The sequence below is a fragment of the Cnephaeus nilssonii genome (assembly GCF_951640355.1).
Source record: "Cnephaeus nilssonii genome assembly, chromosome: 22".
NCBI lineage: Eukaryota > Metazoa > Chordata > Mammalia > Chiroptera > Vespertilionidae > Cnephaeus > Cnephaeus nilssonii.
Genome location: NC_137093.1, coordinates 3,955,466 through 4,188,881, shown reverse-complemented (window position 1 = coordinate 4,188,881; position 233,416 = coordinate 3,955,466). Strand labels below are relative to the sequence as shown.

At 53.3% G+C, this 233,416-nt stretch overlaps 6 protein-coding genes and 1 long non-coding RNA gene across 17 annotated transcripts; 5 read left to right on the top strand and 2 right to left on the bottom strand.

Annotated features, from left to right (window-relative positions):
* Nucleotides 1-3,911: 3,911 nt before the first annotated feature.
* Nucleotides 3,912-39,731, bottom strand: ANKRD13A (ankyrin repeat domain 13A). Its single transcript, XM_079762815.1, has 15 exons — nt 39,330-39,731; nt 27,667-27,799; nt 26,705-26,829; nt 24,290-24,335; nt 22,431-22,574; nt 20,621-20,810; nt 16,737-16,803; nt 15,161-15,242; nt 13,959-14,020; nt 13,087-13,217; nt 11,794-11,951; nt 11,017-11,124; nt 9,229-9,389; nt 7,299-7,366; nt 3,912-5,858 (listed from the first exon to the last, which is right to left on the bottom strand). Exons 1-15 carry the CDS (start codon nt 39,423-39,425, stop codon nt 5,663-5,665), a joined length of 1,767 nt encoding a protein of 588 aa, XP_079618941.1. The 5' UTR covers nt 39,426-39,731; the 3' UTR covers nt 3,912-5,662.
* Nucleotides 39,732-42,531: 2,800 nt separating this feature from the next.
* GIT2 (GIT ArfGAP 2) lies at nt 42,532-96,111 on the top strand. Of its 9 annotated transcripts, none has more exons than XM_079763101.1 (20): nt 42,532-42,722; nt 47,327-47,460; nt 49,342-49,454; nt 50,476-50,581; nt 53,118-53,204; nt 53,319-53,449; nt 55,337-55,431; nt 62,605-62,650; nt 64,013-64,061; nt 67,919-67,991; nt 68,240-68,337; nt 69,380-69,491; nt 74,221-74,363; nt 76,370-76,519; nt 80,089-80,337; nt 81,916-82,005; nt 87,111-87,193; nt 87,785-87,973; nt 92,431-92,494; nt 92,991-96,111. In XM_079763101.1, exons 1-20 carry the CDS (start codon nt 42,671-42,673, stop codon nt 93,201-93,203), a joined length of 2,277 nt encoding a protein of 758 aa, XP_079619227.1. In that variant the 5' UTR covers nt 42,532-42,670; the 3' UTR covers nt 93,204-96,111. The 9 variants fall into 9 exon arrangements, with proteins under 9 accessions (XP_079619227.1, XP_079619228.1, XP_079619226.1 ...); XM_079763102.1 differs by having other exon boundaries at nt 64,010-64,061; nt 76,370-76,474; XM_079763100.1 differs by having other exon boundaries at nt 64,010-64,061.
* Nucleotides 96,112-97,281: 1,170 nt separating this feature from the next.
* TCHP (trichoplein keratin filament binding) lies at nt 97,282-112,542 on the bottom strand. 2 transcript variants are annotated; one of them, XR_013813048.1, is made up of 14 exons: nt 112,374-112,542; nt 111,173-111,366; nt 109,763-109,973; nt 109,161-109,217; nt 107,320-107,388; nt 106,798-106,971; nt 105,837-105,949; nt 105,640-105,706; nt 104,629-104,801; nt 103,827-103,908; nt 102,637-102,822; nt 101,973-102,116; nt 98,374-101,163; nt 97,282-98,196 (listed from the first exon to the last, which is right to left on the bottom strand). XR_013813048.1 is itself a non-coding variant. In XM_079762855.1 (13 exons), exons 2-13 carry the CDS (start codon nt 111,364-111,366, stop codon nt 101,131-101,133), a joined length of 1,503 nt encoding a protein of 500 aa, XP_079618981.1. In that variant the 5' UTR covers nt 112,374-112,542; the 3' UTR covers nt 98,217-101,130. The 2 variants fall into 2 exon arrangements, 1 of the variants encoding a protein (XP_079618981.1); XM_079762855.1 differs by lacking the exon at nt 97,282-98,196 and having other exon boundaries at nt 98,217-101,163.
* Nucleotides 112,543-123,061: 10,519 nt separating this feature from the next.
* Nucleotides 123,062-145,911, top strand: GLTP (glycolipid transfer protein). The gene is made up of 5 exons (XM_079762861.1): nt 123,062-123,357; nt 139,478-139,536; nt 140,508-140,641; nt 142,826-142,976; nt 144,819-145,911. The coding sequence occupies exons 1-5, from the start codon at nt 123,255-123,257 to the stop codon at nt 144,999-145,001; spliced, it is 630 nt and encodes a 209-aa protein (XP_079618987.1). The 5' UTR covers nt 123,062-123,254; the 3' UTR covers nt 145,002-145,911.
* An 8,675-nt stretch (nt 145,912-154,586) lies between these two features.
* LOC307094262 (transforming acidic coiled-coil-containing protein 3-like) lies at nt 154,587-166,500 on the top strand (the record flags this gene model as incomplete). Its single annotated transcript, XM_079762943.1, is given in 16 exon segments — nt 154,587-154,752; nt 154,906-154,953; nt 157,214-157,352; nt 158,011-158,086; nt 158,298-158,451; nt 160,057-160,109; nt 160,397-160,500; nt 163,130-163,217; nt 163,422-163,449; nt 163,452-163,498; nt 163,868-163,944; nt 164,489-164,532; nt 165,079-165,230; nt 165,855-165,961; nt 166,033-166,153; nt 166,362-166,500. Coding segments are annotated over 16 exon segments (1,470 nt in total). The 3' UTR covers nt 166,428-166,500.
* A 20,092-nt stretch (nt 166,501-186,592) lies between these two features.
* On the top strand, nt 186,593-226,686 carry TRPV4 (transient receptor potential cation channel subfamily V member 4). Of its 2 annotated transcripts, XM_079762847.1 has the most exons (16): nt 186,594-186,662; nt 202,484-202,920; nt 207,509-207,681; nt 210,531-210,683; nt 211,390-211,530; nt 212,075-212,373; nt 216,115-216,294; nt 217,763-217,921; nt 218,140-218,232; nt 218,497-218,570; nt 219,239-219,404; nt 219,617-219,683; nt 222,081-222,397; nt 223,646-223,773; nt 225,146-225,267; nt 225,984-226,686. In XM_079762847.1, exons 2-16 carry the CDS (start codon nt 202,520-202,522, stop codon nt 226,139-226,141), a joined length of 2,631 nt encoding a protein of 876 aa, XP_079618973.1. In that variant the 5' UTR covers nt 186,594-186,662; nt 202,484-202,519; the 3' UTR covers nt 226,142-226,686. The 2 variants fall into 2 exon arrangements, with proteins under 2 accessions (XP_079618974.1, XP_079618973.1); XM_079762848.1 differs by lacking the exon at nt 225,146-225,267 and having other exon boundaries at nt 186,593-186,662.
* Nucleotides 226,687-227,026: 340 nt separating this feature from the next.
* Nucleotides 227,027-232,782, top strand: LOC307094166. Its single transcript, XR_013813043.1, has 3 exons — nt 227,027-230,604; nt 230,926-231,179; nt 232,062-232,782. It is a non-coding gene; the product is annotated as an uncharacterized lncRNA (long non-coding RNA).
* Nucleotides 232,783-233,416: the final 634 nt, after the last annotated feature.

The window sequence follows — 233,416 nt, the reverse complement described above, 5'->3', positions numbered from 1 at the left end:
TGGTTAGGCTCATATGTATGCACACAAGACCTTTGGTTGATCTCTCCCCCCTCCCCCCACCCTCCCCTATCCTCCCTCTGAGGCCCGATAGTCCGATCGATGCCTCCTTGTTTCTGGTTCTGTTCTTGTTCATCAGTCTATGTTGTTCATCATTTCCCCTAGATGAGCGAAATCATGTGTCACTAGAGATATACTTATAAGAACTGAATGTGAGATGAGCAATAATAGTTATGCTGACAGGCAAATGAATCAGTCTGTAGTGAGTTTCTTTCTGAACCAACAGTTCTTTTGAGACCCAATATCAATGTCCACCAGTTCCTTATGAGTACATGTCGGCACTAACCCCTCAGCTCTGGATGGTGGACAAATGGTGGTAATGCAGGTCCGACTCCCTCTGTCTTGGTCTCGGCCGGACCCAGGGGCACGGCTTCACCCGGACCCAGGGGCATGTGGCCTCACCCGGACCCAGGGGGTGCGCGGCCTCACCTGGACCCAGGGGCGCGTGGCTTCACCCGGACCCAGGACCCAGCCTCACCCGGATCCAGGGGCACATGGCCTCACCTGGACCCGGGATCCAGCTTCACCCGGACCCAGGGGCGCGTGGCCTCACCCAGACCCAGGGGCGCGTGGCCTCACCCGGACCCGGGACCCAGCCTCACCCGGATCCAGGGGCACATGGCCTCACCCGGACCCGGAATCTAGCATCACCCGGACCCAGGGGCGTGTGGCTTCACCCGGACCCAGGGGCGCGTGGCCTCTCCCAGACCCAGGGGCACGTGGCCTCACCCGGACCCGGGATCCAGCTTCACCCTGATCCAGGGGCGCGTGGCCTCACCCGGGCCCGGGACCCAGCCTCACCCTATTCCAGGGGCACACGGCCTCACCCGGACCCGGGATCTAGTTTCCCCCGGCCCCAGGGGCCCGTGGCCTCTCCCAGACCCAGGGTCGCGTGGCCTCACCCGGATCCAGGGGCCCATGGCCTCACCCGGACCCGGGACCCAACCTCACCCGGATCCAGGGGCACACGGCCTCACCCGGACCCGGGATCCAGCTTCCCCCGGACCCAGGGGCGCATAGCCTCACCCGGGCCCGGGACCCAGCCTCACCCGGATCCAGGGGCCCACAGCCTCGCCCGGACCCGGGATCTAGCTTCCCCCGGACTCAGGGGCACGTGGCCTCTCCCAGACCCAGTGTCGCGTGGCCTCACCCGGATCCAGGGGCCCACGGCCTCACCCGGACCTGGGACCCAGGCTCACCCGGATCCAGGGGCACACGGCCTCACCTGGACCCAGGATCCTGCTTCACCCGGACCCAGGGGCGCGTGGCCTCACCCGGACCCAGGGGCGCGTGGCCTCTCCCGGGCCCGGGACCCAGCCTCACCTGGATCCAGGGGCCCATGGCCTCGCCCGGACCCGGGATCTAGCTTCCCCCGGACCCAGGGGCACGTGGCCTCACCCGGACCCAGGGGTGCGTGGCCTCTCCCAGACCCAGGGTCGCGTGGCCTCACCCGGATCCAGGAGCTCATGGCCTCACCCGGACCCGGGACCCAGCCTCACCCGGATCCAGGGGCACACGGCCTCACCCGGACCCGGGATCCAGCTTCCCCCGGACCCAAGGGCGCGTGGCCTCACCCGGACCTAGGGGGCGTGTGGCCTCACCCAGGCCCAGGGGCGCGTGGCCTCACCCGGACCCAAGTGTGCGAGGCCTCATCCGGACCCGGGACACAGCCTCTCCCGGATCCAGGGGCATACTGGCTCACCCGGGCCTGGGATACAGCTTCACCCGGACCCAGGGGCACGTGGCCTCAGCCGGACCCAGGGGCGCGTGGCCTCTCCCAGACCCAGGGTCGGATTTTATTTTTTTTTGTTAATCCTAACCTGAAAATATTTTTCCATTGCTTTTTAGGGAGAGGAGGAGAGAAAGGGAAACATCAATGTGAGAGAAACAAATCAATTGGTTGCCTCCTGCATGAGCCCTGACCAGGGACCAGGCCGGGAGGAGCCTGCAACCAAGGTACATGCCCTTGACCTGGAATCAAAACCAGGGACCCTTCGGTCCACAGGCCAACACTCTATCCTCTGAGCCAAACTGGCTAGGGCCACTTTTAAGATTTTAAAAGGAAACAGTAAGAACTTGCCAGCCTGCTGTTTGTTCAGTAATCACCAGCCAGTAGTAGGGCCATGTTCATTTTCTGAAAAAACTTTGCAGTAGTTCACGTACAAATCCAAAACCCAGCCTACATCCTCATTCCATGTTACCATCTGTGCAGGATGAGACGTCAAGCTAAAGTAAGAAAATCATATTTGTAGAAAGAGGCTTATTACAGAGAGACAAGGAAAGAGAAAAACTTCAGGTCTGGGGGAGGGAGAGAATTATACTGAAAAGCTTTTTAGAGCAGAGACTGACCAGCTAGTACCTTCAGGTAGAATTCTTTTCCTGACCATTTTAGGGAGCACGGGGGACCCTAGACCTCATAGAGTGAACTGTACTCAGAATACCTACCGAGTACCGAAATGGACACATATAACTGACACCAATCATAAAAGTGAGTTACTTTAGCAAACACTAATCTTAATTTTCTTTAAAGTTGAGATGAAGACATGTGCAAGTGCTGCTTGAGATTAGGGGTTCTGGAGTCTTAGGAGGACTTTTTCCAGCTGGATCGGTTTTATTTTTATTATTATTATTATTTTTTTAATATATTTTATTGATTTTTTACAGAGAGGAAGAGAGAGGGATAGAGAGTTAGAAACATCGATGAGAGAGAAACATCGATCAGCTGCCTCTTGCACACCCCCTACTGGGGATGTGCCCGCAACCAAGGCACATGCCCCTGACTGGAATCGAACCCGGGACCCTTGAGTTCACAGGCCGACTCTCTATCCACTGAGCCAAACCGGTTTCGGCTGGATCGGTTTTAGATCACACATGGGCCTAGTCGGGTTTTGAACTCCATCACTTACTGTGCTGCAGGCATTTGAAGTTGCCATAGTTCAGCTTGCCTTTGATGTCATCTGTGTTGAGCAGGAAACGGCTAGTTTTTAAATTAAATAATCCATAGGCATTGCATTTCCACCAGAACAGTTTTCTTCCTCGTGCCCCACCTGGCTATTTACTTCCCCAAAAGCAAAGCAGCACTTTCATTTTCCCAAGTCCTCATTTCTGAAACCATCTTTTACTAGTCATTGCCTTGTTTTAACACCAACATACTTGGTGTAGGATAAGTCTTACAGCCCTAATTATCAACTGAACTTCTAAGAGCAGCCTCAAAAAGCACTTCAGCTTCAACCTGGCAGGTGTGGCTCTGTTGGAATGTCCTACCCTACACCGAAAGGTGGCGGGTTCGATTCTGGGTTAGGGCAAATACCCAGGTCTCGGGTTCGACCCCCTATTTGGGGCATGTATGGGAGATGGCCGATGGATGTTTCTCTCTAAAGCAATGAAAAGCATGCCCTTGGGTGAGGATTAAAAAAGAAAAAAAAGCCCTTCAACTTCAAAGGAGAGAGCTTCTTCAATCACCTAGAGAGCTGATGCTGACTTGGTTTTCCTTACTCCACAAGAGCCAGTCCATCTCCAGGCCAGAGGCCTACATGCAGATCCAGCTGCAGAGGCCTGAGAGCAGCCTTGCTTCTAGTTTCCATTTGAGACAAGGAGCACTGGGCATGTGACTATGATTGGTCAGGAAGGCGGGGAGGAGCATGTCACCTTGTAATATACAACGGAGCATTGGGAGGGCATTCTGATGTTCCAGTATCACACAAAACAAGCGTGGGTTCATTCAGTGGCTAGAAAAACAGCCTGAGAAGAGAAAGACTCACAGGCTGTCTAGGATGCTGTGTGAGCACCCTCTAAGGAAGCAGTCTTTGCATTTTAAGAGAGTGAACACATAAATGAAAGACACTGCAGGCAGGTTGACGAAAAGCTCAGTCCCTTTTTAATTGACTTCCTGGGATAAAGTCAGAGACACTGGGAAGCAGAACAATGGAATGCAAACATAAGAGATTACTTATGGTTCACCTTAGTGAGTAAACAGTGTCGCCTAACTGCAGCCATTCCCAAGATGTGTCCTCACTCAAGGTAAATATTCAGTAAACAAAATGCCAAGGTATGTATTTGAAACAAAGGTGATGCTGCGTATACTGGCCTGGTGTGCAGAGAAGGAATTTTGGTCAGACCATGACAAAGACAGGTGGTTATATTGAATCAAAAGCACATTTCTTTGTGGCTAGGAACATTTTACTGGCAATGCTAACTGTATTACAGACTTTAACTGGAACGTAATTCATGTTTCTCTTCCCATCCCAAAAGAAGCCCAACACACAGGAAACTGATGTAAAACAGGAGGATATTATTTACCAGGTCATTTCAGTGCAGCTGTGAGCATGAATACACAGAGCAGGCCAGAGTGAGGGTACCCTCAGCTGTATGTTCTGTGATGGTTATTTACAGAAGGGTTAGACAAAATAGTTAACTACTAAAGGTATCCAAAAAAGGCCTGAGAAAATCTGGTTAAAATGTATAACCTTGTATTGCTACTGATGGGAATAGTTTTTATATCTTTTAAAAATAATAAAAAGATTCTGTTAAAAAATATATTTATCGAGAAAGATGTTGATTTGAACTCTAAAAAGCAATGTGGAATCATCACTTTCCCTTCTGAATATAGAGCCACTGAGTTCCATTTGTAGCTCCCTTTCTAATCCCACCCCTTCTCCTCTAGCGAGCCGAGGACATGCAGTGGGTGGGGTCTTCCCGGACCTCCACGTGGGAAGTGTGGCACACACACGTGTGGTTTGGTTCTATGCTGTCTGGTATTTTGGCCAGCCTGCCCACTGCAAGAACAAAGCTCAGTTCTAGCTGTTCCTTCAGGGCCAGGATTAGCTGCCTTGGATTTAGCCTGGAGGATCCTACGCTCAAAGGAACTGCCTTTACAAGTTCAAATCAGATCCCACAATGAATGAAGTGAGGTGGTTTGAAATTATTAGTAATTTTTAAGGCTAAGGCAACATTTATGGTCATTAGTATATCTTAATTTGATGCAAATAGTTAACCCTAATCTAAAATAGATCCTGTACACATCTCCTCTTTAACTGTAGCTAGGGATGGAAAGAATGGAATAAGGTGGAGATGGAGGAGGAACAGTGATGGTGGCCTAGAAACCCTGTATAAAGGTAAAAATAAAGGAGTAGATCGGCACAGATTATCCATTTCTTTGGTGAACTGTAAAGTATCATAAATTTTCATAAACCACACTCTACAAAGGCTGCTGCTCTCCTATATAAAAGCACCCTGACTCTGCAATAACTTGTTTTGTTATCACTCCTTGGTAAAAATGAACCTACAGATCTGCGGGGATTGGGTTTTTTTGTCTAAAGCTGGTAGTAAAAATGTGACCTGTAAGCCAACATAGCTCATGGAAAGTGACGATGCTCTCCTCCCCTTGGTCTGGAGATGTGGCCTGCCGGTCCCCAGCCCCTTCACCGGGGAGTGTTGTGGATGGACCTGGGGGTCCCTGGTCCTGCACCTCTGCGTAAAGAAGGGGGCAGCTGCCGTCCGCTGTGCACATGCGAGGTGCAGTCAGTCCCTCAGCCCCAGGGCCCTGGTAACGTAGCACCCGCGTGCAGCCCAGAGCTCTGCTTTGTGCAGCTGTGGGCAGAAAGGTCTATTTCTCAGTGAGAGACAGCTGTAAGACCTGCTGGAGCTCCGCCTCCTCCTCCCGGAGCCGGAGCTCCTGCTCCTCCAGCTCTTTGGCAGAGAGCTCCATGGCCAGCTGCAAATCACTATCAAAATGGCTTGTCTCACTTGAGGCACCAGAGTACAGGCCTTCCGAGCTGGTGAGGAGGCTCTCTTGGATGGCCCTGGGTTGGAAAAAGAGGGGGAAAAGAAAGGGATTATTATTACCATCATGGCAATGGTAGCAACTACATTCTTAACTGCTTACCAAGTGCACACTGTGTGCGTGCATAATGCCATTCAATCCCCCATGACTCTGGGAGCACAGAGGCTATATACAGGTGAGAAGTCTGAGGCTCAGAGGTTAAGAAACCTGTCCAGGATCACCCAACTACTAAGTGATGGGGCTAGGAACTAAACTTGGATCTACTTGAAGCAAAACCCAAGTTCTTCAACAGGTTTTCATATGCCCAAAGTTTAGGGAAATGCTTTGTAAAATGAATCTTTCTGGTTTCCTCCATCTATATATAAAAAGAGCCAGGGTCTCTAATGTCCAAAACGACCGAAGGCTCAACCAAACACCGGAAATCAGTCCTACAGTCAGTGCTAGGTTGCTGTGGTGACCCAGCACTGACTGCTGAGAGAGCTGTGAATCAGGCCTGGAGAGAGGCCCGAAGAGAGAGGCAGGGTCTGATCCACAGCCTCCGTGGCAGCTGTTGATCAGCTGTTGCCTTTCTCTCTCTCTCTCCGGGTTTCGCCAGCAGTCGCACCTCTGTTTCTCTTCGGGCCTCCTCGGGGGCTGCTGATCAGCCCCACCTCTCTGATGAGGCCCGGAGACGCTGACTGGCATAGAAACCAACCAATCAGAACCAAATCTGGGTGAACTGTGAGGAGCCAATGGCTGCATAGGAGGCGGAGCTTTTGATGCTGACTGGCATAGAAACTGACCAATCAGAACCAAATTGACCGGCAGGGGAGGGCAGTTGGGGGGCGAGATCAGGCCGGCAAGGGAGGGCAGTTGGGGGCAAGATCAGGCTGGCAGGGGAGGGCAGTTGGGTGGGTGATCAGGCAGGCAGGCAGAGAGGTTAGGGGCGATCAGGCAGGCAGGCAGGTGAGCAGTTAGGAGCCAGCGGTCCCAGATTACGAGAGGGATGTCCGACTGCCGGTTAGTTGGATCCACCAAGGGATCCCTAATTGGAGAGGGTGCAGGCTGGGCTGAGGGAACCCCCCCTCCATGCACAAATTTCATGCATTGGGCCACTAGTTTAAAAATAAAGGAAGAAAATCTAATAATCTCTGTAGCTCTTCCCCAAAATGCCATTATCTTTAAAATTATATAAAGGTCCCACTGAGGGCATTTAGACGCTGTGTGATCACACATTCTTGGCAGATCAGGCAAATCAGAAAACATTTCCTCGGGGCCTGGCTGCCAATGGCACTGGCCTGTGAACTAGTCAGCAGTGCTATCACCCACTCCTGGAAACTCAGCCACCAAGAGATTACAGCTATTTTAATGAGTAACTGCCACAAGAAGCAGGATGAGAATTAACACTTTATCAGGTCTCTCCCGCCAGGCACAGTGTTGTGTGTACCAAGTGCCTGTGCCAGGAATTAATGTCAGTTACCTCTCATATTGGACATCGTAGACATGTGTCTGGCTGATCCCTCCATTCGAAGCTGGTCCTGAAAGGTCCTAGGAAAAACAAACATGATGGACATGAATATCTCTTAGAAGGAATAGATGTCATACCGATAAGAAAATAAAGCAGCAAGAACAAAATTAAAAATATTTGCATGCCCATTATTCAGAGTAGTGTGTGAAAAACTAATAGGGACTTAAGTTATCTCTAAAATGACACCTAAGTGCCAGGTAGTATATGGTACACTACCCTGCTTAACAGCCTTTCATACTTGACAAAAAAATCAGTCTATTAAAAAGTAGCTAACCTTGGGCAAAGTTTAAATGAACAAAGCAGGTAATGCTTTTAGAGCAAGGTTAGAATACATAATTCAATACAGTCATGCACCACATGACAAGGTTTTAGTCAGTAATGGACCGTGTACATGATGGTGGTATACCATATAGCTTAGGAGTGTAGTAGCCTGTACCATCTAGGTTTATGTAAGTGCATTTTATGATGTTTGCACAGCAAGGAAATCGTCTAACGTTGCATCTCAATGCATCCCCACTGCCCATCGTGAAGCCGTGCCTAACTGAGTCTGTCATCTGTGACTTTGCCACTCCTTTCTGTAAAACTGTGGTCAAGCAGGTTTATGTAGGCCCCGGAGGAAAACAGCAGCTCACTAATCGAGGGAAAGAAAAGCGGTAATGGACTGACAGTGATGTCCAGGGCTGGATCTTCTCCCAGGAGGGCTCTCATAGGGAATATTCCTGCTCTGAGGTCTGGCCCTTGGCCCAGCAGCCTCAGAAAACTGAATGGCTCTATGAATGGGGTCCATGAAGGGGAATAGTGGGGCTCACATTATTCAAGCTCTGAGACTCAAGAATAAAAGCAGAATGTCAAAAACCTGAGCCCTGGGAAGCCACAGGAGGGAGGGGACAGAAGGAGTTGGTGACGGGGGAGAACCACATGCCCTGGACTGTCCCAGGCTGGTGAGGCCTGGAGGAAGAATCACATAAGAAAACAGAAGGCAACTGTTCTTAACGCCGGTCTGTCCTGTCCTTAGCTCTACTAGTACTTTCAGTTAGAGGCTCAAAGAGTCTGGGATTATACCCCTTAAGACAGAATAAAATATCTGAGTAAAAAAACATTAACAAAGCATCAACCAACACTTTCATCGTTCCCTTACTAAGCAACAAACACGATGATTGGTCTTCCTGGGGAGGAAGCTGAAATTAAAATCCACATACCTTCTTATGACACTACTGACACAGGTAACATTCTAGGGAAAATATGGTGTAAACTATTATGAATTTACTGTTTCAATACTAGAAAATTACATAGCAACCCCAAGAGATATATAACCGTTAGCTATACGGGTGAACATGAGGAAAGGGAAGTCTGTCAGGAGACATCCTGTGAGTGATGCTGACAGGATTATGCAGATTATATGAGATTAGGAGCCCTCGCTCCCCGGGCCCCGCAGCGGCCATGGCCACTGCCGGTCCGGCCCTGCCCTGCCTCCCTCTCTGGGCCCTACAGCAGCCAAGGCCGCTGCCGGTCCGGCCCTGCCTCCCTCTCTGGCCCTTGAAGCAGCCCCGGCTGCTGCTGATCAGGTCCTCCCTCAGCGCAGGCGCACAGAGGCCCCTGCTGCCCTGCCCGAAACGCTGCGTGCGCAACCTTCTGTCCGGTCGACCTGTTATGGCGTCCCGGTTAATTAGCATATTTCTCTATTATACACACACACACACACACACACACATATATGGAGAGAGAGAGAGAGATATCTCGTAATAACCTTTGGAAAAGACCAGGTGTGTACAATACAAAACAATTTCTGTAAATACCATAAATATGCCAAAGTTGTTATTTGAAGAGGTCAAATGGGAGGGTAAAACCTCCCATGCCCTGCCCTTTATTCTGATAAATGCACCTGACTCCTGCTCGATTCCAGTAAGCTCTGCTGGATGGCAAACTGCATGATCTCGTAGTCTTCGTCCTGCAGGTGCATGTTTTTGCCATTGTCTTGAACATGGTAAGATTCAGGAATTTCAAACACAGACTGATCAACCTCAAAGTTTGTGACCGGGGAAGCTGGAACACAAAGAGTGTATCTGAGTTAGTATATGAATTTCCACTTCACCTTTGTATACACATTTTTAAAATTAAAAAATGATAAGATTAAAATAAAAGTTTGCTAGATGTGAGATTTAAAAATATATATATTTTTATTAATTTCAGAGAGGAAGGGAGAGGGAGAGAGAAATAGAAACATCAATGATGAGAGAGAATCATTGATTGGCTACCTCTTGCCCACCCCCTACTGGGGATCAAGTCCACAGCCCAGGCATGTGCCCCTGACTGGAATCAAACCCAGGACCCTTCAGTCCTCAGGCCGACGCTTTATTCACTGAGCCAAACCGGCTAGGGCTGTGAGAGAGATTTTGAGGAATAATCTTGACAGATAAAAGTATTAGAATACTGCCCTGACTGGTTTGGCTCGGTGGGTCCCGGGTCAAGGGCACATGGCCCCTCTTGCGGGCTTGATCCCCAGTGGGGGACGTGCGGGAGGCAGCCTATCAATGATTCTCTCTCATCATTAATGTTTCTATCTCTCTTTCCCTCTCCCTTCCTCTCTGAAGTCAATTAAAATATATTTTTTTAAAAAGTTAGAATACCGCTTTTCTTTTTTTTTTTGCCTTGATTATTTTTTAGTAATAAAGTTAATGCAGAGTTATAAAAAAATATAGAAGACTATAAAATGAAAAGTGAAGATCTCTCTCCCTGTACCCTTTCTCCTATGTCCAAATTCCAGAGGTAACCAGTATTTTACTCATGCGTCCTTTGAGGAATGTGTGTGTACACACACAGTCACACCAATGTGCAATGTGTCTTTTTCTTTTTTCTCTTATTATGAAATACAGTGAACATATAAAATAGTGTGTATATATGTAAACATAAAAAATGTAAAACAAACACCTGTGTATCTTTCAACTAGCCTAAGACACAGAACACTATTTTAGCATAATTTTTAAAAACTGAAAAATATTCAATTATATTTCTATATACTAGAACGAGTAACTGCAAAATAAAAATTAAGAAAATAAATCCATTTACAATAGCATCCAAAATATGAATTGACTTGATAGCAAAGGAGGCCGAGAAAATTTGGGGGGACGATAGAAATGTTCTCTCATGACTGTGGAGGTGGTTACATTTGTCAAAATGCATTGACCTATCACACTTAAAAATGAGAGCATTTTATTGTATCTACGTTACACCGGAATAAAGTCATTTTTAAAGAATATGCTGTTTTTAGCCGAAACTGGTTTGGCTCAGTGGATAGAGCGTCAGTCTGCGGACTGAAAGGTCCCAGGTTCGATTCCGGTCAAGGGCATGTACATTGGTTGCGGGCACATCCCCGGTGGGGGGTGTGCAGGAGGCAGCTGGTCGATGTATCTCTCTCATCGATGTTTCTAACTCTCTATCCCTCTCCCTTTCTCTCTGTGAAAAATCAATAATAATAATAAAAAAAAGAATATGCTGTTTTTAATAAACATTCTCAATTTTTTTCATTGAATTTAAACTAAATCCAAAATTTTCCTGATTTAGTACAGAGAACTACTTTATAAGATACTCCAATTCAAACAGAATAATTAGTATAATGACTAAATGTAAGAATTTTCTTTTTTAAAAATCACAAAACCCCATTTTCTTTTACCTGAATCTGCCTGGGTTCCTTCCACATTTTGAGTTTCTTCAGCAGTGCTACAGCCATTAACATTTCCAAAGGTAATCCGTGCATTTAATACATGAAACAGGGGAATTTCTAACAAAATAAAAGCTTTTATAAATAACTTTACTGAGAATAATAACCATCATTTAATACTTAGCTACGAGTGCTTACTATGCTGGTACCTTGCCAAGTACTCTTTATGAGTATGATTTCATTTAATCCTCATAACAACCCTTCCCAATATACAGATATGAAAACTGAGATTCAGAGAGATTAAGCAACTTTTCCTAGATCACAGTAAGTAAATGATTGAGCCAGGGTTCAAGTGTCATGAATGTACAACTATCCAAAATATAAATTCCTCCCAAGTAACATGTATTGTATATGGTATTATGCATACTACTTCAGGCCCTAAGCCTATTTATGTGTCAAAGGATCTTGGTATCAATTGTCTTCCTCAATTAACTATCTAATTTGAAGTTTCACTTAAGGTCTGGTATTGAAACAATGAATGTTTCACATTTTTATGCCTTTTCACGTCAATAAATTGAACTGGTGATTGGGGAATCTCCTAATTTTGCTATGCAAAATGACCAAGTGTCATGACACTTCTTCAAGCCCAATGAAACTAGAGGCTGTGGCCTCCTCTGTATGTCTCCTGTGTGCTACTTTTGGTGCAAGTGCTCCAATGCCCTAAAGCACATCTGTCACCCGCAAGGAGGGCACAACCTGCAAGTGCTCCCGTGGTTCACTGAACGGTACCTATTTTGACAGGAAATCCAGGTGGGAATTCCAATTTGATGAAATCTCTCAGTCTTGCGAAATGAGCGCTCGTTCTGGCCATCAGGTCAATGATGGGAATGACCTGCTCCACAAGGGAGAGAGGAAAGTCCTCACACATCCACAGTGTGGCTTTGAACCTGCAGGGTTTGACGGAGAAAAGGCTGAGGACATGACCATCAGACAGGGAAACTGAATTCTATGCAGTAGGCTAGAACAGCATCTTGCTCACCCTTCGGTCTTCCCAGTTATCTTACATCTCAATTCTGAGCTAGGAGGGGACTACTCCCAATGGGGAATTCAGATCACTCTGAAATCTGGCAATCAGAGCTTTAGCTGATAGCAAGAATGAAGACACTGCTAGCTGGTGGAAACCATTTCATTTAATCAATGGATGCTGTTGGCAGTAAAATAAATATCCAATCTATACTCTACTTGGGAAGGGCTAATAAGATGGGCTTTTGTCGTAGCCAGTTTGGCTCAGTGGATAGAGTGAAGGGTCTACAGACTGAAGGGTCCTGGGTTCAATTCCAGTCAAGGGTACATGCCCGGGTTGTGGGCTCTATCCCCAGTGTGCAGGAGGCAGCTGACCAATGATTCTCTCTCATCACTGATGTTTCTATCTCTCCCTTTCCCTTCCTCTCTGAAATAAATAAAAATACATTTTAAAAAAAGTAGAAGAAGAAGAAGGGCCCTAGCTAGCTTGGCTCAGTGGATAGAGCGTTGGCCTGTGGACTGAAGGGTCCCAGATTAGATTCCAGCCAAGGGCACATGCCTGGATTGCGGGCTTGATCCCCAGTAGGGGGCGTGCAGGAGGCAGCCGATCAACGACTCCTCAATGATGTTTCTATCTCTCCCTCTCCCTTCCTCTCTGAAATCAATAGAAATATATTTAAAAAATAAAAGATGGCCTTTGTAAAGTAATTTAAAATTCTTTTTAAAGGCAGGGGACAGAGAAATGACTGAACGTGACACCATAAAACAGCACAGTTCTGAAACAAATAATCCATAAGTTGAAAAATGGCCATTGAGCCTTGGCCAGCATGGCTCAGTAGTTGAGCATCGACCTATGAGACCTATGAACCAGGAGTCACTGTTCCATTCCAGGAAAGGGCACATGCCCAGGTTGTGGGCTGGATCCCCAGTGTGGCGCCTGCAGGAGGCAGCCAATCAATGATTGTCTCTCATCATTGATGTTTCTATCTTTCTCTCCCTCTCCCTTCCTCTCTGAAATCAATTTGAAAAGAAAGAAAATGGCCATTAGATCTCTCTTACTTTTGTGTTCTGATCGTCAGCTCTTTCGGCCTTCCGATGTCCCTGTCTCTCAGATCAAACTCTTCATTGAAGTACTCGTCAGGTGTGATGGCTGTGGGGTTATTTGCAGTGGCACATTCTGTGGTGAGGTCCTGCCGAGCCAGAACTCAGGGGAATCAGAAATGCCAAGTGATGCTCACAAGTGGAGGCCTATGGCACTCAGTCTCTGAGGCGGACATGTTAATCAGCTACAGATCAGGAAGTTCTAGTCATTAACGTTTTAAAAATTAAGTTACTGCGCAGAACAAGAAAATCTAGAAAGGTATTACCAAGCTACATGGCAAATCAAATGCATTTCTCCATTTCAAAATACTTCTCCACTTTCCTTTGCATTTTTATCTCCTGATTATAGAGAGAGAGATAGGAAAGCACATGAGATCTGGGAGGCTTGGGGTGTAAGTTCCAGCTCTGCATTCTCTAGCTTGTGATGCTGGAAAGGTAGTTTCATATTTCTGACCCTCAGGGACATCCACTGTAGCAATTTCATAGAGTTATTTGTAAGGATCAAGTGAGGAAACGATTGTTAAGGTGCTTTGTTAAAATGTAAAATCCTGAATCCTTTTTAATTTAAATTTTTACAGAGAGATCTTAGTTTATAACACATAAGAGAGAAAGCACCTGATTTTCTATAATCACTACCCCTCCCCTAAAATCTTTATTTTTAAAGACTCGGTCATCTAATTCTCTTCCAGTAGAGTGTCTCAAATTCCAGCTTGGGAGTACCCTATATCCTTTTCAAACGGAGTGGCCTATTAGAGATTCAGTAAACGCCACCCACCCACAGGGAAGTCATCTTCTTTAAATTGTGCTGAGAGCTCGCTGCTTCAACTTACCCCTTGAGCACCAAACTGGTGTTCCACAGTTCCCAACAAGGATTCCAGTGGGTTCCTGTCCGCTATACAGGGGCGAAAAGTTTACTGTTTAATATTATACTTTACTTGTGACTATAGAAAAAGATTCTCATCATATTTTAAAGTTTCTGATACTAGCTACCTGCATCAGGGTATCATTTATGGACAGACTCATAAAATCATCCACAAGAACCATCAGCTAATTTATCTTTTGTAGTGTCTCTAGATGAACAACAATTACAAGAATTAAAGCAGAACATTGTGGAAAGAGGTTGCATTTGTGAGTGAGCCAGATCTGGATTCCAATCTCATCCTGAATGGTCACTGCCCATGTGTCCGTGTCCTGGGTCTCAGTGTCCTCATTTGTCAAAGTCATAGTATTGTGGTAACATAGTTAACAATAGCGGTGGTGGTGGTGAACAATAACTGTGTGCTAGCCACATACTGCAGGCACTGCTCTAAATATTTATTTGTAGTAACACACCTAATCCCCCCAGTAACTCCTAAGATCTAGAAGCACTTCTATTTCATTTTTGAGGAAATAGAGGCACAGATGGTCAATAACTTCACAAAGCCACAGAACCAGCCATTGGCAGAGCTGGGCAATGGCGACCATGTATTGGCAATGTTTTGGCTCAGAGCCCAAGTTCTGTCTAAATTTTTCATTGTGATAGTTTGGACCAAATCACTTATTCCAGTGAAAATATTCTCCAATAGCCTTATCTACTTTTTCACCCAACAATTGTTCTTCATAACATATAAACAAGTCCTCGTGAATCGCTTTAATTATAGCTGAAGCCAACTAAGGAGAAATATCTCCAAGAATGAGTCAGACTAAGGAAATTTTTATAAAAAGGAAGTCAGTATTAGGATTAGTACACCTGGTCACATTAACCCCAAAACTTACCAGAGCCAACAAAGGTTCTCTCTAGGATTAAAAAAGGGGTGGAGGCCCAGCTGGTGTGGCTCAGTGGTTGACCACTGACCCATGAGCCAGGAGGTCACAGTTCGATTCCCAGTCAGGGTTCATGCCCAGGCTGTGGGCTTGGTCCCCAGTAGGGTACTTGCAGGAGGCAGCTGATCAATGATTCTCTCTCATCATGGATGTTTCTATCCCTCTCTCTCTGAAATCAATTAAAAAGACACACCACAACTTATTTTTTTAAAAATGGGTGGAGAATTACCTTTATATCTCTTTTTCTCTTCCTCGGTCAGATGTTCTGTCCGTATTTTGGTTATCACACTCACATTATTTACGGTATAAACCTTGAGAGACGTGTGCAAGAGAAAATAGTGACATAGGGAATCAAAACTCAAAAAATAAGCATAGCAAGAGCAAGAATGCTGAAGCCAAAAAATAAATAAAAAGAAATCCAGCAAAATAAAAATGAGAAATGGTTAACAATCATTAGGATCCTTCAGAGAAAACACACAAGCGATCGCTTAGGAAGGCCTCAGCAGTCACTTTGCATCTCAGACAGTTTTAAATACTGAGGAGGTAACAGACAGGTTTCATCTTCTTGTTGCTAAATGCTCTCAAAGAAGGTCCTGCACTTTAGGCCTCCCCCCTGCGTTTCTATTGTGCTAAGGCTGTGGTCGGCAAACTGCGGCTCGCAAGCCACATGCGGCTCTTTGGCCCCTTGGGTGTGGCTCTTCCACAAAATACCACAGCCTGGGCGAGTCTATTTTGAAGAAGTGGCGTTAGAAGAAGTTTAAGTTTAAAAAATTTGGCTCTCAAAAGACATTTCAATCGTTGTACTGTTGATATTTGGCTCTGTTGACTAATGAGTTTGCCGACCACTGTGCTAAGGCATCCGAACCTGCACTGAGGACTTCTACTGATTTCTGGCCATCTTATAATAGGGCTGACTAAGACAGCCATCCGCTAGGCAGGAGGAAAAGGGAGTGAACAAAGGTTCTCTACACTGATAAGCTTTACAACCAGAAGTCACTATTAAAGGCATGCCAGATATTGACAAAAATCATTGTAGCTGCCAGAGTCAATGCTCTGTTATCAAGGTTGACTGGGAACTATGGGGGTCTGGAAAATCAAATGTCTCGATTAACAGAGAATTAACTGTATCTGCCATACGTTCAACGGTCCAGGAAACACACTCAGCACTGGAATGACTGTTACTAAATGCATCTTGCTGAGCATGACGTAAGCTTTCTTTGCTGCTCAGAGGTCACCAGAGGATACTGCAGTGCCTGGCTCCGTCCCCTGGAGCCATCAATCCCTGCTGTACTGCAGGGCCAGGAAACAGGGACAAAATGCCAGCTGTCGTCTCCACTATGACAACTATGTTCTAAACTCACTGATGTCATGTAAGTGGGCTGTGGGCCAATTGGTTGCACATAGGCTAACTACAAAAAATGGAGACTCATAAAAGCTACTGTATTTTTTTAAAAACCCACTCAGGTTATAAAAAAAGATGAACAGTCATGTTAAGTCTAATCCTTTCTGTGTGTATGTGTGTGTGTGTGTGTGTCTGTGTTTTTTTCATTCTTACCAGGACAACTGGTACCTGTCCTCATTTCTCTACAGTAGTGTTTCTCTTTGGCATAACTAGAGACCTCCTTGGGACATGCTATCCCATTTTCTGAGAGTCAAATAAGATAAAAATCCAAGTGAGAGACACACTAGACAGTACTTAGTCCCCAGAGCATCTCCATGGCACAGATGCATGACAATCTGAACAGACTCATTTGCATAGAAGCTAAATTGCTATATTAAATCTTATTTTAAGAGTTTCCTTTTACCTTTGCTTCGTAACCATTAACAACTTCTGCTTTATCTGTCCTCCAGCCCCAGAATCCGGATTTAGTTCTGATAAAAAGTGAACACCACAAATTTCTACATGTACAATATGCCATTCAGATTTATCCCTGCAGCCTTTACAGTTTCTTCCCCCAGCTTCAGTTAGTGAAGGACATCTGGAAACCATGGTCCGAGTGTCCATAGAGGATGTTACCAGTGACAGATGGCTGAAGCATCTCCCGCCCCCCTCCCAGCTATTAATCAGTTTGCCTCACCCCTGGCACAGAAAGCCTCCGTTCTTGGCTTCTTTATAAAAATTGCCAGCACGGGCAACAAAGGTGGTGACATTTATTGGACAGCTGTCCTAAAGGAGTGAGTGACATGACCAGCATCCAAGGCTCGCCACAAGGTAGTATGTGGGTCAGAGCATTTATCTGGGTCATCTTAACTATGGGCACAGATGTCAGAGGCTCTGTCCCATAAGCAGCCACAGTCAGTGGAGGAATTATCAGAACAAGGAGGCATAAACCATCTTGCTCCTTGGGAGAGTGGGGGTTGGGGGAAGGAACTCATCACTGTGGCAAGCTGCTTGGAAAAACCATCAGTGCCTCCAAAATGGCGTGGGAGTCAGTCACGCATTTGATCAGGTGCAGCAGGGGGAAAGGGTGTTAAAAGCAGGGTTTCAGCCCGGCCGTTGATCCCAGCTCTGTGGAACTGCTTTTAAAGTAGCCCAGCATTCCAGCAGCAGCTGCGGCATTGGTAAAGTGCCCCAAAACCCAGTTATTCCACTCAACACATTCCTGAAAAAATGCATTTAGGAACCAACAGCAGCCAAGAGGCTCTGGTTCTTTTTCAAAGCATCACACCCTGGGAAATGCTACCACTCACAGGGAGCCCTGGCCAGACTGCCCCTTTGTCTAGGACATCACATCCTAGCTCCACTGTGACTGCGCACTTGGCCCTGTGTAGGGCAGCTGCCTGCCTTCTGCTCAGAGCCTGGAGTGAAGTGGGACATCAGGTGGCATGTTAGCCAAGTCACAGAGAAGGTCTGCGATCATTTGCATATTGTGTTTCCAAACAGTTTGCTTTTCTTCTAATGGGATTTAGTAAATGAAATTAGGCCAGGTGGGGTATAGGAGTTTTATGTATGCATTACAGCCCATCAGAGAAAGGAGGGCCCAAAGCTTTAAACTTCCTATTAGTTGTCCACAATTAGTACGCCGTGACCCTTGGAGGGAAAGAAAGAAATCCTAAAGGGATTACACAAACTACTAGCTATGTCCAAGTGACATTTCAGAAACAAAATGATTCTGGGGTGAAGGGGGCTAGAGACCTCACCTAACTGATTAATAAACCGGAGCCCCCTCTTAGTCATTGATAATTGAAAATCGAGATATTCCTTTTGGTTAACAAATTCAATCCTCAGTTCCTGTCTGTCACTAAGTCACTTGACAGTTCAGCACAGGAAATATTCCTTTTCTGGCACAGAGTCGTCCGAAGGACTGAAGGATGACCAGGTCACTCCACTTCCTCCTTCACGTGTACTGAGCCAACAGCTGCACTATTCTCCCTGGAACCACCATGCTCCTCACTCACCTCCCTCATCCACAACCCTGACTATTCCGTTTCCTTTTCATCCTCAATCTCTGATGGTTTCATTTTGTTTTTTTAAAAATTAAAGAACTTATTGCCCAGCCAGTGTGGCTCAGGGGTTGAGTGTTGACTTATGAACCAGGAAGTCACGGTTTGATTCCCAGTCGGGGCACATGCCCGGGTTGTGGGCTCAGTCCCCAATAGGGGGCAGGTGGGAGGCAGCTGATCAATGATTCTCTCTCATTGTTGATGTGTCTGTCCTTCTCTCCCTCTCCCTTCCTCTCTGAAATCAATAAAAATAAATATATTTTTTTAAATTAAAGAACTTATTTTGGTATTTCTTCAGTAGAGGCATCTCCTGTGGGGTAATCTGCAGATAGCAACATCCACTAACCCAGCACCAATTCCTTCACAAAATCCGCCACTAATCTGCCCTCTTGACTGGAAGTCCTCTGACAGTTTAGTTCTTAAATTCAATGTCTACATCCTAGTTTAAAACCAAGACCCTAATAACTCCTTGGCACTTAACTTTACATGCAGAGGCCTCTGAAGATGACACGAGAGTTCTCAGCTCCCTCTTTTGCCATGTTCACCTCTGCCTGTCTCCACTGAGACCACCACACCAAAGGCACTGGCTTGGAGCAAGCACTGGCTTGGAGGCTGCTACACAATTCGGAGAAAAGCTGTGATGGGGGCAGGAAATACTTTGTTTAGGATGAGTTGAGCATGATCTTTCAGAGAAGAGAAAAACCCAAAATGTGATCAGAGGGTATATATTAGGCCAAAAATTTATACAAGAAGGGCACTGATTTACAAGCATCAAGCCCCAAGTAACAGATTAGAAAAAAGAAATGGATGAAAATGACTATCATAATATTAGAGATCCACATCTTCCAACTTCAATCAAATGAACGCTCATACCTCCAGTAGCAAACCTCACACTCAAGAGTGCCTCAGATCCTTCCTCGATGCACAAGATGCTCACTGATCACATACTTTAATTCTGAGTACCACAGAATAAAGCAGCCGAGGAAACAGAATCCTGGAGAGATGAAGCCACCTGCCCTAAGCCACACAGTCAGCTAGCAGCCCTGCTGATGAGGGTCAGTTCTCCCAGCTCTTGTCACTACTGCTGGGATATGGCAGTGAGGGCAGGCTCCTCTGTCTTCCGGCTTTAGGGACAGAGCCCTAGGCTAAATGTCTGCAGGGGCAGGTGCCCAAGACTGGAGATGTCTTCCCATATCCTTACTGGTAAAGCCACGGTCAGCTGCTGTCCTGGAAGACAATGGCTGTCATCTGGGGAGGCTGACGGTGCGGCACTGACCCTGCCTCAGGGAGCACCCCGCCCAAGCAGCAGCATACCTGGAGTTTTGGTTTTCTCTTATGCTACAAGCAAATACCCTAATTCCACAGCTCGATCTAAACTAAAGGAAAAGGGCACTGAACAAGTCTTCTATATGACTCAATAGAAAGCTCAGTTTTATTAATAAATTTTATATTGGAAATGAAGAAAAGAAAAAGATAGGATTGTTAGTATATCTGTGAAGAGCAAAGGAAACCTAACTCCAGGATAGTGTTCACAGTAGCTCATGTTATGCTGCTCTGCTTTACAGAGAGCTGGATGTGACATCCTAGGCAAACACTCAGGGCTCTTCCAGACCCCCCGGTGCACAGCAGGGACAGCGTCTACTTCCCTTACAAAGGCCCTCCACACCTCTGCGCAGCCCAGAGGCAGGTGAGCAGACACGAGGTTCCCATCTGGGGTAACTGAGACACAGACCTCTCTGAGGTTTCTTCAGGTCGAGTCTGCAATAGAACTGAAACCCCTCCAGACTCTTGCTCTAAACTATTAGGCCTCACCGTAGGGAAACTGAGGAGAGAGAACCACATTTAACTATATGAAAGCTGTGAATTTGACTAACATCAGTGTAACCACATTCAATAGCTTCCAGAAACTCCAAGTCCCATGGTTGGGGACTAGAGAGTCTTGTGGATCCCCAAACACCAAAACAAAAATAAAATTCAAGTAAAATCCATTAGAAAGGGCCCATGAAAGAATATGAAGACATTTATCCAAGACTTAACCAATGTGCTATAAAAATGATGTATGATGAAGGATGTCAGTAATGGTTTACATTTGGTGAGAGCAGAGATTAACTTTAAAATGCTAGTGCTTAAACTGCCATAGTAGAAAAAAATCCCAATCCACCCATAATTTCCAACCAATACATACATGCCACTAAAGATGGCAGTAAAGGGGTGAGAAATTAAAATGCAGAGCCTCAATTCATACCTTTCAAAAGCAATATTCTTAGTATCGAGGCTGGTGTTAATGACTGGGCTCGTGAGCCGCCTTTCAACTTCCCTGCCTGTTGGCTTCATCAAGTCCAGAGTGAGGCGCTCCATTTCCTGGGGAAGATCAAAGTGCTCAGTGGTGACCACTTTGTCATCATGGTTGACTTCCATCAACTCCGCCCAGTTGTCTGTTAATGGAAACAAGGGCATAACTAAGTACAGTGCAAGTAAGATGCAAAACCAAGAAAACCTCACGTTAAAATGCATCATCTTTCCAAGTGTGCATCTTTGAGCCATCTTCCCCAGAGATGCAGACTTTTAAAATAATTTTCACTCTTTGTTAGCAACACATTTATCTGCGTACTTTTTTAAATATATGATTACAAAATATACATTATTTATGCACAACACTGGATAAGCCATGCCATTTATGGAGGGAATATAATGAATGAGATACAAGACAGAGGCTTGTATTCAAAAGCTCAGGGACAGCCGAAACCGGTTTGGCTCAGTGGATAGAGCGTCAGCCTGTGGACTGAAAGGTCCCAGGTTCGATTCCGGTCAAGGGCATGTACCTTGGTTGCGGGCACATCCCTGGTAGGGAGTGTGCAGGAGGCAGCTGATCGATGTTTCTCTCTCACCGATGTTTCTAGCTCTCTATCCCTCTCCCTTCCTCTCTGTAAAAAATCAATAAAATATATTTTTTTTAAAAAAAAGCTCAAGGACATAAGAGAGTAACAATGTTGGGTGGTAAATAATACACACAAGAGAATTATATAGATAACTAGAGGCCCAGTGCACGAAATTCGTGCACAGGGGGTGTCCCTCAGCCCAGCCTGCACCCCCTCCAATCTGGGACCCCTCAAGGGATGTCTGACTGCCCGTTTAGGCCCTATCTCACTGGGCTGATGGCTCCCAACCGCTTGCCTGCCTGCCTGTCTGATTGCCCCTAAGCACTTCTGTCTGCCAGTCTGATCACCCCCTAACCACTCCCCTGCCAGCCTGATCGACGACTAACTGCTCCCCTGCTGGCCCGATTGGCCCTAACTGCCCTCCCATGCTGGCCTGGCCTGGTCACCACTAACTGCCCTCCCCTGCAGGCCTGGTCGCCCCCAACTGCCCTCTGCTGGCCCGGTCACCCCCAACTGCCTTACCCTTGCAGGCCTGGTCCCTCCCAACTGCCCTCCCCTGCTGGCCTGATTGCCCCCAACTGCCCTCCCTTGCAGGCCTGGTCCCTCCCAACTGCCCACCCTGCTGGCCTGATTGCCCCCAACTGCCCTCCTTTGCAGGCCTGGTCCCTCCCAACTGCCCTCCTCTGCTGGCCTGATCACCCACAACTGCCCTCCCCTCCTGGCCATCTTGTGTGTTGGAGTGATGGTCAATTTGCATATCACTCTTTTATTAGATAGGACAAGTAAGGTACAGGAATTGAGAGGTGAATAATGAAAAGAATGACAAGCCCGCCAATGTGGCTCAGTGATTGAGCACTGACCCATGAACCAAGAGGGCTGGGTTCAATTCTGAGTTAGGGCACATGCCCAGGTTGTGGGCTCAATCCCCAGTAGATTAGAGGGCATGCAGGAGGCAGTCAATCGATGTTTCTCTCTCATTGATGTTTCTACCTCTCTCTCCCTTCTCCCTCTCCCTTCCTCTCTCTCTAAAAATAAATAAAACATAATTTAAAAAAGAATAACAAAAAAAATGCCCAGAAAGGATCAGATAAGGCACATGAATGTGAATGCGTTTTATGGTTAAAAATCACTCTATAATTTAGCATGAGCAGTGATTACTACAACGAAATCACTCACCTTCTCCCTTAAATATGAAACTACGCCTCCCTCTTATCCAGCTCATGTTCTCAAATCCCAGCAATGTGATATCAACACGCAGTTTGGCACCACTTTTCCAAATGCGACAGACATCATTTGGGCATATTCTGGAAACCAAGGGCACTGAAGAAGAGAAGTGTATTACTGAGAACAACCTGATGGCCAAGCAGAACACCCAGAAATAAGTATTCTGATTTTAATGAAAGGATAGGAATAGAAAGATGGTGACTGTCACATAGAGTTGGACCTGACTGGACTTGATACAAGAAGTCACTCTTAAAAAATTAAAATGGCCCGGCTGGCATGGCTCAGTGGTTAAGTGTTGACCTATGAACCAGGAGGTCATGGGTTCGATTCCCAGCCAGGGCACATGTCCGGGCTGTGGGCTCGATCCCCATTGTGAGTTGTGCAGAAGGCAGCCTATCAATGATTCTTTCTCATCATTGATATTTCCATTTCTCTCTCCCTCTCCCTTCCTCTCTGAAATCACTAAAAATATATTTAAAAATAAATAAAAAAGGACCTTCTGTTTTATAGCCCTTTATGAAAGTGCAGATCTATGTCCTGTCTGGAGAAAGCTCTAAATGAATTCCTCTAGAGCAGTGGTTCTCAACCTTTCTAATGCTGCGACCCTTTAATACAGTTCCTCATGTTGTGGTGACCCCCAACCATAAAATTATTTTCGTTGCTACTTCATAACTGTAATTTTGCTACTGTTATGAATCGTAATGTAAATATCTGTGTTTTCCGATGGTCTTAGGCTCTACAGCAACAGGTTGAGAACCGCTAGCAGGGTCGCCTAAGACCATCAGAAAACAGAGATATTTACATTACGATTCATAACAGTAGCAAAATTACAGTAATGAAGTAGCAATGAAAATAATTTTATGGTTGGGGGTCACCACAACATGAGGAACTGTATTAAAGGGTCGCGGCATTAGAAAGGTTGAGAACCACTGCTCTAGAGTATGCTCAATGCCAAAATGAGCTCCCCTCCTTGACTGCCATCAGAGCTTGAGTGGGTCCATCTGGCCTTTCTCGTTCACATATGCTACTTTTGCCATATGGCTGCGGCTGCCATATTGTCAGATCCACCATTCAGATGATCAAATTCCTAAAATGTGCTGCTTTTTAACAAAACCTGAAATCAGAGTGAATATCTGCATTAGGAAAAACTCATTCGTTTCACAGAAGAATCTGAAGTTCTCTTCTTTTATATACTTTTTACTCCATTTCAATGTTTCATTATAAATATGACGTCTTGCCTGGAAGTGAAAATGGCTGAAAACTGGGAATTAGGAGCTGTCATTAACTGATCAACTAGAAATAGAAGTAGAACAACTATGAAAATTACTGTCAGTCAATTTGCCTTACATAAGATTTTGGAGAGAAATACATCCATTTTGTAAAAAACAAGCTACTCCAATATTCATCTCATCTTCTTCCTCAGAATAACGAGTTTAAAAGAATCAAGCTAAACCACATAAGGAAGTAAGTAAATTATGGTAAGTCTTACTAAAATATCAACCTTTTAAAGAATAATATGGATCAATGTCAACTGGAAATGACAAAAGAGACAAAACTGTCTATATGTTATATTTATGGATGCTTGGGAGAAAAAGTCCTCCATGTGGGGAAAAGACTAGAAGGAAAACGCCCAAAGCACTAACACTAGTGGTGCTTAAGTGGGGTTATAGGTGACTATTTTTCCTAATTCTTATCTATGCATTTTCTAGATTAAAAAAAATACATATAACTTTTATAAAGGAAAAATAAACCAATATTCAGGCTAAATAGAGTTGGAAACAGAAATAAATTACAATCCCACAGCCACTCACCCCAGCTGGTGAATTCCCATTTCATCTGCACGTAGAAATCTGGAGTCTGAAGGACAAAGGTTTAAAAGAAATTACCCTTGGTGCTATTAACTAAACACAAGCACAGTAAGGGTTAATGGGGCTTTTTAAAGTGGGAGAGGGGGAGAGAACAGAGAAAATAAGAAACACAAAACGCAAACCCATCAAAATAAATGCTTATTTTACATTCAGGCTGTGATTTGTTCTTGATATAAAATGTCTAGACAGTTAATAAAGTTAACTGAAAGCAATAAGGTTGGAGGGGGATAAAAGTCAAATCTGATTTAGGGGCTCAATCTGGTTCATAACAGTAACATGAGGAGGAGCCTGGGAGGATGGGCTTAGGGACCACCAGGCAGCGTGCAAACAGGCTGCTCCAAGCAGAGAGGAGCGTCAGTTCCATCCATCAGGCTGGGAACTTGACTGGGAAAGGCTCTGTGTTCTGGAAAATGGCTTCACATTCACGGGACCACTCTGAAACCACCAAGAGGCAGCTAGACATCACTTCCCCAAGTTTATATTCCCCTCCAGTTAACAAACGACTTCGGCCCCACCTTCCTCTTAACTCTTAGAATGTGGCGTTTTGACGTTTTTCACCACCACAGCAGCCCTGTCTAAGATGATTTTCTGACCTACAAGGTTCTTGGCGAGCTACTTAAGTACCACCCTACTGAATTTCCAGTTACCACCCAAGAAGAGAAATGCTAGCAAGTCCAGGTGTTTTTCTGTTCCCTCCCACCACCCACGTTTTTCCAGAAGCACAGGGCAGGAAGACCAAGAATCTACCCTGGTTTAAGACCAGCCAGGATCCAGTGACGGGCAGCGACCCTCTCCAGGGCAGCAGAAAAGAAAGGCGAGCGTGTTATGAGACAAAACATCAGCCACAGCCTCTGGTGCCAATAAGCACAAGGTCAGCTATGGGCTGTCCATACCTTCCAGCAGGGAATACAGTGCAATGCAGTTCACTATTATGGATCAATAACAGGTTAAAAAAAGAAAGAAAAATCCTTTACTTTGAATTTTTAAAATGAGGGGTGACTCCATGTTAAATAAGTCATTTTCTGTTTTGTCAAATGGAGAAATGATGTTTTTAGTTCCTCCTGCAGTAAGTTAGATAAGCGAACGATAAATCCCCATGTGATCGTTGTACAAACGCACACCTATTTTAAAAACAAAGCATATAACTATTTCATATGTCATGGAAGGTTTCTTTGCAGTACATGGAAATTAATATCTTAGGCAGCATTTACTTTGCATGTCATAGAAATATTTCTTGAAAGGGTGCTCAGATAATGAGCAGTGATTGTCTAACTTCTAGCAAAATTGTTCCTTTTCTCCACAGAACTGCTCATTTTTCTCAAGAAATGTGTTATGACTAACATCGTAAAGCCAATTTATCAACAAATATCTTTGAAGATGTTTTGAGGAGCTCACGTCTGTGCTGGATTTGAGAATAAATGGCATGAAACTTGAACCACTGGTACTTTCTCGTCTCCTGCTGCCCTGGGAATATGGCACATGGTTGACGGATAAGATGGTTTCTGCAGGTAACAAAGATTATCTGTAGAATGGCAACCATCATCCAAAACAACCCAGGACCCTAGAAGTAAAACTGTTTAAGAAACTTCTCTAAGTGTCAAACAGCCCATACACTTTAATTCACAAAGACAGGTAAACTTCCCAAAAATTGTACATCAAATAAGGCAATGAATTAGAAGCTGCAGAATACTAATGGCTAGAAGTAACAGGAGTGACAAGGAGAAGATACACACAGACCTGGGAACCTCAAGAGACCCTGACAATCCCTGTCCAGTCACCAATGCCCAACACAATCTCCAAGATGACCTATGCTCAGGATGCTACTTTTAAGAAATCAGGCATCTAGACAAATTAATGGTTTGATGTCTATTTGTTTTCGTTCTACTTTTTAAATAGCACTTGAAAGGGTAAGTCTAGTGACCTAGAAACATAACTTGTGGAAGAGCTCATACATTTAACAAGCTGGAAACGCAGGAAATCATGCTCTACAGCAGGGGTCCTCAAACTACGGCCCGCGGGCCACATGCGGCCCACCGAGGACATTTATCCGGCCCGCCGGGTGTTTTTGCCGCCGCTGCCTATCCTGCTTAGCAGCCGACTTAGCAGTGTGCATAGGAATTTGTTCATAGTGTTTTTTTTTTAAACTATAGTCCGGCCCTCCAACGGTCTGAGGGACAGTGAACTGACCCCCTGTTTAAAAAGTTTGAGGACCCCTGCTCTATAGTATCCAGTACATTGTATTCACGATTCATAAAGCTCTTCAGGAAGGCGCCCAACAGGGTTGTCAAGCTGTGTCTCCCGCTGTGCCGCCAGCCAGCATTAACCCCAATGATGGCAATGCCATATTTTTACGAATACCTCGAGAATCTTTTGGAGCAGCTCAGGAACGCCTTCGAGGGCCATGGACGTGTTGTGGTAGTCTCGATGTTGAAGAACTGTGTACACCATCTCAGGGTCACCAGTGCTCACAGCCTCGTGTAAAACTGGAAAACAAAAAGGTAAAACTTAATGGCCCAGTATTCTTACACTTTCTGACAAATTCCACAGCCAGTCTGAAAAACATCTATATAGATCAAAGACCAACACGTTCTTCCTGGAGAGGAGAGAGGCTGTAACCCCACGTTATCATTTATGACCACGACTTCTTATTGCTAGCTCGTAAATAGGTAAAAAGAAGAAAATACAGCACTTTTAGCCTCTTGCTCAAACCCTCATCCTCCTTGGTCAAATCCATCCCCCCCTTCTCCCCCTTTGTTACCACTGGTCATGGAATCCTGAAAATGTCTTCAGAAAGCTGGCTTTAACTATGTGATCACACAACTATGGTTACATGTAGATCAGGCAAGCAGGGCTCTGCTTGTATATTTCCTGGCTCAGTCACCATAAGATTACCCTAACCAATAATAAGAGAACAGAAGAGTGCCAGGATTTCACTGGAAAAGGCCACTTCTAGAAGGCCATAATTTCTTTTTGATTTTGCTTATCCTGATGGATTCATTGTAGTTCCCATCACATTCCTCGGGGAAATCTGGCCTCCACACTTGTGCATGGTGCGAAGGGTTTGCACTGAGAGCTGCTTTCTAGATGAGGAGTCACCCTCTACTCAGGGCTTTGGGCCTGGGCCCAGGACATAATCCGGGCCACCGGGCTGTAGATCAACCAGCAGCATCCGAGACTCCTATCTCCTTGTCCCAGTCCCTATGCCTGTGAGAGAAAGTCTTCAGATAAAGATGACTCTGAAGACAATGACTGAGACTGGCCTTTATTCAGAAAGAGAAACTGAAATGAAAGGCTTTAAAAGATTTTAAAAGCACACTTGCCTGTCCATCCCTCGCGATTTTCTTTTGTAACATCTGCTTTATGTCGGAGCAAGACTCTAGCAGATTCCAAATGTCCCAAAGACACAGCAAGGTGCAATAAGGTTCGACCTCGTGGATCCACAGCCTCCACATTCTGTAAAGTAAACACGGGCATTTATATAATTGGATATATTACACAAAAATGTGGCAATGTTTTTGAGAGATCATAAGTATAAAAACAGAAAACAATATTTACACATTAATTATGGCAATATATGGAAAAATGAAGGCTTGCATATGGGCATAATTGAAATAGGAATTTGGGGGCTATAAATAAAGATGACAGCTACCGAGTTCCTCTTTCTATAGAGTTAAATGCCTAATAAATAAAAGCTAGCTACCGGCCTCAGATCATTGAACACAACCTCAAGCTCTGAATCACACTCAAGTCTAAATAAGGCTTTCCAGAACTACAACCACCCTAAGAAACGGAGGGGATTTCTTAAGCACATATCAGCATTCAGGTGTAAAACAGGAAGCACAGGCATTTATGCAAAACGGAAAGTGCAGAAGAGAATTTAGGTCAGAATAAAATTACATTCTCCGGTTGGATTCTCACCAAAACACCATTCTCATTATTGTGTATTGAGTTCCAGCTGGCCTAAGTAGTCACACCCTTGGGTCCTGCAGACAATGTGCATGATCTGTCAGGCGTGGATGTGCACATATTTATAGACAAATGTAAGCACACGCACACACACAGACACACTCACATACAATCAGTCCATTTCCCTTCGAGGGCTTTCTTCCAGGTACAGACATACCCTCCTCCCGGTACCTGCGTTGGGTCTCCAGAGCCAAGCGCCTGTCCTCTGGTGGGAGCTCCTTCTGAGTAGCTGGGCCCTGCCCTCCAAAGACAGCTTGAACTTCCGTCCAAGGACACAGGACTTTGGAATATGAAATGCTAAGTGCCATAACACTCCGTAGAAAATGTGCTTTGTCTCGATTTGAGATGCTAGTTGTGCATGATTAACTGCAGCCTCCAAAGATATCCAGAACGTTCCATCACTGGCCACAGGGAAGGAAGGTAAGCAGCACTATGGGTAAACTACTATCCAACAGCTACAGAACCTCCCTGTTTTGCTAAGTGTGCCATGGCTATTGTGCAGTGAAGACAGGAACTGTTGTTGAGGAAAAACAGAAGTGTTTGAAGACATCCTGCTAAGTGAACACACATCCGCCTGGATCAATCTCAGGCCTCAGATTTCTCTCCGGCACTGAAATACCAACATGTCTCCTTGAACCCCCCACCCACCTCCCAGGACTCGCTGACTTTTCCCAAGTCTGGCTTGTCCATCTCGTCAAAGAGATCAAGAATGCCAAAGGGTAGGATCCACATCTTACATTTCCTAGCTTTGTCACCCTAGTCTCTAATTTGCATTAAATCCTTATTCTTTTTTTAAGTAATATGCTAAAAACTAAGAACTTAGTTGAAGTTTAACATAAAAGAAATAATTAACAAGTTTATCTTCTTACACATCTGTTATATAACCTTTTCTTACTTAACAAGTTCAATTTATACGAAAGGTGCTAGGTTAGCACGCTGCCTGATATATAAGAGATGCTTAACGATATTTATCACACAAGAGGGGGAACTACTTACTGCAGTTCACTTCCCACAACAAAACTAACATCTCCAGCTAAGAAATAACACTCGAGCTCCTGGACAAGCATTGGATACAATATATAAAATCAAAGCCAAACACATTAAGTTGTTGACTTTTCCTATTTTGGACCACAAGGAAATCTACATTTATGAGCCATACACCGCAGCACACTTGCATGGCTAATTCTAACTCTTCGGAGCCTCCTGTGCCTCTCTTGCTCATTTGAAAGGAGAAAAAGGAGTAAGAATGTTATTTTATGCTGACAATGTGATTAAAAACAATGGATGAATGAAGATTACAGTGGAAATTACTGAAACAGAAGATAGAAAATCAATAGAGAAAATTCAGCAAAACCAAAAGTTGGTTCTTGGAATATTTCAACAAAACTAACAAACTTTCAGCTAGATTGACTGAGAGAAAAGAGAGAAGACTCAAGTTAACAAAATCAGGAATAAAAGATAGGTTATTACTACCAACTCTACAGAAATAAAAAATAATTTAAAGCTGGGCCAGTATGGCTCAGTGGTTGAGCGTCAATCTATGAACCAGGAGGTCATGGTTCAATTATCCGTCAGGGCACATGCCCGGATTCAGGCTTGATCCCCAGTGGGGGGCGTGCAGGTAGGGGTGTGCAGGAGGCAGCCGATCAGTGTTTCTCTGTCAACATTAATATTTCTATCTCTCCCTTCCTCTCTGAAATCAATAAAAACATATTTTAAAAAATATTGGGCTCATAATCCGATTGGGAAGTTTTTCTTCTTTTTTGGGGGAAGATTTTGTGAAGAAATGGTATTATTTTTTTAAAAATACATTTTTATTGATTTCAGAGAGGAAGGGAAAGGGAGAGATAGAAACATCAATGATGTGAGAGAATTATCGATTGACTGCCTCCTGCATGACCCCTACTGGGGACTGAGCCCACAACCTGGGCATGTGCCATGACCAGGAATCGAACAGTAACCTCCTGAATCATAGGTCAACACTCAACCATTGAGCCACACCTGTCGGGCTATAAGCCCAGTATTATCCTGATAAAAAGCACATCATAAAAAAAGAAAACCAACAGACTACTACCTCTTATGAATACAGATGCAAAAATAACATATTAGCAATGCAAATTCAGTAACATATGAAAGGGGATATCCAAATGATATCCCATATATGCAAGGATGGTTTAACATCTGATAATCAATTAATATAATACATCATATGGATAGAATGAAATTTTAAAAACCCCAAACACAATCATCTCAATAAATGCATGCTGTGGTCTACCCCAAAAACTCCTATGTTGAAATCCTAACCTCCAAAGATGAAGGTATTAGGAAGTGGGGCGGGTGAGAGGTACTTAGGTCATGAGGATGGAGCCCTCCGGATGGAATCAGGGATTAGTGGCTTTATAAAAGAGGCCGCACTGAGGCCACAGTGAGAAGGCACCTACAATGAACCAGGACGAGAGCCCTCACCAGCTACCACAGAATCTGCTGGCACCATGACCTCAGACTGACAGCCTCCAGAACTGTGACGAATACATTTCTATTGTTTATAAACTACTCAGTATTTTGTTACAGCAGCCCAAACAGACCAAGACAATGCAGAAAAAACATTTGGCAAAATCCAATACCCCTTTATGATAAAAACAACAACCACTAAACAAACCAGGAATAAAAGGGAGCTTCCTCAAAGAGCCTCTGTCTATGAAAAACCCACAGCTAACATCATACTTAATGGTTTAAGACTAAATGCTTTCCCCTTAAGATAAGAAACAAGACAAAGATGTTCTCTTTCATCACTTCTATCCAATATTGTACTGGGGGTTCTAACGAGGGCAATAAGGCAAGAAAAAGAAATAAAAGGAAAAAGTAAAACTATCTCTATTCATAGATGACATAATTTCATTTATAGAAAATTCTAAAGAATCCCTTTAAAAACTATTAGGACTAATAAATGAGTTCAGTAAGGTTGCAGGACACAAGAGCAATACACAAATATCATTTGTGCCCTGGCTGGGTGGCTCAGTTGAAGTGTCATCCTGTACACCAAAAAGTTGTGGTTCAATTCCCACTCAGAGCACATACCTAAATTGTGAGTTCAATCACTGGCCAGGGCACGAATGGGAGGCAACCTACCGATGCTTCTCTCTTATATAGATGTTTCTTTTTCTCTCTCCAACCCCCACCCTTTCTCTCTAAAAGAAAAAAAATTTAAAAAAATCAATAAATATGCTTGGGTGAGGATAAAAAAAATAAATTAAAAAAATCATTTGTATTTCTATATACTTGTAGCAAACTCAAAAATGAAATTAAGATACCATTTACAATAGTATCAAGAAGAATAAAGCATTTAGGAATAAATAAAAAAGCACAAAACTTATCATCTAAAAACTATAAAGCATTGTTGAAAGAAATGAAGAGCTAAATAAATGGAAAACATCCCATGTTAATGGTTCAGATGACTTAATATTTAAGATGTCAATACTCCATGAATTGACTCTGAGCTACAGAGTCAATGCAATCCCTATCAAAATTACAGCTAGCTTTTTGCAGAAACTGACACACCGATTCTAAAATTGATAAGGAAATGCAAGGGATCCAGGATAGACAAAACCATCTTAAAAAGACGAGTAAAGTTTGAGGACACTCCCCATTTTAAACACTTAATACACAAAGCTATAGCAAACAAGACAGTGTGGTACTGGCATAAGGATAGAAATATAAATTAAGAGTCCGGAAATAAACTTAGACATTTATGGTCAACTGATCTTCAACAAAGGTGCCATAATAATTCAATGGGGAAAGAATAATCTTTTCAACAAATGGTGCTTGAACAACTAACTCGATAGGCACATGCAAAAGAATGAAGTTTTGTATACATCACACACGAAAATAGCTCAAAACTGGTCATAAACCCAGGAGCTAAAACAATAAAACCCTTCTAAGAAAACATAGTATATCTTTACGACCATGAGTTAGGCAAAGGTTTTTTAGATACACACCAAAAGCATCCTATATAATAAAAGCCTATATGCTAAGTATCCAGTCGTCCGTTCAACCAATCAAAATGTAATATGATAATGATATGCTAATGCTGCTCAACCACTAGCTATGACATGCACTGACCACCAGGGGACAGACGCTCTGACCAGTAGGTTAGCTTGCTGCTGGGGTCCAGCTGATTGGGACTGAGCGAAATGGGCCAGACATGTGCTGGAGCCCTCCCATGGTTCCTCCCTGGCTGGCCAACCTCCCGCATCCCTCCCCGGCCCGATTGTGCACTGGTGGGGTCCCTCGGCCTGGCCTGTGCCCTCTCGCAATCCGGAACCCCTCAGGGGATGTTGGAGAGCTGGTTTCAGCCCGATCCCACGGGCCAGGCCGAAGGCACTGGTGCACAAATTTGTGCACCGGGCCTCTAGTAATAGATAAAACTACAGATAAATTGCACTTCACCCAAACTGAAAACTTTTATACTTCAAACTAGAGGCCCGGTGCACAAAATTTATGCAAGGGGCTCGGCCCTCACAGCCATGGCAGCTTGCCTCAGCCCTCACAGCCGCGGCTTCGTCCCAAAGGTCGTCCGGAAGGTTGTTTTGCTGTCCAGTCTAATTAGCATATTACGCTTATAAGACAACCCACAGAACTGGGAGAAAAACTGTGCAAGTTATATATCTGATAAGAGGCTAGTATCCAGAATATATAGAGAACTACTCAAGAATAAAAAGACAACCCAATTTGAACTGGCAAAGGATTTGGATAGACATTTCTTCAAGGATATACAAATGACCAATAAGCACATGGAAAGATACTCAACATCATTAATTATTAGGGAAATGCAAATCAAAACCACACTTCACACCCATTAGGATGGCTACAATCAAAAGACAATGACAAGTGTAGACAAGGATGGAACCCTCAATCACTGCTGGTGGGAATGTAAAATTTGAAGAAACAGTTGGCAGTTCCTCAAAACTCTATGACCCCAATTCCTCTCCTAGGTATTTACCTGGGGAAAACAAAGGTCTGTCAAATGGTAAATGGATAAGCAATATATATACACACAATGGGATTTTATTCAGCCATATAAAAAGGAATGAAGTACTGATACATGCCACAATGTGGATGAAGCTCAAAAACATCATGCTAGCCCAGGCCGGTTTGGCTCAGTGGATAGAGCGTCAGCCTGCAGACTTAGGGGTCCCGGGTTCGATTCTGGCAGGGGGCACATGTCCAGGTTGTGGGCTCAATCCCCAGTAGGGGGCATGCAGGAGGCAGCTGATCCATGATTCTCTCTCATCATTGATGTTTCTATCTCTTTCTCTCTCTTCCTTCCTCTCTGAAATCATCAATCAATCTATCTATCTATCTATATATTTAAAACAAACAAAAACACATCATGCTAAATTAAGTTAAAGAAGCCAGACACAAAGGCCACATGCACAATTCAATTTATATGAGATGTCCAGAATAGGCAAATCTATAGAGATAACAAGTAGATTAGTGGTTGCCTGGGGCTGAAGGGATTGGAAGAAATGGGGGAGTAACTAAGGGGTATAGGGTTTCTTTTGGGGGTAATGAAAATGTTCTGGAATTTGACAGTGGTAATGACTGCACAACTCAATTAATATATTAAAAAACACTGAATAATACACTTTAATGGGTGAATTGCATAAGTGAATTACATCCCAATAAAGATATTTAAAAATCAATGTATGTATGTGTTTTATGTAATACATAAAACTAATGTACCAATATACTGTTTGATGAGTTGCTTAATTTCTCTTGAGTTCCAGTTTGCTCCCTTATAAAATGAGATCAATAAAAAACACCCACCTTACTGAGTTCTTACAAGGCACAATGCCTAACCCCATAGTAAGCACTAAGAAGAGTCAGCTCTTATCATATGCCCACACTGTGTCGTTTTATATAAGCTGTCACTTTCTTCCTAAAAGAGATCTGTTCAAATTTCATTATAGTTGATAGTGAGTCTTAGGGTCCTCAAATAATGACATTAGTTTAGTGAGCAAGAGCTTTCAGAATTTCACTGAAATTCACTTTCAAAGCTGATTGTTTTTTCTTTAAGTTTCTTCAGTCCTGAGCTGTACCAAATTAAAAATACCACTCCAGCCCAGCCAGCGTGGCTCAGTAGTTGAGCATTGACCTATGAACCAGGAGGTAATGGTTCAATTCCCAGACAGGGCACATGCCCGGGTTGCAGGCTCAATCCCCAGTAGGGGGCCTGCAGATTCTCTCTCATCATTGACGTTTCTCTCTCTTTCTCCCTCTCTGAAATCAATAAAAATATATTTTAAAAATACCCCTTTTAAGTATAATAGTGCCCCCCTAAAAGAAAAGGATGAGATTTCTGCATGTCTCCTTCCTACCTGTTAATTTAGGCCCACCAACTTTTCTTGCTCAAAGCCTCCTCTGTCATCCTGCTGTCCTCCAGAGGCAGCAGAAGGCCGAGCTCTGAGTGCAGGCTGCAGAACTAGACATCAGTCTCACTGCCTGATCCCTTCCCAGCCTCAGGTGAATTACTCAACCTTCCATGCCTCGGTCTCAGCAAGAAGTACGGGCTCTACAAACGATCACTGTTCCCTCTTGCGGGGCACCTCGGGCAACCACCTTCACTCGTGGGCAGTCTCAGACTGCCCTGGTCCTCTGTGGCCTGAACTGGTTCCTCATTCCAAGTCAAGGGGGGAAAGGTACCCACTGGCCTGGTTCTCTAAGGTGAGCCTGAGTTCCTGAGGGCCCAGGGGGAGCACCCGAGTAAGCTCTAGGCTCTTTATCTTGGGATGTCTGGCCCCGGCTCAGAGAAGGCTTCCGGCCAACAGGCACTGACTTGAGTATGTGCCCAGTGGCCTCACGCAGCCTTGCCACAGGCGGGGGTGGCCACCTCAGGGTGGTTCCCGGTCGGGCTCTGAGTACTGCTGCTGCCTACACAGCTCTCTTCCTCTTGCCTGAATTTGTGCTTTCACCTACTGGTACCTTAACGGGGCTGGCCCTAGAGGCAGGCCTCATCTGCTACCATCTATCCACTCAGTCCCAGGGTGCTCCCTTCCCTGTCTCAGGTGCACTGACTGGCCTTTGTATTTGGCCCCTTTCATTCATTCATTCTCCCATGTCATTAACAAGTTTTTATTCATTCTCCCAGCATCGGTAAGAAGGCCAAAGATATGTAACAGACCTCTCTTGCTAAATGATAAATGGCATAACCATAACACAAATCATTTCAATTGCACCAACCAACCTGAAGGCCCCACTGAATATTAAAGACAGCAAAGCTGATGGGTTAAGAGGCACTTAATAAAGGGCCTGAAAGGAAGGCACTTAATACTGTGCCTTTGCTGAGCAAATGTTAAAAGCCTGAAACAATCTCGTAGTTGACAAAGTTAGTTACTACACAGCCAACTCCAGCTATTAGCAAGATAGCGGGCTGGGGGCTGACGCCCACGCCGAAGCACATTCTTATCAGCTTCATCTGGATAAACTTGATTCTTTCTGTTCTGCTGTTCGTAGGACAAAATTAAATGCTTACCAGTGTGCCTGCTTCAAGTCTCACGCTTGGAATGGAAGGAATGAAGAAATGGATAGCAGAAACTTACTGGCAAATAAAACATTAAGTGAAACAGCTGGTTTTATTGCTGGGGTAGTAGGAATTTTTTGTTTTTAATTATGCAACCAGTATGTGTTCCTTTAGAAAAACTGGAACATACATAAAAAAGCTGAATACCCAGGATGATCATCATAATAACAGCAGCAACTATGGCAAATGGCATTATACCCATTTACTATATGCCTGCATTTTCAGAGGGGTTCTCTGCCTTTTTTCCACAATCCTGAAATGAAGGTACTTTTAATCAAATAAGTATAGCATAAGGGTTAAGAATACAGGATTAGGGCAGAGTCTGACTTTCTGGGTTTATATCCTGGTTCGGCCACTGGCTAAGCATACATCAGTGCCTCTCCTCCTCAGTTTCCTAATCTGTAAAATGGGAATCATAATAGCACCCACCCCAAAAGATTGGTGTCTAGAATTAAATGTAAAACTGCACAGCACCTACTGGGGATTGAGCCTGCAACCCAGGCATGTGCCCTGACAGTAATCAAACCTCTGGGCTGTGCTGAAATGTTTTATGTGCAGTTTTACAGGCGATAAAACAATTCAGCAAGGGTAAATAACTTTCCCATTCTCACAACTGAAATCAGCATTAGTACTGGCCATTAACTCAACTGCATCCGAGTCAGAAGTAGGTAGCTGGTTCATAATTAACAGAGGATCTCAATAAATATGAAAGCATTAAAATATTTCCTGCCTTGTATTTTAATGATATCAATTATCAACTTCTTGACCCTGAACCAGTTACATAATTTGCAGGGACCAGTGAAAAATAAAAATGCAAGACACTTTATTAAAAAAATAATTATGAATTTCAGGGTGGTAACATCAGAGTATTAAACCAATCCTGAGCCCCTTCTGAGCACAAGGTAGCATGCCTTTGAAGCTAGATCAACTCAACCCTTTCAATGGCCAACTTTCAGAATTGAAATTGGGTTGTGTGGTCATGACAGTAAAGCTTCCATGATCAAGATGTTCTTTTTTTTTAAAAAAAAAAAGTTTTTATTGATTTTAGAGAGAGAAAAGGGAGGAGAGAGAAAAATATTGATGATCAGCTGCCGCCTGCATACCCCTACAGGGGATCAAGCTCAAAACCCAGGCATGTGCCCTGAGCAGGAATCGAACCAGCAACCTCTTGGTGCACAGATGCTCAATCCACCGAGTCACACTGGATGGGTTCAAGATGTTCTTTATGATTACATTTGACCTTCCTCTTCCCCAAAGGGAATAGGTATACTGTGAAATGATCTACAGTGATAACCAATAACAAAGTCAAAACCAAATAACTAGCAAGTATGAACAGTTTCCTGAGACCTCCTTGACGGCTGAAGGCATTAAGGACCAAGTTATTCCAGGAAAATCTGCTGCAAAATTCTAATTTTCTAATCACAAGTGTCCTTAGGTTTTTCAAGTTAAGCGTCACAGAGAACTTTCAGTGAACACCTTTATCACAGCTTTCTGGAAAAAGAAATAATTCAACTATGTCACATTACAGATTATAAACCACGACTGCTCTTATCAAACAAGTTTTTCTATTAAGAAAAACTCCAGTTTATTTAAACTCTTTTCTTCACCTCCAATGACTAAAAAGTGGGCTGTTTTCAGAAATCGGTATTGAAAGAATGTGTGATTTCATGATGATGATGAGTCTCTCTATCAAAGGGGATGTTAGTTCTGTGACTTTGTACTTTATCTTGATATTTCACAAGAAGTTGGACAGCCCGATACTGAGGATACAAAATGCAGCTGACCTAAAAACCAGAACTGTCCAGTTGTTTTTAAAGTGTCCATGGTGAGACTTAGAGTTAAGAGCAAAATGATGGAGGACGCCCTCTGTAACAGAAAGGGAATTAAATCATCAGGTACACTAGGATGCCTAGTGGTGAGTCATTTACTCTGGGGGCATGATCTAATTAACACCAAGGACTTACAATAAAGGTGTATTTTCATTGGATGGAGGATTTACATGGAAAAAGAAAAAAGCGACTTTTGACTTCCAGTGGGTGTTCAACAGATTTAAAAGAAATATGGCAGGTGCAAGGACAGCTTAGCAGTCACCATTTAACAAAGGAGGTGATGCTGACTGCTCCATGCTCACCAACCAAAAGACAACCCATGCTCCTTTAACCTAAAACTCCTTGACAATTACAGTGTCAATTCGAAAACCAGGACTTCAGTACGCTGGATAAAATGAATCAACAAGAACAATTACACCAAACTACAAATCCTTATCCTAACTGCTAAGTTTATTAGCTTGTAACCTGAAGGCACCCACAACTCCCAGAATTAGAGAGATTTCTAAGCAGGGCTTCTCAAGCAAAACACTACTGACATTTGGGGCCTGATAATTCTTGATTGGGGGGAGGGGGGGGCCTATCTTGTGCACTGCAGGATGCTGAGCTGCATCCCTGGCCTCTACCACTAGATCCCAGTAGCACCCACTCCCCACTTGTAACAACCAAAACTGTCTAAATGCATTTGGAGTGGTGGGGGCCAAAACCACTGCCAACTGAGAACCACTGCTTTCCTTACTTTTTAATATACATATTTTATTTCAGAGAGGGAGGGAGAGGGAGAGACAGAAATATCAGTGATGAGAAGGTCACTGATCGGCTGCCTCCTGCATGCCCCACACTAGGGATCAGAGACTGAGCCCGCAACCAAGGGCATGTGCCCTGACCGGGAATCGAACCCATGACCTCCTGGTTGATAGGTCAATGCTCCACCACTGAGCCATGCCGGAGGTGCTGAGAACCATTGCTTTAAAGAGAAGGTAATACATAAAAGACAAGGAACCGATGTACTTTGGAACAGGAAGGGATTTTAAGGATCCTGGGCACCAGTGATCCTCAAACTTGGGTAGGCATCAGTCTCCCTGGGCCAGAGAGGGAAAATGCCTTGCCCAAGGTCACCGGGCGAGTTACAACCTGGACTCCAAACCCAACCAAGCCCTTCCTTACAAAAAGGGTGGGTGGGGTGCGGAGCGCGTGTTGTTCTTACCCCTTTGGGAAGAGCCTCGCTGGTTAAGACGGGGCGGTGCGCCCTGGAACCAGCGGCCTCACGTAAAACCCCGACTTGATGCTTAATAGGCGGGCGACCTTGAGCAAAGCACATCACCTCTGTGCGCCTCAGTTTCCCTTTCTTCCCAACGTGATAATAACAGCACCTACCTCCTTGGATTGTTGCAAAGTCAAAAAGAGTTAATGTATTAAAGCCCTCGGCACAGGGCCTGGCACACAGTAGGCACTCAACCCAAGTCCTGGGGTGATTCTTGCCCCACGACCGAAGAACCGAAGGGGTCTGCGGAGCCCGAGGGCAGAGCGCCGGAGACGGCTCACGCGGGCTAAACGACCCCGGAGTGCTCCGTCCTCCGCTCCCCCGGCCGGACCCCGCCCCGCCCCTCACCTGGTCCCGCAGCTCCCGCTCCAGCTGCCGGTAGTCGTTGTTCCAGACTAGGAGGTGCAAAGGGAAGTGGCCGCTGGTGTCGCGGGCCGCGGACATGGCGAGGAGGCCGCAGCCGGGCCTCACCGCCCGCTTGCCAAGCCTCAGCCCCCGCGGGGTCTCCGGCGCCGCCCGCCCGGCGGCCGGCGAGCTCGAGAGAGAAGGGTGAGCGAGTGAGGCGCGCGGGGCGCGGCGGAGCGGCCTCCGGGGCCCGGTGCGGGGAGCGCGGGAGGTCGGGGGTCGGGTCGGGGACCCGGTCAGCCGCGCCCACCCCGCGCCCCGCCGCGCTGCCGCCCGCGCTGACAGCTCCCGAACCGACTTCTGCGGACTGAACTGCCCCGAACCGGGAAGTGCCGGGAGCGAGCCACCGCACACCGCGGCGGGGGGGGGGAGCGAGACCAGCGCCCCGGCCCGGGGTCCCCCCAATCCCACCCACGTCCAACTCCACGCTAGAAGACACGGTGAAATTCCGCCTGAGATTTAAAATTCTCTCTCTTAGCCCGGGATCTGGAAATGGAAAACTCAGCCTGCCCGTCACCAGCCCTCCCCCCCTGCTCCGGCAACCGCATATGGTTCGGCCCACAACTGGGCTACTTCCAACGACTCTGCGCTCAGGGGGTGACAACAGCTCATGGGCCGAACCATTCCGTTGACTGACTCCCCGGGCAGCCTTCCTGGACCCGGGCAGATGCTTCTATGATTGGTCAGAAGCCATTTTGGAAGTGGGCAACACCAAACAGTTTTGAAGGGGGAACTATAAACCCTAGAGAAGTGGCATTACATAGTCGCATGGCATAGAGATTGTTCTGTCTCATGGTTTCTCAAGGAAGGGCATTTTTGAAGGAGTTAATTCTCTCTGTGGGGGTTGTCCTGTGCTTTGTAAGCTATTGAGCAGCATCCCTAGCCTTTCTACCCACTGGTTGCCAGTAACACTCCCCCCCCCCCCCAAAAAAAAACCTCCAGACATTGCCAATGGTCCCCTGGAGGAGGCAAATCACCCCCAGTTGAAAACCACTGTTATATCTGAACTCCGAACTAGGTTCTGTTACCGATGGCTTATTCCACACATGAGTGTCAGGTGTTTTTTTTTGAAGCTAGCCATTTGAATTTTGGGTTATGAATACGCAGACTTGACCACAGTCTGCAAGTGTAAAGTTCATTCTTTGAGTTCCAACCTAAGACACTAAATATAGCTCCTTGATTCAATAAAGAACCAAGTCAATTTACATCTACTCACCGATCTGGGCTTTCTCCACAGCTGTCCACAACTAGACTACATAGCTGGGTGAAATTATTTAATGAACCCAGAAAGCTTACCCTCTGCCTTCTCAGCTTTGCAACAACAGCTGTTGAAGAATCCTGGTTTAATCCATTTTCTGCATGTGTTGAGTCCAGAAGATTTGTGAGTCTCCCATCCAAAACAGGATGCAGGAGCATCAGGATGGTACCCAGAGGCTCTAACTGTGGAATGTGTGGGAATTATGTGGTTACACCCACACCACACATTTATCAAAATGGAGAGACGGACCAAAACCCAGAGCTTCTGAGACCTATTTGGAAGGGACGGGGAGAGACAGAGAGAAACATCGATATGAGAAAGACACACCGATTTCTTCCAGGACTTCCTGTCCTTTCAGAAACCTTGTGCAACTTAATCTTTTCTCTTCTTGTCCCAGGTTTATTGAACACCTCTCTCATTCATTAATTGAAAAACTCAACAATGGCTGCTTACCAGAGTACCCAAAGTCAAACAGTACCAGACCCATAAGAGGCGTCCAATATTTGCCGAATGGAGCTCACAATTGTGTTTACATATGAGAAATTGGTGAAGAAAACAAGATCAAGTCACTACAGTCATGCTGACAAAACTGGTTCAGGCCAAATGGGCCGAACCATGAGGAATATAATTTATTTTACTTTGACAAGCTTGAACTTGAGAACTTAAACTTTTTTAAAAAATATTTTTAAATTGATTTTTCTAGAGAGACAGCTGACAGCTTCCAAAGAGAAACACCAATGAGAGAGCATAAGATCGATGATCACTGAGCCCGCAACCCTGGCATGTGCTCTGCCATCCAAAACCATGACCTCCTGGTTCATAGGTCGATGCTCAACCACTGAGCCACACCAGCTGGGCTATTCTCTTTTCTTTGTAACATTCTGGTAGTGTTTATGATTTGCAAGTCTTAAGACCCTTGAATAAATCTTTGTCATTTATTTGTAGTCAAAACCTCTTGACTTTTTTTTGCTTGGTTGACACATATAGCACATACAATAAATATTCCTTAGCATTAGGGCGTCTCTTCTCTCCTTCACACTGATTAAACTCATCTCATTGTGTTTATCTTATAGCATCCTGTACATTACTTTAGGTTATCTATTCTTATTCTAAAAACAAATTGTGAAAAGAAGATAATAGTAAAACCAAATACCAACAATAATAGGAGCTACTATTATTGACAGCTTACTATGGGACAGGCACACCACGCTTTTCTGTGAATTATTACATTTCTCCTTAGCCCAATAGTAAACATTTCGTTTTCCAGGTCACATATGAGTTTTGTTGGCTATTCTTCCTCTTCCTCTTTACCACCCCTTAAAATTTATAAACCATTCTTAGCTAGCAGGCCATATAAAAGCAAACCTAAGTTTACTGTTAGATAACACATTATCTCCATTTTGCTGATGAGACTAAAACTGCAGCTTAAGGAACCGCTAGCATTCTCATTTCACTCGTTTTACTGTAAGTCTACTGCAGCCAAATGTCAGCTCCGTAAGGACGGGGTATTTTGTCTTCTTTGCCGACTTCTGTCTCTTTCGTGCCTAGAGCAGTGTGTGGAACATAGTAGGTGCTCAGTAAATATTTGTGGACTAAAGTAAGGAATACATGAACTTGGCCAAAGTTACACCAGTGACTACTGATCGCCTCAGTACGGTGTGGCCACAGTCCCAGTCACTGGGTGTTTCGCTGCTCCCCCTGGGATTACTCAGTGCGGGGAAGAGGCGCCTCTTCCGGGGAGGGAGACCCAAGCTCCGGACCGATGGGCGGGACGGGAGAGGCTGGGTACCGCTCTGCCCTCACTCAAGATGGCGACCAGGCAGCGTGCCCTTTCGGGTCACATGACCGCCCGACGCCGAAGGGCGCCTCCCCACGCCTGCGCGTTGCGCCGCGGCTGCGAAGCGCTGAGGGGAGAGGCGCCGCCGCCAGCGCCGCGGTGGGGACCCGTTAGAGCGGAAGCGCTGCCGTCGCCGCTGCCGTCGCCGTCTCGGGGCTTCAGGTTCCCGGGGGGTAGGAGGCGGGAGCCATGTCGAAGCGGCTCCGGAGCAGCGAGATGTGCGCCGACTGCAGCGGGCCGGGTGAGTCCCCCCGGCCGGGCCCGCTCCCCTCAGCTCTCCTGCCGGGGACCCCTGCCCCGCGCCGCCCCCGCGGGTCCGGCGGCTCCCGGCGGCCGAGTCCTGCACCCCGGGGGCCCGGGGTCGCGACTCGGAGCCACTGGGGCAGCCTTGGGGCGCGAGCCGTCCCGGGCCTGTCAGAGCCGGGCGGGCAGGGGGCCGCCGCCCTCCGGTCCCCGCCGTCCCTCCGTCCCAGGCCTGGCGGAGAGGGGGCGGGCTCGAGGCCGGGCAGCTTCTTGCACAGGAAGGGGCTTGGGCAACGCGCAGGAAGGCCAGTTACCGAAGTAAGTGCGGGCGTCCTCCCCGCCGCGGCCCGGAGGCGCAGGTGTCACCTCCCCCGCCCCCGGCCCCCCGCCGCCCGGAGCCCGCCGCCCCGCCGGGACCCTGCCCGCGTGGGCGACCTTCGCCGCTTCCCTCCGCCGGGACCAGCCCACCGACCCGTGGACGACTCCCCGCTCCTGACGTCCGGGCCCCGCTCCCCCGGGGAGAGTCTCCAGGATGTCGGGGGCTCGCACACGCCCCCCGGCACCTAGGAGTCGACGCCTGTCTCAGGTTTTGGCATCTGAGCTTCACACTAGATTTTGCTTCTGGGTGACCTTGGGCTGATGGCTGCGTTGGGCCGAGCCTGGCTTTCCTCATTTTTTCCAATGGGCATCACCGGGAGCCCCACCGCCAGGGGTTAGGAGGGTTCAGCGAACACTCTTAAGGTCACGTCCCTTAGGGGGTGGTGGTTTCTCCCTCTCTGAATTGTGTTCCTCCGTACAGAACCTTGGCAGCCCCCGAAAGCTAGAACTGAATTTCTACATTGTACGTTGATTACGGTTCACAGAACAAACTGGGCAGTCAGGCACTTGGGGGCATTGTAAGGGCAAAACCATGCCTCCCGCGTGTAACGTTCAGATTTAGAGTTCAGACCCATCTTAGGGATTGGAGCTGAGTTGACAGGTCTCTGTGGTGTGTTCGGGGCTTGGGTTTATCTGCTTTGAATTGGAAGTCATTCCAAGGTAAGATGGCTTCCTTGGCACAATAGCGGCCAATAAACAATCTTAATGAAATCATCGAGCAGCGGTGTTTTTGCAACTGCTCTGAACTTCTTCATCTCGTTACAAGGCAGTGGAGATGGATTTTAAAGAGTACCGTGGTAACTCCAACCCTCCGCGGTCCTTCCCTCGCCTGGGAGTGCCAGCGATGTTACCAACTGTTGTTGAAGACAGGGAGCCGTGGAGGATTTAAAGAGGTGTTTCACCAACTAAGTCAGTGTGGGTTACACAAACACCATTGTAGTCTCTAAAAATGTTACTTGTTCCACTTCCTTATTTCTTGTCTTTTCAGTTGAACTGTCTGATGTGTTTGATCACTTGAGGCTAGATTCAAACTTCCTCTTGGAGTGCGTATTCTGTAGTTCTGAGTGGATGATGTGGGGCGAAGGAAAACTTTGGCTCCATTGCCACCCTAAACACTGCCTTGCACTTCTTCCGTGTTTTGTGCATTTCAGAACATTTTCTCTCCTATTGTGTCATTTTAGTTGTTTCATATGCCTAATCTATGAGACTTGAGTCACTTCCTTCCTGTTTTGAATGTAATTAGGCTACCTTGAAATGTTCTGTGAACTTGAGCAGCCAGGAATTTGTGCTGCTTTTTTGGTAAACCATCGTGAACGTTACCTTATGGTTAGGAATCCCTTTCAGATTTTGATGAATACTAAGGCCTTCTCCCCCCAAAATGCATGCATAGTTAATCTTTCATACAGAATTTATATTAAGATTTCTCAGTGGAGTCAGACATTCCCAAAGCCCATTTGTTGTGTTCCTGGAGCCCAGGTTAAGTAGCTCTGGCGTTACGCTTCAGATAAACTGCAAGGGCCCTCGCCAGTTTGGGTCAGTGGATAGTGCGGTGGCCTGCAGACTGAAGGGACCTGGGTTCAATTCCGATCAAGGGCACATACTTCATTTGCAGGCTGATCTCTGGCCCTGGTCGGGGTGTGTACAGGGAGGCAACTAATTGATGTCTCTCTCTCTTCCCTCCCCTGTTCCACTCTCTCTAAAAATCAATGGAAAAATATCCTCGGGTGAGGATTAACAAAAAAACCATAACAGGTAATCTGGAAGGGGTTCACCCAATGCCATTTATATAAACTCAATTTTAATGTGTTGTTAACATTCTGATGTTCTTTCCATGGGATTCTGATCTATGATGTTAAAGTGATTAATTGAGAACCTTGCTTAATGTGTGTTAAGTTCTAGTTGTCTTGTTCCTGTCTAATTTCCTCCAAGAACATTGTGAATCTACTGAATAGATATGTGAAAACCAAAGCTGTGATTCAAAACAATCTCTTTTTTATCACCAGTAGTGGTACCATATTGCAAAAAGCAATGTTATGTGTCTTTGTAGGGATCCTTCATCTTGATGTTTTCAGTCTTTGCTTTTCAGAATGGCATAATAGTACTGAATTATTTTCTGTTCTATTTCATGGCAAACGTTTAATCATCTTGTAAATATTTACATCTTAGTAAATATTTTACCTTTAAAAAAAGAATCTAGTTCATTTAAAATATATTCTACTCTGAGTTTTACTGAGACTTTTACAATAGTAATGCAGTGTTCACATGAAACATTCTACATTGTATTACCAATCAAAAACTTTTTCCAGCCTGGCTGGTGTGGCTCAGTGGTTGAGCATCGGCCAGTGAACCACAGGTCACTGGTTCAATTCCCCATCAGGACACATGCCCAGGTTGGGGGTCCGATTCCTAGTAGGGGGTATGCAGGAGGCAGCCAATTGATTTTTCTCTCTCATTGATGTTTCTCTCTCTCTCTCTCTCCCTTCCTCTCTCTCTAAAAAAATAATTTAAAAAACTTTTTCCAGTGGGTCATGAATTTCAGTGGACTCTTGAAAATATCTGAGTGGTACTTAGAAAATAATTTAGAAAAGTTATAACAGTTAACATTGCTGAGTACTTACTATATGCATGCAACTTTACTTACTTTTTATATCCTCACTATCCTGAGATGTGTTATATTCCCATTTGGTCCATGGTGAGGATGCTCAAAAAAATAAAATAAAATAACTTGCTTAGCTCATTGTGTGGGAAGTGGGAGAGTTGGGGTTCAAACCCTGGACTGCTTGTCTCCAGAGCCAGTTCTCTTAACCACCACACTCTCTGACTCCTAGGATTTGTCTTTGATTGAAATCCCATAACTTTTCATTATATGGTTGGAAAGGATTTGAATAAACTGTTAAAAATGGTAAAGATGGTGCACATGCATTTTAGAGATTTTTGTGGACATTGGAGAACTTTTAAATATAACCCTTAGACCAGGGAGCTAGTGTGGCACCTATTGTCACTCCATGGTGAGTCTGATGAAATGGAGGTCTTTTTTCTTTTTGGTTTCTAGGTATCCAGTGTACTTACCCAATGTGAAGTATTCTTGCTGCTTATAGTGTGAATTATTTCTGTTTCAATAGCTGTCTCTGGAACTTCATAGGAAAAAAGTATTACACACACCAAAAATACTACTCATTTTTATTTGACATCTTTGCTTCTTTGAAGCCTCTGTTATTATAAATCTGTTCTTTCAGAGCAGTTGCAAGATTGGACTCAGTAGTTTATTTATTTTAATATATTTTTTATTGATTTCAGAGAGGAAGAGAGAGAGAGAAACACCAATGATGAGAGAGAATCATTGATTGTCTGCTTCCTACTGGGGATGGAGCCCACAACCCGGGCATGTGCCTTGACTGGGAACGGAACTATGAACTCTTGGTTCATAGGTCGACGCTCAACCACTGAGCCACACCAGTCAGACCTCAGTAGTTTATTTAAAACAACTAATGGATATCCTAACAGTGGTCGGCAAACTCATTAGTCAACAGAGCCAAATATCAACAGTACAACGATTGAAATTTCTTTTGAGAGCCAAATTTTTTAAACTTAAACTTCTTCTAACGCCACTTCTTCAAAGCCACACTCAAGGGGCCAAAGAGCCGCATGTGGCTTGCGAGCCGCAGTTTGCCGACCACGGTCCTAGAACATCTCTCTAGTGGAGGAGGCCAGATTTCCCAGTCAGTCATCAGAACCACAACAGCTGAGCAGTTTTATAGTTTTGTCACTTGTAGCTTTCTGCTACGCAGATAGGCATATATGCAGCAATCTTTTTACCATTTTCTTTGGATAATGCTATGTGGATTATTCACTGTCACAGTTATTTTGCCATTTGCGGAGATGGATTTAAAATGATTCATCTATATCCTCTCAATTTGCTTCTCATGTTGAATGAAAGAGCATGTATCTGAGGTGGTAGATCCCATTAGGACTTCAGACTGTGGCCCTGAACCAGAAAGGAGATAACTGCTTATATAGGATTTCAACTCATGTTTTTAGTCTCAATTAACATTGTACCCAATCAGGCAAGATAGGTCGTATCACCAGCTGGATATATTGATTAGCATACTAAAGCAACAAAAATGTCTTATTTTTCTGAAAAACCATACCTCAGTCATCTTTTGCCATCTGGCAGTAAAGCAGCCAACTGGTATCCTCGCCACTGAGATTTCATTTTCTTTCCAGATCCTTCCTGGGCATCAGTAAATAGGGGAACTTTTATATGCGACGAGTGCTGCAGTGTCCATCGGAGTCTAGGGCGCCACATCTCTCAAGTAAGGCATCTTAAACACACACCGTGGCCTCCAACATTGCTGCAGGTACAGGAAGACTTTTTCTCATGGTTTGTGATTTAAGTTTTTAGGGCTCATTGTTTTAGCAACTGAAGTTTCTCCTACTCCTTAAGTCATACAAAAATGTTTGAATCATAACGGAATAGAGTGCTGTGCCCATCTTAAATTCATCATAGATGGATAGATAAGTAGTCATTCAAATTTCTTGGTACTGCTTCACTGCTGACTTTCTAGAATGTCTCCAGAAATTGTTTTTAAACACCTCATCGTTTCCACATACCGTGGTGAAAGTTTCTGAAAGCTACTGCTTTAGAAACTTTTGTTAATGTACTTATCCCTCAGTACCTGCTGATGTTTTTAGCACTTCTTTTCCTCCTTTGATAGAAGCACAGACTGGGATTCCTCAGAAATTTCTGAAACATCTGATTTAAAGTTGTTACTAGTTAGAGAACAAATTCAATGAACATGTTTTGATGGATTGCCTAACACTCTGCTAAGTGTTGTGTGTTGTTTTATTTGCGATTCAGTGTCATGTCACCTGTATTTCTATTTTGGGGTACACATTCTCCAAGTTCTGTTGGAACAAAGAATTAAGCATTTGTTTCCCCTTCCTTTGTCTTGAGTACATATTTTACTAAGTCTATGGCAGCTGCATAACATGTCCCTTAAAAGTGCCTGTCCACACTAAGGGACCAGAACAAGTGGGTTTGGGTCTCTGATATCTCCACTAATGTAAAAACACAGATGGGGCCATGTTAGCAGTCATGCTTTGAAATGAAATTGGAAGATATGGTTTATTAATGACTTTTACTCACAAGTTTCTAACAGCTCATTCTATGTGCAAGTAAGTGGGTGTTTACTGTTCTCAGGTCTGTGTTTACAGATTTTTATTAGAGGATCTGAATAAGGTCTAGAGATGAGTAGTTTAAAATGCCAGGGTTGACCCTAAAACTTTTACCAAAGTATGATACATGAACCCCCAGTGGTACTCAAGACAGATATAGATAATACTCTAATATTTATTTTGGAGGTTGCATTATATTAATGTGTATATGAAAGCTATAAGTAACATATTAAACCATAATTGCTAGAAAAAGTTTTAAAAATGAGTGGATTTAAAGAAAAATACCAAGTGGATAGTCTAGACCAGGGGTCCTCAAACTTTTTAAACAGGGGCCAGTTCACTGTCCCTCAGACCGTTGGAGGGCCGGACTATAGTTTTTAAAAAAACTATGAACAAATTCCTATGCACACTGCTAAGTTGGCTGCTAAGCAGGACAGGCAGCGGTGGCAAAAACACCCGGCGGGCCGGATAAATGTCCTCGGCGGGTCACGTGTGGCCCACGGGCTGTAGTTTGAGGACCCCTGGTCTAGACGATACATAGGTTTTTAAGAATCTTGTAAATAGTATTTGGATAACCAGTCGTGGGAAACACTGCCTTAAAGTGTCAAAGTACTTTTCCTTCATCTATAATAATAAAAGCGTAATATGCTAATTAGACTGGACGACCTTCCGGACAAAGCCGGCGCTGGGAGGGAAGCCCGGGTCCCGGGTGCCTGACTGCGGCCAGAGGAAAGCCCGAGTCCCGGGTGCCAGAGGGAAAAGCTGGTGCCGGCAGCCGGGGGAAGGAAGGCCTCCTCTTGCACGAATTTTGTGCATCCAGCCTCTATTAATCTATAAGAACAACATAATCAAACCCATTTAGATATTTAGATATCCTACTGGTCAAATCTGAATTCTGTGTACAGGTTCATCTTTCATGCTCTAATATCAGAAAATGATGATGTGTGTGATGCCAGTCATGCTAGTTTTTGTAACGGGGCTTTGTTTTTCCTGTTCAGTCATTGATTACCACTGAATATTTGTGGAAAGAAATTAAAATATGATGTTATACTGCTTGGTTTTAGATGGTTGAAACCTTATATAATAATGGTGCTAATTCAATATGGGAGCATTCTTTGCTGGACCCTGCCTCTATTATGAGCGGAAGACGTAAAGCTAATCCACAGGATAAAGTACAGTGAGTGGAATATTTATAAATACTTTTATTTCTTTGGGACACATGGCCCACTGAAAGGAGTGCAGCTGTTTTTGACCAGCCTCCACAAGGGCAGCACAGGAGGTGGTTCCCCCAATTGTTCATTGAACTCTTTGCTATTAGAAATGCAGAACAAGGGGACCTGGCCGGGTAGCTCAGTTGGTAGAGCAGTGGTTGGCAAACTCATTAGTCAACAGAGCCAAATATCAACAGTACAACAATTGAAATTTCTTTTGAGAGCCAAATTTTTTAAACTTAAACTTCTTCTAACGCCACTTTTTCAAAATAGACTCGCCCAGGCTGTGGTATTTTGTGGAAGAGCCACACTCAAGGGGCCAAAGAGCCGCATGTGGCTTGTGAGCCACTGTTTGCCGACCACTGGGTTAAAGCATTGATACATCAAGGTTATGGGTTCAATCAATCCCCAGTCAGGGCATATAAAACAATCAACCAGTGAATGCATGAAAAGTGGAACAATGGATCAATGTTTCTCTCTCTCTCTCCCTTCCTTCCTCTGTCTCTAAAAATCAATAAAGAAGAAAAAAGAAATGCAGAATCAGGCCAAGCACGGGACCATCTCTTTTGCATGGTTACACAGCACAAGTCAGTGATTTCTCCAGGTTGAGATGAAGGCTTGAAGGCTGTTGGTGTAATCAGATTTCGGCTTAGGTACTCAAACAAGAGGTCTGTCAGACCAGACATCTAGGTTCTGATGCCTTGCCTATAAGATGGGATGAAATGCTGCTTCCTCCCAAGGTTGTTAGGTCAATTACAAAATTACACAGAGAAGAGATGCTATAAAAAGCAGACATTCAGTCCTGGCCATTATGATCACTAATAATACGTTTTCAGACCCACTGCTGTAAACTTCCTTCAGTGTTGCTCATTTTATCCTTGAGTGGGGAATGTGGGTCACTTCCTCTTCTTTTTACAGCCTAGGGAATGGGGAATGTCATATCCGAACTGCAAGTGAAATGTTTTCTTTTTTCTGTTTTCCAACCAGTCCTAATAAAGCGGAATTCATCAGAGCCAAGTATCAGATGTTAGCATTTGTTCATCGTTTGCCCTGCCGGGATGATGATAGTGTGACTGCCAAAGATCTCAGTAAGGTGGGTCACACCTTTTAAAATCGCTAAAATTACTGGATGGAGCAGTGTATTGTTTTGTTTGGGGGAAAAAACAAACTTTAAAAGGAAAAAAAGAATAACAAAACAAAAACTGCTATCTAGTCACTAAATAACTAATAACAGCTTTTCATTGCAGTTGGTTTTGTCTTTATTTTTAGTTCAAATGGCAGCCATTCATGTTAGTATAGGTAAGGGCATAGAGGAAAAATAAGTATCTAGAAATCTATTTGTGTTATTCAGATATGGTTTGAAAATTATGTTTCTACTAGAGGCCCAGCGCATGAAATCGTGTGCAGGTAGGGTCCCTAGGCCTAGCCTGCGATCAGGGCCATCTTCCGCCTGCTCACCAGTCTCCATTCCCACCCTGCCACTGCTCACCCCAGTTCCCCGTGGTTCCCCATTTGCCATCCGGCGATCAGAGCCTATGGGCCAGGGGAGGGAATAAGAGGTCTGCCTTCCGCCTGCTTGCCAGTCCCTAGTCCCACCCCAACACCACCCAACCTGGTTCCCCGTGGTTCCCCGTTTGCCATGATTGGAGCCTGCGGGCCGGGGGAAGGGGCCAAGAGGTCTGCCTTCCGCCCGCTCGCCAGTCCCCAGTCCTGCCTTGCTGCCACCCACCCCGGTTCCCTGTGGTTCCCATTCGCCATGATCGGAGGGACCAAGAGGTCTGCCTTCCACCCACTCGCCAGTCCCCAGTCCCGCCCCGCCACCACCCCGGTTCCCCCGTGGTTCCTCCTTGGCCATCCAGCAATTGGAGCCTACAGGCTCAGGGGAGGGACCAAGAGGTGGTCAGTGCACCTCATAGTGACTGGTTGATCGGTCGTTCTGGTTGTTGTGCCGTTATCGTCGCTGGCCTTTTATTATATAGGACTAGAGGCCCGGTGCATGAAATTCTTGCACTCAGGGGGTCCCTCAGCCCGGCCTGCGCCCTCTCGCAGTCAGGGAGCCCTCGGGAGATGTCCGACAGTCAGACATCCTTAGTGCTGCTACAGAGGCTTCTGTCTGAGCGGCACTCCCCCTGTGGAGCGTCTGCCACCTGGTGGTCAGTGCACGTCATAGCAACCGGTCGTTTCGCCGTTCGGTCGATTTGCATATTTGCCTTTTATTACACAGGATAGGATAAGTTTTTTGTTTGTTTAACTTTGAAGTAGAAACCCTCACAGTTTCTAGAAGGGACTAGAAAGTTTGTGGGATTTCTTCAGGTCTCTAGGTTGCATACTTAAATGAAGACCTTCAGGAAGCAGGGTATGACTCAAAGCTGTAGTACATGGGGTGGTTTATTATACTTATACAATGAGTAGTTTGTTTTCTTTATGTGGGCCTTTGCTTGTTTTTGAGAGATGCTACAAGAAACCTACTTATCTGTTTTCAAAGCACTCTTTTGGCAAATGTTCACACATAGCACGAGCATTCACAGTTCAGAATTTTAAACTTTGCATAAAAATTTTTATTTCTTTGTTTCTTGCTACTTCCATTTCTTGTTACTTCTGATTATTAGTAAGACTGTCTTTTTTTACCACAGTTTTTTAAAGTAAGATAAATTTTAAAAATAAGGCTTAGATAAAGATGTTAGAGTGGATATCTTTATTCCTATGATAAGGATTATTACATTTCAACAATTTGGTCAGAATTGAAGGCAGCTCATCTTCTGAATGTATCAGTACTTTTCTTCAGTAGTGCAGAATTTGGTATGCCACAGGCCCATTTCCCACCTGAAAGACTTCATTAGAGCGTTGTACACAAGGCCAAGAATAGTGATGTGGGAAGGATGCAATATAAGGCAGAACCCTGCAGTATTAATAGCTGTCCTGCTGTTATGGCTCAGTTGGTTGAGTGTTGTCCCGTGCACTGAAAGGTTGTGGGTTCGACTTCTGGTCAGGGCACATGCCCAGGTAGCGGGTTCAATCCCCAGTTGGGGTGCATGTGGGAGGCAACCAATTGATGTTTCTCCTCTCTCTTCCCTTCCACACACCCTAAAAAAAAAAGAATAATAAATACAATAACAATAATACTATAACAGCTGTGTTTTTTTTTAATATTTCCTACGTACCAGGTTCTGTGCTAGGCACTTTACTGTACCATTAACTCCTTACAGTAACTCTGTGAATAGGTGGCATTATTATCGGCATTTTAGAGATGAGGAAACTGGGGTTCAGATTGCTTAATGAACCTCCTCAAAGTCACACAGCTTAAAGGTTTATATGGTTTGAAATTCAGGTCTATCAGACTTCAGAGCCATGCTCAGCCACCTCTCCATACTACCTCTCACTCAAGGTATAATTGTGCCATTTAGAGAGGTCTTACATTTGGGCAGGTCAGCCTTCCCAGCCCTAGTTTCCTTATCAGTAAAATGGGCCTGACTCTGCCTTAGTGTCCAGGGATGGTTGTCACCAGCAAGGAAGAGACTATTTCATCCTCTTACTGAGCTAAGTATGACTAACATATATCGAAATGGTCTGCCAGCTGCTCTAGTATATCACTCTTTTAACAGCATTCCTTTTTTGTTTGTGTTTTTCAGCAACTCCATTCAAGCGTGAGAACAGGGAATCTTGAAACCTGTTTGAGGCTGTTATCTTTAGGAGCACAAGCCAACTTCTTTCACCCTGTAAGACAGCAGGAATTGATCTACATATTAAATTGAAACTAAGTGGGTTGTGTTCGTGTAGCCTTTTCTTGATTAAATTTGCTTTTTTGTCTCCGTTTTATTAATGATTCTTAGGAAAAAGGAAACACCCCACTCCATGTTGCCTCCAAAGCAGGACAGATTTTACAGGCGGAATTATTGGCGGTATATGGAGCAGACCCAGGCACACAAGATTCCAGTGGGAAAACTCCTGTTGATTATGCAAGGTTAGAGACCTAGATTCTTGTCACTTCTCTCTGTTTGGGCTTCTTTGTGTTTTGTATGATTCATTGTTAAGTTGCTAAATTGTGTATGGTTAACATTTAACCCCTTATAAAAAAATTTACATGCAGTTATTTTCAGATGACTTTTCAAATGAATATCAGCTCAGAACCTGGGAAAGTAGAACCATAACGAGTCTGCTTAGCTTCCAATCTTTCATGTGATTCTTTATAATGATATGGTATTTGAGCCATAGTTATACTCCAAATCAAGCACTAAGAATGGCAGAACCTACTCCTCAATTTTTATATATTTTTAACCATTGCTTAAACTTAAAAGCAAATGTGTATGAGTATGTAGATATGTGATTAAACAATTATAGTAAAATGTCAATTCTAGGGTCTATGTAGCTCATCTTTCCTTCTTTTTCTAAATTAATTGCAAAGCACTTTTACTCTATAGAGGATAAAATGGGTGAAATGACAAAACTCTGCCCTCCTAGAATTTATTGTTCCATAGAGGAGATGATTCATAAATGCATAAAAGAGCTAAATGGGGCAAGATAATGTGGAATTTGTTTGCCAAAATAGATAACTAGTCTTAAAAGGCATATATAGGATTCTTCATTGCAGCCAAATCATTAAGAAATTTCTTTTACTTGGTCTTTGAAGAATGGGTTAGATTTGGGTGTATGAAGGAAGAGCTCAGGCATTCCAGGGGAGAAGAAAGACATGAGTCAAGTTCAGGAAGAAGGCATAGGCAGGGCATGCTCACCACAGCAGGGGACCTGACTGGATGGCACAGAATTGTCTGGGAATAAAGAGCTACAGTATTTGACCAGATCTAAGACTCCACTGTTTGTACGCGTCATTCATTATTTTACATACCACTAAAAAACTTGGCCAATTAAATGATGAGTATCATCAATTGTAAGATACTTCCTGATTTCATAGATGTTTACAAAATGAGGGGACAAAAAGGTGTGTATCACAGAATCAAAGTTGTGTGATAGGGAGAATATTTTGTAGTGCCGTGAATGGTAGAAAGAGAAACTGACAGAAACTAACTTCCTCTTTGAAGAGGACGAGAGCCCTCAGTATATGATACTTACTGGCACTTACCCTGGAATTTTTTCATGGGTGCCGTGCATATGTGCCTTGTTACTAAAAGGACTTCAAGCAGCTTATATGTTTATTTCATGAATGAAGAAAGGCAAACTTAATATTTTCTATTATGGAAATTGAAGATAAGGAGGTGAAAGCTACAGGTATGGGTTAGGTTGGTCTGTTTCTCTGAATTGAGGACCACATGGTTACTAAACTCTCATCCAGGTCAGACGGGCTCCATCGGCAGCATCTAGTGGAAAGACCGTCTTTAAAATATTGATGTCCGTACTCATCCATCTTCACGGATTCAGAATTTCCAAGGGTGGGGCCTGGATAGCTGTATAAATTTTAACCTTTTGCACTCGGATATCGAGTGTGACTCGACACGGTTAGCATCGGTAGCAGGAATCAAGAAAAAAGCAAGCAAGTGCAAAGGGTTAAAGCACTTTTGTTAATTTTTGAGAATCTCTATCCTAGACCATTTATTAATTTTATCTTCTGCCTCATTAGATGAAGTTATTATTTTCCTGATAAGTCCTTGAATTCTTTATTAAGTATTCTGTCTTTTATATAAAAGGAGAGGGAGGATTTCAGATTATGAAAACAGTTTATAAGTGTGGGAATCAAAGTAGACCTTGACAGTTTACCTCACACAAAAAGGTTGATTATTCTAAAAAGTCATGTTTGATAATTGTTCAGGTGTCTCAGGAGACGTCTCTGTCCTTTTTTATTCTAGAGCCAGTGGCTGGTGAGCAATATAAATGGTACTTTGTTTTCTCTTGGTAGACAAGGAGGGCACCACGAGCTGGCAGAACGCCTTGTAGAAATACAGTACGAGCTGACTGACAGACTAGCCTTTTATCTCTGTGGCAGGAAACCAGGTGAGTGAAAGGACCTCAGCCTCTCCACACCTCCAGTCAGGCAGTCTCTGGAAAAACAAGTTGGGACACTATTATTTATGACCTCTGCTTTAGCATAGCCTCCAGAACATTGTGAATAAGGATTTATTTATTTTTTATTTTTATTTAATTATTTTATTGATTAAGGTATCACATATTTGTCATCAACCCCCCCCACCACCATTCCCATCCCAAACCCCCCCACACGTATGCCCCCATCCCCCTGTTGTCCGTGATCACTGGTTAGGCTCATATGCAAGCACACAAGTCCTTTGGTTGATCTATCTCCCTTGTCCCCACCCTCCCCTACCTTCCCTCTGAGGTCTGACAGTCTGATCAATGCTGTTCTTGTTCTTCAGTCTATGTTGTTCATCTTTTCCCCTAGATGAGTGAGCTCATGTGATACTAGGAATACACTTATAGGAACCGAAAATGAGACAAGCAATAATGGTTATGCTGAGAGGCAAATGAATCAGTCTATAGTGAGTTTCTTTCTGGGCCAACAGTTCTTTTGAGTCCCGATTTCTATGTCCAACAGTTGTTTATGTGTACAAGGATTTCTATTTTAAATGATAACTACAGCATTTTCAGTTTTATGTAAAAGATGTTGGTCAAATCTCCTTGAATTTTAGCTTTTATAACTTTATTTTAGCTCTAGATAGTGACTATTTCAGGCATCAAAGTGCATAATTAAACCAAAACTGAATGTGCATCACAGTTCTTGGCATGTAATGGGACTAGGAATGCAAGAGCAAAGCAGTCACTTTTGTAGTTATTTGAAGAATTCTGTCTAAGAAATGGAAAAAACTCCAAAAGTGAATTTTGCCTTTAACCACCTTTTTTTTAAAAATTTTTATTTTTTAATGCATTTTATTGATTTTTTACAGAGAGAAAGAGAGAGGGATAGAGAGTTAGAAACATCGATGAGAGAGAAACATCGATCAGCTGCCTCTTGCACACCTCCTACTGGGGATGTGCCCGCAACCAAGGTACATGCCCTTGACCGGAATCGAACCTGGGACCCTTGAGTCCGAAGGCCGACGCTCCATCCACTGAACCAAACCGGTTTCGGCACCACCTTTATTTTTGAGGTGGAACTGGGGTCGTTAAACCATGGTTCAGTGGGCCAAATCTAGCCAATGATCTGTTTTTAAAATGAAGTTTTATTGCAAGATAGCCAGGCAAGTTCCATATTGTCTATGGCTGCTTTTGCACTATAGAAGCAGAGTTGAGCAGGTTGAGTAGTTTGACAGAGACCATATAGCCAAAGAGCCTAAAATACTTATCTGGCCTTTTACAGAAAAAGTTTGCCGACCCCTGATGTAGAATATCCACATACATGTATATAGTGGTTCTCCACTCTGGTTGTACATAGAGGTAGGAGCTCCTGATGTGGGTCCAGTTCCTGGTGAGATGGAGTAAGCACACCCCACCCTGTCTCTCCTGAATATAATTAAAAACCCTGGACCAGATGCATGGAATAGATATTTAAGGACTCTAGCTCGTGGATTAGGGAATTCAAGGTACCATTAAGCTGGTGGTGAGAGTTTTGCACTCCTGATAAGGCCTCTACGGCAGCCTGAAACTGGAACTATCTAACAGATGCAGAGAAGCCTTCTGGGTCTGGTATGAGGAGCAGGAAGTAGGACTCCTGCAGGACAGAGAGTTGGAGGATTCCCTTTTTTTTTTTCCCTACTTCCTTTTCCCCTTACCCTAGCCAGTGGTCGGCAAACCGCGGCTCGCAAGCCACATGTGGCTCTTTGGCCCCTTGAGTGTTCTAACGCCACTTATTCAAAATAGACTTGCCCAGGCTGAAAACCGACTTCTGCGCATGGGCCACAAAGTTTCAATCGCACTGTACGTGCGTGCCTGCACGTGGTATTTTGTGGAAGAGCCACACTCAAGGGGCCAAAGGGCTGCATGTGGCTCGCGAGCTGCGGTTTGCCGACCACTGCCCTAGCCCCAAGGCAGTCCTGTGGCTAAATCAGCCTAAATCTCTGGCCAAAAGCATGAGGGGAATCCTGATTGCTTTTATTTTTCTCTGTATTCTCTCACCAGGAGGTAGAACCTAACCTACTAAAATAAAAATACTGCCCAGCCAGTGTTGCTCAGTGGTTGAGCATTAACCCATGAACCAGGAGGTCATGGTTTGATTCCTAGTTGAGATACATGCCTGGGTTGGGGGCTCGACCCCCCAGTGTAGGGCATGCAGGAGGCAGCCAATTGATGATTCTCTCTCATCATTGATGTTTCTATCTCTCTCTCTTTCTCTCTCTGAAATCAATAAGAACATATTTAAAAAACAACAAAAAAAATTAACACTGTCCATAAAATGTAAGGAAGACTCAGTTTCACAACATAATATTTAAAATGTCCAAGATAACATTCATAATGACTTGACACCAGGGAAATCCCAAAGACTTGTAAGGAAAAAGTAGTCAATAGACACCAACCTCAGATGACACAGTTGTTGGAATTATCAGACAAAAAATTTTAAGCAAACAGGAACACCATGCTCTAAAAAGTGTGAACATCTTGAAACATTAGAAATGTAGAAAATCTCAGCATAGAGAATAGAAGATAAAGAAATGAACCAAATAGAAATATTACAACTGAAAAAATATAATTCACTGGATAGGCTAAATAGCAGATTGGAGATGACAAAAGAGCGACTAATTGAAAATAGATCACTAGTGCCCTAACCGGTTTGGCTCAGTGGATAGAGCATTGGCCTGCGGACTCAAGGGTCCCGGGTTCGATTCCGGTCAAGGGCATGTACCTTGGTTGCGGGCACATACCCAGTGGGGAGTGTACAGGAAGCAGCTGATGGATGTTTCTCTCTCATCGATGTTTCTAACTCTCTATCCCTATCCCTTCCTCTCTGTAAAAAATCAATAAAATATATATTTTTTTTAAAAAAAAGAGATCACTAGAAATTACCCAGTTTTGAACAATAGAGAGAAAAAAAGAATGGGAGGAAAATGAAACTAGACAGAGCCTCAGGGACCTGTGGGACAATAGCAGAAGGTCACATTTGTATCAGCAGATTCCCAGAAAGAGATCAGAGTGTGATACAGAAAAATGCTTAAAGAAATATAGGCTAAAAACTCTAAATTTGGCAAAAGACATGCGCTTACAGATTCAAGAAGCTCAAAGAATTTCAAAAAGAATAAACTCAAAGAAATTGTCACTCAGATATATTAAAATCAAACTGCTGAAAACCAAAGACAACAAAACATTCTGAAACTGCAAGAAAATAAATGACACCTAGAACAATTATTTGAATGACTAGAATGACTAGATTTCTCATCAGAAACCATGGATATGAAAAGGAGGTAGAACAATATTTTTGAAGTGCTGAAACAAAAAAGAGTTGTCAATCCAAGACTCCAATTTTCAGTGAAAATAACCTTCAGGAATGAAGCAAAATAAAGACATTTTAAGATGAAGGAAAAGAAGAGAATTAGTTGCTCTAGCAGAAATGCTAAAGCAAGTTCTTTGAGTAGAAGGCAAATGATACTGGAAGGAATCTTGGAACTTAAGGAATGAAAGAAGAGCATCAGAAATGATAAGTATCTGGTTAAAAATAACAGCTATGTTTTCCCCTTAAATTCTTTAAGATATGTATGATAGTTTAAAGTAAAAATTAAAACATCTGGTGGGGTTTTCAGCATATGTCAATGTAATAAATTTGACAACTACAACATAAAAAGGGAGAAGAAATATGGAGGTAAGATTGCCTTCTTAAAATGGTAAAATGTTATTTCTAAGTACACTGTAAAAATTTATGTGTATTATAATCCCTAGCACAACCACTAAAAAAAGACTAAATACAATGAACATATGCTCAAAAATTCTAGAAATAAAATAGAATATTAAAAGTCAATCAAATAATCAAAAGATATTTTGATTGAAAAATATTCAAAAAAGAAAAGAAGAAAGGGGGAGAGAGGAACAAAAAACTGAGGCCCAAGCAGAAACTAGTACAATCATAGACTTACATCCAGATACTGCAATAATGACACTAAATGTTCCTGAGCTAAACACACCAATTCAAAGCAGACATTATAAAAAATAAATAAATACATAAAAAATAAAAGCAGACATTATCAGAAGATTTAAAACAGAAAACAAGCCCTAACTGTATGCTGTCTACAAGATACCCACCTTAAATATGATCTTATAAGGCCCTGTCCAGGTAGCTCAGTTGGTAAGAGCATTGTCCTGATACGACAAGGTTGCCAGCTCGATCCCCAGAAGGGGGTGTGCAGGAGGCAGTCGATCGATGTTTCTGATCAGTACAAATGTGTGTTTTTTTTAATAAGAAAGTCTAACTCAGGCGTCTTCAAACTATGGCCCGTGGGCCACATGCAGGTGTTTTTGCCGTTTTGTTTTTTTACTTCAAAATAAGATAGGTGCAGTGTGCATAGGAATTTGTTCATAGTTTTTTTTACATTATAGTCCGGCCCTCCAACGGTCTGAGGGACAGTGAACTGGCCCCCTGTTTAAAAAGTTTGAGGACCCCTGGTCTAACTCTTGCCCCAGCCATTTTGGATAGTCGGCCTGTGGACCAAATAGTCACGGGTTCAATTTCGGTCAAGGGTACGTACCTGGGTTGCAGGCTCCTCCCTGGCCCGGGCCCTGGTCTGGGCTCGTGCAGGAGGCAACCAGTCGATGTGTTTCTCTCACATCAATATTTCTGTCTTTCCCTCTGTCTTCTACTCTCTCTAAAAATCAATGGAAAAATATCCTCAGGGGAGGATTAAAAATAAAATTTTTTTTTTAAAAAAAGAAAGTCTAACCCTCTACTTGGCCATTTTAGAGTGAGTAGAGATTAGGGCTATAGACTTCAAAATGGATCATAGATGTAAATAAAAACATAAAGCTAGAAACTAGAAGAAAACACAGGAGAAACTCTTTGTGATCTTGGACTAAGTAAAGTACTTGGTTGTAATATCAACAGCATAAGCCATAAAATAAAATGTTGATAAATTGGACTTTGTCAAAATTTAAAATTTTTGCTCTGTAAAAACTGCAGTTAAGATAATGAAAAGAGTCCTAGCCAGTTTGCTCAGTGGATAGAGTGTCAGCCTGCAGACTGAAAGGTCCCGGGTTTGATTCCAGTCAAGGGCATATGCCCGGGTTGTAGGCTTTATCTCCAGTAGGGGGTGTGCAGGAGGCAGCCGATCAATGATTCTCTCTCATCATTGATGTTTCTATCTCTCTCTCTCTCCCTCTCCCTTCCTCTCTTAAATCAATAAAAATATATTAACAACAACAACAAGATAATGAAAAAACAAGCCACAGACTGGGAGAGAGTATGTGGAAATCACATATCCAAAAAAGGATCCAGAATATTTATACAACTTTCTTGGATCCAGGATACTTAAAACTCAACAGTAAGAAAATAACCCAATAAAAACTGGGCAGAGACAATATACAGATGACAAATAAATAAATCAGTCAGAGAAAGACAAGTATCACATGATCTCACTCATATGTGGAATCTAAAGAACAAAATAAACTGATGAACAAAATAGATGCATTGACATGGAAAATGGAACAGACTGATGAATCTCAAATGGAAGGCAGGGGTGGGTGGGTGGATGGGAAGAGATTAACCAAAGAATTTATGTGCATATATGCATAACCCATGGACATAGACTATAGTGTGGTGAATGCCTGGGGTAGGGGAAGGAGGTGGGCTAGAAGGGATCAACGGGGGGCGGGGGGGGGGGGGGAGTTGGGAGGGATGGGTACATCTGTATAACTTTCAATGATAAAGATAAATTTAAAAAATAATAATTACATGAAGAGAGAAGCTTAGCATCATTAGTCATTAAGGAATTGCAAATTAAAACCGCAGTGAGATGCCACTACATATTAGAATTACTAAGATAAAAGTAAAAATTTAAAAACCTGACAATTCAAGTGCAGGAGAAGATGGGAAACAACTTTAACTCCTATACATTGCTTGACAGAAAGCAAAATGATACAACTACTATGGAAAACTTTCTTGCCAAGTTAAACATGTATTTATTTATAACCTAGCAATCCTACTCCTAGGTATCTGATACACCCAAGAGAAATACTTATATTTACACAAAAACCTATATGTGAATGCTTATAGTGGCTTTATTCACTGACATATGATCAGTGTTTTTCCAGAAGCTGTATTAGAACGGAGTCAGCTAGCATTGTAGAAAACGGAGCCCCTGCCTGGATCTGCCAAGACCACCTGTCACAGTCCAGACTTTTATACTAATTGACTAGAGGTCCGATGCACGAAATTAGTGCAAGGGTCGCAGCCCTTGCAGCCCTGGCTGCCTCGGCGACGGTCATTCCACTGTTTGGCTGTTTGGTCAATTTGCATATTACGCTTTTATTATAGACTAGAGGCCTGGTGCACGAAATTCGTGCATTGGGGGGTGTCCCTCAGCCCAGCCTGCACCCTCCCCAATCGGGGACCGCTGGCTCCTAACTGCTCACCTGCCTGCCTGATCCCCCTAACCGCTCCCCTGCCAGCCTGATCGCCCTCAACTCCCCTCCCCTGCCGGCCTGATTGCCTCCTAACTGCTTGCTTCCCTGCGCCAGCCTGATCTCACCCCTAACTGCTTGCTCCCCCTCGCCGGCCTGATCTCACCCCTAACTGCTTGCACCACCACACCGGCCTGATCGCGCCCCTAACTGCTTGCTCCCCTGACAACCTGATCACCCCTGTCTCTGCCTCGGCCCCCGCCACCATGGCTTTGTCCAGAAGGAAGTTGGACGTCCGGAAGATGTCCAATCGACCCAGTCTAATTAGCATATTACCCTTTTATTAGTATAGATTAATTTGAAGGTGACCCACCAAAGCTCAAGGAACCCCCCCCCCCCCATGGGGATGAACAAAGCATAAGGATTAGAGTGAGCATAGGCTTTCTGCTTACTGATGTCTAGACTTCTGTACCAGAAAGAAAACGAGAATACGATCCTTGCTACTAGCCAAGTCTTCGGGAACTTGTAGCCAGTTTGGCAACTTACGTTCCCCCACATAATTCATAATTATGGGAAGATACTAATTGCAAAACATAAATTGAGAAAATAATGGTGGTACTCCTTTACAGATCTTATCAATATTTATATGAACAAACTTTGGCTTGGTTTCTGTTTCAGATCACAAAAATGGACAGCACTTTATAATACCTCAAATGGCAGACAGGTAAGGTCATTTAAATACCAATCAATTTTATCTGTCTCAAATATTTCCTTGGTTGTATAGTGTTTAAGTGTATAATATTTTGTGTTTAACAAAGCCCATACATTTTTCTCTTTTATGGCTATACAATTTGGAAATAAGACGGCTGTAAGTAAACCACCATATAAAACTTAAGTTTGAAAGAGCACAAGTAACAAATTTACTAATATGAAAATTGGAGTCCATGATATTGTCACAGTATTAGCTAATTGTGACAGTATGTCTGTAGATTATGTTCAAAGAATATTTCTTTATTATAAGAGAGTATATTCTTTGTCTATAACTGGGATTGGCAAGTTTTTATGTTGTTGTTAAAGTCTAGATAGTAAATATTTCAGACTTTTTGGGCCATACAGCCTCTGTCACAACCACTCAACTCTACCGTTGTAGATGAAAACATCCATGACGCTATGTAAATGAAGGGCATGCCTGTTCCAATAAAATTTTACTTTCGGATACTGAAATTTGAATTTTATATATAATTTTCACAAATTATGAAATACTATTCTTCCTTGTCTCCCTCCCCCCAACCATTTAAAAATGTAAACATTCTTAGCTCATTGCTAAACAAAAGGTGGGCTGTATCTGTAAGGTCAGATGATTTCAAAGCTGCAGGAATGAACCCTTAATTTAGCCAGTTATCTTTGCACAAATACTGTCAAGAGTTTATGAAATGATTAATTGCTATTCTAGATGTAACCTTGCCATTCTGGTTTTTCACATTCTGCCCTTTTGATATTTTCTTCTACCATGCTTTTTTTTAATACTTCAAAAATGGTGACTTTTCTCATTTGTCTTTTAGTTAGTTGGTGATTATTTTTCTTTTAACCATATTACATGATTATGATATTTCTGTTTTTAATTTTTTTTAATCCTCACCTGAGGATATTTTCCCATTGATTTTTAGAGAGAGTTGAAGGGAGAGGGAAAGATACAGAGAGAGAAACATCGATGTGAGAGAGACACATCGATTGGTTGCCTCCTGCATGCACCCGACCAGGGCTGGGAGCCTGCAACTGAGGTACATGCTCTTGACCGGAATCGAACCCAGGACCCCTTTGGTCCGCAGACTGATGCTCTATCCACTGAACCAAACTGGCCAGGGTGATTATGGTATTTCTAGAAGGAGTTACTTTCACCAAGTTGTTCTGTTTAAAGTTTCCTCACTGACTCTTTTGGGCTATAGAATTTTTGGCTCTGACCATGTCCATGAACTCTAATTAATATCTTGCTCCCTTGGCCATTTTTATCTTCTACAGAGTTCACGAAAAAAAAAAAAAAAGATTTTCTTTATTTGCTTATTAGTTTTGTACATTTTCTTAGCAGCCTGGATTTGTCTGAATTGGCAAAAGCTGCTAAGAAGAAACTTCAATCTGTGAGTATCTCTATTTCCTAGTGAACTCCAGTATGGAAACTGTATCCTGCATTAACCTGTTCTCAGCTCTTTACTATTGCATCAGATGACTATTTCATATTCTTAGCTGCTGTTAAACCAGAATCAGACCATTGAGTATATAGCCATGAAGACTGGAAGTACTGTACGTTCAGTATATCCAGCTTATTGGCTCTGCTTCAAATAATGCCATTTTTCTTAGTTATTTTAAATGTGAAGACTGTGCTTTTGCTATTAGGAAGTTGTTTCGCCTTATAAGAGTTCCTTGTTAAAAAAATAAAAGGAGTCCCTTGTTTCTTCAAATGTAAATAAGTAAGTGGAACACACTTCTTGGGATTGCTTCCTGTAGCCTCATAGGCTGCTTAGATGGATAAAAGCAGGTACTGGAACGGTGAGTACCAGAGATTCACTTGCTGCCATTGGGATCCAGCCTCGGTTGTAACTCTCTTGCCTATCCCATGCCAGTCATCAGAGCTTTATAAATGTATGCTTTAAAAAGCTGGTGGGCCTGCCCCGGGTATGTGCTCAGAGTTTGCCTAGTTCTGCAGGTCAAGCCTCACTTTAATCTGAGTGTTTCTTCCCAACCTGCCCACCTTAGGGTTAGTCAGGAATCTACCTCTCTGGGACGAATTCTCTTTGTTTAGTCCCCACAAATGAAGCTTCACTAAGGCGCTTCCTCCGTTTTAACCACCAGATTACACTCCCCAGCTGTTCCCATTGCTCTCTGGATCAGAACCAAGGTTCTTTTTGTAACCCTAAGGACATCATCCAGCTCTCTCACCTTTCAGTACCTGCCCTACCTCCCATCTTGTTCCCATTGTGTGTGCATTCTTGGCCATTCGCTGCCACTTCAGGTCCTCTTTCAGGAGTCCTCTTTTCCTCTCTTTCCTGCAGCATTCCCCTTGCCCAGCTTCCATCCCTCTCATCACTCAGGCAGCTGAAAAATGACCACCTTCACAACAGAGGGAGTAGTTTTCCCAAAGCCCAACTGAAATGCAACTCCTCTAATTTATGGCTTTCTCTTCATTCCCCTTTTCACAGAAAACCCTTTCTAGAATGTCATATAATATTAAGTTCCAAATATTACATAAAATGAATTTATCCTTACTATTTAACTGTAATATGAAATAAATGTATTTTATGCAATTTGTTTGGTGTCTCTGTGTTCTGTATGGTTTTGTGTGTCTGTGTTTTATCGCCTTTTTTAAATTAAGGAGGTCATAGAGTTAAGATGATAAGCTTTGGAGTCAGCAATAAATATTCTGTGATTTCCTTTTAATTATATTATGTAAACCAATTTTTATTTTAAATAATTTTAACATTTTAGATAAAGCCCAAGTTCCTTTTGACTATTTTACATTTGCTAGGCTGAAAGCTGCATGAAAGCTGGGGTTATGTCTGTAATATTTCTAGCATGTGGCAGGCACTAGGTGAATGTCTGGAACCAAGTTGAGTACAGCTCTCAAAAACTTGGATTCTGCATCAGACTGCTCAGGTACAGATCTCAGCTCTGACAAGCTCCTTAGCCTCTCTGTGCCTTGGTGTCGTCTCCTAGAAAGGGAGATAATGATGTAGCAGGGGTTGCAGCTCAGAACAGCTCAGTGAGGGTGAGCTGCTGCTGCTGTTGACCCCACCTGTGGTCTCCTCACAGGTGAGAAGAATATTCTCACAGCCAATTATAATTGCCAATTCAGTGTTTATCCCATAGTATCTCCATTTCTCCCTCCTTCTCTACCTAATTCCTTCCTCCCTCCCTCTCTCCCTCCCTCCCTCCCAAAAAGCTAAGAGAAATATAGTAAGACTAATAATGTATTTCTTGAATTAGCAAATGTTAACATTGTGAGAGACTTAAACTTGGATCTCAGATCTATTATCATTTATTGACTTTGTGACTTTAGGTAAGCTACTAACTTCTGTGCCTCAATTTCCTTATTTGTTATGTGGAATAATAGTAGTTACTACTTCATAGAGGTATTGTGAATATTAAATATGATATTAGCGCAGTGCCTTGGATGTAAACCCTCAATCAGTATTGCTGTTGTAGTTATTGTTAGTAATAACATTAGCTTGTATCTCCTAAAAGGAAAGAGACTAGATATTCATGATGAAAGTTCAAGTTTTCAGTCCTTCATCACCTTATCCAGCAAGAGACTCTCTGAGTTTATTTTGTTATAAATGTAATGTAACCACATTAGAGAAAATTTGGAAAATAGAAGAGAATAATCCTTATTCACTATACTCTTAATGGATTCAGCCTCAATATTTTGGAATACTTCTTCTAATTCTTGTTTCAGATACCTTTTTTTAAAATGAGGCTCGATCATAATTTTAGAATTTTATATCCTGCTTTTTTCACCCAACAATGTATTGTATCCATTTTAATGAGTTCCCATGAGGTCTGTGTAGCCAGCATTTAAAAATGCTGCATAAAATGCCTTGTGGTCAATGTGTAATTGGCTATGTACTGAGCCCCATCTCAGTGCCAGGTACTGTGTGTGGATGTGGAGAACACAGTAGAGAATAGAGCAAATTCAGTTTACGCTCACAGAATGGGGAAGCAGTCAGCTAAAAAGTAACAGCCACCAGTTGTCAGGGTGCATTTCTGAGGAAAAAAGCATAGAGAGAGCCGGAGACACCCTGGCAGGGGCTTAGCCTCGTCTGGGTTAGGGAAGACCCTGACCTTGACCATCCTGGTTGCTGCCAGGCAGGCACCTAGTCTGTGGGGAGTATTTTGTTGGCTGACCCTGCACAGCATCCGGATCAGACAGCCTATCCTTTGTTGGGGCTGCTCAGTTCTGGGGATTGGGGCTACTACTGAGGAAGATAGCAAAGAGGCTTAACCAAGGTCTGGTGATATTTTTTATTAATTTATTTATTTTTGTTAATCTTCATCTGAGGATATATTTTTAAATATATTTTTATTGATTTCAGAGAGGGAGAGGGAGAGAGAGAGAGAGAGATAGACATACTAATGATGAGAGAAAATCATTGATTAGCTACCCCCTGCACGCCCCACATGGGATTGAGCCTGCAACCTGAGCATGTGCCCTGACCAGAATCAAACCTGTGACCTCCTGGTTCACAGGTCAGCGTTCAACCACTGAGCCATGCTGGCTGGACTAAGGATATCTTTTCCATTGATTTTTTAGAGAGAGGGAGGGGGAGAAGAGAAAGGGAGAGAAGACAGAGGGGAGGGGAGAGAGAGGAGGAGGGGGAGAGAGAGAGAAACGTTGATGTGAGAGAGACACATCGATTGGTTGCTTCCTGCATGTACCCCGATGGGCTGGGGATCAAACCTGCAGCCCAGGTATGTGCCCTTGACCGGGAATTGAATCCATGATCCTTCGGAGTGAGAGCCAGCACTCTAAACCCTGAGCACACTGGCCTGGGCAGTGATATTTTTATGCAATGGCATCTTCTATCCTCTCAAAATTGCATGTTTTGGCATCTTTATCCTGCCAAGGGTTTATGACCCCTTATAGTTGGGGGCATTGGCAAACATTGTCAAGAGCAAAAGCGAAGACTTCAAGTTGCTATCACATGAAGAGTAGAGCACTAGAACCTGTGTTTGAGAGAGGCACTTTAGATGTCTCTTACCTCCTCTGTAGCATAGCCCTGTCTGCATACCATAGAGGAGTGAGGCTGCTCTGGGAAGCAGATATATTGGAGGGATCTGCACTATTTTGGAAATGTTATTGTCTGTGTTACAGTGGGTATTTACTAAGCACTGGCTCTGGATAAAACATTGGAGATAAAAGGGTGAATAAGTCACAGTCCCCACTCATTCTGCTAGTGTTAATCCTTGTCCCTTGTGTTCCTGATATTTTTTTTACTTTCAGCTAAGTAATCACTTGTTTGAAGAACTTGCCATGGATGTGTACGATGAAGTTGACAGGCGAGAGACTGATGCAGGTGACTTAACGTGGGGCTTTATCTAATATGCTTGTTATCAGTGGGCAGTGACAAGCTGCCAGCCTCAGTGTTTACTTGCCCAATTTCTCCTGTCCTGATAACACGTGTGTGGACATTTCCTTTTGCGTATGTTGGCTTCGGAGTGTGCTTCCTTGAGTCTCCCTAGTCAGGCGGGGCCGCGGCTCTCAGAGGAGCAGTGGCGCACCCATGGTGATGAGATTCTGTCTCTGGCTTTCTCCTCTGGCTAGTCTGGCTTGCCACGCAAAACCACAGCACCCTGGTGACCGAGACAACCGTCGTTCCCTTCCTTCCGGTCAATCCCGAGTACTCATCGACACGGAACCAGGCAAGTGGCTGAGTGTGAAAAGTGACCAGGGTGATATTTTGAGAATAGTTATCTTAGTATTTTATTTTTCCAAGACAGGTATTTTAATATTTTTGATTCAAATATTAATGGCCTTTATACACACAAACAAACTTCACAAACTGGTAAGAAAAGCGGTAGGTAGCAGTACATGCCTGCGCAAGAACATAAAACAATTCACAGAAGAAATATAAATGGCCTTTCATGTGGAAAAAAATATTTAACCTCATTAGTAATCAAACAAAGCAACCTAAAGGCATTAATGAAAGTTTCATCAATCAAATTAATAAAGTGTATAGTAAGGGGTACTCCAAAACTGGTAAGGATCTGACTAGATGGGCTTTCTCATGCTGCAGATAAGAGCTTCAGTTGTTCCAGACTTTAGAAAAACAATTTGCTAGCTTATTTCAGAAGCCTCAAAATTAATTGCCCATCCTTTCACATGGGAATTCTTTATTTGGGGCTATGTTCTAATAAAATAAAAATACAGAGATTCATGTACAGTGAACAATGTTCATTGAAGCTCTGTATGTAGTAATAGAGCATTAAAAGCGGCCTAAGCACCCATCAAGAAGAGAGAAGTTGATAAAATTAGAAAGGTCTTTTAATTTTTATTGATTAATGGTTACATATAATGATGGAATCCCAGCATGTAAACTATAAATTTATCTTGCAATTTTAAAATTTCCCTCCAAATTCATTTTTTATTACTACGTCTATTTAAAAATGGCTTGATATAGCAGGGGGCGGGGGGGAGCTTTAAGTAGAATTAATTTGGTTTTGTTCCCCAAAATATATATGCATTGTGAGAATTTAAATGTTGTATAGTTCTCCTATGTAAATGTTTTTAAAGTGATGGCAAGGAAAATGTTAATGTTGGTTCAGTTTGGCTGTGGTTGATGATGCCTTGATCATGCTGGAAGGTCTTTGCCAAAGTCTAACAATAGCCTGACTATTTTTATGTGAATATTTATGTGTGTATTTTGACATTTGGGAGTATTTTCAATTATTTTTTCACCTTCAGGGCAGACAGAAATTAGCTCGGTTTAATGCCCACGAGTTTGCCACGCTGGTTATTGACATTCTCAGTGATGCCAAGAGGAGACAGCAAGGCAGTCCTCTCTCTAGTGCAAAAGGTAACTGCTTCAAACCGAGTTTGCTTCTTTGGCTTTCTAAATTTCACACAGGTGCTAGATTTAAAGTTACAAAATGATTAGAGCAGTCATCAACAGAATAGCTTAGTTAAAAAACCCTGTAAGTTTTATTGGCACCATGTTGGGACAAAAAGTTTACCTCTGTGAGCCCTGGTGAATTACAAATATTTCAACATTATTAACTGCTATTCAAATACATTTATCATATATGTGATTTTTCCCTCTTGCGTCACCTGTCTTTATTCCTATAAAGTTGCATCCTGAAATTAACCCAAAAGTCTGACTTAGATCTTGTTAAAGTACATAAGAAAATAAGCCCTCTTTATTGAAATTACAGCTCATCTGCTGTTGCTTACCTACAAAACTGAGTTCTAGCCCCACCTGGTTTGGCTCAGTGGATAGAGCGTCGGCCTGCAAATTGCAGGGTCCCAGGTTCAATTCTGGTCAAGGGCACATGCCCGGATTGCGGGCTCTATCCCCAGTGGGGGCGTGCAGGAGGCAGTCCGTCAATGTTTCTCTCTCATCATTGATGTTTCTATCTCTCTCTCCCTCTCCCTTCCTCTCTGAAACCAATAAAAATATATTTAAAACAAACAAAACAAAACTGAGTTCCAGATGTTTAAAGTTTGTTACTATGAGCTTGAAATGCCGACCGTGAGAGTTACTGTGGGTTAAGTTGTAGACAGCACGGTGCCTGTTTCCGTGTCCTTTGGAGGCTTGTTCCGTAGCTCAGGGACCTGTCTCTGTGCTTAAGGACATGCTGCCTTCCGCCGCAAAACTGTCCTCAGGGGCTTTTTCTAATTATAATACATTTTATTGTAAAACATTTAAACAGAAGAAATACATACCATAAAAATTAAGTTTTCAGTCAATATTACATTCCCAAAGACAGTAAGTACTCATTAACTGACAAAAATTTGTTCTTGATTTTACTGGTTTGACCAGGAATAATCAAGTTCTAAGAAAGCTTATTAAACTTTGATGAAGATGCAATGATAAGGGTCCTTTCATAAATATGAAGTATCAAAATGTACACACTCTTTTGATTTGGAGGTTCCATTTCTAGGTGTTAATTGAGAAATAATCAGAGGTGTCATATACCTATATATATATATATATATATATGTTTTATTTTATATAATACTGAAAACATTAGGAACATAACAGAGCAACATTTAGTCACATACTTGAATAGTATTGCACAGACTTTCTTTTTCAGAGAATATGTAATGACAGTATAAAGTAATAATTTTTAAAAACTATATATATTTAATATATTTTTATTGATTTCAGAGAGGAGGGGAGAGGGAGAGAGAGAGCTAGAAACATCAATGATGAGAGAGAATCATTGATTGGCTGCCTCCTGCACACCCCCTACTGGGGACTGAGCCCGCAACTTGGGCATATGCCTTTGGCTGGGAATCAAACCGTGACCTCCTTATTCCTAGGTCTATGCTCAACCACTGAGCCACGCTGGCTGGGCAAATAATAATTTTTTAAATAAAGGTTTAGTTTCGTATAATACCAATTTTGTAAGGAAAACATAACGTGTGTACAAGTGAATATACCACATGTAAGTATAAATACATAATCAGTCCTCATTATTCACAAATTCCATATTTGCAAATTCACCTGTTCACTAAAATGTATTTGTAACCTCAAAATCAGTACTCAGCACTTTCATGGTAATTTGTAGACATGTGCAAAGTGTTGAAAAATTTGAGTCACCGAAAGCACATATTCCCAGCTGAGATTGAATAAGATCACACTTTGCCTTTTGTTTCAACTTTCATATTGTGAACAAGTGTCCTTTTTCAAGGTCTGTGTAGTATTATATTTTTCACATTTTTTGTGCTTTTTGTTAGTAATTTTACTGTTTAAAATGGGCCACTAGTGCTGAAGTGCTATTTAGGGTTCGTAAGCACTTGAAGGCTGTGATAGGCCTTGTGGAGAAAATGCATGTGTTAGATAAGCTTCGTTTAGACATGAGTTCTACTGCTGTTGGCTGTGAGTTCAGTGTTAGTGAATCAACAATATGTATTATGGGTGTCTAAACACAATACACATAAAACAAGGTTACACATTGGTCAGTTGATGAAAATGTTGTGACCAAAGGCTTGCAGGAACCTAACCCTGTGTTTCCATTCAAAACAGTGGTTCAGTATTTACTTACTCAGTCTTTACAGCAACTTTATAGACCACAACTACTGCAAATAATAATTATATATATGTATATATATGCTTATGCAATGGCCGTGAATGATTCATTAGTTTCAATTTTTCTATGTTGAATCTTTATTACTTCTATAATCAGGTGCTATGCGTATTTAGATACTAATTTTTATTTTTTTATTTTTTTTAATATATTTTATTGATTTTTTTACAGAGAGGAAGAGAGGGATAGAGAGTTAGAAACATCGATGAGAGAGAAACATCGATCAGCTGCCTCTTGCACACCCCCTACTGGGGATGTGCCCACAACCAAGGTACATGCCCTTGACCAGAATCAAACCTGGGACCCTTGAGTCCGAAGGCCGACGCTCTATCCACTGAGCCAAACCGGTTTCGGCTAGATACTAATTTTTAAAATTAAAATTTACGTAACCATAATTTATCATGCAGATATTATCCATCAAAATACCTAGAAACAATATTGGAAGTTAGAGGTTAGCTTGAGTTACCTGAAAGAAATTGGGGAGACTTGGATAATTTGTGAATTCTTTTATTCAAAACTAGAGGCCCGGTGCACAGATTTGTGCACCTGTGGGGTCCCTCGGCCTGGCCCGTGGGGATCAGGCTGAAACTGGCTCTCCGACATCCCCCGAGGGGTCCCGGATTGCGAGAGGGCGGTTCTAAGGTGATGCACCCCGGAGTCAGGCTCCCTCCTCTCTGGTTCTGGATGTGTCACCTGAGAACCGCAGCTGCCAAGTCACCGCAGCTTGTCAGCTCCTGCGTTGAGCATCTGCCCCCTGGTGGTCAGTGTGCATCATAGCTACTGGTTGGACGGTTGAACGGTCAGACGGTCACTTAGGCTTTTATATATATACTAGAGGCCCCGTGCACGAAATTCGTACACGGGGGTGTGTGTCCCTCAGCCCAGCCTGCACCCTCTCCAATCTGGGACCCCTCGAGGGATGTCCAACTGCCCGTTTAGGCCTGATCCCAGCAGTTGGACATCCCTCTCACAATCCAGGACTGCTGGCTCCCAAGTGCTTGCTTGCCTGCCTTTCTGATTGCCCCTGACCATTTCTGCTTGCCAGCCTGATCACCCCCTAACCACTCCCCTGACAGCCTGATTGATGCCTAACTGCTCCCCTGCCAGCCTGATTGCCCCTAACTGCCCTCCCCTGCCAGCCTGGTCACCCCTAACTGCCCTCCCCTGCAGGCCTGGTCCACCCCCAACTGCCCTCCCCTGCAGGTCTGGTCCCCCCCAACTGCTCTCCCCTGCAGGCCTGGGTCACCCCAACTGCCCTTCCCTGCAGGCCCGGTCACCCCCAACTTCCCTCCTCTGCCGGCCTGGTCACCCCTAACTGCCCTCCTCTGCAGGCTTGATCGCCCCCACCTGCCCTCCCCTGCTGGCCATCTTGTGGCGGCCATCTTGTGTCCACATGGGGGCAGGATCTTTGACCACATAGGGGCAGCCATCTTGTGTGTTGGAGTGATAGTTAATTTGCACATTACTCTTTTATTAGATAGGATTAGATAGGATAGAGGCCTGGTGCACAGGTGGGGGCCAGCTGGTTTGCCCTGAAGGGTGTCCCGGATCAGGGTGGGGGTTCCCTTGCGGCGTGGGGTGGCCTGAGCGAGGGGCCTGTGGTGGTTTGCAGGCCGGCCACGCCCCCCGGCAACCCAAGCGGAGGCCCTGGGATCTGGGATTTATTTATCTTCTATAATTGAAACTTTGTAGCCTTGAGTGGAGGCTAGGGCCGGCCAGGAAGTTTGGCTTCCTCCATCGCTGGGGAAACACAAGCCTCCTGCTCACTCCGTGGCCGGCCGCCATCTTGGTTGGGTTAATTTGCATACTCACTCCTGATCAGCTTGTGGGCGTGGCTTGTGGGTGTAGCAGAGTGGTGGTTAATTTGCATATTACTCTTTTATTAGATAGGATAGATGTGTTAGAGCCCATAGAATCATCCCTGCTCCCTTGTAGACCATTCCTTTCTAATATGCACATGTGTTTGGCTACTGGGTCATTCTGTTTTTTCCTCTCTCTCACACTGGCATCCAGCTGACTAAATAACTGTGCCTGCTCTTTGAGCACCTAGTTTTTAGGTTCCACTTTAACAATCTTCTTTCTATCTTGACTTGATGTTACCTGGTTAATCAGAATTAAGCTTGCATTAGCACAGCTTTATCTTCATGATTTGGAACTATACTCTATCTCACTGAATGATTAGAAACTTGGGAACCAGCTTCCTTTGAGCAGCTCTTTCATAAGCTATCTAATTATTTGCCCACATTTGGTGAGTAGCTCAGAGGGTTGCTTAAATCTCTCTATGCAGTTTATAGTAGGTTATCTGTCTGGTTGCTATCACTGTCATTTTCCTTCAGTTTTTTAAATAGCAACCCAAAAATCCTCCCAATAGTTTTTTTGGGAAAAACTTTTTTTTAAGGCCCTGGCCAGGTAGCTTAGTTGGTTAGAACATTGTCCCAATAACTTTTTAAAAAGTTTTTTTTAGGCCTGAATAAAGTTATTTGCTTCTATTGATAGACAATGTGGAGCTCATACTGAAAACCATCAATAACCAGCACAGTATTGAGAGTCAAGACAATGACCAGCCGGACTATGACAGTGTGGCGTCAGATGAAGACACAGATCTGGAAGCCACTGCCAGCAAGGCAAACAGGCAGAAGGTGAGATGACACACAGGAAAGGATACTGTGATTCTTTTAAACATCTTTTCTCCTGCAGAATTGCCTTGCTTGTAAGCCACTTGAGGGCTAGCCCCGTGAAAGTGCTGGGAGGTAGAGTTGAGTTCACTAACGAGCTTGGGCCCAGCAGAGGTCAAGTGAGGTAAGTGGTTTTAAAAGTGGGAGTCCTTTGTCCCTGAGTCATTGCTGAGTCACATAGCCCTGCTGCAGTTGTGACTTTATAAAACTTGTGAGGAGGGACTGTGCGTTTTATTCTTTCAGCAAACGTTTACCAAGGACTTCTCTGAGTAATACTCCCCCGAATGAGGTCTGGTCCCTTTCCTGTGAGGCTGTCACTGCCTAAGAGGTGAGGTAGCTGCAGTAAGAGGCACACAGTGATACATGTCATAAGCACCAACAGAAGAGACGGGGAGCCGAGAGGAGACACAACTTGTTGCTGAGGGGGAGTAGCCGTAGGCTTTGTAAATAGGATGGCTCTTAACGTGTCTTAAAGGATGCATTGGTTTGGGCATGTGAAAAGGCAGGGAAGAGTGGTCTAGGCAGAGAGAAAACGAAATAAGGGCATCTGGTTGGGGGGCATAGTGGGTGGACTGGTGATGTGTAGAGAGCCTAAAAGGAGTGGGAACTAAAGCTGCAGCAGCAGGCGGAGGTCACACCATGTGCCAGACGGAAGAGCATGGACCTTGGCAGGCAGAGCCGAGCCCAGGAAGCTTTTAGGGAGAGCAGGAGGCAGTGGTCAGCTATTTTAGGTCCTGTGTTTTGGGAGGAGTATTCTGGAAGTTCAGAGAGGAGAGGAAAGGAACCCAATCAGGATACTCCCCAAGAGCTGGCCAGACCACGTCAGGGCTTGGCTGGGAGGGTCCAGATGGGAGAGAGATCACTGTAGCAGCGTGTGAGCGCAGGGAGGAGCAGAGGGGTTGGCTGGTCCACCTTCTGCTGAATCCCTAGGACCTTGGCCCTGACCTAGCCCACAGAGGGGCTCAGCAAACATTTGAGAATGGGTGGGCAGGAAGATAGAATAGACCAGCCTTGGCAATAAGTTGGATGTTTGAACGGGGGAAGATAGACTTACAGAAGATGTGTCAGGGATTTGTAGCTCACATGACTGTGAGAATGGTAGTGCCATTGGCAGATGCAGGGAATGCGGAGAGGACAGCGAGAGTCACGTGTCTGAAGCACCCCTGCCAGGTTTCCCTAGCAGCACTGCGTTCCCTCGGTGAAAGCGAAGGTCATGGCAGGACCCTACGGGAATGGTTTCTCTGTGGACGGACGGGCCTCCCACTCCTCTCTGCCCTGCACACCCACTCCCTCTAGCTGAGCTCTGCCACTGGCTGGAATGTTCTTCCTCTAGACAGCCATTTGACTAATGTCCTCACCTTCTTTAGGCTGCTGCTCACATCTCACCTACCCAAAGGCTTTCCCCGTCTAAGTAAAATGCGCCCACCTTCAGCCCTACCTGAGCTCCCTAGCCCCTTACCCTTCTCCATATTATCTATTTTCCACCACACTTATCACCTTCAGTCAGACTGTGTAGTCACTTGTTTTTATTTTTCCCCTCCCTCACTCTGTTGGATATAAATGCCATGGAGTAGGAATCGTAGTCTATTTTCTTTTCTTATATATCCCCAGAACACTGCCTGGTGCTCAATAAACTTTTGTTGGAATGAATGAATTAAAGAATGAATAAAAAAGAAAAAATGAATGAGCAAGGAAAGGCAGACAAGACAAATGCATTTAGAGAGTCATTGTCAGAGTAGGTTTATAGCCCTACTGCCTATTCTGTTAGAAAATATTGACTTTAAATTTTTTCAAATATTATAGTAACTCCACCTTTATGTTTTATTTTTGCATTACCCTCAGAAGCCTTGATTTAGTTTGATTAACTTTGCAGTCCAGCTGGCATGGTCAGAATTTGAAATTCTTTAGCTGTTAGTCTTGAATGTTATCATCGTCTCAGATTGTGAACATTTTCCCCAATTTATTTTTAGAGCCTAGATTCAGATTTATCAGATGGACCAGTCACTGTGCAGGAATTTATGGAGGTCAAAAACGCTCTAGTGGCTTCTGAGGCCAAGATACAACAGCTAATGAAGGTGAATAACAACTTGAGTGACGAGCTGAGAATTATGCAGAAAAAGGTAACATGTTAATAAATGCCAGGATGATTGACGCTTTAACCCCATAGTATAAGGAAGAATCCCAGGCACAATACTTGTGGTTAGAGGGAAGAAAAAGAGTTATTGTAACCTAAAAATCTTTGGGCCAAGCTGTCTTTTTGGAAGTAGTATTTGGATATTGCAGGTAAAGTAGCTTTGATAAATAAATGCAGAGTAAGTGTCCCAATAGAAGAAACATACAACCTATTAGGTGCCTCTATCAGTTATAGTAACCCTTGCACCATTCTGTGCCTTCTGGGATCCTGGATGGCACTCTGTGGATGTGATTCTTCCTATTGCTCATTCTACAAGGATAATCATACCAGAAAGACAGAGCAGATGAAAGCCCTGGACGGGTATATGTGTTTATCAGCATTCCACATCATACCCCACCCCAAGCCATGCAAGGGGTGCTGTCCCTGTTCACTCTTATTCTAAGTTGTTATTCACCCCCGCCCTGGCAGCCCTGTCCTGCATCCCCACTTTATTTTTCACCAGTGCTTAACCACTAGTTTATGATGTCCTCAGAGCTTAGAGCAGGGCCTGCCACAGAGCAGGTTCTCAGTGAATATAAGAAAACATTCTGTTTACATTAGTGAGAGATGTTCACTAGTAAGAACCCCATTTGCTTAGCATTTTCTCGTTCACTGCCTTTTAAGAGAGTCAGAAATATATGAATATATTAATCCCTAAAAGAAGTGTGGCTAACAGTAGCAAGGAATTTGCTTAAGATGGGGATTACATATGTAATTTTTTATGAGAATTCTAAGAAAAGAAAGTTGAAAATTTCATCCTTCAATTCTCCACAATATGAGATTTTGTACACTTCCCTTAGACAGAAACAAACAAAGGCATTTGAAGAGTCATGCTTCAGAATCATGATCAAGAACAGAGGACGTGGTGCAGGTCATTTGTGGCTGGGCCCTTTTCAGTGATGCTTCCTAAAGGAAGGCCACAGAACTAGGGGGGCTGTGCCCTCTGCTTGTCAAGGAAGTACCCTGCAGTGCGCCCTGGCCTGGGCGTGGTCGAGGATTCTTTTGGTGCTGAGTTCTAGATCATTTGTGGAGATCTTTTGAGATAGATGGCTCTACTAGCTAAAATAGGAGGGGATACGAAGATCAGTCAGATTTTAACCTAACACTTGTTCTGTGCCTCGCTGGCCCTGGTATGCAGCCGTAACATACAGGGCTTGCACTTCCTCTGTCTTTTTCTGAAATACCTGTTGTTTAATAAATTGCAGTTTGACCCATTAATTGAATTAATAATTTTGTTGAGGTGCCTTTTTCTGAAACATGCTGACGTTGCCACTGTAAATCAACCTGCTAAGCATCAGCTTTTTGATTCTTTAATGCTCCTTTTAGTACGTGTAGAAATTGCCAGAGTTAACCTATCTCTGAAAGCAAATGTCTTAGGCTTCTTTAAGAAATATAGAATGAAATTATTTGCTGTTGCTCATGGATTATTTCCTCAATTCTTGGAAAAGCTTTTGATTTCTGAAACTATTGGATTAGCTGTAAATTTTCATTGCCTGTTATACTCCTTCCAAATAAAAAAAGTGGTCTAGTTCTCATTTAGATAAGTATCATTCTGATTCATCCAAGACGTCTCTCTAAATACAGAATACTAAAGTTCTTAAAAATTGAGACCAGGAACTTGTGCTCATCAAAACACTTGCAAGCAAAATCCAGACTGGATGTTTCAGAGACATGAAACATCCTTGTCTTAAACACTCTAAGAGAAGGCTTTTACATAGACAGACATGTGACCAGACACCCACTCCTTCATCGGCAGGCATGTGTCAGTTAAGCTCCTCACTCTTTAGACCTTGACCATTTCATTTTAGGATTGGGTTCCCTAATACATAGTTTTGACAGGCCCCTTACGCCTGTCTGTGTCCTGGAATGTAGGGATTTTCCATGGCTGCTTGTCACTTTGCAGCTGTTGTTCCTTCTTTGGAAAGGGAGTTGCAGACATGTGAGATCCTGAAAGCCTCTGTGGTGTAGAAGCAATCTTAGTGGGTCACTCTTCGAGAAAACGGAGGATGAGGGTATTTCTCTGACAGAGGCAGTATGCCAGGCTTTCACAGAAGTTTAGCACTATTAATATAAAGTATGTGAGATATGTTTATTTAACAAAGATGTATTGATTTTATTTCAAAGTTAGGTAAAGTTTTTTTAATATATAAATATATTGAGTTGACAAAGTAGCATGATTTCTATTTGATCTTTCACATTTTAACAGTTGCTTGGAAAAGATGCTAATTAATGAAGAGGAGCAGCCACTATTGGTGCATTTTCACAGATCGGTGCTTTATAAATAAAAATTGAAAGTAACTCCTAACACTGAATGGTTTGCTATCGAAAAAGTAATGATCTTCTGGTGCAGATACAGTTGCTTGCGGACCTGAGCCTTGGCCCTGGTGGGCAGTTTGGTCAGATTTTACAATCACTGTCCAAGAGTAGACAGCTGAACTCACACCACACCCAGCTTAGACAGTGTCACGGAAGATGAAGGAGCACCAGAGGGGAAGGACATTGCAGACTGGACTCAGTTAATTGTGTTTAAAATGTCAGACGCCAACGAGTAACATGATTCCTTGCTGATCCCTTAACTCGAATTCATCAGACACCATGAAGCAGCCTGCATGTGAGGAATGGAAAGAGCATTCAGGGTCTCCAAGTGACGGTCTCTAACTAAAATGGGGTGGTGCCAGGCAGATTAGAGTGTTTAAAGCTGACACCATCATGGTCGCGACTTTGGGTGACAAAACCAAAGGGGAGAGAGGCCACATATTCCAGCTCTGGCTGAAAGCTGATCAGTCACCAAAGGGAAGCGAGCGTGCTACGTGGAGCGTTCAGATGAAGATGTTAACAGAACAGGTCTTCAGTTTTCTGTGTAATATGTTAATATAGCAAGCATACCATGATTCGGTTCCCTCTCTTTTTTAACATGTGCTACATTGTTTGGAACATCAAGAATATTATGTAATAAAAGCTTGTTGATTACAATTTTTCCTGTTGGCTTTCTGGGAAGTAGCTGACCTGACTTTTCATAAGCTGAACTTGACTGTCTTTCTTGCTTTGCACAGCAACTCCAGTAACGTTTGTGCTGCTTCCCTGGTGTCCGCTGGCATTTTGGCAAATTGCTCAGGGCTCATTTGAAAAGCAAGTTACCTACGCGATGTCTTAATGATCTCACGCTCTTGTAGCAACAGCCTTAGGGAAATCCCGAGTTCAGCTTGCCTGCAAACATTTCTCAGGTCTGCCATGACCAAATTTTAAGTTGTTAGACATTTGTTTTTAAAAAGTCTAATCTGCAACTTTTCCACATTTAGAAATTAAGCTATTTATCATGCTTCAGTGATGAAGTGAGTTGATTGCGTTTCATTCATTCTAGAAGATAGAGTTCTCATTTATAGTTGCCTTTTACTTTCAACCCAGCTAGCTATTGTTTTTATTGTTTAAAGCTGGTAGTTGTATGCATTTATTTGGTGTTTGCTTTTTCTGCTTGCTGTAGAAAAACACAGTCCCACTGCCAAACATTTCTTTCAGCTTCAAACACTCCAGAGTGAAAATTCGAACCTCAGGAAACAGGCCTCAACCAAAATATATCAGGTGCAAACTGGTTCTGAGTACCCAGATACTTCCAACCACTCTTCCTTAAAGCGACGTCCATCTGCCCGGGGCAGTAGGCCCATGTCCATGTACGAAACGGGATCAGGTCAGAAGCCGTATCTCCCAGTGGGAGAAGCGAACCCCCCCGAAGAGAGCAGGACGAGACTGCAGCCGTTCCCTGCACACGTAAGTACCACCACTGGCTTCCCCTGTTCCCTCTCTGCGCAGCCTGCCTCCTGCAGTCCCTCCTGAACCGGAGATGCCCATGTCCCTGCTTTGCCACGTTGGGCGGTGAGAGCTGTGTTTGCTCTACTAACATGTTGGCAGGTGCTTGTGGGAGCACCACGAGCACCAGGGCCATTGGCCAAACTTTTCCCACAAAACCGACGTTCCGGTTCTTGCTCAGCTCCCTCCCCTTTCTCTCCTATTGGCATGTCATTTTCTTATAACCAACTCCCTTCCCCATTTCCAAAAACAAAAACAAAGTGTTAAGGTCGCCACTAGAAGTAAGTGCCATCTTCTTTGAGGTCGGTAAGACAGGTACATGCCCCTTTATGAACTAGAGCCCTTAGAATGCAAGGTGCCTTCTCTGCTCCTCCCAGCTGAGCAGGTGGCATCTGTGGTCTGGACACGCACAGCTTCTGGGCTCCACAGCTGCTGCCCGTGTGGTCAGCGTGCCTGCTTTGCTTCTGCAGCCCCCGCCGCCCCATTGTGGAGGAAGCACGGCTTTGTCCTTTCCTAAGAATGAGGTGTGAAAACTACATCGACTTCACAAGTGTTGTATTCCAAAGATTGTGTTTTGTAACAGGCTGCTAACATCTTGTTTTACAATGGGTTAATAATTGTGTTGTGAGGTTTTAAAATAATATATTTCTTCCAGATTGATTTATTTTAAAAATCTGTTTTGACCAAATGTCACAGATGTTTTGAACTTATGTGATATTTTTAGAGAATAATTTTTATCTTTTTGAATGTCACAGTTATTTTTTTCAGTCAAATTTTGTACGAGTTTCCAAAAAATTCTCAGAGAAAATTCAAAGTAAAGAATGTGTATGGTCTAGTAAATTAAGCCCTAGTTTAATTTTGTCCAGCTTTAGTGTGGTAAAATTACTGTGTTGTTATATTGTAATTGGGAGTATATTACTTCAACTTTTTAAGTTGTTTGGGCTAAACATTCTAAAGCAGTTGATTTGATACTTTTGGTGTAATGGAATGTCATTGAACTAAATTTAAAAACTCGTTTTTGTATAACCGAAAACAAAATTTAAGAAAAGCAAACTTCGTTAGTTTTCATAGTGTATTTTTTTTAATTTTAGAAACACTTAGAATGTAAGAATGTCATTATTTTATTATTGTAAAAGTTTTATATCTACTAAAAAATAGATTGATAACATACCAACTTTTAATCATTCATATAGTTTCTCATTTTATATTATCTGTCTAAATTAAAAATATTTGTTTAAGGCTATTTTTTTAAAACTATCGGCAAATTTGACAAATTATGCTAGATATTATTTTTTCCCTTATATAGAAGAAATAGCTTTATAAATTCCGAGTAATTTCTGGAAGGCATTTCACTAAGGGATTAAACATGTCTGGGCATTTGTCATCGGCTAGTGTGGCAGTCAGCTGCCTGTCACAGAAATTTCAGCACTGATCTCGCGGATTGAGTAGCTTTTTAGGACTCTTCCTGGGAAATCGGGGTAGGTGGTAGGGTTTTTGTTGTATGTATTTTCCCGAGTGTGTTTCTTTTTCCCCTTTTAGATCGGGAGGAGTGCACTTGTGACCTCCTCTTCATCTCTGCCTTCCTTCCCCTCCACACTTTCCTGGTCCAGGGACGAAAGCACCCGAAGGGTTAAGTACACTGAATGGCCGGCTCTCTGGAGGAGGGGCAGCTCCTGGGCACTGTGTGTTTCTGGCCCTCCTGTCCTTCTGCTGATCGCCCTCTGTCCTGCATGAGGCAGCTCTTAGCAGCATGCATGGACACACGCACACGCCTATGGGAGACGGCCACCTTTCGTCTAACTCCACATTACTCTGTTTCACGTACTATTTAACCAAGTTCACAATTTACCCTGTAACACTTACTCCGAGCATACTGTCATTTTAAACAATCAGAATATTAGCTGGCTGCTGGTTAAACATTGTAGTAGGGCACATCTGTCAGATTAGTTTAGAGCTTCAGTTATCAGATTAAAACTAGTATATTTGGACTAACTGAAACACCGAGACATCATGCTTTTTTATTTCTTTTAACCTCTTAACATACTTTGTCAGCACCATACTTGACAAACCAAGGTTTTGCTGTCCCTGCGTCTCATGTCAGCATTGCAACACATAGCAGAATCGGAGGTCTCGGCAGCTGTTAGTATGAAACTGTTCACTTTATTAGTTGGTCAAGTCCAACTTCCTTTTTTTTGTTGTTGTTTTAATCTTCACCTGAGGATATTTTCCCATTGATTTTTAGGGAAAGTAGAAGAGAGAGGGAAAGACAGAAAGAAACATTGATGTGAGAGAAACACATCCATTGGTTGCCTCCTGCATGAGCCCCAACCAGGGCCCGGGCCAGGGAGGAACCTGCAACCGAGGTACGTGCCCTTGTCCGGAATCAAACCCGGGACCCTTTGGTCCACAAGCTGATGCTCTATCCACTGAGCCAAACTGGGTAGGGTTCCATTAATTTTTTAAAAAAATATTTTTATTGATTTCAGAGAGGAAGGGAGAGGGAGAGAGAGATAGAAATATCAATGATGAGAGAGAATCATTGATTGGCTACCTCCTGCACGCCCCCTACTGGGGATTGAGCCTGCAACTCGGGGATGTGCCCTGACCGGAATCGAGCCATGACCTCCTGGTTCATAGCTCGGCACAACCACTGAGCCACACTGGCCAGATTCCATTAATGTTTTTAGAGAGAGTGGAAGGAAGGGAGGGGAAGGGGAAAAGAGGGAGAGAGAGAGAAATATCAATGTGAGAGAGACACATCGATTGGTTGCTTCTTGCACGCTTCCCAACTGGGGCTGGGGATAGAATCTGTGACCCTTTGGGGCACGGGCCGACACTCTGCTTAGCCACACAGGCCAGAGCAAGTTCACTTTCTGATGTATAACTTGCATTCCCAGTAACAGTACACAATTCAGGCAAACTCCATTTAGAATAGCTAGGTAACAAGTATTTATTAAGTACCTCCTCCATACGCAGCCTTTTTTTTTTTTTTAATTGATTTCAGAGACAGGAAGTGAGGCGGAGAGAGAGGGCGAGAGAGAGAAATATCAATGTGAAACATCAATCAGTTTCCTCCCGCACATGCCCCGACCAGGGATCAAACCCACCACCTTTTGGTGCACAGGACAACGCTCCAACCAACTGGGTCACACCAACCAGGGTCATACCCAGCGTTTTGGTTTGTCAGTGAAAAGGTCCTAGGGATTGGGGTGACATCCCGGCTCCCAAAGGCACTGTCCATTTAAAAAATAGTCTCATGCATGAAGAGCACATGCTGGCAAGCTGGGACACCTGTGGAAAGAGCTCAGGCCTTGAAGACCTGCAGTCAGGTCCCCGCTCGCTCTTTTTTTACACCAGGGGAGTGGAACTAAGGTGAGAGGAGGAACGGTAGCTGTGGGTGCGGGGCCACCTTTATAGACACAGTAGGATTTGCACCTGGCCTTTTCCACCCCCGCACATACGTAGGGATGATGAGTTCTCTTCCACTGCCAGTGCCACGTGGCACGTCGGGGCCCTTCACGGCTTCTTTCCCGCAGCTTTGAAGCAGTCCGCTAAGAAGAATCTTCAAGTCTTCTGAGCAGTTCTACAAAGGAACTGCAGTGTTTTTTATTACAACATTTCAGTTAAACTAAGGGGCAGTTAATAGAAATGAAATACCTCATGAACTTTTACTTAAGTAAACTTTTGTCCACTATGAAATTAAAAAACCAAAACTTTTCCCCCGGTAGTTTTGAGAATAATTGCAAGGACTGCTTTCTGAAATGGAGTTTTATACAAGATTAACAATTAAGTCATTTAAACGGATAATCCTGAATATTCCTGGAAGCTTTATCATGAGTTTAGGTTCATATGGCATGTCTGTATTTTTTAAAAGTTGCAAATCTATAGAATAAACTGAACCAGCACCAGCTATCCGGTAACTTTTCTATTAACAGCTTTCAGAGAGCAGCACTTTTAACTAATGGTTCTTACCTCTGCATGTTCACAATAATTTTTCACAAAATTAAATGCTGGCTAACTTGAAATCCTATATATGTTTTTGTCGACAATAATGAAGAACTTAATTCGTAAGTAACTGATTTCCTGCCAAACATTGTTTTCAGTACTGGAGAAATATTTCCTGAGTACTTTTATTAGATATATGAGTTATTACTCTTCTAAAATGTTTAAATGAAACTTGGTACTTTTGATCATTGTGGGGATAGTGCATTTGATTTGTAATTATCAAATTTATATCAAGGAAGGCAGAAAGATCCATTATAAAATGTGGAATTTTCTGGGTTTAATTCTATTTTCTAGATTTTTCCACTGGAGCAGCTCTGGATGAATTTTCCAGAATAATTATTTAAATGCGAGTCTTTCTATTACATTTACGTGTGTGTGTGTGTGTGTGTGTGTGTGTGTCTATAAAAACTGAAAGAAAAGAAATGTAAAGACTGGTCAAACATTCCCTGTGAAAGGTAAGATGGGTGTTGGTTCTGTTTTTGAGACCACCTGTGGAGAGCCTGCTTCCGCTGTGCCCTGCACTGGACACGGGCCTGCCTTTGGCCTTCCATCTAGACTCCCAGTAGCCAGTGACTCACGGGTTGATTCGTGAAGCCAGGTCAAAATGGGCAGCAAGGGAAGCAGAAATGGCTTTCTTATAGGAGATATAAACGAAGGGATCTTAAAAGTTATATATAGTCAACTTACAGAACTTAAAACTCTCTAAGCCCGTGGTCGGCAAACAGCGGCTCACGAGCTAACACTTAATCATTTGGCAGATGAATTTGAGTGGATAAAGTATGAATTTTAGGAGCCAGCACAAGTGTCTTCTATTGAAGTGGCTAGGACCAAATAGAGCATTTGGCGGGAACGTGGAAGACCTCAGCAGACAGAGAAAGAGAGCATTTTCCCTGGGAGGGAAGAGAAGCCATGAAGACAGTAAGCAAAATGTGATGTGAATTTAGGAGCCCTCCTCCTGGGGCTGGCTGCCTTGCCTGTCCACATAAGGGCCTTCAGAGGACCAGGCAGCATTACAAGTAAGGAGCAAATAATTAGATTTTATGTAGATTTTTCTTAAATTGACTTACTCTAAAGTAGCCACTCTTTTGGATGACACTGTAGGGTCTCCAGATGTTTAAATAAGGCTCTTAATTTACAGTTGACCCTCAAACAACATGGGGGTTGGGAACACCGACAGCCCCTGCATTCAAAAATCTGATTATAACTTAAGTTGGCCCTTTGCACATGCAGATATCCAACCACCAGTTGATCCTTGAATAATGTGGGTCTGAACTATCTGGGTCAATTGAACTGTGCAGGTCAATTGAAAAAAATTTTTGTGGCTCTGGCCGGATAGCTCAGAGCATCATTCCGATAGGCCAAGATTTCGAGTTTGATCCCCGGTCAGGGCAAGTACAAGAATCAACTAATAAATGCATAGTAAATGGGACAACTAATCAGTGTTTCTCTCTGTTTCTCAGAAAAATCAATCCTGTATTCTTTTTAAAAAATACGTATTTTTTAATTGGTTTTAGAGAAAGAGGAAGGGACGGAGAGAGATAGAAACATCGATCTGCTGCCTCCTGCATACCCTCTACTGGGGATCAAGCCAGCAATCCGGGCGTGTGCCCTGACCAGGAATCGAACCACTGACTTCTTGGTGCATGAGTCAATGCTCAACCACTGAGCCACACCGGCCGGGCCAATCCTGTATTCTTTAAGGAACACCTGTATAGCTATTTTTTAGCCACATTTTATTGCAGCATTAGTATAATTCCTTAAGTCACATGTTTTTATTAACTTGGATTAAATTAAAGGTGAGAGCTGGAAATAGATTTGTATTTTGCGAAGTAATCAGTTTAGGTTTTAAATCAGTTTCCACTGATTTCTGTTCTAGATGAAGACGTTCTCAAGCATTGTGGATGAAATATATACTGAGGGAAACCCATGTTGACTAAATAATTCAAGGGGATGTGGTCTCCTTCAAATTTTGTCACCTTGAAAGGCCCTATACTTAGCAGTGCTGCCATTTGCTCAACACATTTTTACCATTCCTCTTTTAATTCTGCCTCCCATTTTTTAATTCCACAGTTGCATCAAATCTTTGTATTTTGAGGGTTAGGTGTTTTGGGAAACAGATAAAAATGGTTGGAAATCAAGTATACACCAGGTTAATCTATTTTGATTCACAAACAACATGTGGCAATCAATTATTACTAGTTTTCTGGTCTGATAAGCCCCCTCTGAGGAGTTCCTGTAGAGCCGTTTGTGTTTTGAGCAGTGGTGAGCCTCAGCGCCCAGGCCTGGGGTATTGGAGGTAGCAGGAGGCCCGGGCTCTAGGTCCTGTTTTTCTTCTGAGTCTGTGGCCTTGGGTGTGTCATTTTCTCACCTGGTGTTAGACTGGATAACGTGCAGGCAGCTTCCAGTGCTGAAGGTCGATGGGTGTCTAAGTGGGGGCATTTTGCTATTCAGTGGGACTCGTATCATAGTTAGACTCCTATTCCTTAGAGAACGAAATGTGGGTGTGTTGCCTTGTGTGTCTGCATTAGTTTGTACCAAGGATCTGCTTATGGAGTAGCCACTGAGCTACGAATGGTGCACAAAAGGAAAGAGTATTTCTGTATCCACTGCTCAAAGGGTTGGCTCCGTCCCAGGTGAGGTCTGGGCCATGCAGTAGTGATTCCTGGAGAAGAGTGGCTCCTAAGAAGTGTCTGATGCTCGGAACCAATGGGCCCCTTTTTTCTCTGTAGGCGTCCAGACTGGAGAAGCAGAACAGCACACCTGAAAGTGACTATGACAACACTCCCAACGACACGGACCCAGATGACGTGGGGTACAGCTGCAGGAGGATGTGCCGGGGGTCGGGCTCTGAAACCAGATATCTAGCCAGCCGTGGTCAGGAGACGTAGTTCATCACCTGCACCCCTTTTCTCTATTTCCAGACCCATAAAGTCTTAAAATATTGAGACACCTCTTCTCGTCACACGTTATTGCCACAGGGGTCTTTTTTTCCTTTACCAGCACATTTTATGTCTCTAAGTCTCTGTAATGTGCTTCAAGTCAGTACTTCACTTTAAGTCCTGTGAGGTTATATTCTGCATTTTCACCCCATGGGACTGGCTCAATTAGGGATGGCTTTCTAACAGCACACCCTCCCCGTTCCAGTCATTCCCTTCCTTTCCCCATCTGTACCCTTTCTACAAGAGTCCTCATTTCCAGCCCCGTGGTGAATGAAAGAGCCCCCATGTGCGCTGTGGCTGCCTGTTGGTGAAACAGCCTTACCATGCGTCTCCTGCCAGACAGCATAAAGGAAACCACAGAAGCAGCTGCTCTTGTGTTCAGCAAATGCGCGCAGTGGCTCCTAGAAGCAGAGAAACAGCTGGTCAGCACCTGCTGCCTTCAGCCTCTTCTGTAATGTCCGCAGGTCCAGCAGGAAGGGACGGCAGAGGAGTATGGTGTGGCAAGGTGATGGCTCAATACCAGATATGGCAGAACCCTCCACGGCCCCAAGCCCCGTCCTCCCCAGCACCGAGGACGTCATCCGGAAAACTGAGCAGATCACCAAAAACATCCAGGAACTCCTACGAGCAGCCCAAGAAAATAAACATGACAGGTAGGGCCTCAGTCCTGCCTGGGAGAACGTGCACATGCTCTGGAGGTGCTGCTCCAGTTAGAAACCGAGTTTTCTCAAGGTCCTGATTTTAAAGGTTTTTTTAAAATTTCAGGTTTACGTAAGGTTTAAGAACAAATTTGTAAATTTAGGTTTGTTTTTTTACATGGTATTTTCAGGTTTTCTTTCTTCTTATGAAGTACTCTGAAAATAAATGTCTCTAGGAATAGAATCGCGGTGCAGTTGGGACGGTGATATTCCTAGTTCCAGGCAGAGAAGGGAGGGAAGCTCCTGAGAACTTGCCCTTGATTCTTCCCGGCACCACTGCTCCCTGGGATTGCCTTAGCTAGCCAGTTTGCCGATGTAAAAGATATCCTGCAACGAACCTGACTTCTTACGTCTCCCGTGTGTGCCTGTGCTTGTATATGTATGAAACGTCTAAGACACAAGTGGTTTACCGATAAAATTGCTCAAATCACCATTCACGTAACTGTCTGCTCACTCTGAGCAGAACCATGTCGAGCAGAGCCAGTTCTTAGCATAGGAAGGGACTGGCTCTTGTCTTAACGCATTCTTTTCTCCTCTGAGAACTTCCTTTCAGTTAACTGTTCTGGGTGACAGCCTAGTTTCATGTTGCTTACGTTGCATTGTTCTCTTTGGTAATTGTCAAAAATACAAATACCTGCCCTATGGCCATTTCTGGCTTCAAAGATCGCAGTATGGTGCTCGGTACAATTTGGAATTTTTTTACTTTATAATGTACAGATTTATTCAATAAGTGTCATGATCTGGTTTCTTTTTTAAGACCATGAGAGCTCTGGCTGTTTTCTCAGTGGTTAGAGCATCAGCCTGTGGACTGAAGGGTCTCGGGTTCGATTCCCAGCCAAGGGCACATGCCTCGGTTGCAGGTTCTTTTTTGTTTGTTTGTTTTTCATTTCGTTTGTTTGTGTTTTCTTTTTTTCGGTTGCAGGTTCAATCCCCTGCTTCAACCGTGTGTAGAAAAGGCAGCCAATTGCTGTGTCTTTCTCACATCAATGTTTCTCTCGCTCTCCCCATCCTCCCTCCCTTCCACTCTCTCTAAAAATCAATGGAAAAAATATCCTCTGGTGAGGTTTAAAAAAAAGAAGACCATGAGAGAATGATGTAAAGATTTTAGTCATTAGCTCATTCTTTTGCTTTAAACCAGAACTGGTGTAGAGAATTTATATTTTACAACTTGTTTGATGTTCTATTAAAATCTCTGGTTACTTACATATTCAAGACGCTTTTATTCACAACCTTGTATTGTACTAATTAAACCCATGCCTTTTCCTCCTGTTGATCCATCGCTTGTGTTAAGTAGACCAATAGCCCATGTGGGCACATTCAGGCTTGGTCCTGGTCCCCTGGTCTAAGCAAGCTCCCCTCAGCCCCTGAGACCGTCCCTCAGCCTGGTCCTGTCCCCTGCCTGTATCTCTCTCCCACACTCACATACACAGGAAATTACACAAGTCAGGATTACTACATACTATGCACAAAAGCCTTTTTGGGGAGAGATAATTTGAAGTTGTGAACATGAACACCCTCTGATAAAGGTGGAGGACTCCTTCATTAATCTGTGTGTGCTTTCTTTTGCGGCTTATTCAGGACTTTTCTCAAATACCTTATAATGAATGAGTTTTTGAGAGATTACCTTAGGAAAAGTATCTTCTTTGTGTAGCAAGGGAAAAGGGTGAATTATATTTTTGTATCAGCATGAAAACCCTAACCAGCAAAACGTAAAATGCATATGGATAACATACAACTCAAAATAGATGTGTTCTCAGTAAATGTGATATTAACGGGCACACCAGTGCAAGAAACGTTATGTCTGGTACAGGGGTTGCTGGGGACATTGCCTTTTCCTCTGAGTGTGTGACCAGATGGATTGTTGCCCCTTGAAATGGGCAAGTTAAGTAACTCCTTATGCACTGGCATTGTTGCTATTACATGGTGTGTGGTTCTAACTGCTCACAAAGTTAAAAGTGAGGATTTCCCATTCGAAGGCATTTTGAAATAATATAAACCATTTTCTTGAAATGTGATGTTTCATTAAAATGTAAGCATTTTTTTCTGAATAAGTTTTTTTCCCCAATTACAGTTGACATCCAGTAATATTTTATATTAGTTTCCTGTGTATAACTTAGTGGTTAGACATTTATATAATTTACAAAGTAATCCCTCACCTGGCACCATACTAGATTTCTTACAAAGATGAAGTACAGAGGTTGCTGATGACAATTTTTAAGCAGAAGCCAACTTCCTGAGCTAAAAAATGGGGAAAGAATGTTTCTTGAAGGTGTTCAGTGCTAGGATGGATGCTGAAGGACATTTGGCTTTGTGTCTTAGGAGGGAAATTTTAAAACATAGCCATGTGGGTTCTTGTGTAAAGCCAAACCTTTGTATTCACACCATATTTCCTAACATGCCGGAAACAGGCTCCTAAAGCGCTCTCCCCATGTCCATCTCCCTCCTGGGCCTGCGGGTCATTCTAGACGTAATACCCAGGCCTGGGGGCAGTGCGGTACCTAAGAGCTGTCACGTAACACCATGTTCAGTTTGTCTCTGTCTCTGCAGCTTTGGACATGTACTCAGGGCAGAAATAGAACATTTTTAAGGTGCAGGAAACTAACCCCATATGTTGCTTGTCATAATGCCAATAATAAGAACCATAAATGAAACCAAAGTCTCAAATATTCCAATTCTCATCACCTAAGAAGTCAGAATCACCAGTCATCAGGGAAAAGGGGCTTGCTATTAAAAAAAAAAAAAGTGTGAATTCATTGCCTCGTGCCAGGAGAGGCCTGCAGTGTGGCAGTGAGGGTCCTGGGCTTGGAGGCTGGATGGCCGGGGTTGAGTTCTGCTCTCTTACCAGCTGCAGGACCTTGGACAAGTTCTCTGCTCTCCAGGACTCCGTTTCCTACTTTGAAAAATGGGTGTGATAGTAGTACCACCTCATAGGGCTACTGGGAGGGTTACATGAGTCTTTGCAAAGCACTGAGAATGGAGCCCTGCACGGAAGTATGAGGATGGGCAGATTTAATGCACTCGTTGTCTTCGAGCTTGTCCACAAGCAAAGAGCTGGCTGTGCTCATAGCTTTTTGTTGTTGTTGTTAATCCTCATCTGAGGATATTTTTCCATTGATTTTTAGGGAGAGTGGAAGAGAGAGGGAAAGACAGAGAGAAACATCAATGTGAGATACCACATCAATTGGTTGCCTCCTGCATGAGCCCTGACCAGGGCCTGGGCTGGGGAGGAGCCTGCAACCAAGGTATGTGCCCCTGACCGGAATCGAACCCAGGACCCTTTGGTCCACAGGCTGATGCTCTATCCGCTGAGCCAAACCGGCTAGGGCCGTAGCATTTTATTACAAAGTCCTGGTAGCGTTATAAGGAAGTGGATAAGTGATTGAGCAAGTAGATGACGCTGATCTCAGTGCCTCCTCTTTGTCCAGAGTAAAGCTTTAGACCTCCCAACAGTTCAGATGCATTGAATGGAAGGAATTTAGAAATATCTGCAGGTTTTTGCTTTTTAAAAATATATTTATATTAGCCAAAACCGGTTTGGCTCAGTGGATAGAGCGTTGGCCTGCGGACTGAAAGGTCCCAGGTTCGATTCCGGTCAAGGGCATGTACCTTGGTTGCGGGCACATCCCCAGTAGGGGGTGTGCAAGAGGCAGCTGGTCGATGTTTCTCTCTCATCAATGTTTCTAACTCTCTATCCCTCTCTCTTCCTCACTGTAATAAATCAATAAAATATATTTTAAAAAAATAATCAAGATCTACAATATTAACCATATTCAAAAAAAATATATATATAAATTTCAAAGAGGAAGGGAGAGGGAGAGAGAGAGATAGAAACATCAGTGATGAGAGAGAATCATTGATCGGCTACCTCCTGCTGAGGAATGAGCCCACAACCTGGGTATGTGCCCTGACTGGGAATTGAACTATGACCTCCTGGTTCATAGGTCGATGCTCAACAACTGAGCCAAGTCAGCCAAGCTGTCTGTTAGTTTTTAAGTGTTGAGGTGTAGGCTCCAATTCTGAAGTATTTTTTTTAATACTTTATTTTTAACTTCTGTGGCCTTTTGCATGGAAATCCTTATTTTGCTTTCAAGAAATTGGGAAGATGAGAAGTAAATGGCCAGCTTGCGGGGGCGTGAATATCTGTGCAGACTGTTTTGTGGCCCCACCTGGCCAGTGGGGTAATGTTGCCTATGCTTCATACCTGGAGACTGTTTGTCAGATGGGATGAACTTTCAAGAAAGGAGAGGGGGACCCTGTGTGTAACCAGGTGCCTCTGTTGGTGTGGGACCCACAGTGGCTAGCCTCGGCCTCAGCCCCTCCATTAGGGAATATACAGGAACTGTGCTAGCCCCTGAGGGTTTCTGTCTGAATTGTCTTCCAGTCTTTGAATAACCTGTTCAATATTCTTGCAGTTACAGTCCCTGCTCAGAGAGGATACACCTGGCTGTTACAGAAATGGCAGCATTATTTCCCAAAGTAAGTCACTTCCTACTACTTGGTTCAGATCCTTTTAAAAAAAACTGCAAGAAATTTCTTCATTACCGATAGTACATTATTCTTTTTGTGGCACAAAGAGTCTTACATCTGTAAACAGTCAGATACAGTATAGAAATATTTTTGTTCTACATGAATACTGGTTTTAATAAGACAAACAAAGCATAATAGAATAAAATTAATAAAATCAAATCTGGAATATTTCACCCAAGTGGAATAATATTTTTCAGAACCTACCTCAGAATAGCACATCCTACTAAAATGATACTGCATGCACTTTGACCTTTGAGTTAGAGCCCTTTGGCATCTCTCACCCACCAGGGGTTGCAAAGCTTGCAGTGCTCTGAGCGCCCCGTTGAAAGGTGCATGACAAAACTGCTCTCACTGGGAGCAGCTGAAGCTGTTTTCAGAAGAATGTTGGTTCCGCTCTTGGATGTCCACCCTGCACTTCATGGCCAACGCTGTGCTTTCTGTTTAGAAACCCAAGTCTGACATGGTGAGGACTTCCCTTCGCTTACTGACGTCCAGTGCCTACCGACTGCAGTCAGAATGCAAGAAGACCCTTCCTGGGGACTGCAGCCCGCCCACGGACATCCAGCTGGTCACACAGCAGGTCATCCAGTGTGCGTACGACATCGCCAAGGCCGCCAAACAGCTGGTCACCATCACCACCAAAGAGAACAACAACTGAGCAGCGGGTGCTGGCCCTTCTATTTTCTGGGCTTTTCAAAGTCCCATTACAAGTTTAGATGTGGAACTCCCGATTTTTACCAGAAACAAACATTTAATGAAAGCTTAAAACTTTTTTGAAAAAAAACAGTATTATTTTTGCATGTTTTCTAACAAATTTTCAATTATTAATTTAACCCACTTGCCTTATTTTGTGACTGTTTGCCAGTTTTTCTGATGTTGTTGTGCTGTCAGTGACTGTTGAGTTCATGATCATGGACATCCAAAAGCATAGCTTCATTGTTGCAAGTTCGTTACCATTTATCCAGCCCTTAAAACTCCCTGCCTATGTTAAAACTCTAAGTGAAATGTTTTAGTAAAACATTTTCTTGAGAGAGTTGGGTAAAAAAAAAAAAAAATCAACATTATCTGTTCCCTACCAAGCATTGTGCAATAAGTGAATTTTCTAACCTGTTGCAAAAATCTCTTAAGTTTGGAGTATCTCCAAGCATGTATGAAGAGGACTTTGCCACTTTCTAAAAATAGTATAACGATCTCTCTTGGAAGGAAACAATGAATTGCTCCATTTCTTTTCACTGTTCTATCATGAGATGTTCTTTAATTTTTCTATCTTGATCTTCTGTCTATTTTACTATCATCCTGAAGTCTCCGTGGCATCAGATAAGCACTCATCCTCCACGTCGTGTGTCACTTGGCCACATCCTAGTAGGGGCACTCGGTCTACTGCTCTGCCTTATCACAGGAAACCAGACTTCCCTTCCCGGGGCAGCGGGAGGAGCAGCGCCCCAGGCCATAGCTCCTTCTGCGCCCTCCCTCCCTCCCGTCACTGCGTGAGCTGCGGGAAGAGAAACCCTCCGCTCCCGGACCTTGTATGGCACCTCTCTCCCCTGAAGCTCGCTTACTCCTCTGACCGCGGAAAGCCTTCTCGCGACCTGCTTCGCTTAGCTCGTCCCCTTTAAGGGCTTCTTGTGAGGTAAGAGGATACAGTCGTCTGGTTTTATCTCTTTCACTGCCTTGCTGGTTTGTAGAAATCGGACATGGGCGTTCAAGAACTCCTTAGCGTGTTCTGCTGACTAGCAGCTGCCCCGAAGCTCTGGGACACGCTTCGGTGTTTCCTCAGCGGCTAGAGGCCTTGCTTGTTCCGAATGCTGAGCACGTGCCCGCACCCGCCGGCTGCAGCCGCTCTGGGTGCTGGGGCTCAGCCTGACCCAGGCCAGGGGCCGGGCAGCAGTGGGGAAGGAGAATGGGGTGAGCCAGGTGCGGAGTGGGCGCAGCGGCAGCAGGGGGCCAGGCACACCCAGTGGCACAGCTGCCCCAGCTCCACTCGGGCTGCCGGTGGGAAAGTGGATCCGGGGTTGCCAGAGCATTTATTTCTCGAGACCCCAGGAATCTGGATGTTTTGTGCCATCTCTGTTTATGAATGCTGGCGACCGCTGCAGACATTTTCACAGCTCGTGGGCGAGCTGTGGTCTGGAGCCCGGCCGCCCACAGCCTCTGCCCTGGGCCCTGCAGACGTGCGAGTCGGGCTTCCCTGGACCCACCGGGTGAGCCTGAGCCATGCCCGTAATGTGCCGCCCTTCCCCGCTTTACCCATGTATCCTGTCCGTGGTGCTCCTTCACACACGTGAAGAAGTCAGTTATCAGAGTTGCCTCAGTACATGCTGAATAAGCCTGCGCCGTCACAGACTGTTTGATCCACAATCAGCTTTGTAGCTTGACCGTAAACTGTCATGAAAGGAGCACCTGAGGGTGTCTGCTTGACTGAGTCACTGTGGACGCTCCTGCCGGGTTCACGTCACTGGGTCGCTTGGGGAAAGGGTCCAGTCTCCAGAAGCCTCGTCCACTTGCTGGTCGCACACCCTAAGTGCCGGCTCGCTCCAGCCCCGCCGGAAGCCGCCTCTGCCTGCTGCCCCTCTTCGTTCTTGCAACACCGCCCTCCCCTGGGCGCAGTGGGTCCTCAGGAAAGGCCCAGCGGCGGGCTGGAGGTGGTGACCGTGTCCCCGGAGGACAGGTTTCTGAATAACGAGTCCTCTGCGATGGCGACGCGGTGTCTTCCTCAGACACGACCTGAGTTGAAGGCGTTGCTTCTGCCCTAGAGGAAGTCCAGCGCTTTCGGGTGTGAGAACCCGCAGGGTTTGTTGGCTGTGGACCACGGCGCCAGAGTCCGGGACGAAGCTCCAGGTGGCGAGACACACGGTGCTAGGAGGCCGCCAGCTTCCGTCTCTGCGCCGCCCGTTCCTCAGCTTCAGCCTCTGCGAGGCCCGCGTCGGCCCTCTGTCCTGGGGCGGATGGCACCGTGTCTGCACGACGCTCACCGCTTTTTGCACACGGGCCCCCCAGCCTTGCACTTGTCTGTGTCCCAATGTCCTGTTCTCCCTGTTCTGTCCCCCTCCCCAGAGCCGGGAGGTCAGAGGTGCCCTTTGCACAACGGGCACTTGCTGAGGCGGCGGCGGCTCCAGCCGAGCTCTGGGACCGCAGGCACCGCTGCCTCAACGCAGATGGTTCTTATTTGCCAAAGAGCAGCCGGGCCCACAGATCCGCCGCTGCCTTCCTCGCCATTGGGACTGCAGGTGCACAACTCGGAGCCGTCCGGTGCCCAGGCCCCGGGCGGGAACCGGAGGGAGGCTAGCCTGCCGGGCCCCACGGCAGCTGCGAGCTTCCCACACAGTCTTCGTTCTTGTCCCGGTTGAAGGTCACCCTTGTTTTTACAAAAGAAAAATGCTGCATAGGAATACTGAAATGCCTTTTATGGGAATGTGTGTTCCCCATGTCACCCTTCCTTCTGCACTTACTGCTCATTTTTATCGTACGTTCTATTCCTGTAATTATTGTACAACCCTTTAAGCGTTGTAACATTGTTTTGGAGTTTGTGCCTGCTAGTTACGCAATAAACAGGCTCTATAACTGTCTCTGTGGTAATTCTGTTTCCCATCCATTAGTTGATGCTTCAGATACTCACCTCAACTCACCCCCCACACTCCCCCCCCGGGCGCTGTGTTCACAGGACGGATGTCCTTTCTCATTCCCTGTACTTGGCAGCTAGCTTTGCTCGGGAAACCCGCATCGGGGCAGCAGTCCCAGGTATCTTCTCATGACGTGCTCTCTCCTTAAGTTTGTTCAATGCAATGAGAGCTGGCCGAGCACAGCCTCCCTCACCTCCTCTTCCCAGGCGAGCTGGTTGTGGGGCTCGTTTAGTCTTCAGGCCATCGGTCTCTTTCACTTTCAGAGCAAGGCCCACTGTGCAGGCTCACCTGGGGGACGAATAGGTTTACACCTGGTTCATCGGGGCCCCCCTCAGTCCCCAACAGTCGTCCTCTGGAGAGGTGACTTGGGTCTTCTCCCAAGTGGAAGGGGTGGGGCAGGACCTGTCACCACAGGTGCCTTTCTGAGCGACACGTGCAGGGAAGATGGAGTCCTCAGCGATACGGCTTGTCTGAGGCCCCAGAGCCAGCTGGTCAGGCCATCAGCGCCCCCCAGAAGCACCTCGGAGGGCAGGGTTTCTCACACGAGCCAGCCCCCTGCCCTGGGGGGGCTCGCTGAGACCCTCCAGCATCTCGGCCCAGCAGCTGTGGGAGGGTCCCAGGAGCTGGGGCTGCGGGTCACGGCCGACCGCTCTCAGAAGCACCCCTGTCCACCCTTTTCAGGGCTCCCTCCCCGCCAGCAGCTCCTTGCGTTTCTGCTTTTCAATAGGTTTTTATAATTATTCTGATGGCATTTATCAACTACTTTGCGCCAGGCACCGTGCCGGGTTCTTTTTTTTTTTTTTTTTTAAATATATTTTATTGATTTTAGAGAGGAAGGAAGAGGGAGAGAGAGATAGAAACATCAATGATGAGAATCATCGATTGGCTGCCTCCTGCATGCCCCCACTGGGGATCAAGCCCGCAACCCAGGCATGTGCCCTTGGCCGGAATCGAACCTGGGACCCTTCAGTCCGCAGGCCGACGCTCTATCCATTGAGCCAAACCAGCTAGGGCTCCGTGCCGGGTTCTTGATGTGGATTAGCTCAGTGGTCGGCAAACTCATCAGTCAACAGAGCCAAATATCAACAGTACAACGATTGAAATTTCTTTAAATTTTTTAAACTTAAACTTCTTCTAACGCCACTTCTTCAAAATAGACTCGCCCAGGCCGTGGTATTTTGTGGAAGAGCCACACTCAAGGGGCCAAAGAGCCGCATGTGGCTCGCGAGCCGCAGTTTGCCGACCACAGGATTAGCTCCTTTAATCCTCACCACAACCCTGTGGAGCAGGAGCGCAGATGAGGATGCTTAGCGTCCAGGTGCCGTCCCTCATGGACGAGGGGAGCATGTGAGTTACTATTAGTCGTTGGTCTTGATGGGCCACGGTGGGCTTCACCCCAGGGGAGTCTGTGACGAGGCGGCTGAGAACGTGGCCCTGTGGGGAGGGCGGCGTCTAGAGCAGGAGGGGCAGTGGGTGATGAGCACAGGGCTTCACCGGACAGACGGGCACAGTCTGCTTGAGGCCCTGGAGTGGAGGCTGTGCCACCCTCCAGCCGGGCGCCGGGCTCCCTACAGCGTTTGCTGTGACCCAAGGGAGCACTGCCTCTGGCTCTCAAGCTCCTGGAGCAGCACTTTCCCCCCACGGGGCTGCGTGGGGGCCTCCCCACAGGGACAGTCTGTGACCGCCTAAGGGTGACCCGCTGCCCAGCAGGCTGGCATGCGAGGCTCCCCAGGAGCCAGTCCCTGTGGCCCAGACACCAGGCCGGGAAGACTGAGTGGTCCCCACCTCGACCAGCCAGCCACCAAGCCAGACGCCAGGCCCCAGGAGGTCAGACCCTGGCAAAGGCCAAAGTCACTGCAAAAGTGCCCAAACCATTGGTATCGTCAACCCAGCTGGAGCGAGGACTGTATGTCAGCAGTCAGATCTCCGTTTCTCAGGAGCACCAGGTCAGCGGCATGTGTGACAGGGCCACTCGGCCGGGGTAACCTCACGTGGGGAATCCCCACACAGCGTTCTCTACCCTAAATGTTTCTACATAGAAACAGAATACATAACGCTTTAAGTTTTATGAGAAATACCTAAAAACCCAGATCATGAAAAAATATTCAGATCCATAAAGAAATATGGATGCACTGAATATGTGTATTTATTGCACAAATGGCTCCTTCAGTCCCACGTTAGAACGGGCTGTGCCTGCTGTCTGCTCACCCCGTGCGCATGGGTTCCTGTCACTGTTCTCGTTCAGCTCCGTCACTTCCCCAGGCCTGGTGCTGCCTCCTCCCAAGCGTGTGCTCGACGAGCGGGAAGAGTAAACTCGTACAGACAGAACACAGTAAGCACCATTTCACAGTAGTACTGGCTTCAGGACCATCTTTGCTAAAGGAATTAGACTCTGAAAGAATCTGCAGAATAATCTATTAATCATGAATTTTATAGTAAGTAGAAAAAGGTGCTTAAGAACAATAAAGCCAATATGCATATATATAGCCATACACAAAATATATACGATAAGAGCAGTGGTTCTCAACCTTCCTAATGCCGCAACCCTTTAATACAGTTCCTCATGTTGTGGTGACCCCCAACCATAAAATTATTTTCGTTGCTACTTCATAACTGTAATTTTGCTAATGTTACGAATCGTAATGTAAATATCTCTGTTTTCTGATGGTCTTAGGCGACCCTGCTAGCTACTCCCATCTGGCGACCCACAGGTTGAGAACCGCTGCTGTAGAGCCTAAGACCATCGAAAAACACAGATATTTACATTACGATTCATAACAGTAGCAAAATTACAGTTATGAAGTAGCAACGAAAATAATTTTATGGTTGGGGGTCACCACAACATGAGGAACTGTATTAAAGGGTCGCGGCATTAGAAAGGTTGAGAACCACTGGATAAGAGTAATATAGTAAGACAGTAGAAGCTCTGAATTTGGAAACATATTTTTAAATATATTTTTGTTGATTTCAGAGAGGAAGAGGGAGAGATAGAAACATCAATGATGAGAATCATTGACTGCCTCCTGCACGCCCCCTACTGGGGATCGAGCCCACAACCCAGGCATGTGCCCTTGACCAGAATCGAACCCAGGACCTTTAGTCCCCAGGCCAACGCTCTATCCACTGAGCCACACCGGCCAGGACTGGAGACATATTTTAGAGGGAGAGCATTTAAATATATTAGGTAGAGGCAGTGTGACAGCTTCTAATGCTAATAGGGAGCTTACCAGTAGGCTTCAAAAACAAGAAATTTGAAGAAACTAAATTTCCAGGAAATTTTTGAGTGCCTGTTTTCCAGGCATTCTACCCATATCAGTTCTATACTGGAGCTCAGACAATACACTGCTAATTCCCTGTGGAGAAGAGGCTCCAATGGGAATGAGAGGGGAGGCGACACCACTTTACCAGAAAAATGAACATAACCTAGAAAAAGTGAAGTCATAGAGAATGTCCAAACCTGCAGAGCTGGATGCAGTCAGTAAAAACCTATCCTTCTACACAACCACTGTGCAGCACTTAATAAAAGCAACAGGGACTTCAAAGCCTGGCAGCGACGCAGGCAACCCAACTTTATTCCCCAGGGAATGGCCGTCTGGACGGGAGTAAATGTGAGCACGCAGGGAAAGGGGTCGGGATCATCTCCAAAGAAACTCAAGACAAGAAAATGGCAAACAGATTAAGGATGTCGTTTGCAGCTTCATTTGTTTCTGTAGCACAATGGGAGTGAAAGGTGTTGCAGCCCTTTGACTCAGGATTTTTAAATAAACTCTGGTTTTAATAACGTGGAACAGTAATTAGCTATAATTTACTGATATGGATTCTTGAACACAATATAATGAAAACTGAAACTTGACAGAAAGATACAAAAAATGCAAGTCATAAAAACATGCTGCAACGCCCTAGCTGGTTTGGCTCAGTGGATAGAGCGTCAGCCTGCGGACTGAAGGGTCCCAGGTTCGATTCCGGTCAAGGGCATGTACCTTGGTTGCAGGCACATCACTAGTAGGGAGTGTGCAGGAGGCAGCTGGTCGATGTTTCTCTCTCATCAATGTTTCTAACTCTCTATCCCTCTCCCTTCCTCTCTGTAAAAAATCAATAAAATATATTTAAAAAAAAACGTGCTGCAAGGAACTCCTTGCAGCTAAGTGTAGAGACTCAGAGAGCTATGTCTCACTGATGTAACAGTGGGAAGAGAAATCTGTGGCTGAGCCGGACCTCATCTCCTCAGTCAGTGCCCCTCCCTCCTCTGGCACACAAGTCCCAGGGGGCTGTACGCAGCGGAGACCTTCCTGACACCCAAGGTCCAAAGTGTCATTTCCAAAGGTCAGCCACAGAAGCGACCTTTGAGGCTCAGCAACAGATCACGCCCCTCCCACCACACAGTGCTCACTGGAAATCCCACCGAAATGCTGCCGAAAGACTCTTTCCTCGCCCCGTTCCGGAAAGCATCCCTGGACCACATCAGACTGTCTCAGGGTTCGCAGCTCTTCTCTTCAGAAAACAAGATGTGATCCTTTGGGACCACGAAATTAATAAACCCCACACGCTTGTCTTCAATAGAATACATTTAAATTGCAATTTTAAAAACTAAGAAGCTTCCCTCATCTCTCTGGCTGGAGGCGTCACTCTGGAGGCTGACGATTGAGGGCGAGACAGCAGGAGACGCTGGGTCCTGCCGTGGACACCACTTTAACTCCTCGCTGGACTTGAGCCTCACACCACTTACGGGCAGACAGCTGTGACGGCGCTGGCAGGGTGTGATCCTGAGCCTTTCTCCACTAGGAAAGGCAGGGAAGGCCTCCTACCGGGTGTTAGTCTGTCCAGCCCTTGATCCACTTAACCTGGACCTGAACAGCTCGCTGAGCTCCTGCCAGTGACCCCGACAGCAGACCAGGACGCTGTCACACTGTCTGCTGGCTGCATGTCAAAGGCCTCGCACCTCAGCTCTGCTCCGTGCCAAGGACGTCAGTTCCAGGCAATTCTGGGACGTCCGTAAGGCTGAAAACAGAAAGAAAACCCGAGATCGGGTCAGCACTCTCTGAAGCTATGGGATTAATCCATTTTCAGGATAAACAGCTCTTGTCATTCACAGCCAAAGCAGCAAGTACCAGCCCTAAGTAACATTTCAGGGCGCTGGGACACCCTAACCCCAAGACACTCACTGATCCCCGGCCACCAAGTTTAAAACGCTGTCCCCTGCACCTCAAGAGCCCAGCCTGCAGGACGTTAACCTTCTGCAGCAGGGGCGGTGCCAGCTGACTGTTTCATCGGCTTCCCGGCGTTTGGCCACCAAGGAGCCGGCCGCCCGCAGCACTCAGAGCACCTGGGTCCCGATAAAGGAGGGAGGGCAGCGGCGACGGCCTGCTGGGCCTCAGCAAGCGCCCGCAGAGCAGGGGCCACTGACGTACTGGAGGCAGGGAAAGACGGAAGGAGAGGAGGGGAGGATCGCCGATGGGGAGGGGTTTTGATGTCTGCTTAGTTACGGCCTAAACCACCGCCTTCTCCTCTCACCAGCTGTGGCCAACACTTCCAAGATGGCTATCTGTCCCCACAGGGCCCACCGGCACCGCTGAGCAGTCAGGCCCTCCCTCCTTGGGCTGCAGCGACAGGAGCCAAAGCAAAATCACCTCAAGGGCCGTCTGAGGCCCACAAAGGCCGAAACAGGCCCTGTCAGGTGGCCCGCTGTAGGGGAAGGGAAACCCCAGAGGAGAGCAGGGAAGGCTCCTGCGGTGGGAAGCAGCCGGCACAGCGCGCGCAGGCCTGGCGAGCAGGGGCCCGGCCGACGGCCGTCGCCTGCAGCTCCCTACCTTGGGCCGGTATCCCTGCTCGGCCATCGTCTCTGCCTCCTGCTGCCGCAGCGCACTGGTGAGCTGCTCTGCCCGCCGCGCCGCCTCCTCTTCCTCCGCCTCCTGCCGGTCCGCCGCCCGGGCCTGCCGCTGGCGCTCTGCCACCTGGACACACAGAGGAAGTCACCGAGACCGGCCACGGCAGCCCTGCCTCCGGGCAGGAGGGAAGCTGGACCCCCCCCCCGCCCACCCTCCGCTGGAGAGTCAGAGCAGAGGAAGAGGGGTGGGCAGCGGGCAGGGCGTGTGGTGCTGCAGAGGTCACGTGTGTGGTACCGTGTACCTTGTGAAAAGCTCTGGAGGCGGCACGTGTGTGGGCGATTATTTTGTTGCCCATCAGGTACTGAGCTGAACGGAGGATGTGGCCCAGGGAGCGGTGTTTGCGGATGCCGACAGGAATAAGACGGCGGGCAGGAATGAGACTGCCCCACAGGGAGGAAGCCCTGCAGTGCAGCGTGAACTGCATCAGCAGGAGATAAATGAACATGGGCTTTAGAGAGGGGAGTGTGCCAGGCTGGACATAAGCCAAGGCCCTGAATCCTGTGCCACCACGATGCAGGGTCCACACAGGCCCCGTGGCCGCAGCTCTCATCCCCTCGCTGAGGCTGCTCCTGCCCGAGGGGCCCACCTGGGCTTCCAGCTCCTGCTTCCTGGCTGATTTCAGTTCTTCACTCTCCTCCTTCTCTCGACGAGCTGACTCTCTGGCCTCCTCAAGGTTTTGAATGAGTTGCTCCCTGTGTCTTAGGGATTCCTCTTGCGCCCGTCGGTTTTGTTCAATCTTTTCTTGTATTTGCTGCTGTCTCCCTGTCAGGACCTGGCCTCCGCAGAAAGGAAAGGGAGGTTTGGGGCTGCCTCTCAGCAGACACCTGTCCTGCAAGCTGTGGGCAGCTGGCTGCCCCTGGCCGAGACCCAGCCTGAGCCTCAACTCGCCAAAGGCAAGCCCAGACGAGAGAACCGGTCCAGGTCTCCACTTTAAGGTAACTCAACACAGGGAAATGAAGACTTTCCCCCAAAAGATTTCCTTTTAGCTGGTGTGTGTCTTATACACATTATTTAAATACTGGCAAATAAAACACTCTCTTTAGTCCACTTACGATTCCGCACCCAAGAAAAACAATGCCAGGTACGAACATCCACAGACTAGATGTTTACTGCAGTGTTTCCTATAATGGCTCAAGATTAGAACAAGAATGGAAACCACCACAGGGAAAAGGAAAAACAAACTATGGTATAGCCACGTGATGATATACTACGCAGCCATCAAAATGATATTTACAGCCCTAGCCGGCTTGGCTCAGTGGATAGAGTGTCAGCCTGCGGACTGAAGGGCCCCGGGTTCGATTCCAGTCAAGGGCACATGCCTGAGTTGTGGGCTTGATCCCCAATAGGGGGTGTGCAGAAGGCAGCCAATCAATGATTCTCTCTCATCATTGATGTTTCTATCTCTCTCTCCCTCTTCCTTCCTCTCTGAAATCAATAAAAATGTTTAAAAAAAAACCATAATTATTAAAATTTAAAAAATTGTATTTACAAAGAAGATGTAACAGCATGTAAGAATGCTTGAAATCAGGTCGCACAGCTTGAGAAGAGATCCGCAGGGAAACATGCTGTGCAGACAGAGTGGGAGGAAGCGGGAACAGTGGCTGTGGAGACGACGGGTCTGGTGCCTATTTTTCTGTGCTGAAGTTTTTTCTAACAAGCGTGTGTTACATTCTTTACTGGCCAGAGAGGACTCTGTCCCCAGAATATGTGGCAGGCTCAGTCCCTAATTCCCCCACCAGCCCGACCCCGCCAGCCACACCCTCACAGCGGGATTACCTCGGCCATCAGCCTGTCCCGCGCGCTCCTCTCTCGGGCCCACTCGGCCTCTCTCTTTTCCCACATCTCCTTGGCTTCCTCCCTGGGGAAACACAAGACATGGCAGCGGCTCCTTCCCCCACCGAGGCTCCGAAGCCTGGGCGGCACACCTGGGGGGCCGGCCTCAGGTCAACCTCCCCTCCCGCGCTTTTAGCAGGTTGGGGACCGTTCACGTTCACAGGCGGTGTGCCTGCCAGCAAGACCTTGACGTGGCCTTTTCAACACTCCCCCTCGTCCTAGAAGGCACTCTGATGACTTGCCCCTGGGCCACGTCAACACTGAAGCGAATGCAACTGCTGGTGCCTGAGCTGTGGCCGGCTCCTGGGGTCCCTGCCAGCTCGCCCCGGGCCTGGTGCAAATGAGGGGCTTCCTCCAGTCTCCAGGGCCCGAGGACCTGCCACTGGGCGGGGTACCTGGCACCCCAGTGCTCAAGAAATGCTGCCTGTTATTTGTTTCAATCGACTAGGTTCGTTTTTAGGGTCCAGACCCACTGTACAGCCCTAACAGGCGTGCAACCTCTCCTCATGAGAACGATTTCCTTTCAAATGCTAAGATTTCAGATGAACAGATCCTTACTCTAAACCCTAATGATTGTCATCCTGACCTAAAGGAAACACCCTCACAAGCCAGGTCCTAACGAAGACGCTCCTCACGAGCGAGGGACATTACCCAGGGCAGGCGTTCCAGGAACAGACCCTCATGGAGACCTGCGGGGACCCCAGGGACATAGGCGGGGTGCCCGCCCACACAGCTGCCGCCTCACCTCAGCAGCACCTGCAGCTCTGCCTCCTGCTCCCGCTCCCGCTGCAGCTGCTGCTCCAGGACCTGCTGCATCCACGCCACGTCCGCCCGGGCCTGCTCCCGCCGCGCCGAGTGCTCCCGCTGGGTCTCCTCCTCCTTCTCCAGGAGCGCCTGCAGGATGCGCTTGTCCGCCTCCTGGAGGGAGGAGGAGGGAGGAGGAGGAGGGAGGAGGACTGTGGGCGCGGGCGGAGCCCCTGCTGTCTGGACCCGGCACGGAAAGCAGACACTCAGGATGCTGCCAGATGTTCCCACGCGGGGGTGGGAGAGGCTGGGATGGTTGCCGACGGCACCAGAGGCCCAGGAGCTGTTCTCTGCCTCAAGGGCGAGCCCTTCCCCACCACCCGCAGTCCCTGCCTTCAGACACATCTGCTGGCTCGGCCTTGGGGACACAAACTGACAGCAACCCCACGTCTAAGAACACAGACCACAGACGCACACGTGCGGTTTATGCACAAAAGTCACTGCAGCCGTCGTGAGGAGGGAAAACCGGAAAGGACGCCAGCACCCCCGGGTGGGGAGCTATTATGTGCATCCATCCGCGGAGGATGTAAAGGAACCAGGAGCTCCGGAGACGGGAAAGGCGCCCTCAGCGGGGAAGCCGGAGGCCGCTGCCAGGGAGGACACGGCAGGCGGGGTGGGAGCCAACGCCCCTGTCCCTCGCAGGGAGGCGGCCCATCCGAATACCTGACAGGGACCCCGAGCAGCTGGGAGACGGGACAAGCTCAGCCTAAGCAGACTGATCACAAGGTGGGAGCGCAGCCTCAGGTGCGCTTTTTAAAAACCACCCCCTCCCTCCGTGTGCTTGTGTGTAAATGTGCCTACACGGGCATGTGCCAGGCAGAGCCCTCTGGGGAGGGGCGGAGACGGCAGGCCTGGGCCGGGGTCTCACTCTGCGTTTTACTTCTTACTGAGCAACAGAAAACAGGGCTCTCAAAGGAGGTGAGAGGAAAGCCAGCTGCCTCTCCAGACTCACCAGTTCCTCTTGGATCTGCTGTGCGCGTCTGTTGAGCTGCGCGTTATACTGATGTCTCAGAAAACGTCTAAAAAAGGACAAAATACAGGTTGCCTTCAGTGTCTTATCAAGAATGAAACAGAAGTTAGACAGGTACTTGCCACAGGGTGCATCCTTCCCGTTTCGGGGAGACCAAGCGAGAAAGAGGCTCCACGCACCCCAGCTCCGCCTTCTGCCGGAGGGCTGCCATCCGCTCCCTCTCTCCCGCCAGCCTCTCCAGCTCCCACCGCTGCGTCAACAGATCCTCCCGTTCCTTCTTCAGTTTGGTGGCCTGTGGTTACAGTGACAGCAACCCCCATGAGGGTCAGGAGACTCAGAGCTTCCTGCACCCCTCCTCTCCGTTCCCAGCAGACCTGTGCACCAAGGGCTGGCCTGGCCGCCTGGCGCTCTAGCCCTCCCACCTCTGAGCCCTGCTGCAGCTTAGCTCACTCACTCACCCAACTCAGATGAGCCATTTCTTACATGAGCCGTTGCCAACCCTGTGGACAAGGAAGAGCCCCTGCTGTGCTCCACAGGACCCTCTGCCCTCTACTGCCCCCGCCTCACTGTAGCTCACCATCTGCCGCCTCCACCTGGCACGCCCCCCCGTGAGCCCAGGTCTGTGGGGCTTGCTCACGGCGTATCTCTAGCACCCAGCCCAGTGCTTGGCACAGAACAAGTCGTGAGCGCGAAGATCTAGTTCTCCATTCCTTCAGGCCTGGGGAAGGGGGCTTCGCTCCTCTGAGTGAGAAGGTCCCACCCCCTCAGGGAAAGTGCACATCTTTCTCAAAACAGCCTCTCGGACCAAAGACCCTCACAGTTTGTGCCTGGAGCCCCAAAGCCTGCTAGCCAGGGAGCCGTGTGCCAGGACGTCAGCCTGAGTCAGGTTCACTCAGTGCTGGGACAGCGAGCTCTCAGAAGGCTCTCGGCCAGCAGGCCCTGAAGCACAGCGGAGAACAGTGTCATCTCCATACGGCGACCTTCTAGGATGTGGCACACAATCCAACACAGGAGTGAGGAGAACACAGGTGGCCGTAAGCGTGCTGCCTTTCTGAGAATCCCCTCCCCAGGTGATCTCTGTACGGCAGCGTGAGACGCCCGTTCTACAAGCAGCCGAGGCGGCCAGGGGCGTGCCCTCACCTCCAGCTCCTGCACCTTCAGCTCCTCCATCTGCTGCAGCAGCGCCTCCGCCTGGAGTTTGTCCTCCAACTGCCTCCTCTCCTCCTCTGCTTTCATCCGCCCCAGCGCTTCCCTGCGGGCCGTTTCATATTCATTTTCATACCGTTTGTTCTCTTCCTCCTCCATGGCTTCTTGCTACACGGGGCCAAACGAATCAGGATCAGTATGTGTAACCCGCAGCCAGTCAAGACCCAGCCCCTGCAGCGTGCAGCTGGCCGCAGGCCGGGGTCCTCCTCCCCACGCGCCCCCACCTGAGCGGCCACCCCTCAGCTGAGGGACCCTGCGCTCGTGCTCACGCTCACGGGAACCATGGACTGACTCCCGCTTCCGAGGGACAAGGCTGGGGAAGCACGCGGCACAGTGCCGGGCACCGCGGGGGGGGGGGGGGGAGGGGTGACGGGGGGGGGGGGCTCAACAAAATAACTCTAAGACATGGAGAGTCTCCACTATCGCACATGGGACGTCTCAGAGTCCTAGACCCACCTGCTTTCTTTCTTCTTTCTGTGTTTCCCAGGAGGTAACCACATGCTTCTTGTGAAGGTCCGACTCAATCTGAGGAGGAGCAGATGATTAACTTCCTCTCAGATCACCCAGCAGACGTCCCTGGGAGCGCGGGCCGGCCCTGAAACGTGACGGTGACTGCACGTGACCATGCCTTCCTTTTGTGGGGACTCAAGAGTGGCCCAGCGGTCTGGTGAGGGAGCACATGACGACCCCAATGCAGGTCAATTGGAAAACCAGCCCGGCGGGCGTGGCTCAGTGGTTGAGCGTCGACCTGTGAACCAGGTCACGTTTCAATTCCTGGTCGGGGCACGTGCCCAGGCTGCAGGCTCAACCCCCAAGTGGGGCGTGCAGGAGGCAGCTAATCAATGATTCTCTCTCATCATTGATGTTTCTATCTCACTTTCTCTCTGAAAGCAATAAAAAAAATATTTTTTTAAAAAAAAGAAAGAAAACCAAAGGGCCAGGGTTCTAAGCCAATTTCAAGATCGGAACAAAGTAACAGAAACTTTTCTCCCAGTTCCCTGGAGTCAGCAGGAACAGGCCAGCACACACTGACATGGAAACACCCTCTCAAAGGCCACCTGCTTGGCCTAAAGCCCCGGACCCCGGGGCAGCAGGAGCAGGTGAGGGCCAGGCTCAGCCCCTCAGAAAGCCGCAGCTGTGAATGCATGTGGCACGCTCCAGCAGACGCACACGTCTGCGTGGTCAGTAAGAGATCCGGGTTTAGAGTCTTTTGGATCAGAAGATGAATTACAGTACTCTGTCCAAAAGCGTTATTTGGGAAACTGTTTATAAAAACTTAAATTTTCTTTCTCAACTTACAAATATGGACATTTGCAACTAAATGTCCTGAATAAGCTTTTCTGAGCCAATGGCTTTGGAGGACCCACGAAGCCGACAGTGGCGGGGAGCAGCGACTTCCCCTGGAGGCGCTAACTGGGCTCATTCCAAAGCACCGAGGTGCTCCCCTCCTTGGTGCCTGGCGATTTCTCCGTGTGCTTGTGAACACAGACATGACGGCCACCACACGCACACAGCTGCCAGCCGAGGCGAGCCGAGGCCAGCGATGGGGTTACCCCCTCTGGCCCATCTCTGCTCAACGGCTGCCCCGCTCTCCCACCTCTAGAGCTTAGATTTGTCCTCCGTTCTCCCTAGTTTAGGCCTCACCACACTCACCTAGCCCCCAACTGGCATCACCTCTTCCCACCCCCTAAACATTGCTGCCAGAGCTGCTGCTCCCCAAAATGCAGCTGGAATCGCACTGCACCCCGCTTACAACCACCCAGGTGCTCCCCAAGCTTCCAGGGAAAGCACACACGGCTGCCCGAGGTCCGGCCCATCTGCCTCACCAGCCTCTGCTCTTGGGGCTCCCCCCACCCCGCCACCCAGCACTGGACTCGCTCTGCTCTCGGGACTCAGGCCTCATTCACGCAGTTGCCTCAATCCAGAACGCCCTCTCTTCATCCCTGCACCAGCAAGTTAACACCCGTGTCCTTCGCACGCCTCCACCCAGCGGCTCCGCGGGGACGCCTGCCTGAGCCCCACTGAGCGGGGCACTGCCCTGATGCCCAGCTCCTGCATCCTGCACTGTAACGAGCTGCCCACTGGTTCCCCAGTAGGAGTGGGGGACCGCCTCTCACCTGTACAGGTGGACATCACAACAGGTGGGCAACAACTGGTTCAACCACCAAATGAACCAGATCTGCTGGGGCTCCTCCCAGGGGCTGAGTGTTCCCTCCTGCCTCAACCCAGCACAGGACGCGATCTAGAACAAGCCGGGACACGCGGCGTCATCTGCTCAGGGTCTCCGCGGTTCTCACCTCGCGAAGTCTGGGGTCATTCTTTTTCCAGTGTTCGTACAGAAGCTGCTCGGCAATCTGTCAAGGAAACACCAAGAGGGAAGTGGTGTGGCTTTTCAGACCCACCACGTTCCGGATAGCCCACCCGGGCGTCCGCTGTCACTGCACACCCTCGGACCCCTGCCTTGCACTCATGGCTCCGGAGCCAGACACGCGAGCGGAACCAGATGGCACTGCCAAATGTCTCCACGGTGGTGACGGAGGGTGCCAGACCGGACGTTACGTGTGGGTCCTAGATGCTGCAGGTCTGCTTCACACACAGCAGCTTAACGCCCACGGGGCTCACCTTCCGCTCAGCTACTTTGGGGGAGAATATAGACAGTCCCAGGCCTTGTGGGCCACAGAACTGGAATAAAGAAAACGAACTAAGACGGGATGATTTAAAGGGCCAAGGAGAACAAAGATGACTCATGCAAAACACACAAGCGGAAAACAACTTAGAGTGAGCACTTTCGCGGCTGGCTCTGAAGTTACGGCCATCGCGTCTGTCCCGAGCGCCCAGGGGTGACCCGCATGCGCCTCACTGACCGGCTGGGGTGCTGCCGAGGGCGAGGAGAACGTACCAGTTTCCTTTGCTCTTCCCGGGCTGACTTGAGAGTCCGGTGCTGCTCCCGAATTCTTTTCTCCCTCAAGTTCATGCTCAGCCTCAGCTCCTCCAGTTCTCTGGCCAGCAGGTCCTGCTCCTCTAGCAGAAGCTGCTGGAGTCTCTCCCGCCTGGCCACCAGCTGCCTCCTCTTCTCCTCCTTCATCTTCTCGCGCTGATAGGCGTGCATGCTGGGTGAGAAGGAGCCACCATAAGCTGCCATGTGGGTCACTGCTACCTGGACAAAGAGGCTGAGGTGCGCATAACAGGGCGGCATGGGAAGGGGTCCTCCTGCCAGTTAACAGAGCAGGTCACAGCACACTGTGCCTAACAGCACCCCGTGCTTGCAATAAGGAAATGTGTAATACGCTCATATGTGCACATGGTGACAGTACTAGCCAATATTACTTGAGCAGTTACCATGTACCAGATAAAACCACGATGGCTCATCACATATGTCCTACAGCGTTTCAGCCCCACTTTACTGACGGGAAAACTGAGGCTCACTCAAGCAGCAAGACAGTCAGGATTTCTATCTAGGTCTGTCGGACTCTGAAGCCTCTGCTTTTAACATCCATATTTTTACATATCTACATAAATAAAAGCCTAAGCGACTGTCCGACCGTTCGACCGGTAGCTATGATGCACAATGACCACCAGGGGGCAGACCCTCCAACCAGTGGAGGAGGGAGCCTGATTCTGCACGGAATCAGCCATGGGTTTGGTTGCTGCTGGGGCACTGTTGGCCCTGAATCTGCTTCACCTGCACCCGGACCCAGAGAGGAGGGCTCCCCACAGGCCAGGCCAAGGGACCCCGCCAGTGCACGAATCCGTGCACCAGGCCTCTAGTATTTTCATAAAAATAGGTGTATGTGTGTGTATATATTTATACACAAACACTAGTGGGAAAAAGTATGGGAGGATATGCAATCAGGCTGGGGACGTGGGGTTACAAGGAGACTTCCAGATTCTACATAAATTTCTTTTCCTTTTTAAAAATTTTTTATACATTTCTTATTGATTTCAGAAAGGAACAGAGAGGGAGAGAGAGAAACATCAATGATAAGAGAGAATCATCAATGAGCTGCCTCCTGCACACCCTCTCCTGGGCATCGAGCCTGTGACCTCCTGGTTCATAGGTCGATGCTCAACCACTGAGCCATACCAGCCAGGCTCTACATACACTTATCATTTTTTTTTCAGTGCAGATATATTGCTTCACTGATTATCTTTTTTCCAATTGGGAAAAATCACCAGGCAGGCAATCTGTGCTGTCCAGCAACTCCCTGGAGAAAACATGCGATCGAGCCATATTCTCCCAGGTTCTTAAGCCGACATCCCCTGACCAGCAAGTGGCCGCCCACCTCCACCCGATCTCGGCGCCAGTTACCTCCGCTGGTAGGAGGCCTGGGAGCTCCACTCCGCCTGTTTGGAGCTGCAGGCGTTGGAGACGCGGAAGTAGCGGCTGTTCTCATCCCACTGCTGCCGCAGCCGGGCCTCCTGCTCTCGGTGTCGCTGCCGCGCTACCTGCTGGTCCAGGAGTCTCCGGCTGCACCAGGAGGAGGGCAGCGTGGGCAGTGCCATCTGGGAACGGCAGGGGCAGGGAAGTGAGCTTGCTGCCAGCCCAGGAACCCTCTCAGCTTGGCCTCATCCCTCAGTGAGTGGTCCTCGCCCTTTGGCTGCACACGGGAATCGGGAGATGGAGGCCAGGCCCCCTCCAAACCAATTAAACCCGAAGTCTTCACGGAGGCCCCGGCATCAGCAGTGTTAAACCATCTGCCCTCGGGGCTGCAAACCCTGGGTTTAAATAAGCCTGCACTGCACCCAGCTGCGTGCAGACACCCCAGGGCACAGCACACAGGGAACCAGTCCTGGTCTGCGCTCTGCACGAAGGAACGGGACCTTACAGGACACGTCTCTGTGCCAAGCCCTTGACAGTATGGCCTCTCTCATTACTGTCACCCCATCATTTAGCAGGGGACGAAACTTAAGTGCAAAGAGATCACTAAGCAAGAGAGGAAGTAGAAGGACCAAATCCTGTCGGTCTGAGACCAGGGCCCAGGCTCCAGCCCTGGCTTCCTCGGCCCTGGGGAGGGGCCTAGCCCAGCGTCACACCCGGAAGGGTCCTGGGTTCTCCCGGAGGGCAGACCCGCATCGCACTGATGGAGACGCTGCGACCCGGAGGGAGGGTCACCGAGCACCTGGGGGCCACATGGAGACCGGGGAGCAGTCTCACTCCCGGGCCCCGCGGCCAGGACCGTGCGTAAGGGCCGTCCTCGGGGTAAGCCACGCCCGGCTCCGCGCCAAGCCAGATTCCGAGTCTCCGGACCCGGGAGCACCGGCCGCCCACCGGCCGGGCTGCTCCCCGGAACCGTCGCATCCTCTCGGCCTCCACAGACACACAGGCCACAGGCCACAGGCGCAGGCGGCGACCCAGAGCGCGGCGGGAGCGGAGCGCGGGAGGCCGGGGTCGGGCGCCCCGCGCTCGCGTCCCGGATGCCGCGGGGTCCCCGCCAGCGCGGGGCCGCGCGCTCGGCCTCGGCAGGTCCTACCCCGACGCCGGCTCCCGCCGAGCCCACGCGCCGACTCACTCTCTCTGCGCCCCGCAGTGTCCGCAGTCCCCGGGCCGAGCTCCCGCAGGCCCCGCCGCACCGGCCGCGCTTCCCCAGCCGCCGTTTCCCCGCTCGTTGCTCGGGCGACGCGCCGGCGACGGGGCCCCGCGAGGGCCAAGCGGCCTCCGGCGCGATCCGGCCTCCGGGCGGCCGGTTTCTCTGGCGCCGCCTCGCGGTGGGCGGGCGGTAAATCGCTAACGTCGCTGGTCCTGGGAACCGGGAGGAAGGGAAGGAATCTGGACGGCGGGTACCTGGGGACGGCGGTGAGGGTGGGGCCATCGGGGGTAAAGGAGGGAGGAGAATACCAGCTAGTGGTTCTCAGACCTGACTGCACACGAGAAGCCCCTGGGAGATTTAAAAATGCAGATGCCCTAAAAAAAAAAAAAAAAAAAATCCAGTCCTAACCGGTGTGGCTCAGTGGATGGAGCGTCGGCCTGCGGACTGAAAGGTCCCAGGTTCGATTCCGGCCAAGGGCATGTACCTTGGTTGTGGGCACATCCTCAGTGGGGGGTGTGCAGGAGGCAGCTGATCGATGTTTCTCTCTCATTGATGTTTCTAGTTCTCTATCCCTTCCCCTTCCTCTCTGTAAAAAATCAATAAAATATATTTTAAAAAATTAAAATCCAAATACCCATACCACACTCCAGGCGAATCCCTTCAGGCTCTCTGAGGGACAGTGGTCGCCTAAGCTCCCCGGTGCATTCAAGGTGCAACTGCTGGTGTAAATGGACACATGGTAACTTTTTAAAAAAATAATTCTTTATTGTTGAAGGTATTACATATGTCCCTGTTATGGTAACTTTCTACTGTCTTAGATTGGTTGTAGGTTCAAGGGTGTTCACTCCACTAGTATATTTTATGACTCACATGTGCTATACGTATTATTGATTCCATTTAAAAGGTAATAAAAAATATCCACAAATTCGTTTTCTCTCATTTTCCCATTCTCTCCATTGTTTTCTCCCCTTTAATTTCCCCATGCCCTTATTAATTTCTCTGTTTTCCTGGATGCAGTATGGTATCCTGGCCAGGTAGCTCATTTGGTTAACAGTGATGGCGAACCTGTGACACGCGTGTCAGCACTGACACGCGTAGCCATTTCTGATGACACGCAGCCGCTGAGGCGGCCGCATGCCGAGGATGAAACATTTGCTGCTCCTGAGGATGAAACATTTGCGAAATAATGTTTTTTCCTCAAAATGACACACTACCCGAGTTATGCTCAGTTTTTTGGCGAAGTTTGACACACCAAGCTCAAAAGGTTGCCCATCACTGGGTTAGAAGGTCCTCCCCACACACCAAGGTTGCAGGGCGGATCCCCAGTCAGGGCACAGATAAGAATCAACAACAGATGCATAAATAAGAGGAACAACAAATCAATGTTTCTCTGTCTCTCCCTTTCTCTCTCTCTCAAGTTAAATAAATTAAAAAATAAATAAATAAACCTTCCTCCAAACTGTGAGTTGCCTGCCCTCCGTTTTGCAAAGGAGATTCTGAGAGGTCAGGCAGCGCTCTTGAGGTCACACTGCAAGGACTAGGGGAGCCAGGGTCTACCCCCAACTTCGGAACGCAGGGAATCTCCTCATCCTGCTTCTCCAGGGGCGCGGCCTGCAGGTGCAGCTCTTAAAAGAGACCGCCAGATGTGGACCCACGGGGTCACAGAGGTCAGCAATAGTAAATGTTTAGTGACAGGTGAGGACTGTGGCCCAGGGGCTGAGAGGGAAGCCCTGGCGGGACCATCCAGGTGGCCGCTGCACACACCGCCCGGGCCAGCTGTGAGGGGCGTGGTCTGGGGTCTGGTGTCCTGGCACGGGAGAGAAAACAGGGGTGGCTCCTCGTTAGCTGACCTGTGACAGCCCACTGACCAGCAGGTGGCATTGCCCAGGCACACCTGCCTATGCCGGGTGCAAGCATTTCAACATCAGCCCCTCGGGGTTCAAGCATTTCAACATCAGCCCCTCGGGGTTCAAGCATTTCAACATCAGCCGTTCGGGCTGCTCGCCTGGGTGGGGCTCGCATCTTCCCTGAAGACAAAGGAGCTCAAAGGCCCTGGGCGCAGGGCTGCCTCAGAGCCCGGTCTGTGTGTTAATAGTAATAACAGCGGGTGATAATACACTTAGGTATCTTGTGGGGGGCACTGTGAAAGGCCATTCACCAAAACACAGCTGTTTTCACTAGGGGACGGAGGACGGGTGATTTTCATTTTATTTTCCTCTGCACGTTTAATTGTACGAAGGTCACTGTTACTTGTGCCATTAGCAGCACTGCCTTCCCATCACGCTCTATGCTTTCCGAGTTTCCAGGGCGGGCGGCTGGCCCTGCGGCGGGGCTGAGTGACCGGGGAGAACTGAGATCCCCACGCTGATCCCTGAGACAGAAGTTCGGATGTGAATGGTCGGGGATGGGGCCTGGGCGTCTGTGTTCTTAAAGAAGCCTTTAATGTCAGAACAGCGTTTAGATTCACAGAAAGAATGGCACCGGGGGCACCCGGTTTCCGCTGTGACTCCTGCTCCCGCGGGCTCACAGGGTGAAGGTCGAGGTGTCAGCAGGGCTGCGCTCCTTTGGGGGGGGGCAGGGGGGGGGAGAAGAGGTCCTGGGCCTTCGGACCACACCACATAGAGTCTGCCACGTTCCTTGGCTCCTGACCCCTCCCTCCTCTGCCCACTCCTCCCCGGCCCCCCCTTCGGGCCACAACTGGGACGCTTCTCCACGGTTAAGGCTCAGTCCCTCCCGGGGGCGGGGGGTAACCTCCCCATCTCCAGGTTTTGGACCTTAACCACATCCGCCGAATCCCTTTTGCCATGTGAGGCAGCGTATTCACGTATTCACGGGTTTGGGACTGGGCCGTGGGCGTCTTGGGCGCGATTATTCACCTGCCACCGGAGGGAGGGGACACGCCCGGCGTCACCATTAACTTTTCGTTATTGTCATTTATTTTTCTTTTTTCACATTTTTATTGAAAAACCAAGGAACTGTGCTGGGATCCCTTTTCAGAAAAGCCGCTTCTCATACGTGCAGACCGAGGACCAGCTGTGAGGAGCGGGAGGCAGCAGGCAGGGACCCCCCAGGGCGGGTGGAAGGGGTTGGGCACTTACGAATGGAGGCTCGCTATCCTATCCTCCTTTAGTTCAGCTTTTCTTTCACCTGAAGGCCATGGCGTCCCCCCAAGCACTCTGGCCGACAGCACTCACCTCCTCCCTCCCAACCCGGAGGTCACGTCGGGAAGACCTGCACCCTGAGCCGCCCCCTCGGCTGCGGCGGGCCCCCCACTCCGCCTCCATCGGCGCCTCTTCTGTAAACCGCGTGGCTCATCAGGCCGCGTCCTACCCGCCAGCTCCTCTCTGCCCAGGAAGCTGGAAATGGAATTCTGTTCTAGAACCCTCGGTGCAGAGCCCTCAGGTAGCTCAACCTACTTCCAGCGGCGGGAATACGTTATCTGAGGGGATGGCACTGACTCTCTAGGGGACTCAGTATTTCCAAGGCGGCCTGGTGAGGAGGAAGGGCCTCTTCGGTCCGGCCCGCAGATGAGGCACGGAGCCGCTCACGTCGATGTTCCTCTCTCTCTCTCTCTCTCTCTCTCTCTCTCTCTCTCTCTCTCTCTCTCTCTGCATTTCCCACGACTTTCTGGGACACGAACGCCCCTGGTCGTCCCTGGATGGCAGAGCACCTCCTCTTCCTAAGCTCCCAAGTTCAAGGTGACTGGGAGATGGGGTCAAAGCAGCTCCCTTCTCTGCTTAACCCTGAGCCCCCCTCGGCCGCCCACTCCCCTCCGCACAGGGCCCGCTGGGTGAACAGCCATCGGACGCCTGGTCGACCTCGCCTACCACACTGGCCTTTCCGTAACGCCCATGGCCAGCGTTTCCACCGTACTGGCCCCCTGCCCGGGGGCTCTGCCCCCTGCTAACTCCTCACCCTTCAGGTCTTGGTGTCAATGCCCCTTCCTAGGAGAAGCCCTCCATGATCTCCTCTGGGTCGGTTGGGTTGCCTGACCTCAGCACACACTGTTTTTCCTCCATATTGTTCATTGCTGAGTTAAAGCAATGGCTTTCCCCTCTTTATTGATTAAGGTATGACATAGGTGTCCTTATCCCCCCCATTGCCCCATCCCCCTAAAGCAATGGCTTTTAAAAATGAGCATCCACACCAGACTTGCGAGGCCTGTGTGGCTCAGTGGTAAAACCTCAGCCCATTCCTGGGTTTGGGTGCTCCGATTCTGTATATCAGTGATGGGCAACCTTTTGAGCTTGGTGTGTCAAACTTCGCCAGAAAACTGAGCATAACTCGGGTAGTGTGTCACTTTGAGGAAAAAACTAACTCCAAGGCTCTAGTCGCAAATGTTTCATCCTCAGGAGCAGCAAATGTTTCATCCTCGGCATGCGGCCGCGTGTCAGCAGAAATGGCTACGCGTGTCAGCGCTGACACGCGTGTCAGAGGTTCGCCATCACCGCTGTATATGATTCATCCCTGTTACCAAGACCAGGCCTGCCTGGCCGGTGCTCAGTCAGCTAGAGCTCGTCATACGCCAGGGTTGCAGGCTCGGTCTCCAGTCCGGAATCAGCCAGTGAGCGCAATAGTGGAACATCTCTCTCCCAGTGAGCGAAAGTGAGAGGAAAGAAATGACGCGGAGTCTGCGAGCTCCACGGCCTCGCGAAGTCTCGGGAAGTGACTGTGGACCGAATGGAATAAAGAAAGCCATCTTTCGACTTTTAGTATTTTTAAAAACATTTTTATTGATTTTAGAGAGAAGAAGAGAGGGATAGAAGCATCAGTGATGAGAGAGAGTCATGGATCGGCTGCCTCCTGCACGCCCCACGCTGGGGAGTGGGCTCACCAGAGCCCACTGGGCGCCTGCCATCCTGCTGACAACCTGGCCTTGGAGAGGTGGCATCATGGAATCAGTCCCCCACCGCTGCCAGGACGGGTAGAAATAACTCAGGGAATCGATTCATAACAACCACACCCGTCACCGAGGGCTGCCCGCCCGCCTGCCAGCTGCCTGGCATACACCCCCCCTGAGACCCGCAGCAGCCGGGCGGTGGCCATCCCCTGGCCTCTTCCCAGATGAGACAGTGCAGGCCCGAGAGGCAGCGTGGGGCCCAGGAATGGCCCCGAGAGCAGGTCCTCGTCCCTGGAACCCCTCAAGGTGGCCTTGTTTGGAAAAGGGGTCTTCGCAGGTGTGGTGGAGCAGGACCCTGAGATGGGAGATTGTCCTGCCAGGGGAGCCGCCGTGGGAGGGTCACACACACGGGGGGGGGGGGGGGGGGGGGCGCGTGCAGCCGGTGCAGACCTGGAGTGCTGGGCCAGGAGCCAGAAGAGCCACGGGGTTCCGCCGGAGCTTCCCCGGGCGGGTGCGAGCGGCCCTGCGGACACCTTGGCTCTGCTCAGTGAAGCCCACGTGGCCGTCCGGCCTCCAGAGCTGCGAGAGACACCGTCCAGCTGTCCCCCATTGAGCCGGTGGCCCTCGTACCGTGGAGGGAAGCTCAGGCAGGAAGCTAGGGAGAGGAGGCTCAGGAATGCCACCTGCTGTGACTCCATTCCTCTGTGCCCACGGGTGGGGCTCCTGGAGGGTCAGTGCCACGGGATCATGGCCGGGCCTTTGCCGTTTCGCAGACACTGCTGGGGAGCGGCTGTCTGCGTACCAGCACCTGGTGATTCGGTTTGGGAAGGAGCTATTAAGTGGGTGGGGGTGGGTCAGGAAAATGACGCAACTTGGTGGGTCAACGCCTCGCCCCCGCGAGTCAGTTCCAACCAGAATTCGCCCGACCGGCCAGGCTGGTCCTGCACCCCGCGCGCGCGGGGCCTGTAACTGGTGGAGCGAGCTGCCCGCCCAGCAGCCCCAAAGGGGAGGTGGCTGCTCGGTGCCGGGCAGGGTCCCCCCACATTTTACTTCTCCTCTAATCCTGTCCTCTTTGGTGCAGAGTAAACACTCTATAAATGTTAGTTGAGCTCTAGCCGGTTTGGCTCAGTGGATAGAGCATCCCTTCCCTCCTCTTCCCTTCCCTTCCCTTCCCTTCCCTTCCCTTCCCTTCCCTTCCCTTCCCTTCCCTCCTCTTCCCTTCCCTTCCCTTCCCTTCCCTTCCCTTCCCACCTCTCCCTCCTCTTCCCTTCCCTTCCCTTCCCTTCCCTTCCCTTCCCTTCCCTTCCCTCCTCTTCCCTTCCCTTCCCTTCCCTTCCCTTCCCTTCCCTTCCCTTCCCTTCCCTTCCCTTCCCTTCCCTTCCCTTCCCTCCTCTTTCCTTCCCTTCCCTTCCCTTCCCTTCCCTTCCCTTCCCTCCTCTTCCCTTCCCTTCCCTTCCCTCCTCTTCCCTTCCCTTCCCTTCCCTTCCCTTCCCTTCCCTCCTCTTCCCTTCCCTTCCCTTCCCTTCCCTTCCCTTCCCTTCCCTTCCCTTCCCTTCCCTTCCCTCCTCTTCCCTTCCCTCCTCTTCCCTTCCCTTCCCTTCCCTTCCCTTCCCTCCTCTTCCCTTCCCTTCCCTTCCCTTCCCTTCCCTTCCCTTCCCTCCTCTTCCCTTCCCTTCCCTTCCCTTCCCTCCTCTTCCCTTCCCTTCCCTTCCCTTCCCTTCCCTTCCCTTCCCTTCCCTCCTCTTCCCTTCCCTTCCCTTCCCTCCTCTTCCCTTCCCTTCCCTTCCCTTCCCTTCCCTTCCCTTCCCACCTCTCCCTTCCCTTCCCACCTCTCCCTTCCCTTCCCTTCCCTCCTCTTCCCTTCCCTTCCCTTCCCTTCCCTTCCCTTCCCTTCCCTTCCCTTCCCTCCTCTTCCCTTCCCTTCCCTTCCCTTCCCTTCCCTTCCCTTCCCTTCCCTTCCCTCCTCTTCCCTTCCCTTCCCTTCCCTTCCCTTCCCACCTCTCCCTTCCCTTCCCACCTCTCCCTTCCCTTCCCTTCCCTCCTCTTCCCTTCCCTTCCCTTCCCTTCCCTTCCCTTCCCTTCCCTCCTCTTCCCTTCCCTTCCCTTCCCTTCCCTCCTCTTCCCTTCCCTTCCCTTCCCTTCCCTTCCCTTCCCTCCTCTTCCCTTCCCTTCCCTTCCCTCCTCTTCCCTTCCCTTCCCTTCCCTTCCCTTCCCTTCCCTTCCCTTCCCTTCCCACCTCTCCCTTCCCTTCCCACCTCTCCCTTCCCTTCCCTTCCCTCCTCTTCCCTTCCCTTCCCTTCCCTTCCCTTCCCTTCCCTTCCCTTCCCTTCCCTTCCCTTCCCTTCCCTCCTCTTCCCTTCCCTTCCCTTCCCTTCCCTTCCCTTCCCTTCCCTTCCCTTCCCACCTCTCCCTTCCCTTCCCTCCCTTCCCTCCCTTCCCTTGTCTTCCTTTCTCCTCTTGAACAACTGAAAAATTCAGCCCTGGCCCATGTGTCTAGTGGTTAGAGCACCGGCCTGCACATCGAAGGGTCAGGTTGGTCAAGGGCACATGCTTGGGTTGCAGGTTCCACCCTGGCCCAGGTGGAGCACGTTCAGCAAGCAGCCAATCAATGTGTCTCTCTCACATCGATGTTTCTCTCTCACATTGATGTCCCCCCCCCCTCTTTCCCTCCCTCCCTTCCACTCTCTAAAAATAATGCAAAAAAATCCTGTGTGAGGATTAACAAAAAAAGCAAACAAACGAAAAAACAAAACAAAAAAATTTCAACCCCAAACCCACTAGATGGGTCCCAGCAAGGTAAGCACCAGCAATGGGGGTGGGGGTGGGGGGTACATGCTGGTCCACAGAGGGGAGTCAGAGCCCAAATGGGGTGAGGAGTGTGGTGAAGGGACCGAGGTTGAGTGGCCAGCGCTCATGTGAGTGAGGAAGGCATCCTCACGGACAGGCAGCCTGGGATGGGGGTCAGAGCCTGCGTGGGCTGTAAGGGGCATCTTGTCGGGAGGGCAGCGCCGATAACAATCGTTACACACTGGGGGTTGGTCGAATAAATGAACAGATTAAAATCAGTGGGAATACCAGGCTCCCCACGGTCAGCAGAGGGAGTCATTAATATGGAAAGGGAGAAAGGCTAGAATTAACCCTGTGGCGTGGATTGAAGTTGGATCTGTTGGGGTGAACTTGGTTTCCATGCAGGTAGATGAGTATGGAAACAGGTTCCACATGTAGATAGATGTAAGTGTGCATCGTCTGTGTGCACACGCGAGTGTGATTCTGCCCACTGAGAGGGTCTAGGCAGCGACACCCAATAGCAAGAAGCACATAAGATACGGGGCATTGTGTCAGCAACTTATGCCCAAATGGTTCAGGAGTAAAAAGTTCTTTGAATTGTCCTCATAATTTCTCTGTAAATTTGAGATTGTGTCAAAAGAAAAGGAAATAAATGTTTTGTGTGGCTTACCTAGTGTTGTTTCTTTTTTTAATTTGAATTAATTGCCAACATCTAAAAATCATGAGATTTTACCCTCAAATCTAGGTTTCTTCTGTGTCTCGAGAAATCTGAAATGCTCACAACTCTGAGCCAGGAGTGGCCAACTGAACAGCTACGGTGTCCTTTATTTATTTGTGTTTTTTTAAATGTTTTTATTTATTTCAAAGAGAGGACAGGAGAAGGAGAGAGAGAAACATCAATGATAACAGAGAATCATTGATTGGCTGCCTCCTGCAAGCCCCCTGATAGGGATTGAGTCCGAAACCGGGCATGTGCCCTGACTGGGAATTGAACTGTGACCTCCTGGTTCATGGGTTGATGCTCAACCACTGAGCCACACTGGCCGGGCCACAGTGCCCTTCAGATATGCCATGTGATCCCCAGTACTCCACGATTCCCACCACTCCTTACTGTGTAACCCCAGCTCACAGCATCCATTTATACTACCAGCTTGGCCCCTGGTCCATCATAAACCATGAGAAAGAAATAATGAACACATTTCAAAGGCATTTTATTAACCCAGAGCAATGACCTATGTCGGAATATCAAATTATGCTCTATGACGAGAGAATTCTTCTAGGCTTGAATTTCTTCAATCAGTCATGTCTCTGGCGGTTCGGCGGGGATGGCGCAAGTTGAGAAATCGGGGTGTTGTCTGATGCAGGAGGCCCAGTGTGGGCTGTGATCTCTGGAACTGATGGAGTGTCTGAAAGGCGGGCGTTGTCCGGCCCTAGTCAGGTGTGGGGAGGCTGAGATGGTATCTTAGGTGCCTGAGGGAGGGGGCGAGCCGGGTGTGGTGGGAACAAGCCGGCTGATGACCCGGCCTGTCAGTGGGAGAGCTGCTTGATGAGGCATGTCAGCGTTTGGGTTTGAGCAAGAAGAGATGACAGCGTTGTCTCCCCCAGTCCTTCTCACCTCCTCACTGCACTTGGCTCATGTCCTTGATTTGGAAAACTTCTCTCATCTGCCCCTTGAAAGATTACATTGAAAATCTATAATAATAAAAGGGTAATATGCTAATTAGACCGGATGTCCTTCCTGATGACCTTCCAGACGAAGAAGCTGGGTCTTCGAGGGAAACCAGGGTCCTGGGTGCCAGAGGGAAGCGGTGCCGGCAAGCGGGGGAAGGAAGGCCTACTCTTGCACGAATTTCTTGCATCGGGCCTCTAGTATCCTAATAAGGTTTGGCCATGAGTTTTCTGGCATTTCTCATTGCCCTTAGGATAAAATCCAAGCCTGTACCCCCCCTGCTAAGTCCAGCACACCCCAGCCCCTGCTCCACACGCTGGGCTCAGCTGCGACCCCTCCCTCCCCTGGGCCCCTGGCTGCTTGCACGCACCAAGCTCTTTTCAACCTTAAGTTTTGCACAGGCTCCAGCCACGCTGGCTGCCTCCTACTTCAGGTCTCAGCTGAAATGCAGTCACCTCTTCAAAGGTACCTACTGCCCCCAAACCCTACATCCTGTCTCAGCCATGCCCCTGCTCGTGCACTGTCACTTCACTGTTTCACTTCTTCATTTACACCTGTCGGTGTCCGCCATTGTCTCAGTTATTTGTGTGTCATATTGTCTCCCCACCTAGGCCGTCAGCTCCATGCGAGCAGGGATGCTGCGTCCCTGCTGCCGAGCTCTCAGCAGCCTTGTGCCGGCTGGATTGTTGGAGGGGGTGGGCATGGGGTTTAGGACACAAGCCCCTGAGCGGGTGTGGCTGAGTGAACTGTGCCCCCTGTTTCCTGGGAGGTGGGAGTCAGAGTAGGTTTGGGGACACAAGTGTCCTGCCGGGTGGTGGTTGCGCTGGATCATACACTGGGCTGCTGAGGTCAGACTGGACCCAAGATTTCAGGACGCGGCTGTGTTGCCTGGGACCGGAGCCGGAGGGTGGGGAGGGTGGGGGGGTGGGGATCCTTGTCGGACAAGCATCGTCTCCCCGCTGGTTGGAGCTAAAAGGATGTGACCCCATGAGTCCCGCAGGTCCTCGGCTGTAGGGCAGGCTGTGCGGGACCCGGCGTCCTGAGGGTGCGGCTGGGTCGGGCTGTGGCCTGGGCTGCTGTGGGCGGAGAGTTATCCGGGGCAGCGCCGCGCCCCCAGCAGCGGGGACCCAGCCCCCCGGGGGCGGCGGGAGACACACCTGGACGAGGCGCACCCGGGCGCACCGGGACCCACCCGTTCGCGCGCTTCCGCGCGGGGGCTGACCGGTCCCGCCCCCCGACCAATGGAGGCGCGGAGACCCGCGGAGACGGGCGCCCATTGGGCAGGCTGGCACGGCGGCCGGCGCGGATTGGGCGCGGGCGGGCGGGGCGGGGCCGCGCGGCGGGCACCTTAGCCCTCGGCCGGCGGGCGGCGCTCAGCGCTCGGCTCCGCGGGCGGGCGCGGCGGGCGGAAGTGGCGACGCTGGCGTCCCCGGAGTCGGCGGCGGGCGGCAGTGACGGCCCTGGCGCCGGCGGCAGTGACGGCCCCGGCGCGGACGGCGGCGGCCGGGGGGGCGGCGTGGACGCCCGCGGCGCCGGCTGGGGCATCACCGCCGGCCTCGACCCCGAAATGGCGCTGCTGGCCGAGCACCTGCTGAAGCCGCTGCCCGCGGACAAGCAGATCGAGACCGGGCCCTTCCTGGAGGCGGTGTCCCACCTGCCGCCCTTCTTCGGTGAGCCTGGCCCAGCCGAGCCCGAGCTGGGCGGGGGGAGGGCAGCCGAGGACCCCGCACCGCCCTGCCCAGTCCCGTCCCCCGGGCCCCGACCCCTTTCTCCACGCACCCCCATGCGCCCCATTCCGGCCGCTGACCACCTTCCCCTCGTGTCACATCCTCCCCCCTCTCCCCGGGGGTCCTCAACCCTCCGTCTCCCCCCACACTCCAGTCTCAGCTCCAGACAGCCATCCCTGCCTCTCCCCAGACACCTCACATTCCACCGTACCCACCAGGGGACCCCCATGCTCCACTCCCCGGGGCTCCCCGACTGTCCATTTCCCCAAACACCCCTTTCTCTTCCACGTCCCCGGTTCTGCAGTCCCCCGTCTCCCGGAAGCCTCCCGCCGCTTCTCCCTCAAATTCCTCTACCCCGCATTCTGCACCCCATCATTCCCTCCCTTTTAGAATGGCTGTCAACTCCCTCCCTTTTCCGTAAATTCTCCCAGCCCCTCCCGCGGGGGACCCGTGAACCCTTCATCCCACAGCATGCCCCCATTCCAGACCAAAGACCCCCTCCCCCCTCCACACACACACTCCAAGGCAGGAAGCTGGGCAGGGTGAGGAGGGGCGTTTTGAAAATGAGTCACAAAACTGGAGGCCTCCTTTCTAGGGGAACCACCTGAAGTTTTTTCTCCATTTAGAACAGAGGTGGGGACTGGGGGTGGGGGCTGCCTTGTGGGGTGATGTCAGACCCAGGGTGCTGGGCTTGGGCTGTAAAGGAGACCCCTCCCCCGGCTGTCATACTCAGGAAGGTCTCAGCAGCTGGGAGGCAGTCCCTAAGCCAATGCCAGCCTCCTTCCCACCTCCCTCAGCCCAGCCCAGGCCTGGATGGAAAATGGGAAATAGAAGACAGTGCCGGTGCCCCGGCCCTTTGCGGTCAGGTCCTGGGCACAGGGTGTAACCCGAGCCCCTGCTTTCTCCCCTTCCATGCGGACCTGCCCTGTGCCCTGACCTGTGAGTTCACTTGGTGGCCTGGTAGGAGGACACCAGTGCCCAGGGCAGAGTCCACTGAACCCTACCAATGACAGAACCCTAACACTGAGACTGAAGAGATTTGGCTCCCGGGCGGTCACTTGACCGCCAGTGGGGACCAGGGCTCATTGGGGGCAGTAGTTCCTACAGTGGCGTGAGCTCTGGGGTGGTTGTGGTTGCCTGGAGTTGGGCCTCAGTGTCCCCATCTGTGAAATGGGGGTGCTGATCTCCAGGGGTAGCGGCCGGAGTAAAGGAAGTGGTGTGTGTAAACCGTGTGGCCTTAGTGCCAAGATCTTCGCTGGGCGGGTGCGGGTGTTATTATTTAAGTTCCTGGAGCCAGTTTTGGCTCCTTCATGTAGTAAGTAGATGATTAATCACGGTTTGAACCAGGTTAATGGCCTGGTTTGTATGGTCCTCAGACCCGTGGCCATCGCTGCCTCCCCGGTGTCAGGACAGTGCCTGGCACATCGTAGGTCTCCGTTGGTGCTAAATGCACAGAGCTCTCTCCTTGTCGGCACACGGGGTGGCCGTAGCCCTGAGTCTCCAGGCTGAGGTCCGGGAGGTAGCCGGCCTCGCGTGGAGGAGTTGTTCGTGCCTGGGACAGTCCCCCATTTGGTTCTGTGGACATTTGCAGGACAGCAGCCTGCCCCCGACAAGGATCCAGCATCTGTTTAAGCTCGTGGTTCCCAACGGAGGGCGGGGGAAGGTGCGACGAGTTGCTGTTGGCATCTAGTGGGGAGAGGTGAGGGATGGTGCGAACCACCTACAGTGCACAGGACAGCCCCCCCCCACCCCCCGGGGCAAAGACCTGATCCAGCCCAATGGTAGCAGTGCCCGGATGGAGAACCTGAGGCAGCCCTGAGGCCTTTTCCGCCCTTACCTCGGCAAGGTTGCCCATAGTTCTGCACATGGGAGTCCCGTCATTGGATGCGATTACCCGGCTGGTTTTAGAGGAAAGGGGGTGGATGGTGGCAGCTGGAGCCAGCAGGGAGCTGGTGCCAGGGCTGAAGAGCACCCTCCTCCCTCTCCCCGATCTCAAAGGACCCTTGTCTTGGCTGCGAGTCACGTGCCGTGCCCGTCACATCTGTGGACAGAAGCGCCATTTACACAGAAGCCTCGGGGCTGGCCTAGGAGGATAATGCTCAGCATCTAAAAAAGTGACAATCCACTGTGAGCCGTTATGCTCTTCTGGGGAGAAGTTCTCCTGAGGTTCAAGTTTTAAGAGGGTGCTCCCACCGATGGCCTTTCTCTAGGGCTCAGGGGTCGAGTGAGACCGCGGTCAGTTCTAACACAGGGGCTTTGTCTAGACCGTGGGAGTGTCTGGTCACCTGGTGATGTGGGTGGCGCGTGTGGCTCCTGATGGAGGCGGTCTGGGGTAATGGACGCCGGAAGTCTGGAAGGCATGGCCGTGGCCGCTCCCTCCCAGTCGGGGTGTCTGTCTGCGGCACTGCTGACCTTGGGGCCGGACCGTTTTCTGTGACGGGGCTCCCGCGCTTTGTGAGGTGTTTAGCAGCATCCCTGACCTCCGGCTACTCGATGCCAGGAGTACCTCTACCCAAGTTGTGACAACCAAAAATATCTGTAAGGAGACAGAATCACCCCTGGGTGAGAGCCATTGCTCTCGGTACAGATACAGCTTTGGGCTGAAAGCTGTGTTTTTAAAAAGTATGTAATTTTGCAAGGGAGATCTGTTTCTCGAAGGAAAATTGAACAGGAAGAAATGATCAGTGGAAAGCGCCCTGTCGTTTATTGAGCACTTACTATGTGCTCAGTATTCCGGGTGGAGTAGTTCACTTAGTCCTCTGGCGGCCTTGTGAGGAGGGCTTTTCAAGGCGAGAATCTCTGCTGACATTTCAGAGTGTTTGGTTTTCCCCCCGAGTCTCGTTGTTTATCGATCTCCAAGGGAGAATGTATCAGCTGCTTCTCCACCTAACACTGTAGCGTGGCCATCTTTCCGTGTCAATCATCTTTTTCATAGCGGCTGAGCATTCCCTCTGACTGTGGCCACAGTTCATTCGACCAGTCCCCTGCTGTTGGAAAATCACATTGCTTCTCACGTTTTGCTCTGTTAAACAACGCTACAGTGAACATCCTCGTATTTATTTCTCTGCATACTTCTTTTGTTATTTCTAATTTTCAGAAGTGAAGTTAATAGAGCACCATATTTCTTCCCCCCCCCCCACCCCCCCGTTTCTGATCTGGGCACTACCAGGGGCACTTACTGCCCAAGTCAGTGAATCAAGACCAGCAGATTCTCTCCGAGAACTCTAGCACACCAGGACAATAGCTGTCAAGATGTGACTCTAGTCTCGGGAGAGCACCATATTTCTTAAGGCTCCGTGGGTGCAGTCTGTGGTAGGGCTGGCTGGCTGGGCGGATGCTGATGCTCTGGGCGCAGGTCAGATGTGACTCAGAGCATCTCGGGCCAGCCCTTCCTCCTTATCTGTGGGCTGAATCGCTCCAGCCAGTTTGTTCATCTTTCTCCACCTTGACCCCGTAATTGGATCTCATCTCTGACGATCAGCTTGCCACTGACTTCTGTGAGGCCTGCTCGCTCATCTTTTAGGTCAGTTTTCCAGCTGTTCTAGAGCATTGCCCGTTGGCAGGCGGAGGAAGGGCAGAGAGGAAGTGAGAGACTTAGATGCCATTTAGTCTTGTCACCACCTCCCCCGGCTAGAAGCCTCAATGGCTCCCTGTTGCCCCGACTTGGAACCTGTGTTGCAGCCATTTCCCACCAGAGGTCCAGGCCAGCCCTGCCTCTGGAGCCTGGCACAGCACATCGCGGGCCCACCACCTGCATTTTGCCTGGCTGGGTTCCCCTTGTCCTTCAGCAATCAGCTAAGGGCCCCTCACCCAGGAAGTCTCTCCCGAAGCCCAGACTCCATGGCGCCTGTCACGTGCAGAGACTTGGAGCTATTTCAGTGCCTGGATTCCGAGTGAAGGCCTTTGGTTCCACTTCCATGTTTTCTGGGTTCTTCCTAAAAGTGTTTTGCTTTTCCCTTTCTAAATTACAATACATGACCAAATTATAATACATCATTCATAGCCTGTGCCTACGGCAGACATTATTAATCAATCACGATACAGTTTTCCCCTTCAAGTCCAGATACAGACTTGGTGTCTTCCTTCCTTCCTTCCTTCCTTCCTTCCTTCCTTCCTTCCTTCCTTCCTTCCTTCCTTCCTTTCTTTCTTTCTTTCTTTCTTTCTTTCTTTCTAATATATTTCTTATTGATTTCAGAGAGGAAGGGAGAGGGAGAGAAAGACAGAAACATTAATGATGAGAGAGGATCATTGATTGGCTGCCTCCTGCATGCCCCCTACTCGGGATCAAGCCCGCAACCCAGGCATGTGCCCCTGGCCGGAATCGAACCTGGGACCCCTCAGTCCGCAGGCTGACGCTCTATCCACTGAGCCAAGCCGGCTAGGGCTTTTCTTTTCTTTTTTAAAATATATTTTTATTGATTGCAGAGAGGAAGGGAGAGGGAGAGAGAGATAGAAACATCAATGATGAGAGAGAATCATCGATCCACTTCCTCCTGCACGACCCCCACTGGGGATTGAGCCCACAACCTGGGCATGTGCCCTGACCAAAAATCAAATCGTGACCTCCTGGTTCATAGGTCAATACTCAACCACTGAGCCAGGCTGGGCTTGGTGTCTTAACACAACCACTCTGGGTCAATTAGAGTTTTTTGTTGTCACTGTTAATCTTCCCCTGAGGATATTTTTTCCATTCATTTTTAGAGAGAGTGAAAGGGAGGGGAGGGGGGAGAGAGGGAGAGAGAGAGAAACATTGATGTGAGAGAGACACATCGAGTGGTTGCCTCCCGCACGCACCATGGCTGGGGCCAAGGATTGAACCCAAGACCCTTCAGTGTGCAGCCCGACACAAACCACTGAGCCACCGGCCAGGGCAGGCCAATTAGAGTTGATGCATGAGAGGACACCTGTTAGCTCCCACTGTTCAGGGAGAAACCGAAGATGCAGGAGCTGAAGGTAATGTGTTTGACCTCTCAGTTCTTGAGATCGGAATTCCAGGAGCATTTTTCTTCATTCAGGCCTCTTGGCTTAATTAAATGGATGCCCATTGAATTGGTCGGTCCAGGTATCTGGCACTCAATTAGTCCTAGAATAATCCCCAAAAGAATGGTTTTCCATCCCTTTGGTTCCGTGCTTGCTCTATTTTGGGGGACCAATGGCAGCCCGAAGCACACCATCATCTGATCTTACAGCCAAGAAACAGAGGCCAGAGAGGTTAGGGGAGTTGCCCAGGGTCACACAGCCGTGAGTGACCATAGAGCCAGACTAGACCTCCGGCCTCTGGACTCCTTATGAGTGCTGTGCCCTTGTGCCTGCCTGCTGCCCTGCCTTCCGGTCTGGCAGAGGAGGAGACCCTGTGGAGCCAGCCTGCTTGGTGACTGAACACTTGTGTTGCCACCACGGCGACGTGACCAACATGCTGGGAGCACGGACCAGACACGCAAGTTTCTTCTGAGGCGTGTGCTTCATAATTGGCCTGCGGAGCTGGGCCCACATCCTGCTTACTGGAACTCACGTTGGAGTGCCTGGGTGTGGAAGTCACCAGTGCGTCGGCCCCTTTAATTGGCACATTGCGTTAGCCCCTGGGCACAGCCCAGCCGCACCCCCTGGTCTGTGGGTAAGCAGTTCCCCTTGCCTGCCCTAGCCGGTTTGGCTAATGCATGGAGCGTCGCCCCATGGCCTGAAGGGTCCTAGGTTCGAGTCCAGTCAAGGGTACATTCCTCGGTTGCAGGCTCCATCCCAGCCCTGGTCAGGGTGTGTGCGGCCGGCAACCAATGGATGTGTCTCTCTCCCATCGATGTTTCTCTCTCTCTGCCTCTCCTCCTCCCTTCCACTCTCTCTAAAATAACCAATGGAAACATATCCTCGGGTGAGGATTAACAAAAGAAAGGTTCCCACACTCCATTTCAACAAGCACCTTCCAGTGACATCTGTGCCATGTTTTTGTTTTTAAATTTATACAAATACCTGTTCGTTTTGTTTTTTATACAGAATATCCTAGGAAAGAGAAACAAACGACATTAGCCCTCTCTCTAGAGCAGGTCAGTCGTCATTTCGGTTGGTGTTGGTTGAGCGCTGGAGTCTGCCGCGGGTGTAGACTGCTCCTGGGAGGGAGGCTGCAGCAGGAAGAAGCAGGTGGTGGTGGGCGCAGAAGCCGAGCGCACGCTTTCGCCATGGGAAGCTGCCGCAGATGCCTGCCGTCAGCTGGAGGTGCACTCGCGAGTGCGTGAGGGCTCGTTAGCCTTTGGGGCACCTGCTGTGTGCCCGATGCCACGCGGGTGCTTCGCGCTCAGACCTCAGTGGCAGCAGACGAGAGGGCTGCTGCTGGCCCCGCTGTGTTCGCCTGGCCGTCGGGGACAGCCCGTGAGGGGCTGCTTTGAGTCTCAGTGGGAGAAGCCACTTTGAACTGGGTCTGCTGTCCGCTGCAGTCGGTGCTCGAGCACCTGAGGTGAAAGAAACGTGGGTGTGGGCATGAAGCTGAGCCAAACTGAAGTCCTGGGCCGGTGGGGCCAGAGCTGTGTCCACCCCCTTCTCGCTCCGGGCCTTCCGTGAAGCAGGGCCTCCCGGGGGGTGGAGTGACCTCCCGGAGTGATGTGGGTGCTCGGTGCCCAGAATCACTCCATTCTTGCTCAGGTGGGACAGGGGCCTCGGGGCGTTAGAAACGGCCCCCTGGCCACGCAGCCCTTGGGAAAGCACCTTGCGGGAGGCTGCCTCTGGGTCTGTGACCAGCTGCCCCCGAGCTGCCTGGCTGCTGACGTCTGAGGCCCGCTCGGCGCCCTCCTCTGTCATAGCCAAAGGCGCCGTCTGCACTGTCCCCCCGTGATGGGGATTAGATCCCCTGGCCCTCTGCTGAGGACAGCCTGGTGCTGAGGTCAGGGGCCGAGGTCAGGGGCTGAGGTCAGGGGCTGAGGACAGCCTGGTCCTGAGGTCAGGGGCCGAGGTCAGGGGCTGAGGACAGCCTGGTTCTGAGGTCAGGGGCTGAGGTCAGGGGCCGAGGTCCGGCCGCTCCTTCCGGAGGGAAAAGATGGAGAAGCAGGAGGGAAACCGCTTGCTAGGTCAGCCCCTGCCTCTGGTCCTCACCTGTGTGGGTCCACGCCAGCGCTGCCGGGAGAGCGGTGCCCTGTGGATCCCTCAGGGCGGGGGCCGGCGCTCAGGGCGCAGCAGTGTGCCTGGCAGAGCAGAGGTGCCCAGCCAGTGCCGAGCTGAAAGGAATGGAAAGAATGCCGGTCAAGGGGCTTTCTAGAATATGGGTGTGACTCCTGTCATCGCTCGTGCAGTCCCTGTTTTGAGCGGTTCCGTGCGTCAAACGTGGAACCGGCCGATACCGCATTTCCAGCCCTATCCTGGCTCACGAATTAGAAGGAATCGGCACCATTCTGTAGACGAAGAAGCTGAGGTTCAGAGTGGTGAGGGGTCACCAGGTCACACAGCTGGAAAGTGGCCCCCCCCCCCCCCCCCGGCTTTGAAGCCGCTGGCCCTCAGCCAGGGAGCCGCACACGCCAAGGGGCCGGGAGTCTCCCGAGACGGACAGGCAGGCCTCTGTGTTGAGTGCGGACACGGCCTGTCAGTGAGCTGATTAGAATGGAAGGGGGCTCTGGCCTTGGGTTTCATTATTTCAGTTTCAAACCGGCCTGGGCGGGTGTTAACTCCTGTTGTTACATTCTTCCAGTGCTACTTGTATCCGGGCCTTTTTAATTTCCTTTTAGTTGTTGCGGTGTTAACTGTATCCGAGCTTGTAAAAGTCGTTACAGCGCATCAGTCCTCTCCAGGGTCCCATAAGCCCGCTCTGCTCTGCGGTCAGGCAGCCAATCAGGCGCCCGTGTTGAGAAAGCACTCACTTCCCGCACCGCGGTTCCCCGGCTTCCTGTCCCCCGCCCCAGAGAGAGCGCTCTTTGTAATGGCCTGGAATACATGTGAAGTCATAGTTTTATGACGAGGATTCCTGCTCATTTTACTCACACCGGCCCATCAGTCAGCACCACTTTCTCGCTCCGCCTCTCTGCCCGCCCTCCCGCTCCTTTTCTTAATCACTGGAATCATACTTCTCTAGATTTCCTCTAAACAAACGCTTTGCCTGTTGAGAAAGATGAAAATGATGATAAAACTTATAATAATCATAACCACAACAAGCATAACGAATACCTTCTTTTTAATTGAACATCTTAGCGGCCAGAAACTGCTTAGCCCTTAGTTTGTAGACTCTCCTGTAACCACGATCCTATGAGGTGGGGCCCATTTTTAACCTCTTTTTATAAAGAGGACGCTGGAGCTCAGAGGGTAATTTCTCCCAGGCCACAGCAGGCAGAGAAGGCATTTCCACTGCGTTCCCAACGCAAGGCTGGTTTTTGCCAAAAGGGGCGGCTGTGGACAAAGGGAGTTGGCATGTCATGGAGGCGATTTTTAAAAAAAATATATCTTTATTGATTTCAGAGAGGAAAGGATAGGGAGAGAGAGATAGAGATAGAAACATCGATGAGAGAGAATCATCGATCAACCGCCTCCTGCACGCCTCCCCCTGGGGGTCGAACCCGCAACCTGGGCATGTGCCCTTGACCAGAATCGAATCCGGGACCCTTCAGTCCGCAGGCCGGCACTCTATCCACTGACCCAAATCGGCCAGGGCAGGAGGCGGTTTTTAAAAGCAACACTTTAGAATGTTTTGTGAACATTCTTTCCTCTTTAGAGGGTGGAATTTAGAGGAGGCCTTGGTTCTAGGAAGGCGGGCAGTCTCAGGGCTCTTGTCCTTCAAAGTAGGCCTTACTGCAAACTGAGCCATGGGGTGTGCACGTGCCCGCACGCACACGCACACGCGGCACCCCACACACAGCACCCCCACACCCGCAGGTAATGAATGATTCATCTCCACCAGCTGTAATCTGAGTGCCTCCCATTATGATCCCTGTAACCCAGGACTGTAGAGATAACCTGCCCCCCGCCACACCCCCCCATGTCTAACAGTGGAACCTTATGAGCCAGCTATTGAAAAATAAACGTTGAATTTGAAATGGAACCTCCCCAAGCCAGACTCCTACGGCGTGCCCCGGTATCCTGGTCCTTGGTGAAACGAGTCGTCGGGGTGGGCTTAGGTGTCCGATCCTGAGTCACAGGCTGAACGTGAAGCTGCGTGTGTTAAAAGCGGCCGCTCTGTGTTTCAAAATGAAGACTGTTCCTGAGATGCAGCGGGAGGGGCGGGAACGGACCCAGTTAGCTGCCCAGGGTGAGGACACCACCCGCTGTAAGAGGTGCTGTCTGAGGGGCAGGCTGAGGGGCAGGCTGAGGGTTCCAGATGTGTGTGGTCTGGCTCAGAGCGAGATGGCCGTGCTTCCCAACGCTGTCGAAGCCGGAAAGAGGAAGTGAGTGATTCTGTGTGGCGTGTGCTGACTGCCCGCTCCCGGGGAATCCCGCTCCCGGGCAGTCCCGCCGCCTGGGCTGCAGCAGAGACCCCAGCAGGAAGTGCCGGGGTCCCCGTCCAGCGGAGCTGTCAGAGGTCAGAGGTCGGAGCTGTCAGAGGTCGGGCTGTCAGAGGTCGGGCTGTCAGAGGTCGGAGCTGTCAGAGGTCGGGCTGTCAGAGGTCGGAGCTGTCAGAGGTCGGGCTGTCAGAGGTCGGGCTGTCAGAGGTCGGGCTGTCAGAGGTCGGAGCTGTCAGAGGTCGGGCTGTCAGAGGTCGGAGCTGTCAGAGGTCGGGCTGTCAGAGGTCGGAGCTGTCAGAGGTCGGAGCTGTAGTCAGAGGTAGGAGCTGTCAGTCAGAGGTCGGAGCTGTCAGAGGTCGGAGCTGTCAGAGGTCGGGCTGTCAGAGGTCGGAGCTGTCAGAGGTCGGGCTGTCAGAGGTCGGAGCTGTCAGAGGTCGGGCTGTCAGAGGTCGGAGCTGTCAGAGGTTGGAGCTGTAGTCAGAGGTCGGAGCTGTCAGAGGTCGGGCTGTCAGAGGTCGGGCTGTCAGAGGTCGGAGCTGTCAGTCAGAGGTCAGAGCTGTCAGAGGTCGGAGCTGTCAGAGGTCGGGCTGTCAGAGGTCGGAGCTGTCAGAGGTCGGGCTGTCAGAGGTCGGAGCTGTCAGAGGTTGGAGCTGTAGTCAGAGGTCGGAGCTGTCAGAGGTCGGGCTGTCAGAGGTCGGGCTGTCAGAGGTCGGAGCTGTCAGTCAGAGGTCAGAGCTGTCAGAGGTCGGAGCTGTCAGAGGTCGGGCTGTCAGAGGTCGGAGCTGTCAGAGGTCGGGCTGTCAGAGGTTGGGCTGTCAGAGGTTGGGCTGTCAGAGGTCGGGCTGTCAGAGGTCAGAGCTGTCAGAGGTCGGAGCTGTCAGAGGTCGGAGCTTGTCAGTCAGAGGTCGTCCCCAAATGCTCGCTCGAGCGGCCTGTCTCCCCTTATTGGCGGGTGACAGTTACTTGTTTTCCAAGTCTCTAGCGGAATCCAAGCAGGAGGCAGTGCCGCCACCTGTCAGAGGAGGTTTTATTTTATTTTTTATTAAATTTATTGGGTGACATTGGTTAATAGGATCATGTAGGTTTCAAGTGTACATTTCTAAGGAGGAGTTTTTTAAAAATGATGCAGCCTGGCCGGCGTGACTCAGGGGCTGAGCGCTGACCTATGGACCAGGAGTCACAGTTCGATTCCCAGTCCGGGCACACGCCAGGCTGTGGGCTCGATCCCCAGTGCGGGGCGTGCAGGAGGCAGGCAGCCGATCAGTCATTCTCTCTCATCATTGATGTTTCTCTCTCTCTCCCCCTTCCTCTCCAAAATCAATAAAAATATATTTAAAAAATGATGCAAAGCTCTACTAAGAACCTGAAGACGTGCTGTGTAAAGCCATGTAGTGACGTCGCTGGGCCACGCCTTTATCAGAGGCCGTGTTTTCGCCGGTGGCCTGTTTAGAAACCCACAGATGCCTCCTGTACCAACGCAGAGACTTTTTGTTCCATTCCGATGGGTTGTGCTAGAGAAGGCGGAGTGTGCATAGGTTTGGTAGGTGGAAGAGATTGGTTTTGATTTTATTTTTAGTATTGAGATTGGGTCTCCATGTGCTCTGTGAATGGCCTGTCTGTCCGATAGGCCTGGTTTTTTACTGGCGTGAGAGCTCTTTACAGTACCAGAGGCGATGGATCGCGGGCCGTGCGGCTCGTTACACTGCCAACCCTGCCCCCACCGGGGTGCTGTTGGGCTTTGACTGGTGAGGGGGCTTCTCCACATGAGTTTCTGGGTTTTCCAGTCCGATTTCTTGATCTTCTTCTTATGCCTCCTGGTGGAGCCGCGGCCTTAGGAAAACCTCCGTGCTCAGCAAACATGCTCCAGAGAACCCAGGCCGGCCGTGCGCAGCCTCTGCGCCTCTGAGCGTTGGTTCTGTGAAGATGAGAGCGTCGTGTCTGGTTTTTCTTTTGTTTTCTGTTTTTACTTTGTTTGTCTTTGACACATCTTCCTCCTTCCTGGGGGTAAGAGGAGGATTAGAAAACCCTCCAAGCCCAGCCCCCTCCCTCCCTCCCTCCTGGCGGCTCTGGGTGGCGTTTTAAAGGCCTGTTTTGCTGACGATAAAAAAAACAAGTCTGGGGAACCAACCGTAAAACTGGTAAAACAAGAAAGGTGACGTTGGGCAGGGCCTGGGCAGGGCCGCATTCTGTGGGAAGGGAAGGCTGGGGAATCTGCTGGAACTGTCGCTCTGGTCACGCTCCATGCACGCCGCCCGCAGCAGGGCCAGCTGAGTTCAAACTACTGGACAGGCCCGTGTGCTTGGGATGAACATCACCTTCCGGTTTTCCTGGCAGAGCCCCCCGCCTCCCTTTTGTTGACCTCACACCGATGGGGGCACTCTGGGAAGAGAGGCCAGGAGGCCGTGGGACCGGCCTGGGCTCCCGCGGTGGGACCCGGCAGGTCACTTGGCGTTTCTGGGCTCGGCGGCCTCGACGGCGCCAAAGACAAGCACAGGCCCAGAACCTTCGGCGGGTCGCGTTGAGACAGGCGTGAGCCCAGCTGCTCCGAGCACCTCCTGTTTGCACAGCACCTCTGGGCTGTGGCAAGGAGGGCTGAGCCCAGCGCGGGTACGTCCCTGTCCACAGTTGCATCAGAGCCGAGATTCGAACCCAGAACCGGCCGACTGTGGTGCACTGCACCGCTTCCCCCAGTCACGTGGCTCATGTGCCGATGCTCCCAGCTGACGTCACATGCACATGTATGTGTACAGAGAGGTGCCTCCCTGTCCCGCATGGAGGGGAATTCCGGGGTACTTTCCTGCCTCTCCCGCCCCCCACTCCCACCTCTGTCCTGCTCCCCTCCCAGCTCCAGAAATACACCTTAGTCCCCACATCCCCACCGCACACTTGAGCAGAAGCTCTGTCCCTGTGTGGTGGCCACGGCATAATAACAGCTACTGGCCGGCTCCCGCTGACCACGGCGCGTCCTGGACTACGCAGCGCACTGTCAGGAAAACAAAACACAAACGCCTTGCCCCAGCTGGTTTGGCTCAGTGGATAGAGCGTCAGCCTGCGGACTAAGGGTCCCAGGTTCAATATGTACCCGGCTTGCGGGCTCGATCCCCAGTAGGGGGTGTGCAGGAGCAACCGATCCATGATCCGCTCTCATCATTGGTGTTTCTATCTCTCTCCCTCTCCCTTCCTCTCTGAAATCCATAAAAATACAGTAAAAGAAAGAAAGAAAGGAAATCAGCAGGTAGCAGTCAGCGTCGTGGCCTGGGCCTGAGCACTCGCGATGCACAGGTGGGGGCCCCCCACGCCCCCTCGCAGCAGCCCTCGGGGAGTCCCACTAGTGTCCTCATCACAGACAGGGAGGCAGAGGGCCAAGCCCCCCCTCCCCCCATTGCCTCGGCCGCCTTGATTGCATGGGTGTTCGGAACCAGTGCTTCAGGTCAGTCTGAACTGCGAGAAACTGCCTGGCAGGAACTACGCCCTTAGATTCACGTTTTTCCCAATCTGCTCACCCATTCATGCCACAGATGCCATCTAAGCACCCACTGGGGTCCAGCTCGGTGCCAGCACCTGGGATGCAGCGGGCACCAAGGTGACCCGGTCCCCGCCCTCTCACAGCGCAAGTCCATGGGACACATGGCCGGCAAGCAGTTACACGTGTAACTGCCATCGCTGTGACACCCCGTGGACTCGGAGAAAAAGCAGGAGGAAGAAGTATGGCTTTCATGAGCAGAAAAAAATCCTGATACTTTTCCCGACATCCTTTATAATAAAAGGCTAATATGCAAATTGACTGAACAGCGGAACGACCAGTTGCTATGATGTGCACTGACCAGCAGGGGGCAGACACTCAATGCAGGAGCTGCCCCCTGGTGGTCAGTTTGCTCCCACAGCGAGAGGGCACAGGCCAGGCTGAGGGACACCCCCCTTCCCCAAGTGCACGAATTTTGTGCACCGGGCCTCTAGTTTCATATAAACCTTTTTAACATACAACAAAAGTTGAAAGAATTTTACAGTGAAGACTCCTACACCTGCTGCCTGGCTTCTACCATTACTGTCTTACTGCCCTCACACCTACGGCCATCTGCCCGCCCACCTGCTGTCTCGGACCCTGCACTTTGAAGGGGAGGATGTGACGCCATCGGCTGGAGCTGAGAGCAGCCGCCCTCTGGAAGGGCTGGGTCCCCACCTGGCCCGTCACACCCCGGCCTGGCCCCCGGGCTGCACCGTCAAGAGGGGAGTCGTGGCTGGCGGAGGCGATCTTGGCTCCCTTGCATGATTGTTTACATTTCTTATTGATTCCAGAGGGGAAGGGATAGAAACATCGATGATGGGAGAGAATCATCGGCCGGCTGCCTCCTGCACGCCCCCTACCGGGGATCGAGCCTGCAGCCCGGGCACGTGCTCTGACTGGGAATCGAACCGTCCCTATGACCTCCTGGTTCAGAGGTCGACGCTCCCCCTCAGCCCCTCCGGCCGGGCTCCCTCCATTGTTCTGGAAGCCTAGGACGCGCTGTCCTGTGGGAGCCAGCAGTAAGTGAGGACACAGCCCCGGGCCAGCGGGCCGCACGACCTCCCAGGTTGGCCTCTGCAGGATGGGGTCCGTGACACGTCAGGCGAGATCCCAGGGCAGGAGTCGCTGGCGACGTCATGGCAGCGCTTAGCAGGCCCGTCCCGGGGGCCAGAGTGCCCAGGGTTAGATGCTCAGCCCTGCAGCCCAGCACCTCGGGGCAGCTCCCCGTGCCATCCTGGGCAGGCTCCAGCGACGGTGTGTCTGCTCCCCCAGGCCCGAGAGACGGGCCCAGTCGCTGAGGGGGGAGGGCTCACCGCTCAGCCTGAGGGTTCTGTGCCCAGAGCCCCAGTCCTGATGGGGCCTCAGGAAGAAGGCAAGTAGAGGTGTTAGGGGCGAGGCTGAGTGTGAGGTGGGACCTGGGAGCTTCCACGCACAGCTGGGTGACGCCTGTGGCGTTTGCTGGCCCGTGGGACGGACCCTAGTTACAATACAGTCACCAAAGTGATCAAAGTCCATTCATTGCGCGCGCACGCCCTGGGCACTCTGCTAAGCAATTCAACGCACGATTTTTAATCCCAACAACAAGCCTGTGAAGTAAGTACGATGACTGCCCCGTTCGCCATGTGAGGAAGCGAGGCACGCAGGCGAGGAGACGGCTCCGTGGGGAGTGGTCGGGCCAGGAGTCAAGCTTGGTGTGTCTGGATCCCTCACCCACCTTCTTTCCGTTGGGTGTGGAGTATTTCACTTACAGTGTCCAATACCGTTTCTCAGTACACCTCTTTTGACTAGTAATAGCTGCGATTAGAATGTTCCAGATGGCCGGCCAGGTGTGCTGGGTCACCTTGGATGGCATTTGGCCTGCAGACGTCCCTCCGCCAGCCCTCTGCTCCCTGCACTCAGTTGGTGTGCCCACCAAGGCCCCTGCCTGGCCCGGGGCAGGGGACATGGGCCCCGGTGTTTTCCTCCTGTGGGTTTGGTACCCACGGTGGCCTGCCCGGGCATCTTTGTCCCCTGGGCTCTGGGCTCAGCTTGAGCAGGTGTGTTCAGGCTCTGAGGGTGAAGTCCGCACTGAGCCTGCCCAGCGGAGAGCTGGCCATTCCCCGTATGGTTCCTCTGTGCCGAGCCCTTAGCAGGGAGCTCTGACCTGGGGGGGCGGGTGTCTCTGATCCCCGTGCCAGCCTGCCAAGTGGGTCACAAAGGAGGGGAAGGAGCAGGCGCAGGCCACAGGCTGCTCACATTTCATGCGGAGCCTGGAGTTCAGGCACGGCCAGTTTCCAGGCTTACATCTCGTTAACTCACCTACTTTAGGGTGCTCCGTTGTTTTATGAGCTGCCAAGAAATGAAAGATACGTCCAGTTAAGAACATCTTCTGATTCCAAAGGTGAACACCAAGTGTCTTGGAAGTGGACTGTTTTCAGTCATCCTCGGAGCGCCTCTGTGATCGGTTCTGTTGCTCCATTTGCTAGATGGGAAGTTGAGGCTCAGAGGGAAAGGGATACTCACCCACGCCAGAGCGTGCAGCGTAGTGTCACGGCCACGTTCATGGTCTGTTACGTGACTGATGCCGCTGCTGGCGTGTTCTCCTGGGCTTTTATGCAGAGTCTCCGGACCGTGGAGACTCGTTTCTTCCTTATAAGCTGGCGAATGAGAAGGACTTTAATAAACCTGGTCCCTCTTCTCCCACCTCATGACTCCTCAGTCTGCCTCCTGGCCAGCTGGTTCATTAGCAGTGATCCGCCTTGTTGGCCAAGATGTTGGCCAAGATGGGTAGCTGTCCAATACGGTCGCCACGGGCCACAGGTGGCTATTTAAATTCAAAGGAATGAGAGGTAAACATCTCAAGTGCTCAGTGGCCACGTGTGGCCTGCATGGCAGATCCAGAGCGGGTCCATCGTTGCAGAGGGTCTGTGGGAGACGCTGCTGTGGTGTGGAGGGTGCTGTGGACAGAAGGGGTTGCATTTTAAAGGCTCTCACAAGTCCTGCAGCAGGAAAGTGGTCTCACCTGGAGCCCAGCATGCCAGATTACCTGCCCAGGAGCCTTTTTAACACCTGAAAACAGCTCTGCCTCTCCCTTAACACATCAAGTGCCACCCCTCCTGTCCGCAGGCCTCCTGACCCTCGGGAATCTAAACCTCTCTCGTTTTCTCCCCAGATTGCCTCGGGTCCCCAGTGTTTACGCCCATCAAGGCGGACATCAGCGGTAACATCACGGTACGTGTCGCGCTGGCAGCTGCGACCCTGGTACCCGCCTCGGGAATCTAAGCCTGCCCGTCACCGGGCCGCTCCCTGCCGCCAGCTCCCAGGCTGAGGGCTGGGAAGGAGACCTGCAGGACGGGCGTGGCCCCTAGCTCCTCCGAGTCGGACGCAGGCTCTTGTGCAGTCATGCCTCCTAGTCCCAGCCTGAACGGGACCACAGGCGGACCCTGCTGGTTCCTATATCCGCTCCCCAAATAACTGACCTCAGAAGCCCATGGTGCCTGGGCCCGGCCCTCCCTTCCTCAGTCCTGGGAGTTCAGGGCACTGAGGGTCCGTGTAGGGCCTGGCCGCGGGCTTGGCTGCCCTGCACTATCTCATCTCTTCATCCCAGCAGCCTTTGAGGCTGGCTCTGTTGTCATCCCCATTTTACCGATGAGGAAGCTCAGAGAGGTTGAAGGACTCAGCTGAGGTCACACAGCAAGGACATGGCAGAGGTGGGATTCAGGCCCAAACTGCCGGCTCCACTCAGAGCCTTGTTTCCGGACATCTTTGAACCCTCAGAGCATATTCTACTTGTCCACACGGTGAAACTTCAGACACTGTGTCTGAGGTGCTGTCCGCCGTGGTTGGAGAATGTGGCCTCTGGTGCCAGCTTGTGCAGGACCCCGCTGCCATGCCAGGCAGACAGGAACCCGCTGTGTCACCGTGGGCACCTCACTGCCCCTCTGAGCCTCAGTTTCCCCATCTGCAATTTGGGGTAATGACAGCGCCACATGAGGCTTGCTGTGAGCATCAAAGAAGGCAGCGCTCAGGGGGGTGGCTCAGGCAATGGGGCATCCCGGGTTCCTGTCGCACACGCCCCATCGCCGTTCTCGGCACTGGTGGGAGGAGAGCGAGGCCCGGTGGGTGCTCCCCCCCACAGCGTGCCAGCCGCTTGTCTGTGGGGACAGCTTTTCCAAGGAGAAACCCCGTGTGCTCCCTTTCAGAAAATCAAAGCTGTGTACAACACCGACCCGGCCAAGTTCCGGACCCTGCAGAACATCCTGGAGGCGGAGAAGGAAATGTATGGAGCAGAGTGGCCCAAAGTGGGGGCCACACTGGCGCTGATGTGGCTGAAAAGGTGATGAGCCGGGGTGGCAGGCTATGGCTGTGAGTCCTGGGCCCGCCCCGCCCGGGACAGCCACCCACCCTGCCGCGGCCCTCGGGCCCGCCCCGCCCGGGACAGCCACCCACCCTGCCGCGGCCCGCGGGCCCGCCCAGCCCGGGACAGCCACCCACCCTGCTGCGGCCCGCGGGCCCGCCCAGCCCGGGACAGCCACCCACCCTGCCGCGGCCCGCGGGCCCGCCCAGCCCGGGACAGCCACCCACCCTGCCGCGGCCCGCGGGCCCGCCCCGCCCGGGACAGCCACCCACCCTGCTGCGGCCCGCGGGCCCGCCCGGCGGGAAGGAGGTCACTCGTCTCCCTCACCTGTGCTGAGCTGGCTCGTGGCTGCTGAAAAGCACCCAGGGCTGAGGGCTGCCTGCTGGCGTCGCTCCCCGTCCCGAGCGTCAGGGGAGAGCAGGCCGCACACAGCTGGGCGTTTGCTGAGCTCTTTTTCAAAAAATATATTTTTATTGATTTCAGAGAGGAAGGGAGAGGGAGAGAGATAGAAAGATCGATGATGAGAGAGAATCATCGATCGGCTACCTCCTGCATGCCCCCTGCTGGGGATCGAGCCTGCAACCCCGGCAAGTGCCCTGACCGGGAATTGAACCTCCTGGTTCTGGGTTGATGCTCAACCACTGAGCCACACCGGCCGGGCGTCGTGCTGAGCTCGATGGGCCCTGTCCGTACTTCACGTGCTGTGCGTTGGGAGTGGTGTGATCCCAGCTCACAGAGGAGGCCGCAGGGCAGGCTTGGGACCGAGCGGGAGATGGCCTCTCCAGGGCGGGTCATTGGTAGATTGTGGATGATGACAGCTTCTTGACAGGAATACAGCATCTCAGGGAGAAGGAACTATCTAATTTGCACAGATTCGTCCTGTGGTCTGGGGCAGCGGTTTGCCGCTCTGTTGACTAGTGAGTTTGCCGACCACTGGTCGGGGGGACGGTATCCTGATGAGGGATTTGAACTTAGATGATCTTACCGCGGAGTTGACAATGCTCGCAGCCACTACACATCTTGTCCCCATAGCAAACACTTGAATCCATATGTAGTTGTTCCCATTTTACAGATGAGGCCACCGAGGCTCAGAGAGGCCAGGCAGCTTTTTGCTCAGCTTGTGCTGCTCTCTGCCGGCCACAGAGTTCTCCTTTAGCTGTGCGAACACCAGAGCCCGCAGGGCCGTGAGCCAGGGGCCCCTCCCTGCCCCACAGACGTCCCAGGGTTGCTTCTCTCTGGGGCCTGGAGCCAGGAGGGGTGCGCCTCCCTGTCTCTGCCCAGACCCCCCACAGCCAGCTCCGCCTTCCCCCAAGCATGCGCTTCTTTGATAAAATGGAGCACGGAGAGTCTGCTTCCTGGAGGGGGTGGCCGTGTGGGCATCGGGGCAGGTGGCCTGTAACTGACCCCCAACGGCATGTGTGAGCAGTTGCTCCACCAGCTCCTCACCTTTGGTGTCATCATCCTGGAGCGAGGAAGGCCCTCGGCCCATCCATCCTCTCGCAGGATCTGGGTTTCTCAGGAGCGAAGCAGAGGGTGCTGTTGAGACCAGTGAGATGGTGTGTGTGTACATGGGTGTGGGCAGAGCCAGGCTGCCGGAGGGCGGTGCAGGAGGGTGCCAGCAAGGTGAGCACAGAGTGAGCACCTGCTGTGTGCTGTTCATGGTGCCGCGAGCAGGATGCCAATGAGATGAGGACGGACCCTCTTAGGGTCGTGGTCTGGTGGGTGGATCCTGAACGCAGGATCTCAGAGCCTGGAGCAGAGAGGTCAGGGAGGGCTCCCTGGAGGAGGGCGGCCAAGCAGTCTCCAGGGCTGATCGGGAGGTCCCAGGCAGAGCAGGCTTGGCAGAGGCAGGAGAGGCTGGCTTGTCTGCAGCTCCGTGAGGAAACGGACAAGGCAGGCCCAGACCCCACCTCCCAGCAGGGACCGTGTTCAGCAGCCACAGCCGGGCCTGGTGTCGACAAGGTGCTTGGGAGACGCTGTGTGGAGCCGGAGGTCACGTTACATGGAAGCCAGGTGTAAAGATAAAATGGGGTTGATAAGTAGCCACCTGCTTTTGTGTGCACATGTTCCCGGCTCACAGTAGGTGTTCCACTCAGCGTAGCCGGGCCTGCCGTGCGCAGGAGCGGGCGTCCTAACGGGCCTGTGTCTCCTTCCTGGGCGCAGGGGCCTCCGCTTCATCCAGGTCTTCCTGCAGAGCATCTGCGACGGGGAGCGGGACGAGAGCCACCCCAACCTCATCCGCGTCAACGCCACCAAGGCCTACGAGATGGCGCTCAAGAAGTACCACGGCTGGATCGTGCAGAAGATCTTCCAGGTGAGCCCGGAGCCCGCCTCGTCCCGGCCCTGGAGGCTCCCAGCTGTGGGGCCCACTCCTCGCCCCACCACGCCTTCCTGTGGCCCTCGGAGCCTGCGTCCGTCCCCGGGACTCAGGAAGGGCTCCCTGCCTGGGGGGCTGGTGCGCTGAGGGCCTCTCTCGGGCACTGTGCGCGGCTCCGCCTCACAGCCCCCTCCATGGCCACGCAGGCGTCACGCTCGGTGCTCGTGGCCTCGCAGGCGTCACGCTAGGTGCTCGTGGCCACGCAGACGTCACGCTCGGTGCTCGTGGCCACGCAGGCGTCACGCTAGATGTTCTGTTGAGGTGCCTCGTCCTAGGAGGCCCGATGTGGGGGGAGGGAGAAGCCCTGGCCGCGACTCTGAGGACGTCAGGGTGATGGTGGGCTGGCCTGTCGGCCCTCAGGTTCAGCCCAGCTCCTCACCCTGGGCAGGGAGGGGCAGGAGGCCCCGAGCCCGTGGGCACCGCTGAAAGGAAGCTGGCCCGCAGGCTCCTGGTGGCTCGTGTTGGGGTGACGCTGGCCGTTGTTCCCGGAAACGGGCCTCAGCACCAGCCTTGTTACCTGAGGGCCCGGGGGCGCCAGCTGAGAGGCCCTCGGGTGCCGCACGCTGTCACTGGCCGCCCTGCCTCATGGCCTGGCATCTCGCCCATGTCGTGGCCACCCCGCCTTCTGCAGCTCCCACCGCCCGCCCAGCCTCGTTCACAGGAGGGGCCTCATGGCTGGTCTCTCCCACACGGCACAGGCCCTGGGCGGGAAGAGCCAGTCACCAGGCGGGATGTGGACACCTCTACCTCTGGGCCACCCGCCCTGGCAGGGCTGGGACAGGGCCCCTCGCTGGGAGCCTCCCCCTCCCGCTAGGACCGCGCAGCCCCCACCTCGGTAACAGCAGCAGGTCCTGTGAGGCTGGCCAGGCAGCCGTCCATGGTGTGCAGTCTTCGCCAATGCACCATGAGGTGGGAGCGTCCTTACCCCCTTTCACAGATGAGGAAACTGATGCTCAGCGCGGTTAAGTATCTTGCTCAAGGTCACACTGAGATGCTATGACCTGACCCTCAGCATCCTTGTCTTTCAAACGGGTGTAAAGTAGGCCCTGCCGCCAAGGCTCATTGTGAAAAGGAAACGCGTTCATCTGTCTCAGGTGCTTGGCCCATGGTTCGCACTCAGTGTATCAGAACTGCTACTATTTTCATAATGACTGTTATTGTTCGTAATTTCCTCGCCCCATCCAACTCGTAGCCCTTCTGTCTGGTGGCACACTTTTCCCTCTGGCTCTGAAATTCTGTAAATTTCTGATTCTCTGACATCTTTTCAAGTGTCAGGAGGCCCTGAAATTGAGGCAAGTGTCGCCTCCTAAAGGACCAAAGAGGCCACGGATTAGCGGTCCTCTCCCTGCTCAGGAAGTGGGTTTTCCAGAGAAGCAGCTCACCTTCTCCGGCGCAGGCTCACCCAGAGGGAGCGGCTCATCCCGTGTGCCGGCCCTGTGCTGAGCACTTTGCACAACTCCCTTAGTCCGCCCGAAAGCCACCCAGTCGATGGGTGCCGGGGCCACCCGGTTTTACAGATGATGAACTGGAGGCCCAGAGAGGCTAAGTAACTTGCTCAAGGCTCACAGCTAGTCAGCGGCACAAGCTGGAGTTTGAACCCAGGTCTGTCTGTCCCCAGAGCTGGAGTCCGTCCTGCCGTCCCTCACGGGGGTAGACAGGAATAGACCTGTCCCTTTGAATGCTACAGTCAGCGCAGACCCCTGCCCAACACGGAGCCCCGCCGTGCCTGGCCTGGTGGGTCGGCCCCCTAACACTGCCGCTCCTCTCGCCCGCCCCCAGGCCGCGCTCTATGCCGCGCCCTACAAGTCCGACTTCCTGAAAGCGCTCTCCAAGGGCCAGAACGTGACGGAGGAGGAGTGCCTGGAGAAGGTCCGCCTGTTCCTGGTCAACTACACGGCCACCATTGACGTCATCTACGAGATGTACACCAAGATGAACGCCGAGCTCAACTACAAGGTGTAGGCGTGCCCGCGGCCGCACTCCCAGAAACAGACGAGCCAGAATCACTGTGAAGCAAGCTGGAGGCCGCCTGGGCTGCGTCCCCCAGAGCGACCCAGAGTCCGGCTGGGGCTGCAGGGGACGGCCCTGGTTTCTGAAAAGTCATTTTTTGGGGTTTATCCTAACAGAGCAATAAATAACCACCCTACTTCTGAATCACCTTTACTTCCACGGCAGCACAGACCGGCTGCCTTCATTTCAGTGTGATAAAAATCAGTTAATGTTGCTAATAAGTCAAGTCCTAGGGTTTTCTGTCCCCGTCCCCCCACGTGGTGCATGACCCTGGGGGAGCCCTGTCATACACCTCATTTTAAAAATGAGCATCTGGTGCAGTGATGTTTCGGATCGTGTAAGGACCACGAGGAGTCTGATTTGAAATCATACAGGATTTTTTTAAGCAGACCGCTGTGTGCCCTATGGCTGCACAGCCCAGCCTCACAGCGCTGTCAGCATAGACCCCGCTCTTTCCTACTGTCTTTTTCCAGACAGTTTTTTATAGTTGAAAACAACCAGCAAGCCTTTGATGACCTTGACCAAGGGGACTTTATTTTAAAGCTATCAGGTACGAGTAACTGAATTTGCATTCTTCTGCATAAGTATTTTCTTCAGGGACTGCCTGCCCCACCTAAGAAACTACCTATCATGTGTGTTCTCTCAGAGGGGAGACCACGAGCCCTCCCGATGCCGAGTCCCCCGGAAACACCTCGCTGCCTTAACTGTCCCTCCTGGCACTAACAAGAGCTGTATTTTGAAAGTGTTGGGGTGACTAGAGGGACCCCCAAAGAATTCATGTGTGTTAAAAACCCAATGAGGAACAATTGGTGATTTTTATGCAAACATTAAATAATTCTTAATAAATAAATCTCTATTTTGGAATCACATCTATGTGCTGTGTTAGTTCCTGAGTCGTCTTCTTCCTGGGTTAGAGGTCACAACGGGGACCAACCGTGGACCTGTTTCCTAGTGTTTGTCCTGCTGGACAGGCTAAGTGGGCGATGTATTCTCCGCCGTGCCTCCGTCCCCACCAATCCCTGTTGCGTCCCAACCCCGTGATCCATGGTTATTTGCACTTTATTATGGGTCGATGCTTTTTACTGATACTAGGGTTAGATGGAGGGGGCATGTTCGTCTTACTTAACTCCTGCTCCCACAGAGCTGGTAGTCTAGTGGCAAGATGGCCCAGTGAATCGACAGTGACCTATAGAGCGGTCAGTGCCTGAGGGGCCTTGGGGACACTGCTGAGGGGCCACCCCTGGGATGCACCAGGGAGTCAGGGCCTTGACGGAAGGGGCTAGGGAGCCTGGCCGGTGGAGGAGAAAGGGCAGGGCACTTGAAGGCAAAGGCAAAGGCCTGGTGGCTTGACCTAGAGCAGGGTGTGTGTGTGTGTGCGTGTGTGTGTCTGATATGCTACCAGGGGATTTGAACTTGACCTTGAAAATTATGAACACCTTCAAGGGTCTTGTGCACAATTCAACCGAACACCCACTTTGGAAGGCTCCCTGTGTTATGGCCAAGGGATGGGCATTTGAACTGCTTTTACTGTCTCTGGTGTCATCATGTCTTCTAACATCGCTAGTGGTAGGAATTCTCATCTTTCTAAGTTCACCTGCTCTTTAGGTGTGTGTGTGTGTGTGTGTGTGTTTAATATGCTTTTATTGATTTCAGAGAGGAAGGGAGAGGGAGAGAGAGAGAGAAACATCAATGATGAGAGAATCATTGATCAGCTGCCTCCTGCACGCCCTCCACCGGGGATCGAACCCACAACCCAGGCATGTGCCCTTGGCCGGAATTGAACCTGGGACCCTTCAGTCCACAGGCCGACGCTCTATCCACTGAGCCAAACTGCCTAGGGCTGCTCTTTAGTTCCCTCCCCCCCCCCCCCCCTTAGGTTTTCCTAGAAATATAAAATTCTGCCAACTAATTAAAAGCACTCTGGCCTGGCCGGTGTGGCTCAGTGGTTGAGTGTTGACCCATGAACCAGGAGGTCACGGTTTGATTCTGGGTCAGGGCACATACCCGCGTTGTGGGCTTGATCCCTGGTGGGGGCGTGCAGAAGGCAGCCGGTTGATGGTTCTCATTTTGTTTCTCTCTCTCTCTCCCCATCCCTTCCTCTCTGAAATCAATTAAAGTATATAAAAATAAATAGGTAAGAGAATTCTGTGTCTCCCTTTACAAACAGCTTTTCTCTGTGTGTCTGACTGAAGGAGACTGGGAATGGCGGGATTTTCTCAGGGCGGAGTGGGCTTCCAATCCCATTGCCCCGCGCCTGTTCGCTGACCACCTGCAGCTTCTGCAGGGTCCAGTAGGTGGCGCTGAAGGCGGCCCCTCCCAGCCTCCTGAGGCTCCTAAAAGGTGTGTGTGCTGGGGGAGGGGGTTACCCACCCTACTGTGTTCCAGGTGCTTTCCCCAGGCCTAAGGGAGGGCCACTGAGCACTGCTGGGGACACCTGGAGCTTCTCAAAGGGTGTCTGCGTTCTGACTTCAGGCCAGCCGCTGTGTGGAGATCACAGGTGTGTCCTGTTTTACGATTAATGACTGTGACTGTGACTGTGACTGTGACTATGGCTATGGCTGTGGCTGTGGCTATGGCTGTGACTGTGACTGTGACTATGGCTGTGACTGTGACTGTGACTGTGACTGTGGCTGTGGCTGTGGCTGTGGCTGTGACTGTGACTGTGGCTGTGGCTGTGACTGTGACTATGGCTATGGCTGTGGCTGTGGCTGTGACTGTGGCTGTGACTGTGACTATGGCTATGGCTGTGGCTGTGGCTATGGCTGTGACTGTGACTGTGACTATGGCTGTGACTGTGGCTGTGACTGTGGCTGTGGCTGTGACTGTGACTATGGCTGTGGCTGTGACTGTGACTGTGACTATGGCTATGGCTGTGGCTATGGCTGTGGCTGTGACTGTGGCTGTGACTGTGACTATGGCTATGGCTGTGGCTGTGGCTATGGCTGTGACTGTGATTGTGACTGTGACTATGGCTGTGACTGTGGCTGTGGCTGTGGCTGTGGCTGTGACTGTGGCTGTGACTGTGACTGTGACTGTGACTGTGACTATGGCTGTGGCTGTGGCTATGGCTGTGGCTGTGATTGTGACTGTGACTATGGCTGTGACTGTGGCTGTGGCTGTGGCTGTGGCTGTGACTGTGACTGTGACTGTGACTATGGCTGTGACTGTGGCTGTGACTGTGACTGTGACTGTGACTGTGACTATGGCTGTGGCTGTGGCTATGGCTGTGGCTGTGACTGTGGCTGTGACTGTGGCTATGGCTATGGCTGTGACTGTGATTGTGGCTGTGACTATGGCTGTGACTGTGGCTGTGACTGTGACTGTGGCTGTGACTGTGACTATGGCTGTGACTGTGACTGTGACTGTGACTATGGCTGTGACTGTGGCTGTGACTGTGACTGTGACTGTGACTATGACTGTGGCTGTGGCTATGGCTGTGGCTGTGACTGTGGCTGTGACTGTGACTGTGACTATGACTGTGACTGTGACTATGGCTGTGACTGTGACTGTGACTGTGACTATGGCTGTGACTGTGATTGTGACTGTGACTATGGCTGTGACTGTGGCTGTGACTGTGGCTGTGGCTGTGACTGTGGCTGTGACTGTGACTGTGACTATGACTGTGACTGTGACTGTGACTGTGACTATGGCTGTGACTGTGACTGTGACTGTGACTGTGACTATGGCTGTGGCTGTGGCTATGGCTGTGGCTGTGACTGTGGCTGTGACTGTGACTATGGCTATGGCTGTGGCTATGGCTGTGGCTGTGGCTGTGGCTGTGGCTGTGACTGTGACTGTGACTGACTATGGCTGTGACTGTGACTGTGACTGTGGCTGTGGCTGTGACTATGGCTGTGACTGTGACTGTGACTATGACTGTGACTGTGACTGTGACTGTGACTATGGCTGTGACTGTGACTGTGACTATGGCTGTGACTGTGACTGTGACTGTGACTGTGACTATGGCTGTGGCTGTGGCTATGGCTGTGGCTGTGACTGTGACTATGGCTGTGACTGTGACTATTGCTACCACTAGCACTGCTGCCATCACCAGCACCACTTAACAATTTCTAGAACATTGTAGCTGTGTGATCCAGGACAGGTCAATTGACCACTCTGAGCCTCAGTTTCTACACCTGTAAAATGGGCCAGGACCACGTCTACTTTGCAGGATTACATAAAATAATGTGTATAAAATGCCTGACCTATAGAAGATGTCGATAATTGGCTTTTATTAATATTTTTGTTTATTATGATGTTATGGCCTGCAGGGGCTCCTGATGTGGTTAAACCACAACATGCTCACTTACTCCTGTTCTTAAAGACACGGGCCCTAGCCCTAGCTGGTTTGGGTCAGTGGATAGAGCATCAGCCTGTGGACAGAAAGGTCCCGGATTTAATTCCAGTCAAGGGCACACGCCCAGGTTGCGGGCTTGATCCCCAGTGTGGGGTGTGCAGGAGGCACAGGACCTCAGGGCACCCGCTCAGCCCGCACCTAGCGCCGCCCCGCGCAGAGGCCCAGAGGCCGGCAGCCCCCACCCGGCCCGGGGGAGCGGCGGCCCCGCCAGCTTACGGGCAAGGGCGCCCCCTGGTGGGCGCGGGGAGCCGCCGCCGCGGGCCGAGCGCCGGGCAGGCTGGTGAGGAGCTGGGTGCCCGCAGGTTCCGGGAGAGCAGACGCTCCAGGGCGGGGGCGCCCTGCTCTGGAGGCTCCCACGCTCCGGGGTAACGCAGCCAGCGGGGCGGCCGAGAGCGCGGGGAGGGCGGGGACCGTCCGGAAGGGCGGAGGGAGGCCCGGCGCCAGGCCCCCGGAGCCGGTCTGAGCGGCAGGACCTGCAGGCGGCAGGCTTTGCCCACCGGGCAGCCGGTGCTCCACAGGTGGAGGCCGGGGCGGCACCCGAGGAAGGAGCCGGACCTCCGGCCTCCGAACAGGAGTTCCTCCCCCACCCACCGCTCCTGCCTCGCAGACAAGGCGCCATTGCCATGGGTCCGAGCCCCACCCCGGCCACCAGCCCCAACGCCATCGGACTCTCTGTGGATCCCATAGCGATGATGTGTCAGCGGGAATGAAGCTGGCCCAGCTGTACCTTTTTCTTTTTAATATTGATTCCAGAGGCAGAGAGAGGGGGAGAGAGAGAGAAACATCAATGATGAGAGAGGATCATTGATGAGCCTTTAGCCCCCCACTGGGGCTTGAGCCCCCAACCTGGGCTGTGCCCTTGACTGAAATCAAACCGGGGACACTTCAGTCTGCAGGCCGACGCTCTATCCACTGAGCCAAACCGGCCAGGGCCCAGCTGAACTACTTCTGAAGCTGCTGCCTCAAATGGGAAAGATTGGGGAAGGGGACTCCCTTGCAAAATGATCGCTCCAATCATTCTGACAACATGCATAGTTATTAAAACATTATTGGCTATTGCCCGGGTGGTATAGCTCAGTGGTTGAGCATTGACCCATGAACCAGGATGTCACAGTTGGATTCGTGGTCAGGGTGCATGCCTAGGTGGGCCCGATCCCCAGTACAGGGTGTGCAGGAGGCAGCCGGTGGATGAATCTCTCTCATCATCTCTCTCTCTCTCTCTCTTCCTTCCTTTCTCTGAAGTCAATAAAAGCATTTTAAAAAATATATCTATTATTGACTATATTCTCATGCTGTACTTTACATACATCCCTGTAACTGTTTTCTTATCTGGCAATTTGTACATCTTAATCCATTCCCCTTTGTCACCTATCACCTCAACCCCCTCCCTCTGGCAACCATTAATTTGTTCTCTGTATCTATGAATTTGTTTCTGTTTTGTTTGTTCATTTATTTTGCTTTTTAGATTCCATGTATAAGTGAAATCATATGGTGTTTTCTTCTTTGTCTGACTTATTGCACTTAGCACAATACCAACTAGGCCCATCCATGTTGTTGCAAATGGCAAGACTTCATTCTTTTTATGCCTGAGCAATCTTCCAAGTATCTATGTACCACATCTTTATCCGCTCACTTATCGATGAACATGTAAGTTGCTTGTGCTCATTGTAAATAATGCTATGATGAACATAGGGTGCATATGTTCTTCGAATTAGTGTTTTGGGTTTTCTAAATAAATACCCGGAGGTGAAATTGCTGGATCATATGGTAGTTCTACTTTTAATTTTTTGAAGAACCACCGTATTTTTCCCACAGTGGCTGCACCAATTTAGAAGCCCACCCACAGTGCACAAGTGTCCCATTTTCTCCACGTTCCTGCCAACACGTTGATTTACTGATGACAGCCATTCTGACAGGTGTGAAGTGGTACCTCACTGTGGTTTTAATTTGCATTTCCATGGCAATTAGTGAGGTTGAGCATCTTTTCACATGCCTATTGGCATCTGTATGTCCTAGTCAGAGCAGTGTCTATCCAGGTCCTTTGCCCCTTTTTCAATCAGATTGTTGGCTTTTTTTGGTGATAAGATGTATGAGTTCCTTATATACTTTGGATATTAATGGGTTATCAGATGTATCATTGGAGAATACCTTCGTCCATTCAGTAGGTTGTCTTTGCATTTTGTTGATGGTTTCCTTCACTGTTCAATAACTTTTTAGTTTGATGTCATTCCACTTGTTTATTTTTCCTATTGTTTCTCCTGCCAAGGAGACAACTCCAACATATATATATATATAATGACAAATGATGGCAAAGAGTTTACTGCCATGTTTTCTTCTAGTTTTATGATTTCAGGTGTTACATGGTGGTGGGCATCAGGGCCCTGCATTACCCCAGGGGCGTGGGGCAGGAGGAAAAAAAGCCTTCAGCACCAGGTATGCCCAGGCGGTGTCCCATCCAAGCACCAGGCCCAACCCTGCTTAGCTTCTTTTTCCCCAATATTGAGTGGATCTGCTTGGCTTCTAAGATCAGAAGAGATCCAGTGTGTTCAGGGTGGTATGACCATAGATGCTGGAGGAGGCCTCCAGGAACCCCAGGAGCCCACGCCTGGCCTCCAGGACCCCCCTTCTCCGCTCAGCCCGTGGCCCCCATGCTGAGCTGGTACCCCTAACCCCATACCCCCTAGCTGGTACCAGGTCTTTCCCTGCTGAGCCCCTCAGCTGCCACTCGCCCACCTTCTGAGCTTCCAGAGGGTGCAGGCCAGCATCTCCTGTTGGGGTGCGACGTCCTGGGTAGGGCAGAAGGTGGTGCCCTCCCCAACTGGGTAAGACAGAGCCCTCTAGGGACTCGACTTCACTCCATCATGGCTGTATTTTGTTGTGGAGGATCTACTTGTTAAACACTCAGTTGTCACCAAAAATGTGAATGTCCGAAGGCGGGGTCCATGGGGAGGAATTGCAGAGGCTGCCCACCAAGTAGGCCCACAGCAAGCCCAAGGTCTGATGCCACGTGTTCGGGGAGACCACAGACGGTGATGTGGCGCGGGCGGTCACCCCCTCCTTTCCTTCCTCTCACCCTCTCACAGGTGAAGGCTATGGAAGGGGCCCAGAGCGTGTGGCTCTCCCAGGGTCACGGCGCTGAAACCCAGGCCTGTTTGAAGCGACCGTTCGGGCCACATCCAAACCCGTCTTAGACTTTGGCCACCTCTGAGTTTTTGCATCAGGCACAGGTCACACTGCCCACATGTGTGGCAGGTTTGATGTCGTAGACACCTGCCCGCGTCTCTAGAAAATGGTTTCCTCCATCATCCTTTGGGTGTTGGCAGGGGCCCTGGGAAGGCCCAGGAGGACACAATGGCTTTGCCAGGACACTGAACGGATCAGACAGACACAGGTCTAACTCGGCTCTCCTGAACGCCGGGACCCTGGTGGCATGATCCGGGGCTGTGGGGAAAGCTGAGTTGGATTACTTTACATATTTATGGAGGTGTCCTGGGTGAGCAGTCAAAAGCCCTGAGGGGTTTCCAGGTAAGTCTGCTTTTTTAAAGAAGTCACGGGTAATGGAATCTTAAAAACTTTATTTTGCTGAAACCGGTTTGGCTCAGTGGATAGAGCGTCGGCTTGCGGACTGAAGGGTCCCAGGTTCGATTCCGGTCAAGGGCATGTACCTTGGTTGCGGGCACATCCCCGGTAGGGGTTGTGCAGGAGGCAGCTGATCAATGTTTCTCTATCATCGATGTTTCTGACTCTCTATCCCTCTCTCTTCCTCTCTGTAAAAAATCAATAAAATATATTTAAAAAAACAACAACAAAAAAAAACTTTATTTCACTTCCTTGGTGACAGAAGCTAGAACTTGGTCATCAGGCACCCACATTCCTGAGCCAGGCCCCTATCTCCTCACTTGACTGGAGACCTTGGAGCGAGCAGGGTGTCCTCCCCTGGTCCCCAGATGGTCTCAGGGGGCGTCTTTGCAAGAGCTCACACCCAAAGCTGTTTCACTCACCGCGGACGGTGGCTCCAATCTCCCTTCTGACGCCTGCTGTCACTCAGCAGTGTGTAGTCTCAGGGAACGTATGACAGCCTAGCGCTGGCCAATCCAGGGAGGCCACACCTGGGAGCACTTGTGGGCTTCATATCAGTCCTTGCCGCTGTGTGTGTGTGGGGGGGGGGGGGGGGCGGGCAGGGGGTGAAACGAGGGGTGGATGATTCTCCCGGGCTGGGCAGTTGGTTAGGTCTGGAAGCCTGCTGGGTCTCTCACGTGCTCATCTCAGGTCACAGGTGGCACAACAGGAAGCTCCCCTACCCACTGGAAAACTTGGGCGCTGAGGGGTCACCGTCTTCCTTGGTGGCTGCACGTCTGTTCAGACGCCCTCTGTTCTGTCCTGGCCGGGGAAGACGGCTCTATGGCGGGTTTTCACCTGTGGGGAGACCCAGGCAGCTTTCTCCTGGGGCCTGGCCTGGACGCCAGACGCTGTCCTTTCCGAGCGCCACCCAGGAGGTCGTGGGGAGGTCATGGAGCCTCGGGGGACAGGCACAACTTCTGCCAATCCCTGTGCAGGAGCTAAGACCGGACCCTGGCAGCGTGGGCAGAGCTGAGGGTGGGCACAGAGGGTGCTGCACCCACGGGATTAAGATGACCAGTGAGAGCCGATTGCACATTCCCACTAGGGTGTCAACTGCTCCACTTTGACTTACTTATTCATCGTAAATCCTCACCCAGGATGTTTTCCCATTGGTTTTAGAGAGAGTGGAAGGGACAGAGAGAAACATCAGTGTGTGAGAGAGAGACACCATGTCAGAGAGACATCACCTGGCTGCCTCCCCTCGCCAGGACCAGGGCCAAGGATGGAGCTTGCAACCCAGGTGCGTGGACCGGATCAAACCCGGGACCCTTCGGTCCACAGGCAGGCGCTCCATCCACGGAGCCAACCCGCGTTTACAGGAACCTAGACCTCCATTCCCCACCACCGACTACATGGCAGGTGGAAAGTCAGTCCCCTCATATTTGTGAGAATATTTTCGAAGTGGAATGCTGTTTGACTTCACATAGGCCGCTAGCATCTTGCATTTTCCTACTTTTGATGGTTTGAACCGCCCGCGTCGGGGACCCTGTGTAGCCGTCAGCCCCAAGGGGCCCCCGGAGCTTCTCCAAGAGGCAAACTGCCCGCCAGGCGAGGGCTTGATGCCTCAGAGCCGCCTGGAGGGCGACGCTGCACCTGCTCCCGTTTCCCACCCAGAACACGGAGACCCCGCGGACGGCCCGGGCTCCAGCCTCCTGCGCCTGCGCACAGCCCGGCTCCCGGCTCCCGGGGTCCCGCCCGCCGAGCACACCTTCCGGCTCCTGCTCCGCGAGGTGCTCACACCTGAGGCGCCTGGAGCCGCCTGGGGGCGGGGCTGGCAGGCCCGCCCTCCTATTGGCTGCTGCCGCCAGGCGCCCTCCCCTGACCACTGCTGATTGGCTGCGCGCGCTGATCTTGGGCATTTAATCGGGCGGCGGGCAGGAGACTCGGACTCCACCTCCAGCTCCATCTGCGGCCGCGAGGGGGCAGGTAGGGCAGTGGGTCCCGGCCTTGGCTGCACCCCGCCTCGGTCCCCCCAACACGGACCGCCCTCCCGCGGCTCCTGGGCTCCCCAGTCAGGTCCCACCGCCCCTCCAGGCACAGCGCTCCCTGCGGGGCGTCCCTCCCGCAGCCCACGCGCGGCCACACCTGGGCTCGGCCCTCCCCTCCCCGCGGACAGGAAGGCGGCTCTGCTCGAGCCCGGCCCGTGGGGCGTAGGTCGTGGAAGCGGAACCTGCCCCAGGCCCGCTGTGCCCCCCCCCCCCCCGTACCCCCAGGCAGGGAGCCGCCAGAAAGGGGCCGGAACCCAGTCACCCTCGACTTACCTTCCCGCTTCCCCAGGGCGCGGTGCCCGCTCCCCTGCCGCGGGGGCCCCCACTGCCCACACCCCGTAACCCCCCAGCCCCCTGGGCTCTTGTCCCGCCCACTCCCACCCAGGCCTCCCCTTCCGGGGCGCTCTGCTCCCTTGCCCCAGGCGCCCAGGCCTTGCCCTTCCAGCCCGAGGCGCCCCCCCCCCCCCCCCGCCAGCAGGTACCCCGTGGCCCCGCCCCCGCCCCCCAGGTCCATGCCCAGCGCTCAGGCGGGTCCCAGGTTGTCATGTCGGTGATTATCGCAATGACTATGGGAGGAGGAGCGGCTGCTCTGAGGCTCCTGGGCCCGACTGGAGGCCCCCCGCCGTGTGGAAGCTCCTGCCCCCCCCCCCCCCCCCAAGGCCTGGCAATCCCCCTCCCTGCTCCTTCCTTCCCAGCTCCGCTGCTGCCCTCAGGTCTCCCTTCCCAGCCCCCGCCTTTCCTTCTCTGCGGACTGGGCTCCCCTCCAGCCCAGGCCTGGGGGCACTGGCCGTCTCCTCCATGTCCTCCCAGGCCAGCACCCCCTGCCTCCTGCCTGCCCGGTGAGAGGGCTCCCCCTCCTCGCTGAAGGCCCTTCCAGCTCCTGGTCGTGGGCGGTGGGGCTTCCCGGAGCGTCTGGCCACAGCAGGGACGCCGGGCGTGAGCAGCGACCTGCAGCTCTGCTCGGGGTGACACGTCGGCTTAGCAAACCCTGAGTCTGGACCCAAAGGACCAGTGTCGGTGCTTTGACGCCCGCACTTTGTAGCCGCTGACAGAGGAGCCAGGCCACTGTGATCCGTCTGTCACCTGGCTGGGCTTCCGTCTCTTCGCTGAGCTGGGCAGTGGTGGCCCAGAGCACTTGGCACCTCCGTGCCCTGCCAGCTCGCCGGCCTCGGTTCCCGTCCTCTGACTTCGTAGAGGGCCCCGAGGGCGCCGCTGTGCCGCCGTGTTCCTGCGTCCACTGCGTCCCCCTCTGCCTGCGAGTGGCCGCGGTTCTCCACGCCAAGCCGTGGGGAGACCACAGGCAGATGGCTCGTTCAGGGGCAGCGGCTTGTCTGTGGGGTCGGAGTTAGACCCCGGCCTCTCCCCGGAGGCGCCCACGGCAGCCTCACAGGTGCCGGGTGTTGGCGTGGCCGGCGGTGGGCTACCAGGTGCCGCCGCTCTGCCTGCCTCTGTCTGCGCGGAGGCCCCGCGGGCCGCCTGCTCCGAATTAGGCTGAACGCCCGCCTGGGCCGCCCGGGACCCCGCGGGGGAGGGGCCCCGCACATTGTTCTGCCTTTTGCTGACTGCGCTGTTTGAAACGCTCTTCCTCTCAAGCAGTTTCAGAGGTACAGAGACAGGGACCGGAGCAAAGTGTCCCCCAGACCCTGCACCTGCCTTGCGCAAAGCATCCTGGGGCCTGTTCCCGTCCCGGCAGAAGCTCTAGAAGCTGAGTCTGTTTCTCTCCCCAGGTTTCCGTATTACTTTTCAACTTCACTTTGTATTTTCTTTTTCAAATTCAGCTGCAAGAGCTTAGGGTGACTCAGGCCCTGTTCTTCCATGGCAGCCCCGGGAGGGGAGGGAAGCCGCGGCTCAGGCGCCGCCTCCGGGCTTCGGGGTCTGACTAGCTTCCGGGGCCGCAGAGCAGAGGCCTGGGGGCCCGGGAGAGGACCCGGGAAGGTGGCCCTGAGAGCCGGCCCTGCCCTGGCTGAAGGCAGCCTCGCGCCCTCGCCATCCTGTCCTCGGTGCAAAGCTGACCCTCGTGTGTCCTGGACCGTGGGCTAGGGGTCGAACCGGAAGAGGCAATAGGCGAGCACAGACAACCTCGCCTTTGACCTGTCCCACGTCTGCTGTCCATCGGTGACCTGTGACCCCAGGCGGCCAGAGGTGAGGCCGGAAAAGGTTCCGAGGAGGCTGACCAAGGTCCTGTTGCTCCTCCCTAGGGGTCTACGCCCTGGACTGGGACAAGCTGGATCACCCAAACCTCAACCCGCCGGGAGGCGGTGGAGACGCCCAGCTCCCAGGATGTCTCCAGAGCAGTCCCGCGGGGCCTGGGGCCACAGGGGCCTCCCCTCCGAGCCCGTGAGTGCGGGGGTGCGGGAGGACCCAGCACCAGAAAGGCCAGTAGGCGCCCTGAGGAGGGGCCCGGGGCGGGCTGTTGGGACATCGCAGAAAAGAGCGGAGGGCGGGCCACGCCAGGGGAGGGCCCTCCGTGGAGACTAGAGAAGGAAACGTCCTGTCGTGGCCCCGGCGCCGAGGGCTGTCAGCACCTGCGCCTGCGGTTCCTGGGGCGGGAGCCGGGGTGCGCCCCTCACCTTCCAGCTGCTCTGGGGACAGCTGCTCAGGGGCCCCGGGGTCGGGTCCTAAGAGAAGCGTAGCCGAGCACAGGGCCGGCCGCCCGTCTCAGCCCCGGGCCCGGCTGTCTGATGAGGGCGCCCAGGGCCGGCCGCCCGTCTCAGCCCCGGGCCCGGCTGTCTGATGAGGGCGCCCAGGGCCGGCCGCCCGTCTCAGCCCCGGGCCCGGCTGTCTGATGAGGGCGCCCAGGGCCCGCCGCCCGTCTCAGCCCTGGGCCCGGCTGTCTGATGAGGGCGCCCAGGGCCGGCCGCCCATCTCAGCCCTGGGCCCGGCTGTCTGATGAGGGCGCCCAGGGCCGGCCGCCCATCTCAGCCCTGGGCCCGGCTGTCTGATGAGGGCGCCCAGGGCAGGTGGCGGCTGCAGCCTGTGGGCCCCGTCTCTCCAGGCCGGTGCCTCCAGCCTCCGCAGATGGCACACCCGTGAGGCAGACCGCAGCGGGGACGGCAGGACCGGTGGGCGAGGTACGGAGTGTGTGCCCGAGCGGTCACCATTGTCTGCACGTTGTCACCAAGCAGAGGGAGGCCGGTGCTGACCGGATGGGACACCCTGCTGCCCACCCCCACCCCACAGCCCCCAGCTCGAGGGGACGGTGAGGCCGAGGCCCCGCCTGGCAGCCTCGACTTCTCCAGATGCTCAGCCTGAGCTCCCAGGTGGCCTTTCTCTTCCTTCTAGGAGGGACCCGTGACTCCTCCAGAGCCAGCGGCTGCCCCCAGCCGTCCGGGCACTGAGCCCGCAGCCTCTGCTGCCGACCCAGCGCCCCCCGCTCTGCAGGGGCCCGAGCCCGCCTGGGACCCCGGGGAGGAGCACTTCCGAGACGCAGCTGCGGGTGCGCTGTCCCCGGTCCTCCCTCTGCTGTCGGTTCGCCTGGAACATGTCCCTTGAGCGTGTGTGTTGAGTGGCGTTTGCGGGCGATCTTCCTGCAGGCAGCCGGGTCCCTGCCTGAGCGAGGCCCTCGGGCGGCAGCCGGTTGGGAGAGGGGCATCCAGGGAGGCTGCGTTAGAAGCCTCTGGAGCCGGGCCTGCAGCCCCGCTGAGAGCAGGAGCACAGGCGTGCGTGCGGCCGTGACAGTCCGGACGCCTGGGCCCTGAGGGCACTGGAGGGGCTGGAACTGAGACCCACGGGGACGGGAGCTCAAGCCTTCCACGTGGTGCCCATGCGGTTAAGCGGCCCTCCTACGGGAGGAGGGGTCCCCGAGGGGAGGTGCGCCCAGCGAGGCCGGGACTGAGTTGCTGTAAAAGACAGGAGGCTGCTGGACCAGGTCGCCCTTCTGGCTCCTTAGAAACCACTGGCGCAGAGGAGATGGGGAGTGGGGTGGGGTTCCCCCGCAGGACAAGGACGCGCCCTCTGCAGGGCGCTGCTCCCGGGGGACCGAGTCACGGGGTGGTTTGAGTCACTTCTCCCGCGGAGCATGTTGTCGGGTTTGAGTCACTTCTCCCGCGGAGCATGTTGTCGGGTTGGCCCGTGTTGCGGCCGGAATGACCTGCGTGTGGACAGAGCAGCCGGTGTTCGCTCCCCAGCGGGTGAGCTTCCGTGTGGGTCCACTTCAGCTGCTGAGGGTGCATGCACAAGTGGAGGTGAACGTACGGTTCCCCGTCTTTCAGGTGGGGGCACCTGCTCCACATGCCTGTCTAACGACCGAGGGACTACGCTTTCCCATGGGGTCTGCACCGGCTCCTCCCCGGGGGCGGGTCCCGCTGTCTGGCTGCGTGGTCCTCGCCCCCCAGTGAGGGCAGCAGGTCTGGGGCTGCGATCTGCGCTCCTGGGGACGGGGACGGGGAGCACCCTCCGGGCTGGCTGGCCTCGTGTCTTCTGTGGAGGAGCGGCGGCTCAGACCCCGCCTGCGCATTGCCTTCTGGCGGTGAGGTTCTTGTGTTTTCTAGAGAAGGGTCCCGATCAGACACAGGGCGTGCAGAAACGCCCTCCTGTGGGCTCCTCCCCGTGCGGACGGTGCCCCTGGAGGCACCCGCGCTAATGAGCCCACTCCCATGTTTCCTTTTGCTGTTTGTGATGTTGGTGTCCAGCCACGAGCTCATTGCCAAAGCCGGTCTGAAGGCTGACGCTTACGTTTGCTTCTAGGAATTGTGTAGTTTCAGCTCGTGTATCTAGGTCTTTGCCCATTTTCAGTTAGTTTCATAGATGGCATGAGGGACCCTTAGTTTTTTAAGCAAATGTTATGTTACCAGAAACCAGAGGACTCACCCGGGACAGTGGTTCTCATTTAGCCCTGGGGACCTTTGGCTGTCACCCTGAGGTTGCCTCCCAACACCCCGCAGTGCACAGCACGGCCACACCCAACAATCTGGTGGGGGGTGCGGTGGGCGCAGCTGGGTGCTGGCAGTGTGAGTGGGGGCTCCGGGGAGCGGGGAAGCGCAGTCCGCCGTGGGGGGGGGGGGGGCGGCGCCGGCGGTGGCCGCACTGGCTGCTCCCTCAGTTCTAGGCGTGGGGGTCGACGTGGACTACCTGGAGCAGTTCGGGACGTCCCAGGTGAGCACCACCGGCCTCCCGAGGGGGGGCTCCGGGGGCTGTCCTAGTGCAGCTGTCACACGGGGCAGCCGGGGCGCTGCTTCAGGCCGAGCGTCGGGCCGGCCTCTCCTGCAGCCGCGTTCCTCAGCCACATCCCGGGCCCCCGCACAGTCCCATCCCGGGTCCCAGAGCCACTCGGAGCACATGCGGGGTCAGCCCCCTTGGGAGCACTCGGCCCTTTGGTCGCCTCCCCCTGGGGGCTGCTGTCCGTCAGGATGAGGGGGGCCCAGTTGACGCCCCCCCTTCAGTTTAAGGAGTCAGCCCTGAGGAAGCAGTCCCTGTACCTCAGGTTCGACCCGCTCCTGCAGGACAGTCCTGAGAGGCCTGCGCCCGCGGCCCCCACGACCAGCAGGTAGGCCGGCCTCTGCAGGGGCTCAGTGCGTGGTTGGAGGTGCGTGGGGATCAGAGACCTCCAGGCTAGGGGGGCTGTGGGGATCAGAGACCTCCAGGCTAGGGGGGCTGTGGGGATCAGAGACCTCCAGGCTAGGGGGGCTGTGGGGATCAGAGACCTCCAGGCTAGGGGGGCTGTGGGGCGCAGCTGCAGTGTTTGGACAGGTTCAAGCCTCGGACCGATGAGAGGGCACAGTCCTCTCGTGGCCACGTGCAAGTCCCAGCTTGGAGGGCAGAACCCTCTCAGCACAATTACAGCCAACAGCTGTAGTTGTGAGCTTGAACCTGTGGTCCGAACACGTAGCCCCGCGTGCCTGAGCGATGTGGGCTTGATAGAGTTCAGGTACGTGTAGTTGAGTAGGATTGAAACCCACGAGGATGTTGTAAACATCTTGATCGCGCCCTTACTTTGCCTCGTGGCATCAGCTATAAAATAAAGACACGGCTTGTGGGCGCTGTCTCTCAGGAAGCGGTGTCCCACCGAGACCCAGCTTTCATTCTCTGGTCTCTTTCCTAAGCCTTTCAGCCGCCCCCACTCAGGTTCACCCTTGGCTGTGCCGGCGCGGCACAGGGGGCACCCCAATAGGGACTGAGTTCCGGGGAACTACAATCGTTAGGTGAAAGGAGGCCCCGAGGCGCACGCACGCAGGAAGTAAGGCAGGGAGCTGAGGTGTGGTGATAAGCTGGGTGTAAAACTTGGGAAATTCAGGATCCTAGGAAGGGATCACTAAAAACAATGCTATTGAAGCATTTTAAATTTCTTAAGGAGAAAATAAGTAGAAAATAGAATATATAAAATAGAAAGTAAGATAGATACAGATAAGTGGAAAACTAGAAGTAGAAGATAGTACAGGTAAAGTGTTGGTAATTTGTTTGCTCATAGGCACTGGACCTCGGGGTTTTGCGGGTTCAGTTAAGGTGTGGAATTTATGGGGGTTGCAACCCAGGGAGGTTTGGGCAGGGGCAGCCAAGCCTACCCATAGTTCACAGAGGTGGGAAAGAAGTAGAAATAAGTGGTAGACATAGAGAAGTAAGCGGTAGAAAGTAAGCAGTAGAACGTAGGTGGTAGAAATAGGAGCTAGAAATAGGTAGAAAATGAAATAAAGTAGGAAATAGAAGGTAGGAATTAAGAGGTGGCTGGGAACTGGAACAGCAAAGGATGGAGATCCTGGTCAGCGGGACGCTTAAAGCCAAGCCGGGCCATTTGCTGAGGACTGTAAAGCAAAAACCGGAAGTCAAGAGGCTACAGAGAGTGGAAACAGGCAGCCTGGACTGAGCCCAAGATGCAGGAGAGGAAACCATTGGGTAGATGAATGCTGCCCAGGACGGATATTAATGATAATCCAATATCCCCTAGGCAGGGAAGCTTCAAGCGGGGCCGGCCCCGCGCCCACCAGGTAGAGGGGACTGTATTCTCCACCCTACCACAGCCTTTCCAGCCAACTCAGTCCCAAAGCCAACTGTCCAAGCAGCCTGGTCCCCAGAGTCCAGAGGGAGCAGAGCAGCTGATCTGGGTGCCAGAGCGGGACGTGCAAAGCCACAGGGGACCCAGAGAGGCTCCTTGTCCCTCCGTTCAAAAGACTGAGAGTTGTGGCTCGGAAGGAGATAACGAAGGCCACACGCAAGGGACTGAGGTTCCAACATGGAGTCAGCTGAAGAAGCTAACAACTGAGGCCCAGCAAATGGCAGAAAAGCAAGGAGTGGAAGCTACTCCTTCAGCCGTGTTTATGGCTATGTTAGCGTTGGTCAGCTGCCAGTCTTCTGTAAAGTCTTGTGCAGCCAGATCTAAGGACTCTGAGTAAGATATTCTGAAAATGTTAACATGTCTGAAGTTTGGTTTTTCTTATTGCTGTATTGCATTGACTTTGTTTTGTTATTAATAGCCAGAGTTTTCTCTCTTGTTGCTATATTAATGTTGCTGAGTTGAATGTTTTGTTAATAGCCAGAAGTTTGTTTTGATGTTTTGATTATGCTGAATAATTTGTTTGGAATTTTTTGATAATGTAAATAGACGTGTTTAAAAACAAAAGGGGATATGAGGGGAGCGGCTACAGTGGACAGGTTCAAGCCTCGGACCGATGAGAGGGCACGGTCCTCTCATGGCCACGTGCAAGTCCCAGCTTGGAGGGCGGGGCCCACCCAACAGCTGTAGTTGTCAGCTTGAACCTGTGGTCCGAACACGTGGCCCCACGTGCCTGAGCGATGTGGGCTTGATAGAGTTCAGGTGCGTGTAGTTGAGTGGGATCGAAACCCACGAGAATGTTGTAACATCTTGATCGCGCCCTTACTTTGCCTCGTGGCATCGGCTATAAAATAAAGACATGCTTGTGGGCGCTGTCTCTCAGGAAGCGGTGTCCCACCGAGACCCAGCTTTCATTCTCTGGTCTCTTTCCTAAGCCTTTCAGCCGCCCCCACTCAGGTCCACCCTTGGCCGTGCCGGCGCGGCACAGGGGGCTTCATGACTCGGCTCTGAGCATCAGGCTCTGAGCTGACGCCCTCGGCTGCAGGAGGGCGGTGCCCCCTTAATAGTGGATTTGAAAAGGCGACGTCAGGAGATCTGAACCGCGTGCGCGCCTCTGCTCTGCTTTCAGTGTGCCGGGCGCCGAGGCGCCTTCCTGTGGGGGCCCCCCCGAGGCCCCGCTGGTGGACCTGGACTTGGCGGCGGGGCTACGCCTTGCTGTGAGTGCTGCTCCCTTTGTCGTGGAGAGGGATGGGCTTTATGGTCGGGGATCTGAAGGGTCAGTGGACAGGGGGCCCCTGCTTGTCTCTGGTCACTATGCAGTCCTGGAGCCTCCTGCACCCCGGGACCTGTCCTCCCTGACCACAGGACGGGGCTGGATGGGAGAGGAGCTTGGGGCCCAGCTGGTCTCTGTTGCCCCACAGGTGCCCCCACCTCCTTGTGTGCTCAGGCCCGGGGCCCCCTCATGGCCGTGCTACAGTACAGCCAGAGGGACCAGGCGGTGAGGGCGAGGCCTGGGGAGGGGGGTGCTGCTGCAGTGGGACTCCAGGTGTCCACTTAGCCGGCCATCGCCCAGCTGGCACACGCTCCCAGGCTGTGCCCCCCGGCAGCTGTGTCCTGCCCTGGCTTCTGCCCACGGCCCCTGCCCTGCCCTGAGCTGCCTCCTGTGTGGTGTTCTCTCTGCCACTCCCCCCTCATCCCACAAGCTGCTCCCCAGCCTGGCATGTAGCACAAGGCGTCCCCAGCCCACACCTCACACACAGGCGTGGGACCCCCCACAAGGGGAGCTTGATGGGCTCACACCCCAGACCCAGGCTCTCAGTGGGCACCTGCTGGCCGACTGGTGATGTTCATGCCGCCTCTTGTGTAGGTGGAGGCAGCACAGAAGGAGGTCCTGCAGCTGAGGAGCCAGTGTGAGGAGCTGCACCAGCAAAACCTGGAGATGGGGTGAGGCCTGTGCGGGGGACCTGGAGGTGGGGTGAGGCCTGTGGGGGGGACCTGGAGGTGGGGTGAGGCCTGTGGGGAGGACCTGGAGGTGGGGTGAGGCCTGTGGGAGACCTGGAGATGGGGTAAGGCCTGTGGGGGGGACCTGGAGGTGGGGTGAGGCCTGTGGGGGGGACCTGGAGGTGGGGTGAGGCCTGTGGGGGGGACCTGGAGGTGGGGTGAGGCCTGCGGGGGACCTGGAGGTGGGGTGAGGCCTGTGGGGGGACCTGGAGGTGGGGTGAGGCCTGTGGGGGACCTGGAGGTGGGGTGAGGCCTGTGGGGGACCTGGAGGTGGGGTGAGGCCTGTGGGGGACCTGGAGGTGGGGTGAGGCCTGTGGGGGGGTGGGATCTGGGGATGGGGTGAGGCCTGCAGAAGGGGGGGAGGACCTGGAGGTGGGGTGAGGCCTGTGGGGGGGTGGGGTAACCTGGGGATGGGCAGGGGAGGGCAGTGAGGCTGCAGTGGGGGAGTGGCCCGACACGGCGCTCACACGCATCTGCTCCTCCCCAGGAAGGTCATGGACCTGTACGAGAGCCTCCTGTACCGGGTGATGGGTAAGTGCGGCCCGAGCCCCTTTCTAACAGCGGCTCCCGCCTCGGTGCCCCAGCCCCAGCGTAGAGCAGCCCAGGCCGGTGCGGGCAGGCTCGGGGGCGGGAGGAAGGCGGTGGGCTGGTGCTCACAGTTCCCAGACGGGCCAGAACCCGAGCCAGCGGCTGGGACCACAGGGAACGGGTAGGGTCCTCCCTCAGCGTGTCCAGCTTCACCCTCTGTGGGCATTGGCTCTGGGCGTGTCCAGGCTGGGCTGGGGGCGGGGAGCACCCTGCCTCTCCCCGGGCCAGGGACTCAGGTTCCAGAGGCCCCACCTGTGGGGACAGCTCTGCTGGGGCCCTGGGCTCCTGTCCGCCCTGGGCTCCCGGGACCTGGTGTGAGGAAGCGCTGTGCTCTGGGAGAGCAGGTGGGGAGGGGCCTGGTCACCTTCCTCTGGCGGGACCTCCGGGCGCTGCGGCTGACGCTGCCCCCTCGCCTCCGTCCCACTTCCCTGCCCTCAGTCGCCCACGGGGAGACTGCCCTCTAACCCCGTGTGCCTTTCCCTTTTCAAGAGGAGGCTCAGAAACAGGAGGAACGTGCCGAAGCCGAGATCCAGAAGGTGCGGAAAGAAAAAGACGAGTTGAGCACAGGTCTGAGCTCCATGGAGAAGTCCTTCTCCGACCTCTTGAAGCGGCAGAAGGCGGTGATCGAGGGCTACCGGACGGTAGGGGGGCTGTGCCCTGTGACCCCGCCTTGTCATGCCCAGTCCCCAGCCCCTCGGGCAGGAGCTGCCCTCCCCACCAAGTCCTGGTCCCTTAAACGCGGCACCTGGCGAAGCCTTGCTCTGCGCTGGGCTGTGTGGCCAGTCTCACCAGTGGGCCCGGGGCAGGTGGGGTGCTGTCAGCCTGGGGAGGCCTGGGCATGTGAGCAGAGGGGCTGGAGGCACAGCCTGGGCAGGGCCGTGCGGGCCCAGCGGATGCCCTGGTGACAGCGGGCACCGAGGAGCCAGCGCTGCCTTCCGGAGGAGGCCTGGCCAGGTCCCCTCAGCACCCCCAGCTGGGCACGTGCAGGAGTTGGGGCCCACAGGGCTGCGGGGAGGGAAGCTCTGGTGCCGAGCAGGCTCAGGGGGCCAGGAGGCAATGACCCCATTGGGGTCGGGGTCAGGCCTGGTGTCCAGGGAGGGGGAGCCTGGGCTGTGTGGGGGGCTTTCCAACAGAAACGGCAGGTGCTGCCTCTGTGCGCCCTTCCCCGTCCGAGCTGCTGCCGGGGGCCCAGGGGGCCTGGCCGGGCCTCGCACACCGGGCCCCAGAGCAGCAAACGGGCAGCAGTAACGCCCCTCCCCCTAAAGAAGGAAGAGGCGCTGAGGAAGTGTGTGGAGGACTACACCAACAGGGTCCAGAAGGAAGGCCAGCGGTACCAGGCGCTGAAGGCCCACGCGGAGGAGAAGCTCCGGCTGTGAGTCCGGGCGCCGTGGGCCGTGGGGTGATGGGAGGAAGGTGAGGCTGAGCCCGCTCGCCCACGTGCAGGGCCAACGAGGAGCTCGCCCAGGTCCGGGGCAGGGCCCAGGCGGAGGCGCTGGCCTTCCAGGCGAGCCTGAGGGAGGAGCAGATGCGTGTCCAGTCGCTGGAGAAGGCCGTGGAGCAGAAGGTGGGCGCAGGCCTGAGGCCCGGGAGCGGGAGGGACGTGCCCCTGTGGTTTGGGACCTGCCCTGTCCCGGGCCCCGTGGCCGGCTGGCTCCCAAGCTGGGCCACGACCCTCCTCCCAAACTCCTCTCCGTGCCAGGCCAGGCACCACCTGGGCCCCTGCTGCCACCTCTGAGCACCGGGAGATGCAGGGCTTGATGTTCCTCTTTCAGAAACAAGAAAACGATGAGCTGATCCGAATCTGTGACGACCTCATTTCCATGATGGAGAAGACCTGACGTGGGGGTCCCCGCCCTGCACACACCCGCCCTCCTGTCTGTCTGTCTGTCTGTCTGTCAGTCAGGTTTCATGTTCTTTATCCTCTCCTCGCCTCAGCTCCTATTTAAGCTGATTATTTAGAAAGGACACTAAATAAAGTGTGAGTTTAGCTCTGAGGTTGCTCTATCTTGACTAAAGCAAGGCTTCCAGCTTTGGCCGATCCTCCACGGCCCGCGTGCCTCCGGCCCCTCCGCCCGCGCCTCGGGGCTGCCAGGTGGGCACGCAGCCTGCTGGTCTGCCTCCCAACCACAGACCAGAGTCCAATGGACCCACGTTTATTTTATTTATTTATTTTTAATGTTTTTATTGATTCCAGAGAGGAAGGGAGAGAGGGAAACATCAATCATGAGAGAGACTCATTGATCGGCTGCCTCTGCATGCCCCCTACTGGGGAGTGAGCCTGCAACCAGGCATGTGCCCTGACCAGAATCAAACCCGGGACCCTTCAGTCTATAGGCCGACGCTTTATCCACTGACCCAAACCAGCTAGGGCCACTGCAATCCTATCTAATGAAGAGGGAACGTGCTAACTGACCATCACTCCGTCACAAAGATGGCTGCACCCACAGCTGAGGCCAAGTTCCCAGCAGGAGCTTTAAGGAGCAATCAGCAGGGAACTAAGGCTACGCTCTCCCCCTCCCCCTCCCCCATGGGGCTTGACGGGGGACCTGAGGCCATGCCCCCCACCTGGCGGGGCTTGACGGGGGGGGGGGGGGGCGGGGGGGTACCTCAAGGTGCACTTCCTGTCCTGGTGCTGGGCTAGGGGACCTCAGGCTGCGTCCTCCACCAGGTGGGGCTTGACGGGGGACCTGAGGCCACGCCCCCCACCTGGCGGGGCTTGAGGGGGGGGGGAGGGGGGACCTCAAGGTGCGCTTCCTGTCCTGGTGCTGGGCTAGGGGACCTCAGGCTGTGTCCCCACATCCCAGCATTGGGCCAGGGGACCTGAGGCTGCACCCCCCTGCCTGGCTGGGCTTGACAGAGGACCTCAGGCCGTGCCCCCCGCCCAGTGGGGCTTGATGGGGGACCTCAGGGCATGCCCCCACCCAGCGGGACTTGACAGGGGATCTCAGGCTGTGTCCCCCACCTGGTGGGGCTTAATGGAGGACCTCAAGGCACGCCCCCCACCCCAGTCTGGGCTGGGGGACCTCAGGCCACGCCCCCTCTCCTGGTGCTGGGCTAGGGGACCTGTGGCTATGCCCCCTGCCTGGCAGGGCTTGACAAGGGTGGGACTGGCCAGGTCTGGATCTAGCCCAATGGGGTGGTGTGGGGTGGGGGGGCAGCCGGGTCTGGGTCTCATGCGATATTGAGGTGCATGTGGTGTGCCCCAGACTCTGACAGGAGGAAGGTTTTCATATACATTTTACTAATTTTCTTTCATCTCTGACACTTCTGTTATAAAGGGCAAATAGCAATATTAAATTATTTCCTCTAATTAATCCCCTTTTCATGTGCACGAATTTCGTGTACTGGGTCACTAGTTTTAATGTAAAAACCTGCAAGGGGATGGTGGGCCTGTGTTACTGGGTGAGGCTGCGGCCCGGGAAGGAGCCCTCCCTGAGGGGCTGAAGGTTGGCACCTGTGGCTGATTCACACGAGCACTGCAATGTCCTGGCTGCTCGGTGGCCTCGTCCAGCCCCGTAGACCAACAGGGGAATGCCCCAGACCTCAGGCTCTCTGCTGGGCCCCGGCCTGCTCAGCCAGGCCGGCCGGCTGGGGCTTGGGGGTTGCTCCAGCAGCTGAGGTCTCGGGGCACCCCTGCCAGAGCAGACCTCCAGCTCCTGGCCATGGCTCAGCACATAGGAATATCTGCGTGGACACCTGTTTCCAGGGCCGTCAGCTGCGTCCAGGCCTGCTCCAGGGAGCCTGTCCTCAGCTCGCTGGCCCTGGGCCCTGGGCCCCGCCCTCCCTGGCCGTGTGAGGGGACGGGCCGGAGGGTGCACTGCAGGCAGGAGAGGCACCGGCGGGAGGGAGGCAGCCCCCGGGCAGAGGCTTGGCCCGCAGGGCATCACGGCCCAGTCCCTAGACACAGATGGCACAGAGCGGGCTGGACACGGGCCACAGACTGAGACGTGGCCCTGTGCCCGGGAGCCACATCCTCATGCCTGGGCCCCCAGAGCCAGCTGGAGGCATGGGCTCCTGAGTGCTGACCAATGGGCATGACAGGCCAGGTCTGTGTGTCTGACTGCTCCCAGGTGAGCGGGTGCTGCTGGGCCCAGAGCCGCTGGGTGCCAGGAACAGGCCCAGCGCAGGGGAGTGGCCGCCACCTGGCCCGGCTAAGGAGGTGCCCACGCTCAGGCCCGGGGGAACCCAGCAAAGGGGTGTGTTCCCTCCCACGTCATCGTGGATGGGGTCCCTGCACAAGACCCGACCAGGAAGAGCCCAGTCAGACCTCCCTTGAGGGCCGGGGTTCCAACCAGCCAGAGTCTGGCTGTGACTGGGCCGAGGGTGGGCAGCGGCGATGTGCCTGGCTGTCACCAGGGGGCGCTGCCGGCCGTGGGCCAAGGTGCAGGGTCAGGGTCTGGAGGTGACCTCCTGGCTGGGGACCTGCACTTGGGGCTCTGGCTGGCCAGGGGGCGTCAGGACCCCACAGGTGGAGGGCTTGGGGGAGAGTGTCTGCTACAGGGACAAAGGCCAGGCCAGGGCAGGGAGCGAGGCCACTCTGCCCCTTGCTCCCCGTGGTCCCTGCGCTCAGCCCTGCCCTCTCCTCATCCCCATGGCAGCTCCGGGCCCCTCTGGGCCCTCCTGCTCCACTGTCGGCACAGGAGGTGCTGTTTGTTTGCTTGTTTGTTTGTTTGTTTTTTAAACTTTAATGGATTTCAGAGAGAAAGGGAGAGGGAGAGAGAGAAGCATCAATGATGAGAGAGAATCTTTGATCGGCTGCCTCCTGCACGCCCCCCACTGGGGATCGAGCCCGCAACCCAGGCACGTGCCCTGACCGGGAATGAACCCGGGACCCTTCAGTCCTCAGGCCGGCGCTCTGCCCACTGAGCCAACGGGCCAGGGCCGGAGGTCCTTTTACGAACTGTCACACCCGTCCCTCCTGTGGCCAAGGCCCCGCCTGCAGTGCTCCCAGCGCCAGGTCTGTGCCTGCCAGGCCCTCGGGCGGGGCCGGCCGGACGTCCCGAAGCTGTTGCCTCTGTGCTGACACCCCCAAGCCACACCAGCTGTGGCCGGGCCCCGGGGCCCGAGCACGTGCTCCTCCCATGCAGAGCGCCCCCTCCGGGCCGCCGCCCACGCTGACCCTCCAGGCCCTGCTCAGGGCTCTGACCCTCCGCTGTTGGCCGGCTCTGTGCGCAGTGGCTGGTGTAGGAGGACTCGGACCCTGGAAGGCACCCCCGAGAGCAGGTGTGATGTCAGGGTTTGTGTGCCTTCAACCTGACCAAACCCCAGGGTGATGGCTGCAGGGGTGTGGGCTGGGCGTGGGGCCCTCAAAGCCAGGCCAGGACCCCCTGAAAGTCCTGTTAATCAATGCTGTGATGGTCAGTGGCTGCCTCTGTGTTCCATTATATGAATGGACATCATCTAGTTGACCAGGTCCCTAGTATTGTCTGGTCCATAGCTTATCCATTGTAAGCAACAGTAGTCAATTGTATTTGTTCATTTTTGCACAAAGTTGTTCCAGTCCCACTGGGTTTCAGACACAGCTGTGCTAATTTCATACATTCCCTCACTTATTCTCCTTTTGAACTTCATGGTAAAACTCTCATCTCCGTCCAACAACCGATATTGGACCCTGAGGCATCATCGGCCTTTTCCGGCCCAGCTCTGGCCACAGGGAGAGGCCACACAGCGCTTCCAGCTGGTGGCGTCCAGTCCATTGAGCCTGGGCCCGGGTTTGGCTCTCTAAGGGGAGGGAGCTGAGGAGCACGCTAACCAGAGGCTCCTTTACGTGTGAGCCTCGAGGCTGATGCTGCATTAGCCCCGCCCTGGAGGAAGCTCTGCCTGCACCCTCACACACAAGCAGGACCGCTCCTCACACTCACGCTCCCCGTTCCGAGCCTCCTAAGTGTCGTCTGGATTAGGGGGTTTCGCTTACTATTTGCCATCAATGCTGACAGCTCTCAACGCTGTCAGTGTAGGTGACAGCGCATGGAGCCTGGTCAGTTACAAGGAGAGTCTTGTGATCACCAGACGGTGTCTGTCCAGCGAGAACGCACACGCTTGCCGTCCGAGGTGTGGGTGCCATTGCTCCGCCGGGCACCGGCCCCTGAGCCTCCCAGTCCGCGGTCTCATCCCCGCTCCTTCCTTTCATGGACGGACACACGTCTGGGCCCTGCCTTCTCCTCTGAGTGCCTGCCATCCTGCTTCTGCTCTCCCTGCGTTACATCAGGGCCCAGGTGCTCGTGTGCGTGTGTGTGAGACTCTGTGACGTGTGACCGGGGAGAGCTGCTCCGTGGAGGGTGTTCAGGAAACCCTCTCAGGACGCCCTGTTCTGTGACGTCCTCTGAGCACAGGACACAGCCTGAGAGGCAGTCCCTCCGTGAGACCGGGACACCCAGACGCTGCTGGTTTAGAGAAATCTGTCTGCGCGCCCAGCTAACGGGCCCGAGCTGGAGAGTGTCCGATGCGGGCGCAGCCCGGCTTCCCTGGGGCCCACGGACTCTGTCCCTGCTGGGTCAGGACCCGAGGGACCACCGAGCTGCCCCTGAGGGACACGGATGTGCAGTGAGCACACGCACTGCTCAGGGAGAACCATCACGGGTCCCCAGGGTGGCGTTTGGCTTCAAATTGTTCTCATCATGTTAACAAATCTCTGGAAAGTTACACTTTCAACCCCCTTACCTGGGGGAGCCAGGTGGATCACATAACCATCGCCCACATAGAGGGCCCAGTGCGAGGAGCCGATGCGGGAAATCTCAGCCAGGTCTCCAGGCTTGGGCTCTTCACGAAACTGCAAGAGAACAGCCAGGAAGGTGAGAGGTCTCGGGGAGCTGCAGGGGCCGCTGGGAGCCGCAGCTGGGCAGGGGTCCACGCGGATGCTCATCGCCTGGCGAGCGTGCGCAGCGGACTCTGGCCCCTGGGAGGCCCTCAGCCTCTGGCGCTCTCAGAGGGTGCCCCTGGGGAGCTGGTGGCCTGGGAGCTGGTTGCCCCGAGGGAGGGAAGCCTGGAAACATGACCCTGTGCTTTGGGAGAGTGAAGAATTGTCCAGAGAGTGTGTGTAATGCATGCGTGTCTGTGTGTATTGTGCATATGTATGTTGTAGGTGGTGCGTGTACTTGCACAACACAAGGATGCCGACGAGCATAGGTGGGTGTATTGTGCACGTGTCTGGAGGGTGATGACACAATTGCCTGTATGCACAGCCCCTTCCCGGAGGCTGGGACCCAGGCCCATCCCCAGCCACGTGGGCAGGTGAGTCTGAGCTCCTCACACACTGCCCGCAGGTGTTCACGTGCCTCTGGGCCTGGCTGTGCATGGCCCCACTGGCTCCTCACACTCTGCCCTCCAGCCCCAGGCACCCGCCCTCGGAGATGCCGACCTGGGGGACAGGACTGACAGCCTAGTGAGGGGACTGAGCTCTGAGGAGGCCCTGGGGGGGCCGCCCAGCTTCCGGAGCTGGGTGGGGGAGGGGGCAGACGGCTCACACACTCAGGCAGCCGGCTCTGCGGGCACTTTCCCCCGTGACTGCCACCCCCCCACAGCCCCGGGGAGGGGGCAGCACCCCTTGTTCAGCTGGGGAAACTGAGGATCAGAGAGGCAGAGGGACTTGCCCGGGGACACTCAGCTGGCAGTGGCTGCACTGGGTCTTCTCTGTCCCATGTCTCCTCGGTCCCTTTCCTCCCTCCCTGCCTCCCTCCCTCCCTCCCTCCCTCCCTCCCTCCCTCCCTTTCCTCCCTTCCTCCCTCCCTGCCTTGCTCACCTCCTCCCTCTCCTCAGTGCCCCGCCCAGGGCACCACAGCTTCCTGATGAGAGAATTTCTCAGCTTTTCTTTGTCTCTGTGTCTGACCTCAGATGAGAACCCTTCTGCAGCCCTCACCCCAGGCGGCCCAACCTGAGGCCAGGGCTCAGCCTCCCTTTGCCCCATTCCGTGCCGGTACCCAGCAGCCCGCTCCACCTCCACGCGCGCACACACTCGCACACACACCGCACATGCACATGCACACGCAGCACACACGTGCACGCGTGCACCCACACACACGCACACACGTCACTCACCTTCTCCGGGGCGCGCACAGCCCTGCCCTTCATTGGGCGCCACCGGCCCCTCCACAGACCTGGCTGAGGCCCCGAGTGGGCTGAGCCCGCCAGGGAAGCCCCTGCCCCGTGGCCCACGATGGGTTTGCATGGAAGCGGACGCAGCCCTGGGCAGGGAAGGGCGGGGGAGGCCGCAGGCGGCTGTGGGAGAGGCTTCCCGCACAGAGGAGAGGAGGGGATGGAGAGCACCTCTTACTGCCCTGGGACAGGCCAGGTGAGGATGTGCCCTGGAGGCTGTGACCACAGAGACCAGCGCAGGGACCGGGACCAGCAGGAGGGAGAAGCCTGGGCCCTGGGGCCCCGGGAGCTGCGGACTGAGCCTGCGCCTGCCTCCGCCTCCTGCTCCGGGGACAGCGGACGGACGGCCAGGCGGGGGCAGCCGCTCTCAGGGAAGTTCTGCTTCTCCCACCCACATGCACCCCAAGGCCAATGAGTCCTGGGATCCCCGGGGTGCAGGCACCCGCCTGCTGAGGCCTTCCCGCAGGGTCCCGCCCCGAAAGCTGCCCGGGGCTCCTGTCCTTCGTGGGGTGGGTATAGGATAAGGGCCCACATGGGCCTGGGCTGACGGCTGGGCCTCATGTGCCCCGGCCGGCAGTGGGAGCCCGTGGCCAGGGCAGGGCAGGTATAAGGCTTCCCTCCGACTCCGACTGCTTCCGGCGGCTTCCAGGCCCGGCCATTCCTGGCCTTGTGGTCGGAAATCATGGCTGTCCCCGTAGAGAAATGCTGAGAGTCCCTTCAAACCATGTGGTGTGCAGTCCTTCTGAACAACAAAGGAAAGTGAAAGCCAAAGTGTGCACTTGGATACAAAACCTGTTGCACTGGGAGCAGAAAGCCAGACTGACAATGGCTTCGGTAAGGCCCCAGCTCTTCCTAGAACCGGCTACAGGGGAGGGCAGCTCCCGTTATAAACGAAGGCCTCGGGCTCTGTTCCTCGGCTACTCTGGATCTCTAAGAAACAAGCCACCTCTTAAGCTACTCCAAGGAAAGCAGGTGTAGTTTGAGGACCTCTGTGGAGAGGGAAGGGGACACCCAACATCAGGAGCTATCATGAGGCTGTGCCTGCCAGGGCCTAGAGCTGGGAGGTGTCAGGGCCAAGGCAGTTGGGGGGACCAGGCCTGCAGGGGAGGGCAGTTAGGGGTGACCAAGCCTGCAGGGGAGGTCTGTTAGGGCCGACCAGTCCGGCAAGGGAGGGCAGTTAGGCATCAATCAGGCTGGCAAGAGAGTGGTTAGGGGCAATCAGGCAGGCAGGCAGGTGAGGGGTTGGGAGCCAGCAGTCCTGGATTGTGAGAGGGATCCCAGATTGGAGAGGGTGCAGGCTGGGCTGAGGGACACCCCCCCCTCCCGTGCATGAATTTATTGCACCAGGCCTCTAGTCTACCTAATAAAAGAGTAACATGCTAATTGACCATACCTTCACAATGCCCACCAGCCAATCAGGAGTGAGTATGCAAATTAACCCAACAAAGATGGCAGGCTAATTTGCATACACAAGTGGCCGGGGATTGGGCGGGATGCTTGCGTTGTTGACACAAGCGTTCCGCACCACCCCAGCCGCTCTGGGCCTCTGGGCAGCATGGGAAGGCAGAAAGGCCAGAGCAAAGGCGGTGCTGGCAGCCAGGGGAACGAAGGCCCATTCTTGCACGAATCTTCATTCGTGCATTGGGCCACTAGTACTGTATGTAATAAACGCACTGCACTGCCTCTGGGTCACTGTCCATCAGAGGACAGCTGTCCCACCCGGTCCCAGCTTTCCCTGCTGTTTCTGCGTCTGTCTCTTTCATTTTCTCAATCCCCCATCGCCCCTACTCAGGACTCCTGTCCACTCTCTAGCCGCACTGGATGCTGTAAAGAGAGAAATACTTAATAGGATCCTCCCATCCCACCCCTCCTGGCATTCCCAACATCAGCTGCTCACACCCTCCCAGGCCCTGAGCGGGCCTGGGGAACCCAACAGACTGACCAGACTGACCAACTGACCAAGGGGCCTCCACCCTCTCACCCCTCCTGGCTGCATCTCATTCGAATCATATCACACCCCTGCCAGGAGCCTGGGGCTCCTCCTGTCATTGGGTGCTGACCGCTGCCCCCCGGCCACCCCTGGTCCTTGCCTCTCACCTGCCCTGTGCCCCCAGGAGTCCTTCCCTGACCGCCCCCACCTGTTCTCATCCTGCCAGAACTTTCCTGAGGGGTGTGTGTGTGTGTGTGTGTGTGTGTATTTTAGAGGCCCGGTGCAAGAATTCGTGCATGGGTGAGTCTGGCCAGCCTGGCCAAGGGGAGGGGACATGGGCCTTCCTGCTGGTCGAACTCCTGGTCGAGGGGACAGTTTGCATATTAGCCTTTTATTATATAGGATATACACTGAGTTGCGAGATTATTATGCGTTCAGAGATCATAATAATCTGGCCACTCAGTATATATATATTATTGATTTCGAAGAGGGAGGGAGAGGGAAAAACATCAATGATGAGAGAGAATCATGGATCAGCTGACTCCTGCACACCCCACACTGGGGATTGAGCCCACAACCCGGGCCTGTGCCCTGACTGGGAATTGAACCGTGACCTCCTGGTTCGTAGGTCGGGTCCCCCTCCGCTGGGCTTGCCCTCTGCCCAGCAGCCTGGATGTGCCCTTCAGTGTCTATTCCCACCAGAGGGGGCGCCAGGACAGCAGGGCTCTGCCGCCCTCTCTGCTGGGCACAGCACCCCCAGGCCGGGGTGGGGGGACATCAGACAGGATGCCAGGAACCTGAGCCCAGAGGGGGAGTCCCAGGAGATGCTGGGTGACCGGGAGCGACAAAGCGCTGGCTGCCAGGCCCCGCCGGGGAGAGAACGCGGGGGCTGGCGGGGGCTGGCGTGGTGCCCGCGGCGGCAGGGTGTCCCTGTGAAGACCCCTCCTTCTCCCTGCGTGGGAAGATGAGCTCCCGGCCTTCTCCTGGGTGCACCGGGGTGGGGGGAGCGAGCTGGGGTGGCGAGGGTGCGGGCAGCCTCAGCTGGGGTGGCATCCCGCCAGCTCTGGCACACGGGTGTCAGGGAGCCCAGACGAGGAAGGGGTGATGGGGCTTCGTGAGGCCTCCAGGGACGAGCAGGGGGAGGCCCCCCCAGGCACGCCCACCGGCCCTGGCCACACTGCCCACCTGGACCACATAGACGGCCACCCTGGGGCTCCCCGGAGGGACCTGACCAGAGCCTCGTGGCTAAAGACAGGGACCCCGCACCATGTCACCCCCACCCCACGTCACCCCACCCCACAGGGGCTAGAGTCCAGCCTCCTCATCACCTGCCCTGCCCACACCCCAGAACCCCCTCAGCCTCCAGCCCCTGCCCTGGCCTCAGACCCCCATCAGATCAGCCCCTGCCCAGCTTCAGACCCCCAGGGCCACTCCCTGAGGAGCCAGCCACACAGGCCGCCTGGGCCACTGCCCTGCCCCCCACAGCCCTGCCCCCCACAGCCCTGCCCCCCACAGCCCTGTCCCCACAGCCCTGCCCCCCACAGCCCTGCCCCCCACAGCCCTGCCCCCCATAGCCCTGCCCCCCACAGCCCTGTCCCCACAGCCCTGCCCCCCACAGCCCTGCCCCCCACTGCCCTGCCCCCCACAGCCCTGCCCCCCACTGCCCTGACCCCCACAGCCCTGACCCCCACAGCCCTGACCCCCACAACCCTGTCCCCACAGCCCTGCCCCCCACAGCCCTGACCACCACAGCCCTGACCCCACAGCCCTACCCCCCACTGCCCTGCCCCCACTGCCCTGCCCCCCACAGCCCTGCCCCCCACAGCCCTACCCCCCACAGCCCTACCCCCCACTGCCCTGCCCCCACTGCCCTGCCCCCACTGCCCTGCCCCCCACAGCCCTGCCCCCCACAGCCCTACCCCCCACTGCCCTGCCCCCCACAGCCCTGCCCCCCACAGCCCTACCCCCCACTGCCCTGCCCCCACTGCCCTGCCCCCACAGCCCTGCCCCCCACAGCCCTGACCCCCACAGCCCTGCCCCCCACTGCCCTGCCCCCCACAGCCCTGACCCCCACAGCCCTGCCCCCCACAGCCCTGCCCCCCACAGCTCTGACCCCCACAGCCCTGCCCCCCACAGCACTGCCCCCACAGCCCTGATCCCCACACCCCTGCCCCCCAAAGCCTTGCTCCCCACAGCCCTGCCCCTCACAGCCCTGTCCCCCACAGCCCTGCCCCCCAAAGCCTTGCTCCCCACAGCCCTGCCCCCCACAGCCCTGCCCCCCACAGCCCTACCCCCCACTGCCCTGCCCCCACAGCCCTACCCCCCACTGCCCTGCCCCCACAGCCCTGCCCCCACAGCCCTGCCCCCCACAGCCCTGTCCCCCACAGCCCTGCCCCCACAGCCCTGCCCCCACAGCCCTGTCCCCCACAGCCCTGCCCCCCACAGCCCTGCCCCCACAGCCCTGCCCCCCACAGCCCTGCCCCAACAGCCCTGCCCCCCAAGCCCTGCCCCCACAGCCCTGCCCCCCACAGCTCTGACCCCCACAGCCCTGCCCCCCACAGCCCTGCCCCCACAGCCCTGCCCCCCACAGCTCTGACCCCCACAGCCCTACCCCACTGCCCTGCCCCCACAGCCCTGCCCCCACAGCCCTGTCCCCCACAGCCCTGCCCCCCACAGCCCTGACCCCCACAGCCCTGCCCCCCACAGCCCTGCCCCCACAGCCCTGCCCCCCACAGCTCTGCCCCCCACAGCCCTGCCCCCCACAGCCCTGCCCCCACAGCCCTGCCCCCCACAGCCCTGCCCCCCACTGCCCTGCCCCCACAGCCCTGCCCCCACAGCCCTGCCCCCCACAGCCCTGTCCCCCACAGCCCTGCCCCCACAGCCCTGCCCCCCACAGCCCTGCCCCCACAGCCCTGCCCCCCACAGCCCTGCCCCCACAGCCCTGCCCCCCACAGCCCTGCCCCCACAGCCCTGCCCCCCACAGCCCTGTCCCCACAGCCCTGCCCCCCACAGCCCTGCCCCCACAGCCCTGCCCCCACAGCCCTGCCCCCCACAGCCCTGCCCCCTACAGCCCTGCCCCCCACTGCCCTGCCCCCCACAGCCCTGCCCCACTGGCCCTTGGCCCAGGGCTGGCCCCTCTGCTGGAGCCCCCACCTCAGGCCTCAGTGGTCACGCAGTGTGGCCGCTTCCTGTGCTGACAGAGCCCAGCACCTGGCTGCAGCCTGTCACCGTCTGCGGGGCGGCCTTGGTCTGTGAGGCTCACCCCTCGGGAGAGCTGTGGAATGAATGAATGAATGAATGAATGAATGACTCCCAATTCAAATGGAAAGTAGCTGAGAGCAGGGTGTCAGGCATGGGTGGTGGGCCCAGCGGGGCCCACGGTCCAGAGGTGTCTGTGTCAGACCCACAGCCCACAGGGCTGGGCCCACCCAGAGTCCTGCCCGCCCACCCGGCCCCCGCAGCTCCCTGAGCCCGAGGTGAATTTACGAGTGCACATTTTTTCATAAGTTCTGGTATGTGATATTATCAGTTCAACTTATTGTCTAACTTGAATTGTGATGTATTTGGGGGTTAGAAGTGTATTTCATAACTTTAAAACATAAGGAGTTTCTAAATCCCTTCTGTCCCTGATTTCTGGGTTAATTACAATGACAACAGGAAACATACTGTGTACAGTTTCAATTCTTCCAAGTTTGTTGAAACTTGCCTCAGAGCACGGCATGGGCCCTTAAAAAATAATGGAAGTGTGCGCCTCTGCTGCCATCTGGTGTCTATCTTGGGAATGTAGTGCAGGTCAGCAGGACGGGGCTGAATGAAATGTTATTCAGGAGTGTATTACAGGGCTTTTAACAACTAAGACTTGCCTTTCATCAACAAACACAAGTGCTGGCGAGGACGTGGAGAAAAAGGAGCCCTCGTGCACTGCTGGTGGGAATGCAGACTGGTGCAGCCGCTGTGGAGAACAGTATGGCGTTTCCTCAAAAAGTTAAAAATGTATCCCTCTCCCTTCCTCTCTGAAAAAAAAAAAGTTAAAAATGGAACTGCCATTTGACCCAGTGATCCCACTTCTAGGAATATATCCCAAGAAACTAGAAACACGAATCAGAAAGGATATATGCACCCCTATGTTCATAGCAGCACAATTTACCATAGGTCATTGTTGTCCATTTAAGAAAACATTAACTGAAGACTCTCCAACATTGTTGGAATGAATCTTGTCAGGTTCCTAGCTGCTAATGGACATCTGTCCCTGTCTGTGACACCCCCACCTACAGTGGAAATCAAAAGCTTTTCAAGGGTAACATGCACACACATCAAAAAAGCCAGCCATCCTGAGACACCTACAAACATTAATAATAATAATAATATTTATACATCCGACTGGTGTGGTTGAGTGAAACACCTATGAACTAGGAGCTCACGGTTCGATTCCTGGTCAGGGCACATGCCTGGGTTACAGGCTCAATCTCCGGTGCAGGATATGCAGGAGGCAGCTGATCAGTGATTGCCTCTCATCATTGATGCTTCTATCTCTCTCCCTCTCCCTTCGTCTCTGAAATCAATAAAAACATATTTTAAAAATACACTATCATTTCTCATTTAAAAATTGAAAATACTGTTTAAAAAGTTAATTTATGAAATCAAGATGGCGGCACAGGTAAACACCTAAACTGCAGCCTCGCACAACATTTCAAAAATACAACTTAAAGACAAAACGGACATCATCCAGAACCACAGGAAAGCTGGCTGACTGGAAATCCTACAACTAGAAGGAAAGAGAAAACCATAAGGAAAATCAGAGGAGCTGTAAAAGCCTGAGGTATGGAGACACGGGCGGAGACCCTGGGGACCCAGGCTCACACTGGGAGAATCTGGGCTGTAAGGTGGAAACTCAGGGGAGCGCGCAGAGGACGGACTGTTGAGTGTGCAGCAGGATTGCCTTAGCAGGAAGGAGACAAAAGCTCCAGACTGCGGTGAGCCCCAGTTCCGACTGCACTGAACCCCAGTTCCGGGCGAGAATCTGGGAATCCAGATTCATTGGGGGAGAGACTAGACTGTTTGGCAGCGGGCGAAACTCCAGGGCGCTTTTCTCTCAGAGGTGTTTGCAGGGAGTACAGAGGGACACTGAGACCCAGGAACCTCATAGGGCGGGGCCGACGGGAAGCCAAGGCTGTAGGCTCCACCCTGAAGCTCCGCCCCATCCAAGCTGAGCACAGAGGCTTTTACAATTTTGCAAGTCTAGTTGAATAAGGCTGTCTCCCGGCATAGACACAGCTGATCCTCACAGCCAATTGGACTGGAGGTCAAATCCTCCCACTGATACCAACAACAATCAAGACTTAACTACAACAAGGCTGTACACACAGTCCACAAAGGGGTGCACCAAGAGTGTCCACCTCAGGTAACTGGGGAGGCCGAGCCACTGGGCCATATAGGACACCTAGCACACAAAGCTACCCTACCAACTCAGGGAAGCAGTGAAAATGGGGAGAAAAAGAAACAGATCACAAACCAAAGAAATGGAGGAAAACAAACTACTGGACATAGAGTTCAAAACCATGGTTATAAGGTTTTTCAAGAATTTCCTAGAAAAGGCCGATAAATTTAGCGAGACCCTCGAGGATATGCGAGAGACCCTTGAGGATATGGAAAAGGACCAACTAGAAATTAAACATACACTGACTGAAATAAAAAATATTATACAGACACCCAACAACAAACTAGAGGAACGCAAGAATCAAGTCAAAGATTTGAAATACAAAGAAGCAAAATTCACTCAACTGGAAAAGCTAAAAGAAAACAGAATCCAAAAATTTGAAGATAGTGTAAGAAGCCTCTGGGACAACTTCAAGCGTACCAACATCAGAATTATGGGGGTGCCAGAAGAAGAGAGACAGCAAGATACTGAAAACCTATTTGAAAAAAATAATGACTGAAAACTTCCCCCACCTGGTGAAAGAAATAGACTTACAAGTCCAGGAAGCACAGAGAACCCCAAACAAGAGGAATCCAAAGAGGACCACACCAAGACACATCATAATTAAAATGCCAAGAACAAAAGACAAAGAGAGAATATTAAAAGCAGCAAGAGAAAAACAGTTAGTTACCTACAAGGGAGCACCCATCTGATTGTCAGTTTATTTCTCAACAGAAACTATGCAGGCCAGACGGGAGTGGCAAGAAATAGTCAAAGTGATGAATAGCAAGAACCTACAACCAAGATTACTCTACCCAGCAAAGCTATCATTCAGAATTGAAGGGCAGCTAAAGAGCTTCACAGATAAGAAAAAGCTAAAGGAGTTCATCACCACCAAACCAGTATTATATGAAATGCTAAAAGGTATTCTTTAAGAAGAGGAGGAAGAAGGAAAAGGTAAAGATAAAAATTATGAACAACAAATACATATCTATCAACAAGTGAATCTAAAATCAAGTGAATTAAAAATATGATATACAGAATAAACTGGTGAATATAATAGAATCATCCTCCTACATAATAAAAAGGTAATATGCAAATTGCATCACTCCGCTACGCCCACAATTGGGCCGGCTGGAGGTGCGGGGGGCGGGACTCAGGGTGGCTGATTGGCTGGCGGTAGGAGCGGGGGGGGCGGGGACTCGCTGCGGAAGGACCCATGGGGCCGGCGGAAGACGCTGGTGGCGGAACTCGGGGTGGCTGCCGGCACCAGTTTTCCGCCAGCAGCAGTTTTCCTCTGGCCACCCGCCCGATTGGGAGGCGCTCTGATCGGCAGGTGGCCAGAGGAAAACTGCTGCTGGCGGAAAACTGGTGCCGGCAGCCAGGTGAAGGAAAAGTCTATTGCACGAAACTTCGTGCAATGGGCTCCTAGATTTTTATAGAAAGGGGCATAGAAAGGGAGTGGACTGACAACTCTCAGGGGTAAAGGGGTGTGGGGGGTGCAGGAAGAGACTGGACAAAAATCGTACACCTATGGATGAGGACAGTGGGGGCGGGGAGGTAAGGGAAGAGGGGGGATGAGAACCAGGTGGAGGGGAGCTATGGGGGGGGGGGCAAAAAGAGGAACAACTGTAATAATCTGAACAATAAAGATTTATTAAATTTAAAAAAAGTTAATTTATTAACTTAAAAAAATTTATACATAAAGGTCAAAACCTAACTCAATAAAGACTATATTCCAATAAAAACTGCAATGACTATAAAATCATGGCTCTCTGTAACTGCTACTAAGGCAGAAAATATTTACTTATAAATCCCTTATTGTTCTCTTGGCCTCTGAAATTTTAAGTAATAATTAACATCTATGGTTTTATATTATTACAGCCTTTGCTCCAGTTAAAAAAAACAAAACAAGCCGAAAACGGTTTGGCTCAGTGGATAGAGCGTCGGCCTGCGGACTCAAGGGTCCCAGGTTCGATTCCGGTCAAGGGCATGTACCTTAGTTGCGGGCACATCCCCAGTAGGGGGTGTGCAAGAGGCAGCTGATGGATGTTTCTCTCTCATCAATGTTTCTAACTCTCTATCCCTCTCTCTTCCTCTCTGTAAAAAATCAATAAAATATATTTAAAACAAAAAAAACACACAAAACACAGAACTAGTGGGACTCAAATGAACAACAGCACCTAAATGTCTCCCATGGGAAATAAATGGGGCATAATCAATCAAAACCCATCTTAAAATTAAATTATAAAAACTGGAAAAAAGTATGTTATGGTCTCAAACCATAAATTTTATAGTAAATACAAAATATAAATAAGTCAGGCAACAAAACCTGCATCAGAATAACTTATAAATTAAAAATACCCTATAATGTTCTTCTTAGTAAAGGCCCTTACGACAGGACTGCCTCCCATTTACCTGCCTTTCACTTCGGAGGAGAAAATCAGCCTTCACTTCCATCCGAGGCCATGACATTCGTTTATCTGCAATGGTCCCATTGCGTAGCCAGGCAAACACTAACGAGCCTTCCTAGAAATAAGCCTCTCTAGCAGGGTGGCACCTCAGTACCAAACCTACAGGTTGGCCATCTCTTCATTTTTTGGGTTAATTTATGACCAAAAGGGAAACATATGAATGAAAAGGGGGCCAAATCGTCACTGACAAGCTCAGGGAAGGACTGCAGGACAGCCTGGCTAACTCAGAGACCGAAAATAACCACCGAGGATGGACTCAAATTAAAACCTTATACCTAAGAGCAGTTTATAGGATAGAAAGCAGGCTGCGTGTGGCGACCAGGCTGGCAGGGGGGTTAGTGAGGGATGACCAAAGGACTGACCAGCAGGCTGTGTGGGCGATCAGGCAAGCAGGGAAGCTGTGAGGGGTGACCAGGCCAGCAGGAGGGGGCAGTTGGGGGTGACCATGCCAGCAGGGGGGGCAGTTGGGGATGACCAGGCAGGCAGGGGGGGGCAGTGAGGGGCAACCAGGCCAGCGGGGGGGGGGGCAGTTAGGGGCGACCAGGCCAGCAGGGGGCGGGCAGTAAGCGGTGACCAGGCTGGCGGGGGGTGGGGCAGTTAGGAGCAACCAGGTTGGCAGGGAGGGGGCAGTGGGGGCGACCTGGCAGGCAGGGAGGGGGTAGTTAGGGGCAACCAGGCAGGCAGGCAGGTGAGCAATTAGGAGCCAGCAGTCCAGGATTGTGAGAGGGATGTCCGACTGCCGGTTTAGGCCCGATCCCCAGGGTCAGGCCTAAACCAGCATTTGGACATCCCTCAAGGGGTCGAGGATTAGAGAGGGTGCAGGCTGGGCTGAGGGGGACCCCCCCCCCCCCCATACACGAATTTTGTGCACCGGGCCTCTAATAATTATTATAACAAAAGTCATAATACTAAATACATAATACTGAACGGATTGATCCAACAAGAGGATATAACCCTGGTAAACATATATGCACCCAATACAGGAGCACTTAAATATATAAAAAAAAAACTTCTAAAAGACTTTAAGGGAGAGATTGACAAGACAATCATAGTAGGGAACTTAAACACCCTGCTGACTTCACTGGATAGATCTCCCAGACAAAAAAATAACAAGGAAAAGGTGACTCTAAAGAGCACACTGGATCAGATGGATTTAGTTGACATTTATAGAACATTTCACCCCAAAGCTGCAAAATATACATTCTTCTCAAGTGCACATGAATCATTCACAAAAACAGACCACATGCTAGGACAGAAAATAATCCTCTGGATTCTAGAGTCTAGAAGTTCAAGAAGACTGAGATCATATCAAGCATCTTCTCAGATCACAGTGGAATGAAATTAGAAATCAACTACAGTAAAAACATCCAAAAGCATTTAAACTCATGGAGACTAAATAGCATGTTATTAAATAACTAGAGGCCTGGTGCACGAAATTCGTTCCCAGGGTTGGGTGTCACTCAGCCCAGCCTGCACTCTCTCCAATCTGGGACCCCTCGAGGGATGTCCGACTGCCCTAAACGGGCAGTAGAACATCCCTTTCACAATCCAGGACTGTTGGCTCCCAACTGCTCGCCTGCCTGCCTTCCTGATTGCCCCTAACCACTTCTGCCTGCCAGCCTGACCACCCCCTAACCACTCCCCTGACAGCCTGATTAATGCCTAACTGCTCCCCTGCCAGCCTGATTGCCCCTAACTGCCCTCCCCTGCAGGCCTGGTCACCCCTAACTGCCTTCCCCTGTAAGCTTGATCACCCCCAATTGCCCTCCCCTGCAGGCCTGGTCCCCCCCCAACTGCTCTCCCCTGCAGGCCTGGGTCTCCCCCAACTGCCCTTCCTGGCAGGCCCGGTCGCCCCCAACTTCCCTCCTCTGCAGGCCTGGTGACCCCCAACTGCCCTCCCTTGCAGGCTTGATCGCCCCCAACTCACCGTTTCTCCCCAGCGCCTGGCACTGTCCGGTATACAGTAGGTGCTGGCTAAGTGCAGGCTCTAGGTGTGGCCAGGAGCCCCTTGGGTGGAAGAGCTGTGCCCCTGCGGCACTCTGGGACCGGTGGGCCCACAGCCGGGCTGCCTGTCGCGTCCACCGCCTCTCGGGCTGCGCTGAACTCCTCCTTCCCTCAGAAGAGAGTTCCGTGGAGTCTCTTCCCTTCCCGGCGCTGGGGAGTGTCACCAGCGAGGAGCCGCCAAGTGATGGCAGGCACCTCCTACAGCGCCCTTGCTCACCTTCTGCAGAAGCAGGAGGGGTTGCTGGGTGGCTGACCGCCTCATGCTCTCTTCCGGCTCACCTCTGCCTGCTTTCAACCGGTATTTTTCCCCACTTTTTTTAATTGTGGGAAAATACACATATCAGAATTGGCCATCGGAAACCGATTTTAAGTGTATAGTTCAGTGGCATTAAGTACCTTCATGTTGTGCAAACATCACCACCACCCATCTCCCTAACGCTTTCATTTTGCAAAACAAACTTGGTGCCCACTAAGCAGTAACTTTCTATTCCCCTCTCCCTCTAGCTCAACCAGCCAGTGTTTTAAAACACCTACTAAGTGCCAGGAGCTGGTCCTGCAGCTGCAAACAAGGCAGTTAATGTCCTTGCTTCTTGGAAACTGGTACCCATTTTCCTCCTCAGCGGCAGGGCGGTTTGAACCCAGGCGTCAGGAACAAGGCCCCGGGACCGAGATGAGGCACATCCTCGCAGGGGTCCTCAGTGGCCCAGTCTGTGAAATGGGGGTCAGGAAGGAGTCGGGTCAGCTGCGGTGACCGTGGGGCTCACACTGCATCTCCCTGACCTTGGAGAAGAATGAGCATCTCCCAGCCCCATCTCCGCCGTCCCCGCCTTCAGCCTCCTGTTGGCCGGCAGGGATCACCCTTGTCATTTTCTTTCCATTTGAGACAGACTTCTCTGCAGAAAGGGGCCCAGACTAGTCCTGCCCATTACTCCTCTGCTTCCCAGCCCGGCCCAGCCCGGCCTGGCCCGGCCCAGACCAGACCAGGCCTCCGGCATATAGGCTGTCCGTCAGAGGTCAGGAGGGCGAGGCAAGGGCCCTCTGTTTACATTCCTCACACTGCTGGAGCTGGGCTTGCTGTTTACCATCCTGGAGTCCGGAGGCAAAAAGATTCTCTTCCCCACCCCCGCAGGAGGGAGCAGCGTTCGGAGAGGCCACATCCTCTCCAAGCCCCAATTTCCATCTGTAAAGGGGACACAGCAGTCCCCACCTCACAGCCTGATTGGGAGGAAGGTCTACTTGACCCCTCTCCCCACATGCTCAGTGACTTCATTATTAAGGTTTATTTTTTTGTAAAATGTCTCCCACTGGTGACTGGTTTGAGCATACCATTTTGTTCTGGTTCTCTCTTTCCAACAGTTTTAAAATTCCACTGTCTTCCCCATGGGAGTGTCATGCCAGGCCGGTGTGGCTCAGTGGTTGAGGGTTGACCTATGAACCAGGAGGTCACGGTTCAATTCCCGGCCAGGGCGTACACCTGGGTTGTGGGCTTGATCCCCAGTGTGGGGCGTGCAGAAGGCAGCCGATCAATGATTCTCTCTCATAATTACTGTTTCTCTCTCTCCCTCCCTCTCTGAAATCAATAAAAAAAATAAACAACAAAAACCAAGAGAGACAAAAGGGCCGGCCGTGTTCCCAGGGGCTGCGCCCACCAGGCTGGGGTCAGGGCAGGAGGGAGCTGCCCGCGCTAGGGAGCAACCAAGCGGCCGGGGCGGAGAAGAGCCATTGGGCCCTGCAGGCCCGGGCTCGGTGCTTAGCGCTGGGAAAGGCGGGGAAAAGGCGCCCCGTTTGCGCAGCCCCAGCCCGGAGGGACCCCGCAGACGGGTGAAGGGCCGATCCCGGCTCCAGGGACCGCGGAGCAGGCGGTGCCGGGTGACCGGACCGGAGCGGGGGCTCAGCGGCCAACCAGCGCCTGCCCTCCGCCCGGGATCGGGCCCATTTCCTGGGTGAGGAGACTGAGGCTCCCGCTCCGCCCCGGCAGAGGTGGGGGTCCGACGGCCGGGCCCCGGGGGGAGGGGAGGGGCGGGGAGTGAGGGGCGGGGGGAGGGGGGGCGGCCCGTAACCTGAGCGGAGGAGGAGGGGCGCCGCGGTGGGCGGCGCGGGGCGGCGCGGGGACTCAGGAAGCGCCCGCTCCGGCCGCCGGCGCCGCGCGGTCCCGGAGGTGAGTGGCGCCCGAGCCCTCGGGCCGGGACCGGGGAGGGGCGCGCGGCCAGGTCCCCGCGCGCTGCTGCTGGGACGCCGCGGGGGCGCCGGGCTCTCCGGGGCCGGGACCGCTCCCGGGGGCCGTCCTTCACCTGCGAACGGGGCGCCCACGCGGGCTCGGGGGCGGCAGGTCTCGGCGGGAGAGCCCGGTCCCGCGGAAGCCCCGCCGGCACCCCAGGGGCGGCTGGGCGGAGGGCGCGGGCCCCGGACCCCCGCGCGAGCCGCGGGACGCAGGCCGGGACCTCAGAGCCGTCTGTCTACGGGGCCGGACCGTCTTCTCCGCAGCGGCGGGGCCTGAGCCTCAGCCCTGCGTGCACCCCGGCGGGGGCCGGAGGGACCGCCGCTGCCCGGGGCCGGAGGCCGGCACTGACACGCCGGTGAGCGCCCATTCCGCAGATGGGGACACCGAGGCTCAGGGCAGACGGAGCCAAGTGGAGTTGAGAGCCAGGGCTGCCCAGCGCCCAAGGCCCCCCGCCCGGCACCCAGGGCCCCGGAAGGGACGGGCGGGCCGCGGCCGTGCTGGCTCAGCTTCTCCGGCGGCGGGGGCATGCCGCCCTGAGGCCGGGCACGGGGCCGGGGGCTGCGCTGCGCGGGGACCTCAGGTTTGCACTGGCTCGGGCCGGACCGGCTCCAGCTCAGCGACTGCTTCCTGAGGAAGGCCAAGAGGTGGCCTCCCTCGGGGGTCCTCCCTGCCACCCCCCGCCGGTGACCTTGAGCTAGGCCCCTAGTGCCCCCTGGGAAGTGGGGGCAGCATGGGGGCCACCCAGGGCTGTGGTGGGGACGGGGGCCAGTGCGCAGCCCCGGCAGCCCTGGCGCGCTCAGCGCTCAGCGCTGGCCGTGGGGTCTGTGCCGGTGGTGGTGCCACAAACACCTTCATAGAAAGGGGTGAAGAAGGGAGTGGGCCATCTCCACGTTTCTGCAGTTCTTTCTGTCTGAGTAACAGTGGGAACCAGAAAGGCTAGGGACCCCTCTTTCCCACCTTTATTGGTGAATTGGGGAGGGGGGCTTCCCAAACAGGTGCCAAATGGCACTCAGGGGCCAGTCAGGTTCACGTTTAAAACCAGGTGGGTCATCTTGCAATGGGTAAGGAGCCCGGCCGGCGTGGCTCAGCGTCGACCTATGAACCAGGAGGTCACGGTTCGATTCCGGTCAGGGCACAGGCGGGGGTTGTGGGCTCCATTCCCAGTGGGGGGCGTGCAGGAGGCAGTCAATTGGTGATTCTCTTTCATCATAGATGTTTCTATCTCTCTCTCCCTCTCCCTTCCTCTACGAAATCAATAAAAATATATATTAAAAAAAAGAGAAACGGAGTAAGGTGAGTAAACCTTGGGCTTGTAGAGTCAGGAAATTGTTCCGTGTGTGTGGAGTGTGATGTAAACAGGAAGGGGGCGGGATCAGAGAGGCAGGGCCCAGGTCCCACCCGAGCCCTAATGTCCAGGTTGGGGGGGCATGCTGGGTGTGTGGTCTGGAAAGGTCCCCTGGCTGCAGAGTGGGGCCAGGCAGGGCGGCTGGTCCAGGGAGGAGGTGTGAGGCCAGGTGGGAACTGGAGGGTGCCTGGAAGGAGATGCAGGAGGGAGAGAAGTGCACAAGGCTGGCCGCGCCGTGCCTGGCACACAGTAGGTGCTCAGTAGGTGCTCTGTGGCCTAGCTGAGCGACTGAGCACATCGCTCTGAGATGGGGGAGTCATTTGAGCTCCTTTGTCTGTTCCTGGAGGGAGGTCCACGTGAAATGGGCATCTCTACCCCTCACAGGCCACTGGCCTGCTGCCTCCTTCAGGTGCCCCCATTTGATTCTGGGAAAGACACGCCAGGTTCCTCCCCAAGTCCTAGGGACCCAGGGAACAGCTTCGCGTCTTGTCACAGGATCTGGGGAGCCAAGAGGACGTTTCCTGCCCGCCGGCCCCTGGAATGCTCCGCATCGCTAATTTTCAGAGGAATTCACCTGTTAAAGATTAATTCAGATCTCTTGAGATACCTATGACCCGCTCTGAACTCTGGGTACAAGGTTCTGCCTGGCTGCCTTGTCGTCATGACGATGAGAGCGAGCATTTATTGAGCACTTACTGTGGGTCAGGTGCTGGGCCAACTGTCCTTAGCACTTCTGGACACAGCACTGTGATCGCACCCATTTTTGAGAGGGAGGAACTGAGGTCTGAGCAGCGACGTCGCTTGCTCAGGATCTCTTAGCTGGAAAGGGGCAGAGCTGGGATCGGAACCCCATTCGTCTAATTTCAAAATCCATGCCCTTCCGTGTCCAGGGTGGCCTGTCCCGTCTGTCTGGGTCCGCAGTTGTTGAGAAGATGTGGCATAGAGACAAGAACCTGAACTGCTCAGACAGACGTGGGCTCAACCCTGGGCTGCCCCGCCCTCACCGGGGAGCTCAGGCAAGTCACCTGACCTCTCTGAGCCTCAGTTTTCTTTTCTGTCAAATGGGCTCTCAGTTCTCACTTGGCCAGGACAGTCAGGGCACACAGTGGGGCTCTACAGCACCATCTTCTTCCTCGTCCTGTCCCGGACTGGTCCAGGATGCCCTCCTGGGAGCCCCTGGGAGCCAGGCAGGCGGGTGGGAGGTAGCAGGGGCAAATCTAGACTTGTGTTTGGACAAAGGACGATGCCTTTCACCCATGAAATATTTACGAGCGTCAGCTACGTGCCAAAGCTATCTTTCCTACTTTCCTGATTTAATGCTTAAACCAGGGCTGGAGCCTGGCTACCTGGTTCAGATCCAGCTCTCAGTAAATTCCCTCTCTCCTGGGGCCTCGGTTTCCTCATCTGTAAAATGGGGATGATGGTAGTGCCTGCTTTGTGGGGTGGTGGTGGACTGTCCTCAACGCACCAATGACTGTTTAATTTATAACCAGTGTCTCGTGCCCGATGTTAACTTCCGTGGTGTCACAGCCTCGCCTTCTGGCGGTGTGTGTGTGTGGGGGGGGGGGCAGGAAGGCGGACTCCCATTTTACAGCCGAGAAGACAGACTCAGAGAGAAGCAGTTTGCCCAGGATGCCCTGCTGGCTGCTGGCAGAGCTGGAATGGAAGCCAGAGCCGAGTGACTGGTCCCCTGGGGTCCCTGAAAGCCCAGTGACTGGCTTAGCGTCCTTCCTGAAAGCCACCTTGGACTCACCCCTCTTGGAGTCTGCCCCACCTCGGCTCACATCTCCGCTCTGCCACTCACTGCCGTGTGACCTCAGGAAGTGGCTTAACCTCTCTGTTTCTTGGGCTGCCACCTGGGGGTTACTGGAAGTCAGAGCTCTGCCAGTGTGCGGGGTATTCGGGGTATTCCAGCTGCCACTCCTGCCCCGGCCAGGGCCCCCCCTGCCTTGGGTGTCGCTGGGTCCCATGAGCTGGCACCCTTACTGGGGGGCACCAGGATGGGAGGCCAGGCCCTTACGGTCGTCGTGACTCCGACTTCCTTCCTGCCTCGGAGCCCCTTCCTGATCACCGCCTCTCCTTCGCCCCAGCCCTGGCCACTGCTGACGGGCTGGCCCAAGGGAGTCGCCCCACCTCTGGGCAGGTTTCCTCGTGGGTGAGGGCGGATCACAGAGCTCATGCTGGGGGCACAGGAGGCCCTCCCAAGTCTGCTCCCGATGAGCTCAGGGGACAGGAAAAGCCACAGGAGGGGGGGGGGCAAGGAGAGGGGTGACGGGCGGGCCGCTGACCAAATGGGAATGCTCCTCTTTTTCTCCGGGGTGAGTAACGGCCGCCCGCCCGCCCGCCGCCCGCCTGCCAGCCGCACACAAAGGGCCGCTCAGTCTCACCAGGCGCCTGTTTTTCCTGAGGGTGGAGTGGCCTGGGCTACACTCGGCTGTCCAGGAGGGCTGACCACTGCTGGGACAGCTCCTCGTGTGTGTGCGTGTGTGTGCGTGTGTGTGCATGTGTGTGTATGTGTGTGCGTGTGTGTGCGCATGTGTGTGTGTGTGTGCTCGCACTTCCAACATACACCTCAGAGGAGACCCCAGCGGGCACAGGGCCAGGGGCCTCGGATGGGGACCGGGGCTGGCTCACTCTGTCTTCCCTTGGCGCGGAGGGGAGGCGTGAAATACAGAGACAGAGTGGGTGAATGAACGAAGGAAGGAGGGAGGAGCGAACGGACAGACCAGCAAGGCGGGGGCCAGGTTCAGAGAGAGCTTGGCGTGTTCTGGCCTCTCCGAGCCTCCGTTTCCTCATCGGCCAAAGTGGACTCGTGAGAGCCCTCGCCCTCAGTGGGCGCCGGGTTCGTGGTGGGCACTCGGGACGGGGCCTGCGAGGGGGGTTAGCTGGGTAGTTGGGTCCAGGTTCCCTGGGAGGCTGTCGCCGGGAGCATGGCTGTCTCTGGTTCCGTCCATTTGCTCTTCGTGGAGCGCAGATTGGTCACTTGGCGGTGCGTGAGCAGCTGCTGCGTGCAGGCCTGTCCGGCCCGGGGACTCGGCGGTGACAGCGCAGGAGGGGGCCTGCCCTCCGGAGCTTGCGTCCGCGTTCCCATCACCCACGTGCAGTCCTTTGGGGCCGACATCCACCAGTGACCGAGGACCAGCGGTGGGTGCCGCGAGGGGGGAGCGCTCCGCCTGGGGCCGCACCCCACTCAGCGCAGAGCCAGGACTCCAGTCCCGTCTGTCTGAGTGTCAGCTCCTCACGCTGTCCGTGAGTCCCCAGGGCTGTGGCACTTCGCAGGGTGGCCCCGGAGAGAGGTCTCCGTAGGCCCGGAGCGCTGAACTCAGCTGGGTTTATTTATTTAATTCTCAGCTCTTTTTTTTTTTTTTTAATTTATTTAATTTACTAGAGAGAGACAGAGAAGGGAGGGAGGGAGGGAAGGAGGGGGGTGGGAGAGAGAGAGAGAGAGGGATTTGTTGCATTCTTTGGCTGTTTCTTTTATGTGCCCTGACTGGGAATCAAACCCACAACCTTAGCCTATCAAGGTGACAACTCCAGCCAACTAAGCTACCCAGCCAGGGCTCAAATGGGTTTAAAAGCAGATGGTTGGACCCTAGGCACATTCCCTTCCTGCTGAGTTGTGACCTCAGCTGGGTCTCTTGGTCTCTCCAAGCCTCAGTTTGCTCATCTGTGAAACGGGGTAACAGTAATGCCTACCTCAGATGGCATGACTGGATAAATGCCAGCCGCAACCTCCATTCTTCTGGGGCTTCATGTGTTATCTGGGAATGAAGATGAGAATGCCCACCTTCCCGAGTTACTTGGGGGAAGGCAGACAGGAGGTGCTGCGGAGGGTGGGACGCGGGCCCTGGCCCCAGCCCTCACTCCAGGCACCAGCCAGCCTGCTGTGGGCGTGAGCTGGTGTGCGGCGGGCTGGGCGATTGAGCACCGCACACTGGTTTTCTGTGCCTCCGGCTCCCTTCTCCAGCGCCCCCACCCCTTCATTCCGCGTGTCCGCTCTCCTCCGGGTTTGCAGGTGTGATGCGGTGAGGGGTGTGTATATTGTTGGGGTGGGCGTCCTCTCCCCTCTGGCCTCAGCCTCCCAGGTGGGAAAGGGGCCCGTGCCTGTCCTGGTAGCTTCCCAGAGGCGGCGAGAGATGGAAGTGAGGAGGTGAGAACACCCTTCCTCCCAGCGCTGCTCTGTCCTGTCTGCTCCGTCCTGTCTGCTCCATCCCGTCTGCTCCGTCCCGTCTGCTCCATCCTGTCTGCTCTGTCCCGTCTGCTCTGACCTGTCTGCTCGGTCCTGTCCTGTCTGCTCCGTCCCGTCTGCTCCATCCCGTCTGCTCCGTCCCGTCTGCTCCGTCCCGTCTGCTCTGTCCTGTCTGCTCCATCCCGTCTGCTCTGTCCCGTCTGCTCCGACCTGTCTGCTCCGTCCTGTCCTGTCTGCTCCGTCCCGTCTGCTCCATCCCGTCTGCTCCGTCCCGTCTGCTCCGTCCCGTCTGCTCTGTCCTGTCCCGTCTGCTCCGTCCTGTCTGCTCCGTCCTGTCCCGTCTGCTCCGTCCCGTCTGCTCCATCCTGTCCTGTCTGCTCCGTCCTGTCCTGTCTGCTCCGTCCTGTCTGCTCCGTCCTGTCCTGTCTGCTCCGTCCTGTCCCGTCTGCTCCGTCCCGTCTGCTCCATCCTGTCCTGTCTGCTCCGTCCTGTCTGCTCCGTCCTGTCCTGTCTGCTTCGTCCTGTCTGCTCAGTCCTGTCCTATCTGCTCCGTCCCGTCTGCTCCGTCCTGTCCTGTCTGCTCCGTCCTGTCTGCTCCGTCCTGTCCTGTCTGCTCCGTCCCGTCTGCTTCGTCCTGTCTGCTCCGTCCTGTCCTGTCTGCTCCGTCCTGTTCTGTCTGCTCCATCCTGTCCTGTCTGCTCCGTCCTGTCCTGTCTGCTCAGTCCCGTCTGCTCCGTCCTGTCTGCTCCGTCCTGTCCTGTCTGCTCCGTCCTGTTCTGTCTGCTCCGTCCTGTCCTGTCTGCTCAGTCCTGTCCTGTCTGCTCCGTCCCGTCTGCTCCATCCCGTCTGCTCTGTCCTGTCCCGTCTGCTCCGTCCTGTCTGCTCCGTCCTGTCCCGTCTGCTCCGTCCCGTCTGCTCCGTCCCGTCTGCTCCGTCCTGTCCTGTCTGCTCCGTCCTGTCTGCTCCGTCCTGTCCTGTCTGCTCCGTCCTGTCTGCTCCGTCCTGTCCCGTCTGCTCCGTCCCGTCTGCTCCATCCTGTCCTGTCTGCTCCGTCCTGTCCTGTCTGCTTCGTCCTGTCTGCTCAGTCCTGTCCTATCTGCTCCGTCCCGTCTGCTCCGTCCTGTCCTGTCTGCTCCGTCCTGTCTGCTCCGTCCTGTCCTGTCTGCTCCGTCCCGTCTGCTCCGTCCTGTCTGCTCCGTCCTGTCCTGTCTGCTCAGTCCTGTCTGCTCCGTCCTGTCCTGTCTGCTCCATCCTGTCCTGTCTGCTCCGTCCTGTCCTGTCTGCTCAGTCCCGTCTGCTCCGTCCTGTCTGCTCCGTCCTGTCCTGTCTGCTCCGTCCTGTTCTGTCTGCTCCGTCCTGTCCTGTCTGCTCCGTCCTGTCCTGTCTGCTCCGTCCCGTCTGCTCCGTCCCGTCTGCTCCGTCCTGTCCTGTCTGCTCCGTCCTGTCTGCTCCGACCTGTCTGCTCCGACCTGTCTGCTCCGTCCTGTCCTGTCTGCTCCGTCCTGTCTGCTCCGTCCTGTCTGCTCCATTCTGTCCTGTCTGCTCCGTCCTGTCCTGTCTGCTCCGTCCTGTCTGCTCCGACCTGTCTGCTCCGTCCTGTCCTGTCTGCTCCGTCCCGTCTGCTCCGTCCTGTCCTGTCTGCTCCATCCTGTCTGCTCCGTCCTGTCTGCTGCGTCCCGTCTGCTGCGTCCCGTCTGCTCCATCCCGTCTGCTCCGTCCTGTCCTGTCTGCTCCGTCCCGTCTGCTCCATCCCGTCTGCTCCGTCCTGTCCTGTCTGCTCCATCCTGTCTGCTCCGTCCTGTCTTGTCTGCTCCGTCCTGTCTGCTCCGTCCTGTCTGCTCCGTCCTGTCTGCTCCGTCCTGTCCTGTCTGCTCCGTCCTGTCTGCTCCGACCTGTCTGCTCCGTCCTGTCCTGTCTGCTCCGTCCCGTCTGCTCCGTCCTGTCCTGTCTGCTCCGTCCTGTCTGCTCCGACCTGTCTGCTCCGTCCTGTCTGCTCCGTCCTGTCTGCTCCGACCTGTCTGCTCCGTCCTGTCTGCTCCGACCTGTCTGCTCCGTCCTGTCTGCTCCGTCCTGTCTGCTCCGTCCTGTCCTGTCTGCTCCGTCCTGTCCTGTCTGCTCCGTCCTGTCTGCTCCATCCTGTCTGCTCCGTCCTGTCTGCTGCGTCCCGTCTGCTCCGTCCCGTCTGCTCCATCCCGTCTGCTCCGTCCTGTCCTGTCTGCTCCGTCCCGTCTGCTCCGTCCTGTCTGCTCCGTCCTGTCTGCTCCGTCCCGTCTGCTCCCTAATGTCCTGTCTGCTCCGTCCTGTCCCGTCTGCTCCGTCCTGTCTGCTCAGTCCTCTGGGGGGGGGGGTGTCCTCCGTGACTGTCCTCCCTCCAGGAGAGGGGCTGGAGGCTCCGAGACCACCCTCCTCCTGGGCTGAGCTGGCAGCATGGCGCTCTGAGCAGGACTGTCCGAGCGGGCGGGCTCCTGGGCTCCGCGCTGACCGGAGGGGAGGCCCGGGACGGAGCGGGCGCCCCCGAGGAAGGGTCAGCATGTCCTTGAGCCCCTGCGGCGTGCCAGACCCTGTACTTCGCCGAGGAAACTGAGGCTCAGGGAGGGGAAACCATTGTCCAAGATCACGGCTTTGCAGCTTGCTGAGGGCTGATTCCCGTAAGAACCACTCGCCCGTTCGGAGGGTGCGTGCAGTGGTTTGTGCGCACGCAGGGCTGTGCGGCGTCACACCGTGTGGCTCCAGAACCTCTCGTTGCCCTGGAGGGACCCCTACCCATTGGCTGTCACTGCCCCCCCGCCCCCCCCCCCCCCCCCCCCAGCCCGGCAGCAGGACCTGCTGTCTGGCTCTCGGGTCTGCGGTGCGGGACGATTCCCTGAATGTGTGTGTGTGTGTGTGTGTGTGTGTGTGTGTGTCCGGTCACACGTGGCCTCTGGGCTGCGTGGTGTGTGCCCTTCACCCACTCGCCACCCTGCCTCCCACGGCTCCCCCTCGCTGGGGCCCTTGGACGGCCTGGTGCCCAGGAGAGCTGGGGGGCGGGATTTTGTGAGCCCGTTGGAATCCCTGGAGCACGGGCCTGTGAGTGACCGAGCCTGTGCCGTGGTCACGCTGACATTGCCCGCCGCGGGCCCGGTGAGTCACCCCGCGCTGCCCAGCCCGGTGGTGTGAGTGTGAGGGGCACCTCCCGGTGGGAGGCGGACAGGACACTGGGGCTCTGTCTGCCCGGGACAGGCGGCCACTGTGCAGCAGGCAGGAAGCGGGCTGGGCCGCTGGGTAAATACAGGCGGCGGGACGGTGCCCAGCGTGGCGGGGTGCCTCCCCCGCTGCTGCCGCCCGGCAGCCTGGCAAGCAGGAGGTTTCGTTTGGCCCAGGGGCCGAGGTCCCAGCGGCGGCTGCTCTGAGGCGGCTCCGGGCTCCGGGCTCCGGGCCAGCCACTCGCCCGCCCTGGGAGCCAGGCCTCCCTTGGTGCTCAGTCGATGGCCATCCCTCCTCCACGAACAGCACGGCCACACAGGCTCCCAGCACCCCGTCCCGGGGCCGGGCCCGCCGGGCTGGGCTGGGCGCACCGTCTCCTGCCCTCAGTCCGCTGGGCGGGCGCTGGGTCATCGCCATTTACAGGCGAGGAAACCGAGGCACAGGAGGGCCAGCTGACCTGTCCCGGGTCACACAGCCCCCCCCACGCGCCCCCTCCTCCCACCCTTCCCTTGTAAGTGTCCACCGAGGCACAGGTCCTGGGGCCACGGTGTTAATCCTGCTCCCCACTCGGGAGCTGGGCAGCGCTGGGCCAGTGGCTGCCCCTCTCTGAGCCTCAGTTCCTCCCCCTGGAAGGTGGGGCTGGTCGGGCTGGGGTCTTCTCTCCAGAACCAGCAAACCTTAGGGTCCTGTCCTAGTCCCTTCCCCATTCGCACCTCCCTCCCAGGTGCTCCCAGTCTGTGTATTCCAGGGTACCACGGGAAGTGGGGCTCCGTGGGTTGGGCAAGGAGCCCCAGGATGGGGCAGGAGGGCGTGCCCTGGGTCTGTGTGGGGACCCCAAACCTCCCCCCTGGTCTGCCTGCCTCCTACCCCCCACTCACTCATCTTTCCTTCCTGCCTTCACCTCCGGTGCCTCACCGCACCCGTCCGCGGAGCCCTGCCCGCTCTCCTGCTCACTGACCTGCCGTCTCCTCTGCCCTTCACCGTCCACTCTGCAGAGCCCAGCCCAAGCCCCTCCTCCTCGCAGCCGGACCACAGGGCCCGGGTCTGAGAGGAAAGCACGGTTCCGAACGCCTCCGTCCGCCTGGCACAGCTCAGTGCTGGGGGCAGCGGACACAAAGCCCTGCCTCGAGGGGAGAACGAGAGGAGAGAGGAGATGGACAGAGAACAGCACCGGTGCATTTAAAGTGTGACCAGGAACGTGCATGAAGGGGCGCAGGTGGCTCTGGAGTGAGCTCTAGACGGGGCCAGGAGGGCTTCTGGGCGGCAGGGCCGGGCCCGTGCACGGACCTGAGGAGGGGGAGCCGGTGGCTGCAGGAAGCCACGCCAGGGACGGCCCAGCGGCCGGGAGGGGAAGCCATCTGCCTTCCCTCCTAGATTCTTTTTTTTTTTTAAATTTATTTTTATTTTTTAATATATTTTATTGATTTTTTACAGAGAGGAAGGGAGAGGGGTAGAGAGTTAGAAACATCGATGAGAGAGAAACATCGATCAGCTGCCTCCTGCACACCTCCTACTGGGGATGTGCCCGCAACCAAGGTACATGCCCTTGACCGGAATCGAACCTGGGACCCCTCAGTCCGCAGGCCGATGCTCTATCCACTGAGCCAAACCGGTTAGGGCGATTCTTTTTTTTTTTTTTTTAAAGGAAAGATCAACTTTTATTTTTTGTTAATCCTCACCCGAGGATATTTTTCCATTGATTTTTAGAGGAAGTGGAAGAGCGGGGGAGAGACACACACACAGAGAAACATCAATGTGAGAGACACATCAATTGGTTGCCTCCTGCACACGGGCCAGGGATGGAGCCTGCAACTGAGTTACGTGCCCTGGACCAGAATCAAACCCAGGACCTTTCAGTCCACAGGCCGATGCTCTATCTACTGAGCCAAACCGGCTAAGGCCCCTCCTAGATTCTTTTGTGGGGTCCACTGTTGTGCTTCCCCAGGATGCCTGCAAACAGGTGGCACTCAAAGGATGCCCCGGAGCGACCTGATCCAGGAGGGAGGGGACAGGAGGAGCGGCTCCCGGAAATCTCCCCGTGGGGTGCAGCAGCCCACACGTCCGAACTCGCCTCCGGCCCTAAGCAGCTTTGCCTGGTCGCGTCAGCCGTCAGGAGGATGGGATTTGACGAATGCGTGCCAGGGTTGCCATGCGATCGGGCAGAGCCAGGGCCCTGGCATGGGGTTGGGTGGAACAGACCTCCCCCCGCCCCGCGCATCCAGGGTTCCCAGGGAGACGGACTTGGCTGCTCATCGAGGGCTTTCGCTGCCAGGGGTTTGACTCAACTCCAGTAATTCTCCGCACAGCCCAGCTGCGATCCCCGCCGGTGAGGCAGGGAGGCTCGGAGCGTGCGCAGGCCCCCCAGCTAGTGGGGAGGGGGGGGCCTGGGAGCCACCCCGCTCTGTCTGACGTCACACGCGCTTTCCATGCCCCACGGCTCCCACCAGGTGAGGAGTGGATTTGGCTGCCCCGTGAGCCCTCGGGGGCCATCAGAGCAGGATGGGTGACCTTCCCGATGGCTCTGTGCCGAGAGTCTGGGGCTCTGTCCTGGCAGAGAGGAAGGCTTGGGCCACTCCCGAGCCGTCTGGCCTGCACAGCGACACAGCGACGCAGCAGGCCGGACCTGCTTTCTGCTCTCCCGCCGGGAACTCTGCCCCAGTCTACAAGCCAGCCCGGAGGGCAGGGCTTTCTCTCTGTCTCGCTCACAGCTGTGTCCCTAGTACCTGGTGCACAGTAGGTGCTCAGTCAATATTTGCTGAATGAATGCATGAACGAATGAATAGGTAAATGGCTTCTAGTCCTGCTCCTTGGCTCTGAGATTCAGATCCCCCTTCCGCCCATCCCGCCATAGCCACCATCTGTGTGTGGACGACAATCTAGTGTTTATATTCAAACAAAGGGTTTGGACGCTGACAACAAAAACATCTGCAATCGGGCTGCTGGGCGTGTTCACACTCAGGCCCGCAGGTCCTCGGCACCATTCCACGGGGCGTGGCCCGCGGGTGCTGGGCTGGGCGTACCCCCTCTCCTTTACCCTCACTCGGTCCTCCGCGGAGCCCCTGACGCTTGCCTGGTGCCACGAGTAAGCGCAGGCCATTCCCGCGGAGGAGCCCCCAGAGGACTGCACCCGCCCGCCCCCCTGAGTCTGGCACGGGGTTGGAATGTGTAATTACAGCCCACAGGGCAAATTAGAACAGGGAGGGAGCTCTTTCCTGACCGCAGAGAACAGGGTAGTGTTTGGGGAGGGAACTGCCAGAGCGGCAGAGCAGGCCCGTGTGCGTGTGTGTGTGTTACATGTGTGTGTGTACGTGTGCGTTGGTGTGTACACATGCCTGGGTGGTGTGGTGTGGAAGGAATCCCGGGTTAGGATCCAGAGGCCATTGACTCCCTGGCCTCTCCGAGCCTCAGTTTCCTCAGCTCTGAGAGGGAGCAGCAGCCCGGCTCTGCGCACCGGCTCTGGGATTCACCACGGGCGAGGCTCAGGGTCTTGGCGAGTTTGGACATGGGCGGTGAATGCCAGTCTGTGTGTGCTGGGGGAGGGGGAGGTGAGGACAGTTAACTGGGACTGTCCTAACGGTGGTGGTGATGAGAGCTCTTTCCTTTGTTAATCCTCACCGAGGAGATCTTCCCATTGACTTTTAGAGAGAGTGGAAGGGAGAGGAGAGACAGAGAGAGAAACATCCATGTGAGAGAGACACACTGGTTGCCTCCCGCACACACCCCGACTGGGGGGGAGGGGGGGGGATGGTGCCTGTAACCAAGGTACATGCCCTTGACCTGAACTGAACCCGGGACCCTTCAGTCCCCTGGCCGACGCCCTATCCACTGAGCCACACCAGCTAGAGCTAAAGTTTTTCAAATGCTTAGTCAGGGCCCAAGAGACACCGAGCAGCCCCCGGTCGCAGCGGCCCTGTGGATAGACGCCGTGGTCACAGCCTCATCGTGCCGGCGGGGAACTAGGGCTCAGACGGCCTGAGCTGGGGCAGGGACCCTTCCTTCCAGGCGCTTTGCAGCTTGGACAGATACGGTAAGGGCTCGGGGTGGTGCCCGCACCGGCACCCGGCTGTGCCCAGGCTGAGGGTCAGGGCCGCCCAGGTTTGATTCCTGAGTCTTGTGAACCTGCTCTGTGGCCTCAGGCACTGAACCCCTCTGAGCCTCAGGTTCCTCCTCTGTAAAATGGGAATTATGCAGCACCTACCTGCAGGGCCGGGCTCTGCAACCTCAGCTCTGTACACCTTTTGGTTTGGGACTGTCCTTGCGTTGTTGATTCTTGGCCTTGACCCACTAGACGCCGGTGGCCTCTCTTTGCTGCATGTTGTGACATCGTCCCCGACATTGCCCGGTGTCCTGGGAGCAGAGTGGGTTGCCGTGAGCATCCGGTGAGCGTGCGCGTGGGAAGTGCATAGGCCGGTCGCTGGCACAGGGTGAGAGCAGCAGAATCCTGAGAATGATGGAGGGTTATTTCATAATTACAATCTCATCATAATTAAAAACACTCACACTGATCACGGTGCCTCGCCCAAGGCTACGAGCAGCCAGTGAGTGGCTGGCAGGGGGTTGAACCCCGGGCTGGCTGACTTCAGACGCGCAGCTGTGGAGCCCCGAGAAACCCTGATGCTTGGGTTGGGGTTCCTGAGAGGAGGGGGTGCATCATGGTGGGGGGTCTGAAGGGGCCCTCCCAGCTACCTCTGGCCTTGGGAGCTCCCTGAGGGGGGTGTCCATGAGGCCCAGCCCCAGTGGGGGAGGGGGTCTTGGAAAGGGGTGTGGTCATGTTGACCGTGGAGGCATGTACCCAATGCCTCTTCTCTTCCTGACCTGGGGGTCCCCAGTGAGGGGGACAGGGATGTTTCTGGAGTGTTTAATTTCTCCCCTCAATGCGCGTACCCCCAACAGACACTCCTTCCTGCCTCAGCATGTGGCATTTGTTCCCGCAGAACAAAGCCTGAAGTCATGTGGCAGCTGCTAGGGGACACGGATCCAGGTCTCCGTCTTCCACCTGGCTGTTGGACGGGAACCGCTATCTACTGAGGTCCTACTAGGTGCCAGCACTGAGTGGGTGCTTCACATTTCTGAGGTCCCTGGCATCTGCCAAGAACTCTAGGAGGTGTGGTGCGGGCTCGATCCCCAGTAGAGGCCGTGCAGGAGGCAGCCGAACAGTGATTCTCTCTCATCGTTGATCTCTCTCTCTCTCTCTCTCTCTCTCTCTCTCTCCTTCTCTGAAATCAGAGAGGCCTCCTGCCGTCCCCACCTCTCTTGCAGCCGCAGAACAAACAAGGTGGGGACCAGTCTTCATTTGCTCCGCTGGCGAGCTGGGCGGGAGGGGACAGAGGGGGACTGTTCAGAGTCTCCTTGTTGCCGGGCGGGAGGTGGGAGTTCCAGGAAACTGGCCTCCGTGCCAGCGCCTGTCCCTCCTCTGCTCAGCGTGGGCTGGAGCCAGAGACCTGGGTGCAAGTCCAGCTCGTCTCCCTCCAGGCACTGACGGCCCCTCTTGTTCATTTTTACTTTTTTAAATATTAAAATATTAATTTACTATTATTTTTTTTTGTTAATCCTCACCTGAGGATATTTTTCCATTGGTTTTTAGAGAGAGAGGGAAAGACAGAGAGAAACATCGATGTGAGAGAAGCACATCGATTAGTTGCCTCCTGCACGTGCCCCAACCAGGGCCTGGGCCGGGGAGGAGCCTGCAACCGAGGTCCGTGCCCTTGATCGGAATCGAAGCCAGGACCCTTCGGTCTGCAGGCCGACACTAGCCAAACCCGCCAGGGCTATTTTAAAAAATATATATATTTTATTGATTTTTTTACCGAGAAGAAGGGAGAGGGATAGAAAGTTAGAAACATCAATGAGAGAGAAACATCGATCAGCTGCCTCCTGCACACCCCCCACTGGGGATGTGCCTGCAACCGAGGTACATGCCCTTGACCGGAATCGAAGCGCTTTGGTCTGCAGGCCGACGCTCTATACACTGAGCCAGACCGGCTAGGGCTATTTTTTAATTTCAGTTGACATATGATATATTAGTTTCAAGTGTACAACCCAGTGATAGACATTTATATAACGTGTGGAGTGGTCACCCTGATGGAACCAGTGCCCACCTGACACCATACAGCTATTGTACTGTTCAGCAGGGCACTGCCTGTGGCATTACCCTAACGCAGCCGGGACATAGACTCTGTTCCCTGCGCTGCCCGTACGTCACCACGCCTGTTCTGTGAGCACTCCTCCGCATTTAACCGCCTTTTCCCCCATGCCCACCGCCCCTCCCGTTGGGCGGCGGGGACACGTTCTCTGCACCGATGCGTGTGCCTGCCCCTAGGAGCCCCGAGTCCTCACCTGAGAGATGGGACCAGTGACACGTTGGTCACGGGCCGCTTGTTCGTAGGGAGGGCGTCCCAGGGGGAGGGGCAGTCGAGCTGGGACACAGCGGGGGGGGGGGTACCAGGCAAAGAGGGACCCGCCCGCACAGGGGCAGAGTTTGTGCCGGGGAGGCCAGCCAGGGCTCGGAACTCGATTTCTTTCTGATTCTGGAAAATGGGGTCAGAACGGCGGTGCTGGGGCGGAAACGGGCGACGGGCTCCCAGGGGTCTCCTGAGCCCCGTGCCGGCGCCGGGAGGCAGGGCTCGCTCTGGCCGGGCCCTGCCCTCGGACCTCCCGGTGACAGGTGACAGACCCCGCTGTGGCTGTGGCTGTGGCCCTGCCGGTCAGCACGGCGAAGTGTGGAGCCTGCTCTGAGCCCTGCTCTGTGGGCTCCGCGGCTGGGGGGTTGGGGGGAGGAAGCCTCGGCTCCAGGGCTGGGGTCCGGGGTGTCTGAGGCCCTTCCTCCTGCAGCTCACGCCGGGGAGCGGGGAGCCGGCCCGAGCCAGCCGCGTGGGGTCCAGGGCCCTGGAAGGCTCCAGGGCAGCTCCTGCCGGGCTGGCGGCACCGCAGCAGCGGCCGCACCCTGTCATTACAACGAGGCTTTGAAGCAGCTGGCTGCGGGCTGTTTGCCCACGTGGGAGGGTCCTTCCTGAGCCCCCACTGACGCCCGTTCCCTTGCAGGCCCAGCCGTGAGGACGTGAGGACGCTCGGGCCAGCATGGCCGATCCCAGCGAAGGGCCCCGGGCGGGGCCTGGGGAGGCGGCCGAGCCCCCCGGGGACGAGAGTGGCACCTCCGGTGGGGAGGCCTTCCCTCTGTCTTCGCTGGCCAACCTGTTCGAGGGGGAGGAGGGGTCCCCCTCGCCCTCACCGCCCGATGCTGTTCGCCCGGCAGCCGCCGCCGCTGCGGGCACAGGTGATGGGCGACCAAACCTGCGCATGAAGTTCCAGGGCGCCTTCCGCAAGGGGGTGCCCAACCCCATTGACCTGCTGGAGTCCACCCTGTACGAGTCCTCGGTGGTGCCCGGGCCCAAGAAAGCGCCCATGGACTCGCTCTTCGACTACGGCACCTACCGCCACCACCCCAGTGACAACAAGCGGTGGAGGAGGAAGGTCTTAGAGTGAGTATTGCTGGCCGCCGGGCAGTGGTCTCCAGCTCTGTACTGAGTCCATCCACCCACCTGTCCATCCACCCATCCATCCACCCACCTGTCCATCCTTCCATCCATCCATCCATCCATCCACCCACCTGTCCATCCTTCCCTTTATCCATCCATCCACCCAGCTATCCTTCCACCCATCTACCCACCTGTCCATCCTTCCATTTATCCACCCATCCATCCACCCACCTGTCCATCCTTCCATCTATCCATCCATCCACCCACCCACCCACCCAGCTATCCTTCCATTCATCCACCCACCTGTCCATCCTTCCATCCATCCATCCATCCATCCATCCACCCACCCACCCACCCACCCACCCAGCTATCCTTCCATCCATTTATTCATTTATTCATCCACCCACCTATCCATCCATCCATTTATCTTTCCATTCATCCACCCACCTGTCCATCCTTCCATACACTCGTTTGTTCATCCACCCATCCATCCACTCATCCATCTGTCCTCTACTCATTCATTCACCCAGCTACCTGTCTTTCCACCTGTCAATCCACTTGTCCAATCCATCTGTCCATCATCATTCAAATATCTATGTATCCATCTATTTATCTGTCGTCTACTTGTCCAGCCCTCCACTCATGTCAACCTTCCATTCATCCACCACTTATTCATCCACCTATTCATTCCTTTACTTACCCACTGTTTCTATTCATCCAACCAGTCAGCTATCCATTAAACTATATTCATCATTCATTCATTTGTTCCATTTCTAATTTTCTCTCTCTCCCCCTCCCTCTCTCCCTCCCTCCCTCCCTCCTCCCCTCCCTCCCTCCCTCCCTCCCTGTCTTCCACCAATTCATTCACCCACCTATCTGTCCATCCACTTGTTCATTCATTCATTCAATTGCTCACTCACTGACTCATTCATATTTTCGTTCATTTTCTCATCCATCCATCCACCCACCTTCTCCTGCTGACACACCCCAGCAGCCCCTCCTGGGTCTTCTCCAAGTGCCACCTTCATTCCTGGGCACCTCCTGGGGCTAGGGGAGAGGTCAGACTCTAAAGTATTAACCCTTTCTCTCCATGAAGGAAGCCTGGCTGGAGGAGAGGAGAGTGGAGAGAAGCCCTGGGTGGGGTTACTGCATGGCCATCCCAATGCTGCATTCTCTGCCAGGCCTAGCTCCAGCCCCCTGCCGCCAGCCCCCTCGCTGCAGCCCCCTGGCTCCAGCCCCCTGCCGCCAGCCCCCTCGCTGCAGCCCCCTGGCTCCAGCCCCCTGGCTCCAGCCACCTGCCTCCAGCCCCCTGGCCCCAGCCCCCTGGCTCCAGCCCCCTGCCTCCAGCCCCCTGGCTCCAGCCCCCTGGCTCCAGCCCCCTGCCTCCAGCCCCCTGGCCCCAGCCCCCTGGCTCCAGCCCCCTGGCCCCAGCCCCCTGCCTCCAGCCCCCTGGCCCCAGCCCCCTGGCTCCAGCCCCCTGGCCCCAGCCCCCTGCCGCCAGCCCCCTGGCTCCAGGCCCCTGGCTCCAGCCCCCTCGTTCCAGCCCCCTGGCCCCAGCCCCCTGGCTCCAGCCCCCTGGCTCCAGCCCCCTGGCCCCAGCCCCCTGGCTCCAGCCCCCTGGCTCCAGCCCCCTGCCGCCAGCCCCCTCATTCCAGCCCCCTGGCCCCAGCCCCCTGGCTCCAGCCCCCTGCCTCTAGCCCCCTGGCCCCAGCCCCCTGCCTCCAGCCCCCTGGCTCCAGCCCCCTGCCTCCAGCCCCCTGCCTCCAGCCCCCTGGCCCCAGCCCCCTGCCGCCAGCCCCCTGCCGCCAGCCCCCTCGTTCCAGCCCCCTGGCTCCAGCCCCCTGGCTCCAGCCCCCTGCCGCCAGCCCCCTCGTTCCAGCCCCCTGGCTCCAGCCCCCTGGCTCCAGCCCCCTGGCCCCAGCCCCCTGCCTCCAGCCCCCTGGCTCCAGCCCCCTGCCTCCAGCCCCCTGGCCCCAGCCCCCTGCCGCCAGCCCCCTGCCGCCAGCCCCCTCGTTCCAGCCCCCTGGCCCCAGCCCCCTGCCTCCAGCCCCCTGGCCCCAGCCCCCTGCCGCCAGGCTCCAGCCCCCTGCCTCCAGCCCCCTGCCTCCAGCCCCCTGGCCCCAGCCCCCTGCCGCCAGCCCCCTGCCGCCAGCCCCCTCGTTCCAGCCCCCTGGCCCCAGCCCCCTGGCTCCAGCCCCCTGGCCCCAGCCCCCTGCCGCCAGCCCCCTGCCGCCAGCCCCCTCGTTCCAGCCCCCTGGCTCCAGCCTCCTCGCTCCAGCCCCCTGCCTCCAGCCCCCTGGCTCCAGCCCCCTGGCTCCAGCCTCCTGGCTCCAGCCCCCTGCCTCCAGCCCCCTGGCTCCAGCCCCCTGGCTCCAGCCCCCTGCCTCCAGCCCCCTGCCTCCAGCCCCCTGGCTCCAGCCCCCTGGCTCCAGCCCCCTGCCTCCAGCCCCCTGCCTCCAGCCCCCTGGCTCCAGCCCCCTCGTTCCAGCCCCCTGGCTCCAGCCCCGTGCCTCCAGCCTCCTGGCTCCAGCCCCCTGGCCCCAGCCCCCTGCCTCCAGCCCCCTGGCCCCAGCCCCCTGCCGCCAGCCCCCTCGTTCCAGCCCCCTGGCCCCAGCCCCCTGGCTCCAGCCCCCTGCCTCCAGCCCCTCCATCACCTGTGTGGACCCATCCTCCTGCCACGGGCTCTGCCAGGCTGAGTCCTCAGGCCCAGACTCCAGAACAAAGGCATTTGCCTGGCCTCTTCCTGGGGTTCGTGTGGCTTCTGTAGGCCTGGGCTCCCAGCGTTTGTCACCTGCCGACCCGCTGCCTGATGCACAGCCCTAGTTCCTGGTCCTTGGGTGGGGTGGGGGGGCAGGAAGTCCCTGGAGTTCCCCAAGCTGTTGGCAGTTGACGTGAGGAACGCGGCTGACGAGGACGGTCCTGTCCTCACGCTGCCCCAGCCTCTGCTCCTGCAGAACTAGTGCCGTTTATGACCCGGCCCAGGTCCTGGCCCGGTGTCCCACATGCCCGATGGCCCAGACTTGGACACCAGCCGTTTCTTCCCTCGACTCTTTCCTCATCAGCTACTCACCCACTCGCCCAGCTGCCCATCTTTCCACCTGTCCATCCACCTGTCTGTCCGTCCATCCATCCATCATCACTCCTTCGAATGTCTGTCTATGCATCCATTCATCTGTCATCTATTGGTCCGGCCTTCTACCCATGGAAACCCCTAGACACCCCTGTCCGTCAGGGGTGTGTGCCTGGAGGACAGATGAAGGGGGGAGGTGTCCTCCTCTGTCCTCGCTGATCAGACTCGTTTACACCCTCGGATGCAGCCTGTTGTCACTGATTCACTCAATTAACGTTTCTCAAGCACCCGCCACGTGCCAGGCAGCGGGGTGGGCCCGGGGGGTCCAGGGATGAGCTAGACCAGACACGCCCCTACTCAGGTGGCCCCTTCCCTTTGGAGAGCGAGACGGACAATAAGCAAGTCAGCAAACACGTGAATTGAGGTGGCGGCGGGCTGAGGTAGGAGCCTGGAGCTGATGCAGGAAAGGTAGTCCGGGAGGGCTTCTTGGAGGAGCTGACATTAAGCCCAGAGCTGGGGGATGAGGGAGGGCAGCCACACGGGTGTGTCCAGGTGGAGGGCAGCGCAGGAGCAAGGGCAGAGCTGGGAGCCTTGACGGGTCTAGGGAGCTGGGACCCAGGCGTCCGCACCGCCTCTGCTCAGAGGTGGGAACACCCAGGGCAGCGAGCCTGCGTCCCCACCCCTGAGGGCCTGCTGAAGCTGGGGGCTCCGTGTCTCCCCTCCCCGGCAGGCCCCTCCTTCCAGCCCTTAGATAGTTGGGTGTGGCTGAGCCGCTGCGGTCCCCAGAGACCCCGAAGGCCACCTCAGTGAGGCCTGGGGTCGAGGGTGTTCTTTTCATTTCATATTTTGGCTCAAAGGTCAAAGTTCAGGAGCGGATAGAACGGGGCTGTGCAGGGGCCAGGAGGGGCAGTTCCAGTCTGTGCCCCCCTCCGGAGAACACCTCTTTCCCCTTCCCTGGCCAGGGCTCTGCTGCCCCCTGGCCGCTGCCCACAGCCTGCCCTGGCCTCGTCTCCGGCTCTGCCCGCCTCTGCTGTCACGGCACAGCCCGCTCCTCCTCCCCCCCCCCTCCCTCACGTCTCTGCCTGTCTTTCCGACTAAATAATCGTATCCGCTAACGGTTCTGTGCGGTGGGCCTTGAACGAGGCACCTGTGTGCGTGGCCTCACTTGTCCCCGTTTCTGAAGGAGGGTTAGTGGTGAGCGGTTGAGTAAATGAATGAGTTGTTCGTCTTTCAGCCTGGTGTTCCTCCTTCCTTTCTCCCTGTCTTTGCCCCCGTCAGTCTCTGGCTTAGTAAGTGTTCAGTAAATGACAAACGGAAGGGACGGACGGATGGATGTGCAGGCTGTGTGTTTCGGTCCGGCTGTCTCCACCCAGAACACAGGAGGGACTGGGCCCAGTATGTTGGGTAAAACAGCGGTCCCTCCCCCTCAGTCTGGCCTGTCCCCAGGGCTCTGGCTGACCCCCCAGGGCTGGTGGGGTGGGCAGGGGACCAACCCTCCAGTCACCCTGCTTTCCCCCTCAGGAAGCAGCCGCAGAGCCCCAAAGCTCCTGCGCCCCAGCCGCCCCCCATCCTCAAAGTCTTCAACCGGCCCATCCTCTTTGACATCGTGTCCCGGGGCTCCACGGCGGACCTGGACGGGCTGCTCCCCTACCTGCTGACCCACAAGAAGCGCCTGACCGACGAGGAGTTCCGGGGTGAGCCTCCCAGTGGGGGTGGCGGGCAGGCCAGCCAGAGATGGGGAAGGCATTGGGGCTCCTGTCCCCTCAGCCTCTTCCCTGGGTCCGTGGGCTGCACGGGCCGGAGGGAGCACTGGACAGGGAGTCTGGTCCTGGGTGTCTTCCGCCACATTGCTTCACCCCTCTGGGCCTCCGCTCGCTCTGTTCGGTCCTTATCCAGCCTTTACTTAAGACAAGGGCAGTCAGCAGGTAAGCAGAGTCCGCCTGCCTGGGTGCAAACCGCCCTCCTCCACTGGAGGTTGTGTCCTCCTGAACCCATGTTCTCATCTGTAAGCTGGGGAATGGGAAGGCACAGTCCTGGCCCTCAGCAGAGAACTGCATCGCGCTGGTTCAAGGCCGCTGGGATTCTGGGGAGTCCTGCCCCCGGGGTGGGGCAGGGCATCAGGTCTGGTCCGCTTGTGCTCCCAGACACTGCCCCCCCCCCCCGCCCGCCCCGCCCAGCTTTCCAGCGTCCCTCCCCAGGCTGCAGGCCCGTCTCCTCTGCCCCAGGACTCCCCCGCCCGGGAGCTCGCCCTGCAGCCTGTCCAGGCTCCAAACACCTCGGGGCCCAGCTCCCTCCGCTGCCGGCCTTCCCTAAATCCAGGAAGGTGGTCTGTGAGCCCCTCCACCCAGTCAGCCACCTGCTATGTGTGTGTTTTCATAAACAAGACCCCCTGGGTCTTCCCCTGCGTGTTTTTCCAGCCAGAGGCTCATGAGGTCGACTGTGACCGCCCCCTCCCACCGCGGGTTTGACAACCTCCTTTACTGCAGCAGCTTTGTAGGCAGTCACTTCGCCACCTGGTGGTCAAGTCTTGGAACTGCGTTTCTGGGAAGGCACTGTTCTTGGCATCTTATCCCAGGACCCAGGCTGGCAGCCCCCCTCCCCCCGCCCCCCGACCCCACGATAGCCCAGGTCTGGGGGTGTGGAAGCCCAAATCCAGGGCCTAGTTCCATGCCCCCCACTTCGGGTCACCTGTGGTTTGGAATTACCTGTGATGCCCAGCTCACCTCTCATGGAATGTTTACTACCTTATCGGTCGCCTACCACGTGTAAGGTGCTGCGTTCGGCCCGGGGTGAACAGTGATGAGCGAAGCAGACGTGACTCTGTCCTCAAGTTGCTCAGTCTTCCAGGGTGAGACCAACATTGGTCAAACAATCACAGAAATAAACGCACAGTTACAAACTGTAATGTGTGCCAACAAGAGGCTGTACTGGGGGCTTTGACCTAGTCAGGAAAACCTGGGAGAGCTTCCTGGAGGAGGTGACCCTTGAGCCGAGTCTGAATGAGCTGCAGTTAACCAGGTGAAAGAGGAGGAGGGACTTGGGAGGGAGTGCGGAGACAGCGTGTGCAAAGGCCCTGTGGCTCACTGTGATAAAAATTACACTTGATGTGGCCACTCCAACTGCTGTGTGGAAAGTGGACCAAAGGAAATCAGAGCGGCTGGTAGAAACCAGGCAGGTGCCTTGGGCATGCGGGAGAGATGATGGCTGGGCCAGGGTGGTGGCAGTGGAGATGGAGATTGGTGGGGGGATTGGAAAAATGGGAGGTAAACTCAGTAAGACCTGCGGGGGTGGGGGTAGGGGAGAGGGAGGACAAGGACGGGAGTGATGCGAAGGGGACCCCGTGCTCTGAGACGGGGACCTGTGCAGGCTGGGGGGGGGGGGGGGGGGGGAGGGGACGGTGATGAGGTCGGCAGGAGAGCTGTGAATTGCCTGACAGTGGGGAAACACGTAGAAAGCAGGCTGACGGGTGTGTCTGGATAGAACTCCCAGGGCCTGGCCGCATGGGACAGCCCCTCCCACTTACGAAGACGGGAACTGGAGTCCGTTATTCACTGAAGAAACAGATGCCTGGTGTGCACCCTGGGCTTGTCCCGGGAGCCTCCCTCCGGGCGCGGGGACAGGAATCCAGGCGCCCGTCGGGGCGAGGTTCGGGCAGCACCTCCCTGAATAGTAAGAACGGCCACCGCGACTTTCCCGAGGCTTCCTCCCTGCGCTGCCGGGCTCCGCAGCCGACAGCTGTTAGCCACCGTGTCCCTGTGTGTCCTTCAGCTGGAAAGGAAACGGAAGTGGGGGAAAGTTTGCACGGAAATTGGGACCAAGGCCCCTGGTTCCAGAGCGGGCACCCGACCGGCCCAGCCGGAGCCCCGCACGATTCGCAGGGGCGTTCCTTTTTCACTGGCTCAGTGTTTAAAGGGATAAGTCAGCTCACAGCCGTAAACTCACACCAGGGAGAGCAGACGCGAAGGGAGTTAGCAGGTGTCAGTGGCAGGTTGTTAAGGACCCATTGGCACCAGAGACTGACCTCCTGAGAGATGTGACAATGAGACCTGGTGTGCGGGGTTATTACTGCTGTTCCCGTGGCCCCAGGCCCTCCTCCTCCCCCCCTGAGGTCAGCCACATCCACTGGGGCAGCCCTCGCTCTGGGGAGCCCTGCCCCTCCTCTGCCCCCTCTCGGGCACAGGTGCAAGCGACTCACGTGTGTCCAATAGGTGGGCGGAGCCACCTGTGTGTCTGGCTTGGGAGGCTCCCAGCCCCATTAGCATGGTAAAGGCTCCGTGAAGTCCTGCAGTAAGGAAATCTGGCTGGCTTTGTGGAACCCGCATTCCCCACCGATTTGATTTGTAAAGTTCCCTCCAGGTCTGCTTTCTAAACACCCGTCTCTAAGGCTGCAGCTTCCCACATTTCAAAGAGCCTCAGCCCCTCGGGTTCTGTGACCCCTCAGCTCCACGGGGAGCAGGTCGGGAACAGTCTCCGAGAGGAGGCGAGAGCGGGCCCTGTCCCCCGCTGCTCAGGGGAGCCCCTCATTCTGTGCCCCTGTCCCCAGAGCCTTCCACGGGGAAGACCTGCCTGCCCAAGGCCCTGCTGAACTTGAACAACGGCCGCAACGACACCATCCCCCTGCTGCTGGACATTGCCGAGCGCACCGGCAACATGCGCGAGTTCGTCAACTCGCCCTTCCGGGACATCTACTACCGAGGTGGGCCCGGCGGGAGGGGGGGTGGCAGTGGGCACATCCTCCCCTCCGAGAGCTCCGCACTGGCCCCCGTGCCAGCGTGAACCTAGAAACCTACTGATTGGTGAATGAATGAGTGAGTGAGTGAGTGAATGAGCTCGGGTTTCCTGCATTTCACAATCAAGACTCTGAGGTGCACGGAGCCTAGTGACCCATGGGCTTGGGATCCTGGCCCTCAGACGCTTTGGTTCCGGACACACAGGCCCGAGGACAGGAGTTCTGTGAGCCGACAGCGCTAAGGGGCAAAGGTGTCCTGAGTCCCAGCTCCTGGGTCTAAATCCTGAGAGTCTGTGCCTCCGGCTTGGGTTCAAGTTCTGTGGGTTTCACACCTGAGCCCAGAACTCAGAGACCTCAAGGCGGTGTTCCTGGGGGGGGGGGGGGGGAACCGCTCCGTTCGGGCGTCTGAAATTCCCACGAATGGGACCCTACAAGTCGGAGCTGTTTGAGCCTCAGATCCTGCTTGTACAAGACCTAGGACTGTGCATCAGAGATGCCACATCTGGGAACATCTGTCTGGAGGTCCATTGCTGCCCTTGGGTGCAGCCAGCCACGGCTCTGGCCTGCAGCCCCGCCCCCCCCCATTTCCACACGGTGCACCCCACCCCCTCCAAGACAGCTCTGTGTCTGCCCTGCGGGAGCCGGAGCCGGGGTGACGGCGCTGTCCCCTCAGGTCAGACCGCCCTGCACATCGCCATCGAGCGCCGCTGCAAGCACTACGTGGAGCTGCTGGTGGCGCAGGGGGCCGACGTGCACGCCCAGGCGCGGGGGCGCTTCTTCCAGCCCAAGGATGAGGGCGGCTACTTCTACTTCGGTGAGGGGGCCGTGGGCGGGAGGGACTCGGCCGCCCCACCGCGCTGACCCCTCCCCACAGACCCAGGGCTCAGGGCCGGACACGGCCACGCGTTGGCCTGGGTCACTGAGGCCTGGCCGTGGGGGGCGGGGGTCACCGAGCCTCAGCTTCCCGTCTGCACAGTGGGCTCGTGGGTGTCAGCACCCGCACCTTTCCACGGCCCCTTCAGCCCAGTGCTCGCTGGGACCAGCGGTCAGGTTGTGGGGCCCAGGCTCGGCACCCACGTCCCCGTCGGACCAGGGAGAGAGTCTGTGGGTCACGCCTGTCACAGGCCCGTGTTATGTGTAAAGTGCCTCCCAGGCTCCTCCTCGCATGGCCACGCCCCAAACAGCCACACCCCGTCTTCCCAGCATCACCCGCAGAAATGGGAGGGCCCCGCAGGACATGCTCCCACGGACTGTTGGTGCCGCGTCCAGGTCACAGCCTCTGTCCCCCAAATATCTGCAGGCGAAGTCCCCCCGGGCCCCTCACTGACCGCCCCCTCCCCGCCCCCCCCCGTGCACAGGTGAGCTGCCCCTGTCGCTGGCTGCCTGCACCAACCAGCCCCACATCGTCAACTACCTGACGGAGAACCCCCACAAGAAGGCGGACATGCGGCGGCAGGACTCCCGCGGCAACACGGTGCTGCACGCGCTGGTGGCCATCGCCGACAACACCCGCGAGAACACCAAGTTCGTCACCAAGATGTACGACCTCCTGCTGCTCAAGTGCGCCCGCCTCTTCCCCGACAGCAACCTGGAGGCCGTGCTCAACAACGACGGCCTCTCGCCCCTCATGATGGCCGCCAAGACGGGCAAGATTGGGGTGAGTGCGGGGCCGGGTGGGGGCACCGGCGGCCCACCCACTCTTGTTCTCTTACAGACACACACACACACACACACACACACACACACACATTCATTACGGTTAATGCCCACACCCCCTCTCAGCATGCCAACCCCGGTGTGCAGATGTCCCAGCTCAGGACCTGCTATGGCTCCCTATTGTCCAGCCAGGCTGCTCACCTCCATCCGGAGCCTCTGGATGCTCACCCCCCACTCCCGCCAGCCAGGCCCAGCCACTGAGAGAAACCTGAGTCCCGGGACTCCAGCGCTGCCGGACCCCACTGCTGGGTCCTGGCTCAGCCGGAGCTGCTGCGTGGCCAGCCCTCCCCCCGGGCCTCACAGCGCAGGCCTAGACAGGAGTTCGGGGCCTCGGCACTGCTGCCATTTGGGCTGAGTGGCTCTGGGGCGCGGGGCTGTCCCGTGCAGGCAGGATGCTGAGCTGCGTCCCGGGCCTTACCTACTGGATGCCAGCAGCAGCCTCCACCACTGGGACAACACAGGTGTCTGCAGACATTGCCGCCCTGCGTCCCAGGGACACTGCGCCCTGGGGTCACTGTGCCCAGGGGTCACTGCGTCCTGGGGACACTGAGCCCCGGGGACACTGCGCCCCGGGGTCACTGCGCCTTGGTGGACACTGCGCCCTGGGGTCACTGCGCCTTGGTGGACACTGCGCCCTGGGGTCACTGCGCACACTGCGCCCCGGGGTCACTGCGCCCTGGGGTTACTGCGCCCCAGGTTCAGTGCTCCCTGGGGACACTGCGCCGCGGGGTCACTGCGCCCCGGGGACACTGCGCCCCGGGGACACTGCGCCCTGGTGGACACTGCGCCCCGGGGACACTGCGCCCTGGGGTCACGGCGCCCCAGGGTTACTGCGCCCCGGGGTCACTGCGCCATGGGGACACTGCGCCCCGGGGATACTGCGCCCTGGTGGACACTGCGCCCTGGGGACACTGAGCCCTGGTGGACACTGCACCCCGGGGACACTGTGCCCCGGGGTCACTGCTCTTTGGGGTCACGGCGCCCTGAGGACACTGAGCCCTGGTGGACACTGCGCCCGAGGACACTGCTCCCCGGGGTCACTGCTACCTGGGGACACTGCACCCCAGGGTCACTGCGCCTCGGGGACACTGCGCCATGGGGACACTGCGCCCTTGTGGATACTGCGCCCCGTGGTCACTGCACCCTAGGGACACTGCGCCCTGGGGACCTGCGCCCTGGGGATACTGAGCCCTGGTGGACACTGCGCCCTGGGGACACTGAGCCCTGGTGGACACTGCGCCCCGGGGACACTGTGCCCCGGGGTCACTGCTCCCTGGGGTCACTGCGCCCTGAGGACACTGAGCCCTGGGGACACTGCGCCCTGGGGACACTGAGCCCTGGTGGACACTGCGCCCTGGGGACACTGCACCCCGGGGTCACTGCGCCCTGGTAGACACTGCGCCCCGGGGACACTGCGCCCCGGGGTCACTGTGCCCTTGGGTCACTGTGCTCCGGGGACACTGCGCCCCGGGGACACTGCGCCCTGGTGGACACTGCGCCCGGGGACACTGCGCCCCGGGGACACTGTGCCATGGGGACACTGCGCCCTTGTGGACACTGTGCCCTGGGGTTACTGCGCCCCGGGTCACTGCGCCCCGTGGTCACTGCACCCTAGGGACACTGCACCCTGGGGACACCGCGCCCCGGGGACACTGCGCCCTGGGGAGACTGCGCCCCGGGGACACTACGCCCTGGGGACACTGCGCCCTGGTGGACACTGCGCCCTGGGGACACTGTGCCCTGGGGACACTGCGCCCCGGGGACACTACGCCCTGGGGACACTGCGCCCTGGTGGACACTGCGCCCTGGGGATACTGTGCCCTGGGGACACTGCGCCCTGGGGAGACTGCGCCCCGGGGACACTGCGCCCTGGGGTCACTGCGCCCTGGGTACACAGCGCCCTGGGGTCACTGAGCCCTGGGGACACTGCGCCCTGGGGACACTGCGCCCTGTGGACACTGCGCCCTGGGGACACCGCGTCCCGGGGACACTGCGCCCTGGTGAACACTGCACCCTGAGGTCACTGAGCCCTGGGGACACTGCGCCCTGGTGGACACTGCGCCCAGGTGTCACTGCGCCCCGGGGACACTGAGCCCTGGGGACACCGCGCCCCGGGGACACTGTGCCCTGGGGACACCGCGTCCCGGGGACACTGTGCCCTGGTGGACACTGCGCCCTGGGGACACTGCGCCCTGGGGAGACTGCGCCCCGGGGACACTGCGCCCTGGGGTCACTGAGCCCTGGGTACACAGCGCCCTGGGGTCACTGAGCCCTGTGGACACTGAGCCCTGGGGACACCGCGCCCCGGGGACACTGTGCCCTGGGGACACCGCGTCCCGGGGACACTGTGCCCTGGTGGACACTGCGCCCTGGGGACACTGCGCCCTGGGGAGACTGCGCCCCGGGGACACTGCGCCCTGGGGTCACTGCGCCCTGGGTACACAGCGCCCTGGGGTCACTGAGCCCTGGGGACACTGCGCCCTGGGGACACTGCGCCCTGTGGACACTGCGCCCTGGTGGACACTGCGCCCTGGGGACACTGCGCCCTGGGGACACTTCGCCCTGGTGGACACTGCGCCCTGGGGACACTGCGCCCTGGGGAGACTGCGCCCCGGGGACACTGCGCCCTGGGGTCACTGCGCCCTGGGTACACAGCGCCCTGGGGTCACTGAGCCCTGGGGACACCGCGTCCCGGGGACACTGCACCCTGGTGGACACTGCGCCCTGGGATCACTGCGCCCTGGGGTCACTGCGCCCTGGTGGACACTGCGCCCTGGGGACACTGAGCCCTGGGGACACTGCGCCCTGAGGTCACTGAGCCCTGGGGACACCGCGTCCCGGGGACACTGTGCCCTGGTGGACACTGCGCCCTGAGGTCACTGCGCCCTGGTGGAGAGGCAGACCGGAGCGCTCTGCAGTCAGGAGGGGCTGCGCCCCAGGCCTGGCTCTGCCACGTCTCCTCAGGCGTCTCCCTGCCCCCGTCTGCGCCTCAGTTTCCTCATCTGTATGTGGGGGTAGTAGCAGTGCCTGGCGGCAGAGTGTTGTTCTGTCGGCTGGATGCGGTGGTCTACTTACAGCTCTTAGGACAGAGCCTGGGATGCGTAGTCCGTGCGCAGTAACGAGCAGGGCGGTTGTTACTCTGTTGAAAAGGTAGCAGCTGTTGCTACAGTGCGTGCGCCGCAGAGCCCTGTGCGGAGGGACGCCCGGGCTGAAACTCGGGCTCCGTCCCACCGCACTGCAGGCCCCGGACGACTCCGCCCTCTCGGTCCTCAGTTTCCCTGTGTGAGAGCCCCTGAGAGCAGGAGTGGTGAGAGGAAGGGCTGTGTGGTGAGTCATATAGAATTAACAGTAACAAGGTGGATTAATTGCTGTTTTAATTACATAAGGATGACACCACCATCAGGCCGTTAAGGCTAGCGGGGTGCGGTCTGGCCTCAGTGGGCTGCTGTGGCCGGGGGACACCCTTCCTTTCTCTGAGTCTTCGTTCGCTCATCTGTAAGCCCAGGTGGTAGGGGTGAGAATTAAAGGGTCCGGCACACAGTGCCTGCGCGGTAAATACTTCCTTCCCCCGTCCTGCTCTCTGGGGAGAGCCAGTTGGTGTGCTGTGCCCGGCCCCCCGGGTCCTCCCAGGAATGCCCCTCCTCGGCGGGACCCGCTGACTGACCTTCCTTCTCCGGCTCAGATCTTTCAGCACATCATCCGTCGGGAGGTGACGGATGAGGACACCAGGCACCTGTCCCGCAAGTTCAAGGACTGGGCCTACGGACCCGTGTATTCCTCGCTCTACGACCTCTCCTCCCTGGACACGTGTGGGGAGGAGGCCTCCGTGCTGGAGATCCTGGTGTACAACAGCAAGATTGAGGTGGGCGCCCGGGCGGGGACGGGGGTGTAGCTGAGAGCGGGAAGGTGGCCTGGGCTCAAATCAGTGGGTCTGGGGGCTGAGTGCAAAAGAAGGTGCCAACTAAATGCCCCCAAATGACGCCTGGCACAGGGGGGAATGGGGATTGTGGGGGGCAGGCAAGACTGGGTCAGGATTCTGGCTCTGTAACTGACATGCTGTGTGACCCAGGACAGTGGCTCAGCCTCTCTGAGGTGAGGATAAGGGCACTGCATCTCTCATAGGGCTGCGGGGAGGACAGCGTGCGTTAACGTTGGAGCAGCCGGGCAGAGTGGACATTATGTGTCAGCCGTTACCATTAGTAGATGTTATAGGAAGTTCGGAAAGCTCTCTTTTTTCACTTAGCAGTATTTTGTGAACATCGTTCTGCACCATTAAATCTTCTTGCGCAACATCATTGCTGCGTGTAAATGTACCACGTGCTAATGAACCATTCCTCCGTTCTTGGTCATTTGGGTTTGTGTCTGCCTTTAACTATCAGGAAAAATACTCCAGCGCATCTCTGTGGCTATGTTGTTGCACAGATCATGGTCCTAAAGAGACTCAGTCGTCAGAGGGACAGGATGCTCACAAATGGGGCAGAGAGCGCTGGGCCTGTGTGTGGAAGGCCCCCCCCTCCCACCCTGACCCCCTAGCGTGGACAGACCGTCTCTTGCCCGAGCTTACTTCCCCATCTTGAAATTACTGACTGACTTGATATCTTTTCTTTTTTAAAATATATTTTATTGATTTCAGAGAAGGAGGGAGAGGGAGAGATAAAAACATCAATGGTGAGAGAAAATGGTTGATCGGCTGCCTCCTGCACTCCCCCTACTGGGGACTGAGCCTGCCACCCGGGCATGTGCCCTGGACCGGATTCGAACCCGGGACCCTTCAGTCCACAGGCCAATGCTCTATCCACTGAGCGAAACCAGCCAGGGCGTGACTTGATTTTGGTGGGGTGGCCGGAGGTTTAGCGTCTCTGGTGCAGACTCCGATCGCTAGTTTCTGCTTGGGGAACTGTGTGGAGGACGATTGTGCAGGACTCGATCACTGATGTCTGGCCTGGGTTCGTCACGGGAAGGTGGGGTGAGTCAGGTATTTAGTGTCCTTGGGCTGGATCTCCCAGTCCTGCTTCCTGAGTTGGAATCCGGAGGTGGAAGCGCAGGGACTTGTACTTTGCCAGCAGCTCGTACCACCCCCAGCTCGGGGTTCGATCAACGTGAGCACAGCTCTCCGCTCGGGTCTGAGTCTAGAACGGGCTGCACAGGCGAGTGGGGCAGACCCCGTGCTGAGCCCAGGAGTTAGGGCGAGTCCCACTCCCCCTCCTCCCCGGGGGGCCTTGAGGATCGCCGAAGCGGGGTGAGGAGGAGAAGGTGCGGGGGAGGGTGGGGGGTCGGAGTCTGCCTGCCCGGGCGGCGGCCTGACCGCCCCGCCCCGCCCCGCCCCGCAGAACCGCCACGAGATGCTGGCCGTGGAGCCCATCAACGAGCTGCTGCGGGACAAGTGGCGCAAGTTCGGGGCCGTGTCCTTCTACATCAACGTGGCCTCCTACCTGTGCGCCATGGTCATCTTCACCCTCACCGCCTACTACCAGCCGCTGGAGGGCACCGTGAGTGGCCACGGGCGGGGCGGGGGCACAGCGGGCCCCAGGCGAACCCTCGGGGGAGCCAGAGGAGGCTGGGGAGCAGGATGGAGGGGTGCCTCCCGCACCCAGCGGGGAGAGGAGGGCGGAGGCTCCCTGGGGTCGGATGTCGGGCCGTTGAGGGAACTTCTGGATCTGGGTCTCGATGTTGGGGGGCCGGTGAGGACCCGTGTCCTCGCCCCCAGCCGCCGTACCCTTACCGCACCACCGTGGACTACCTGAGGCTGGCCGGGGAGGTCATCACGCTCTTCACCGGGGTCCTGTTCTTTCTCACCAACGTGAGTGCGTGCCCCCAACCCACCCGCCTGCCCATCCTCCCCCTCCTCCCCCTCCCTCCTTTCCTCTTCCCCCTTCTCTTCTCCCGCCCCTTCTCCAGCCTGTACGCCCTCTGCTCTTCCTCTTTTCCCAACAGAGACCAGCCCATCGTCTTTTCTCCACCACCAGTCTGCCTCCCTCTGTTCGCTTCCTTCCTCTGTCTCCCCTCCCTCCCCTCGCTCTGCACTCCTGCGGGCTCCACCCCTCACCACCTCCCCTGCCTCCAGATCAAGGACTTGTTCATGAAGAAATGCCCTGGAGTGAACTCCCTCTTCATCGATGGCTCCTTCCAGCTGCTCTAGTGAGTAGATGCCGGGCTGGCAGCGCTGGGTCAGGAAGGTGGGGCTGGGCTGGGACATCGTGCAGGTGGGGGTGTGGGGGTGTGGGGGTGAGACTCCTAACAGCAGTGAGCTCACCCAGCCTGGCCCCCTGTAGCCCGAAGTCAGGACAAGGCCCGTCGATGCTAAGCAGCAGGGTCTCCTGCTTACAGCAGGATTCTGGTTGCTGGAGTTCCCATGTACGCCGTGGATAGAAATAGTTTAACCTGCTGGTGATTGGCGGCGCGTGCTGAGAGGGCTTTGGGCTGTGTCTGAGGCTGTGGGAGGGTGCTGTGATGGGTTATTGATGTCTGCCTCGGCACAGCTGTTACTGCGGGTGGCTGCTCTTTCCTTTCCCTTGAGCTGGAGAGCGAGCCGGGACGTCCACGCGGCCACACATCCCCACTCACACCGCGCCTCTCCCTCGCGGTTCCAAGGGCGTCACTTTGGGAGCTGGCAGGGCTCAGGCCATTGCCTGCAGTAATTGTCAGTTAATGGAGCGTTCTGGTTAACAGAATGTGGGAGCCGGAATCCACTGTGCACCTTCTGGGTTTCCAGAGCTATGGGGTGTTGTGGTGCCCTGGAGGGCTTGGGGCGTGTCTCCCCGCAGGGCCTCATTGCCCCCCACCCCCCTGGTCTGTGCCGCCTGCAGCTTCATCTACTCGGTGCTGGTGATTGTCTCGGCGGCCCTCTACCTGGCAGGGATCGAGGCGTACCTGGCCGTCATGGTCTTCGCCTTGGTCCTGGGCTGGATGAACGCCCTGTACTTCACGCGCGGGCTGAAGCTAACGGGGACTTACAGCATCATGATCCAGAAGGTACGGAGGGGGCCCTCTGAACTGCGTGCCCTGGAGGGAGCACCGTGCCATGTACATGTCTTACATGTGCAGACAGAGCCTGTGCACCTGACGTGGGCACGTGGGGGCCGCAGGCTGGCCTGGGCACCGGGAGGGGGTTTGGGATGGAGGCATCGGGAGAGCGAGAAGCCGCGTGTCTCACCGTTGCCTCCGTCATCCCGCGGGGTCTGCAGATCCTCTTCAAAGACCTGTTCCGCTTCCTGCTGGTCTACCTGCTCTTCATGATCGGCTACGCGTCCGGTGAGCTCGGGGCGCCCGGGGGCTGCGGCGGGGCGCGGGGGGGGGGGGGGGTGAGGACCAGAGGGCAGCCGTGATGTGTGGGAGCATAAGCAGCGTGCGTGGAGTTCTCACGGCGTGCCAGGCGCGGGCTAAGTCCTTCCCCACCCGCCTCTTAACTCTCCCGTCGGTGAGACCACAGCCTTTGCCGTCTCCTCCGCAGATGAGGAAACGGGCTTAGAACCGCTACGTGACTTGCCCAAGTTCAAAAGCTAGGACAGGGTGAGACTGGCACGTCAACCATTATTGCAAAGAAGCCGCATGAAACGCGGTGGCTGCAAACAGCCGCCGTGGGTGTACTGTTCGTGAGTCCGGCTCCGCAGGTGGTGTGCTGGCCTGGCCCTTCCGGCCGGTCTCACAGCCGCGGTGGCTCAGCGGGCGGGCGGGCTGGGCGGCCTGGGCTGGCAGATGGCCTCGGGGGGCAACTTTGCTGTCCCCTGTGGTCGCTCCTCCTCCAGCCGGCTCGCCGGGGCTGGGCGCAGGGTGGTCTAAGGGGTCTCGGACGCGAGCGGAAGTGTCCAGGGTCACTTCCTGGCACGGCATCACGTCTGCCCCCTCGATTGGCCAAAGCAGGACGCGAGCGGCCTCGTTCAGAGGAGGGGAAACAGACTGGACGGCTCCACAGAAGGCGCTGCCGAGCCACACGAAGGGGCGTGGCCACAGGGAGAGTGCGTTTTCATAAGTGATCCATCAGCCCAGGACTTTTTATTTATTTGTTTGTTTATTTATTACTGGTTTCAGCGAGTAAGGGAGAGGGAGAGAGAGAGAGAGAGAGAAACATCAATGATGAGAGAATCATTTATTCAGCTTCCTCCTCCATGCCCCCTCCTGGGGATCGAGCCCACAATCCAGGCATGTACCCTGATCGGGAATCGAACCCTGACCCCTGGTTCATAGGTCAGTGCTCACCACTGAGCCACGCCGGTCAGGCAGCCCAGGTCCTTTTCAAAGCTCAATACTGGCTCCCTCAAATACGGTTTCTCCGTGATGTCATGGTGCCGCGGGACCTCGGTGGGACAGGCTGTGGGAGGGACCAGGAGCGGGGAAAGGGACCGAGCCGTCGGGCTGGTCCACAGGGGGCGGCCATCTCCCATTCGGTGCCCAGCATCCAAAAGGGAGTGGCCGACTCGGGCTTCACCGGCCTCACTCCCATCTGAGGAGGGTGGTCGGGCCCGGCCCTGACGCGGGAGTGTGATGGTAGCGCCATTTTAACCCAGATGGCGGGTTATTTGGGGACCCAGAGCTGTAACCTTAGCTGGGGAGAGGGACCGGGTACAGCGGCCCCTCCCAGGGATGGGACTGAGAAGAACTAGACAGAGTGTTGGCTTCCACGGTGCTTTGGGATTCGGGTCAAGTCCAGCTCTACGGCATCCTAAGTGTAGAAACTGAGGCAGAAGCTCCGTGGTTAAAGCGGCAGCTTAGCGGTCTTGGTCCCGGGCGTCTGCTTCGGGACACTAGCTCCCCAGCCTGAGATCGACCTGACACAGGACCCGTGCTCTTGTTCTCCACGTTTGTGTCCGTGACAGACATTGCCAATGGATCACAGAACTGTTTTCTGATGAGTCCAGGCAAGATTTCAGAATCCTTCTCAACACACATTTCAGCAGCCACGACGCACCTCAGTGGCGCTGGCATGAGCTGTCACCCCAGGGGGAAGGCACTTCGGCACTCGATGCCCCCTGAGCGCAGGGCTCAGTCCCCGCGTGCCCCCTGCCCGGGGCCGGGGCAGTGGCTGCTGCTCCGCGGCGTGGCAGGGACTCAGCTGTCTGGGCTGTGATGGGACGAGCCGCTCTGTCAGCGGAGGTGCCTGCAGGGGCGAGGGCCTTGGGAGCGCGGCTTCTGGGGCGGTCAGGACGGGCGGGCGCTGGTTTCAGCCCCGGCCCTTCCTCCGTGAGCTGGTGTGAGCAGAGCGTCTGCCCCGGAACTCGGCACCCCAGGCTCCCGGGACCTTCGGGAACGCCGGGCTGAAGGAGGGCTCCTCAGCCTTGGCGCTCGTGGGGCCGGACGATTCTCCCCTGGGCCTGTCCTGTGGGAGGGGTGCTTGTCAGCGTCCCGGCCTCTGCCGAGTGCACGCCAGCAGCGCGCCCCTCCAGCCTGGCAGCCAAATGCCTCAGGACAGTGCAGGTGCCCGGGGGGGGGGGGGGGGTCACCCCAGCTGCAGGACCTCCTCCTCGTGGCAGGAGTTCTAGAAGGAGCAGTGGCTTTGGATTCGGGAAGACCCTGGCCTGGCTGACGTGCTGGGTAGCCCTGGGCCCGAGCTCCCCTGTCACCAGCCTCAGTTCTCCCCTCCGCCCGATGGGAATGACTCCCCACCTCTCGGCTTGCGTCCAACTCAGCGATGCCACCGCGTCCCTCCCACAGCCCTGGTGTCCCTGCTGAACCCCTGCGCCAACATGAAGGAGTGCAGCGAGGACCACACCAACTGCACGGCGCCCACGTACCCCTCGTGCCGCGACAGCGACACCTTCAGCACCTTCCTGCTGGACCTCTTCAAGCTGACCATCGGCATGGGCGATCTGGAGATGCTGAGCAGCACCAAGTACCCCGCCGTGTTCGTCGTGCTGCTGGTCACCTACATCATCCTCACCTTCGTGCTGCTGCTCAACATGCTCATCGCCCTCATGGGCGAGACGGTGGGCCAGGTCTCCAAGGAGAGCAAGCACATCTGGAAGCTGCAGGTGAGCCGGCTCCCGCCCGCCTCGCCCCCCCGCCCGCCTCGCCCCCCCCCCCCGCCCGCCTCGCCCCCCGTCCGCCTTGCCCCCCGCCCGCCTCGGCCCCCGCCCGCCTCGCCCCCCGTCCGCCTCGCCCCCCGTCTGCCTCGCCCCCTCCTCCCCCCAAGGTGGGCCCGCGGACCCCCCGCACCTCCTCAGCCTCCCGCTCTGGGCAGGCCACACCGTCTCCTGCCTCCGCCTTCCTGTCTGTAAAATGGGCATCCAAGCTGCGCCTGCTTCCCAGAGCCACCTGCCGTGTTGCCAGCGGCTTCTGCCTGACCACCAGCGATGGGGTCCAGTCACAGGGCACAGTCGCCCCGGGCACCGAGAGAGCTCTGTGGCACAGGGAACGCTCAGGGAGCCGGGCATGCAGCAGGGGTCTGCGCCGAGGCCAGGGCGGCTGCCAGGACACCCCCCCGGTGCTCATCGTGTGGAAGACCGTGGACTGGGCCTCAGTGGCCCGGGGCGGGGCGGGGTGGGGCTGCTTTGCTTCCCGGGGATTCCCGGCGATCCTAGGAGGCAGAGGCCTGGGTCCCAGCCTGCCTGGGACACGCACAGTTCCCGAACCTGGGTTTTCGCAATCACCGCCTGCCCAGGGCCCAGGCACGCGGCACCTGCAGTCCAAGGAGATGGCGTGGGGAGAAAAGGGGACCCCAAGGCCACCCTCCCACGTCGGGTCTCAGGGCAACATCCAGGTCTGCTCGGAATCCTTATTCCCACGGGCCTCAGTTTCCCCACTGGGTGAGATTCATAAGATGCAAACTGGCAGCCTGTGGATTGGATTTGACCAGCAAAGATTTATTTTTTTCTTTATCCGTTAAAAAAAAAGTAATGCAGAATTTTAAAGGGAAGAGATTTCATGTAAAAATCCAGGGTTTGGCCTTTCTTGGGAGGTGGGCCCACATTCTGCCGGCAGCCGGGAGGCGGCTGCCCTTTACATGGGCCGTGCTCGCTGGTTGGCCCCAGTCCCCACCCCTCCCTGGTGCTCCCCACACTGAGCGGCGGCTGCTGTGCTGAGTCCTGGGCTGGGCCTTTCTGCCTCTGACCCTGCCTCGCCCGTTCACTCTGCTGGGTCAGGGGATTCGCGTTTGTGGCTGTCTCCGGGTCGGTGGGAGCTGGAGAGCCTACGTCTCTGCGCACCAGCCCGCCGTCATTCCTGCCGTCAGGGCAGGGGGCGGCTGGGCGAGGCTCACCGGCCTGCGCCTCCCTCCCCAGTGGGCCACCACCATCCTGGACATCGAGCGCTCCTTCCCCGTGTTCCTGCGCAAGGCCTTCCGCTCCGGCGAGATGGTGACCGTGGGCAAGAGCTCGGACGGCACCCCCGACCGCAGGTGGTGCTTCAGGTGAGGCGGGCGGACGGGACGGACGGGCGGACGGGCGGATGGGGCGGGACCCTCCCGCGAGATCGGGCCTCCTTGCGTCTTCCACCCATGGCAGCTTCTCGAGCCACCGGCTGCGGTGGTCCTGACCCACGTTCTGTTCCACCGGCTGAGGTTGGGCGAGTCGGTTCACTTCTCAGCCGTGGTTTCCTCGTCTGTGAAATGGGGACAATGCTAACACCCCCCTGGCCAGCTGTGCGATCGGACGGGTCCCGCCGGAGACCGTGCCTGCCCGTGCACCGGGGCACCGCACGCAGCGGCCTGGCGGCTCCTCTGTCCCGGGCTCAGGGCGTCATCCCTGTTGATAACAGCGGGGTGCGGCGGCTGAGCGGGAGAGAGGACCCAGCAGCTTCCAGGGCCTGCGATGTTACCCAGAGGCCCAGCGAGTGCCAGCTTCTTCGGGGAACCCCTGAGCCAACCTTCCTCAGAAGCTGATCACCCTTTGTACAGGGGGGGCCCGCCTAGAGAGCAGTCATGTTTGGGGTCCTCCGCTGGGACGTGGGCGTGGTAATAGCTCCCAGCTCATAGGCCAGGCGGTCTGTCCTGTTCAATTTGAACCCCAAATTCAAACCCCGACCAATTTACCAGCATTGTGACCTTGGGCAGTGTGACAAGCCTCCGTTTCCTTGTCTGTAGACTGGGAACAGTGAATGTATCTTCCTTGCTCGGTCCTAGCACATAGCACTTGCTCCAGAAATGGGGGTTGAGTAAAAGTAACAAAAATAATTTAAAAAAGGAAAAATCACGTTGAGCCAATGTGGGCTCCAGAGGCTGTAACCTGACTCTCCGGGGTGTCCCAGCGCTGAGGGGGGCGTTTAAGAAGGAGGGTGTCCCAGCGCTGAGGGGGGCGTTTAAGAAGGAGGTGTCCCAGCGCTGAGGGGGGCGTTTAAGAAGGAGGTGTCCACGGCGGGCGTGTGGCTGAGCCTGTGGTACATCCGTGCAGTGGAATGTTACTCAGCCACGAAAAGGAGTGAAGTCCTGCCACATGCTGACACATGAGTGAACCTCAAAAACGTCATGCTCAGTGAAAGCAGCCAGACCCAGAGGCCATGTACTCTGACCCGCTTACACGACACGTCCATTCACGGAGCGGAAAGTAGAATAGAGGCAGCCGAGGGTGGGGGGTGGGGTGGGGGATGGGGCACCTCATTTCTGCTTGTGGTGATAGAACAGTTTTGGGATTAGAGAGTGGTGATGGTTGCACAACCTTGGATTTATTTAATGCACTGAATTGTATACTTAGAAATGGTTAGAATAAGATGGTTAGAATAACAATGAGGAGGAGGGGTGCTGGGGGGGGGCTCCCCCTGACCTTGCCCTGCTGTGGCCCCGCCAGGGTGGACGAGGTGAACTGGTCTCACTGGAACCAGAACTTGGGCATCATTAACGAGGACCCGGGCAAGAACGAGAGCTACCAGTACTACGGCTTCTCCCACACTGTGGGCCGCCTCCGCAGGGGTGAGCCAGGACGGGGGTGGGGGCGCCTCCGCAGGGGTGAGCCAGGACGGGGGGGGGGCACCTCCGCAGGGGTGAGCCAGGACGGGGGGGGGGGCGCCTCCGGGAGGTGAGCCAGGACGGGGGGGGGGGGCGCCTCCGCAGGGGTGAGCCAGGACGGGGGGGGGGGCGCCTCCGCAGGGGTGAGCCAGGACCGGGGGGGGGGGTGAGGGGGGGCGCCTCCGGAGGGGTGAGCCAGGACGGGGGTGGGGGCGCCTCCACAGGACGGGGGGGGGGGGGAGGCGGGCCGCCTCCGGGGGGTGAGCCAGGACGGGGGTGGGGAGCCAACGCGGGGCGCCGAGGGGCCGCTCTGGGCCAGTCTCATCACTAAGACTCTGAGCGATCCCGTCCCTTCTGAGACTCGGTGCTCACGGCTGTGGAATGGGGGGGTCGGATGAGCTGACCGCTGAGTTTCCTTTGCTGCTGTGCATGCCTGGGGCCCCCCTTCCTCACACTAAATGCGTGAGCGGTGGGAGGGTGTGGGCGCCCAGGCCTTCTCACCGGGCCTGAGCTCTGATGGTCCCGTGTGCGCTGTGTGCTCCTGGGCACGCACCTCACCTCTCTGAGCCCAGTCTCCGTCTCTGTGAGGTGGGGTAATAAGACTCCCCTCAGAGCACTGTGGGGTGCCCGGCACACAGTAGGCGCTCCACCAACTCTCGCTTCCGCCGTGCTCACTCCAGATCGCTGGTCCTCCGTGGTGCCACGCGTGGTGGAACTGAACAAAAACTCGAACCCAGACGAGGTGGTGGTGCCTCTGGACAACATGGGGAACCCCAGCTGCGACGGCCACCGGCAGAGCTACCCCCCCAAGTGGAGGACTGATGACGCCCCCCTCTAGGGGCTGTAGGCAGGGCCATGGTCTCCAGCCTGCAGCCCCCCTTCCCCTCCCCCCACCATTTCGAGTCCACCTGCATTTCAGCCACATGTTCTGTTGACCCAGAGGTGAGGGCCCGGCGGAGACACGGAGGGCCCTAGGACCCTCTGCCCCCAGGCTCCTGCCCCCGCTCCCCTCCGCACCCGGGCACAGGGCTCCTGCCCCCCGTCTCACTCCCATGGAGTCACGGAAGCCAAAGCCGGGCCTCCCGCCCACGGGGGCTCCCCCAGCCCCTCCATTATTTATTTGTTCTGCTCTCAGGAAAGCAGCATGACCCCCCGCCCCCCCCCAACGGAACCTGGCAGAGGCCTCAGGACCCTGTTCCGGGTCCCAGGTGCACCGCTGGCCAGGCCCCCACCCGATCCTGCGCCCTGGGCCGCACACAGCCCGGAGCGGCGAGGGGCCTTGCGGAGGGCCGGGCCTCGGGCGGGCCGCGCCTCCCGCGCAGTCTGTAGCGGGGCTGGGGTTTGCTGGTGCTCAATAAATGTGCGTTCACTGATGGTGGAGGTGGTGGGGTGATGGGGGGTGGTAACAGGCACAGGGTCACAGGAGGGAGATGGGAGCTAAGGAATGCCCGCGGGCTTGGGCGGGGGGGGGGGACGAGGGCAGCTGCAATGGCCAAGGTGGTGGTTAGGGTGAAGGTTGGGGCCAGACAGGAGGTGGTGGTGTGGCCTGAGAGATGGGGTGATTGGAGTGGTGACGGGGAAGGCAGAGAAGGGAATGGAGGAGAGATGCTGAGGGCGCGGGGTGGGGGGGGAATCTATGTTGATGGGGGAATAATGCTGCTTGGGAAGTAGTGAGTATTGGGGTTCCGTTTGGGGGGAGGGTAATGCTCACCAGAGGACAGAGGTCACGCTGTGCTGGGGGGTGGGGGGTGGGGGCAGGAGAGCTGTGGGGAGGGCGGGGCAGAGGCGGAAGTGACAGCTCTGGCCAGGTGAGGTCTCAGCGTCAGGCTGGAGAGGATGCAGCGGCTTCCGGCCGCAGGGACGGCACTGGTGAGTGCCTGGGGCCTGGGTAGGGGTGGGCCCTGCTTCTCTCCTCGGGGCCGTCCCAGCAGGTGTGTGTGTGCGCGGAGCTGAAGGCCGACCCGTTCCCCTGCCCCGGGCAGCCGTCCACCTGGGGCCACACCTGCTCCCAGGCCCCCCCGGGCGGCGCCAGCCTCCGGCGCGAGGAGAGGCTCGCCTGGCACCAACCCGCCACGTTCAGGCTTCGGACCCCATCCAGCCGCATCCAGAGGAGGAGGGACAGGTGGCCTGTGTCTCCTTTTATGGGGGAGGAAACTCCAGCCGACCCCCTCCAGTGTCATTAGCCAGGTGTGTGTCACGTGACCCACGCTCCAGCCAGCCAGCAGGCAGCTACAGAAGCAAGGGAAGCCCTAACCGTTTGGCTCCGTGGATAGAGCGTCAGCCTGCGGACTGAAGGGTCCAGGTTCGATTCTGGTCCAAGGCATGTACCGGTAGGGGGTGTGCAAGAGGCAGCTGATCGATGTTTCTCTCTCATCGATGTTTCTAACTCTCTATCCCTCTCCCTTCCTCTTCATAAAAAATCAATAAAATATACTTACAAACAAAAAACAAGAAGCAAGGGAAGTAGGGAGGAAGGTGGTTTCCCCAGCAGGTGGTTCTGCGGGAAAGAAGAATGGAAGAATCCACGTTACCTAGGCAACCAGTAGCATTTGCTACAGCTTTCCACTCTACATCCCAACTTTCCCATATGGTCAGCAGGAATGGCTGTGGGTCCTTCTGGGAGGCTATGGGATGGGCCTGCCCCCAAATCAAAACACCCTCTCAACTCAAAGGGACTCCACAGCTTCCTGAGGTGTATGCTAAATTCATTCATTAAAAAACCCCTGCAGCCCTGGCTGGTGTGCTCAGTGGATAGAGCGTCGCCCTGCGGACTGAAGGGTCACGGGTTTGATTCCGGCCAAGAGCACATTCCTGGATTGTGGGCTTGATCCCCAGTAGGGGGTTTACAGGAGGCAGCCGATCAATGATTCTCTCATCATTGATATTTCTCTCTCCCTTCCTCTCTGAAATCAATAAAGAAATACATTTTTTAAAAATATTGTAGGCTATGAATTTTCCTCTGAGTACGTTTTTATCTAAACACATAGGAACTTTTTTGCACTGGCCTGCTAGCTGAGTTGGTTAGAGTGTCGTCCCGATATGCCAAGTTGTGGGTGTGGTCCCCAGTCAGGGCATCCAATACAGGAGTCAACCATGAATGCATAAATAAGCGGAACTACAAATAGAAGTTTCTCCCTTTCTCTCTCCATAAATAAACAATTTAAACATGTGGTAACTTTTCCAACTGTGATTTCCTTAATATTGGATGGTTTGGGTGTTGATTCTTTATCACTCAAAAGCTGATTAGGGGTACTTTAAAATGTTTTCAGCTCCCCAGGAAGATCTTAGCCATGACTTTTCCCGTGTCCTTCAGTGTGGGACACATGCTGGTGGCGTGCCGCAATGTTCTCAGGGGCCACGTTGGCTACGGGATCCCTTAGAGCAAAACATACGCCCATGCCCTCGCCGGTTTGACTCTGTGGGTAGAGCGTCGGCCTGCAGACTGAAGGGTCCTGGGTTCGATTCTGGTCAAGGGCACATGCTCGGGTTGCAGGCTCCATCTCCACTAGAGGGCGTGCAGGAGGCAGCCAATCAATGATTCTCATCATTGATGTTTCTATCTCTCCCTCTCCCTTCCTCTCTGAAATCAACAACAAAAATATATATTTAAAAAAATGCCCTTTTCAGGTCTCTGTCCCTCCCGATGAGGACAAGGTCTCAGTTTGATGCTTCTGTGTCTTCAGTGGTTGTAATCTCTCTCTATAGAGAAAAGCCCGAGGCGCAGCACCTCAGAGAGGCGGTTAGAGCCAGGGATGGCGCTAGCTTCCCCGAAACCCCAGCGCCTGGGGAGGGCAGCTCCTGGGGAGTTGGGGTGCTGACCCAAGTCCCGACTCTCCCCTTATCCATGCCTTCGCAGCACAGCTTTGTAGCACAGCTTTGTGGCGCCCGCCCACTGGGGGCAAAGCATCGTGTCACACCCCTGGTCATGTGACTTGTTTTTAACCAATGGGATGCTAGCGGACACCTAGCCTCGCCCCTCGAAGGAGGCCAAGAGAGCTTGGAACAGCCCGCTGAGGTCAGAAGACCCGCAGATGCAGGAGCAAGAGCTGGGCTGGGATGCCACTGAGGTTCTGATTTTTTCTTCAAAGTGCAGGCAGCAATTTTTGGCAACAATAGATGCAGACTCTAGAGGAAATAGTAAGTAGGACCCGGGCAGGCCAGAAATGGAATGTCCGCTGTACTCCATGTTAGAGAGAAGAGAGAGGCTCAGAGAAGTGGACTTCTCCCCGGACACGTGGCTGGTAGGTGTGGGGTGGGATTTGATCCCAGGCCTTCTGTCCTCAGAGTCCCTCCGGGAAAGAAAACAGTGACCTCTGAGGCCAAGGTCACGTGTGTGACGAAGCCCCGGAGCCCCGAGGCTGTCAGCTCCCAGCTCCAGCCCTCTGCCTTTGAACCTGCCCGAACTTTGTTCCGACAAGGATTTCTTAGGATGTGCGCGTGCGCGCGCGTGTGTATTTCACCGTGATAAAGCACTTCTGTGTCACATTTGACAGGAGGGCTTTTTCATCCCAAGTTTAAAGCACTATTGGGAAATAATTAGCGCTACTGGAGTCAAACACAATGGGGCCCCTCAGAAAAGACAGTCTCAGGAACTCTCGGGTCTTAATTGAACAATTACCTCTCCTGCCTATGAATAGTTCATTATCACGCGCCCTGTTATTATTAGCTGTTGTTATTGTTTTAGATGAATGCTGGGGATTTTTAAAAATCAAAAGCCGTTTTCAACCACAGTGTTCATCTCCCCAGACTCGCCCCTCTGACATTCCCGAAGGTCGGCAGTGGGTGTCCACGCCGGGATTTCTGTATCCTGATCCCCCGGCTGTTTGGGCAGGGCCGTTAACTAATCCAGACCCACGTTCCTAGTTACCGCACTTTGACCTCGGGTGAAAATGTTTGCATGTTACCAAGCACCCCTTGCCTTTCTGTTTAGATTCCAAAGTCTTTGGGGAGATCTTTGTTCATCCCGAGCGTAGGGCCCGAGACAAAGGAGGTGGTGGCCCTGGGAGCAGAGGACAGGAGAGGGGGCTCGGCCAGCGCAGGCCCCGCCCTCGGGGGAGGGCAGCGGCTGGGTCAGGAGAGGCCAGGCTGGGGTCTGTGCTCTTGGAGGAATCACACACAGAAGGCAGTGAACGTGGACAAGGCCCCGACCACCGTCCCCACGTTCTCAGGAGCCGTGTGCAGAGCGCGTGGGCTGCCGCCTCCCGGAGGCCCTGCCCCTCCTCCTGAAGCAGCACCTGCTGTTCAGAGCTCACCGCTGGCTGCGTCCTTCACCGGGCTGACCACGCAAACCAGTGCTGACCTGTGAGCAAGAGGGCACGCCCGGAGGGGAGGAAGGGGGGGATGAGAGGGGTGCAGGGAGACCCTGCCTTCTTCGATGGGCACCGTCAGGCTGGATGGGATGGCTGGAACCGCACAGCCGTTCTGTGACCAGGAGGGGTCTGGGGGAACCAAAGACGAGAAGGCACGGGGCCTGGGTGATGCCATCGAGCAGCCGAGTTAACCAGCTCCGGGCTTCCTGGGCGTGTCGGAGATGGTTTTCCTTCTTATTTAAAGGCCAGCATTTCCTCTTCCTCTGCCCAACCCGTGCAGAGACAAGAACAGGTGTTTATCCCCCTTTTACAGATGGAGAAAGTGAGACCAATGAAGTGAGCACACTTGCCTAAGGACACACGGCCTGGACATGGTGGAGCTGGATCTAACACGCTGTCTCAGGAGGAGAGACGCCCTGGAGGGGCAGGACTGTTTTTCAAACGGGGTGTGTCTGGCCTTTTGAAGCATGCACAGTCCGTCTCCACAGCAACGGGCGGCCCTGGCTCCAATGTGAGGACTAACCCAGCCCCCCAGGTCCAAGCCCCGAGTCTTCTCAGCACCTCAAGGTACTCAGCGACATCAGAAAGCCCCCTTGCTTTTAGCCACCCCATCTTTGGGATGCATCCAAGGGATCCCACAGATTTGCCTTTGGCCTGAGCAGGGTAGGGCAGTTGGTCCTGGAGACCCGCCACCAGGGGTCACTGTAGTCATGCCCGGAGCCGAATCGGAGGCGGCCTGAGGAACACTTAAAACCAGGCAACACGGTGGGCAAGAGCCATGCTGAGCTTCCTTCCCTTCACGTGTGCCCGGGCTGTAAGGCTCGACTCCCCCCTCACCCACACACTCACTCCTGTGCTCCCCACTCCTCTTTAATTCAGAGAGGAGGCGCCTAGATCTGCCTCTGGATAGCTGCTGTGTGCCCTTAGGCAAGTTGCCATCCCTCTCTGAACTTCACTTTTCTTTTTCAAAATAGGGGTATTCATTCCCACTTCTCCAATGAGGGCTCCCCTTCTCCCCCTGGGGGTCTTTCCCTTCATTTGGGCCTGGTTTGACAGGTGTATAAAGACCATTTAGGATGCGGTGGCCCCAGAATTGAGGCCCAACTCCAGGTCAGGGTTGGATTCCAGTCCTTGCTCTGCTGCAAACTCATTAGGAGTCTTTGTGTTGCAGTTGGGGAAACTGAGACCCAGATAGGAGCAGGGACTTATTCAAGAGGTAGGACTCAGCATTTCCCGAAGCCCGGTTTACTCCTTAGGAAATTGACAGATAAAAAGCAAACACTTAGGTGGTCAGAGGTAGGGAGATGCCGGGCTACAGTGGAAGGGTGTCTTGCCTGCAGGACTTTTCAGAGCCTTTACTGCGCGAAGGTAGTTGGTGCCACTCCAAGGAGGGAGGAGGCTCTGAATCTATTTCTCAAACGTGTTTGACTCGGAAACCTGCCTTCCCAGGAGCACATCAGCGGGACCAGGTGCTGACAGAAATACACCGACTCTGGGGCATCTGTTACGGAACAGGCTCCGAGGGACCTGACCACCCGTTTCCCACGTCGAACCCACGTGGTACGAGCTGTGTGCCGTCGGCCTCACTTCACAGCTGAGGAGCAGGCAGCTCACAGAGGGCGGCCACGGCCACGGCCACAGCTGGCGGGGGGGGTGGGGGGCGGCCCCTCACGGACGCGTTTCCGTCATCCTGGTCACATGTCACCCGGTGCCCTTCCCCTCGCAGGCGTCACCACGTCCTTTTGACAAACCACGAATTGAGGCTCAGCCCAGCTGGGGTGGCTCCGTGGCTGAGCGTCGACCTATGAACCAGGAGGTCAGAGTTCGATTCCTGGTCAGGGCACATGTCCGGGTTGTGGGCTTGATCCCTTGTAGGGGGTGTGTAGGAGGCAGCCGATCCATGATTCTTCCTCATCATGGATGTTTCTATCTCTCTCCCTTTCCCTTCCTCTCTGGAATTAAAAAAAAAAAAAAAAGAATTGAGGCTCAGTGTGATCTCCGGGCTCACACCGAGGCCAGTTTTTGCCTCCTCTTCCTCCTGCCACTCTCCAGCCAGCTGGTGATGATGGTGATTGAAACAGAAAACCTTTTGTGCACCAGGTTCGCCCACTGCACTGGCCAGGTTCCATCTTCCAGTGGCCAGGACAGGGGGCAGGGGGACCGCCTGGGCCCTTTATTTATTTATTTATTAATATATATTTTATTGATTTTTTTACAGAGAGGAAGGGAGAGGGATAGTGAGTTAGAAACACCGATGAGAGAGAAACATCGATCAGCTGCCTCTTGCACACCCCCTACTGGGGATGTGCCCGCAACCAAGGTACATGCCCTTGCCCGGAATCGAACCTGGGACCCTTTAGTCCGCAGGCCGACGCTCTATCCACTGAGCCAAACCGGTTTCGGCCCGCCTGGGCCCTTTAAGACAGCCGGACGTGCAGGCGCAGCGCGTGGGGCGTGGGGCGTGGGGCGTGGGGCGTGGAATCGCAGCTGCCACTGGGAGCTGAGTTCGGAGTCGCTGAAGGCAAGGCAGGGGCCGAGCTGGTCTCAGCTCCCCTCCCAGAAACGGGAGCGCTCTGAGGCTGGGGTGCGGGTCAAGAAAACCAGGAGCCCCCCGAAAGGTGGGTGTCCCCGTGTCGGTGCCTCCGGTAGGTTCGCGAAGCCCGCGCCCCTCTGGCAGCTCCGAGGTCTCAGCGGGACAGTGAGTGGTAATTGGTTGAGGTCACCTGCCAGCCACAGGGCCCGGTGGGCCAGCTCGGCTCCACGTGTGCCGAGGGGTGAGGAGGAGACAGAGGCAGGGGAGGGGT

Excerpts from the sequence above, each read along its gene's own strand:
- ANKRD13A (XM_079762815.1), bottom strand. The coding sequence starts at position 39,425 with ATGTCCGCGGCCCGCGACACCAGCGGCCACTTCCCTTTGCACCTCCTA. Across the intron at positions 26,830-27,666 it reads AAATCGCGAGGGATGGACAG|TTTTACACGAGGCTGTGAGC; the intron begins GCAAGTGTGCTT and ends TTTGTTTTCCAG. Across the intron at positions 13,218-13,958 it reads ACCAGTTTGGTGCTCAAGGG|GACCTCACCACAGAATGTGC; the intron begins GTAAGTTGAAGC and ends CTGGCTCGGCAG.
- GIT2 (XM_079763100.1), top strand. The coding sequence starts at position 42,671 with ATGTCGAAGCGGCTCCGGAGCAGCGAGATGTGCGCCGACTGCAGCGGG. Across the intron at positions 80,338-81,915 it reads TGCAGCCGTTCCCTGCACAC|ATCGGGAGGAGTGCACTTGT; the intron begins GTAAGTACCACC and ends TTCCCCTTTTAG. Across the intron at positions 87,974-92,430 it reads CAAGAAAATAAACATGACAG|TTACAGTCCCTGCTCAGAGA; the intron begins GTAGGGCCTCAG and ends ATATTCTTGCAG.
- TCHP (XM_079762855.1), bottom strand. The coding sequence starts at position 111,366 with ATGGCACTGCCCACGCTGCCCTCCTCCTGGTGCAGCCGGAGACTCCTG. Across the intron at positions 105,950-106,797 it reads TGAAGGTGCAGGAGCTGGAG|GCCACCAAACTGAAGAAGGA; the intron begins GTGAGGGCACGC and ends CTGTAACCACAG. Across the intron at positions 102,117-102,636 it reads AGCAGGAGCTGGAAGCCCAG|GTGGCAGAGCGCCAGCGGCA; the intron begins GTGGGCCCCTCG and ends CTGTGTGTCCAG.
- GLTP (XM_079762861.1), top strand. The coding sequence starts at position 123,255 with ATGGCGCTGCTGGCCGAGCACCTGCTGAAGCCGCTGCCCGCGGACAAG. Across the intron at positions 123,358-139,477 it reads CCACCTGCCGCCCTTCTTCG|ATTGCCTCGGGTCCCCAGTG; the intron begins GTGAGCCTGGCC and ends TTTTCTCCCCAG. Across the intron at positions 139,537-140,507 it reads ACATCAGCGGTAACATCACG|AAAATCAAAGCTGTGTACAA; the intron begins GTACGTGTCGCG and ends GCTCCCTTTCAG.
- TRPV4 (XM_079762847.1), top strand. The coding sequence starts at position 202,520 with ATGGCCGATCCCAGCGAAGGGCCCCGGGCGGGGCCTGGGGAGGCGGCC. Across the intron at positions 217,922-218,139 it reads ACCAGCCGCTGGAGGGCACC|CCGCCGTACCCTTACCGCAC; the intron begins GTGAGTGGCCAC and ends CCTCGCCCCCAG. Across the intron at positions 222,398-223,645 it reads AGCACATCTGGAAGCTGCAG|TGGGCCACCACCATCCTGGA; the intron begins GTGAGCCGGCTC and ends CTCCCTCCCCAG.